The following is a 277,469-nucleotide window of genomic DNA, read 5'->3' as shown; positions in this document are numbered from 1 at the left end:
TGCTGTATTGTAATGAATAGGGAAATGGAGAGCTGTATGTTAACTCATGTTCTAAAACCCTTTTTGTGGACAAAGCTTAGGGTTTTTGAAATGAGATAAGCCTTGTGTGTTTCTTACTTATCGCTGCAACATAATGCAATGGGAAAAGCTGCAAGAAGATTAGAACAGTTTTATTCTTCTTCTGTTTGATTTTACACTACAGAACCAAAGAAAAAGGTTATATGTAGAAAGGTAGAATGAAGAAAATGCATACAAAAGTAGCTTGGACCAAGAAAAATTACTGCATATATTCACAGTCGTAGAAGGTACTCCATGATTTTAAATAGTAGTTCATATTATGAGAGAATCGTCATCTCAAAATAGTTTGATTTTCAAAGAATTGAAGGTTAAAGTTTCCTATTCCTCTATGGAAAACACCTGGAACGTTGTTTCAATTGTTAACCATGAAGTTATAGATAACTTTGTTCTAGATTCCTCTTTATTTTTTTTCTTCTTTTGTATCTTCATTCACATTTTTACTCTTGACACAGAAACATTCAATTTCTGCTTTCTGAATCTCATTAGCTACATATATCTCTTGCCAAGAATGTATTCTTTCTGTAAATCACTATTTAACTTATCACCGAACTTCAAGAAGAGCCATAAATATATATCAAGAACAACATCAAAGGAATGGTCCGGGCTGAAAATATCTATATCTAAATTAATGGAGTAAAATTCACAGAACAAAGTGCTGAATATGTCATCAAAATCGGATAACAAATATCAAAGTTGTTTTTCTTTATTTTAAAGTTTATCAAGAACAACATTAATACCTTTCTGTTAATCAAGGAACGGTACATCTCAGGTTGCTTAATTCTTCACCATTTTGAATCCGACTCGACCATTTTTTCCTTTTATTCCCCATTCTTGTTCTTCTCTAGATTCTATCCTAAGTGGCTTCCACAAATGTCACTTCCTTTCCTCCTCAAATTTCTCCTCGAAAGTAACATTCAATCAGCTCAGATGCAGAAAGAATTTTTATAGTGTAGCTTAAGTCCTTCTGCATTTATGTTCATAGTGAGTAAAGTGTTACTAGGGCGTTTCCATCACTGCATTCTCAAACGCTCCTTACGCAATCAAACTTTGTCAGGCCCGCAAGAGAAACTGGTGGGCGCCACCGGAAAAGATCAAGGCCATCCACGGTGCTAGAATAGTCACGCTTCGAACAAGAAACGTGTGGTATGACGGTTACTTCTCTCCATGCATCACATTTCAGCTGTAATGTTTATAAAAGACAGTCACATTTTTAAAAATGTGTGGGTGGATTTTCTTTTGAGGTAGACATAAAAAATGATATTCATATTTTCCTTTATGCAAAATCAAGAACAACAATTATTGGATTTATATTTTTTCTCAAGTGCACCCTAGAAATTCAAGTATATTTTTGTTACCTGAACGAGCATGAAAATTGGATTTACATTTTTCCATTTTCATCATTCCACTCAATTTCTTCCTATTTTCTTTATTTTTGTTCCCAAGGTAGATGCATATTAGATTGCTGTTCCTCAAATTTCCTTATCTTCTAAATTGAAGCGTAATCTTAGTCCCAAGGCGACCTGTTAAAAAGACGTGGAATTGTAAGTTGGGGTGGAAAAAGCAACAAAAAAAAAGAATTGTTACATCACGCAACCCTCAAATCTAGTGCACTTTTACTAAAAAAAAATCATGCAATCGTCTGCTATAAAGTTATAAGCCTTGTAAAACTTCTGGAGACTTCAAAAAACATGGCTGGCTTGTTGGGGTTGCATTTGCTGAAATTTGAACATGGATATCACTTAAAAGATTATTTGGTCATTCAAATATGAAATATTTGGTGATGATTTTTTTTTACCTGATTGCAAAGAAAGCATGAATGCTTGTAAGCGAGCAACCAGAAGACCAACAAACCCGGGTCACCAGAATCCGAAACCCCTGCTCTACCGACTGAAATATGATATCTCTACCGTTAGTGATTTATGTAACAATTTGCTATCCATACTTAAACCACAACTTTAAACCTGAGTTTAAGTTAACCCCGACTTCAGAATACGGGCCAAAGTAGCAACATAAAAAAGTGACATTTTCGATAATCATGGTTTGATTGGAAGGGGGAGGGGAATATTTACAGAAAAGATTGATGAGTTGAAAGCAGTCTTTAGCCTTTTCTGACAACTCCAAATTACAATTTCAACAAGAGATGAGTTGGCGAGCACGTTGCCATCGCTGTGCAGAGACAGTTTGATTTGCTCTGTAATCACACGGGGGTTCGCTTCCGTTCGCTCCTCGCCGGGAGTAAGTAGCCAATGTTTGTTCTCCTCGACTATGGTCTATCATTCAGGAAGACATGGATGGATGAGGTCCAATTTGCGCAACCTAAAATGGGGCCCTTTCCAAATGCTGAGAGGATGATGTCTTCTGTAATTTTGATAAAAGTGAAAATTGGATGAAGTACTTGAGAATAGAGTTTCAAAACTACATCGCGAGATGGTTTTCCTGAACTGGTTTGGAGGATCGCTTCCAAGAACGGTTCGACTGTTCTCATTACACGTTAAACTAGTTTCCAGTTAACTACATGTAGTTTTAGGACAGTAGTGAGAACGGTGTCAAAGACATGGATATTAGCAGTTATCATACTTGGCACCCTTTCTTTTCCTACCCCCATTCCTGCAGAAAAATAACAGTCCTGATTGCGAAAGCCAACGTGTAAACCCAAATGTGGCAGGGATATAAAGAAAAAATTATCGGTACCTTTTATTTCTCGGCACCCTACATGCATGTATTTCTCTTTAATGTACACAAGCAAAGGCCATTTTAGTTACTGCGTTTTTGATGGAACAAACTTCCTGCTGTTGCCAAACTCACTAATTCTAATGTACTGGGCGGGGAAGCTGTACTCCATATGAATGAAAGAGGATTGAAAAGGGGTCGGCCCTCAAAGTCAAGTGAGGAGTATTCATGATCCTTTTATGGCGAGTAGTTAGCAATATTGGCAATATTTGTGAGTGGTGTCCTATTTTCTTCAATCGGAAATGCTTTTCAATTGCAACCTCCTCTTTAGTTTGAATAATTGCCCCTTTTTTCATTCATGTTGGTGTGAATTATTTGTTACTTGTGCATCTTGATGCTTTTTGGTGATAACTTCAATTATTTTGCTTTGTATTATAGAAAAAAAAATGTGTATTTTATATCTGAAGTATTGATGAAAGGGGAAAGGTATTTTTGTTGATTAAAAAAGCCTATTGATATCAAACTAAAGATATCATTTTAAAAATGTCCTTCAGAAATATTGTAGAATATATGTTTTTTTCACTTGTTTGAGAATCTCAAAATAAGCCCCCATTCACAACAACAAATACTTAAGCATCTAAACTTCCCCCATAGTTTGTCTAGAAATAAAACCACTTTTATCCTTGTTGGAGAATGCTTGCTAGGAAAATCTTTTTTGTCTTTAACTCACATAATTTTGATTTATTTCTGATATCATTTTGTTAGAATTCCTGCGTTCATATCTAAAGAAGATGTATCTGTAGATTTTGTCGACCAATTGCACCTGTTTGTAACCTGTTACCCAGTGGTGCCAGCTGGTCCTTATACAATGCCTATCGGTATATAATTACAGGAACGGTGGTTGATGGGTTAAATGCCCCCCCCCCCCCATTTCTCATCAAAAAATATATTGTTTTGGACTTCTGCTGGAATTATTGTTGAAATTGAACGTTGCAGGTAACTTTTGCCTTAGTCAAATCTTTTGAGACAACAGAAATCTGTTTGACTTCAGAGAAATTCAACTTAGAAGAGGCATATAACGTATGCTTTGCATAATCTGGTCTGAGAAAAATTCCTTCATCGGGGACGAATATTCAAATTAAAGAAGGTCAACTTACGTTTCTAAGTTTTTTTTTTTTTTTTTTTAATTTGTAGTTATGAGGCGAGTTATCAGGAGTTATAAGGGTCCTGTTAACTGAAGACATGAAAGAGCCTATGCACTTTGTTGAATAAGTAATTTTGCTTCTTAGGAGCTTGGAAATGTGATGAAAATGTCTGCAGGTTCTTGCCTCATCCAGGAACCCTTGCTTGTGGTTTCTTTTTTATTTTTCCTATTAAAGATATTAATTCATTCATGGAATCATTCGGCCGTGGAATTGTGGCAGTCAGCTTGATAATGACATTGCGGTGCTTGGATATATTTCTCTTTTGGATTCGCCCAAGACCATTCTTTGAAATATGTATATTTGAATATGATGGTACTCCATCTTTCTGCTATTAACTTTCTTCACAAATTACTTGCTCTTTTTTTTTCTCCCTCATTCTATCTTTACTCCTCTCTCACCCTCTTTCCTCTCTTTGTCTCCCCTCCTTCCCTTCATTCCACTTTTAATTTTTCATCACTTTACTCTATCTCATCCCTACAGGTTTTTTTTTGTTTACTAATCCTGTCTTTCTCTTGGGGCAGATTTAATTTCATATTCATCTTTTTCTCACTTTGCGCCGTTTTGACTATCATTCTGCTATCTCTTTCCTGTTTTTCTTTTCATGTTGCCTTTGTTTTATCATGTCTCTTTCTGCCCCCCTTCCATTTCTCTATCCTTAAAAAAAAATTATGTATCTCTCTCTCTCTTTCCTTATCTTGTCACATGCTGTCTCCGTTTATCGTTCTCTCTCACTCTCAATATTTTACCTTCTATCCTTCATTCCATCAATCTTTACTTCACTCTCAAATTAATCTCCATCTCTTCTTTTTCTTTCTTACCTTCTTTACCCTACCTTCCATTTCTCTTCCACAACATGATTGATGCCCCCAATACAACAGACAACATAGCCATAATTCATTTCTTGCCCTCTCATAAAGTATTACATAGTATAACTATTCCATTCCCTTGTAATGTACCTCATAGCCCCATACCATGTTTGATTTATGGTTGTCGCCATGCTGTTTAACCCATCATAATTTCTAATCAAATTTCAGACAGACATTTTGTGTATGCTAAACCTACACTGACCTTGGCTTAGCCTTAGTCATGTAACAAATCTTTATTTTGCGACCCTCCATTATCCCTCTTTGGAAATATGTCTGCAATTCAGATTTTAACATTAAAACTCCACTTAATTATATTTAATTGTTATGTGAAATATTGAAAAATTTACTGTTATTTTTATCAGGATTGTTGGTGTATTCCATGTTTCAACAAAGAGCAATTTACAAAGCTAACCAGATTCATTGTTAATTGTTTTACATTATCCGCTGAGAACAATGACATTGTTGTATTTAAAATGACAATGTAAGTGGTATATTTTTTGCTGAAACTTGTCTAGTTAAAAGATAGGTATTATGCAGTTACTACCAAAAGTTGGTTACACTATGCTAACTAAATCCTGAGAAACTATGCATGCATTTGTCTATAAGCCTTAGCTTTTTCTTTAATTATACTACACACTACCCAGAACTTGCACTGTTTATTTTGCCTTTCCCCAAAAATATTACTCATATCCGTTTGAACAATCGAGATGGTATCATCCTTTACCCCATCTTATTTGACACCCACCCGACCATACCCAAACGAGATCACGAAATAGGGGAGGCGACTACGGTCGGGCATCTCATCCTATATCGGACTTTAGTTCATCAGTTTCTCCAGTTAGGCGAAAGGAAAGGGAATTAGGTACGCTGCGATGCTGAATAGAACACGACTTGGAGTGAAACGTGATCTATAGGATAAAACCGCCCCCCTTTCATGTTCAGTTGCGCCCCTCAAATTGCGCACTTCATGTCACAAGTGGTCATCATTCATGAGTTGATTTCGAGGAAGGGAGGATATGTGAAGAGCACGGAGCAGTACCCCAATGTTAAGGTTAAACCAATAACGAACCTTCGAGGCTAGTCCTTTACTCCTTTACATTGACTGCATAATTAATCACTAGATTCAGGCAAGTTTAAATGCAACAAGGTGAAATATATTAGTCCTTGGCCTTCAAATAAGAGTGGTTGATTTTTGCTCGCGCTCATGCTGTTTTACTGATTATTCTTCCTATTTGAGCAGATTAATGCAGACCTTAACTAAACTAGGGGTAGTCCACTTATGTTGATGCATATCATGCATTAAGAAATGTTTAGTGTTGGGAGTTTATTTGATTACAATATTTTTTTTTTTATAAATCACTTATTTTCTACATATGCCATAGTTGCAATTTCCATAATTAATTTCTATACGTAAACATCTCAAAAATAGTAAAAGTGAACTGTCCCCACGAATGTGAAAAAATTGCCTTTATGTAAGTTGTAAAAGAGCCCTCATAAGTAAGTATTGATTTTAAATTTGCAGTATAATTTGTAATGAAGATGAATCAGAATAATATAGAGCCCCATGAAAATTTCCCCCTTAATTGAAATTTCTATTCTAAACTCATAAGTACTTTACTACATTGGAGTAATGCTTCAGTTACATCAACAATTCCGACGCAGAACAATCAAAGGTATCGCGTCATATCCAATGACTTATTATCAATTGGTTTAGAATTGGTTTTGATGATGTGACTATAGTGTAAATGCAGGAATCAACCACGATGCCTAAGGGTTAAATAATAGTGCAAGATCTAATTGGAAAGGAGGTCAGAGACGGGAACACTTGCTGTAAGTGAAAATAATCCCTGTTGGTTTCTAATCCTGTACCGATATCACCGGTTGAATCGATAGCTGCCTTTGATTAAAAGATCTACGGTATTGACGTCACCATGGTAACTGAAGAAACGAGGAGAGAGGTTACGAGATGAATGCAACTTAGCGGGGGATTGATCTAACCAGATTAATGCGTTTATGAGGAAACAAAAGATGTCAAGAACAGTATCAATGAGGCATTAAGTGAAATGGAAAAGTTGTAGAAAACTTAAAATTATGGAATCTTAAATGTATGGAGATATCAAACTGGTAATGTCCTCTATGACAATGATATGGTGTTATAATAATAATAGTGATAATTAGTTCTTGTATAGGACATATTACATACCATTGAACATTTCTATATGCTACACCACAGGGACTTGGATAATATAACCCTAGCTTTGCAAATGTCTTTATTTTCATGATAATGTTTCTACAACTCTCCAGTAGCTTTCCATATATCTCAACTCAAGTAGCTTTCCATACATCAATTTTTTTCTTAAGTTAAAGATCTTGAACCTTTCGAGCAACTTTATAAAACATTCTGGCTTGCTTTAAGAAATAAAATTTATTTTTAAAAAAGAACAACTTTTTTTTTCCAAGACACTTGTTCAACCATGTTCCATAGGTATAAAAGGAATTATAATTCGTCTATGGTGACCTTCAAACGGGGGATGGGCTTCTGAGCAGTAGGAAAATGGTATTTTATTCATTCCATGGGGCAAACCTGAGAAATGCAGCTTTGGAAATGGAATGCAATTAGACCCGTCCGAGTTTCCGCTCCGAACCCAAGCATGAAATTCCTACCAAGAGTGTTTTGCGAAAATGCGTCGCTGGGGAACGGCGAAGATTCAGCCGCGTGGAGGTGTGAGGGTTTAATACTTTATACCCATTCCCTAGGAGAAAGGCTCCCTCGTGTGGCTGGTTACTTTCGGGGGTAAAGCTCCGGTGAATTGGAAAAAGGGGAGAGGAAACCGTGTTTCCTATCACCTCTACTTCAAGTATCGATTTTGATTTAAGTGGATCTCACAAAAAAGAAGTGCAAAGTTTGGAGAATTGGTTCGTTATCAATTCGGCCATTGGGGACAGAATGAGAGAGTGTTCCTTGCTTTTGAGATTGTATAATGCAAGCAGTAAAGTGCATTTTGAACGAATAGAATAAATAATGATTGTAAAATGATGACTGATGCATGTAGTACATGTATCTTGTGTTGAAAAGCACTTATGTAATATAGAGCATGAATTGATGGAGCATGTTATAATTAGAAAGAAAAAGCTATATGTAGAACTGCTAAGAAGATCATTTTCCTCCCCTTTTGGTTGTTAGCCTTCTTTCTCTTTTTTTCTTGTCCTCTTCTCCTTTCTCATGTTCATCCCGTGTCTTTTTTCTTTTGTCACATTTGTTATCTTCTCCTTTTCCTCTTCTCTTCATTTTGCTCTTCTTTTTTCTATGTCATTGATGTCTTTTTCTCCTTTTAATTTATCTCCTCATGATCGTCCTTTTCTCCTTTTTCTTTCTCTAATTCCTTTTTTTGTTCATTTTTCCTCTCATTGTCATTGTCCTTCTTCTTCTTCTTCTTCTTCTTCTTCTCCTTCTTCTTCTTCATCTTCTTCTTCTCCATCTTCTCCTCCTTCTCCTTCCTCTTTTTCTTATTCTTCCTCTTCTTCTTTTTCTTCTTCTTCCTCTTCATCTTCTTCATCTTCTTCTTCTCCATCTTCTTCTTCATCTTCTTCTTCTTCTTCATCTTCTTCTTCAACTTCTTCATCTTCTTCTTCTTCTTCTTCTTTCTGCTTCATCTCCCTTTTTCCTAGTAACTTTCTTTGTCTTCTTTTAATTCTTGTTATTATTCGTATCATTATTCCCTTCTTTCCTTTCCATTGTCCTGCTTCTTTGCCTCCCCCCCCCCCTTGCTTTTCAGTCTTGTGTGTTTTAAAGGTAAATTCCAGTTCTGGTAATGATCTCAAAATGACTTTTTACAGAATCTAATATAATGACCACCCAAGTGTCTGTTTGTATGAATAAAAAATATGTGCCAAAGGATTCTGGAAGAAATTGTGTAATTGCTGAGAAATAAGCAAAATAAGCGCGGATTCGGTCACTTCCGTCGGGTCTTTATTCCAGCAATAATAATACACTGTCCCACGTGTGCCTATCTGTGTTGGCGATCTTCAGTGTGATCGTATTTCAGCTTAGATTTTATGATTTCACAAAGTTCAGTTTATGTAACTGTACCAGATCTAGATCCACGATGATATAGTCATACTTAACCTTGGTTTTACAGGCTTTCTCACGAAATTAGTGTTTTACTGCAACTACTGTAATTTAGCTTTAAGGTATCTAAAAATCCTATAACCTTCACTTCTCCTTTCTCCTTGTACTCTTTTTCTATTTCTTTCTTTTCTTTTTTTGTCATTCTGTCCCTTCTTGCTTCCTATTCTTCATTTTCTCTTGTCATCTCTAGGACTATCTCTCAGTAATGACAAGGACCTAGACACCTAGTTCATTATTCCCACCAAGTTCCGTCTTGCCCTACTTCATAATGTCTGAAATTAGGTTACTAGACTCGAATCAAAACAAGTCGCTATGCCTGGCAGACCTCAATTAACCACAGTTCCATCCAATGTCCTCCGTAGTCAAACTCTGATGCCAGAAAATTTCATCTGCTGTGGGGTCTTTTGTCACCTCGCTTCAGTCGAAAGTTCAACAGGTTTTCATGAACTTAGTCTTCAAAAGATGTTAAACGGTTAAAGATTGATTGCTTACGTCACTATTTAGCTCATCAGATGGATTTATTGCCTCGTAACAGAGAGGGAAAGGGGGGGGGGCTGGGGATGATTGGAAGAATTACTGGTTTATATACCATTTGTTTAGAGATTTTCTTATTGTTGTTTTTTTAACTTTTTTTTAAAACACTATTTAGCTCATCAGATGGATTTATTGCCTCGTAACAGAGAGGGGAAGGGGGGGGGGCTGGGGATGATTGGAAGAATTACTGGTTTATATACCATTTGTTTAGAGATTTTCTTATTGTTGTTTTCTTAACTTCGTCATTCTTTTTCCTGAAAAGAATATAAAGATAATTTAAGTGAACCTAACGATTGTCAAAAGGTACATTTTTATTCAAGATGCAGAAGTTAATCCGACGGACTTCGGACAATCTATTCTTGAAGATTCAAACCTATTCTTGTTGTAGGAGTCATACCTATGGGACAAGAATAGGTTTGAATCTTTGATAATAGATTTTACGAAGTATGTCGGAATAACTTTGCATCTGAAATAACAATGTACATTTTGACAATCCGTAGGTTCACTTGAATTTTATTTTCCTTTTCAGGAAAAAGAATGACGAATTTGAAAATCTCTTTAGTATAAATACCAGTAGTTCTATTCTTAGCCTTTCCAATCCTCAAAAGACAGTAGTATTTCAGAAGAGTTTTCATATCTTCTTGAGACTAACCGCCCTTTCACACGGTAAAAAAAATTGTAATTTGAATGATGATTCCAGTGAAAAATAAGATTAATGACTAATATTTAGCACGTGTGAAACCAAACTAGAACTTGATTAGAATCACGAACGCTAATCATGGTCACGATTACAATAGCAGTCATCATTACAATGATGATTCAAGATTCACGTGTAAAAAGGCCCTAAATCTTTTAAGGTTAGAAAATGTCAACTATTCCTGACTGTCTATTTTGCTTTAATACAGGTGACTCCTTCGGAACCCTCACTTGGTATGCATACAATTAGAATGTAATATTCTCGCTAGAGAGAAGCAAGGACATTTGAGATTCAAATATGCCTCAAGTCATGGACAACAATGTTCCCAGGAAATGTCAACTTTAGTCATGATCGTAAACAATGTCACAATCTCATTTTGTTGAGAATCCCTCCTGACCTTTTCTCTGTCGACGCCCGCCTTGGGTCAACTCGGCAATCGCGATCGATCGATCGCTGCCCGAGATCGCGGCAACAATGGCGCAGCTGGTTCGGGGAGCGGCATCGCCCCTGGTTAATACCAAACTAGAACAATTCCCGCCGAATCCCTCGGCGAGTTTACGCCGCAAAAAGTCATGAATACGGTCCATATCGGTTATCTGGGTGACCTTTTGGACGTTACCGGGATTGACGCCTATGGAACGTAGCCTGTCCGGATTTTGATCAATATTGAGGAAAGCGACGAGGAAATGGGAGATCGGATATCAGGATCCATATTTGGACTCTTTTATCCACGGTGATGAAAAGCATGTTTTAAAAGTGTGGCATGGATGAAGTGGAATAATGAAATTGGTTTAAGTTATTCAGCCTGTGTTAGGTTTACGTTCATGAAGCTCATTACTTGACAGCCTTTTACTGCTGTATAAATCTTATTAGTACTCTGCTTTTGGTCCAAATATAGAGGTGGAAAGGATTGGAAAAACAGCATGCACTCCGCTGTTTCTTATTCATTGATCTTATCACACAATTTTGATCAAATGTCACCTGTTTTGGAGCAACAATGGTGTTAATACATGTTAAAATCATTTTTAATCTGAAAGAAATACATTGTAAAAATGCTGGAAAGGCGTTAACTCATTTTCTTGTAAGATATAGTTAACGACTTATTACTAACCAGATGGTTTGTTTTCAAACTGTTACTGGGGGCATTTCATGAAACAAACAATGGCTGATTTTCATTGACAGCTGTTAGAAGCTACTGAAATACTTGCATCCGATTGGCTCAGAACAAATTTTTCAGTAATCACTGACAAGTTGCTTCGTAAAACACTCCTCACCAGGGGACCATTTCATAAATCAAATGTGATTTTCATTGACAACTGTTATAAGCTACTGAAATCCTTGCAACTGATTGGCTCAGAGCAAATTTGCCCATTAAATCAATGACAAGATGATTTTTGAAACAGTCCCCAGATGTTAATCATTAGCCACTATCCAAAGAAGATATGAAAGTACCTTTCATTTCCCCTCGCTTCGGTTTCGAGAGGACCCTTCTTCATCTTTCATCCTTCCGTTCCCCCTCTCTGTCATCTCAATCCATCTCTCATTTTTATCGCCGCATTGCCGAAGTGCTAAAATATCGGATGCCTGGATGTTGATCCAGCCGTGTCGCCATGGCAACTGATTGCACAGTGTCAAACCGATGATAGCATCATGTGACTATTTATTGATTGAGCGATCGTTTACGAGCAATGTCATGAGGACTGGGATGTATCAGTGTTAGATGAAGTACATTGTACACATGGTTGGTATTCATGTTTAAAACATTACAACAATATCTCTAAGCGCTTTACAAGTAAATTCGTACCCTGGTCATTAGGGTTCTGTAACACAAAGGTTAGCAATTGATCGTACGCCTGATTTTCAACTGATTGATTGTACATTGTAGTCAATGCAATCAATCGTAGAATATTGTTCTACGATTATTGCTAAGTTTTATGTTACGGCCCCTGATCTGCCTTGCCCCCTTAAAGTGTATGCACAATTTCCACTCCCTGGGGAACATTCAAGCAATGAGCAGTCAAGTGTCCTTAATTTCACTACTAAACTTTACGATGATGTTTGGTAGCATCCTACCTGGGGGGCGTTTCATGAAAGGACTTGTCGGACGTTTCATCCGACAAGTCCCATTTTATCCGACAGTTACCATAGTAACAGTACCTCTCAGCGAATCAACATCAGAGAAAGATGTCAGATCTGACAACTCGTCGGATGAAAATGTTGATGAAACACTCCCCAGATGTCCATATAACACCTGGGTGGAGAGTGGCAAATGTAGATAAATGTCTTGCTAAAGGATACCAGAGCTAGCATTCATGGGATTTGAATCCCAAACCTTGTGGCTCATAATCTTGAAGAGCATTCAATGGTCACATTAAAAAAAATGATCAGTTAACCTTATTACCACTTTGTCGATGTATTTTTCTTACAATTAGTTTCAAGGGTTAATAGGCTAATTAAGAGTCAATTTATAGACTTAATGGTTATATGATGGGGATCAAACAGTGATTGTAGATTAAATTATTTTTCAAACGGATAAAACTGAGTGAGCATTTAAGATGAGGTGAAATTGACCAGGTGGCAAATCATCGAAAATGTATGTATTCTTTTATGATATAGCTTCTGGTCGATTCTACCTCTGTGTCTCTGCTTGTAGATTAATTTATTCAGTATCGGAATATGTGATGGATTGCCGTCCTCTTTCAGATGACAACAACAACATTTTCAGATGAAGCCTTTCGGATTAAACTTTCAGGTCTAAACTAGTTTAGGCCTTTTGAGGACCCAAAGACCAATAGATCTCTTGGATATTGTGGTTTCACGGCCTGGATTTGGATAGAGCAAGTTCAAAAAAGTGTTACTGTGGAATAATTAGTATATTTCCCCCAAAGGAGCTGGAACATTGCAAATAGCAAAAACTATCTCCTGCATCTGTAACTTCCGATGAGGGTGGATTTCATATTCTTAGAATTGCTGCTTCTTGAATTTTGTGATCTTGATATCACCGTTGGATATAACGTCGGAATTATTTTGTCGTCAAGTGGGAATATTCGCAGCCAACATGACATATTACAAGAAGAACCCGAACTATTATCATTCAAACTCCTGGGATAGAAGGCTAAAGTACCGGCCCTGCTCTGTTCCCTATACGGCTTATGACAATGTAAGTTACTTATATTTTTTTCGGTATTAAGAAATATATCTTTAATTAAGTATATTTTTAAATGTTTCTTCTTTTTTATGTTTTCTTGAATATATCTTCATGTTTTTAATATATTTGAATGATAAAAATTAATCAAATGAGTTATTTGTAGCAACATAAAGTAGATTTCTGATTTTTCATAAATGTGCTATTCATGCTATACTCTCTTGATATTAAAAACACTATCAGTTTTAAAGCTTGGGTAGCTATACCCTGGATAATTGCTGCAATGTAAAATATGCAGTAATACGATGTAAAACTTATCTGGAAGATATGCCATCTGCTAGTGTGCAAAAGTAAAGTGTTCACATCTTTACTGGTGTATATTTCATTATAATGCCCTGGGATTGTGATATAATTCATGTTAAGGACTTACGATGATCTTTGAATGTTTTATTTGTCGAGTCCCTCGTGAGTTGCAATGATGAATGTTACGAGAATCGTCAGGTGATCAGTGTCAGTCGGGGTAGTCTGTAGGGAAATGATGACTTTTTAAAGCAGACAGTGTCCTTTTATAAATTCTCGCTATTTCATTTGTTTTTCCCCCTCCTCTCTTCTTCAGTCCTCTATATATCTTTTTCTTTTGTCTTTCTCTTTCCTCTCTTTCAATTCTTTTTTTCATTTTTTCTTTTCTCCTCTCCCCCTCATCTGTCTGAGTCTCTCATTCTCTCACTCTCACTCTCTCTCTATCTTCCTCCCTCTCTCTCTATCTTCCTCCCTCTCTTTATTGATAGTCCTGCAGTATAATCCAACAATATTTGATAATCTCCAAAATCAAATCTCTCCTTCTTTACCAATCAATACAACATCCCATAATACTGTTTGCATTATCCAAGCCACTGGACTAAATTAGAAGTCATACGTATATCTGGTTGGACCAGTGCGAAGTTCTAAAGCTTGTTCAGGACATTGACCATACTTGTCCAGTGCAAATATTAAACCTCGAGCAATCAATCTAAATTCACATATTCTCAACACCCTAAGCTACTCGAATCCTAGTGCAGGCTGTAGCGTAAGACATTGCTTCTTCATCAGGTAAACATGGGAATATTGATTTAAAAAGAAATGAGGTCATATCGTTTAACCTTTCTGCAATCTTTTCTCTCTAGAAATAGAATATATGATAACGATATTGGTAAAACGAGCTAGGATTTTGAAATTGTGGGAATGAAAAACATTTTCCTGACCATTACCTTTACTTCAATTTACTATTTACACCATACTTTTCATCCATACACAGCAAAAACTGGTGTTTAACGGGTGTACATAGAGGACCACACCAGTTATTTTACACCGGTGTTAAATTGACAGTGTTAGTTTTATAACACCTAAAGGTGTAATTACAACACCTTTGGTTGTTACATTTACACTCTTTGGTGTAATTTTCAATCTCTAGGGTGTAATTTTAACACCTCAGGGTGTGGTCCTCTATTAACACCAACTGGTGTCAGTTTTAACACCACAGTTTTTACAGTGTACATATTTGCTATATATCTTTCATATTCTTTGCAGAATTTCTCATCAAATTCTGCCCTTTATAGTAATTTTGATCTATAAGAAATATAATTTTTTCATTAGATTTACTTTTGAAATTGTGATGTATTCGTCTTCTAAAGAAAATAAAACAACATTTTATTGAACTAAATCGACAGAATTACACATTTACATGATTGGAATGAGTTGACATTGCAGAATGAATACAAACAAATTTGCTATCCTGAAAACGTCCCCTACCAGTTTCTAAGCAACCGTGTCCATGGTAACATAAACCAGACATCACTAACCTCGGACCCTAAGGCGCTAAGCCATGATGATAGCTCGAGGTAAATGAAAGCCAATCTTGTGCCATTGCCCGTTTTATTTCGGGGCACGCATGCCGCTCCGGCAGGCTGATATTTCATATTTCTCATTTCCGATTGCATCTTGTATTCTGACTAGTCTCAGACACCCCCCCCCCCCCAAAAAAAAGAGAGAAAAAACTTTATAGTTTGGAGCTATTATTATTTTGATTGGATCTCCTGTGCAGCTACCCTAGAATAACACATTGTTGTTTTATTTCAAGAATTATAAAATGTTGTCTTTTCCCTCTTTTTTGTTGTGATTGTAAAACGATTTCTTAATCATTTTACAGACCTTTTTTTGTGGGGGGGGAGGTGTAAGAATTTCCTTCAATCGGAAGAATTCATCAGTTCAGTCTTTTAAGACATCTTTGAAAAATACAAACTTATATGCATTAGTTGATATTCCTTTCAAGGAATGAGACACAAAATCATTCTATTTTCATTAGGTGGAAAATAATTTGACCTTTTATTGCATCACATGAAACATGATGTCAGACCGATTGATTCTGCTGTAGTGACTTCCAATTAGGCGCACCTCCACAAACCCATGCCGTGCCACCGAACCCGACTCCGACTTCCGAAAATCATGTTCCCTCTCTCTTCCCGAATCGGCTTATTGTTACAGATGAGGTTCCTGAACCCATGTTGATGCAAGAGCTCCACCCATCGATCCACGGTAATTCACCGGGACGGAGATAGTTCTGGAGTGGATTGCGAAAGAAGAGAACATTTCATGAATATGCATGGGGTGCACGGGCGGGTCGGACGGACGATATCACATTATCTTTCCAAAATGTTTAATAGGGGGGTAGTTTTTCTAGTTTAACCGCCTTGACTTTAGCAGATGGTTGAGTTTCAAATGGAGTGAACATGAATCTTCTCCATCTCTCTCTCTTACAAATGTGCTAGTTGTAGCTACAGACTTCTTTTACATATAGTAGTGGCACCACATTGGGGGGGGGTCATTTTTGTACCCCCCCCCCTCATAATTTTTTTTCACAAACTAGAGGGTAATTAAGGGAAGGAAGAAAAGTGTATTGATAAGAGAGGGCTTACTCATACAAATATTTAATACATCTGTTTTATTGTTGAGGGAGAGATGCCACCTGAGCCCCCCCCCCCCCTCCTAAGAAAAAAAGAGAATAAATTAATAAAAAATTAATGAATAAATAACTAAATAGATAAATAAATAAACAAATGAATGAATGAATAGATAGATAGATAGATAGATAGATAGATAGATAGATAGATAGATAGATAGATAGATAGATAGATAGATAGATAAGATAGATAGATAGATAGATAGATAGATAGATAGATAGATAGATAGATAGATAGATAGATAGATAGATAGATAGATAGATAGATAGATAGATAGATAGATAGATAGATAGATAGATAGATAGATAGATAGATAGATAGATAGATAGATAGATAGATAGATAGATAGATAGATAGATTAGATAGATAGATAGATAGATAGATTAGATAGATAGATAGATAGATAGATAGATAGATAGATAGATAGATAGATAGATAGATAGATAGATAGATAGATAGATAGATAGATAGATAGATAGATAGATAGATAGATAGATAGATAGATAGATAGATAGATAGATAGATAGATAGATAGATAGATAGATAGATAGATAGATAGATAGGTAGGTAGGTAGGTAGATTAATAAATGAATAAAGAATAGTCTGGCATCGATTCTGTATCAGGACAATTTACACTGTTGATTTTTAATGATAGTCGCTTCTTTTCTCCAAGGTAGCTAAAGAACTCCATTGTAAGAAAAGCTCCCCAGTTTTAATATCCAGGTGAAAAAACACATACCTGCACCGTTGCTCTCCACCCCACAGCCCTTCCCTCCCCCTCCCCCACCCCTGAGGCAAGTCTCTTTTGGGTACAGCTCCCTTACTTCCACAAATGAGATGATTGCATTTAGATGCCCCAAAGAATCGAGATAGCTGTAAAAGTCTAACTGTTTCCTTTTTAAAATCAATATACACCCTCAAATTTCAGGTCGTGGATACGGAATATAGGACAAAATCGAACCTTTATCAGAATCGCGCCAGATAAATCTATAAATCAACAAACTCGTGAAAACAAATTAACCTTTAGCGAGCTCCACAACAGGCATAGACGGAAGGTGACGATGTACCGTGATGGAGGGATCGTCCCCAGTGACACAATCCTATCCCGAAATTTGCATTTATATTGATTGTAAGCGAAACCTCCCCAAAAACAACATCCATTTACATTTGCTTTACATAAATATGATCCACTTGCCATTTCTGTTTTCGTATTTGGGTTTAGAATATTTGTCCTCCCCACCGAATCGATTTATCTTGCTTACTTGTGGCGAACCGGAACTTTCGCTCGCGTTCGAAAGTTAATCAGGGTTTCGGAAACTAGGGCTGGTGTCAGGTTGTGCTGGGCTAGTCTACAGGCGCAGACCTTGATTGGAACTTTGATCAACAAGTCGGTCTTCACACAAGACTAGCATTTATGAAACTGTGTTAAGAGGGCCTTCTGTCCATTCATATCACTCAACTCAAGTAAAAGGCTTGCATATAGTAGACTAGTTCAAGGCCGTGCACCTGAAAAAAAGTGACCGGAAGGTGTGGGCGATGCCCGGGAGATTTTGCGGGAATGAAAACATGCCGTTTGAAGACCGCCCTCTAGGGGTGGCTAGTGTCCGTGAAGCATGGCGGAGGAACTTCTTGGGATTTACTTGACCAAGTTTGAGATCGGCAGAGAGGGGGAAGTCATGGAGATTGGGACAGTTCGAAAGTGAATGGGGAGATTATCTGTAGGTGGGAAGAAAAGGATGGTGATTTTAAAAATTCTGAAGCTAGTCATTTTATTGACAAATCATTCCCAGTTCGTTGAGGCATTTTTTTTTTAATCCTTAATGATTTGCGAAGTTTAATCACAGACAGAATAGGAAATGGGGTCTCATAAAAAAGTTTAATCTTCATTTCTATCAAACACATCCAAAATCCATATTTTATTGTTCGAAATAGACATGAAATGAAATACTCCGAAAATTTGCTTTGCCCAATTGATCGTGGGCCCGGCAGCCACTGTGCAGCGCCAGATCGACAAGGCTCTATCCCTTTAATCGTTGAACGCCAAACAGGGTAGCAGCAACTTCCATCTTTTAACGTCTTTTGGTCTGACGCGGCCGGGGTTTGAACCGCCGACCTCCCGGTTGTGAGACGGACGCTCTACCAACTGAGCCAACACACCAGTGTTTTATTTATTTTTCCAATCCCACAAGGCATATTCTTAATAATTTGTAAAGTCTAATTCCAGAAAAAAAAGATGAAGAAATGAGTTTGAACCTTCTTTTTCATCTATCATCTCTTATATCTACTTAATAATACTTCACTTACCTACTCAATTAACAATTGTCTCTTAGTAAAATTTCAGTTAGAATTTGCCATGGCAAATTATGCTCACTCACGGATGAAATGTTCAATACCAAACATATATATTCATTTAAATTAAATAAAAAAATAATAGGCGTTAAAGAAAGATGCCCCCCTTTTTTTGCTCACTTAATGGATATCGGATTGTGGTTGTACAAATTCAGACTCAAGAGTCAGCATTGTGGGTAAAAGCTGTTAGCCCCAAACCACTGTGTGGTTATGAAGCATTACTCTGGGAATAACATACATGGCAAATTCCCATTAAGTCTAAGTCTGCAGATTTCTGCTTGAGCATTAATGATGGTAGTAGTAGTAGTAGTAGTAGTAGTAGTGGTAGTAGTAATGATAAATAATAAGAATAATGATGATCATTATTATTCTTATTTATCATTATTATTACTTGTAGTAGCAGTAATAATAATGATAAATGATAAGAATAACAATGATACTACTGCTATCACTACTACTACTACTACTAGCACTACTACTACTACAACTAATAATAGCAATAATAATGATAATAATGATAATAATAATGATAATAATAATATAATGATGATTGTAATAATAATCATATTATAATGAATACATGGGGAAATGAATATATAGATAGATAATGAAATCATAGATAAATAACTAAATAAATTTTTGAAAATATTAATAACTGAAATTGATGATGATACTGATGATGAATGATTAAATATTCAATTCAATATAAATTTGTAATTAAAATATAAGGGATAGGGAGATTGTCATTGAGATGTATACCTCATGAGCTCACCACTCTGGCAAGTTTGTATAAAATCAGTGATCATGTTTATCTTTAGAAACTAAACCAACTTGTTTCATCTACATGCAGAACAGTCATGAGGAAGTCAAACAGATCGATCACACATTAGATCCCCAAAACCAACATTGTATCCATTAAAGCCTTCATTCAACAAATCTATTGCATAATAAAGAAATCTCCTTGTCAAATATTTATCTTCTTACTGCAGTAAACCAATTGAAGTAATATTACCCATGTTTCACTTCCAATGAATTAATCATACTATTAGTATTATTATTATATTAGTATTAGTCACTGTATGACAACTTTTTATAATGATATTGATATATATAGAATTCTATTTTCAATGGCTCTTAGCCAATCAAATTGAAGGAAGAGTAGCTTATAACTGTAGCTTGTAACACACCCAGATCATAAAAACTAAAAAGACTATGATTTGCAATAAAGTATATACTGCAAAAACATGGGTGTTAACACTAGTCCAGTGTCTATTATGGTGAAACACCAGAGGTGTTAAGACAACAATAGCAACGTGTTGAAAAACACCATAGTTTGGCTTTAAGCTAAACACCAGAAAGGCATTTCAACACCAGCCAGTGTTAAAACTGCACTTTTTTAGTCTAAACTGGCGTCAATTCAACACTGTTTGTGTTTTTCAATATAGAGACCTGGTGGGTGTTTCATAAAGCTGTTAGTAAGTTAAGAGCGACTTTAAGAATGACTGGTGATCCTTTCTTTCGGTAAATGGTAGATTCATTGGTAATGGTTTAGAGCGTGAAAAGTATCCCCAGTCGTTCTTAAAGTTGCTCTTAACTTACGAACAGCTTTATGAAACGGTCCCCAGGCTTATATTGAACGAATACCAGTAATTTTTAGAGTGTACGAGAAGTTGCTCCTATCGACAGAAATCCTGAATTTTTTGGCTATTAATTTACTCATTATTTACTCCCCCTCGACTCATGCATTTAATGAGATCCTCTGCGTTTAATTGATGACCAACTACTCCAAATTGACAAAGTGTACCAACCCCCTATTATCGTTGCTAGGATACGGTCACTCATTGCCATGGTAACTCTGTGTAAACAATTCTGTGGCATTCAGGCATGCAATTAGCAAGCCTGTGAATTATCACTCGAATCACTGCATCTATTAATTGTATATTGATTAGTAGACGGACAGGGATCGAGCGTGGGTATTATGCAAAAGTAGATTAGTCTGGTGGCGTGATATTGATATTGATGAAAAATCAAAATGCCGGAAGGGATATTACATTTTGTAAAGTTCATTCAGAGTTCACCTTCCCATGTGTGCAATAATATTTGTCAAAATTTTTCACTTGCTTTGCAGAAATGCATACCAAAGTTTTGCTTTGTGTTATCTTATCTATGATGAGACATGTAGACGTTAGATTTTTTTTTTTAATGGACACAACTAAATTGTTGTCACTGATATAGATATAACACTTAAAAAGACGGGATAAAACTGAATTTGAATTGATGTTTTACAACAGTTTCATTAATACTAAATAGGTTCATTATTGCGGACTGAAATAATCAATAATCGCTAGAGGGTATTCATTTGTCTCGCAATCTACTTTGGTCAACAAGGAAATTTGTGATCACGAATTTCCTAGAAAGTTAGTGAACACTTTTTGCGAGAGTGATCACGAATTTCCTTGTTGACCATAGTAGATTGCGAGACAAATGAATACCCTCTAGCGATTAACAGTTTCATTGTTTAAATTCTTCTTTGACTTATTTAAATGAAAGTGCAACATAATTTGCCTTTCAAAATGCTTCAGTTCATTCAAATTAATTCAAGTTTGCCAAGGAAAATATGGTGCATTATTTTTTGTCGAGACAGGCCAATCAAACAAGGTCTTCCCACTTTGAGGAATGATTCCCCTTCTCCAGACCTTGCGGTTCGCCTCAGCTGGGTGCTTCAGATAACTCCAGACTAAAATTATTCATTAACCCTCTAAAAGATGGATCCTGCGGTCTCAATCCCAGAAGTCCCTGCTCAGCATTGCCAATTTGAGGATTCTTCAAACAGTACTTGAATGTCGGGAGGGTTCTCGAGTGCATTTTTATTGGGAGATGATCTCTCCGCAAGAGAGCGGACTCTAGTAGAAATGAACAAATGTTTGCCAGATAGTGAGTGGTTGTACATGAATTTAATTCATCCCACAAGTTGCTAGTAATAGAGTGTTTTTAATTGTGAAACATTTATTATATTATCCGGAGATTTAATGTATCTTAGCCTCATGGTACAATAACTCTTGCCTGGCTGCTACAATATTATTCTTATAATGTTTATATAATATTTGCTGGCCTTGAGGGGAACATCAAATATATTGCCCACAAAGAATTATATTTGCCAGAGTCTGTAGACGAGGGCGATATGGTTCTTTTAAGGGCAATATATTTGATGTTCCCCCGAAAGAAAAGCCAGTCGATATTTATATTATCATCCAAATCAGATATCTAGAGTAAAAATCATGAAAATTGAGATTTTTCTTTCTAGAATATGTTATCAGGGGACAGGGTTGCATATCCATAGCAGATATCCAGCGCTGTCTGTATTATGACGTATATTGTTGCTGCGCGAACCACTATGAAGCGTATCTCTTTCTACGCACCCTCAAATGCCCGGATGTGAGAACGGAAAATACAAAGGTATATTTTGCGTCATCTCTGCATGCTAAGTCAATACGCGCGTAGAGACCGAGCAAAATACAAACAATATACCCATCCCTTCCCGGTATTCAGAAAATGTAGGTCATTACGGTTTTATGAATAACCAGCTCAGATGTATGATACGGGTAATAATCATTTAGATTTGCTGCAAAGAGAAACAGAACTTTTGTTGCATTATTAGCTAAGAAATTTTGTCTTCCTTTTTTTAATCATTATTTTTATAAATTATATACTATGAATTGCCTCAGTATGTATTAGCATCATGGGTTTTGCACATGCAAGTGTGAAAGCATTCTGAGAGAATTTTGGTTTGAATGCTGTACCCAGAAATTAATTTTGATGGAATATTTTGTAAAGAATCTCTTGTAGATAGAAATCAGAAAGACCTTCAAATAAAGATCTTAAAGAGGAATTGTAGAAGATGTTGCCAATTTAAAGTTCAGGATCATTATATCTTAAACAAGTTAAATTTTGTAAGAACATTTTGTTGAAGTCTCCAAGGGCAACCGGAGAAGCCGTTGCCGATTTAATGATCATGTCTACCCATCAAGTGATGAATAATGTGTTGGCCTTCAATGTATTGATACCCTCCAGATACTCTAGTGTGAAAAGATACTCATTCTATCCAGTGACAGCCATTAAGTTTTCAAAGGGTCAACTTGGGAGGCATTGCCAATTTGAGGATCACCTCTCTTGCTGTTAATAGTGAATTATGCACCTGCCTCCGGTTGTCCAAATGACAGAGATTCCACCAAGCGCCAGTCGGCTATCATCAACTTAGTCCCGCCACCGATGGTATCTTTACTGTCCAAGGTTCGGTAGAGGCCGTTGCCTAAACGGGATGCACTTAGCAGTAAATCTTGGATACGAGCGGGTATCCCGTTCATGACAGGCATATAAATATCAATGAAATGCGGGCCATGTTTGTGTCGTTACACTCTAATGAACCTCCATCTTGAAATAGATCCCAGCCAAACAAGAGTTTTTTTAGCATTGCTACTTTGGTGCTAGAACATTGTTCAGTTCTGTATCCCTTTACTTGAATTGTAGTTCACCGAGGGGGGGGGGGGGTACTTCATGAAACAAAAAGCCAGCGATTTTTAAGATGACTATGCTCCAAGCCAATCAGATGCAAGGATTATAATAGCTTATAACACTAGTCAGTGAAGATCACTGGCTTTTTATTTTATGAAGTGCTCCCCTTACATTAACTTGGGTATTTTATAGTACACATACAATTAAGACGAAGGATGCAAATTGGCAACCTTTAATTTTCCCTCAAAAATTTTCAGTGCGTAAATTATCTGGGATATTTTTTTTGGGAAAATGAAAATCATTCTGTCAAGAAAATAGTTTGTATTCACAGAGAGTAACATTTTTTTTAATTGCCTTTCCTCCTCTAAGAGTGTGCTTTGTGAGTGGTATTCTCAAGCTGAATGCAATAAGGACGTACATGCCATTAAAGAATGTATATTTGGCTCTCGCAGTAAGGCCCTTCTTCCATGCAGGGATGCAGTTATTACTGGGGGATTTGTAACATGCATTACTGCTGATCCTACCCATTTGCAGTCTCATAACCTCTTGTCATGCCGAGTATTTTACGTCCTTATTGCTCTGGAATAGCACTACCCCATCACGCAAAGGGGACTTAACGATGTCTACATCATGTTCTGCTACGGACAGACTCGCACCGCTTTCTACCCATCGTGATGTAAACATGATGCACAATCCGCCTCATGAAAAATAAAACCATTGATCATCATCGAGGCATCGGAGCCGGTTTTAGACTCCAGAGACTTAGAATGCATGGGATGGAGAGCTCTATATTGATTCAGTTTTGATATTATCGGGGAAACGTCCACGAAAAACTCCCGCCGCCTGATGAATTCTGTCGTAAAATAAAGGGTTTTGATCTGATTATGTTTGTACATCCATTGTTGATGTAATTTGTCGTCTGCCGATAAGGCCACAGGAGCGTTATACATGTAAACCTGGATAGGTTTACATAGAGTTTAACTCTGTGAGAATGTTACAGATTGTATAACATTGTCAAACCAATTCTTAAGCATTCTGATCTGAACCTTGGTATACCTGATGAAGAATTCATTTTGATTGTGTTGTTACTTGATATCATATGCTTTCTTTTTCTTTCTGCATTGTAGTTACGTCCTATTTTGAGATTTTGTTTTGTTTTAATGATAATCATTTGATATTATGATATTGAACATTGCTATATCCCATAACTATTAGGGTCTGATAATTATGTAAATGTTCAATTGTATTCTTTTTCTTTATTTATTTACTTTTTGCTTGTTTAAAAACAAAAATTGGGGGGGGGGCCTGCAGAAAATTCAACATATTCAGAAAATTTGTAGGTATGAAACGTAGGAGGTTGAGAATAACGCAACAAAGAGTGAATGTGAAGTAGATTAAAGGAGAATGAAACCCTTGAAACCAGCTGAATTCATATCAAAGAGAAAAATCAAAGAAACATATTGTTGAAAGTTTGAGGAAGATTGAATGAATAATAAGAAAGTTACGAGCATTTGAATATTGAGATCACTAATGCCATGTAGATCCTCCCATTGGCAATGCGACCAAGATCTGTGATGTCACACACGTACAACTCCCTCATTACTTTAGTACTTATTTCACTTATATTCTCACTTTTATAGAGTCTATCACAAGGTGAGGTGTTCTCTTTATGAGAGGACAAGTACAGAGGTTTCACAACATTATATCATTGATGAATCGTTTGTCATATGATTAGAATGAGCAAAAAGAGATGTTTTGGGGTATATTTTCAGTGTCCAAAAGGGGAGAGTTGTTCATCTGTGACATCATAGATCTTGGTCGCATTGCCAATGGGAGGATCTCCATAGCATTAGTAATCTCGACATTCAAATGCTCATAACTCTTCTATTGCAAGTCCTATTTTACTCAAACTTTTGTTGATCTTATTCTTTGATTTTTCTGCTTTCACAAAAGCTAACTTGCTCCAAGAGTTTCATTCTCCTTTAAATAAAGAAAAATGGAGGAGACTGTCTGCTGTCTCATAAAATCAGAATAAAAAAATAAGTCTGAAGAAATGAAACAATGACACTACACAGATATTAAGGAAAAAATGAAAGTGAAAGAGAGGGGTTATCAAAGGATTACTTGTATTTTACCCCCCAAAAAAATGAGAGACAAGGAGGGGGGAGGGGGAGGGAGGGGGGTGAAAGAGTGATGATAGAAAGAGACAGAGAGATGCATGTTATCTTATGAAGATGTTAAATGAGTGTGAATTTCCAGGCTCATAAAATAAGGTATATGGGTTTGAGAAAATTGTACAGAGAAAAGGAAAGGCAAGGAGAATCAAATAAAGAAGAAAACAAGACAAACAAATCAATGCACATACATTTCTTACAAGGTAGACTGATACGGAAAAAAAATTGATTTGTGTTATCTAATGTAGATTGTAAGTAAGTACATGTTATGCATGCAAAATCTTCTCTTTTTTTGGTACAGTATGTATAGTAAACTCCCTTTTGTAGTTTCAGTGAAAGTATCAGACAATTTATGTTATTTGAAAAAAGCCATACTTATTATTATACATTGAAGAATAAAAGAGGGTGTCACTGTGCAAATGAATAAATTAATATTTTCTGACTCTCATATTATGAAACTGAATTTACTTTACAAAAACAGCCTTGATGGCTAATTCAAAGGATGAAAAACACTCCAATAATGCATTGCAATATCCTTCACACAAAAGGCTAATTTCCGCCGCCAGAAATTTTTCCAACAAACTTGAAATGCCAGAATAAATTTGTCAGCACGAAGATTAAACGTCGCAATAACAAGACATTTTGCGAGAGGGGCTCGCAGCCGAGGGACAGCCACAAAAGATGGACCTTCAAAAGAAATATTTATAGATATGATTATATTGATGAGCAAGGGGAAACGGCTATTTTAGCTCCCAATTGTATTATCTATCTTTCATCGGTTCAATATGTGTGCATCTGATAGGGGATGTTGATAGTCTTAAGAAACCAGAGCGGCTTCCATATCCTTTAGAGAGCTAGTGGGATGATCATTATAAGTAATTTCTAACATATGTATTAATCTTATCGTATTTCAGACTTCAGTCAATATTTTTATTTGACTATTGAAAGTGTTATTTCAATAACTTTATGATGCAAGAATTTGTTATACATGGGAATTACATGATGTGGATATTGTTTTTAGTAACATTTACATGTATGTAGGCTATTTGTCTCAATGGCTGAAACAACCAATAATTGAATGAAGTTATTGCCATGTGATTTATGTAAGGACTACCTGGTTCCAGCGGGCAATAATAATAATATACACAATTTATAGAGCGCTTTATACAAAAGTTTTAAAGCGCTAAGAAAGAAGGGGGGAAAATACAAGATATCTCAGAACTGGCTTAATACAGATTGAATTTGTGTGTAATATTTGAAGGTGTTTCCAAATTAAATATTTATATGAAATTGTCTATTTTCACGATATAAGTAAATAGGCATATATACAAAAAGATCATGAAAGAAAATAAAACAAGTCACACAGCTTCCACAGTGATTAGCATCCAGCACAAAAGGTCTCATGGCGGAGAATAGCCGTTGCAAACATTGGCATTCTCCGGTACCTTGAGAGCGGGGGCGACGGTTACTGTCTGCCTGGTCTTTTTACCCATCTTCCGACCGACCCGGCCGACTGTGCTGTATTGTCTCCAATCAGACGGCCCATCCGTCGATCAGCTGTTGCTGTGCTTTATTCTTAGCCTCTATATACCAGCGAGCGACGACGATCCGGGCAGTGAGAGAGGAGGAAGTTTCTCCAGACGTGCCTTAATTGCGGACAATGTCTATACAATTGCCAGCCTATTTTGTGATGATCGGAATATTGGATGCTACCGTTAGCTCATTACGAAGCAGAGTTTTGATTACCGTTGCTTCAAAAGAGACGGATATCGTTTTAAAATCATACTGAAAGTGATGTTGATTTAGTAACAATCATGACAAGCAACCTGCTTCATCATTAGCTCATTTTTATGCCAAGTTTTGTTTACTGTTGCTTCAAAAGTGACAGAGATTGTTTGAAGATACTACTGAAAGTGATACTGATTTAGGAAGTTATGACAACCAACCTGCCTCGTTAATGTTGGTGTCTCAACGAGCGTCTTTTATGTGCATTTTATGGTGATGGAATTACTTACCAGTATGCAGTAGTGATGGATTCCTCATTAGTTTGGGAAGAGTATATGGATGATTTGGCCAAATGAGATTGTTTAACTATTCCAAGTGCAGCACTTGATTGCAGATTTACAAACAATTATGGACATTAAAACCATCTTTATTAGCGCTTATATCTCTGTGATTCTCAACAAATTGTCGATGACAGAAGTTTTAGTTTCAGATGAGCTCATTGCATTTCTTTGTAACAAAATCTGTCACTGATGGTTGGACAGCGGAAAGAGATCGTTGCAAGACTCCAGCGTAAATAATTGCAGATTAAAATAAACCTTACATAGCCTGCATGATAATGATACGAGATATAGTAATAGATGTGTGGTTGTTGATCTCTCTTGCTATTTCTCTATGTCCAGTGTATATTGATAGGAAGAATATCAACCGGTAACTTTCTGTATTGGTGATGCGATCTTCTACCTGCAACTGAGGAGCATGGTTTATTCCACACATGGTTTTATACGATGAAAGGATCTTAATTATCGCTAAACTAGACAATGGCAATGGAATCTTCTCCCTTGAATGATCTGATTAAATTGGTCTAATGATTGATAAATGACATTCAATATGACTTCTCTTATTAAAGAGAAAGAATGAGCATTTCCCAAACTTCTTTATTGATTGAATTTCATGCTCTGACCAGATGCTATTTGTTTTGCAATGTTGCAAAGTTTTAAGAACTTCAGACAAACTTGGAAATGTTTGAGAGGTTTACCTGAAATGTTTCAACATCCAATTTAAGTAATTTTCATTCTCAAATATCCTGCATTTTCTTGTGGAATATTAAAGAGCTCTGGATTTCCCTACGGTGACATTAACTTTCACTCTCAGAAGTGTTTCCTTAAAACCTGCGGGCAGTAATTTTTTTAAATGCATCTCAAACATCTGCCAATTGTTCAGAAGATACATCGCCAGTGCCCCACGGCCAAAGTGATTAAAACTGTACGGAATCCGGACTATATGTATCTATCCTCTTTTGAGATGTTTGAATAATTTGTTTCAGATCCAGTTCTACTGAGTGGATGGCCTTCTCGAGCTGGTAATCCATTTTTGAAGTGGTACCAGGCATGTTCAGGCATTACAAACTGTGATACAATCGTACAAATATTGGATGGCTTTGCGGTGCAGTACTACAATAGGATTAAACCCAGACTACAAGCTTCACATTGTTAGTCTGGATGTACATGTATGCCTGTTGCTTTGACTAAGCATTATCTGTGGAGTATTTCATTTTCAGCACTGACAAGTTGTCATTTTTAAACATAGTAGTAGTCGGACACTAGTCTTGTGCTACTCAGCCAATCAAACCAGGGAAAGTTGTCAGAGGACAAATGCGTATGAAATGTTTCTGTATTTTAATGTTGACCAAAGAAACACTAGCGACAAGCTTGTGTTGCTTAATCTGGATTTAATGTGCCTGTAGGTGTTACTAAGCATTACCTGTTCTTGGAAGTCAATTGGTACTGTAAGTGCTTGCTGATATCTATGTCAATGTTGACTGAAAATGCATATTCTGCAAGCTTGGCTTGTTTAACCCGGAGGTGTGAATGAACATTACCTGATTAAGTTTATTAAAAGTGGATTGTTCAAGAAGTGCCTGCTGAAAGCTATGTTAATGTTAACCAAAGACACATCGGCTACAAGCTTGAATTTCTTAATCTGGACAAGGAGATATCTCCTTGATCTGGATGTGTGCCCATAGGTTTGACTAAACATTACCTGATCAAGATCTTGTACATCGGATCGTACTAAAAGTGCTTGCTGATATATCCATAGATTTTAGCTAACATTGCTGATAAAGTTCTTGGAAAGCAAATGGTACGAGAAGTGCTTGCCGATATCTCTGTTTAGGTTGGTGAATAAAATGATTAATTCTACTGTCACACATGGGATTCTGCTATCTTTGGCCTGCTTGCCTGACATATTGCCGTTTCTGTAAAACTACTGTTATTACTCTGTACACACAAAAACAATATTCTGCAGTAAATATTCTCTTCAGTGCTGAAAAAGGAAAAAAGACTCACATTTAGGATTGTGTTTGTGACAGGAACCGTTCTCTAATCATCAAATTATTGGAAAATGGCTGCTTTGAAAGACGTTCTCTGCCTTCTGTGAGTATAATGTATATCTTGGGGAGAGTAAAAGAAACTTGCAATCAATTGTAAATCAAATGCAGGTCTTAAAATTAATCTGATTTTTTTCAATCAGAAGCAATAGAGTAATAGTCTGTTTCTTGCAGCAGGAAGTGTAAATTGATTTGCTACATTGAAAAGTGATGTATCAATTCCAACCGATATTCGCACTTTAGTATCTTGCAACATCCTTTTGGTTTGAAGTATATATATTCTCTGTTCGAACCAGTCGTAAACAATATGCTTCTCTTGAAAGCAGTGTCTTTGTAAACGTGTGCATGCAACGAAATAAGCATATAATGTTATACTATGTATCATGTTTGATGGTGCCCCCACAGCTGTCGTTATCCCTCAAGGGGCTATTCTCTCACCATGAGTCTTCTCTACTTTACCATCTTAAAGGGCAAGGTCACCTCCATGCAAACTTATTGCTTACTAGAAAAGGATGGTCCTTGTGTAATGCCTAAGGGAATGTAAAAATTGAGGGGTCTGAGGGTTAAGGCAGAAGCATCGATTGAAAGCAGGGGAAATTGAACCAATTTGGATGAAAATTCGGAAGGTTGCAAACTTTCAAAGTTGTCATCAGTCAACACAGATCAAAGAGTTATGTACATGCTCCGTCCTGCTAGCACAGTCTTTCAGATAACTTCTAAAGGGGTTCATTTAATCTCTTGAATGCCAAGGCAGAGTATATAATGGGCTTGTGGTGTGCTTAAGCGAAGTTAGCCAGTGTCCAATGGGTTAAGCATGGACACTAAGGCTCTACAACATTTTGGTTACAAAGTTAGGTAACTACCCAAAAAGTTGGAGGTGCTGAGACCTTTTCTTTTTTAAGTTGCAACTCACAAAGCCATTGTCCAATCAGATTCTTGTTAAAAAGTTTGTGCAAAATAGACTTCCCAAGTTACGAGAATGAAATTCATGTGTTGTCATGATATCATGTTTTGCAATTTTGTAAACCTATTTTGTGTTGGACTTCAATAATTATAATTAATCATACCTTTCTTTTGTTGTTATTTTCTTTGCTAAAGATGGCACCAGAGGTTTTTTTTCTCCCTTTCTGACTTTGAACCTGCCACTTCAGATCTCCCTGGCTTTATCTTCGATTTCAGTATCGTACTCCACTTTATTCAATAGACTTGGAGCTTGCTCCTGTTTAAATTGGCATCTACATACAGGATATAAAGAACTTGGTTTCAAAAGGCAGTATATCACTTTTAGATGAACATTGAGTCAATGATGTCAAGGTTTTTTCCTATTAACTTGTTGTGGAACTAATGCTATATTTTTGGTTGTATCCTGTAAAAACTAATTGGTTAACAATTTTTTTGTAATCGTTTCTATAAAATAAGAAAGATGGACTCAGTACCTAATATAAGGTTTCCATAATATTGATTATACTTTTGATATAATTCACCGGTCAAGGGATAGGTATTGATTACGCCTTTCCTCTACAATTTCACCTGTTAATTTCATTCTTTGTTGAATATAGAATGCAGCTGCTGGGTATTAGGACAGAAAAGTAACGGAAATCTCCCTAATCGGAGGTGATGGGGGATCGTTGTCGTGGAAGGGCCATAGTTTTTAATATTGCACTGTTTATAGGGTTATAGTAATATATGTAGGAACTGATGGTTTGATTATAGGGCAATAATAAACTATCATTGATTGTTGGGAACCTCTTTTTGCACCACTGCAAAAATACAATAAAAATATTAAACAGTTCTTGTATAGCGCATATTAGATTATGATTATAACTTCTCAACACACTTCCAAAGGGCTATGATATTATTACCCTGGCTAATATATATATTCGATGGGAGCACAAAATGTTAGCTTCATCAGACGTTTTTGACAAGCAAATCACACAGGTTTTTCGTTACAACCAAAAAAAAAAATACAATTTACCTTGGTTGAAAATCCGAAAGTCTCAAAAGAAAGAACTTAAGTAAATTGCTTAATTTAAAAAAAAAGGTAGGGTAAGGTATCCCTCCTAAATGGGGCACTTTTTAATGACTAGCAATACTGGGGATGGGAGCCAAACACCCACTGGATCTGGACATATGCATGAAGTTGTATATTAAATGTCTCTTAAAATCGACTCCATTCATGACACAATTAATTGAATTTTAATAGCCTTGAAGTACTAAGCAATCTACGTGTATATAGTTTGTCAGTGTTATACCAACACTTGGTAAATGGTCCATTGTGCATATTTTCCTAGTTAATCATCATTAACAAGGAATAATGGGACCTGTTTTGATTATTTAATAAAGATAATGAAGAATTTATGAAGTGTCGATGGGGGAAAATGTGCACTTTACAGTAACGATCCGTGCTTACTCTTTCAGGAGTGCTAATACAATGTCTTTCATTGCCTTGATGCAATATTCAAACATGCCATGCTATGCAGCTGTGCCTGTGCAAATGACCCCAAGCGATAACATGTCTCGATGCTTGCATCTTTTCGACTGGAGCGTGTAAATAATGCGCATTGCGGAGGAGGTCGCGTTCAGTTGACAGGGAATGATGGATCCATCTCTCTCTCCTGGATGCATCGGACCTATAGAGGGCTCCCTTGACCCCTCTCCATCCCACATATCGGATGAAGGAGGGTTGGTTAAACTTACTTCAGATGATGCGGTCCAGTACTTCCAGTTGCACAATGTATATAATTGGAAGAACTACACATACTTGAACTTATTGGCCGAAGGAGATGGAAGGCCAGCAAGACCAAAGATCATGCTCCAGGCCTAGTCTGCAGGCACAGACCCTGATTGAAACTTTGATCAACAGGTGTGTCTCCACGCAAAGACTAGCACATACAAAACTTGCTGTTTCAATTCTGAGCGAGAGGGCCTTCAGTACACAAGGCATGAGTAGGCTGCACATTCAGACCCTTAACTCAAGTGAAGGGTTTGCATAGCAGACTACTCCTAGCCAGCCCCACTTGTACGTCAGTTCACTGTTGTTGTTGTTTTTTGTTTTTTTGCTTTGCTTCAACTTTGTTTTTAGGCCACATACATAAAACCTTTATATATATATCTATGAATTTCATCAGAGAAAGCAATCAAATAGATGAACAAAAAATAACAATTAAGCCTTGCCCCCCCCCCACTTCATTCTATTTATAGGGAAATTGTCTCTATGAATGATGATAACATTTTGTTTTTGCTTGACAATGGAGGGGTAGGGGAGATAGTCCCCCTATCAATCCTAAATCCACCCCTGTTCTACCCCGAGTTATCCACTTTCAAGGTTTCAAACATGGGGAAAGGCCCCTTGAAACCTTAAAAAGCAACATTAGAGCTCTCATGCCTATTTGAGTATCAGATGATCACCCTCTTAACTGCTTCTTCTATGACCTGTCTTGTGAAAAGGAAAATACCTACGTTCTTGAAGCACTTATTATCTTGAGTATGCTAATACTGTCTATTATCATTCATGGGGTGTTAGTATCTTAAGGGAAACCTTATCCCCAAGGGCGAATAGATTGCGCTGAAAAGAGGGGTGGGGGGATCGAGGGAAATTATCAGTGGATTCTTTACGAAAGTGAGTAGTGGCTTGATAGGTGTCATTCCATGATTAAGGTTTCTATGACAATCTTCTTAACCGAGTAACATATTAGATATATGTAGAGTTTTTTTTTTTTACAATGTTCAGCTTTTTTAATGTTTTCAGATTCAAGCACCCATCATTTATTTTTCTTTTAGTTTGTTAAGTTTCAGGGTTTATCATAAGTCATCCTATAAAAAGACACTTAAGGCTGTTACTATTTGAGATAAGAAGATCAGGGCTATTCATCTGAACATTTCATTTGATTAGCATTTTCAACAAAATGTTATCTGTCTTCATTTGATAGAATGAAAGGGGGGGTGCACTATAAAAAGACACAAACTACAAATTTCATTTGTAATGATTACTTCAGTAATCTGTGTAATCTCTACTCAGCTGCACAATAGATACATTCGATTCTATTATATTACATATTTCTGTAATTCTATTGCAAGCCACGTACTAGGATTTGTAATCAATTGCAATCAATCATTTTAGGAGTAGCTCTATGGTGTATTTATAAGTTTATTCTGGAAAGAAATTTAACTCGGTATGATAGAAGAGAAAATGGTCTTATTCTATGTGTTTAAAAGAGAGATAGCAGGAAAAATAATATTTATTGAAAAGATGCAAAAAGTAGACAATAGGCTACCAAGAAGACTATTTCACTACATTTGAATTCATCTGATATAACATTGTATATGCCATTATGATCCCTAGAGGATGCTGCCTTGATTTGTATATTTCGTATTGCTGAATTTTAGTTTATTTTTCATTAATAAATCCTCGATCATCAGGGAAATACAAAAAAAAGATCAATTGCAAAAACTAATTATAGTTTGTGCCTTTTTATGGTGCACCCCCCTTTCATTCTATCAAATGAAGACAGATAACATTTTGTTGAAAATGCTAATCAAAGAGATAAGTTTGCCTAGTGCTTTGCTGCCCTCTCTAGTTCACATATTTGTATACATTTCTAGCAGAGAGAGAAAAATTCCTGTCTGGCTGGGCAAAAAAAATGTGAAGCCAGTTTCATACACTCCCTTATCAGAAAACATCAGTTTCAGCCTGAAGTTTTCTCCTTACATATTTAGTCTAATTATGGTCTGAATGTGATACAGATAAGACATATCCAGTCTGTTAGGTGATAACAGGTTAGGTGGAAGCCTTGTGGTGTAGCGGTTCTGACTCTCGCCTTGTAATCAGAGGGTCATGTGTTCGAATCCCACCATGGCCTAGCGTCCTTTGGCAAGCGGTAATCCACACTTTGCCACTCTCCACCCAGGTGTTAAATGGGTACCCGGTAGGATGTGAAAGCCTATATGTAGTATGCCTAGCAATTGAGTAATGGAACTCTTGTTGGAATGCTCCCCAGGGAGTGGAGAAGGTGCATACATTGTATGCCGCGGCGGGCATGCAAGGATCCGATGACCGGATAATATGTCTGTAAAGCGCTTAGAGACGTCGTTCCGATGTATTAAGCGCTATATAAATTCTGAATATTATTATATTATTATTATTATTTGATACTTCAACTCAAATTGTTATTATCTTTTTTCAAATTATAAAAAGTAAAGTATTTTTCTTTTTTATACTTTTTCATGACATTCTTAAAAAAGTATGAGATCAGAGAGAGAATGATGAAAATTATAACAGTAAATGCTGGGTGAATGGTTAGATTCGATTACCAATAGTACAACTAAAGAAATATAACTTTGTTCACTCAGAAATGTTTTAGCCAATTTTTAAGTTGGTTCAAATATGAACTTACCAATTGTTGGTTAAAAATGAAAGTGTATGCAAGCAGTTCAGTTCATAATTTAACCAACTTTTGGGTTGGTTAAATGTATAGCCTTTTTAATGCATTTTACTATGTAGTTTATTGTGCCAATGCAAACTTGTAAATGTGAATTTTACATCTCCGGCTGGGTTTTTTCTAAGTGCGATTGTTATAAACATGTTTGATCATCAATAAAGACTATTTTTTAATTGAATTGACTTGAAATTGGTTAATAACAATTTTGAGAGTGTGTATTGTGTTTTCAGCCATGTTTAAATGGAGATTTTTTATTTTTATGTGAAATGAAGATTTTGCCTTTTTTTCCAGTCAGTCATTTATAATTTTAACTCTTGGTAGTGTCACTCATATTTGTTTTCATATTGTCACCTGGTGTAGCTGTCTGTATACAGACCCCAACCAGACCACAAAATTTTGGAAGGTGTAAATTTTCACACGGTTCTTACTCAAGCTGAACAATCTAGTTCTTTAATCTCATAGTACATTACTACATCATGCCTGGGTAAAAGAGAAAGCTTTCACACGATCATTCAAGTTTTAATGTAAAGCATGAAAGCATTTTAATTCTGGGGCTAGGACAGATTGCAGCATTATAAAGGTTAAAACACTCGTCTGAAAAGGTTCATTATGCTATGAGCATTGGCCTGGGAGAGAGTCATTTTGAACTAACTTTGCGATAAGCATATATTTGGTTTTAATACTTGTCTGAAAAGAGTCATTGTACTGGGAGCTTTGGCCTGGGAGAAAAGTGACTTGGCTTCAATCTTTTATATTTTGGTTTTGGAAAAGAAATAAGAAATACTAGAATAATTCCACTTGATATTTTGATTTCAGCTTATCTAACATCTTTTGAATTGTGTCTATCAGTGTGCGTTTGGGAGGGGGGGTGGAGGCTTGATTCCAATTTTGTTTCTCTGGGTGAAAAGTTCTCTGGAGTTTTAAAGAGAATAGATTTTGGTATGGAGCTATGAGTAACATATTTTGTAGTTTATCATTTTTTTTCTCTCTTTTGATGTATTCAAATCTTTTTAACTTAATTTCTAAAAGTTTAAAAGTTATGAGAATAAAATACATTTATTGATTTCCTTTGAAAACTTATGAGAATCGTGAGTAGTAATGACTTTTGACAAAAAAATCTTATCGAACCGTCGCGTATATATTTATGATTTATTGGACATTATCGTATTTAAAATACCTTACTACTTCATGTAAGTCATTTCCAAACAGAAAGACATTCTGAATATTTCTCCGACAGGTTATATGTTATCTTTGAGTTTGTTATCTCTAAGAATTTTCCCTTGAACTTTAATTTTAAGTGTGTTTGAAAAGGGGAAATTCTCACAATTGTTCAAGATATTCTTTTGAGGTTGTTATTATCCCGGGCGACCTCAGAGTGACCCAGTCTGACCCGCTGAACTTTGAACAATAGCAATCAAAACAGACAAATTTGTTTTTCTTTCACAAGCTCTATCAATTTACTCTTCACCTGGAGCACAGGTATAACAATAGGGGACTTCACACCCCTCCCACTGGTCACAAAAACACTGAGAAATGCCTTAAAAAAGGTAGTAGGCTTCTATGGTGACTTGATCATAAGAAATATTGTGAGTCATGAGACCTGTGCCCTAGATTATCTGTAAGCTGCTTTAAGACCTACTCAATCACCAAAATACTTGTGAATTATTAAATCTGCCCCAATTTATGAGCTTGCACACTGACCCGATCACAAAAATACCTGTGAATTATGAGAACTCCCCAATATATGGTGATTTCAGACCGACTTGGTCACATATAAATACACGTGAATTATTAGAACTTCCGCAATATCCAATGTATGGTGCTTTTAGACCAACTCCATCACAAAAATACCTGTAAGTCATGAGAAATGTCTCAAAATATCTAATATAAGGTGCTTTAAGACCGACTCAATAAAAAATACATCTATATAAATTTTTAGAAATGCCTCAAAGCATTGTTGATGTTGATGTCATATTACTATAGGGTTGGTGGGTTTGAAAATAAATCATCTAGTACTATGATCAAATGATATGCCTAAACAGAATATTTACATTTTTAAACAAAGAATGCAAACAAAATTGATAAGGAAATGTTCCACAGCTATCTCATAACAATCAAGAAAAAAATCCCACAATAATAACCTTCATTTACATTACAAACTATTTGGTTTTAGCCAACAAACCCAACTCTGGGCAGGCAGCCAAAACCAGCTTTATGAATATTCACGTTCCCCATTATGACATCATAAAGACTGTTTGCATAATGACTGGATCCTCCCTCAGTAAATGTTTGTCATTTCATTCATGCACAATGCACCGTCATTCTGCATATAGTCATGAAACAACGTATCCATAGCAACCAGTAACAATAAAATAATCAATCATTTAATAGACTGATAATGTGTTATTATACTATTTGACAATGATTTGATATGTTGTTGTAGATTATTTCTAGGTAATGTTTTCCAATGTGTCCAACAAGCAGGCATTCAGACCCCTTGAAGATGAGGGGGAGGGGATTTTTCCCCCACTTTTTACTTGCTTACTTCTTTCTTTAAAATGAAATTTGTGTTTTGATGTTATCATCTAGCTTGACTGTAGATTGACCTCATCGTGACTTTTGACCTCAAAATAAACTTTGAAGTCATTCAACTATATTCAAATATTAGAAGATCTGGATTCTTTTGTACTCATGTGAAATATTTGCAGCTCATTTTATGGGATTACATTTAGATATTTGCACTTAAATCCTATAAAGACATGATTTCAATTCAATCATATCCCCTCCTTACCGCAACTTGGGGAAATGACAGATTAATAGCCATTCAGACATATTCTCACTTGTAAAAAAATCCAACAAAGGATATATCTCATCATTAAGATAATTTTTGCTGATAAAATCACACTGATCTGCCTTCAAGCGCTCTTTCAAAATTAGGGGGCTTATACGACTTCACTATACAAGAGAGGGGAAAGCAGTCAGTTTAGCATGTAATTTGTTCGAACCCTTTCAGATCATTCCCATATTTTTCCATTACCTTGAGTACAAATCAGAAAAATTGTTGGACGGCAATGAAAACATTTTAGCTTCAAAGGCAGACCGTTTCATCGATTTTTATCGTACCTCCCCTTTGAGCGGGGCACTTTAATTGTGCGTCGCAGCTGCCTGCACACTGACGTCTAAATTGGCCACAAGCTCGTCATAATGGAAAGAGGGTCCATATCTATTTTGGTGGATTTGCCCCCCTGTGTCGTCCCTAGAATACATGTTGTTTTCGTATGTAGTGGGTAATGGCTTTCATAGAATCATGATTTATATCCCATTTTCCATTTTAAGCAGAGAGGCTCTCCAGATTACGAAACATTGTAGGAAAGGTTTTCGTTTCTTTTCAGAAGATTGAGAAAATTTACTCTGGTTTAAGAGGTCCCCATTTTCTATAATTTTTTTTTATAGAATCACGATTTATTTCCAATTTTCATGTAACCTGTAAAGTAGAGTTTCATGTATGTGTAGAACTGCGTTGTTTGTGGTTGTATATTTGTGTACTGTTCCTGCCCTCCCCCCCCCTCCATCCTCAACTATGTTGATCATTTGCTTATAGAAGATATTGCAAACACTTTTTCAAAGATCAATTGATTTCTGTTATAACACTATGTAAATATTTTTTTTCTCTCTCTCTCTAAAAACTCTTTCAAATTTATAAGTTCATACTGAGGTTTGATGTCCTGTCACTTACATTGTATGTATAATATTTCTTTTACATATTTTCTTTCATTTCATGCTTTCTTCTTCTTGTCTGATGTCGTCTTATGATCTCCAGGTAAGTGAATTCAATCTATCTTCCATCTTAGATGATGATGATGGGGATGATGATGATGGGGATGATGATGAGGATGATGATGAGGATGATGATGATGGTGATGATGATGATGATGATGATGATGGTGGTGGTGATGATGATGATGATGATGATGGTGGTGGTGATGATGATGGTGATGATGGTGGTGGTGGTGGTGATGATGATGATGATGATGATGATGGTGGTGGTGGTGGTGGGGATGATGATAATGACAATGGCTGGAGTGGTGGTGATGATGGTGATAAAAATAATTATATCTATTTCAGATGGTGGCATTGATGGACATGCAAAAGTGACAGTAATTCGGATTGCCATGTTGTTTGAAGTGAATTTTAGTCCATATTGGTGAAAATTATACCAATAATTAGGCCTATCGCATGCACATTATAAAACCATCCCTATAAATCTTCAACTCCGTGCATTATTGAGTCAGAATTCAATATGAAAATTGGCACTTCAAACTGCAAACAAAAGAAAATCCACAAGTTTGCTTAGGTCCAAACCATTCGTCCAATAGTACCTCTACCCCAGCTTCCCAGCATCAGAACTTTATTTTCACTTGACTGAGCGGGCAGTCCAGTGTGTCTATTTTTGTGTGTCCTACTCCAAAGTGCACAAATGTGTGTGTATGTGTGACCTCATCACTGAATGGCACTGTGTAAATACATATTGTCTGATTGGGTGTAAATAATACCTTTTTATCAAGGGAGGGGGGGGGGGGTAATAAAACGTTGTGTTGTTAATTTGTAAGGAGAGGAAAGGCGGAAGGTGAAGGCTATTGGGGTTGTGTGGTTGGTATGAGGAGAGATGGGAAGAGAGAGGGAGACAGAGAGAATGAACGAAAGAGAAACAGAAAGAAAGGCAGAGAGAATGAAAAAAAGATAGAAATATTAAAGAAAAGAAAGAAAGAAAGAAACAGAGTGAGATAGAAGGAAGCAAGGAAGGAAGGAAAGAATAAATGAATAAGAAAATAAATAAATGAATAAGAAATAGATAAATAAATAAATGAATAAATAAATTAATAAATTAATAAATAAAGAAATAAATAAATGATGAAAGAAAGAAAGAAAGAAAGAAGGAAGGAAGGAAAGAAAAAGAAAGAAAAGAAAAGAAGAAAAAGAGAGATATAGAGAGTGGATAGGGGGTAGCGATCTCAGAGGATTGTAGGGAAAATATTTGTTAATTTTATTTTCTTCAAGCTCTGAAATTATGTTAATCAACAAAAGAAAAAGAAAAACATTTAATTAACTGGACTGTGCCAAGTAATAAAGCTGATGGAATTAGTATATTTTTTATGCATTATCTATTCATATCTAAAAAATAATCGTTTGTGTGAAATATTACCCCTACAGTATACACTCTATGGTTAGGGGCGGGGGGGGGGGGTTGAAATGGTTTGAATAAATTTAAAAAAATGATTGGGATAGTAAAATGTTGTTTCATTCAGTTAGAAATGAGAAAACTATCAAATGTAACATCTGCACGCAATGACCATCATATGAATGAATGAGAAAAAAATCTGATTCATATGTTAAGTCAATATTTGATGAATTTGATGTGTGTTTTTACCCGAATTATAAGATACACCCACGCAAAGATTCTTAATAACAGGATTAACAATTCACACTTGGACCTCTACACATTCCCAGACTACAACACACATGTAATCATGCTGTGTGTACATCTCTACCTTAGTCTATGATATCAGACCCAAATGGCTCAATGATGTGGCCAATATCGCAAGGTCTCAGTGATTGTGTTAAGAGGCATATAGGCCTACATCTGTAAGTTGTCAAGCTTGACTTTTGTATTAGGAAAGTGTATTTTTTACAAATAAGATTTAGAGGAACTATTTATATTCTACTCAAGGTGACCTTCCAAGTTCAGTTCAGTTCAGTTTTATTTTTTCTCATTTCCAACAAAACAGTATACAAAATCCATCATAAATGCATTTATAACAATTGAAATGTATAATTGAAGTGTAATAATCATTCAATTGATTATTAGTCTTTGTCATTTTCAGGTCAGAATTTATATGCAAATTGCAAAGCAAGTTTTATACCGCTTCTAAGATGAATCATCCTTGATCAAACAGGTCGCTGAACTGAATATCTTTGCCTCGGATATTGTGTTCTGTTATGCAATTTCCATATCGGTTCATGATACTTAATTAGTCCAGGCTGATATGAAGAAAGATTGAACATTACGTGATCTGTTTACATTTTGGGGTCTGAATGCAAAGACTATGGTATAAAACCACATCTGAACAGGTTTTCTTTTTTTTTATTCCGAGACGACAATTCATCAATACATGCATGATTGTTTGGAATCGTCAGTGCATTAGCTCTCTGCATTGCGGATCAGTCACCTCACTTGAAGTCTCGCTGGATCCTCTCTCTCTCTCTCTCTCTCTCTCATCTACATCAATAGCCAATCCGAGATATCAATGCTAGAATTGATCACCGGTCTTTTCGTAGGATTTGTAATTCTGTGAAAAGAGCATTGTGGATGATTTCGGGAGGCACAGAATACACGATCTGGAGTTTTTTGTTTTCATCTCTCACCCTGCATCCCACTGTCAGACAATTCATGTGTTATTGATCAGTGCGTATTGATCGAGGCGGTGATAATTCATTAAGAAGATCGTAAGTACCGAAGGAATTAACACTTACTATACATGGTGTCTTGCAGAAGTCATCTACACCCCTTCATCAACATTAAGACCATTTTAATTTTCATCATATATTGGTGGTGATATTCTCATATGTTTTATAATACCAGCTTGTTTTGATGTGATGTGACTGCAAAGTCACTTGGAATGTGTTAGCCTGTTCGATACCAGCCAATCATCAGCCTTCACATTTTCATTGCACCATCGGTATTCTTGGAGCTCACAGGGGTACATATTTACTCCCCTCGAGGGGAACATACTTGCCCCCCTCCTGTAGGTGGATACCTTTAACTGTAGCAACTATTCTGTGGGATTTTGCCTTGGATTCATATGTTATAGATTCATAGTCGCTGAATATCAAACAGTGATTCAACATTTAGTTGGACACCTGTCATTTCATCCCAGCAGACACCGGCGGTGCGGTGAGGGCGGCTCAGAAATATTTCTTGACCAGAAATCAAATTTACCCCTCACTTGTAGGGAATCATCATCAACTTCCTTGCCAATAGATCCATATTTCGGATTAACATTTCAAAGTGTTTCATTTTATCGTCATGTTTATGGAGGAGTAAGGACTGACGTCAACCAAGGAGCTCTTTTTTTGGGAGGTGAATTCCGTCCACATCTGGCGTTCGGAGATTGTTGTTGAGTTGTGGGAGTATTCTCAAGGGACAGATGCCATCGGAAGAAAAAATGGAGATCTCCTTCGAAGAGCTTCCTCTTAACGAGGATACCATGGTAAGAATGAGAAAATTAAAATAGAAAAAAAAACAAATACATTTGAAATATAGAGTCTAGACGATTTGGGATGAGGGCAAGGGTCAATACCTTTTGTTAGATGTAAAGCACATTTGCCCTTGGATTTTTCTGTAAATGCATTTAATCAGATTGTGCTTATCACCGATTATCTATAAAGGAGCTCAATGATATTGTCAGACATAATTTCTCAAATTTTTTTTTTACAAATTTATGTCCAGTGACTCACACCATACCATTGTTTAGTTTTTTTTATCAGGTGATTTCAGACCAAATCCATCGTGGAAATATCCATGAATTTATGAGAATTGTAAATCAGGCCTCAAAATGCTAGATGATATATGTTTTCTGCATTAACTTAGCTTACACCCCCCCCCCCCCCCTGTCAAGACCAACCCTGATCTTTATTTATCAATATCTTCCCGGACACCAGATTTGATGGTAAATTGCCAATTCGTCCACTGCCAACTCGTCCACTCACCACATGGTCTACCTTCATTTAGTCTAATGCCATTCCGTCCATCAACATTTCGTCTAACAACCATTTGGCCTAATCATCACTTTGTCTAATCACCATTTCATCTATTACCATTTTGTCTAATAACCAGTTGGTATAATAGCCAATTTCTTTTCATTCATTTTGCACAATTCACACTTAAGTTTAATTAGACCAAATGGTATATGAACTAAATGGCTATTGGACCAAGTGGTTATTAGATCGAATGGCATTAGACTAAATGAAAGTATACGATGTGGTGAGTGGACGAACTGATGGTAGACCAAATGGTATTAGACGAGTTGGCAATAGGACGAATTGGCATTAGACGAATTGGAAATAAACCGATTGGATCAATGCCAGATATCTCTAAAACTGAATGTAATCTCCTTGGAAATGGGCAATCTCACCTTGAACTCGAAGGTCAGAGACGATACCATTCTACCCATCAATAGTCACCATAATCTCTCAGTATTAAATATTTAAAGTTGAATGGAAAACCATTTAAAGGAGGCGAACCCCAAAGGGCAAGATAAAAAACGTAAACATCTTTTGAATGAGGGTAACATGAAGGTCACCAAGGGGGGGGGGGGGGCAACTCCCTCCCTTTGTTACATAGGTCTAACAGAACTTTGTTGCAAGATCCTAAACAACTAAATCTGAAAACATAGAATTGTAACATTGCTTTAATTTAGTAGAAAAGGAATTTCAAAAGGGTTTTAGTTCAAATATTCGAAACAAAGGTGTGAACACTAATCTTATTAACTGACAAGGGTTTAAAAGGTCATATGTCTGGGTTGTTTGATTCATAATGTGATATATTATATTGTAAGAACTCTTTTTAAAATCAAAAGTTTACCTGAAAATGTAGCAATGTAACATGTTTTTCAGGAAAACGAATTTGAAAGATTTGACTTGTAAGAGAAAAACAAAACAAAAAACATCCTTCAATTAGGCAAGGATGAACAATATGTATCAACATGTTTGTTTTCCTTCTCATTAATTATAAATCAACCTTGCATCATTAACTTCTCACAAAACCAGAAAATGCAACTTATTGCTTAGACATATAAATCAAATCATTTTACTAGACAACGGTCTCATCTTTGTAACCTCATTTGCCTCAGACAGAAAATTGAATAGATAATTGATTAAAAGATGTTTTGGGACATTAAGGAAAACAACTTTTTGGGGAAGGAAAATGTGTTGGGCCTTTGAGGACTACCTGGGGTAATGTTTTTGGTTTTAAGAATTGTAAGCATGAAAAAATATGTATTGGTTCCATTAGGGATGCCTTTAGTAATCTCTTTGGTTAACAACTTCATGGAAACACTTTCACTTTAAAGTGAAGTCAATGAAAACTATTTAAAGCCAACATATTAGCTGAGAATTATCTTTAATAGGATGACATAAAAGTAATGTTTTTTTCTGAATCAACCGCTTTGTTGGATATCCTTAGTTGTAAAAGAATATCTCTGAAATATACTCCATAATCTTGTATGGATTGTAGGTATTTCGCTGGTCTATAGGAGAATCCGGGACTGGGTTGCTCTGTTTCATGTTAGGATTTCTATGGAGAAAATATGTTTGGTATGGAGTAATAATGATGTAGATCTTGCTACTGAAGCTGAAAAACAGTATAGAAGCCCAAACTATGTGAAAGAAAACTTTTGTAGATTATAGGTTTTCTGAGGAAAACCAGACTTACAACGACATGGGCTTCAGGTTGAATTTGAATTACTGAAAATCAATTAAAAATATAAGGCACATTGATTATGATTTTGTTTGTATATTCCATCTTCTGCAATTCACCTTTCCTCTTTCAAAAAATTCTTTGCTGTAATCGTTTAACGGTCATCCCCCTTTCTACCCCTACATATTGATACCACTCTTCAGGTGAAAGTAATTACATTTTTCTTCATGAGTGATTTGCATGTAATATTTAATTGCGGTATAGTGAATGTTTCAATAATGTATAATAGTCCAGGATAGGCCCCATAGACAAGGGGTCGAACCTTGTTTTTTTAGATATACAATGTTTTTTTATGGTTTCTTGTCAATTCGAGGGTGCTGATTCCGAATCTGAATGATGCCACTCTTGTAACCTTGAGCATTTTCCGCAAATTGGCAAAATCCAATATGGCCGCCAAAATATGCAAATTACCCATGAAAATCATAAAATTGCCAACACATTAGCTATAAAATGCATGTAGTTGTTGTGCAGAAGTGAAATACCAATTGGAAAAGCGATATTTGACAAAATATTTATTTTATTGATATTCAAAATGGCCGCCATAACCCCTGTATACTTTATTATGTAGAATATGAATGGGGAAAATATTTTTTCAAACAAGAGCACTATTATTGCATGTGATTGTGACCTGCGAGTGGACTACTGTCTGAAAACATGACTATTAACAAAACTATGTCATTTGTATACTATCTAATGTGATAAATGCTGTATTATGATATTCAAAATGGCTGTCATAGACCCCTTATACTGTGTACAATATATAAAAGGGGACAAATAATTTTCACAACCTTTGAATTTGTTTGACTTTAAAATGCCAATAACTGCGAAATATTGGTGTAACACTGTCTGACAACAAGGATTTCTAACGAAACATAACATTTCCCTTGCAATTTCGGTAATTATGCTGCATGTTGACATTCAAAATGGCTGCCATTGGCCCTATCTGTATTATGAACAAAGCGAATGAAGAAACTAATTTTCACAAGAGTAAAAACAATAAAATTAATGTAATTGTAATCTATACGAGTGAAATATTGTCTAAACACATGATTTCTGGCGAAACATATCATTTCATTTTTCATGCATGAGATAAATGCTGTATTGTAAAATTCAAAATGGCCCCTATGGGCCCTTACAGTATTATCTACAATGTAAATGGGGACAAATACTTTTGAAAGAATTAGGATTTGCCTGACTATGAAATCCATATAATTATGTTGTATAAGGAAAATATTGTTTGAAAACGTGATTTTTTAAATGAAATATAACATTTCCTCTCCCATAGGTGATAAATACTGTATTTTGACTTTCAAAACGGCCGCACAAGCCCCTACAAAATTATGTAACATGCGTATAGGGAAACTAATCATCACCAGAATGAGAACCAAAAACGCACGTAACTATGTGATGTATAGGTAAAATTTGGTCTTGAACATGATTTCTGACTAAATACACCACATAATGGTTGAGAAGGTAATAAAGGCCTTACTTTGAAATTCAAAATTGCTGCCATAGCCCAAAGTAATATGTACATTGTAACTGGGGACAGATGATTTTGACAAAATTTTTACTATGAAAATGGCTTAATTTTGATGTAAGTCTTAAGTATTGTCTAAACCCAATGATTTCTAACGAAATATATCATAGTTTGTGTCATAAAGGTGATGAATGCAGCCTTTTAAAAATGAAAAATGGCCGCCATAGTCCCTTATCTTAATATGTAAAATTTGAATGGGGAAAGATAATTTCCACAATGAAACATATTGCAGCCATTTTGAAATTTAAATATAGCATTTATCACCTAAATAACATAAGAAATGATCTATTTGGTTACAAAATCATATTTTCAGACGATATTTCACTCATACATGCAACACCATTTAGTCAAGCAAAGCCAAATTCTGTTAAAATTATATGTTCCCATTCACAAAGTACTTAATAGGCCTACCATTAGGGCCTGTAGCGGCCATTTTGACTTTCAAAATACATTATTTATCACCTACCTGGCAGAATGAATGATATATCTTGTTAGGAATTATGTTTTCAGACAATATTTTACTCTTAAATCACAATTATATGCATGTTATGGTGCTGACTCATGTGAAAATTGGTTTCCCAGATCGATTGTACATAATACAGTCAATGTCTTTTGGCGGCCATTTTGAAAGTCAAAATACAATATTTAACACAAATATGAAACCCGAATAATATATTTCGTTGCAAATTATATTTGAAGACAGTTTTCCACTAATTTACCACAAAAAAATACGTTTTAGTGCTCACCTTGTGATTGTTTTTGTCCTCTCTCACATCGTAGATCATAATTTTAGGGCCTTTGGCGGTCATATTAAATATCAAAATGCAGGGTTTATCACATACATGGCATGTTAAATAATAAATTTCGTTAACAATAATGTTTTTAGTCAGTATTCCACTCGTTTATCTCAACAAAATGCATTTTAGTGCTCACTCTTGTGATTTTGTTGTGTCACTATTCACATTGTACATAATAGTGTTAGGGCTTTTGAAGGCCATTTTGAATATCAAAATACAGGATTTATCACATAACTGACATAACAAATGATATATATCGTTAGCAATCATGTTTACATACATTGCTTCACTCATAGATCATAATTACTTGCATTTCAGTGCTCAATTTTGTAAAAATTAATTTTCCCCATTCATATTGTACAGGGGTCTATGATGGCGGCCATTTTGATATCAAGAAAATAAATATTTAGACAAAAATCATTTTTCAGATATTATTTCACTCCGGCAGCACAATTGCATGTACTTTAAAGCCAATGTGTGGACAATTTTATGATTTTCATGGGTAATTTGAATATTTTGGCGGCCATATTGGATTTTGCCAATTTGCAGAAAATGCTCAAGGTTACACGAGTGGCATCATCCAGATTCGGAATCAGCACCCTCAAATTGACAAGAAACCATAAAAAAACATTGTATATATAAAAAAACAAGGTTCGACCCCTTCTATCCTGGACTATAATCCCGTCAATTGGGATGAAATGGATCAAAACATGGATACAAGGACGCTGCTTGATACGCAATCACATTTGAAGGTGATCATTGTTATGCTCGTGTATTTCCAAATTATTGATCGGCATTAAAACAATGGAAAGAACTGATGGGTTGCTAGGGAGTCGCAGCCAAAGCCTCTTTCATACAAGAGGATAATTGCAAAAGGAACATTATATTCTTTTTTAAACGCATTGTGATGTGAATTGACCTTTGATCTTAATTATTGATTTTATATTCAACTGCATTTTTTTATTGGAAAATTACACTAAAAGTTATTAAAGCAGGCCTCATTTCTTTAAACGATTTGAAAAAAAAATTGTGCAGTAGACAATGTATGTTTTAGGCATATATTTCACAGAATAGATAATAGAAAAGGAATGTGTTTTGTATACAGATGTGCTTGAAAATGCAGTAGGAAATATTTACTTTCATACTTCGTTCATGGGTGATTAGTCCGCATAATTTCATTTTATTTACATAAGTGTGTTATTTAAAAAGGTGTTATATCTCAATAATAGGTTAAAGTGTGCAAATATAGGTTATTTTTGGAGAAAAAAAATAGTTTGAAGGAAATATACGCTTATTGCATCAGGAATTAGCATTCCACAAATATTTGAGTTAATGATACTATTAAGGCACATTTAGCTCATGTTTATGGATTGAAATTCATTATTTGTTTTTGTCAAGCTTAGATGATTTTGAGAAGGATATCAATATTGTTTTGATATTGCAATTTACCAAAACCGTAAACAAGCTTTGATGTGGTTAGCTAAATTTCCTAGCTATATCTATTTCTCTCTCACTCTCTATCTCTCACTCCCAGTCTTGCTCTAAAATATTGTGCTTTCTCTTATATTTTTTTAGCTCTCTTTATCTTTGTCACGTTATAAGCAGATTATTTGTTTTTTTACAACTGAGTTTTGCTTCTTTTTTCAGTCTTTATAAAGTTTGTACCCTTTTCATCTCTCTGTCATGTTATTTCTCTTGTGTAATCTATATCCCTTTATCCTTCTTACCCTTCTCTCTCTTCTCTAGCCCACCCCTCTCCCCTCTTACTCCCATCTCTCCTGCCCCCTCCTCTCTCGCCCCTCTCTCATCTGCAGCACAGACCCTGATTGAAACTTTGATCAACAAGTGGGTCTCCACACAAAGACTAGCACATACAAAACTTGCTGTTCCAGTACACAAGGCATTTAGTAGGCTGCACATTCAGACCCTTAACTCGAGCGAAGTGTTTGCACTGCAGACAACCTCTCTCTCCTCTTTACTTTGCACTCTCTCCATCTCATCTATTCAAGCATTTATCAAGAATTTCTCTTTCTCTCTCTCTCTTTCTCTGTCTTTCTCTGTCTCTCTCTCTCACATCTTCTATCCCTTCACCACCACTAACACATGATGCTTGATGATACAATGATCCTAACAAACGTCCTGACTGATTTAATACCAACCAGAGTATCTATACATCTCTTCACACTACCTAATCATTTCGCCCTGCTCTTTCCTCAACCAAACATGCTTTCCCCATTCGCATACCTCCATGTCCACTTCAATACACATTGACATACCATTCATCCTTGCACGGCATTCGGAGGGTTAATTTGTAATCCTTGGAAAGTGAACTGACATCAAATTGGCAATCTTTCAGGCAATGCTGAGTGGTCTTCTTGATTTCTCACTTGGTAAAATATAATCCAATTTGCTTTACAAGATGAACGTATTTGAACCTTCTGCATTATAATTTCAAAGGGACTATCAGCCACAAAGAAATTAATTGGATCTTTATATGCACATTAATATTATAAAACATGTGAATATTCACTTTGCCATTGATATGAAATATCAATATATGGGCCTAGTGTTAGCTTATATCACATAAGATATAGCTTCTTTTTTTAAAGATGAATGAAAATGTGTTCTTTCTGGACAAATTATTTATGAAACTCTCTGCATCACATACAAAAAATAAAGATGAGCAATGGAGAATTCTTTTGTTGTAGTGACATTCTTTACCCTATTGAAGACAGTAATTGATAAGACAGAAATCAAGTTTGAGTAGGTCCCTTTTCAGAACCTGTGGAAACTCTTTGGGAATTTCAAGGGCTCTTTTTTTAGTTTTCCAGGAATCTTGAGGGCATTTCAGGGGGGGGGGATGCAGCCCAGAGCCCCATCATGGCGTATCATAACCCTTCTACATCAAGACCTATTTTATTTGGTCCTATTTTATTTGACAGAGGAGATGATTAATGTACTCTTTTATACTCTATTGGGGTATGGGTTCCTTTTATCTGTACATTGCATTGGAGTAGGCCGTATAATTGAGAAAAAAATAACTGTTTTTAACAGAACAAGTGTGGTTCTTTACACTTGTGCGGGCCATTGTGTGATTAGAAGGCTTTCGATGGGGAGGGAAGGGGATAATCAACACATTTGTATTTAGGATAATTAATTACCGTTAACTGTTTCTCAATTTCTGTTGAGATTGTAGAGTTTTGGCAAATTATGAATGTGGTATTGTCAAGACCACAATGGTGAGTTGTGGGGGTGAAAATATAAATGAATTAAAAAATCTGATCTCAAACTACCAGCTTATCGAAGAGATTAATGATTCCTGCTTGCAAGTTTGACATAGATTGATTTTATGCTCGGCTCGTAAAGCATGGCTGGAGGGGGGTAACATAGTGCATCGGTATTCATGATGCCAATTTAAAGAATCAGATACTGATCATGAAGGATGGTTTCAAAATACTGAACAGATTTCAGGAAAATATGCCGTAGGCTTGAAGAAATGGCAGGAATTTCTTCTTTTATGAATATATATTTCTTTTATGTATGCTTGTATTTATTTCTTTGGAGGATTCTGTAAAGTTATTTTAAAGGGGGCAATATGAAGAAATGCCCTGTGTCATACGTCAATTCATGTTAATCAACACGTCAATTGCAATGAATGAAAAAGTTCTAAACAAGTGTAATTAAGGAGAATACCTGTTTATGTTTAAACATTATGAGATTTTGTTAGGATTCAAAGTTATTTAATAACATTTTATCTTGAAGATTATCCCTCAACAGAAATAAGAGAAAACATCAAATAAATAATAGGACCAGAAGAAATACCATACATAAAAATATTTCATTTACTAGTACGACAATACACATATTTGCCGAAATGCTGAAGATGATGCAAACTCCGCTATTTAAAAGACAAGTGCAAGGCATTCCAGCGTATTGGAGGCGTAATGTTTATTACATGACGGGGTCAGTGCGTCATTAAACTTTCATCCATCCGAAGGTTTATTCTTTCCCCCTTGTCAATGCAATCAATACCCTCTGTCCTTCGCTCGTGCATTGTCTGGGCATCACTTACATAAATTACAATAGATGGGACTATTGGTGTCCGGATCTATGCTCGTACAGCCGACATGGATCTTGATGTATGGGACTATTGACTTTTTTCCGGAGCAATCAATAGATAGCTATTGTGGATTATAACACTTCAGATGATCACCAATATCCTTCGGTCAATATTCTCGGGCCTTTACAAGACTTCCAAAACGCTTTCGCTTCTAAATATTTATATCGCTCTCCGACGTCATCAACTAAGTAAATAATCCTGCTTGATAGTTCCACTCTGCTGCTGTGCTTCATTCCGCTAAAGTTTTTTAATGTTTCCCGTCATCTTCTTCTGCCATGCAAATAATGACTTCTTTTCCTTGGTGATTTGTCTGTTTAATTTCCCCATAGGTATATCAAATCATGCATGCATTTCAGGAAGCGCAAGATACAAGGACAATAGGGCTCTATAATGCATTAATGTCCGCGTCTCAATGCTGTAGTCCTTATCCCTATTGATTTTCCAGGAAGCTGGAATATTTGATAGCAAGAAGAAAATCAATATTCTTTCTATTCGTCTTGTTTAATTGATACATTTTGAAATGTCTTCTTGATTCCTGAAGAATGCTGCAAACTACATGTAAGATCGACATAATGATATGAAATAATGACATTTTTTCAAGTGGAAATTATGTTGTTAAAGAGGAAAAAACAAAATGATGTATCATCATGACATTTGTTTGAGCAGAAAATCATGTCATTGAGACAGCATTATGAAGAGTTAATTGAATGAGGGTAATAGAGCTTGAATGTTCTTAGTTCTCACTTCTCAGTAGTCATGCAATAATTTTTTTGTATATATTTGAGAATATTCAAGAGTAAATAATAATTGGAGTAGAATGAATCATGACGCCTACTGTTACCGAACAATAATTGCAGAGAATAGGAAAAATATACATAAATCTTGTACCTGAAAACCACAGACAGATGACTATTCTTTGGTGATAAAAGAAACTTAGACATTTGCCATATACAATTTTCTTTGAAATGACAGACTGCTTACCATTTTATTGACAAGCTTCAAAGAATAGAGTCTGAAAAATTGATCACATTGGTGTCCTGAGAATAATAATTAAAAAAGAGGTTTATTATTACCTTCTAGCTATTGCTAAAGAAAATATATTTTCTGTAAAAGGAGATTATGAATCACACAGAATCGTGATTTAGCTTCAGTTGTACATGCTGCCCCATGTGCACAGGAAAAAAAAGACTTGGTGTTAAATTGTTGACAGTATAGCCTGGGATCTATAAAGGAAAACATCAGAGAAGTGTTTAAAACAACACCACTTTGGAATAAAAACAGTGTTGTTGTAACACTGATGTCCTGGTGTTGTGTAAATATCATCTGGTGTCTGGTGTTAGCTAAAAGACAAGCTTGTGCTTTCTTAACACTTTCTTAACACTTCAGACATCAAGCTAGTGTAACATTACCACCAGTGCCTATGCAATGTGGATATGGCATAAAACCAGGCTTTTTAAGTGCATAACATAAGAAGTGAAACATGCATGAATATCATTCATCTTTTTAACTCCTGGAATTCAAACCTACACAATCAAAGTGCATTCTGGGTAGCAACTAGGAACTTTTTGAGCAGTTCAGTACTGTGGCTGATGCTTTGGATGTGGGGGTACTATTGCCTTTAAAACCAGCGTTTCACGCGCAAAACATGAGAAGTGAAACATACATGTATGTCATTCATAATTATTAACTCCTTGCAATTCAAGCTGCTTTCTAATTAGGGGTCATTTACACACGAGAATTTCCCATTCTGTTCTCTTTGAAGAGGCTCGTCACAGGGGTTCCCGGAATTCCTTTGAAACTTGACCCGCAACCCAACTCTGCACTTTTATCGAACTCCTGATGTACCGTCTTGAAACTAAAGTGCCTTTTTATTGTCTTTAAAAGTTTAAACCAGTCAATCGGCAGATACTAAGCAAAAAGAAAATGTGATAAATTGACTTTTTTGTATATAGTTGAGACAAACTGTTCTCTTAGTTGAAGAAAGGATTTAAAGAATCAAGTTCTGGTAAATCAATGCATTGCCATCGAATGAGAGATTGTCATATTGATGCAAAATTTTTTTTTTTTTTAACTATAGGTTGTGCTCCGTGTACAGTTCACAAATTGAATATGGCATAAGATTATCTTTTGTTGTAAGGTTTCCAGTGCTCATTGAAGTTAACACAGGTATATAATGTTGTGCAGAATATTCATTAAAGGAGAATGAAACCCTTGAAACCAGCTGAATCCATATCAAAGAGAAAAATCAAACAAACATATTGTTGAAAGTTTGAGGAAGATTGAATGAATAATGAGAAAGTTATGAGCATTTGAATATTGAGATCACTAATGCCATGTAGATCCTCCCATTGGCAATGCGACCAAGATCTGCGATGTCACACACGTACAACTCCCTCATTACTTTAGTACTTATTTCACTTATGTTCTCACTTTTATAGAGTCTATCACAAGGTGAGGTGTTTTCTTTATGAGAGGACAAGTACGGAGGTTTCACAACATTATATCATTGATGAATCGTTTGTCATATGATTAGAATGAGCAAAAAGAGATGTTTTGGGGTATATTTTCAGTGTCCAAAAGGGGAGAGTTGTTCATCTGTGACATCATAGATCTTGGTCGCATTGCCAATGGGAGGATCTCCATAGCATTAGTGATCTCGACATTCAAATGCTCATAACTCTTCTATTGCTAGTCCTATTTTACTCAAACTTTTGTTGATCTTATTCTTTGATTTTTCTGCTTTCACAAAAGCTAACTTGCTCCAAGAGTTTCATTCTCCTTTAAATGTTTGTCTGGATTTTCCATGAAAACATCTGATGCAAATATATTGTAACTTTTCCTTTCATCATACCGTGCAAGTAACAAGTCTCTGCCATGCCTCATTTACAAGTAAATACGCAGGTAAACCCACCTGTGCCTGAATTAATGCACCATTACACCCTAAGCCACAAGAAGCCAATATGTCCGCCTTGCCTCCCGTTAATTGATATGTAATTCTTGTGCTTGAACAGCCATGCAGAAAATTTAGGGGCCCTTATCGAGCGAATTTTCTAAAACGGTACATGGCGTGCGCATTTGCTTGACATTGTATACATGCATGGAGGGACGGAATAGTTGCAGCGGCGTCGTGGTCATACAGCTTCTACGGGGGGGGGGGGGGGTTCACAAAAAGTCTTGTTATTTTTTGTGACCATTTTGGTTACAATATATTGCGGTTGCAAATAGTTTTCACAATCGATTGTGAAAGGCCTCTTTTGATAGCTTAATCGTTATAACTTCCTTATTTTATGCCAATTCATACAGCCATGAAAAACATATTTAAAAAAAACTTTATCATAATGGTTTTTAACTAATGAGTAATTATCAAAGTTTATTGTGAACCTGCTAAAGTTGTGGCAAAGCGGCTTGTAGGTTTTTTTTTCCTATGGCATCTAGGTTGTTTGTTTGTTTGTTATATTCGATAACAACAGAAATTTCAAGTGACTTACAGAGGATGCTGTTTATTACTTACCTTTATATTTCATTAAAAGATGCCATATAAATCAATTATTTGTTAACCCTACCATCCCATCATTTGAGCAGTGTTATTTTCTTATTTTCTTGCTGTCGCTGCTTCAGTATGATCCAAAACACAATTGCATTGACCACCCAGGCAGCGATCAATTGGTCAATACAGACCAACTGACCAATACATCCCCACGTATTGACCACTCAGGTGTTGACCACTGATCATCTTTACAATGCTCGATTGAAACTTCAAGAGGCTGTAAAAGAAAATTAATCTGATGGAATAATGTCTGGGAATTTGGGAATTCGCGAGGGCCATCCTGGAAAGTTTTATCAAAGAGAAATATGTGTGATGTATAAGGAATAGGATGGCAGATTTCTGTTTATGCATCTATCTCCTTTTTAAAGTGTTTTTTTCTGTGTTATTATTTCTTTGTTGCATTAAACATTAAACACCTGTAGAGTGGCACTAGCATTCTTTAGGAGACCTCCCTGTGGTGGTCTTTTCGGGAAGGGATCTTTTTTTCTTCTTTAATTGAATTGTCATAAGTTGATTGATTCAGCATCGATCGATTTTCTTTTGAGGCTATAGACCTTATATGTATGAGACATCAACATCACTTATAAACAGCTACTAAAAGGTACTTTTCGACAAATATTGAAGTTATGGAATACTGGAATGTCATATGAAATAATATAACATTATGTGGATGGTAAAGGATTGTAATGATGCAAGCTAATGTTAAAATGTTTGCCTTTGTAATAGACGCAAGCGAATAAGTAACAAATATACTACATTTCTACCACTCCTGGACCCATTACATAAAAGTTACTATTATGGTAACTTTGCCATCCAATGGTAACTACCATGGTAATGCTGATCAACAGCCAATCAGAATCAAGGATTCCATGCAAGTTACCATCGGATGGCAAAGTTAACTTGTCTTCTATGCAACGGGGCCCTGTTGTTGTTTTTATTACCATTTTCTCTCATTTCAGTTGACATTTCCACCATTTCAGGGGTTTTGATTGTATTATTTTCTGTCTAAATGTCAGTGGATTATTCAAAGTGATGCTGTATATCCCATGGGAGCCTTTTGAAAAACACATTAGAAAGTAAACAACTCTCTCTCATGCAGATACCCCTTTTATATTAAACTGGATAAGGGGGGTAAATCTTGATCCAACCCTCATTAAACCTGTGCAGATCTAAAACCAATGTGAATGGTATAACTGTTCACATTCTAAACTTTATTTGATACATAGATCTGTATCCTGCTTTGGAATTTGGGTTGGGTTTGCAGTTTGATGCAGGCCGAAAGTTAATTCAAATGCCGTCAACTTATTGCCATTCAAAAATGTTTATCTTGATTCCCACCTTGAAAAACCACCCCTGCCTCTTTTTCCTCTTTCTTCCAAGCATCCTATGCCATTAGGCCTTGATTGAGTACTGGAAATCAGGTGTAAATCAATCGATCCGGATTTGATCCGGATTTAATACCCTTTTGGCAGTGAATGTGATGGGGGTATATAATCATCCCACATTACAAGATGATGGTGTTATTTTTATAGCTCAGATGTTTGTATTAGAAAATTCACATTAGAAAATAAACATCTCCTACCCTCGATCTTAAGATTAATCATAGCGAAGTAACTGTCAACTTACCTCCACTCCTGAGGTATCAAAATAAATTTATCTTTCATTAAAGTGGGCATTAAAACCAATGAACAGTCATGAATATTTAATCATTCCCTGCAATTTCAGCTGAGGAGCTATTGTCATCTGTTTGCAAACATGCTGTAAATAATAATACAGCTTTGCCCCTAATTTCCGTAAAGCTCCAGTGATCCATTTATTAATGTGAAAGACTGGAAATATTGGCTTAAGCGCTGTCCCGCTGAACCATCATACCCCCATCGCGCCCAGCCTAATCCCGCCCCATCCTTTGTCGCAGGCGCCAGGTGATTACGACAGGGGGGGCTCCATGGTGGCCAGTGAGTGCCCCTTTTAAAGGGATCAGATATTGATAGTTGAATTAAGGGATTAGACAGGATCAGAAGAGATCAATTAATAAGCTTATAAGTAAGAGGGTCTGTCTCATCTCTAACGGTTTTCAGACGAAATGCAAGTGCAGAAAAAAAAAGAAATACAGGGATCATTATAGCAGTCAGTGATTGGTTGCTATGCACACACCTTTCATGCAAGGAGAGTGGCTGAATATGTAGCCTAAACACCCAGTGTAGGACTCATGTGCAGACTAGTCTTGTCTCATGACCCATTTGTTCAAGTTTAGTCAGGGTCTGTACTTGCCGACTAGCCGCTGATCAGGCAGGCTTGCCGATGTTATCTGTATGTTTTAAACAAAATCAAATGCTTGCAAGCTATTTTCTAATGCAAGTATTTAGAGTATCTGATGAAAAGTAGAAGTTCTTTTATATTGTAAATAACACCCATATGAACTTGGACTTGGGAAAAGTATACAATTGCTGTACTGGACGTCAACAGTCATCATTATATAGTGGCAAGCTGAAAATGGCTAATGGCTAAAAAATTTTTGTACATGGAGCGTTACCAATGTGATTTACTGATGAGCAATCAAAGCAAGAAAGACTTTATCAGACATTTTCCCACCCTCGTCAGCCACCAGGCCGCCACATACAAGGGCGGTGTTGTTCGGACGATCTTTCACGGACGATGGACGTCCTTTTTCCGTTAATGATACACAGCCTTTAAGAACCTTCTTGTTGGCAGGGACCAGGAGTCAGTGACCAGCAAAGCAGGCATTATGTTTTACAAATTTTATTGGGTGAATATCCATCTGGAAGAAAACAGATGGATATCACTTTGACCATGGACTTACTGGCTGACGAAATGAGATGAAGGGCGCAAGAAGGTTATAAAAGTCTGCAAAAGTTTTCTAGCATATTTGTTTGCAAGGGCAAGGTGTCAAAGATATTAAAAGAGAATAATTGAAAGGGACAGTGGTTGGAATTGGGGATAAGGTGTAAGAAGTAAAAAAATAAACTCTTTTGGACACAAGTAGGGCCTTTATGACTGTGCAAGTGTTTGTATGTTTATTTGAGTTTAATATTTCTTGTTTTGTCTTTCCGTTGGCGCACAATCAAAGTGTTGATTCTTATGGCAAAGTTGAAAACCTGACCTTGTCTGCGATGTCCTACTGTACTGAAATGTTGTTTATTCTAGGGTCAATTCTTTAAATGTTAGATTATGAACTATACAGTACTAAATAAGTGAAATGTTCAATTCTCGCTACCCCAAATAGCGATTTCGCCGAGATCCGGGAAAATCCCTGTAACATGCATTGCATTATGGGATAGCTTTTTCGGTATTACAACTTCCTGTTCGGAAGTCCAATGCACTGTTTTGCCATTCAGATCAACAGTGCCGTCATGCACAACAACACAACGTCGCTTTCGCTCGGAAAGTTCGTGATCACAACCCTCTCTTTCACGATACAGTTTTACAGCCTTTTCTGCTAAAGTCACTAATTCTGCCCGACGCTTTCCATTGCACGGTATTCATCTGTCAGTTAAGATTTTTTTAAGTTCCGAAACTGATTTCTATTCATTTTGTGGTCGACAAAAAATTGAACGAAATGAATGCTGTATATATTTAGCGTCTAGGTGAATACGATCGTGATGTCAGGCCGGTCGCTAAATGCAAAATTTTAAGATATTCATTATTTGTTTGATTTTTTATAACCAAATAAAAACATGAATAAAAATTTTTTTCACGTGAAATATATTTTTTTTTTTTATTTATAATTCAAATGGAATCAAAACTGACCAAATGTAATAAAAAGTATTATACTCTGTACATATTACGCTGATTGGCATCGATTTCAGCGTGGTGGAAAATTCAGTATCGCGAACCTCGCGCGAGCATGACTCTAAACCGGAAGTGGTGATGACGACCCGACGGAGTGAAAATTATCTCGTCTCGCGCATTATGAGATTTTTGTTCCTATTTGGGGTAGCGAGAATTGGGTCGGACTTGAATGGAGACATGAAAGCCTGGCATGAAAGAAGCGGCAAGGTTTTAGCTCTGAGAATCTCTAGATGATATGGATAGATACATGGATGGATATGCAGACAGATTGATGCATGTAGATGATCTTAATATGAAGAAAAAGATGGATTAAGAAATAATCAAAGAGATCTAGCTTGTAATATTGTGCGAGAGGAGAGATAGAGAAAGATTGAGAGAGAGAAATATGGAGATACGCAATCGGCAATGCTGCATGGATGGCTGCATATAGTGCATAACATACGCCTATGATTGTTTGATGTCCAAGTAACTAATTGGTTTTCCGAAGGATTCTTGTCTGGGACCGAAATCTTTGACGAGACGGACAAACTTGGAGGATGCAATGATACCTTCCGATGTGCTTGTCAAGTGGTCTGGTAGCCGCTATCCGATATGTTCAACCATTTAATATCTTGACGGCTTGGCCTATATATCAAACCCCTTTTGGGGATGGTTACTTTCAAATTGCATCAGTATGATATTGATTCGTTGTATTAAGGAGTTGTGATTGGGTACAATCGATTGCTGCTCTTAAACTGATTTCTGACCTGTTAAGGAGAAGACATTTTGGCCTGTTTTTAAACGTTTGGGGGATGGTAATTTCAGATTACATCAGTATGATATTGACCCATTGCGATTGATTACAAGTGATAGCTCCTTTACAATCGAACTTTGAACTTCACTGAGTGATGGGGGGTTGGGCCTATATTAAACCTTTTGGGGATGGTCACTTACAAATTGCATCCGTATGATATTGACCCGTTGAATTCAAGATTTGCGATTGATTAGGTGATTTAAAATTGATCGCTGTCCTAGCTTAACTAAAGGGATGCTTTGGCCTCTGTTTAACTGTCTTGGGGATGGTAATTTAAAATTGCATCAAACACATGTATAGATTTATAATGTATACAATTACATCAAATTACACAGATTTTTGTGGTGGATGAGTGTCTTTACCCCATGTTTAATTTCGTTCAATGTCTGTGTCAAGTCAGCCCCTGGATAGACAAGTGGGATAGAAATATGGAACCTGAAACGGAACAGCGGCTTTCTAAAAGGGGTTGTCAGACTGGATTCTCTCTCTTATATCTGTGAATGGATGAATGGGTAGATCCAGAGAGAAGGAAAAGGATTAGGATACATTCATGCATTCCCAGCTGTACAAATGAGAACCCTGTTGTGTGTGCATGGGGCTGTATCGGGTGTATGGGGCTGTTCACATGGAAAGTTAAACTTGATATTGAACGGCTGTGTTAATGTGAAATCATTTATATGAACATGGTTGGAATCTAACATGCAGACTTGGATTATTGATTGTGATTATTGTCATAATTAAGTCCACAAGATTCGTTAAGAAAGAAGGGATTACAATTAATAATGGTGCTCTCCCAGAGAATAAAATCATGATGGATTTCAATACAGATAATTTTGAAGTTCGATGGTGTAAAACATTGTATTGAACTAAAATATGCAATTCCTTTTCACTTCATCTATTCTTTCTCTATCCCTCAGAAAGATTTAATTCAATGTAACTTTAGATTTAAAAAGGATTTTAGGTACATTTGTTTTCATTCAGAACCTTTCAATTATGGGTTCCATTCCAAACAGAATGGTATATTCCATCTGTGTGAATAGGGCCCTTAAACCAGACATATCGTTTGCACTGTCTTAAATTTGCACACCGGTTTACGTTTCATGGCAAGATAGAGAACATGCCACGGGCACTTCTTGCTTGCTCTAGATAGGAGGATATTTCAATGTGTACATTGAAACAGAAAGGTACAAGAAAATGTGTGCAAACATGCCCCTCCCCTTCAGGATGTAGATTTCATTTTGGAGATATGGTTGAAATGAAAGAGAATACTGTTTGACGTTTGTAATAACTTTAGTACATGATTAACCTGTGCTGTACATATTTCCCAATACATTAAGACTGTCATTGCTAGAAGATGTAGGGACACTGACTTACAGCCTTTTGCTGCTAAGCAGATCCCAGCAATCTCTTCTTTAATGCATTCAGCACCAATTTTAACCAATTCATAAGTAGTAGACAATGACCTATGCCCTTATGCCACTAAGTGGATCCTATCATGTCCTCTGTAATGTGTTCAGTACCAATGTAAACCTTTTTTTTAAAGAGAGAGACAATGACTTGCACTCCTCTAGCAGACCCTAGCAATCTCCTCTGTGTGTATGCAGCACTGATTTAAACCAATCATTTTTATAGAGACAATGACTTACACCCTTCTGCCACTAACCATCCCCTCGCAATCACTTCTGAAATGCGTTCAGCACTGATTCACTGCCACTGGTTGTTTTTTAAGAAACAATGACTTACCCCCTTCTGCCACAAAGCAAATCTTGGCAATCACTTCTGTAAAGCGTTCAGCACTGATTGACTGCAACTGATTGCTTTAGAAGAATGAATATTATCTTGAGGTCGTTCCTCGGTTGTGACTTTGACCTTGCTCTTCCAATGAACTTGGCAGAGTTTTGTCGCACTTCAGAGAGCCCAGGGGTGAATTTTGTCAATTTTTCCCACCATTTATTCCCTCCTGGACCATTAGAAAGCTAATAAAATATAGACGCTCCGTTCCGAGGGACCTTATAATATTGTCCATTGATTCTTACATCTTGAATTTAATTTGCATACATTACTTGTTACTAGGTCAGTCGGAAACTTTGATATAATACTATACTTGTCGGTCCAGTTTGATGATAATCAGAAATTTAGAATAGTAAGGATATTGCGCTTTTTATGAAGCACTCTACAGATATGTTTGTGTCTCCACTTTCTTTTCTTTTAATGCTATTTCGTCATCTATGCCTGAAAATTTGAATGTTAGTATTAAACCTGTTTAGTGAACATAAAGATAAGGATAATGATAATGATAATAATAATAATGATGATGAGGAAGATGATGATGATGATGATGATGATGGTGATGGTGGTGGTGGTGGTGGTGGTGAAGATGATGATGGTGGTTGTGGTGGTGGTGGTGGTGGTGATGATGGTGGTGATGGTGATGATGATGATGATGATGGTGATGGTGATGGTGATGATGATGATGATGGTGATGGTGATGGTGATGGTGATGGTGATGGTGATGATGATGGTGATGGTGGTGGTGGTGGTGAAGATGATGATGATGATGAAGAAGACGATGATGGTGATGATGATGATGAAGAAGACGATGATGATGATGATGATGACGATGATGATGATGGTGATGATAATGATGATGATAATGATGGTAATGATGATGATGATGTCAATGATAATCTTTTTTTTTTTAATATATGAGCAATTTCTCTATGCACTTGACAGATCATATGCATCCATAAATACTATAAAAGAATCTGGTCACATACCTATATCATAACAACTTTCAGTATTTTCCTTGGAACACACATCAAATCACATCCCAGGAATGATGACATTTGGTATTTCCAAATATAGATGATGAAAAAATACCTGCATCGATCTTGGGAATTTAAATGTTGCAGGCATAAAACTCATGCGCATCGGTCTGTGTGCATTTCTGACTTTTGTCTTTTAGCGGATAGCAATCCGAAATGAAGTGCAATGAAGTGCTTCGAAGTTAAGATTTGAATACCAAAACTCAACCTGCATGTGAACATTCCAATTATCACTCCATCAAAAAAGAGAAATATCCTGTTACAGTAAACCTATTTTCAGCAATTTATTATTGATCGCAATTGTCTATTGCAAGTTTGTGATTGATAGATCAATGTTTTCAATATCAAATCAGTCTTTCTGTTTTTATGGTTACCCCCGTAGTAATTCGGCAGGACAGCATTTTGCTGGTAAACGCCAAGCTGGTATATAACCAATTACCTAGGAAACATTTTATGTCTATGTTAATCAGTCATAATGGTTGACCTTATTATAGATGACAGATATTACTCTTGGGCCTTTTTTAAAAATCAAAGTGGAGACAATGGCAGAGTGGAGATTCGAGCTCACAACCTTGCGATTATGAGTCCAATGTTCTAACCACTGGACCACACGACCCGGTGTTTAAACAGCAAAGATTATGGTGTTGATTACATAAAGGACTGCACGAGTCATTTTACTCTTGCGTTATGAGTGCTGTAGGTGTTATTAAAACACCTATGGTTGTTACATCTACACTCTTTGGTGTTTTGTTCAATCTCTAGGGTGTACTGTTAACACCTCAGGTATGGTCCTTTAGGGACACCAAATGGTGTCAGATTTAAAACATTAGTTTGGTGTTATTCAGTGTAGTATGCAAGAAGGACAGCAGCAACCAATTGTAAGTTTTGCAATCAATCACAAATTTGATATCAGGACCTAAATTGAACTTTTGATCATTCGCTAGTTTCATGAAATGCCCCTGAAAGTGTGTCAATCAATGTCTTTTCCATTCAAGTCGTGATTGACAATCGCACAGGTTTTCTCTGCATTGTCACTATCGATTGTTATTTCATGTCACCTGCTTAACAAATTACCCCCATGTTTCTTGGGAAATGCTCATGTCTTTCCCTTTCTCTGTTTTGACATCGAGGGCGCATGGATAATATTGGCATTTCGGTTCCCAGGATCTGTTAGTTTTGCGTGTCATTGGCTTGTCACTTGTTCTAATTTTTCGTTCCCTTTTGAGGTTTGTTCTGATGGGTTGGAGTGGATGTTTTGTTTGTTTTGTTTTCTTCTGGGGGTTTCTTTTTTACCATATTGTGAATTGTCCAACTTTACATCTTTTAAATATATTTGGTTATGTTATGTACATTGATCTTGCTTAGAGATTTGCAATGGCACGTTGATTAATTCAAGTTGTCATTGGGGTAGATATGATCAATTCTGTAGTTGATAGAGAAAATAAAAAATATACCTCTTTTTCCTTCTTTTATTGCCACTGCCACTTCTAGTAGTGCTGTTAAAACAATGATAGAAAGCTATGATGATGACGAAACTATTGATAATAGTGGTATTAATGATAATTGAAAATAAATGAAGTATCATTTATGATTTATGATAAAGATGATAATGATGATGTCGATGGTGATGAAAATTTGTACTTTATGTGATAGATGATACTCTTTGCTCATTTCCGAGCTCTCACACTTTATTTGCAAGATAATGATCTTATATTTTTTGTTCAAAAATTGATTCAAAGTTCTGTATACTTAAGGTGCAGAGATAACCAGATTAAATTTTCCAACAGACATGTTGTCATCACGCAGCAAAAATCAGCCCAGAAAATAATTGCTTTTGTCCCAAAAACTGTTTTTCGGCAATAACGGTAAAATACCACATAAACCAAATCCATCATTTATATTGGTTAAGGTTGTAGACATTTATAAGTGCCTTTTGTTTGTGGTCCTGGTGGTTTTTGTGGGGTGGGTTGTTTTTTATGATGTTTTTAAGGGAGAAAAGTAGAAAATAGCAGGTGAAATTCGTAATTGTGGTTTGATTGGGTGATTGGGTCACATTTAAAAACTTTGGGAACCCCTCTCTGCTTGCTCCTCAGTTTTTACTCCTCTTAGGTTTTCTGGCATTTAAAATCTTATTTATCAATCCGTCCATTTCTGGGGGTCCAACTCGTCCTATTTGTTCAGATGCACTCGAGATGTTATTTGCTACAAAATTTATGAATCTTAGTGTAGTGGCCAAAGCTGGGCATACTATGGTATTTGGCAAGCTCAAACAAATGAGGAAATGGGTGCTGCGTCTGCCCTACTTAATATATACTTCTTTTCGAAATCACAGCATTTTCCCACCAAAATACTGGTTTATAATTACTTTTCATCTATTACCCCCTCCTCTTCTCGCTTTCTGTCTTCTTTTTGTCTTTTTCCATCTCTCTTTACCCCTACCTTTCTTTTTTTCTTCTCTCCCTTACTTTCCCATCTTTCACTATCTCTTCCTCCCTTCCCCACTCTCTCCCCTTCTCTCACATACCTTTCTTTTGCCTTCTGTCGTTATCCCTCTCTTTTTCTGCTCCCTCTTACTCTTTTTCTACACTCCCTCTCTCTCCCTCGACCCACCCCTCCCCTTACCCGTCCCCCTCTCTTCTCACTCCCCCCCCCTTCCCTTCTACCATTCTGTCGTTCTGTATTTCGCTCTCTCTTCTCTATCTATCTTACAGTCTCTATCTCCTTTTCACTATCCGCTGTGTCCCTCCTTTCTGCCCTTCTCTCGATCCACCTGACTGGCACGCCCCTTCAATAGGAACCCCGATGACTCATCTCCGCTTTACTACAAAACTCTAAACTTCACAAACTCCGACCCCATTCTTCTCTCCATTCTTCCTTGTTTTTAAAATCCAATATATTGAATTTCCCTTCCCAGTAGACTATTGTGATGAAAAGGAACTTCATAATGCTTTGTTGAATGTCTGAAACCCCCATCTATTGATTTTGTTTTTCTTTCTCCCTTTTCTCCCTTTCTTATTGTGAAAATCTTTTATAAAACACACTATGAGCATTCTTTTTGATATATTATGGGCTTTATGAAGTGCTGCTGGCGTTGCTGAAAAGAAAATATGCAAGAAGTATGAGAAGTTGTAAAGAATCATTCGGAACTCAACATTTTATTTTATTTACTTTATTTCGGGCTTTTATGAAAAGGCAATGTAAACGTTTAAAGGCAGAAATATGCTCTTGCAATGGTTCCATGACAATTGCTCCGATGTAAAATTTGCATGATAAGCCAAACATGAAATCTAACCTCAAATCAAATAAACCCCCTAATCCTTATCTGTACATTATTCCGAACCAAAAAATCTATTACAATCCTAACTCTAGCCCTAGATACCCTCTAAGACCGGAGCAAATGTTTTGTCGCCATCGCAAAATGCCTTTCCACAGTTCATTGAATGTTTATTTTATGACAGATAAGTCATAAATTAGTATTTCAATTTCAATTCAATTTATTTATTCAACCATAGATTAATTTATTTATTTATCTATGTATTCATTCATTTATTCAACCATAAGAACATACAACTCTATTTTTTAGCCTTTAATGCCGTGAGAACAATTTTAGTCATTAACATTCCTCGCATGAATCATGAATAAATGTACCCCTTTTCTTGCAAGAAATATGCAAGGGCAAAGATGAGAAAAAGGAACATTGAATGCTGTTGGTTAATGTCATGTGCAGAGCTGCCAAGTAGTACGATTTTTACGTATTTAGTATGTTTTTGCAACCAAAATACGGCAGTACGTTTTTTCTTTAAAAAATACGTTTTTTGTATTTTTTTTTTTTTTAATCTTTTTTTTTTTTTTTTTTTTTTTTTCAAAATCGAAATTTATTGAGAAAAATCATCTCCATATGTCTCTATTTCATGAAACGTACACAAATATGGTTATTAGATCAATGTAATTTCAGGTAACTTGTTTTTTTTTCAATCATTTTGTAAAAACCAGGGTGAGATATACACAAGTTTCAATGTTTTTTTTTTTTCATCTGCAAGAGCAGTGCACATTTTAGCTTGCATGCAGCTTGAGTGCCGTGATGGGCGAGTGCGCCAAGCATTTTATTATGAAATACACTTTTTTAGGGAAAAATACAAAATATTTATCTCACACGGTATAAATACTGATTTTTTTTGTCAAAATACTGATTTTGGGAGATAAGAATACTGAAAATGCAAAATACAACTTGGCAGCTCTGCATGTGAGTGATCAATACAGATCAAAATGCCTTATTTTTCAGTAATTTGTCATGAACCATAACCATGATAACAATGTTTGAATGATACAATGCACATGTTAAAAGTTTTACTAATGTTGGGGAGACAAAAAGTATATAATCATATTCTTTGATACTAGTGAGCTTTAAAAGTCAGTCACAACTTCACAAGATGAGATGTCTGATACATGCGAATCCAAAATTGTTGATGTCTTATTATTGATATATGTTATATTTTTAAGTATATTTTATATTTTTTTATTTAGCTAAGTTTTCTACTTTGATTCATATTGATAATGAACTTACCAAAGCAGTTAATAAATTTTCCTAGAATAAACAGAAATTTTCCCATGGTATCTTCAAAGAATTAATTTCACCTCTATTGCAAATATTAAAGCTAACGGTGAATGTTTTTGCTTTCAGAACTCACCAGCAGTTAATAAATTTGCCCAAAATAAACAGAAATTTTCCTAACATTAATAATAAATTTCTCATGGTGTCTCTGAAGAATAATTTCCACTCATACCGCAAATGTTAAAGATGTCGGCAGCAGAGAATATAATGCTTGGACCCTTGAACATGGCATCAAACATTCTACCCCTTGCAAATATTGAATATTGGTAGAGAACGTGAGTAGAATCTATTGAAATAGGACATCTCTGTGTAGTGACAACCTCGTTTCCAGAAAGCATGCAAATATACAGCATTGTCTGTTTGCCGCTGCTCAATACGCGGCACCTTATAAAAAGAGGATATTACATGGTGGATCTGAGGTTGGTGGGCTTTTATATATATTGAGATAATGAACATGATGTTTATCATCATAACATTGGGAAAAATCAAAAGAAATAAAAAAAAGTGATAAATACTAAATTGTAGATTGTAATGATAACCTAATTTTTAATCAATAGAGACTTAGAGAGCAAATATGCAATGTTGTTATTACTGTTGGAAGAATTAAAAAGCAGCAGCTTGCTGCAAATATATTAGAGGGGAAAAAATGTGGGATAATCGTGACTGGGTGCTTATGATGATTTCATTAAGTGGCAGAAAGGTGTTTATGGATTGGTGCTAACGCCCTTTTGGACCCGACACCGGCCGAGATGTTTTTCATGAAAACATCCAAAAGGGCAAACTTTGAAGAAATTCATTACCATCCCGGTCGCATAATGGACTCAAATCCCCATATAAAGCGAGCAATGATGTACCGTCCTCCGAAACGATCAAAGGACAAATCTGGTGCATTATACTATTTTTTCACGCCTCCGGTTTAGTATTACCACCTCGCTAATGCCCCTGGTCATACACAATCTGGTCTATGACACAAAGAAATTACCATGACAATGGCCAAGTGCTTTATTGCAAAGTTTATCGTTTTAAAATCCCCTTTTTTAAACGCTCAATTGGCTCTTATGATGCTGCTCGCACTCGGCTAGGTGCTCGTCTGGATATTTTGCTGCCCGCGGCCCTGGGTGTTTCGCGTTAAGAGCCGGCCTCTAAATGGACGCATGTAAACGAAACGTCTCAGATAACAGAAGCGCATCGTTTTCACTCATTTTCCCCATACCATCTTAAATGTGTCGCTCATTATGCTTTCATATTCATTTCCTCCGCAAAGTTTGTAGATATTTAATACCAGAAATAAGAAAATATTACAACATCCACACACCCGTCATTATGGGAAGTAGATTATCTTGGCAACTTTCTCATTCCTTTTCTCTTTCATCAGCTTTGGCATAAGATCCATGAAATAAGGATATTTGTTTTTAATATTCACCCTTAGTGAATTTGAAGAACCAAGGTTTAATACTTCATTTTGCATTATGGATTTGTCAAAAAATATTAGTTACAACTTTTTAGTAGTAAGATAGGTAGGACCTACTTATATGCTCTGATGGTCCAGAAAGCGTCCAAATGAGCCATTTAATGACAATATACGCCTATCAAAACACCTTTTTTTCTGATAATGCTTTTTTGTTTATTTGTTCCCCCTCTCTCTCTCCCTCTTTTTTTCTCCACCCCCTCCCCACCCTTGTTTGCAACATCACAACAAATCGCAGTGCACCTGCATTTATCAAATGAAATATACCATCCTATAAAAACCACCTCTCTTTTTCCGCTACCATTTCCGGTCTTCTGTGGGAGGGGGTTGTATTATCTCCCTCTGGTTTTTTTTTTTAATTTGACATTTATAGTTATTAGGATAACCACATTCATTATTTCCTGCTATTGTAACATTCTGTGTTTGAAGTAATCCAGTGTTAACCTTGAATTGTAATGCTTTATCATTAGTACTAGTGCTTGATATTCAAAAGAAATTGTAGCTCTATATGGATTTTACTTTAGTGTGTAAAGAGTGGAGGAGGGTAGATATTTGTTTTTATCTGGAGGTAAAATGTACTTAAAGATTGAATTTATTAATGCTGAAATGATGGATTCATTACTTTTTTGATTTTGACCATTAATCTCATTGTCTTTGTTTGAGAAAAATATCAAGAAATTAATCCTAATATAAAATTTGTTTTTATTGAGTTAAAATTAAAGTAAAAGGAAAGGTTGTTTTCATTAAATGTTGATTTGTACTAAAAGATTAAATTAATTTCTTGGCCAATTTCTAAATTATTAACAAGTTCTGCTGTATATAATTCAGGAATGTTGATTGATTTATTACATTTTCCTTATTAAAATGCTAATCTTATTGCCCTTGATTGTAAAAGGCAGTAAGAATTTAATTCTGATATATAATTGGCACTTATTGAGAACATATTTTATAACCAGGGGTCAAAATTCCTGCATTATTCAATGAGTCAGCTCACAATTGCAATCTTGAAAAACAGGTGTATTAATGTATTTTTATTTTTCTTTGATAAAAAATATTCCCATTTATGAAGGGGGGGGCTCAGATTTAAAGTTGTATCTGTTGGAAAAGTGACAGATTGATAACAAGTCTTCTTCTGATTATGATTAATGTTAAGAAGTGCTTTAAAATGCAATAACACAGTCATCAATCATCACAATTAAAGTTGTTTGTTTGAATAAGCTGGGTTTTTTTTTCTTCTTTCTTTTCTGATCAGGGGAAAAACAAGTCCCACTATAAAACAGAATTATCAACGATAATATTGGAATAAAATATTGACCTGCATTCCATTGTGGTTATTATATCAGTGAATCATATATGTTAATATCTTGTTATTCCGTATGATTAAGATAAGTCTGGTGATAATGTCTGTATCATTTCTGCTTCGAATTAGTTAAGCCATGTGAAAAACACTTTTATGACTAATTCTTGTGGTTCCTGGAATGGGATAGGTGTTTTCGCGCCGTGCTGTCCGGACACAATACAAATATGGATTGGTTTGCTGTGTGTGTGTTGGTAGTGCCTAGGTTAGTGAAAATTTGTGCTTTTGAATCAGTGGTGGTTTGTGCCTGCTACTGCTAGTGCTCAGAGTTCTTTAATTTATGTCAGATACATTTTCTGTATCTCTCTCCCCCCTCTCTTCCCTCTGTCCCACCCCCTCACTTAGCTCGGCCCCACCCCCCCCCCCCCCCCCCTCTCTCTCTTTCTCTTCCTCTCTTTCACTTTATCGCCCCCTTTCTCTGTTTCTCTATTTATATATCTTTTTCTGTTACTACTGTGACCCTCTTTCTTTCTCTCTCTCTCTCCATCTTCCTATCTCTCTCTCCATTTTTCTATCTGTCTTTCTCTCTTCCCCTCTGCCTATTTCTTTCTCTCTCTCCTTTCTGTTCCTATGCATCTATCTCTAATTGCTTCTTTCCTTTCCCTTTTCTCTATCTCTTTTTGTTTGCAGTTGTAACAAAAAATTAAAAACAGCACAAATAGATAATCAGGCTAAGTCCTTCAGAAAAACAAACATTTAAAAAAATAGAACTTGATCATGGATTTTTTTGTTAAGAGTTGTGTTTTGAGGAGGGGTGGGGCGTATGTCCAGGGCATGAGTACTGTCACTCAAAGAAGAATACTCAGAATAACCGACATTTTGAGCCGTGTTTTTGTTTTTCTTCCATCACCGATCATCCATCTTAGATTTCATCTCGCATCTGCCCATGTCAAAGTACAAGAATAGACTGTATTGTAATATTGTATTTCAAAATACACATCTGTGAACTCAAATTGTTTGTTTACTCCTTGGCCACGCCCCCTAACTGCCAATCAGACGTCAAAAATATGAAATTGATATTAATGTTTTGGAGGAAGAATTTTACAGGGAGTCTGTTTTGTCACGATGTGGTGGTCTGTAGAATGCATGTTTGTATTATAACACTCTGCATTCCATATTTTGTGAAACATAATAATAAACAACTTAAAAATGTGTAAGAACTCACAGACTCCAGATAGTTTATGCCCAATCCAATGAAGGTTCAGAGCTCTTTGTGTTATTTTATTATATTGCCCAAAATTATAACTTTCACCAAGTGCAAATAGATTCGATTAGTTCCCCAGGGATTATTTTATTATATTGCCTGATATTGCGACTTTAATTAAACCAGTTATAACAAGGAACTCAAAAGGTCTATCGGTTATTATGTTATATTGCCCTAGATAATGACTTTATAATGTTACATTTGTCAATTAATCCACCCCTGTGGATAGATATTTCTTCTTCTGATTTTGAATACCAACTAGGTAAATTCAAGTTGAAGGCTAATGCCTTTAATCTGTTCAGCATTAGGACGCTATGTCCAGAATGCATCTCGACCCGTGATCAAAGCAGTCGGACCTACTCCGAAATACTCGGCTCACTGCGACGGGAACCGAAAGCGACACCACGTTGTCGTGAAGTCCCCTGCCTTGTGCATGCTCTGATTCAGTCTATCGAATTCCACCTTTCTCATTCCATCTCCATCAAGCAGTCCTGAGTTTAGTTGATGGGTATGGGGTGTAATGGGGGGGGGGGGTAACGAGTGGGGTAGTTAATAATAGTAACAATAATTTGATTTGATTTATTTATTTCCACATTCCAATAACAAAAATATATACGAGTGTTATCATTTTTTCTCAGCATACATGTAACATAACAATAAGCAAATGACAAAATGAATAACATATGCATACATACATTCTAACAATCCAATTGAAATATATTTATACCTGATAAATTTTTTCTTTATTTAATTATTAAAACAAATAGCAGAAAAATATATATACATTTATTGACATAATACATTTTGAAATGTGGGAGACCTCCATCTTAAGCTTAGAGCTTGAAATTGATAAAGGCCTTGAAAGGAAAGGGGAAGGAAAACCAGACAAACAGTGCAATAATAATAATATACATAAGTTATCGAGTGCAAATTCATCTAGTTGCCTATATATGACCCTAGCTTTAATTAGCTTTAGCTGCTTTATAAGGTGATTGGTGCATTCAAGAAATTAATCCTATACCAGGTACCCACCCATTCACCCCCACAGTGCAGTGTGGATCAATTGCATGCTGATGGATAGTGTGCCAATGGCAGGGATTTGAACCCATGACCCTCTGTCTCGAGGTGAGAGTCAGAACCTTCAGGCCACAGTGCTCCCTTTAATTCCTGCTATAAAGTGGGGTGTGTTTTAAGACTATATATATGTAAGAAAAAGGAACTTGGATGCCTTGCAATATTTGTGCAAGTGTCATTTCCCCAAGGCCTGCATGCTAATAACTGTTGCTATGTCAGGAAACACTCCCCCTTACCAAGACAAACTCGCAATCAAAAAATGAACTTAGTAAATTAATCAATTCAAGCTCTTGTTGAAACCAATAGTACAATATTCTTCCCCCTTATCCCACCTATGCACCATGGCCAAGCATTCAACATAGCACCCTACCCCGGCAGGAGAAAGTCAGTGAACTTTCTCGAAAGGTTTTCGTTAACTGCCCGGCTAATTTGATTTGGCTGGCAGGATCGGGAATCCAAGCACATCGCCTTAATACGATCAGAAGCTTTGAAATGCTTTTAGTGGGGCTCATTTGTTACATCGTGTCAGGACCGAATAGCATCTATCCCATATCTTATTTTCTCTTTTATTTCTTCTAGTGTTTCATGTGCTTGAGGTAGAGATGTCTCTCATATTCTCTCAAGTATAGAATGGAAGAAGTAAAACTCAAAGTAGAGTCATATTGAATTTAGTCTATTTTTTTTAAACGTTGATTTTGAGCACCATCCAGAACTAAGCTTGCAAAATAAACAGGTTTTATATCTACACCGAACCAAAATTGATTTTTATTTCTTTCATTCTATATTATTATTATATCATTATGGTAATAATGGATCTCTCAGGTATAAATATATGGTCCTCCAAGGCAAATATCTTTATTTTCATGTTTTATTTTAATTAATTTGTTTCTTACATCAGAATGGGACTTCATGATATGTGTTTGTAAATTGAAGTTATAAAGGCATCACTTTTAGAGTGTGCATAGGACTACCGGGCACCCCTCTCTGATGTGAATAGGGGTAATATGCACCCCTGCTCTCTGGAGAATCGGTACCAGATGCTATGCCGACCACCCTCTCTTGCCCCCCTCCTCTGCTCACGGAATCCGTATTCAAAACCTTAACAAAAATCCCCTTGGTGATTGCGGGGCTCAGAAACCTTGCCTGACATCTCGAAACCTCCCCTCCGTCCCTCAAAACCTCATCACAAATACCTGAGCAGAATGTGTTTCCCTGCGAATACCAGTAGGATTGGTCAACGGTGCCAACTTGTATCCAGTTCTGGAATAACACACAGATCCTTCATTACCAGTAGAGCCCAAAGGAAGTTGCTGGTCTGATGGTGGTGTTTTTCAGTGAAAACTTTGGTGACAACACCTTTGGTTGTTACTTTTACCATGGACCTAGATGCTTATACACTCTGGTGTTTTGTTCAATCTCTGTATGGTGTAATGTTAACACCTCAGGGTGTGGTCCTCTAGGGACACCAACTGCTGTCAGTTTTAACACCAAAGTTCTTAAAGTGTTGATGTGCTGATTGTTTTGGTGTCGCCTGGATCCACAGCATCTGTCGATGTGAAAGTCTGTGTGACAGGAGATGTGAACCCAGGCCTACAGTTCTCTTTGGATTCTATTTCTCCCGAAAGGAATATCTACAACTGTTCTATTGCCATTTGTCTGATTGGATAATTCCAGGATGTGTGTTATCTGCGAATCCTTACCCAGGTGAAAAAACATGAGGGCTTTCTGCGCAAATTGAGAGCTCAAAGTATTGAAGTCTGTCTTGTACCAATTTCATACTGAGCTGCAGGACGTTCCTTTCCCACAGACTTCCATACAAAATTCCCGGATGGGGGGGGGGAGAATTATTTTGATCATGCACATTTTCATAAATCTTTTTTTTTAATGAGAGCAGTGATGGTTGTTCATTGTGTTAAGAGAGAGGGAGACAGAGAGGGTGCCTGTTGTCATGTTAACAGGATGATGACAGAATGAGATGAATGTGATGTACTGATGGGAAGAGAGGTGTGTTCATTAGGAATAGAATACATCCCATTACATTGGTGAAAGTGGTCAAAGATACCCATTGGATAGAAGTTTTTTATGGTAACTCTGCCATTCAATGGTAAATTCCATGGAATCCTTTGCTTTGATTGGCCACTGAGCCTTGTTACCATGGGAGATACTATCAGAGGGTAAAGTTACTGTAATGGTAACTTTTATGCAACAGGATATGGGCTTATAGATAAATGTAGTAAAAAAAAATGTATTCAAATATATGTGTGAAGATGTGCGTTGAAGACTGTTGCCAGTTATGAGTTGGAATTTTAATAATGTTTGTTTACTTCAATGCAGCAACTGTATCATATTAATCCTTCATTTTATCACTCAAATGTCGCTAATGATAATTTTTCTCTCTCTCTTTCCGTTTCTTTTTATATTTTTCCTGTTGGACAAAAATAGGTAAGTGATAAATTTACCTGATAATGTTTCTTTTATAAACCATTATTTCAATTTGCTTTCACCATTGTTTTATTGTCATGGATATTATAAGATAAGTACAGTAAGCGAGCATTGATTAATTTGTTTTTCTACACATTATATGTTTTAACAATTTAACACTCAAAGGAATTTGTTGTAAATTATGTTGTATGAAAATAAAAATGTATTCAATGCTCAGCATTGCCCCAGAAAAGGAAATAAAATGATTTTTATTTTTGAAGGAGATAATTTTATATCCTATTCAAAATCTATGTAAAGAATAATGAGCTTTCATTTACTGTAATCTAATTGAAAGGCAATAGATATTAAATTATATATAGTTCTCCTTTTTATACACTTTTATCCCCTGAAGCAATGCTATCTTTGCTGCTTGAAATAATAGCATTATTTCACCGACAAGGAACCCGCAATCCCTCTCTTAAATCTCCCAACACCATCCTTGTCTTGCCTCACACACAATAGTGATCAAATACTTGCCTTTTAACCTTTTTACCAATCCTCAATAGAATTGTATCATGGACAACATCTGTGCAAGAAAAGCAGATTTGCTGGATTTTGACGATATCAAGATTGAACTTTCTTTTAATATATTTGAATATATACTCTTAAAAATGTTTTTACTGTATTTGCAGCAGAGGGATTTTGAATAGAGATACTTGGAAGCTTATCCAACTTAAAATGTTAATAGATTCTAATCTCTGGCACAATTATCGCATTTCCCCTTGTATTTCATACAACAACAACAAATATATAGACAAAACAGAATGTTCAGCGTAGATTTAAAAGATAAATATTTTACTAGTTTATAAAGAAATGTATTTGTTAGAATAGACTTTGGTAAATGTTGAACCTTTCCCTTGAAATTGATACCAGATGGATAAACAAAATCAATCAGTTATTTTTGTCACAAATGTTAGTTTCCATTTTATGGGTAATATCAACTTCAATTTCAGTCATACATTAAAGGTAAAAGACACATGCAGCAAGCAATTATTATATCAGAAAGCCTTTTAAATCGAGGCTAATTGTCAAAATTTTATCGTACAGCTCTAGATCTGGTACATTATTTTGTAAACTTATCTTTGTAAAATTATGAAATCTTAGCTCAAAATCGATAATTCTGATAACTAACACAGAAAAGCATATGTGGACGGTGTATTGATATTGCTTCGAAAACATACCATACATTTGATGGAATTCCGTGCTTATTTTGCTCATTTCTCAGCAATTATGCATTTCCTTCCAGAGCTATTTGGCACATATTTTTTTATTCATACATACGAACACTTTGGTGGTAATTTCATTGTATTCTGTTCGAACTTATTTTGAGATCGTTACCGCAACTTGTATTTATCTTTAAACTTCCATTTCAATTTTCAATCAATGAACTTCAGATTTTGAGAAATAATGAATTTCCTAACTCTGCTGGGAAGAATTCATCTCATTCTTTTTCCCCATAACATGTTTATGCCATTATGCCATGCACATTGTTTTTCCCTGGAAATATGATTTAATTGAATTGCGCCAACAAGGAAAGAACGGAGCATTCATGTTGTAATTGCTTTACTTCTCTCTTGGGGATTTTGAAAGAGAGAGGACATTTTTTTGGCTAACCAGGGAAAGAGGCAGTTTTACTCGCGTCTAATTGTTTTTTATTTCTTCCTTTGCCAGTTTTTGCAAAATGATGCGTGAATTGTATAAAATTCATGAGCTTAGGGTCTTATGATTTATTTAATCCTAAAATCTTACTTTAAAAAGAAATTAGGGGGAGGGGTGTGTGGCCTTTTTTTGATAGAAAAAATAGCTATCAATCCAATCTGTGCATGATAGTTTTTCAATATTAGCCTAGTATTTGGTTCTTGTTTCTCGGTATTTCTGGCAGGTATACTGTCAGAAGAAAACTTGTCTACTTTCCGCAAAGTTGATACCTCCCTTTAAACGTCCCCTGGCTGAGACACACATGTTTCTATTCAAAGCATCGGCCCCTCCGGGAGCGAGACACATCTGTCAAAATGTGTCAAAAAATGAATCTATTTATTTGTGATTGAGCGGTGCGCCTGCATATGGAATGATTTACCTATTTTCATGTTTCTGATCCATGTGGTCCAAAACACTTGAGCTTTGTGAAATATTCGGAATGTTGCCTTTTGTGGCAGGTGAATGTTTTCGTGGAATCCTTATTTGGACATGTTGTCAGTCATTTTCATTCCCCAGCTGGGTTTGAAATATTTTTATTGGGACTGGAATTGTTAACCTTTTTTTTTTCATTTTTCATTGAAAATATATTTTTACTTTTTATGGAACCATGGTAAGGCAACTGTTCAAGCGAAATTTGTTAAAGGCCTAAATAATTAGATATGGGGAATTTAGAGTTATTATTCATAACACAAATATAGATTTTCAACGTTTCTGTGGTTCTATATTAATTACATTCTGTGTACACCAAATCACAAACATGATGACATCAGATAAATATGAATATTTTTGTTCATTTCCTGTCCTGATTTTAATCACCTTTAGGACAAGAACGAAATCATAAAAAATATATAAAAAATCAACCACTGCCCCCTGAAATGACCACAATGAAGTAAGTTAATGATCTGAAACCTTTTTGATTCAAATTATTGCCCTATTTCGTCAATAAACCTCATATTTTTCAGCCCCCATAACGACCAAACCATCATTGAAACAAGATCCACACAAAGAGCCAACCACATCTTTGTGCAGGCTTGCCTATCTCCCATTCACTCAAGGACAGAAACTTGTATTTACAATATTAAAGTTAATCTTTTTTAGTTTTGACTCTGGTGTAAATGAGTCACTAACTTTACCTTCGAATTACTACATGACTCTTATGGCAATTTACACCAAACCTGAATGTTTATTTGTCTTATTGTTGGGTTTATATTTTAACCATCCTATAATTTATATATCTATGTACCAACTGTCGGTTAAAACCAGATGTATGCATATTGAATTCAGATTGTAATCAACCACCTTCGGGGTTGGTTAATTATTTTTCGTAAATATTGAACCCCATTTTTTCTGATGCAGAGATGATGTGATGATCCTTCATTATTTTCAATAAGCATTTGTTTGCTCTCTTTCCCATTCTCCTTTAATTCTCCAAAACTCTTTTAATGTAACATGTATTTATATCACATTGCATCTTTCCTACTTCAACATCAGCATAAGAGGATATCAATGTTTAGCACTCATGGTATGAAGGACCCCTCTTCTGTTTACACCCCCAACAACGTTAACGTAAAAGCTGGAAATATTTTGTGACGTGAAAGGGTGTTTTGTTCTATCTCGTCTCGTGTCTGTTATCATATTTTCATTCCCGCCATGCCGCGCTTGATTGGTCAAGCGCACGATGGCGCTGTTGTATTTGCAAATTACAAAATGATCATGAGGATTTTTGTCATCTTCCTGGGAGATCAGTGACAATTATTTAGAGTTGTTTTGGAAATGGATTTATGATGGCCTTTATTGTTTTCATATTTGATTTTATTGTTTGAATTTATTGATGATTATGCTGATAACAAGTGCCTGTTGCCTAACCTACACTTTATAAATCTTGTCTTTTATCATATTTATAATGTAACAATTATTGAAAGCTGTTTTAGAATTATATTTTTTATGGTTTTTATTGTATTATTTGATTATATTGGTGATGATGTTGATTCACAGATTGTCACAGTGTATGTTACCTAAACTGCATTGTATTTTTATCGAGCATTATCAGGGACTCGATTTTAAGGCGCGCGAGAGCGATCGCGCGCTACATGCGCGCCTTAATCCATTTTTGGTAGCGCGATTTATAGCGCGCCTCGCGATAGCTGACCTGCGCGAAAATGCCTAAAGTCGCCCTCGAAATCACCCAAAATCATGCTTTCGGGGGCGACATAAAATCTGAATGTCGCCCCCGAAATTATTGCCGAGTGATAACTACTCAACCGCCCACTAGTGCCATATGCTCGAGCTCCGCTTACCATTTAAAAACCATCCAAAATCCACACTCAAAACCACGAATAAGCCTTAAAAGTAGCGAGTAGCGCAGTTTCAAATTCCGAAGTTGCGTTATTTTTTCTGTACCACGTATTTCCATACACATGGTACCAGGTATGGAAAAAAAAATCAACGCAACGGTCGGGAAAGAGTTGCATGTATAGGGGTCCATTATGACTACCACCGTGTGCCATTTCGAATGCACATGTTTCCCCTACAGATATCACAATTCTGTGATAAAATAATTCGAAATACACAGGAAATAAATCCCAGAGTCTAGTAACCTAGCATTGGTGAGTTGTCATTCGGCTTTGCTTTTCAAAACGGCTTATTAACTTCCAAAATAAGTTATCTAATTTATCAATTATAACTAAAAAAATCATTTGTTTTCTTTTTCTAGGGGATGAGGTATTATATCAGACAATAAATCATCAAACAAAGCTCCATCTTTTTTACAAGGACGGCGGCAGGCTCACGCATTGGCACTTTTACTAGCTAGCCAGTTGGAGCTCTGTCTCTCTGCCAGAGCTCTGGGGGACAATTCGCTCAGTAAAGGCCTCAATGATGGTGATTTTCTGTTTCAGACAGAGTTTACATTTCAGGAATATTATTCAAAACTGCCAATAAAGTTTGATGATTTCTTCATTGTCATGTATATTTAAGTTCTTAATGAATACATTCTCACCAAATTTAGACTCCCCCATAGAGAAATTAAATTTTCATGGAGATCTGCGTTTTCAAAGAACTTCAGGAAAAGTTAGGGTATGTGATGGGCCTTTATTACATGTACATGGCTGACTAGGGTATTGTACTGGAATAAATGGAGTAGAAATTAGATATTGAATTCATTTATATCCAAGTCCAACTCACAGTCACACACACACCCACACACACCCACCCATCCACACACACCCACATCCAAGATTCTAAACATGATAAATAACTTTAAAAATCATACAATATTTAATATTAAACAAAAAGTAATAATTCCTTAATAAGTGAACAGGTATTCCTCAAAATACAAAAAAGTAGCATTTAAAAAGAGCCCCCGAAATTTGACAAAAAAATTAAAATGGAGCCCCCGAAAAAAAAAAAAAAATTGTCAGTGACTTAACTTTTAGCCAAGTCAAAACCTAACTAAAACAGGTTTTACAACACACAATCTAATTACAATACATTGTAAAACAATTATAAATACTTCCTTTGGTTGTTGATTGTAATTTTATAGTACATACATTTCCTCCATCCATTTTGTTAATTGGGCAAAAAGCTCCCCTTGTACGTTGAAGAAGAGCTTCTTGAAATGCTCCTCTACCGCTCTCCTTAAAAGTTCTAGGAGAGCTTTTTATTGCTCCCCTTATAATTATAAAACCGAGTCCCTGCATTATATTATCATTCACCACAAATTGAAAGGCAATCACTTGACTATATTAAATCTTCACAAAATGAAGGGGGAAAACATTCATGCAAATAAAGCATCTTCATTTAAATTCTGTTTGGAGTCATGAATATGGAATAAAATTTTGTGGTGTCCAGTGATGCAAAGATGGTCATTGCAGGAAGTTTATATTTAGTAGGTGAAAACCACAATTATTCAAACCAGTTATAAAAATAGCATGTGAATGACTTAACAAATATTGTTTAAAATTAGTAACATTCATATTGTTAAAATTTCATGAAGTATTGTTTTAACACAATGTACTTGGACCTACACATACATGTTAGGCCTAAATTGTTGTGTTTTGAAATAAATCTATTACATTCCCTATGAAAAGGCATTTGCAAAAAACAACTGTCTATTAAAAAATTAGAATATTGCTACCTAGCTGCACTGAATATAACCTGTTATGTACTACTGGTAAACAACCATGACACAAACAGGTTACAAACAAATTCTTTGTATTTTTTTTTCATAGAAATGAAAGATAGACATGTTTATTGAACTATGCAATAGATTATGCATACATCTTTTGTTGAATAAATCGGTCATGACAGGAATCCAATCAGCTTTTCTATTTGTTGCCATGTTAGGCAACCATTTGGGCTTCCTCTCAGATTGTTAGGAGGATCATTGTTGTAAAAGTATGCTTGGAACTTGAATAGTTATTTTACAAGAGTGAAACTAAATGCCTCAGAAATATGTGAACTCCTGTTTGAAATCAAGCCCTAGTGAAGTACACACCCACTCATATTGTTTAAAAGCACTTCTACACAAGGCCTTATGAAATATACATCACAATGAAATATACCTCACAGTGAAATATACCTCACAATGAAATATACATTACAATAGAAATTTACATCATAATGAAATATTCATCTTGTGGTCAGAGAAACTATTCTCTTCCTGTTGATTAGAAGTGATGTCATAGAAACCAACAATTCCTCTGTTCTCCGTTCTCAAAATTCGGTCCTAGACAACTTGAAAACACTTTTGCGGATTTTTGCATTTAAATTTATTCGGAGAGATGAAGTCAACATTTTTTAGGTGATTGATTAAATTTCTCATTTTGGAAGGAAGTAAACACTGAAACTCCCAACTGAGGGGGCCCTAAGCTTTGACATTTCTCAGCCAACCGTTAAACTTCAGTAAGCAGTAACAAAAGTTAAGCTTGTTTACAACTCCTGGGTATTCTAATAACTTTGCAAAGAAAGCAATGAAGAGAGCCATTATTTGGAGCTTTATTTTGTGAATTGATAGACAGTGAGTTTTGTGATTATTCTGCCTTGGTAAAGTGCCACTGGAAGTTACAAATAAAGTGTTTTCCGAATACTTTGACTTTTTACAATTTTTCTGTGGGCAGAGCACAGGAAGCTCTCATGTTATGTCGCTGCTCTGAAAGGATGTTGAGAGAATTCTGTTTCTTTTGCGGAAGCTGTCCTTCAATTCATCGAATAGACAATCTACAATTCAAGACTGGAGAAAAGTTTACAGAATGTTTAAAGTGAACTAAATACCTTGGTGTCATTAATTTAAGATAAAAGTGGACGTGATTGTGAATATCCAACTTTGATTTGGATGTACCAGAGGAGTACCGTTTAACTTTATGTCGCCAACGCTGTTACTTCTGCAGAAAGAATTCCTGAAATCATATATTTTGCTGATCGGATGATTATAGGTATTGTGAGGCCAATGGCCAATGCTCTGAATACGGAAGACATGGTGCTATGGAGTTAATACAGTATGTTTGACCAGCAATAATTTCAACAATTTCAGTTGGTGGAAAAGCTCTTAATTTGCATGAGAACTGAAGGAGATAGTTTTGGAATATCATCTATCTGGTGTCAGGAATATCTAAGAAACCTTGAGGGAATCTCAAAGGCACTGCACCAAAGCTTTAGATAGTGCTTGGACACCTAGTGGGTCCCAAAATGGCACCTATGGGTTCCTCTGAAATACCCACTAAGGTACCCCTTGACACTTTGGGGGTGCCGCCCCGCCCTCGTCCCACCAGCATGCCCATCCCCCAGCTCAATCTGGTTGGGTGTCGCTACGAACCTTACGTCCCGCCCTCCAGTGTCCGAGGCGGGCAGCACATCCGGGACCGGAGCTGGTCCACCTGGTCAAGGCAGAGTGTCCACTCTACTCATGTTGGTAGTGTAGGTGGAAGGGTGAGTGGTCAGCATTCTGACTTTTATTCTCTAGCCTCGTTGAAAGCTTTTCTTGCATACATAATGATCTCTGACTGTTACTACGATAATGTGCAAAATATATTGTAACCAAAGGGTTGCAAACAGTCACTGCCCAATGGTGAAACCTTGAATGACCAATCTCTTAACTCAATATTTAGCTGATTTCATAACAATCTCTTATATGATGCACTATTGTCCACAAAGTAATAGCTAGCTGTTGCTATTTCAGGCAAGCTTCTTATAAGCCTTATACTTATCCAGAACAAACTTTGCAGAAACTTGTTTGTGCTATTGGTGTTATAAAATCTTGATAAAATTTTAATCTGTAATTTTTTCTGCATTCAATACCCAATTTCTAAGAATAAGAATATGAGAGTAACTGATAAGCTGTTGCTATCACAGGCAAACTTCTGGCGGAACATGTTTGACTTCACGGTGTAATAAAGTCTTCTACAGTCAATATTTAATATTTAATTCTGTCTGCATTCAATGCCCAATTTCTAAGAATATGAATCAAAGAGTAACTGATTAGCTGTCGGTATCTCAGGCAAGCTTCAGACAGAACAAAACTTGTGTTATCGGTGTAATAAAGTCTTCTACATTCAAAGTTTAATACTTAATTCTGTCTGCATTCAATACCTAATTTCAAGGAACCAGAGGGTACCTGATTACTTGTTGCTATTTCAGGCAAGCTTCTTGCAACCTTGGTAGTTATCGAGAGCAAATATAGAACATATCTGCATTATAAGTTGAAGTTTAATCTTTAATTCTGTCTGCACTCAATACTCGATTTCAAGGAATCAGAGATTAGTGGTTGAAAAAAAGCATATCCCTTATTTATTAAAGTAATTGTCATCCGACTACAAGATTTTAACGCTTGGCGGCTGCGGAACCTAGCTCAGGTATCCAAACCGTCTAAAATCACCAGACTAGATGCAATCAGGAAACGTAATTCTTTGCTTGATCTTGAAAACTTCTGAAACGTGATCAACAGCTATGATTGAAAACCTGTATTCTTTTGGCTCTCTGAGGGTCATGTACACAAAAAGTAATTAGTTTGGACCTCAAATCACTTTTAATTTCTTTTTTTTCTTCATACTTTGATTGCAATCTTTATTTTTTTGCCTCGCAAAAACAAACCATGAAGGAATGTGTTTTCATATAGTAGGGAATGTAAGGTCTCCTCCACAAATTGAGAAAAATGTGAGAGTTAGATTTTGAGAACATATGATAACAAAAAGTGATATTGTTTCTCGATTGCATTGAGAAATGAATTAACTTTCTTACAAATACATTTTGCATTCATGTAAAAATATGAGAACTAAAATCAATATTTAAAGTTATTCCACTTTTAGAGAAATGAAAGCAAAATAATGATGATGCAAAATACTTTGATTGTTGCTAGGGAGATGTAAATATAAACCAGCACAATTCTTGTTTTCCATATTTATTTCATTTATTGAATGTATTGATTAGGGAGAGGAATGTTAACTAATCAAGTGATTCAGGTTTTTTTTTTTTTTTTTTTTTTTTTTTTTGGGGGGGGTCTTTACCTAGAACCTATTTCTCTCAAAACTGCAAGTAATAGATGAACTACAATATTTGGAATCCAGTTTAAGTGTGTATAGTTTTTGTTACTATGCACAGTAAAACATTTGACTAGATTTCAGGTTGTCAATAACAGCCTTTGTTTATGAAGTATGAACTATGAATTAAACTTGGAATGTCTGAAGATATTTCCATACCCACCCAATGTATTTGAATCACACATTGCTTGTATAGGGTGGTATAAAGAAAATATATGTCAAGAATGTTAAAGTGTTAATATTTGATACTGCTAAACTTCTTCGGTTCATTTTATTGTCATGCACAATTAAAAACCTGTAATGGCTTTTAAACTCCCCAAAGATCTTTTTACAGGACTTAAATGAAAAGAGCTTTCATGTGATTAACAATTTTAAGGGGAAAATGAGGAATTACCAAGATTTATCGTCCAGATTAGTATTAAAATCTGGGTTTTAAGCTGTACTTAATTTGCAGACTGGCGACTGGAAGTATTTCATATGTTTCGTAAATCCTACTTTGTCTATTAGAATTAGAGGGAATTGGTGAATTGTACTGGAATAGATATTATAGAGTGAATCTTGATTTATTTTAGAGCATTCTGTAAAAGAATAGGAGCGAATTTCCACTCTTTTTCTCTACCTCATGGTAAAAGGAAAAATACATGGTGAAAGCAGGGAAGTGTAATAACACTTCCCTGGTGAAAGTAAAAGAATAACATTCTGTAATTATGTATCACTTAATAGATAGAATATCTATGAGGGGCAAAAAAATGTTATTTGGATTCAGATTAGCAAGAAGACAGTGTCGGCATATCCTCCTCTCCCTGGGGAGTATTCCAGTGGCACTAGCATTAACATTTTGAGAAGTAGATTTGAAATTGTCTTTATACTTTCTAAAGCAGAGAGATTTGATTAACAGTTGCAAAGAGGTCGTACATCTGCACATCTTCCACTCCCTGGGGAGTATTTATGTGGCTTGCTCATTATCACCTTGATGTAGATTTGAAATAATCTTTGTATTTTCATAGCTAAAGCTGAGGGATTAGATTCAAATTTGTGAGGAGATCATGTTTCTGCACATCTTCACTCCCTGGGGAGTATTATGTCAACTTGAGGAGTAGATTTTAGATAATCAACTATCTGTGCTCATTAAGCGGAGAGATGTAGACAAAAAGATCAGCTGAAGTACAAAATAGTGACTAGTCCCTTTATCAAGAAACAGACGAGAGATGATTGCAAAATATCATCTCGGCCTACTTCTCCACTTGTTTGAGAGAAAACAGACATCCCACTGTCCGCTTTGAAGAGTTAATCATCGTCCTTCGGAGTGCGATAAAGCTTTTATAACCCAGGTTGATAGCCCATATATTCTGGCTGCTTGTGATAGGGATGAAAAGCAAATTACTTTTTATGTAGGCATTGTAAAGTTCAGGGGTAAAACTCGGGAGAATGGATTGTGACCCCAAATGCACTTATCTCCTACATCTGGTCAGTTCTTCGTGTCCCCCTCCCCCCCCCCCGTCTATTTTCTCTCTCTCCCTCTCCTTCAAGTCAATACATGTATATTGTATCAAAATAATCAGAGCTAGATCGAAGTTCATATTTCCTGTGGGGAGGGGGGGGGGGTTAGATTTGATTTGTTTTTGTTTTTTGTCCTTTTTTTTTTTTAGAGTTGCAGTTGATATTGATGCAATTAATTATGGATTTGTTTCTTGCAGCATCATGAGTCTGTGCTTATCATACATTTTTTGTGTTTTGTTATCTTAAATATTGTAATTATTTAGGGGCCTACTTATCATCTATAGCTTATTCTCTTTTTTGGGGGGGGGTAAATCTGCTTTATTTACTTGTAAATATTGTGTAACTTGCATTTTAATTTTAAAAAATTACAGATATTTCCCCTTTGATGTCCATAATAAGTTTCGGTTTCTATTTCGAGTATCAATGTTCTTTGTCAGAAATTCTGATCAATCGTTGGTATGTCCAGTGATCTACCTATCTGGAGTCTGGAGAAGGGGTCGTGCCATTGACAAGGGGTTTACAGATGATGACAGTCGGGGTTTTTCTTTCGCCCTGATTGGAAATTCTTGTTAGGATCATCCGTCATTAGAGATAGTCTTCCTTGGCCATCAAGACATGTGGCCCCAGAAAGGGTGGGCATTGCAAAGAAATTGAGAAGAACTTTGAGAAGAAGATCTGCTGTATCTGAGACTACATCGACAGATGGGTCTTCATCGGCCCACGTTTGCTCAGAAAATTTGAAATTCTAGCTCGATTGTGCCATGGTATCATGTTAACTTGAGAATGAATTTTATACAGAGCTTAAGTCCCCGTTGTCCATACACAGTAAAAACGCTGTTTAAGATTTTATACAACGCTGTTTACTATATGAACCTTATTTGTTTAACCGTTTAAACAATCATGTTTAATTTATTGAAAATTAGATATTGAAAATTAAACTTTGTTGCTTAAGATTTAAACACTTGTTTAAACTGTTTAAACAATTACTGTAAGGTTCATATAGTAAACAGCGTTGTATAATTTTGTTTTACTGTGTAAGCTCAAATTGAGCAAATGTCATTGAGGAGTAGAGGTAGTTCCAACACTGTATGATAATCTTGCACTTACAAATGAATTGAAACAAACCAAACCCCAACTCCACAAGTTTGGGAATAAGCATGCAGCTAGTTTATCAAATAATTTGCTACTTTCTACTTTGTAAGAAACAATTGAAGTAAACTTGTAAATTCAAGTCAAATCCCACAAATATAAGTTGTTTCTAGTCAATAATTCTGTCCAGGTACTCTTGTGAATTAGAATCAGGAGCTGTCTTCAAATTTCAGGCCGATGATGGAATGCCTCTAGTGTACGTCTTTCGGAATGAATATCGCGATATATCAACGGTGACGCAAGAGTGAGAGAAAGTCATAATATCTGATTATCTCATGTTACTGCAGCCCAAGATGCCAAGTATTGACAAACCCCGGATCAAACTTTATTAGCTTCCATCGGATGTGAGAGCAAGAGGGACGTTGGATGCATGCATTGAGTGTGTGTTCCATCGCCCTTCTAGCTCCAAGATGATGCTATGTGCCTAGGATGTTCTGATGGAGATGCACTCTCATAGATAAGCACTGTGCCTTCTTCTTTTGTACTATTTCCTTGTTAAAACGAATGTACATCACAAGGTTAAGCAATAATGGAGCGTTGTGGCCCAGTGGATTAGTCTTCTGACTTTGAAACAGAGGGTCGTGGGTTCGAATCCCAGCCTCATCCACATTGTGCTGCACTCAACCCAGGTGAGGTGAATGGGTAGGAAGAAATTCCTTGAATGCTTGAGCGCCTAATCAGCTCAGCTAAAGCCGGGGTAATAATGATAGCAGGGCCCGCTGGTAGAACAGTTTTGAAACTGAAGTGGTTACCCTGGGTAAATGTACCTATATTATTATTATTATTATTATAATAATTCCTCTTTTATATTATTATAATATTAAAGACATATGTTGTCATCAAGAAGATAGTGTATTGTCATTAACCTGTTCACTACTACATTATTTGGTTTCCCTAGGCTTTGTACAAATTCATTTCATTCATTTTTTCAATTTCTAACAATATGATAGGCCTGTGTCTTCATAACTTTAGGCTCACTTTTTAGACCAGAGAAATATGCTCAGCATCATCATCACCTATATCCATGGGCGTAAATATATGATGTGTTTACTATTCAAATGGGAGGGGGATGACACAATAATTCACCCCCCCCCCTCCTGAACAATAGGTCCGCTGCTTGGATTTACACCAGTGCCGACATCATTGTCTCATCAACATCGTCACCGTCCTCATCATCACCATCATCTTCTTCATCATTCATCATCTCTTACTGATGCACATGCAAAAAAAATGTCCTTTGTTCCTTAAAACTTTTTTTCTTGTTCATGAGATGGAAAAGAATCAACAACTTTTAGAATATAAAGAATAGCTACGGACCGGACCGACCGAAGGATTAGACAGAATATCTGTCTAAATTCTTCCTCGAGGCGGACTACCAAGAGAAATTACTTCTCAATTTCCGTTCCCTCAAGGATACAAGTTGACCCTAATAACCTAGATATTACATCAATAAAAGATTGTCTCTGACATTTAGACGAAAGCATAATAGCCGCCAGCAATTGTCTGTATGAAAATAATGTGATTTCGCCAGAAACATATCAGAGCACTATGTCTTTCAGTTTGGAACATCGGACATATGCTGTCTAGTCTAGGCTTTCAAGCAACTGATTTTCATGATGTAAGATTATGACAGATTTGGGAGAGAATGCTAATATTAATAGGCATTGTTTGTGCTAATATTGTTTTATATCACAAAGATAATGATTGTGATGATGATGATGATGAAGATGATGATGATGATGATGATGATGATGATGATGAAGATGATGATGATGATGATGATGATGATGATGATGAAGATGATGATGATGATGATGATGATAAGGAGGATGATGAGGATGATGATGATGGTGGTGGTGGTGGTGGTGGTGTTGGTGGTGGTGGTGGTGGTGGTGGTGGTGGTGGTGGTGGTGGTGGTGGTGGTGGTGATGATGATGATGATGATGACAGTGATAATGATGATAATGATGATGATGATGATGATGATGAAGATGAGGATGATGATGATGATTGATGATGATGGTGATGATGATGATGATGATGATGATGATGATGATGATGATGATGATGATGATGATGATGATGATGGTGGTGGTGGTAATGATAGTGGAAGTGGTGCTGATGATGGCCATGATGAGGAGGAGGCGGGGATAAGTTATAGGATCATTACAGTCAAAATGATGCTTACTTGAAAAAAAATATTTCCATGAAAGAATAGTATCAATATTAATGGAAGAATAATATTGATAAAACAACTATACATTTCTATATAAACTGTGTTTGATAGGCCCTATCTAAGATTTTAGTTTAGTATTACTATTAGGAAAGTTTGTCCCTGAATTCACACTAGGCCTACTCTAACACAACTTTCATTCAGAAATATTTTCCTGTTTCATTTGTTGAAGAATGGTCAATAAAACTATTTGAAAAAAATCCAAGAGGAAATGGAATTTATGACATCACTTAAACTTATGTGACAGTTTTATTCAGATATAATATTCATAGCAATTTTCAATGAATACAACTTAAACAATAACACCATTTCCAGTTGATCAGCAAGTAGTACTAAAGTCAACTGTGTTAAGTTGAAAGCAATTATAGTTCATTTGATTGACAGATAAGCCTATTCTTATCAAATCCGAGGATCAGCGATTACCAACTTGTGGTATTTCTGGTTTTAAACATTGTATTTTCATCAATTTATTATTTTATTAACGTCATTGTAGTTAGGAAGTTGTCTTTTATTGAGTATTTACTTTTGGTCACTGTTGGTGAATATTTTCTTTGCTTGGTCACACATTCAATAAATGAACTTGTTATTTTGAACCTTGTAATGGCCATATGAGCAAAATCTTAACATTAAAAAAAATCACTCCTTTCTTTTTTTTGTCTCTATATCAAAACTACCCCCCAGCAACTTTGTTTTTTATTTCATAGTATTCATCAGATATTATGTACAAAACTCCTAACTATCGTTGTGCAGTTTTACTATTTCATTGATTGAAATCACCAATGGCAAATGTCTGCTCAAGAAGGAAAATCATGGGAAATAGATTGTGCATTTATTACTTCTGTATAAATTATAAGTATTTTCACAACATTGGAAACTTTGAAATTCCAGAGGAGATTAAAGCTAGCGAAATCCCAAGGCAGTTCAACAAGGCTAGCTGCACACAAAAGAATATAACATGTTTATCAAGCTCACTAAATGCTTTCATTTCAATCAATTCCTGAATAAAATGCACTTTTTTCTCTCTTCTTTTTCTCAACAAGCTTTTGCAAATATATGCAGTTGCTTTTTCTATTTGCTGTATATTGATTTATACTTTTGCACAAATTTGATCACAAACATGTTATTTGTCAAATCATTTTTTTTTCATTCAGCATTGTATGTTCACTGTTCAAAGATCCAAAACAATTTGTACTTTTATACACTTTTTTTGATCTTCAATCATACAAATATGTTTGCCAACATCATTCTCTCTCTCTCTTGTATTTATCTAAGTAAAGTCTGATGTAATTGAGAAGTTGACATCTATAGTTAGTGTATGATTTGTAATACAAACCTTATCATTTATCAACATAATTTAAGGAAAAATGTATAATTGAGGGGAGTCTGCCCTAAACACATTTCCTGTTATCAAAACAAAATTTTAGCTTTTCAACTTTCATAATATTTTTCCATCATTGTTTGTTAGTCAAGCATGTGATGGTATTTGAGCTTGTTGTTATCCTACGTGTATTTTTCATTCTTTTCTATTGTCTATCTGTATATTGAGATATTTGAAAAATCGTAGGCCCTTTTTAGTCAGGGGTAGATTGTAAATATGGCCATAGGTCAAGTTGTAAAGCCAGGTTCCGTGCGAACTTGTTAATTTATACATCTTTTTCATGCGCAAGCTTGCATGAAATTCTCATGGCCTTCATGATGATATGAAAATATTCAGGAAAGTCTTTTTTGTGGGTTTTTTTTTTCTAATGAACTTTAGCTTTGTAGGCCTTTTAGTCCTTATACTGGAATTTACTTGACTTTATCCTTATTTTTCCATGCACTCCTCTTTAATCCGGTGAACATTGTTCTTGTTGCTTGCCGAGTTGCTTTCTTCAAGATACTTAATTCAATATATTATGTAATATAGATACTAATTTGAAGGAAGACTCTGAAAATTAGATCATTATCGCTTGAATAAAAAAAAACGCTTATTTTCAACATCTCCCTCATACATGTAAGTGCATTGATTGCTTTCTAGGATTGTCTATAATTGGGAAAATATCACTAAAATTCTGGAAATTATCCTTAAAGTTGTGTTTTGATTGTCTGGCTTGTCTTTTTTGAGGGGGTGACCACCCCCCCCCCCCCCCTCTCCCTTTTTTCTGTATTTATTAATGTCACATCAACATTTTGGAAATAAGTGTATTTTCCATTCTCTCATTTTCCAATTTCTGAAAAGATGTTTATTTTCCTTTTCTTGGGATTCTGTTTACAGGTGGACTTAACTCCATAGTGATTCAGAGCCTTCACTCTTTGAACTCGCTTTCGAAGGGGCAAACAGTGTTTACATTTCTTTTAAGGGTGCGGGGGGGGGGGTAAGGGGGTATAAGATACACCCATTCAGGTGTGACTGAATGCCCCTTCTCCACTTCCCCTTCTACGACACTGTTCTCACTACATTCCTAAAACTAGTTTACTGGAAACTAGTTTAGTGAAAACTAGTTAAACGTGTAGTGAGAATGGTTGAAGCGATCTTGAAAGCGATCTTCCAAACCGGTTCAGAAAACCACCTCGCGATGTAGTTTTCAAGATCGCCAGCAAAAGCGATCTTCCAAACTGGTTTCCTGAATCGGTTTCCAGTAAAGAAGTTTTAGAAAACGTAAAGAGAACGGCCTCTACATTTATGCTAATCACCGGCCAATACATACCTTGGGAGCTTTCATGTCTATGAAACACATAGTGATTCTTATTGACAACTGTTATAAGCTTCTAAAATCCTTTCTACTGATTGGCTAAAAGGAAATTGTCTTATTCACAATATGCATATACCGGTATTTCATTAAAACTGCCAATACAAAGAGACAAACAGGGCAGCTAGTGTTTCATGATGCTTCTTGTCCTAGATTTTCACTGACAACTAATATAAGCTACTGAAATCCTTGCATGTGATTGGCTGAAAGCAAATTTGTCAGTGAAAGTTACTAACAAGATGTTTCATGAAACACCCCCATGTCTGCTCTCTTTGCGTTGACAGTTTGTATAAAATGTGTGTGTCTTGTAGTTGAGTTTGAAGCTCAACGAAACCTAAAAAACACCTCGAGAATTTGGAATGATACCAGAGATTGATCAAGCTTGAAACACATTTGGGCTTCCTTTCGACATTGTTTCCCTTATTCATGTTCTCTGCAATCAGAGGGTATAATTAAATCTAGATTATCCCCTAAATTGTTGGATTGTCTCCATGGCAACTTTGTTTTTGTTTATGTTCCTAATCAGGTTTGGAATGTTGGTGTTGACAATTTGAATGACTTCTTATTGTCATTTTATTTAAAGTAACATAAAACCGTGTAGTATGAACAGATTGTTTATATCTGTATTGATATCCGTAGACACACGTTTAGCAAAAATATCTACATTTTCATTTATCTACTTCTCTTGATTTTCTATTTTTTATCAATACACTTGAATTATATCTGTATTGATATCCGTAGACACACGTTTAGCAACAATGTCTACATTTTCATTTCTCTACTATTCTTGATTTTCTCTTTATCAATACACTTGAATTTTGTTAGTTCCCCTCAAAATTTGAACTGCTTGATACTGAAATTCCCATAGTCCCTTTACAAAAAACACTCATTTCATTAGGTAGCATAATAAATACCTTTAAAATGGAATCAATAATTGTGGTTTCTAACTTCTTCCAGCACTAAACAACGAATCTCCTACAAAACCGACTTTTAACAATGTTGAGATTAACTTATGTGCTTATTGTGTAAACCACAAGCTTTGCCCTTCTTGTTCAAAAATACTTTCTATTTGGGGAGTGTTGAACTCTTTTAATCTGACTTGTCAATGTTTTCTTACCATCATGACTTAAGAAAATTAACAGAAGCCCTTGTAGTCTAATGGGTTCTTATGCCAGCAGTGACGTAAATTGTTTTATAAGGATCTGGAGAGGCAAATATTGTCAGGTCATGACCCGCGATATTTGGGTTTAGTTTGTACTGTCAGACAAAACTTAAATTTGTTGTTGATTTGCACTTTTTTCTCTATTAAACATATACAATGGTAGGAGGATTATGAAAGAGATGCACATATATACAGACTTTTTGTAATTCTCAGTTTTTCATTTTGTCTTAATTTTTGAGCAAAAAAATAGACAAGTGTAAAGAAACAGGTTATGTATTTGTTTTTCAAAGGGAGGTTGATATATGTTTGTTTTTATCTTTACTTGTCCCCATTCCATAAAATTAACTCAGCACTGTCAAACAAATACAATTATTTGTTCTGAATACTTTTTGGAACTCAGACCCATATTAACTGTGTTTCTTTCTTTCATTCATTCTTTCTTTCTTTCTATTCCTCCTTTCTATCTTTGTTTCTTCCTCTCTTCTTTAATGAATTACATCACTTTTTCAATTCAAAGAATGATGTTCAAGAGTTCTTTGATATTGATTGCAAAGAAGTCACGTTAAAATATTCAAAAATGTGTTCACTATTTGAAGTCCAAAACTAACCATCTTCAGCCATCCATGCACTTATATGGCTCCATAGAAATCCAGTTCTTGGCTTTCTCGACCTGCCTAAGACTCTTTACAGTCATTGTGCCTGGAGTTCAAGCTAGAGGTTCCAGCTCATAGAGTTCTATCCATAGTCTGGCCCAGTCCTATTGATTAGACCAGGTCCTATTGTCTGATTTTCTAAGGACATGGTACCTCTTGAATGGATGTTGTGGCTTGTAATTGGTATTGATCGCAGGATTAAGGGATTATCCTTATAGATCCTGGGACAAAAGGATGTTCTTAATGATTGATCTTGAGGCATGTGGATGTGAACTCACAGAAAGCTAGTATTATTGCAGCAGTTGATTGGGAGTAGTGGGTGTATATATGGTACATTGCTGATGTACATGTACATTATGGTAAAGCTAAACTTGGGTAGCACAGGGAGAAAATTGTCAAGAGGAAGTCTCTATATAATCAATGGAAATTGGTATACCCGAGGACTTATTTGTTGTGCATCATCTTTGTTCATGAGTTTATTATAGACAATGTATTCTATAATAGTTTTTCAGTGTGCCAAACATTTTAAAATCCTGGAAACTATAAAAAAAAAAATTAAATGCTGATTTATATGATATATGTTAAACGTTTTGACTTTGTTTTATCAAGTAAAGTATGATAATGTAAATTTTATAGAAAACCCCAGTTACCCTGAAATATGCTTGAAATAACACATTCAAATAATCATTAATTGAAACTTTACCAACGTTACCAAGAATATATATAAATATTATTGTTAGCTATCTTAGCAATCAACACTTATAGCTGCAGAAATAAACCATGACATACCGGCTAATTGTACCTCACATTCCAAGATACCTAAAACATGAAACTGAAGACAACATACAATATTGACTATCTTTCGTCCCCTCTACATTTCACAATAGCGCACTCGTCATCTAAATCCATCAGGAAGGGATTATCTCCGACCCAGCTATACACCCCAATGATGGATCAGAGGATAAAAGGAGACAAGGGCTTACGTCCCTCCTCCATCCCACAGGTGTATACCATGAATAGAAAGCACCCACAAAAACTACTCGCTTGGGATTTTATATGGGTGCCCTACGCAGAAGAGCCAATAGGGATTGAATAGAAGTCAAAGAGGGGTAATAGTAGGAGTGGCAGAGGGGTAATACCACCGGTATATAGAAACTTTGAGGGGTGCGTGATGGGTCATTCAGTCAGGGGGCTCAAGCTGTGTGGGAGATAGATGACTGGAGGGGTAGAAAAGAATCGTTGTGGTTTATATTGGGACTTCTCGTCTTATGCTCCGCCTCCACAAATGCTTTGAACTTGATGGTCAATGGATGTCCTTATAGTTTTTCTGCTGGAGCTATATTCCCTGATTCTGATGTGATGCTCGACCCATTCTGAAATGGAGTTCTCTCTATCTTTTTAAAACCTTGGATATAATTGGATCTGCATGCCTAATATATTTATTTGTATTGACTGACAGCAGTGGATTTATATGCATTTTTAGTGGAATGAATTTGATGGAATGATAATGGTTTCATAATATTTAGAAATCTTCATCTACCAGTTTGAAGTTGCTTGGCAACAGAATCAACTTGAAACTTAAGATTAGAAATTGCTTTAAAACTGCTCAGGATCAACTGGAGTGGATTTTAATTGCTTGGATTAGAAGAGCATCGATTCTAATTTCCTACATTTTATGAATTCATTTCCAGTTTGCAATGGTGCCATATTAAAGCATCAACATCTCAATAGACAGACAAATTTTTTTGTCAAAAATTTTGTGGCAAGTTCAGGAATAGGTCTTCAGTTTATCTCATAGTTCCAGGATCTTATTAAGACTCAGTAACGATGACATCGGGACCGGTCTCAGTCCCATATGGGGGATATAGACCCTATTACCATCCAGAGGTATATCTAGCTTCTGTTAAAATCCATTCAAAACTTTTGATATACCATATTCCCTTCATAGACAGGAAAAGGGTTTTTGCAAAACCTTGATTCACAGTCTTATGTTTGCATTCAAACATTTTATTTATACTTATTAATTTTATACCTTTCAATAATCGCTTCATAAATGTCCCTATATCAAACATTAAAGATTTGGCTAAGGGTAAGTGATATGAGTTATACGCTTGTAACATTCCAATATACAAATGTGTAATGATCATCATTTTTCCAACTTCTATTTTTTACCAAAAGACAAAATGTTTCAACGTTACATTGGAACATCGCAGACAAGGTCAAGTCAACTTTCTCAACTTTGCCATAATTATAAACACTTTGATCGCGGGCATCAACAGGAGGGCAAGACATTGGGGAAATATATTGCATAAAAGATTTTAAAACAGGAAATTGGTTTTTAACAGAATTTGTAAAGAATGTTGTGTTCTCCAGCCTTTTGATTGCCGCTCTTTTATTCTCAATGATAGCATTTCCTTTGATTCTTTTTTCATCCCCAGGCCCACGTGGTGGCAGCCTTTGAGCAGAGTCTGTCCAACATGACCAACCGGCTGCAGCGCCTGACCTCCACAGCCGACCAGAAGGACAGCGAGCTCCAGGACTTGCGGGAGAAGATCGAGCAGCTGAAGGTGGCCCACATCAGCAACACTCAGGGACTACTCTCCAATGGCATATCCAACGGAGGGGTGAACGGCCAGAAGAAATCCAGTAGCATCCAAGCAAGGGAAAACACAGGTCAGTGCCTATTTCGATCATCTAAACAAAGCAGCGGGGAAAAGCCATTGGGAAAGATGTTTAGCATGATTCCTAAGAAATTCTAGAGAGATCGATTGAACAACCTCATCAATACCGATATAGGCAAACATGAAAATCAGTCCAAGTGTTGAACTTTTTTTAAATGGGGCCCTGTTGAAATGGTTTATAAACGCATTGCAAGAAATTCAAAATCGATCCCAAGTCAATACTGCTTGAGTCGCCAAATCAATTGTAAATTCTGGCAATGAATGCAAATTTGCAACACTTTGCGTACTTCGAACCAGACAATATCTGTGCAAACCCAAATGGAAATTACAGGATTCATTTGCCAATTGCTGATCTGCTTCTAGTAACCGAATATAAGGCCTGTATTGCTTTGATGTAGTCAGAATTCATGTATCAGTTGATATCTGCAATCCATAGCTACTGAGTTTCTTGAAACTCCCATTGGTTCTGAAGCCATAAACACTGCTTGGCCAAAGCAGCTTGTGTACATACATATATAGTTCTCTGTATTTGTTTGTGGGCCTCTGTGTTTTGCTTCTTGCCTTTTAGGAAGTCCTTTGTCAATATTTGTCTTCAGAAACAAACAAAAGAGCATCTTCAAGAGGACACCTGGTGTTTGTGTCACCATGTGAAGATTGCTCATGGATCAGAAACAATGAGGTGTGAACCCCCAAGAGATCTCCTAGTCAACCAGTTATGGTAATGACAAAGACTTTAACAAGAAGGGCCATTTCCATTACCACAACCATTCTTTGCTCACCCAACCAAAACTCCCAAAATCAAGACATTGTTAATCCTTTTTGTCTATTGAAGCGGAGCAGATCTACCTTCCTCGGTGACTTACTAGAATTTGAATTTCAAATGTTAAGAGATAAGGATATATCAAATATTGTTAATATCGTTCATGTAGCCATTGAACATGGTGATCAAGGATTTAATCTTGAGGTGGTCCGACATTACCCTAGCGTGACCTCTCACAATACTCACACTCGAGAGATTTCATACTGATGGTTTTCATGTACACTTTGGTGGATGGTGGCAATCTTGCCAAAGTCTTGCTCAAATCTTGTCAAAAGATATTCAAATCCTCGCCCCGCTCCAGGTTCAAAGCCGGGGGACTGGTCCACTGATTCGTGCACAACCTCTCTCCAATGTTTCTCACAAACGTTCTTGACATTAACTTATCAAAAGTAGGGTACATTTTTTTCGGGAAGGGGGCAAAGTAGTAGATGTAGTTTGCTCTGCAAGCCCTTATTTTTGAGAAAAATGGTCTGAATCTGCAGCCTTAGGTCTCAGCTATTGGGACTTGCATGCTGAAGCCTCCTGATACATTCTGAAAATGAAATAGCATATTTTTTAATACTAAATAGGTTCATTATTGCGGATTGAAATAATCGCTAGAGGGTATTCATTTGTCTCGCAATCTACTATGGTCAACAAGGAAATTCGTGATCACTCTCGCAAAAAGTGTTCACTGGCTTTCTAGGAAATTCGTGATCACTCTCGCAAAAAGCTAGTGTTCACTAGCTTACAAGTTCACGAGCTTTCGAGTGCCGCTGCAACTCTTTATCAAGTGACATATTTTTTATTTTGGATTTTGAGGCATGTATATTAAATTATGAATATCTACGCCTTTTGTATTTGTGCAAGCAAGTTGTACTAGTATTTGTGCTAGACTTGTTTCATTTCGTAACCCCCTTGTTGGTTAAAGTTTCAATCAGGGTCTGTACATGGAGACTACAGTAGATACACCCCGCTTCATTTGATTCGCTCAGTCTACATCTACTGCAGAGGTACTGTAGGCATATTGAATGAAGTGAAGTTTAGATGACTGGATAAAGCTTACATTTCTCCGATAGTGTCTGTTCATGAAATAAGTGGATTTAATTACAAATTTGCATGCAAATTGAACAAGTACTCTCCAATTATTCATCATCTCTTGAACAAGATTAGAAGGATTGTCTGAAGTGGTAATGTCAATTATGTGGTGGATTTGAAATAGGCTGATATAAATTGTTATATTCTAGATGGTTGAATTCTGTAACTCCCACAGCCTACATACAAGAGCCATCCGGTTTCAGTTAGCAATAGAATACACACTATTTTGACTGAAGAAGAATTAACCTGTTGCATATTACAATAACAGGTTGGTCCTTGTCTAAAGCCTATGGGAATCACAGAATTCAGGTTAACCCATTGCCTACTAGAACCGGGTAGTCGCTGCACAAAGTGTATGGGAATTATAGAATTAAGTAGTCAACTGGTTCACTCATCGCCGAGTGATCCCTGTACCTAGACTATGGGGAAAAACAGAATTCAGTAGTAATCATGCTAACCCATTGCTACCGGAACCAAATGGTCCCTATACAAAGCCTATGAGATGTATAAATTTCACTAGTCAACAGGTTAACACATGCTAACTGGAACTAGGTGATCGATGTACAAAGCCTACAGGAATTAATCAATTCAGTCATGAACAAGTTAAACTATTGCCTTCTGAAATCAGTTGGTCCCTGACTGCAAAGTCTATGCCAGTTGCATCAATCAGTAGTCAACGGGTTAACCCATTGCTTACTGTAACACTGCCATCTCTGCACAAAGCCTATATGGGGAGAAACAGAATTCAGTAGTCAGCAGATTAACCCATTGCCTACCTTGGCTGGTTTGTCCCTATTAAAAGCCTATGGCCCGTATTCTGAAGTCGGGTTTAACTTAAAACTCAGGTTTAAAGTTGTGGTTTAAGTATGGATAGCCAATTGTTACATAAATCACTAACAGTAGAGATATCATATTTCAGCTCATTTGGCTCTCAAATCATTCATAATTGTCTAGGAAGTATAAATAGATGATTGTCTTCACCGTCGATGAATCAGGAAAGAGCACAGTAAACATAAGAAACATACAACTTAATAAAAATGTTGACACTTTTGGCTTCCCATAATTTTGGCTTCCCATAATTTTACCACAGTAAGACGATGGTCTAAGTTAAACCTGACTTCAGAATACGGGCCTATGGGTATTACAGAATTCAGTAGAAATTAGAATCCGTTTTGAATCCACCCCGAGTCACACCCCACTGCACTTGACAATGCAGCCTTCAATGTCAGCCGAGTAATTAAGAATGTTATTGATTTACAGGACGGGGGATCCACTGGTTTCATGAGACCATGCGATCCGATGCTCAGAGATTCATGACTGCATTATCAATGGCGCCAGTCAATCTGCAACGGCTTAAGATACTCAATTCTTAATTGATCATTATCATGGGCTCTGTGGATTTTAATTAAAGACAAGCCGGTGGTATTAACTGACCAAGTGGTATTTAGTATTAGTTGAGTACATGTATCCCCATCAGCTGCTGATAATTTGTATGTCATTGATATATATCTCAGTATTTGTTAACTCTGGTGCCACTGTATTCCAATAACAATGTTTTCTTGGCATATTTCAGAAAAATCAAACTTTACCCGTATCCATACGCGTGCGGCAAGACAATTCTAGGAACAATTGTATTCTTTTTGTTATTTTCCTATTTATAGTGACATTTCATCTTAGATATGTGATAAGTCTTGTGTATTTCACTTTCATGGGTCGTAAGTAAAGCGCAGCAAATGTTCTTAAAACTTTTTCTTTTCTTCAAATCCTATGAATGTCATCTCTGTGATAAGAGACTTGCGAGTCAATGTTTTCCCTGCCCAATCACTTAAGTGTATATTACATTTCAATAGGGGGTGGTAAATTTCCAATATAAAGCCCAACACCAAACAAAGAAATAGTCCAAGAAGAAACTTCTTGCCAGTTTGATTTAGTTATAACATGTCAACAGTGTTCTGTCATGATGGATTTGGAAGTTAATGTTTCATAGGGAGGGGGGAGGCTCTTAAGGTCACCATGGAGTTTCAATGCACCCTCCTGCTCCCCTCTCAGTCCCCTGTGGGTGTGTCTAACTGCATGGCATCACCTTGTATTTTGGCCATATTTCATTGATTAGGGGTTTGATACAGAGGTTATTAGATGTACCCATGAACTTAAAAAGAATCTACACCCCTACAGGGGTGCTGAAGGGGTGTCTACACGTGACCCTTTTATTCCAGCCCTCCTTCATCATGTGAGTGGGTAATGAATGTACCCATGACCTCCAAGAGAACCTTAACTGTTCCCCTCTATACACCCCTCCAGGGGTGTCCGCCTTTGTACCCCCTTATGACTGGTCTTCTTTAATTTTGGGAGTTTTAACAGGAGGTTCAGGTACCACTGGTCTTCCAAAGAACTTACTATGTACCCCTACAAGGGCATCTGCCCCTACACCTTTGTCCGGATTCTCACCTCTCCACGAACATTCTGGTACCAATGATCTTCAAATGGGGCCTCTCTGCACCCCTACGAGGGTGCCTGCCCTCACCCCTCCACAAGCACTCTGGTACCAATGATCTTCCAATGGACCCCTCAGCACCCCTACAGGGGCGTTTGCCCTCACCCCTTTGTTCTGGTTCTCACCCCTACCTGGATGACTCCTGGGGATTTATGTAGGGCCAATCTAAAGTGTCAGAGTACAATCAAGAGATTAGCCCATTATCGCCCTATAGTCTGAATTCCAAGCCCTGACATGACTGTAGAAAGCATGTTCCTACATGTAGTTCATCTGTAATCTGTACATGACTTTCACCGTGCAGCTAGTGAAATTTTCTGCCTATGCAGACTCTTTACCCATCATAACAGTTAACACCAAGGATATCACCAACATCACAAAACACAACCAAGTTTAGCCTATGTACATGTAGTAATTTCCCTGTCTTCATAAGATATGGACTCCTCTTTTGTAATGTTTAGAAATAGTAGTCCCCAGCCAGGGAAGAGAGTCCCCAACTGAAGACGAGATTGCCAAATACCATCTGATTCTTTTTTCTGAGGACATAGAAGATGAGGATGACAGTGTACTTATTAGTTTTGTAAAATGAATGCGAAACAAGACCTCAATTAATAGTGGACACCAGTTGTGGCAATGACGACAAAACAAATTTTCACAAAATCCAGTCAAATTACCACATGTGCCAAATGATTCTGGAAGGAAATTATCAAAAGCATGGTAATGAGCAAAGTTAAGCAAGGTATCCCGGTCATTAGATGAGTATTTTTCAGAGTAATTTTTTTGTGTACCGCCATTTGCCTCCATGTTGGTTACAATTGTATTTCCAGTGTACGCTGGGTTTTGAGCCTACTCAAATTCCAGCTAGTTTCATTGTTCTGCACTGGAAAGTTTTGGCTTGCATACTCTAAATGCAAGTGTTGTCTTCATTATAGCTATTTCAGTACTGTGTTATTATAGCAATTCGCCTTGGTTTAATAGATTTACTTTAAGAATTATTACTCATTCCTCACTATTAGAGCTTGACTTTGAGACTATTACTACCATTCATGCACAGGGGCGCAACTTTGCACCCCTATGAGTCATCAGTCGTAGCCTTGCAGAGGGCGACTTTTGCTCCCCTCTATTGGTGTTGTTTGGGGATCGCTGGGACGTCCCTGGTAATTTGGGGGAGATGTTGTCAAGAGGTGACATTGTGAAATGTAGAACTTGCTGAGAATGTTAGTTTCTTAGCATCGTAAAGTCAGGATGGCCAAAATGAAGGCTGGAGTTTAGTACATGTAAAGCATTTTGGATATACATGTAGTGTGCTGATGTGGTAAATATCTCCTTTGCTTATTCTGTTTCAATTTTTTTTTTACTATTTACACTTTTTACTATTTACACATGTACTCCTACCCCAGAGTATATCATAACTTTGAATTCTCCCTAAAAATGTTGATTTATTCGAGTGAGGTGAAAACGACATAGATGTTTCTTTTTATAACATGTATGTGACAAAATCACTCTCAATTGTATGTCAAAGTCATACATGGATTGATTTGACTTGCCATTGAGTCATTTTTCAGCTGATAAGACACACCATTCCCAGTCTAATTCATTCCGAATCTGGGTCACTTTATCTGGGAATATTTAAGTTTACTCCCAGCTGACCCCATTCAGAGTCAAATTTGACTCTGCAGAAATAAGAGTGCAAGAAATATAATGGAAGATCCAGGACTTGATCTACATTGTAAAACCGGTCTTCCATTACTATGTACACGGCTCAAACTGAAGGCTTGCTTCGCAGTAGTGACGCTGCAAGTCTCTTCTTCATTCATTCATTTGTTCGCCTTTGTTTATATTTGATGTTTAATTATTGTCTCCTCTGTGCAAGCAGTTAACATTGGATTTTGAGCTTTGCATGAATAACAGTCGTTAGTGCTGCCATTGGGCGGTAGATATTTGTCATGTCTTCACGAGGGGCTTCTACACCAGTCTGAGTGCAAAAGAGGCACGCATTTTGTATTTTAATAGCCAGTGTGAAAGCTTGTGATATCTTATGTTGTAGGAATGGAATACCCGCATTATTAGCAGGTACTGTACATGGTTGCTGAATGTTTGCAGATATTTGTCAAGGTTGCATTGATATTTGGGATGTGAAAGCCAATTGCATTAACTTCTAGACTTTTGGATTTGAATATTTTTTGATAGGGTAAAGTAACTTTACTTATTCTGTCGGGCACATTTCTATATCACAGCACGATTGAGACTATTGAAAGGACGCAATGATAGGGGCATGGAGGTCCATAGATAGGGAATCTATAAGGATTCATTTTTAACCTTGAACTTATTATGTTGGACAATAAGAATGTGCATCATTTGTGATCAGAATGCAAGTCTTGTGGCAAGTTTGTATTATTCCCAGGACATTATCTTGTTTATGCAGTTGTGAACCCAAGAATGAAAACAGAAAATGTGCCCTTTTTAGGGTCTAAAAGAGTTCTTGTAGTTATCAGATATTTTTTGTGACTGGGTGGATGTGAAATCACCTGCTGAAGCCTCAGAGCCAGTGTTTCATCATCGTTCGGTGGTAGATTCGCAAATGAGCGGTTTTTCTTTCTGTAGATTAGGATAGAACAATCCGTCCTTCTACCAATATCAAACGCTCTTGGTCTTTGAGGGTCAACTGCAATTGGTCGGCTGATAGATACTGAAGACATGGAACAGTTCCTTTGTAATTGATCAATGTAGCCATGGATTTGCCCCGCCAGTCTCGCTACTAGGATTGATTTTGCCAGAGTGGCCGACTCTCTGATGGAATATACATGACCTACTGTACATGTACATGTGTGTTTACCTGTAGGCGTACATGCTTTTAGCAGTGAGTTGTAATGCTGATCTATAGTATTAGCCCTTATGTTTTCCTCTGAAGGAATAGTGCAAAAATTTTGTGTGCCAATTTTGCATTGGGGAAATAATCCACCTCCATCATTATACCAAGAATCGGGTAATAAGAATATGAAATATATTTCAATTTCCAGAAAGGGGTGGAAATATTCATTAAGTGGGAGAAATGGCTAAACTCTTGAGTGCCACAGCAATTTATTGAATCAAGGGACGGTGTAATATACTCCATTGACAATTAACTCAGAAAATTTCCCCTTGCTTTTTCATCAATTTTCGGTGGTTTTTGTTGAGAGTTTTTTTTTCCATAATTCATATTAAGAGTTTTCCTTCACATACCTTTTATTGTTATAAACTAGGCCTACTTGTCAATAGAGTTGCTTGAAGTTTTGACTGCTGCTACACACCACATGATATTTTTATGGTTTTTTTTTTTTCATGTCTCTGAATATTTCATGAAGGTATTAATTCATTTTAATCTACATGTATAGCTACTCATTATCTGTGAGTACATGATTCAATCAAATGCCTCTGTCGATCTAAATTCCAAACCTCATCGCGTTTCCTATCGTGTCTTTTGAGAGTTATATTTGGTAACTCTCGAATCCACCATCACCCTGAACTGATATGAAGTCCCGTCAAATGCTGTTTGTCCGTCGTGAAAGTGAATTTTTGATGAGAGCAAACGGCCTACGCAAGTGGGCATGAATTTACAATAAGCAGAAGTAAGGGTAGACTTTCAGTTCAAAAAAGATCTGAGTAAAATGTGTGCCCAGACATTGGGATAAGATATTTTTTTATAGGCATTAAGGCATCACTGAAACCTACCGTTCAACTTTTTTGTATCATACAGTTAAATTCTATTGTCCAGATGTAATATTTTATCACCTGACTTCACAATTAAATATCTAAAAGAGGGCAGAACTTTAAATATGTTCATTTTCTGGTGGGGTTCACTAACTATTTAGCACCACTGTATAAAGATTTTGCCTAGGGGCACAAGTTAAAATTTGCAAGATTTAATCATATCTACATGTATAGGCCTATATTGTTTGATGTCAAAAGATCTTTTTAAAAGGTATTCAAGTACCTTTTCAATCTTTAAAATTGCCAATATTTGAAAATGTTGCATTCACCTCTTTAATGTTCATATTTTTAAATGGCTAGTTTACAATGACCTACATTACGTGTGTAATCCCTGTGATACACAGTCCTATATAGTCTGAAAGTTTTTCCAATTTATTTTCAACTCTAACTTTCTCCTCACAAGAGAGAAAAAATAAGAACTAAATTATGGTATGTGCATTGTATGTTAGATTATTAATTGTAGCGGAGCAGGTAAACCAACACTTCGTGTTGTTGTGGGATGGATTGCAGGAGATGGATGGTATCTTGTATATCCCAGATCCAAGGAAAAATAAAAATTGATTGGCCGAGTACATGAGAAAGCAAAGTAGGGGGGATTACATGTCTTGCAGTGACTTTTAAGATGGTTTCTTTTACTCCGGCATGCATGCACATACTCTTTATGGGAGCCAAGGGAAATGAGAACCGTTTTCGTATTCACCGCCATGCTCCGCAGCCGGCGAGGCCACGGCTCGATGTTTACGGACCGGGGAATTCAATACGAGTCTGAGGATATAGCAAAGATGTCTCGTAATTACCTCCTTTTTCAAGGGAAAAAAAACTTTAGATGCCTTGGAAGTGTACTTTTGTCCATCTTCAATATCTTGATGCTGTTTGTGTAGGCCTATACATTAATTACTGCTACTCGCTCACACTATTATGTATGAATTAGAGGTCAGTGACATTACAGTATTGAGTAAATGGTTGATTCGTCTATTGGGTAACGTCTGGCTGTGGGTTCAACGTTTTTAGGGGGAATATCATGCAAATTATAATAAGAACAATAAGAGATTATTGCTCAACAAATATCCCATTACAATGTTGTGATGTATTTTGTACTGTTTCATTTTTAAGGCATGTCGGATGCCTAATGATGATTAAGTTGAAAATTATGTACTTTGGATTGTTTTTTAATTAGTTTGGTACGAAAGGTCATATGACCTGTCATGTGTACAATAAAAATAAAATTGAAAATTCTACACGTTGTGTTTTGTTTTTGAGTAGGCAGAAGGTTGTATGTTCCGCCAGAAATCCAATAATAATTGAAAACTATATATTTTCTATTGCTTTCTGTAGGTCCAGAAGGTTGTATGACCCATCAAAAGTACAATTGTAATTGAAAAACTATGTGTTTTGTTTTAATTAGGTACAGAAGGTCTTATGACCCATTAAAAGTACAATAATACATGTAATTGAAAATTATCTCATTTGTACTATTGTTTTGTTTTATTCAGGTACAGAAGGTAGTATGATCCATCAGAAGTACAACAATAAGTTAAACTATGTATTTTCTTTTGTTTTGTTTTGTTTAGGTACAGAAGGTCGTATGACCCGTCAGATGTCCACTGATTCTATGTCGTCATTAGCTAGTATGACAAGCATGTCTAGCGTAGGATCAGCCGTAACAGACACCGAGATGCTGGAATCAAAGAAGAAGAAGAAGAAGAATTGGGTAAGTTTCTCCGCAACGGTCTTCCACATTTTTTGCCCAAAGAGAAATAGCCTACAGCCTGATTTTATAAGGACGTGTAGTCATCTTGTCAAAAGTCTGTGGCATGCCTTTTGGCAGGAATCCCACGTTAAATTGCCAACTCGTCTATTGTCAACTTGTCCACTCACCACGTGGACTACCTTCATTTAGTCTAATGCCTTTTCGTCCATCAACATTTCGTCAAACAACCATTTGATCCAATCATCACTTCGTCTAATCACCAGTTTGTCTATGACCATTTCGCCTCATAACCAGTTGGTCTAATATCCATTTTATTTTCATTCATTTCGCCCAATTAACACTTAGTCCAATTAGACAAAATGGTATATGGACTAAATGGCTATTGGACCAACTGGTTATTAGACAAAATGGTATATGGACTAAATGGCCATTGGACCAACTGGTTATTGGACAAAAAGATGAGTGGATGAAATGGTAATTAGGCCATGGATAGTGGACAAACTGATGGTAGACCAAAATGATAGTAGACGAGTCGGTAATTGGACGAATTGGCAATAGACCAATTGAAAATGAACCAATCCCGCTATGAGGGTACTATGCGTCTTCAATATAGCTCTCCTGCATTGCCCTTTATTTTGACTCCAATGAAATGTGAAGATTCATAGAAAAAGCTACCTGCAGAATTCCTTTTAAAGATGATACCTACTGTCAAAATAAGAGATAAATGACAAGATTCAATTAAGTTAATCTTACTAATGGTATAGAGATTTGGTGAAAACTTTTTTTAAATGTCATCTTGAATTCTTAATATAACTGTAGGTCAACTTGGAAAATCTTACGTCTTCAAGATTTGATGAAGGAAATGAAGCGAAATACTCAAATAAAGTTTTAATTTTCCATGAATATTCAAAGCAATGTGATGCAAGTAAGCTCACTGATTATACCATTAATCCTTGAAATTCAGAAATATAAACGAGTACATGTAAAGTATACTTATTAAGAATAATTTCGTTGTAATTACTAAATTTGGGAACTAATCTGAATTTATTTGATTTCCTTTTTAATGACTAAAAATAAGATTATTGTAATTATTAAATTAAAGAACTAATCTGAATTTATTTAATTTCTTGTTTGTCCATTTAAAGACATCCTCATCTGGTGAAAAGGTAATTTAAAGTTAATGAGTGAATTTGTTATGGTATTTTTTTTTTCTTTCTTTTTTTTTGTAATGGTATTCTTAGTTCAGCATTGTTTATTCCAATGTGCACGTTTGTTTTCTTTCTAATTCTTAATCAGTTTTGTAGTTGATTTTATTAATCTTTTCCTAGTTGCATTTTAGGCTTTAGTTTGTATATCTCACATTTTTGCAGTTTTTTTTTAAATATTTTGTTTATTTCTACATGTAGAAAGAAGACAAACATATCGTATAGCAGAGCTCTGCCTTTATGCAAGCACGCTCTTTCACCTTGACATCTTTTTAATAATTTCTTTTTAGTTCATTTGAAATAGATACACGTATATACTAGCTTGCACCACATATATTGTATCCTAAAAACATTTTCAGCCATTTATTGTTAATGACATGGATTTTAATTTGCTACATTGAGCTCTACAAAATGAAACATGGGATTAAATTAGTACTGTTGATCGTAAATCTTTAGATCCCTGTTCCATTTTTGTCTCACCTGCATAGCAGAGTGAGACTATAGGCGCCGCTTTTCCGACGGCGACGGCGGCGGCGGCGGCGACGGCGGCGGCGGCGGCGGCGTCAACACCAAATCTTAACCTGAGGTTAAGTTTTTGAAATGACAGCATAACTTAGAAAGTATATGGACCTAGTTCATGAAACTTGGCCATAAGGTTAATCAAGTATTACTGAACATCCTGTTTGAGTTTCATGTCACATGACCAAGGTCAAAGGTCATTTAGGGTCAATGAACTTAGACCATGTTGGGGGAATCAACATCAAAATCTTAACCTAAGGTTAAGTTTTTGAAATGTCATCATAACTTAGAAAATATATGGACCTAGTTCATGAAACTTATACATAAGGTTAATCAAGTATCACTGAACATCCTGCATGAGTTTCACGTCACATGACCAAGATCAAAGGTCATTTAGGGTCAATGAACTTTGGCCGAATTGGGGGTATCTGTTGAATTACCATCATAACTTTGAAAGTTTATGGATCTGATTCATGAAACTTGGACATAATAGTAATCAAGTATTACTGAACATCCTGTGCAAGTTTCAGGTCACATGATCAAGGTCAAAGGTCATTTAGGGTCAATGAACTTTGGCCAAATTGGGGTATTTGTTGAATTACAGCCATAAATTTGAAAGTGTGTTGGTCTAGTTCATAAAACTTGGACATAAGAGTAATCAAGTATCACTGAACATCCTGTGCGAGTTTCAGGTCACATGATCAAGGTCAAATGTCATGTAAGGTCAAAGAACTTTGGCCACGTTGGGGGTATTTGTTGAATTGCCATCATATCTCTATAAGTGTATTGGTCTAGTTCATAAAACGTGGAAATACGAGTAACCAAGTATCACTGAACATCTTGTGCGAGTTATAGTAGTTTTCAAAATCAGCACTGCTGCTATATTGAATCGCGTGATGCAGGTGAGACTGCCAGAGGCATTCCACTTGTTTCTATAATTGATTGCTTTTAGAATATTATTGTACAGTATATTCATGGATAATGAAATTCTCCTCCATATAAACCGAGGAATTAGCATTTTCAGTTTTTCACAGTTGTTTTCTTACTTTATTCAGAAGATGTGTGTCTTTCATGCAACTTAAAAAAAAAAATATACAGTACCTAAAATCATTCTATATTAGTCTTTATTCATTTTTGTCTCACCTGCATAGCAGAGTGAGACTATAGGCGCCGCTTTTCCGACGGCGGCGGCGGCGTCAACACCAAATCTTAACCTGAGGTTAAGTTTTTGAAATGACAGCATAACTTAGAAAGTATATGGACCTAGTTCATGAAACTTGGCCATAAGGTTAATCAAGTATTACTGAACATCCTGCCTGAGTTTCATGTCACATGACCAAGGTCAAAGGTCATTTAGGGTCAATGAACTTAGACCATGTTGGGGGAATCAACATCAAAATCTTAACCTAAGGTTAAGTTTTTGAAATGTCATCATAACTTAGAAAATATATGGACCTAGTTCATGAAACTTATACATAAGGTTAATCAAGTATCACTGAACATCCTGCATGAGTTTCACATCACATGACCAAGGTCAAAGGTCATTTAGGGTCAATGAACTTTGGCCGAATTGGGGGTATCTGTTGAATTACCATCATAACTTTGAAAGTTTATGGATCTGATTCATGAAACTTGGACATAATAGTAATCAAGTATTACTGAACATCCTGTGCAAGTTTCAGGTCACATGATCAAGGTCAAAGGTCATTTAGGGTCAATGAACTTTGGCCAAATTGGGGTATTTGTTGAATTACAGCCATAAATTTGAAAGTGTGTTGGTCTAGTTCATAAAACTTGACATAATAGTAATCAAGTATCACTGAACATCCTGTGCGAGTTTCAGGTCACATGATCAAGGTCAAAGGTCATGTAAGGTCAAAGAACTTTGGCCACGTTGGGGGTATTTGTTGAATTGCCATCATATCTCTATAAGTGTATTGGTCTAGTTCATAAAACGTGGAAATAAGAGTAACCAAGTATCACTGAACATCTTGTGCGAGTTATAGTAGTTTTCAAAATCAGCACTGCTGCTATATTGAATCGCGTGATGCAGGTGAGACGGCCAGAGGCATTCCACTTGTCTTTTAATAGGTCTACTAGAGTTTAAACTGCCTGTTTATCAATATTTCTTATTTCAAATACATATATATTTTCCATTTAGAGAGTAATATATTGAGTTTATGATTTTGTGACATTTCGAAGATATGAAGCACATGTAGAATTTAAGTAATATCTAATTCTTTTATACACTTTTATAAACATGTGTTACTTTCATGGGGAGGAGGCTTTGATTTGTAGTTGTTGGGAAAGGGGGCATTATATGTCCTTGCTCTGCCGCCTGCATTTGACAATACATATAGTTTGAATGTGTTTTTCTCTTCTGTATAATATACTGATTCATTGTGTGTGCGTGTGTGTGTTTTCGTGTGGCATTCTATTACAGCACTATGCTATTTTTCATGATTTTTTAAAGTATATTTTTCTGAATTCAAAAAATGTTTGACAACATTTTTCAAGCTTGTTGAGCTTTGAGCAGATGGTGTATTTTCAGTAAATGATAGTTTAAAAGGGGACACCAGAACTGTACAGCACTGATTCAATTTTTTACTTGTTTTCCCCCCTTTAAAACAAAATATTACATTAAAAAAACAAAATTTACACAAAATGCACATTATATTTTAATTTATTTTGCCTTATTTATTTCCCATTGCATTATTTCTGACTACTTTGGAAGGTCTTTCTCCGGCTCTGAATAATCTGTTTTACAAGAAAAATTACAACAAACTTTTATTCATAACTGTTTGAAAATACTAAGTTAAAAAAAACTTTATCCTTTTACAATGTACCTGTTTCAATCTAAATTATGGTATCAAGCTTTTTTTGGGGTAAAAACACTAGTTTTTATATGCCTAAGTTCCCTAATCAGGCTTGTTGTGTGAACCTAAGATTCATTGTGTGAACACATCCTTTGTTTTTCAGATCCGAAGTTCATTCCGAGCAGCGTTCACTCGTAAGAAGAAGATGAGCGGTACGATAACGGACACGGAAGATATGGAGAGTAACGTATCATTATCGAACGGGAGTATCCCGAGCAATGGGCAGCTTAAAACGTCCGCATCCACCTCAGCGTAAGTTTGGAGTATAATAATAATGATGTATTTCTGGCATATGACGGCTATGTCTCAATATATGGGAACAATCCCATGATGAAGTCTTATTCATTTTTTTTAGGCTTTTCAATAATTTCTTGTCTTGTATAAGAAATTCAAAATCCAGCATTTATTTATTGAGGTTGGTTATAGATTGTTATGATTTCTCGTCTGTATTTCCTTGTAAGATCTCTGACTCACCTGAGGGTAAAGAAATGATCATCAATCTTAAGGAGTGACTGATTTTTGTTTTAGATTGTTATAGTTTCTTGTCTATATTGCTTTATGCTTAGGATATATTGCTCAAGAGTAAAGAAATGATCACCAATCTTTAAAAGGAACTAGTTTTTGTTTTAGATTGTTACAGTTTCTTGTCTGTGTTCCCTTATAGGATCTATGACTCGCCGGAGAGTAAAGAAATGATCACCGATCTTAAGGAGGAACTGATTTTTGTTTTAGATTGTTACATTTTCTTGTCTGTATTTCCTTATAGGATCTATGACTCGCCGGAGAGTAAAGAAATGATCACCGATCTCAAGAAGCAACTGAGGGATAGGGAGAGTAAGTTAACCGATGTCAAGTTAGAGGCCTTGAGTTCACAGCATCAACTCGATCAGCTGAAAGAAGCTATGAACAAAATGAAGGTATGACGGTGTATACTTTTTTTTTGGTGGCAGTTGTGGTAGTGGTGTAGATAGTGGCAGTGGTAGAGGAGAATAGTTGACGATGTCGAAGATGTGGGTTATGTTGGTGTTGGGGGTGGTGGTTATGGTAGTAGTTATGATGGTGGTGAGGGTAGTGATAATGGTGGTGGTTATTGTAGTAGTTATGATGGTGGTGAGGGTAGTGATAATGGTGGTGATGGTGGCAATGATGATGGTGGTGGTGGTGGTGGTGATGATGATGATGATGATGATGGTGGTGGTGATGGTGATAATGGTGATGAAGATGGTGATGGTGGTGATGATGATGATGATGTTGATGATGATGGTGATGATGTTGGTGATGATGTTGGTGATGATGATCGTGATGATGATCGTGATGATGATCGTGATGATGGTGATGATGATGGTGATGGTGATGATGATGGTGATGGTGATGATGATGATGATGATGATGGTGATGATGATGATGGTGGTGGTGGTGGTTTGTAATGGTAATCATGATAATTGCAATCATCTCTCTTTCTCTCTCCTATCCTCACAGAACGAGATGAGTGTATTAAAACAAGAGAACGAGAGATTACAGAGGCAGGTCTCATCCAGAAGATCATTAGAAGCCAACTCTTCTCAAGCTTCCTTGAATTCACTAGGTTCATCAAAGAGACTCAGTAGAGATTCTCTCGGTAAGAAACTCCTTCATCAGTATCGTAACCTTTCAAATATGATATGAATTCACTACAAGACACACTTACCATTGATCCCTGCCCAAATTAGATTAGTCGTAGGGCTTGGTGGGATAAATCTAAATTTCATTAATCACCGAAAGCAATTTCTTTAAGAGAAAGTCTCTCAAATTATCATCAATATCATGAATTGCTGTTACCATTTCATATTGATTAAGAACTATTTTAAGTTCTTGCATAAGCAATCTTACATTGTACATGAAAACTAGCTAAGAATAGCCCCCATGAATAAGCAGATACGGGCCCATGTACATGTATTCATAATTGAAGGCTTTTCAGCTTTAATTGGAAGGACTTCATTATTCCCGCAGGAATCCCACAAGCATCTTTTCATTACAACTAATCACCATCACTAGACTAAACAATAGTGACTGCAGGAAAGCTGCAATCAAAAGACGCATTGTACATGTAGCTAAAAGATGTGGCATACACTTTTGACAATTTGCCTAATGTAATTTTCTTATGAAATTTAATAATTTTTTTTGTTTTTTTTCATTTCAGATCGTCACAGATTAAGTACCCATTCAGACCATGGCAGTCTTGATATCTTATTAGACGATAACTCCGGCATGACGAGCAACAGCAAACGTATCGTCGTCACGGTAGCACTTGGAGGCCTTCAAGATCCGTTGACCCAGCCTACAGTAAGTTCAAAGTTCATTCAAGTAAAAATTAAACTAAGAATGACTCTAGTCTGGTGACCTTTGAAGCTTTGTAATGGTGGGAGAGATTTACGGTTCATTGTGTGTTTAGTGCTGAAAGGACTGTTGGATGATGAAGTGTTAGAGATGAAATGTGAGAAAAAGTTCAAAGTTCATTCAAGTAAAAATTGAAATTAGAATGACTTTATTCCGATGACCTTTGAAGCTTTGTATTGGTGGTACCGATAAGGTGGTAGAGATTTACGGTTTACTGTGTGGTTAGTGCTGAGAAGGACTGTTGGATGGTGAAATGATAGAGATGAAAATGCAAAGCGAGAGAGATGAGATTGAGAAGTATTTTTCATGATAAAAGGTGTTTAATTTGGTATTTTTATGTACATGTAGACTGTATTACAAGGAGAGGGATGTAACTGGACAAAGTGCTTATGAACCATTGACATATGCATTTTTTTTTTCATTGTTTTGTTGAGTAAACATAAATATAGGATCGGTTGTGTGCAGAATGTATTGTATGTGGCCTTTGTGATTATAATTAAGATCTGTTTAAACGAGATGTTGCTGAAGGGGAAAATCTTCACTGTCTTATCTTGTTTTTGTCATTGCTATACAGACGGTCTCCACACCTCTTCAAGAAGTTCTGATAGGTACGATAGGCATCAGTAGCAAGACGAATTGGGACACGTTAGATAGTGTGGTTAGGAGAATATTCAAGGTAAGTCCGTCGCTCCTGTGGAGCAATCTTGAACCCGATTTTAAAGATCACGGTTGTGGTAAAAATAAAAAAATAAAAATCTTTTGTATTTTGGAAATATATCATGAAGAAAAAATTATCCACTTTATAGGTTAGCTCTTGTAGTGCCATCGTATTAAAAATATAACGGGTGCAGCTAAATATGCTTGGCAAACAATTTTGAGTGTAGTCCTATACGCAGACCTGCCAACTTGTACTGATTAGTATTTAGTATTGAAATGAGAGTAATACTAATGGTTTCATTGTAAAATACTGATTTTGTAAGTTTCAGTTTCATATGTTGCCCTTTGCTATTTATTTGACATAACTGATTTCCTCACCAAAATACTGATTTTCAGCTTTTAAATTACTGAAATGTTCTTGTTAGGTTGGCAACTCTGTATACATGCATATTCCTGTGCAGTCCATATGATCTTTGTGGAGGAATTGATGTTTGAAATTGGAAAAATGGACACTGGACATGTCAAACGATTGATTATATACTCTTTGAAATCTTTCTTTGTGATGTCTTCAGGAGTATGTGCTAAGAATAGATCCCGTGACCAACCTAGGCCTAAGTTCTGAAAGCATCATGTGCTACGTAGTGGGTGAGATCATGAGGACGAAGGAATCGGAATCACCGGAACTTCTACCCTGCGGGTATCTCGTCGGAGAAAACATTTCCATCAGGATATTCGTGAAAGGTAAGGGCCATTTTTCACCAGCAGCCAGCTGGGAAAAGAAGAAACATGGGAGCTTAGGGTAATTTGTTCCTACACATAGTAAAAAAAAATGTTTATCGGTTCAATAAAAAGTGTACAGGGGACTCTCCTTTATTCAATTCTCTTGCGACCACAGAAATCTAAGATATTTTGCATATTCTCGGACCATGACTGCTGTGATAGCTGAAAGGATAAGCGTGAAATCGAATTTAGCATGACTATGAGCAAATAGTAGAATCGAATGATCTTCATTGTTTCTTTTCCCTTTTATCCTCAGATCATTTACAGAACAGCTGCGATTCCTTGGTGTTCGAGACCCTCATCCCGAAGCCCATCATGCAACGCTATGTATCCCTTCTCATGGAACATAGACGGATCATCATGTGCGGACCCAGCGGGACGGGAAAGACGTACCTGGCACAGAAACTTGCAGAGTACATAGTCCACAGGTACGTAAGGGGCATCAGACACAACCCACCTGAACATTGTAGATAAGTTTGAAACATTGACAAGATGAAGTGACGTTGTTGATGATGGTGATGATGATGATGATGATGATGATGATGATGATGATGACTATGATGGTGAGGAGGATGAGGATGATGATGAGGCGGAGGATGATGGTAGTAGTGGTGATGGTGATGAAGGTGGCGTTGATGATGATGGTGATGATGATGATTTAATCTTTAAATGAATTTAACACTTAGCTTTGTGTTAAGGCCCCGTCCCACTGCACTTACGGATGCAGAGAGGATGTAAAACGGAAAAGAATCTTGCCATCCATTGGAAAACGTTATGTATCCGTTGTGTACTCTTTGCATACGTGTTCCATACGCTCTTGAGCATTGCCCATTTTGTTCATTGTCTGGAGTGGATGAAAACGATTGGAACCACCCCGAAATTTTGGTTGTCCGCTGTATCCCTTATGAATACGTTTTGTGTCCGTCGGCCAGTGGGACCAGGCCTTTACACCACCCAGATTTCTGCTTCACATCTCTGTATTTATAATATTATTCTCTTCTTTCCAAATGATATCTCTCTTACAGATTAGGGAAAGATGTGACAGCAGACTCCATCAATACCTTCAACGTTGATCACAAATCCGGAAAGGAACTCAAGCAATATTTATCATCGATAGCAGAGCAGTGTGAAACAGGGTGAGTCAACAGTCTCTCAATGTCATCATTAGTCAACTTCTTGGTTGCATTCTCTACACGGTGTTTCATTTATAATGCCTCCAGTATCTGTAACAGGGAGAAAATATCATTTACATTTATTGTGGCACCCAAGCTCTCCTATGGACCTAGTAAGTCACTCCCTCCAAGTCCTAGTGAGGAATGGGCCACATGGTCATGTCCAAATCACCTTAGGACTTGAACAGGATGATGCAAAAGTCCTGGTGCAGAAACCATGGGGCTACAGTAGGGATGGAGAAACTATTGGCAACAGTGGGGAGGACCTTTTGGACTACCCCATCCAACTAGAGCCGTACACTGCCAAAGATCCAGGGCCTATTTCATAAAGACAATTGTTATAATAACACATGCACAAAGTCTGTATCAAGTGGACAAGTTTATGCAAGTTTATCAGCCAATCAAGTTGAGTGATTTCAGTAGCTTTAAAACTATTATTGCAAACATGTTTTGATAACTCTTATGAAACGGACCCTTGGAGTCTTTCAACACCATAGCAATATCCTGTATCCTTCACTGGACAAGACCGTATAGTTACCCAAGAAAAAAATGTTTTAGGAAAGAGGTAATATTAAATTAAATTTTTTTTTTTTGGTCCATGCAGTGGTAATGACATGCCCCAGGTTGTGATCCTAGACAACCTACATCACGCTGGTGCCCTTGGGGACATCTTCAGCGGCTTCATCAAGTACCAGAAGTGCCCCTACATCATCGGCACCATGAACCAAGCGACCTGCTCCTCAACGAATCTACAACTCCACCACAACTTCAGGTAATTTCTTTGATAATGATGATGATGATTATGATTATGATGGTATTCAAACCCACAATGCTCTGTTTCAAAGTTTGGAGACAATTCAACAATGACTATGTATTCGCTTAGAAATAAACTATGCATAATTTTTACGAACTGTGCCAGCAAAATGTCTTGCCGACTCGTATTTACTTTCCTTATCTTATGTATTCAATGATGTGATATCACTTTTGGATTTCTTTCTAACTCGTCTCTTCCTCTTCCTGATTCCATCCAGATGGGTGCTATGTGCCAACCACATGGAGCCCGTCAAAGGTTTCCTGGGGCGCTACCTCCGCAGGAAGCTGGTGGAGTACGAGATCGGCCACAACACCCGCAACAACGACCTGATCAAGATGGTGGACTGGATGCCCAAGGTCTGGCTACACCTCAACAAGTTCCTGGAGACCCACAGCTCTTCGGACGTGACCATCGGACCGAGGTTGTTCCTGTCTTGTCCTATCGACCTGGCCGGGTCTCAGGTCTGGTTCACCGACCTGTGGAACTACTCCATCGTGCCCTATCTCCTGGAGGCTGTCAGGGAAGGACTACAGGTAAGGTCTTCGAAGGCAGATTGTCTTAAATGGGAAGTGGGATGCTTCATCAGCATTTGTCTGCTGAAAACTGTCACCGCTGACTAACTTTGAGATCATTGATAGTGCCAAGTAGAACAGAAATTTGGTATAATAGCAGTGTTAACTTGAGTATGTGCTTCAGACTATGAATGGATCATTATACGTAAGTCATGAAACTGAATTTCACAGACACAACAAAACACTGACACCCAATTCCATCTGAACACCTAACATTTTCCTTTCATCTCTCGACAGCTCTACGGGCGCAAGGCATCGTGGGAAGACCCGGCGGAGTGGGTGATTGACAGTTACCCCTGGATGGCAAGCTCCTCCCAGGACTGGCCCTCGCTTCTCAGGTTACGACCGGAGGATGTAGGCTTTGATGGCTACAGCATGCACTCTGGGCTCAAGGGGTCAACGCAGGGTCAGCAAGGTCAAGGAGAGGTCGAAGGTGACCCATTGGTGAGTTTAATTATCTGGAAATTCATCAAGAATTGTTTATTTTTTATTGAAATAATGACATACTTTAATGAGTTCATGATGATGAGGGTTTGGGGAAGCTGAATTTCTCTGATCATATCTATTATGAATAAATATGCATAGGAATAATTTGTCATGTATATTTTGCATTTTTTATAAGAAAATATGACAGTTTTGAACGTGATATATTATCATACTTTGATTGTTGTATGATTTACTGAATACTAACTCATCCGTTTTTCACTTATTGTACATATTTTTTATACATATTTCAAGAATATGTATGCTATACAATTATATTTTGTCCCTAATCCAAGGCAATCTTGTACCATGTTTGTCATCAATCTTAAAATTAATTTCAAAAATCACTTGAAGGTTTTTGAATGATTTCAAGGTAAAAAGAAATGATATTGTGACCTTAAATTCAATTTATGGAACACCTTACAGTGATGTTTGGTTTTAAACTAATATTAGCCCTATATCACAGAGTTAAGAGCTTTGCGCTTTAGGGTTGGTTTCAATGCTTGATCATGTAGATCAATATGTGCAATCAAGCATACATACCAATTGTACGATCACTCACTAATCTTTGTGTTAACGTGCACCAGGCATTTAAATTTATATTAATATAAACTTCTCATATTAACATTCAAATGTATTCATGGTATTGCCCCTGCTTATCTTCAAGAACTTGTCCAAATTCATAAACCCAAGTGTAATCTCCGTTCTGGCTCACAAAATCTTCTCTCTGAAATTACTGTCAAGACCAAATCATATGGGGATCGGGCTTTCCAAAAAGCTGCACCAGCACAATGGAATTCTCTACCACCGACATTAAGAAATATTACCCAGCTTGAGAAATTCAAAGTATATTTAAAAACCTACCTCTTTCAGAATGTTTAACTTAGTCACATGTAGGTCCAATCCATGTTTAATATTCTTTGATCTTACATGTATGTATAATTATTTGATGTCTAATTTTTAAATTTAACAATTCTCACCATATTTCTTGCTTTCCTCGCGCATAGAGACCTGTAGGTGTTATGCGTATTTAAGAACTGTACTATTATTATTATTATTATATTTATAATTTAATTCAAGATCGTGAAACACCCCCAAATTTTTTACATCATGTGCATTGAATGGGAAATGAAGTTCACATACTATTTTTTTTTTTACTTCCATCTGAATCCCTCCACCTTTCTTCACCCTGCCCACCCCTATTCTCCAAACAGTTAAGCATGCTCATGCATCTGCAGGAGGCATCGGGCTATTCGAGCCCACGTAGTTGTGAGAGCCCTACCATTTAGCGCACAGGGTAGGTCCCTATGTATGGAGGGACTGGTTGAATGTTTAAAAAACATAGTTAAACACTTAGCAGTTTTGTGTATTCATATAGTGCTTGAAAATGATCCAGTCTGGGTCTCAGAGATTTCCAGTTCTGGGCCGATTTCATAAAGACATCCAGTTACATGTTCGATAATATTTCCAACAGGGGCTTATCAAGGATTTTCCAAAAGGGGGGCCACATTTTTCCAAGGAAAAATTTGACAAGAAAATAAATGTTTTTAACCAAAAATTAATATTTTGAGGGGGACACACTTTTGTTTTAATGCAATTTTTACATTACAAATTACATTTTGCTTCTCAAAAGGGGGAGAGGCACGGGCTGGCTGTGCCACCAACCCCCCCCCCCCCCTGGACCCGCCAGTGATTTCCATAATGGTAACTACCAAGGAAAATTTTATTTTGATTGGCTTTTGAGCCCTTTTACCATTGTAATTACACCATTATGGCAAAGTTATCATGACTAAGGTCTTTATGAAATCGGTAGCTAGACTTTGGCCTTAGTTAGGAATTAGGATCAAAGTTTGTATGCACTCTCTAGTGGCTGTTTGTATTATGGTGGATCCTTTACTATGCATGTTGTCGATTTGTGTGCGATAGATGTTCAAAATGTGTTTTCTTGAAAAAAATGAATTAGTTTCTTAAACTCTGTAGCTGTACATGTATATTCAAGATTTGTATTCCAATAGGTGCTGAAAATGTTCCTGTAAATCAGATCAAAATCAAATGTTATTTCTTTTATTTGCCATGCCCAATGTTTTGGACAATAGAAAATGACAATATAAGTCAGAAAGTTCAATATTACTTTTGTGATTGTTCTTTCAAAAATAAGAATAGTCTAAATGATTGATATTTTCCCAGGATCAGACACAACTGAAGATTTCTTTGACTTGATATTTAAGAAATATATTTAGACTCAATTCAACTCCTTTCAAAAAAAGAAAAGAATAATTTGCTGATTTGTGAATACACTGTGTGCATTATTTTCATTATTAAGCATGTTCTATATGCAAGTCAATTGTCAATGTTCCTAAGATTTTTTTGTCTTGTATTTTAAGCAGATGTTTGCACCCCTTTTTCTATCCAACGCCCCTTTCCTCAAGTTGTGCTCAATTTTTGGCTTCAACCGCTTATGTATATACCTGAGAACTTTCATTGTACTTACAATTTATCTTTCAGAGTGATATTTTATTTGGTTTTGATGTTTTTAGTGTTATGACTGCTATTTTCCTTTCGTTATAAAGTCTGATTTATTTATTTCTCGAGAAAAATGATTTTCTGTAGATATATTTATTTTCTTCCTATGGATTTGTACAGTATCTAGCACTTACTTTGTATGTGAAATGCAATTACCTCACAGAGGAGGGGTATAGAGAATGTATTGATTTGATTTCTTCAGGGTTTTTTTTTTTTTAAGTAATGAAAATGATGTGATTTAAAAGAAAGATTATAAAAGTTTTAAAATCACTTCAAAAGGGGGAGGCATTTTTCAGAAAAACGCAAGCAAATTGCATTTTTTTTGTCCCCCCCCCCCCCACCTACAACGCACCCACAAACTACTGTGCTATATTTAATTTGGAACAATTTTCAATCAGCGTCACAAATTTTTCATAGACTATCAAAGCACTTTTGTGTATTCAATTTCATCTTTTGATTTGATTTTGTTTCAGTATGATATTGCTGGATAGTGTACAGCTCTTTGTTTCAATGTTCTTTGTTGTATTTTATATCATCTTGGTCAACTCTTTGGTGTAAACTTTGATGGATTCTGTATCAACTTTTTGTCGCAGTGTGTTTATGATTGTTTACTTATTTTTGGTGGCTAATTGTCAAACTTTTGTCAGTGATTTTTTTTATATTTTGTGCAATTTACTGATCCTATGTAGTTGTTTTACATTTGTGAATATAGATATTGAATCTGTGAATCAATAAATTAGTAAATGATAGATAAGTAAACAAATAACAATAGAAGAATGAAAAATTAGTTAATCTATTTTCATTAAGGAAATAATTGATTATATATATTTATAGATATCAGTATGAACATTTAGGGCTAATAGGGGCGAATGTTATTAAAGTGAGATTAAATTTTCGTTTTTGTGCGTTTACAGTACAGATTTATCTTGAGAGCTGAACTTGGTAAATTTATGTCTAGATTGAGTTCTCATACTCCAGAGGCTTTGGCATGATTAATCCATAGAGTCAGTCCGGAGCTTCGAGGCACGAGACATCAGGGTTAAACTTTCTCCCGTAGACTTTATAAACCTTACCCGGGCTAAGGGTAAGGCTGGAAAATGCCACCCACCCCTAGACCAGCCTGGACTCCACCCCTGACAGCAGTCTATTGACATTGCTTTTAATAATTTGTTTTTTTGTTGCAGTTCAACATGCTAATGAGACTCCAAGAAGCGGCCAACTGTCCCAACTCGCATTCTTGCGACAGCGACAGCGTGGACTCGATGGGAATGAGCAGCGAGGACATCTCCGTGGAAATCACTGTCTGAGGAAGCTTGCACAGCCCCACACAATCTTGACCCACCCTGTGGATAGGATGTAAAGCCCTAGGTCTACATGAGTGTACTCTTGGATTTCCAGTAACAATGGACTTGGAAAGAGAGTGTTGTCAACAAACGCCTTCAGCGTCCACGCAAAAGGGAATGATTTGTGTTTAGAACTTTTCAAACTGAAGCTAATGCCTTCATTTGGACTTGGCAATTTGGGGAATAAATAATTCGTGTTTTGCGGCGTAGTCGGCGGGACGTTGAGCTTGAGGAGGTATGGTGACTTGGCTTCCGAAATATTTTTCAAGAAATCAGATTCAGTCACTTCATAGCTGTATAGAGAATGTTGGATGCATCTGTAGTAGTGAGGCATATATGGACCTGAATGACCTTGCCTTAGGACAATGTACAACGCGATGCCTAGTATCCATTCATTTTGTGTGTATTATGCAGAGATGGAAAGCCAGACTGATAGACTAAGGTTACTGATGACATATTACTTCCAGCAACAAGGAATACTGAGATATTGAGTGATGATTGTGGTGATGTTATGAATTTTATATCATTCTTTCATTTCGATGTGGAGTGTGTTTGTTCGTGTCGTTTTCGATGAAGTGCTTTACTACCGAATTCAGCAATACTTTACGGAGCAGGGACTCCGCCCACGGACCGACTGATTGTAGGAGGTGATTTTTAAATGGACCAATCAGGTCTGCCGGATAGATCTGAAGACCAATCAGATTGCTTGCAATTTTCAGTGCTTCATAGAGATATTGCTCCATTGTTTGTGCGTGATGCGGACAAGAAAAGCAAGTGCAAGATCATCATTAAATTGTGCAGCAAAAAAAAATATGCATTATGTGACGAGGAATTGTTTATAGAGTATTACACGACAGAATGGCACCGTTTATCGATAGACGTGATGGCAGGCTATTCTGCAAAACATAGACGATGTTAATGAAATTTAGTTTTACAAAAGTGCATTATGACAAATTTGTCATGTAGTATACATGTAATATGTACATGCTTACCACACATTGATGGTGTACAAAAAAAATATATATGTCTATAATTTTGTATTATATGATTTCAAATTTGTGCAAAATGTAGCAAAGCTAAAGTTGATGCCATTTAAATTCTTGTATAGATATTTTATCGTTCACTTGTACGTATGGGTCTGAAATGTACTACCTATTTATATGCATGCTTGTAATTGTATATAATGTTTTGCAACGCACTTTAAAATATTAATTTATTTTAGATGAGATATGGTGAGATGCTACGCTTCTTACAAACTCTATTATGTGCAAATATATTTCATTTGTGATCGAGCATGAGCTTGCTTTGTCTTTGAGATTAATTTAAGCTGAAAAAGGGTAAATATTTTGTCCTTAAAACATCTTTTATACAGCATTCTTAGTCTGTCTTGTAATGGAAAGACACATTTTAGGGTGTCACTATTGATGTTATGATCCAAGTACTATGTTCTACTTATTAAATGTTTCAGTTCTACTTACATGTAAGTACTGGCTATAAGTACTACGTTTGTACTACGCTGGATAGTGTCTCCTAAAGCTTATTGTTCATCTCTTTAATGTTAGTTTCCACTACATAATCCAGCGCTATGTGATGCATTTTCTTATATGTCATTTCTTTTATCCACAAATTTTTCTTTGGCTGAAATGATTCGATTGAAATTAAATTGTCTTGTTGGAGCAAGAAGGTTGAAACAATGGCTCACTTGGTCTACTTTTCACAAACCAATTGGGTGGTGTTCTGATAGCATGGTTTAGTTAAATCTGGGGTTATTTTAGACCACACTTCTATGGAGTGCCAGTTGTCAACTCATTCACCAATCAAGAATTATTCATATACTGCTGCAAAAAGTTGTCAATAGATTAGTTGAATTGTGAGATGGGAAGAACAATTATGAATTTTTATTAATTTAGTTGGTACATTATAACTACCATGAATAAGGAAGAAGTATTATGAAGCCCGGCACTCCATAGAAGTGTGGTTTAGAATTCTAGGTTAAACTAGGGCTAAACCTGGGTTTAATTAGAATATCACCCATTTGGTTTAATATTGTCTAACAACTGAATACTATACAAAAAATAGGTATAGCCTGTGATAATTAGTAAATGGAAATTACACTAAAATGCCGAGTAGACGAACTGGTTGCAGATTAACTACGATTAGACCAAGTGGGATAAGGATGAAACGGAAAGACGGCAAAGCAGGTGTAAAACGGTCTGTAATTTCCAAAATGGACATACCACCTTTTGGCAGTAAAGTGAAAATAGCATTTCACCATTGGCCCCAATGCCATTGATCATTTCTATTGATGTGTTTTTGCAGTATTTGTGTATAGAACCAATTCAGTGCAATTTGTCGTCGAAGTTGATTTTTAATACTATTTTTTTCTATTTCATTTTTTTTTAATGAGGAATAATTAAGGTGCTTTTTGCTTGGAATCCTTGATTTTCTTCATTTTTTTGAAGGTTTTGAACAAAATGTTCTAATTTTTCATCTAAAATTTTTCATTAAAAATGTATGTCTGAATTTATGTATTTTTTTTGTTTAATCCTGCCTAATATTTTATAATTGCGTGTCATTGGAAGTGAATTGAAATTGATTTGAATTGAATTTTTATCAGACAGTTGTTTCTGAGAAAAGTTCCAAATAATTGTCAGATTTTCATTAATATTAATTTACTTTTCTTTTTAAGTTCTACGATTTCAAAGTAAAATTCAAATGCAAAATATCCTGATTTCTTTGGAAGGGAAATCTTTTGTTCTGGAAATTAATAAAAGAATGGCATTACAAATAATTCCTCAAAGTACTTACAGATGTTTGTGAAGAGAAGCTGTATTTGTTCATTTTGTGCCAAAGCAATTTTTTTTTTAATGAATCTTTCATTATGAAATTTTGAGAATTTTATATTATAAACAATTTTTATTCGATATAAAACAAAGTTTTACACAGACAGTCAGGTCTATTAGTAGGTATGATCAGTTCCTAGAGACGCATGATACCATATAAATCTTGTGGTATTTTGTTACTGTTAGACAATAATTGAACTAATGGATAGGTGAAATATGTGAAAGTGATTCATATATGTTGCAAAACGAAAGAACTATTTGCCATGCTACATGTACATGTATGATGCTGCAGTGCTTTTTCCCAGTTCATTGTTGTCAAAATGACCGACCAACCTTCAGGCAAATTCTTTAAAATTTAGTCTGTAGTTGCTTCATTTGTTTTACAATCTATGGCTTAATTCTTTTTAAGAATTGATCATCAATGTATACTAAGTTACACTGTAAGTCTGTTTAGTTTTTACATGCACTGTAGTTACACAAATTACATGTATAAGTGAACGATTGCTTGAAAGCTGGCTACACAATTGACAAGCAAAGCATTTTATTATAGCAAGGAGTTTCCTGTTCTGGTCGACTTGAGATGAATGTTTTAGTTATCTCATGAATAAAGTTGTTTGCGCACTTATCCTTTTTAAGTCTATATCCTCTGCACATGGATTTGTGTACATGTGTACAAAATATGTCTACGCACTTAGCTTGATCAAGGAAATTGTGCTTACATGTTTTCTCTTGCATTCTGCCTTTTTATAAATTTTAAACAACTTTTATTTCACTTTTTTATTTTAATTTTAATTTTGATTTTAAATTAATGTTCAGTGATTTGTGACAAACATACATTAAATGAAATGTAGGACTGCGGATTTTCATGAAGACGTTATATGCATGAGTAAATGAAAGGGTGATTTTTTCCCTTTTCTTCTTTGTATAAAACTAGTGCAAAATTTGACAACTACTATATAGTAATTTTGTATAAAAGAGAAAGATATTATAAAAGGAAGAGAGTTTCCAAGATTTATGATGTGGTTTATATCATTGTGATTTTTCTAAAGATGATTCTTTGTTTTGTGTAAAATCTAGTACTTCTCACTTTTTTGCTGAAAAGTAAATATTTCCTCCCAAATCACAATAAAAACAAACTATTTCAAAGCAGTATGCGTGTATTTTGTAATACTTATTTTAATTGCAGTTACATAATGGATGAAAATCCAATGATATTTGAATTAGGTGGTGATGATTGTGATGATGATTATGATGATGGTGATGATAATGGTGATCATGATGGGATGATGAGGATGATGATGGTGATGATGATGGTGATGATGATGATGATGATAGTAATGGTGGTGATGATGATGATGATGGGTGATGATTATGGTGATGATGATGGTGGTAGTGATGATGATGAATTGATAATGATGCTGATGATGATTATGGTGATGATGTTCGTGAGTATTATGATGTTCATGATGACGGGTGATGCTCATGATGATGACGATGTTCGTGAATATGTTCGTAATGACGCTGTTTGTGATGATGATGTTCATAATGACGCTGATGTTTGTGATGATGATGATGTTCGTGATGATGGTGATGATGACGATAATGTGATGATGTTCATGATGGTGATTGTGGTCAAGGATGGATCGTTGATATCATGGGGGGTTACAAAAGAAAATTATCTATATCCGTGTAAGTTATACATTTTTCTTAAGTATATGACTGTGTAGGTATTTAATCTTTCTATTCATCTTCATCTAGTTTACTTTTCCTAATAATACTTCTCTCTTTGACCCCTCCCCACATCCAAAATGAAAAGTAAAATGATAGAGAGAGGAAGTAAAGAAATGAAAACAGGAAGGAGAAGAGAGACGAACGAAAGGAACAAAAAAGCGCGGGAGAGGGAAGGAAATTAAGAGCACAAGGGGAACAGAGAGAACAAAGAATAGAGGGGAAGAGAAAAAAAGGGAAATGAGAAAAAAGGAAGAAGAGAGAGAAACGGGAGAATAGAAGAAGAAAAAGGCGCAGGAGACAGAGGGAAAGCAAGAAGATAGAAAGGGGTAAACAAATGAAAGAGAAGTGAGACAAGAAGGATAAGGAAGAGAGAGAGGGAAGAAAGAAGAGAGAGAAAGAAAGAAAGAACAGAGAGAGAGAAAGAAAGAAAAGGCGCAAGAGACAGAAGGGAAGTATAGGGGAATGAATTTAAAAAAGTACCCCTGGTACACGGAAAGAGAAGGAAACGGAAAGGAGAAAAGGGAAAGACGAAAAGCAAGTAGATGTAGGAGTGAAGAAGAAAGTGAGAGAGAAAAGAGGGGTGAGAAAGCGATAAAAAGGGGGAGAAAAGAGAATAAAACTGAAAGTAAAAGAGTGGCAAACTATGAGAAAGGAGTCGGCCTTCCCGCAACTAATCGCATGTGGTGTGCCTCCTTTATTTTACCATCATTTGAAATATCACTTCATTTTTGTTTATTCGATTTAAATAAGAGAAGAAAATACAAATGAAATCTAAAAGAGTGTATAAAAGAGATATATAATCATGAAAACCGATAAGAGTCCTCAAAATTGCCCATTTTCAGGTCAATTTTTCGAAAAATTTGAGCTCGCGCATCGCGCTCGCATTATTGATATAGTCCTTATAAGTATAGTCTTGTAGAAAGCTAAACATGTAAAGCTAACGGCTATTGTAAATAAGTGGAGAAAATACAAAAGAAACGAGAATTGAAATGTTAAAGAGTGTATAAAAGGGATATAACAATGAAAACCGATAAGAGTCCCAACAATGACTAATTTTCATGTCATTTTATTTAAATTTGAGCTCGCGCTTCGCGCTCGCATTATTGATACAGTACTTGTAAGTTTTTAGTCTCGTTGAAATAACATTATACATTATACTTAAAACTTCAGTCTTATAAGAACTGCCCCTCCCCCACTGGCATAAAGACGTGGGGTTCAGAGGCCATGGACCCCCAATAATTTTTCACGACCAAGAAAGGAGAAAATAATGAAATGAAAGGGAAAAGGGTGAAATAAGATATATATTTTTAAATATCATGTCAAAATCTATCACAAAATTAGATTTTGTATTAAAATGGTCAACTTTTTTGCTCGCTCCGTCGCAGCTTTTTCAAAATTATACATTTTGCTTTTAATGCCATGTCTGGCCCCCTAAACAGGTTAGACCCGTAATGCCACTGACACCCCCCCCCCCCCCCTTCAAACTAAATGAAAAAAAAATCCCCCATAGAGAACAATATTTCTGTCAGTCATCCCCCCAACCATGCAGGAACTCAAATCGACACCCAGGATCATGATAGTCGACTTGGCAAGATCAAATATCATAATCTAGTCATCTCTTCAAGTCAACGGCGCCTTCAAGATTTCTTATCTATCATTATGAAAATAACGGGGCAACAAATTTTACTCAGAGCGGGTGAAAGAATGAATGCTTAGAAGCAAAGAAAATTAAAATGGATTGTCGTTATCTACTGAAAATTAATTAAAATAAGATTGGCATTTTACCACTGGTTATTTTCAATATCAGTTTGCAAGTTGATCCCAAATGGCAGGACTTCGAAATCAATGAAGCATACTCATAATAATTTTTGTAAGAATCTAATTTTTCTTTGATCAACTCTCGTCCACAAATTATAAGATGGGCATAGTGATCAAATCGAGACACTTGTCGGTGTCCTATTTCGAACAAAAACATTCAAGAGCGCTCTTTAACCAGTCTTTTTACAAATTTGAAACATGTCCTGGGCTTTGGAAAATCATTGGAGCAAAAGAATGGCACGCTGCATGCGCGCCTGGAAGTTCAGTGCCAACTGGAATGCTAAAAATCCCATTGTTACGCTGTAGAAACCCATTGATGCGTTTTGCAAAAATTACAAGAGTTACAGCTCCTTCCGACTCGCTGCTTTTAAGTAGCTGTCGGAAAATAGATGGAATTTCTGTATATTGGAATCACATCAATAACTCTACATCGGATAGATTATTTGAAGAGCTTTTTCATCAGTTGCTTCTCGTTTTGGAATTTTCTATCAATAAATTGTAATAACACAGAGACCTTCATCTGAACGAGAGTCCCATCTTTTCCAGCAACTGTACTGTGTGAATAATGTGTGAGACATTGGGGAGCTGGCGCCTTTGAATATTTTTCACGGATAAATATTGTGCCATAAAAATGTTCATCATCATTATAATCATCATCATCAAGATTGTCGGTGACGTAGACACCATCATTTAGTAAGTGAAGATGAATTCATTGAAAAGGGGGACTTCAAATCGTTTTATCAACCTGTCAAAGTGAGCAAAATGGATTACGGAAAGCATGATGGTCATTTCGCCAGAGCCGTGGCGCCACACGACAGTGCGCAGATCAGTGCACGACACCAATGGAGGTAGGTCCTTGTTCATGATGATATTTCTTACAACTTTGCACACACTCCTTCTCTTTCCACAAAAAAAAAATCATTAAAACTTCCTGATATAACTAACCTAAGATGTGTATTTTAATGTTTTCTCACATTTGAGTCATCAATACCTTCTTCTTCTTGAAGTTCTTCCTCTTTTTCTTCTTCCTCTTCTCCTTCTTCATCTTTTCTTTTTCTTCTTCCTCCTCTTCTTCCAGAGTAAATGCTGCTTAAAGATGATGAAGATACACGTACTACTAGTTGTGTGTGTGTGTATGTTTGGAACTTTTCACGTACTATTATTATGCAGGTGCATATAATTATTTATATGTCCTTGTTCAGGTGCATATATATATATATATATATATATATATATATATATATATATATATATATATATATATATATATATATATATATACATGTCCTGTTATAGGTTATTTTGTAATAGAAAGTGTTGGCACGTATGAATATTGAATAACGCTATTGTAGGGATTGATTTTGTACTTTTATTTCTTTCCACTCTTATTCAGGAATCATCCCCCTTTTCTAATAGAACATCCCTCATTTATATTCACCCTTTTCATCCTAACTTCCTATTCTTCATGTACAGCTCTCTCTTATACATTAACTGCTGTACACTCCTCACACAAGGTTCTTTTGTATTAAATCACTCCACCATTCTTCATACAGCTTTGATCACTCTTCTATCCATCTCCTTCCACGTCTCTCCTTCTGATTGGTAAGCTTAGATATTAATTTGCATTTGTATGAATATTGATGTGCCTTAACTAATTTGCATGGAATGTTACCAAGAATGCAACAAGGATATGAGTAATTAAGAACTGGGAGTTGGCCAGTAAGTTCTCAACCTGATAACATGTCTGCTGGGCTGCCTCTGTGTTGTATCATAACATTGTTCATTGAATGAGTGCCTCTGTGTTAAGAGTACTAGGAATGTATAATTATCAGAACCCCGTACTACACTATTTTGACATACTGTCGTTTAACACAATTTAATTCCACTGAGTTCTCTTACATATTGTGAAAAAAGCATCCATTCAAAATATGCCCTTTAATGTAAATATCAAAATAACTCTCTTTTACTTGCCTTATGATTTTAAAGCTTTTATTTTTTTGCATATGATGTTGCTAGTTTGTTTGTCATTGGCTTATTGTAGATTTGATTGCTGTCTTAATTTCTCAATATATAGGCCTTGTCTGCATACCTTCTTGCAACTGAGAGAAGCACATTTGCAAGCAATATGCTTTTATTGTGTCTCACCTGCAACATTTCATTGTGTTGTTTTGTATTTAGTGAAATTAAAAAATGTATTGGCTTAATCAATTTATGAAATATTGAACGGGCGGGGCTCCTCGAACTTAGAGACGTATTCAAGGCCTTGTGTACAGCTATGTCGGGCAACGGTGTACATGTATATTAAGTAGTGGGACGAATATGTTTTTCTTCGCAGATGTGTTGACAAAGTCAGTTTCAAAATGAAGGTATCAAAATTGTCTTTAAAATGCATCGAATCGAATCCGCTTGTCTAATAATCCAGTTTGCAAGTTTGCACGAGTGCTTGATCATGATCATCTTTACTCGAATGACAAGATGACTATTCCCATTTTTTCATTCGGATGAGCACTAATTAACACATTCAAAAGACTTTTTTTCTTATTTACACCATCACTGTTTATTGAATCATTAAAAAGAAACATGATATGCAATACAATCTAGCATATAAAGATATTAAGATATTGCAGGTATAATAAGTTGGGGGTCGTTTATATTTCCTTGAGAGACAAATTAATCCTTCATTTGGTGCATCACAAGTGTAACCATTTCTTTCTGCAAATGTGCGAGCGAGCGAGCAAAACAATTACAATCATAGCGACTAGATGTTCTATAAAGTTTTGTTTATTATTTTTGTTTAAGTTTGGACAAAGGAGTTGTCCTTGAAAAGTACCTAAAAAGACTCAAGGAAATGAGGTTTAGTGGAAGCGCCACATGAAAGCGCTGGGTCGCTTTCACCTACTACAACCATCGTCGTAGAGGGCGTACATGTAGTTGATGTAATGTTTTTGCGCGGCGACGCAGAACGGATTCAAGAACACAGTAAATGTATTGAAAATACCCATCAAATGACAATGAACAGCTGGGAGGTCTTTGTCGAAAATTGGTGAAACGGAATAGAATAGCTGTTTCGTCCTTAGTTCCGGTGCTGACGAAAAATTACAAAGATGTTGTTTGTCCAGAGACCAGGACGAAACGGTTTTTTTTTATTCGCCAATTTTAGACAAAGACTTCATGGTTGCTCTTTGCCATGAAGAACGCTTGGCTATGCATTTACCATGTTCCTGTATCCATTCTGAGCCGCGGTGCGGAAACCCCTCCCAGCTGTTCATTGTCATTTGGCGGGCATTTTCAGTACATTTACTGTGATTGTGAATATACCTTGTGCTTCTTGGAAGCGGAAACTCACTTTGGCTACTGTCTTTTGATTGATTGTCCAAATCAACCGAAATAGGTTAAGGATCCTTATTTCTTCTTTTTTCTGTCATGCTTGGCACCCTATCAAAATACCACGCTGACTATATTTACAGACCTGCCAACCAGTACGTTTAAGCCGTATTTAGTACGTTTTTTTTTTACAGTTTGCCAGTACATTGTACAACATGCTATAATATGCATTCAAAGTAGAAATGCAACAAATACCTTCATAGAGTGTTCATTGATGTGCTATTCTAATCACCTGATCTATTCAATTTCTGCATCCTGCTATGTAAGGCATGCTTTGAAATCTGCCTATCACAATGAAAGAAATGAAAGCTCATTAGACCAAAATTGTCCATAAAGTAAAACGAACTGGTCTCTTCATTTAAAAAAAATTAATTTATCTTTGTTGGGGGTGGGCTTGGGCATAAACAAACCTAAGTCTATAGGGATTGCATGAGTGAAAACACGTTCATAGATAAAAGCATCACAACAAGCTGCACAGCTACTATGTATTTTCTCTATTGCAAATTGGCTAAACTTTGTTTTAGCTGCTAGCATGTAGGCCTACTTATCTGCAAAAATCTTACGGCGTTCGGCATTTCCCATTGTTTTAACCCCCAACTTGATTGCTTGAAATGAATTGTCCCGTAAATATCGATTGTCATCAGCGTTAGCACGGTAACTATGGTTGGATACGCAGAGCGTAGAGCCTTTCGTATGCAGGTAGTGCGTGCTCTGCACACTCTTCCACAATGGCGGGACTCGAGGTTTCCTTCGTGGGATCGGGGGCCTTGCCAAAACCCTTCCCTTTCATGGCATTCGATAGCACGATGCTGTCCTTCAGAGTCGGGTTGGCGATGTCCCCGACGTCAGTGCAGTGCCAGTTCAGCTGATCGGCGCTGACACTTTCCCAGTCCAGCATCTTGGGAGTGTACGCGATGCCCATTGCTTCGCAGTACTTCGGTAGGATCTTCTCGGGTTGTGTCACCAGGTCGTCTGCGTCGATGATGGGAGGCGCTGACTGGCCGAAATCCGTCTGGACGAATTGATAGAACCTCTCTAGGTCGTGGTAGATGTCCTTGAACGTGCGGAGATTGAATACCGGGCTGAGATTGAGGTCGTTCTCGATGCGCGCAAGAGAGCGGAAGGACTTCTTTGGATGTCGGATGAGAAAGGAGTGCTTGTAACCACGGTCGACGACGTCGAAGTGACCTCTGATTCCTTCGACCATTCCCTTGACGAAGAGGACTTTGGCACCCGGATAATCGGCGTTTAGAAGCTCCTTGATATAACTGTACGTGTACTTGTCATTCAGCATATCTGGGAATAGAAAGTGATGTTTCACTGATTATATCATACTTAATAGCGCTTAACACTTACTTTATCAGAAGTCTCTAAGCGCTCTACAATAATGCAACATATATCGTTAACCAAGCTTTAGCATAGCAGCTGTTTTGCGCGCTGCGTTTCAAGGGATAAATTCCTACCAGGTACCCAGTTACATCACCTGGGTTGAGTGCAGCACAAATGTGGGTAAATTTCTTGCTGAAGGAAGACACGCCATGGATTGGACTCGAACCCATATCCCTTAGATTTAAAGACGAGAATCATAACCACTAGACCACGACGCCTCCACTAGACTACGATGCCCCCACTGAACATTTAGGAAATACATAACTGAGCTAAAGGGTCTGTGACGAATCGAAACAAAGAGTATGCACTATAGGCGGGAGCGGAGAGACGTCACATAACGTCGCTTAACGACAACAGCACTGACAATGAAATAGTGTCAGAAACACCACTTACAATTTTAGAAAGATTCGTAAACTTTCAGAGAACGTACGAAATGGGTAAACTCAATTATCAACGCTTATCACACCCAGGACGAAACCGCAATTTTGATTCACCAATTTTCAACAAAGACAAATACCTCACAGCTCTTCTTTGTCATTTGATGGGCATTTTCAATACATTTACTGTGTTCTTGAACACGTCGTGGTGAGCGAAAACACCGTAATGTCGCTAATGACTGAAGTTATTATAGTGACTGAACGGAGCGGTGTGGCCCAGTGGATTAGTCTTCTGACTTTGAAACAGAGGGTCATGGGTTCGAATCCCAGCCATGGCGTTATTTCCTTCAGCAAGAAATTTATCCACATTGTGCTGCACTCAACCCAGGTGAGGTGAATGGGTACCCGGCAGGATTAATATCTTGAATGCATGAGCGCTGAAAGGCAGCTAGAGCTAAAGCCGGGGTAATGTTAATGATAACACGCCTCGAAATAGAAAATTTTGAGATAGATGGCGCTATATAAATGCCTATTATCATTGTTATTATTACTATTATCATTGTTATTATTATTATTATCATTGTTATTATTATTATCATTATTATCATTATTATCATTATTATCATTATTATTATCATTATAATTATTATCATTATTATTATCATTATTAGTATCATTATAATCATTATTGTCATTATTATTATATAATCAACAAAAACCTACTTGGCATACCATCTCCCCAGTGGATCTCCCGATCGGGTCCAAACGAATAACAGGCCAGGTATGGCTCCCAGAACACCTCCGTGTCTCCTCGAGCCGACATCGATCGCGCGAACGCCGTCGACACCGACCGCGGCGTGCTCCAGACCATGATGCGAGCAGGGTTCTGGGAGCTGGCCATGACCTAATAATTTTGTGACTAACGTCCCCCTTCACACTGCAAGTCAATTCTGGAATCCAAAAATAGAAAGAAAATGAGGTGGAAAAGGGATATATTATGTTAACATAATTTAGCATTGGATGATGGGTATTGATTTTAAGAATTTTATTTCATCTGAACCCCTCCCCTTTTGAAAAAAAGTGAATTTAAACGGACACGACAATAAAAAACAACTTATGATATTCTCTCACGTCTATGAGTGCCCCAAACCATATTGCAAGCGAGGTTCAGGGAGTTTGCAATGCCATTTTCGGATCCAAGGGGGGGGGGGGGCGAGCCGGCCCCCTATTTTTTTGAAGAAAAAAAAAAGGTGTCCCTTTTAACTTGAGAGAAACGCTGAAAACAGAAAGAAATGTAAAAAGGTATTATACCCATGTTTAATTTACGGCCTCGCCACGGCCGGCCCGACCCCCAAAGGCCTACTCGCAGTGGCACCGCATTCTGTTATGTACGCAAACCACGCTAGCTCCTGCGCGCCCATCAACGACATTCTGTCCTGCACACCATCAACGGCCGAGTAGCTTTGCATAGGAGGATTACCATAATTACAATGCGCTAAGCCGTAAGCTAAAGACAGAGTAGCCCGATTTCGACATGGCGGAAAATAGGAAGCAACAGCTCACACTTTTAATGACAGTTTATAAAAAAAAAAACTGGCTTGCGATTTGCGTTCGCATTAATTTCTCAAAATATATTAACCCATGCATCCTATTCATAATTACAAAAGTGTTTAAATGTCACGTTTTTAGGCCTTAATATCGATAAAATTCGTCTCATAAGGCTTATTAGAATAATAAATAGAACATTTTCATGAAGTCCTAATAATTGTCCCCTTTTTTTCAGAATGGAATATCAAAAAGTTTCATCGCGCTCTTCCGAAGAGGAATAGGAATTAAGATAGTCATCATTTTCAAAAGATGACAAAATGTCCTTTGAATGTCCTGGTCCTAGGTACGCGCTCGCATCATTTCTTAAGTGCTATCCACTTCACAATTTTCTAACATACAGCGCGTCCCAAAAAAAATGTCCCTCTTATATGGGGCTAAATTACTTCAAAATATAAACATTATTCTCAATGAAATGTATTTAACTAGGAAGCTCATCTCATGTTCTAACTTCTAAAAAAATTTCATTGGTCTCGCTTCAGTGGTTTTGAATACACAGTCTATTATGTAAAAGTGGTGCTTTTCAGCCCATTCCAAGTTTGCATGCATGCAGCACTACTGTGTGTTCTGCACTTTCTAGCATATCAACCCCCTTTGACCATTCTGACCAAGGAATTCCCTGATCTGACCAGGGAAATCTCCATGATCTAACCAGGCTCATCAAATCACAACCTTGAGCATGTTTCGAAGGGCAAAAACAATATTTTACAGCTCATATCATGTTTGAAAATGGGAGATGCACAATGATTAAGACAACGGGTCATGTCTGTTTCATGCCTAATTCATGCCTAATACTGCATTTTTGTTTTTATTAATGTTTTTTTAGTTAATAAGCTACTGTGGTCAAGTTAATTCAATGTAACTTTTTAAAAGAAAAAAAAGTAATTTTTTTATCTGGTAAAGTTCCTTTTTTGCAAAGGGTGTTTAACTTGCGGATTCCCCTTTATTTTTTAGCTTATTTTACTCATCCATCATTCACATTTTCTTTCAAGTTGGTGCACTGATTCCCCTTATCAATCATTAAAAAACTTGATTTTTTTATATTTCTTGCCCTTCTGAACATGCCCAAATTTATAATTTGATGAGCCTGGATATGATTAGGGAAATGTCCCTGCTCAGATCCTGGATGTAAAAATGGGGGTTAACATGCCATAGACAATGCAGATATGCATCAACGCTGCAAACTTGGAATGGGCTAAAAAGCACCACTGTTACGTAACTAGAGTGTGTATTCAAAACCGCTGAAGCGAGACCAATGACATTTTCATAGAAGTTAGATCATGAAATGAGCTTTCTACTCATGAACATTTATTTGAGAATACTACCACATTTTAGAATTAATTCAGTCCTATATCAGAGGGACATTTTTTGGGGGACGCGCTGTAGTGCTTAATTTGATCTTTTTTTTCAGATCGGAATATAAAATATTTTGAGCTCACGCTTCGCACTTGCATTAGTGATTTTCATGATAAATAAATATAATCAGAATGCCCAGATTCTAAGTCTAAATGTAAAACATGCGCACGCATGTTTATTGAGATACGCAGCTGGTTCATTATTTAAAACGTGCTTAAGTTAGCTTCAGTTATCAGTTTCAGATCAGAATATCAAAAAAATTCTACTCGAGCTTTGCGCTCGCATTATTACTGTAGGAAGATGACCAACTATCCATCCATTTCATAATTTACAAAACATGAATAGAGTGTCCCGTTTTTAGGTCAGAATTTCATTTTTTTTTTCGCTCGCGCTTCGCGCTCGCATCAGTTGTATAGTTATATATCTATCCCGTTCAAAATTACAAAAAGTGCTTAGAATGTCAATTTTTAGGTCGGAATGTCAAAAATTATCAGCTCGCGCTTCGCGTTTGCATTATTTAATTGTCAAATATGTATCGTCTTTATGGATAACTGCAAACAGTCCTTAACAGGCCTCTTTTCGATCAGGCCAGATCACGCTCGCGGTAAATATGTTATTATGCATCTTGTTTACGATCACAAACTAGTACTTGTTAATTTCCTTCCTCCGGTCTTCGGAGATCGGCGGCAAGCCGCAGAGTGTTAAAGAATTCAGGTCTTTTCTAGATGGTGCTGTCGACATGAGAATTTTTAAGATGCATCTTAAGCAGTGACATGTCAAAGAGGAAGCAGAGGAGGAGGGCAGGGAGTGTGAGGGGAAGAGGATGGAGGATGCGAGGATGAGGGGGGTCATTTCCAGTGAAATCATTGAGGATGAATGCAGGCAAGTCAAGGTTCTCAACATGATGTAGTAGGTCCAGACGCTGCGCCAAGAAGACTGGACATGAGGCAAGAAAGTGGGTAGTGGTTTCTTCCTCTAGAGAGCAGAGCTTGCAGGTTGGGTCTGGGCTCTTCCCGGTGGTGACTATGCGTCGTTGTGTGGGATAAGTGGACGTAAGCAGCTGAGCACGTAAAATCACAGCTGATCGAAGATGGGTTGGTAGTGAAGAAGGGTATAGTAACGATATCTTGGGAAGCATTGAGAGGTTACTCCATAGGCTGAGGGATGAGAATTTCTCAATGCACACTCTGGCTTCTTCCATTTGGGTATCATACACTTTACTCCTGCACAGAGTTTTCCAGCGGTTGTATGAGAAATCTTCAGATATGAGAGAGGTGAGTGAGGGAAGGTTGTACTCAGAGCAGCTTATTCCAATAGATGATAGTAGGAGTCTGGTGGAGAGGGCATGGAGGAATGAGTGAAATTCAAATCTACTATGATCAATGTTGAAGGGCTGTCCTATCAGAAGGAAAGTGTTCAGTTCAATCTCGCGGAAGAGGTGAAGTAGGTCGGTTAACAGGAAGATAAAGATATTGGGGGCAGATCTCGGTAGGCCCAAGAGTTTCTTGAAAAGGGAATGTTGGGCAGAATCAAGTTTGTTGATTGAGTGAAACACAGGAGCTGTGAGCAATACGTCATTCGGGGTAGGCAGAAAGTTTTCCAGAGCTTCACAAGGGTGTGGGGGAGGAAGAGGTTATTGCTGCTGTTGCTACCGATGATGGCGAAGAGGGTGTTGTATCCCTTGGTGATTTTGTGTTGAGTGTGGTCATAAGAGATGGTTGATTGGTGATGTCAAGGTGAGATGATGAGAGACCTCTATGATTCTGTCATCGTCAATGAAGAATTGGCAGGATGGGTGGATGCTGCGCTTTGACTTGAAGATGAGGATGGCACTTTTGGAGGGATAGAGTATTCCCAATGAGAGGCATATTCATCTTTGACATTCAGCATTTGCTGAAGTTCAGTGGGAGAACTTGCGAGAAGGGCAACATCATCAGCAAGGATTATTACACATGCGTATCGATTCTGAAAGGTGCAGGCAAGCCCCTTGTCTCGGAGAGTCTTGATGAGGTCATCAACGAATACGTTGTACAAAGTGGGAGAGAGTATTCCTCCTTGTCTGACACCCTTGTTTAATGGAATGAAGGAACTGACAGAACCATTCCAGGTGACATGGCTTGAAGCACCTTGGTAGAGGGCGTTCAAAGTAGATTGTACAGAGGTTGGAATTGGTGTGTCTTGAAGTTTTGAGAAGAGGCCACTATGAGAAACTGAGTCGAAGGCTTTATTTGCATCCAGAGGGCAAGATAGATAGGGTTCATAGCAGACATATTGAGTTCGATTGAGAGTTTGAGGGCGAGAGAAGTAGAGTACACGACTTTCCTGGCTGGAACCCGAATTGTAGCTCATCCCGAACATTGACAGAAGAGAGAGGCATTTCAATATGGGGGTTCAGAACATTCTCCAGCAGTTTGGACATGCACGAGGTAAGGGAGATACCCCGGTAACTAGATGGATCATGTATGGGTTAACCTTTGCCTTTGTGCAAGGGAATAAACGAGGGCATCTTTCAGAGAGGAGGAGAAGTATCAAATTCTGATGCAAGATAGAATGAGAAGTAGAAGCAGTCTGCGGGTAATAGGTCCTGAATGCTTGACATGATTGGAGGTAATGCTATCCGATCCAGGGGCTTTCTTGAGTCTGAGTAAGGATATTGCATTGTCTAAATCTTCCAGGTTTAGAGTAACTTGTTGAGTGGAGGTGGTACCTGAATGGAGGGGGGGGGGGAGTGTGACAAGGAAGCTACATTGGAGTGACAGGGACTAGGGGACTGGGAGGAGGCGGAGGGGGAATGATTGATGTCTGGGTCTTCTACATGAATTTCAGGTGGGTTGAGAGAGCAGGCAGAGAGCATGGAGAAGTATCTATGCCATCCTTGAATGACCTGCTCTCCTGTGAAGCGTGTGTTGTCATACTCTTAGTAGGCTAGATCTTGAGTTGGAGCATTACTTGATTTTCGCTTGTTGACTAGAAAATATGAGCGTTACGAGATTGGGTACCTTCAATCTCCAGTCTTTTGTTGAGTTTAACCTTAGCAGAGGACTGCCTAAGGGATTTGCAGAAGTTCTTCTTGGCAGCAAGTTACTTGGATCTGAGTAAGTTGTTGTTTTCTGTGGGTTTGCCGTCATTCCTCCACGCTTTCCAGGTAGAGAGGGAGATGGCGTACGCTTCTCTCACAGCGTGTGACCATTCTTGTTTGCCAGACATCTTCTTTGAATTAACTTTGTGGGGAAGTTCAAGAGAGAGAGTAAGCATATTCTTCTGGGGGATATTGAAGATGGAGTCAATGTCTATGGGGGAAAGCTCCAGAGAGTCGAACCTGAGAAAGATCTTGGAGGACATGGAATCAAGAGGGATGGTATATTTATCTCGGATGATAGCAGAGTCAGAGGGCCAAGAGATGGAAATTCGTTGAATTCCTTCAGCAATGGGAACAGAGGATGATGAGGAGAAGACTATACCAGATTGGTGAGGAGGGTGAAGTGATACAAGAACTGACCGATGGTCAGATGTGTTAAGTGGATGCTCTTTAAGGGTTGCTTGTTTGCTGAAGAGGCTGGAAGAGTGAGCTGGTACTAAGAAACCATCAATCAAAGAGGTGCGCGAACCATCATCTGTCATGAAGGTATACAGCTCCTTTTAGCCGGCATCGTGTAGGAGACTGGCTAGACCATTTTCACAGATGAATTAAAAGATCTTGTACTTTCTATAGGGATCCTGATATTGGCAAACATGCTTCAAAATGGCTGATTTTGTGGACAACTCTCCATTTGTTTTGTACACAGTTTTTCAGATTTTCCCCATCTTTCAAATTGCATCTTGCCTCCTTCTGGGCCTAACATATATGTCATGGGAAAATATAATTCACACCACATATGTCAAGGTCAGGAGAAAATGATGTGAAATATGTAAAATAAAGGGGAAAATCTGAAAATTTGACCACAAAATCAGCCAATTTGAAGCATGTTTGCCAATTTGAGGATACCCATAGAAAGTACAACAAGATTTTTCAAACATCCATAACTTGCCTATTTCATAATCGATTTTGATGAAACTTGTTTTAAATTGTTCCTCTTGTTTTATTCTTTCCAATAAGATTGCTTCTCTTCTTGGGATTTGGTTTCCTTGAAGCATGTACGCTGATCCAGCTTTGTCAAGAATCAACCTTTTTTGAGCAATTTTGGTGCGAGGGGTGGCAAATTAAGAGAATGAGGGTGTGAAAGGTTATACAGTACTTGGTAATATGTTCTTCAGTATTAAGAATGTCACTAGTACACAGGTACAGCAAGTACATGTACAAGGTGATAAACACGATAAAGAAGTTATGTGAGGTACATGTAGGCAATAAGCCTGTTCACGGTTGTAAACTGCGCACGAGCAGAAAAAGGTCATTTGAGATAAACCATGAAGGTGGCTTTCAAATTCACTGACATAGGCATTTGTGATTTGATGATTATTCATGTATTCCTTTCAAAATATTCATTTTATATCATCCAAGCTGAAGAGTAATAAATAGAGCCTTCATAATCACTGGTATTTGACAGTAGCCTAAACAATAGTCAAATGTGCCAAAGGCAGACAATAAAACAGATTTCCAAACTTTATCCCTGATGTACTATTCTAGTCACCTGGTCTATACAATGCCATTTGCTCTTAGAATTTGAATACTCTACCGGTAAAGCTTAAGCAACATCTACATTTGGAAATGATAGTGCTTATCCTAATGAAAAATCACAAAGGTCATTTGAGAAAAGTTGATCATGAGCTAACCGTGAACTGGCTTATTGTACAGGCAGGGCCAGTACGGTTACATGTGCACGGCTTGAGCATACAGTATGACTCTGAGAGGGAATACACTCAATAAGAGCACGTATGTACACACATTACAGGGATGGTACAGGCTGGATATATTAATATCTCAATAAATAGAGTAAAATTCACAGAGCAAAATGCTGAAAATTTGATCAAAATCGGATAATAACGAATTTATTGAATTTTAAAGATTTGCATTGACCATGAAACAGTTCTTGGCATGTCTTTATGAATATTCATTAGGTGGGCTGATGATGTCATATCCCCAATAGTTGTTTTGTATTTTATTATATGAAATTAGGTTCATAAAAAAAATTATACCAAGAACTAAAACAATTGAATTGACAACTGATTAAAGTGCATTAGTTATTTATTGCCGCAACTTATTTCATCATAATGGAGACACATCATTTACACACGTATGAAAAAATGAAACATTTATGATTTCATGCAATAACATAAGAAAAAGGAAAGTGGGGATATGACATCATCAGCCCACCTAATGAATATTCATGATGATGTGCAATATAACTGTTTTCACATAATGTTGATAAATTTGACATTCAATAACTTCGTTATTTGTTATCCGATTTTGGTGAAATTTTCAGCATTTTGCTCTGTGAATTTATATATAAATAGTTTCAGCCTGGACCATCCCTTTAAGGTTGAGTACGGAGTCAGAAATCCACTGAGCAGGTAGTTCAGCACTGAAATGGCATATGGAGGTGAAAAAAAATAATACAAGGAGGGTGATGGTATAGACATAGATAATAATAATAAATCATAAATTGAGCATGCAGGAAGGGTGGATGAAGGATGGCAGAACTTGGCACAAGAATGAAGCAAGGGATCGAGACAATAAAGAGGCGGACACTCACAACACAGGTACTAGCACTTTTTAGCAGGCAGGCACTGACTTAGGCTGCGTTTATGCGACCTCAAGCCAGAATCATGATTTGAATCATGATTTGAATCATGATTCAAAACACAAACATGAATCACGATGTCACAGAATCAGCGTTTAGACGACCTTCATTACAATGCTGTTTCTCCTCAGATTCGGGCCAATCCAGTGCGCATCACTAGTGCGCAGTTTGACAGAGGAAGTTTTTCGCACGTGTTTCGGCTCTCGAAAAATCTTTTGCTTCCAGAATTCAGTCTATACCTAATTTTGTTTACTTCTATAGGGTCCATATGCTTCTATTCATCTTGTTAGTTTATCCAAAATGGTGTTCGGAAGTGAATTTCAGCGTAGATCCAATTTAATATTAACACTCTATACTCAACAACAACTGAGATCATTGTCTGTCCAGTTAATTCATTCACTAGAACTTGAAGTTGAAGACATGACCAAAAAATGAAAAGTAGTGGACGATGCGATGACCAACACAGAACTTGAACATGACAAGAAATGCATGCAGAGTAACCATGTACATACAATGAGCATATAGAGAGCCTTGAGCTTGGCAAGAGTCAAACCGAAAGTAGCCCGACACAGTGAGGTCATATAATCATGATTCAAATCACGATATCGTTTATTCGAACATTTTCATACGTGATTCTGTAGAAACGTCTTTCCAAACGCCCCTTTTTTCGTAGTTCATAGGGTGCGTTTATCCGCCACTTTTTTACCCTATAATCATGATTCCAATCATGATTCAAATCACGATTCTGCAGAATCACGATTGCGTTTAGTCGAAATTGAATATAATCATGATTAGAATCACAAACATGAACTACGAAAAAAAGGGCGTTTGGAAAGACGTTTCTGCAGAATCACGTACGAAAATGTTCGGATAAACGATATCGTGATTTGAATCATGATTATATGACGTCATTGTGTCGAGCTATTTCCGGTTCTTGCCAAGGCGCGCGCCCCACGTTGTCACATCACATGTACGTCGCCGACCTCCAATTAAGTGTCCAACGTTGACCTATACTTCCTGGGTCAAACTGCGCACTGTGATGCGCACTGGATCGGTCCGAATCCGAGGAGAAACAGCGTTGGAACGAAGGTCGTCTAAACCCTGATTCTGTAGTAATTGTGATTCATGTTTGTGATTTGAATCATGATTCCAATCATGATTCAAATCACGATTCTGGCTTGAGGTCGGATAAACGCAGCCATGTTTGTGATTCTAATCATGATTATATTCAATTTCGACTAAACGCAATCGTGATTCTGCAGAATCGTGATTTGAATCATGATTCAGATCATGATTCTAGGGTGAAAAAGTGGCGGATAAACGCACCCTAGGTCGACATAACTCAAGCCTAGTCTGCTGTGCAAACCCTTCACTCTTCTTCTTCTTCTTCAGGTTAAATCTGCCTCCTTCAGGATTGAAGATTCTTGCAGATGAGTAAAGGGTCTGAATTGCAGCCTACTCCCTATTGCTCAAACAGCAAGTTTTGCATGTGCTAGTCTTTGCGTGGAGACACACTTGTTGTTCAAATTTTCAATCAGGGTCTGTGTCTGCAGACTAGCTCGAGTCAAGCCACATGATGACAGGTTGACATATAAGCCAGTGGATGCAGTTACATGTAGATCTACATCACTAACGTAGACACAGCAAAGCATGCAATATTATGAGGAGAGCTAGAAAAGTATAAATATGCAGGATACATGCAGCACGCAGATACAGTTGTAGTTACCACCACTGGGATGAGTGTAGAACTTGTAGTAGCTTGAAGCCCAGACAGTTGTTATAGTGTTCTGACTGGAGTTGAAGAAATGTTCCCGCCAAACTTGAAGATGAATAGGTGGGACTGCATAGGATGAATTGAGTTGACCCTGCCAAAGCGTGAGTTAGATCAGTCCAAGTGGAGTAGAAAATATGCTCAAGATGCAGGACATTCTCAGACAGGATGCAAAATCCAATATTAAGAGGGAGGGAGACCAGTAAAAAAAAAACCCACAAAATGATGAAATCAGAGGGCAGAAGAGGGAGACAGTCATGTCAAACTGCTTAAGACACTTATACCATCATCAGTGGGCAAGTTTATAATACATCGCAATGTTTTCCCGGCTTTTTGCAAGGAGCCCCGCTTTTAGCTGGGAACCCTCCTTTACCAGAGGGTATTCAAGGCTTACTTAAGTAAAGCTAAATGTTTGATACATAGCAATATTTTCTCGGCTTTTTGCTTTAGGAGCCCCGCAATTAGAATGTTCAATTTTCAGGACAAAATGCATGAAATTACAACAACAAAAAAATCAGCTCGCGCTTCGCGCTCGCACTGACTAAATAGGGCGTATGAGATTATTATATATTTATGTTGTTTTATAAGAATAAAGCTAAGAAGTGACTGTTAGGACTACCCCTTCCAAGAAAGAAACAAAAATCATCTTTGTGCGGCCGATCGGGGGGAAATATGGGTGAAATTTGTTTCGGCGGCCCCCTATCAATTGGCGAAAGCTGGACCGCCCCTGATAATGCCCCCCCCCCCTCATAAAATTACAATCCAATAACGAAATCCAACCTTAAGGGGGAGGATTAGGCCTTCAGATGATAAGCACTAGATTGTTATAACGTTAAGTTTAGAAAATTGTATTTCATTTGTCAAAAACAACACCTATGTCAAAAGTGGAATTGGAGGAAAACAGATTTTCACAATCACATTCCGCTTTAATATGATAGACGTAGCTATCTTTTTCGTGGTAATGTATAAGCAAATGAGCAAAACCTTTTCGAGGTGGATATCTGAATATTAAATATAACATACATGTATGGCAGTGAGTCCAAACTTCGCGCGTGTCCAAACTTCGCGGACGGTCATTATCAAAAAAACTAGCCAATATTCTTAAAATCTGACATCATCAACGTGAAAAGCGACCCTAAAATCATCCTTTGGTGTAAGTTTATTTAGGATGAGTTCAGTATTCATGAAAATATTGGCAAAAGATCGGCAAATTTGTCACCGTTAGCGCCCGTTTTGAAGAAATCTGATATTTTCAACAAGCATTACGATATCACCATTTTGCAAGCTGAAATCATCAAAAATGTGAGTTAAATGTGGTACTAACCGATTCTATAGCATTTTGCCATCAATCTGATACAAATATTTCCCTTTTGGACATTTAGTCCACAAAAACTTTGGTCCGCGAAGTTAGGTCACACTTTTTCTGAACGGTTTTCCAGCACAGCGCGCATTCGCCGATCGGAATAGAATTTTGAGATCGCGATACCGGCGAATCCCCTTGACCTAATTTACATTTTCGTCCATGATTTTATAGTTTACGATCTTGCCGTCAATGTGGTAACTACTTCTACTGGTTTTGTATAAATTATGAATATTTTGTGAAAAAAATTAAGCCTGATGAATATTTTTGAAAAGTTTGGACACCCCATCATAAGCTATATTCCGCGAGCTAGCGGCTCGGAAAATTTTGAAATTTCAAGTTGTAAAGCTTTTTTCAGCTCTATTCTGCCGCTTATAACAACTCTGTTTTAATTATTTTATGAAAAAGGGCATATAATCGTTTTCCCCTTAAAATAGTTTTCTTTGTTGAAGAGGTGATTTTGCGGAAAAATTCAAGACACTTTTATTTTCGCTTAAAGAGACCATAATCATAGGACCATATTATCACAGAAAAAGATGGAGAGGGACCATTTTTGCCTCCTCGAGGGCACTGTAAGATCAGAGGTAGGCATAAAATAATCGTTGAACAAAATTCATCCAATTAAGTCTTGTTCTGTATACATGACCCTAGAGGGGAGGGGGAGGGAATGAAAACAAAGAAGGAAATTTAATTTTCACAATATGAAATTATAAAAAATAGAAAAGAAAATAAGAGAATCAATTTCAGGACCAAAATGCGCTGATTTAAAATGCTTCACCCCACAAGGCATATTTCATTTTGAAAAAAGAACGTTTTTTTCCTATTGATTTTTTTTTGGGGGGGAGGTGCCCCTTCCCTTGTTCCGCTGCCCCGTCAGAAAAGAAATGTCGCTTATTTCCATTACCTTAAATTAACAGACAAAATTTTTGAACAAAGTGAAAAGCACAAGGCGTGTTTATCAGAAGTAAGTAAGGGCATATTCAAATGGGGCACTTGATCAGAGGTGAAAGGGGGCACACTACAGAAGAGGAATAGATGAAAAAAAGGAGCTGAAGGGGGCGAAGCACACGAGTAAGCCCTATTATATTTCATGTTTTGTAAATATGTATAAATATAGTTTTCATATTGTACTGCTATACATGTGTCGTACTCTCATATACCACTGAAGGGGATTGACGTCCAGAGCTAATAAAATATCTAAATATCTACATATTTTGAAAAGATTAATCAATTAAAAGATGCGCTTGCAGAAGGGAACAGAACGCTAAATAAGGAAAATGTGCGCTGATCCGGAATGAAAAGCACGGTTTTATAAGAAGGGCAACTTAACTTATCTGATATGAGAATTGAAAACATAGCACGGGTCCTTGTAAAGACGAAAGAGGCACCGAACACGTTTGTAATGGATTTTTTTTTAGTAAAAGGGACACCTTTTTAGTCACTGTGCTTCAAAACGCGGGGGATGAGCCCACTCTCTTACCCCAGGACAGGGTCGGATCCAGGATTTTCCAAAGGGGGGGGGGGCACATTTTCCCGAGGAAAAATTTGACAAGAACAAAAAAGGTTTTCAACCCAAAATTAAAGACATTCCGTCCATGTCGTCCATTTTTAACGGCAATTTTACATGTTATTACAAATTTTTATTGTGCCTCTCAAAGGGGAGGGGCACATGCCGGCTGTGCCCCCTGGATCCCCCATTGCCCCAAGGATATCCCCGCCCCTTGCCCCTTGCTATTATTTCGTCCCTGAGGCAACATAAAATGTGAGCAGACACTGGACATGTAGTTGGATCCACGTTAATTGGTTGAATGAAGTTATTACGGCCTAAACATACGAATGCAATTATTGAAATAAACAGTAATCAACCACATTGATTTTCATAAAACGGGTCGAATGCCTTCATAATTTTTGATCAAAAATTGAATTACTCACCCAAGACCTAGGTTGTACCTCACAGAGTCTCTCCTTCTATGAGCGATGTATCAAGTTCGAACCGGTGTATATCTCTATAAAATCTTTCTTAGGCGGTGGGAATAATGAGGAAACATATATCTTCTCAATCACAAAGTCTAAGATCATATGATCAAAGATCAAAGGGTGTTCATTGTTTGATATCGTTGACATTGAAATGAAAGTTCAAAGCCATGTTCAAACAAATCACAGGCAGACGCAGAGACCTGGGAATGATTTTAAAGAGGGGTGTTGAATGAAGGTGATTTGGGTCAGAAAAATCTTTAGACAAGGAAATAAAAAGGTTTTACTCCAAAACAAAGGTGATTTCGGAGAAACAATGACAACAACCGAAGAAGAAAATTACTGTTATCGTTAAATTGTGATTTTTTTTTCGCAAGTGGGGAGCTCTCTGTAGCGATAATGATCAGATCCAATCAGGTTTTCTTGTTCATTAATCTTATATGCTAAATTTGTTGATATCAAGGCTTGAAAACTTGACATTTTAAGTATTTTGTAATTATGAACAGGACGCATGGGTTGATACATTTTAACAATTAATGCGAGTGCAAATCGCGAGCCGATTTTTTTTTATAAACTGTTATGAAAAGGGGATTTTAAGTAGCTTATTATATAGCTTGTTACATTTTACAGAGCATTTTGAAAAATCTATTTGCAAATTAAAAAATATTGAAAGCTCGATGTTCGAGCTGAAATATGTTTTGTATATTGATTTCAAAACTTGATATCTTAAGCTCCATATCAGCCTTTTAGCAAGATATGAATCGTCAAACAGGCTATGCGAGCGCAAAGCGCGAGCGAAAACTTTATATAGTGACATGAAAGATTTTTTTTTTGCAAGTCTTCCCCTCATCTTGTGTTATTCACTAGTTTTCCTCTTCTTTTTGTTCCTTTTTATCTTTCCCCTTATTTTTTTCTTTCTCCCCCTTTTGTTTTGCTCCGCCAATTTTTTTTTTCAGGAGCACGTGCCCCCTGCCCCCCCCCCCCCGTAGCTACGCCCCTGCAGAGTCTCTCCTGCTATATCAATGAGCGGTGTATCTAGTTCGAACCGGTGTATATCTCTATAAAATCTTTGTTAGGCGATGGGAACAACGAGGAAAAATATATATATCTTCTTAATCACATATTCTAATATCATGATCAAATATCAAAGGGTGCTCATTGTTTGATATCGTTGACATTGAAATGAAAGTTCGAAGCCATAATCAAACAATCCACAGGCAGACACAGAGACCTGGGAACAATTTTTAAAGAAGGGGCGCTGAATTAAGGTGATTTGGGTCAGAAAACAATTTAGGCAAGCAAGAAAAAGGGGGTTCAACTTCAAACTAAAGGCGATTTCGGAAAAACAATGACAAGCTAGGAAATACCTATATAATAACCTACCAACGGAAATAAGATCTCAAATTAGCCTTGCATCATTTAAATTTCATTTGAAGAAGCATTTAGCATTAGCTAATCATGACCCATAAGCATTCTTCTTTTCAAGCTGTACCTCATTAACTTACGTAATTAACATTCGGCCCTCTATTTTGATTCTTTTGTTCGACTCACATCTTCAGCTTACTTTCTTAATTTTACAGATTTTGGCTAATTGTAATTGTAACAATATACACGTCTTATTACTTTCACGTCATCTGCTTTTTTAAGTAATTGTACTTTTATTGTCAATTGTATGTTTCCTTATTTCCTTCATATGTACTTACTAATTTATTTATTTATGCCTCTCTTATGATGTTGCTATGTAAATGAATTGTTATAATTGTTATGTTATGCTATGTACATTGTCACAGGGCCCCATGGGAGACCAACACATTGTTGAATGGGCTTCCCTGTTTTTAAATAAATAAATAAAGAAATGAATAAAGAAAGACAGAAAAAAGGACAAAGAACCGAAAACAAGAAAACAAAACATAGAGGATTTTTTGCTCCCATACGAAGAAGATTTGGCTCGAATTTCAACATTTTAACAGCGTATGATGTATAACCATACGCTGCACCCACATAAAAAAGAAAAACTTATAGGATGCTTCATCCCCGCTTCCAAGGGTCATAATAATAATATTAATGATGATAGATGGATTGTTTAAGCGCTTTTTGAGCGCTGCTAGTAACCCCGGCGGCGATACAGCCGTGCTGCCTACTAGCATTTCTTCCTATCGGGTACCCATTCACCTCACCTGGGTTGAGTGCAACACATTGTTATATAGGACCAAATGTCTGTTAGGCGAAATGTTGATGGACAGAATGGCATTAGACTAAGAGAAGGTAGACCATGTATTGCGTTGACGAGATGGCAATAGACGAATGAGTAGCACTAGCGTACCCTGACGAGCCACAACCCATGCAAAGGACGTATCCCAGCCCCCCTGACGAGCTTGAAAGACCTTTTTGCCCCCCCCCTGACGAGCTTGAAGACCTTTATTGCTCCCCTGACGAGCTTGAAGCTCAATTTTTTTCTTTTACGAAATCCTTCATTTGTGATTGAAGACCTTTTTTTTTTTTTTTGCTTGTCAAATTTTTTGGCGGACGGTTTTGCCCCCCTGTGGAAAATCCTAGGTACACCACTGATGAGTAGTCTACCTGTGGGCCGTTTCATAAAGCTGTTCGTAAGATAAGAGCAACTTTAAGAACGACTGGTGAACCTTTCTTACGCGCTAAACCATGACCAAAGTATATACCATTTACCACAAGAAAGGATCACCAGTCGTTCTTAAAGTCGCTCTTAACTTACGAACAGCTTTATGAAACATCCACCTGATTTCTTTCCCTATCTCTCATACCCCTTCCTTCATCTCATTCGTTTTATTCAGATGGTCAGTTTAAAAGGGAAGTTCTCCCTGACGATAAGTTGGTTTGAATAAAGGAAGAACAAATCTAGGAAAATTTATGTGAAGGTTTGATGAAAATCCATTGAAGAATAACAAATATAAATTTCACAATCTTCTGATTTTTGACGGCACATGCGAGCAAACTTCCCCATATATCGCGTAATATTTTTTTCTTCAAAAATTACAATTTTCTAATGGAACATGAAAAATAAAAATATCTTAAAGAAGGGGATGTGAAATTTTCTAATGGAACATGATAAATATGAAATATTTTGAATATAGAAAGAATGAAAATATTTATCTACATGTATAATGATATATCCGCCGCAAAAATGAAATTACATTCAGAGTTCTGAGAAAATCGCATTTTTAATTTGTCACACGGCGTGGGGAGGGGCTTCTATGGTCGTCTGTGACGTCACAAAATAAAAAGTTTAGAATTCATAACTCCATTGTTGTTTGACACTTTTTTCACCAACCCTTTCACAAATATTTTTCTCTTAAATTTTGCGCTTTTATTGTGGCATACAGCCAACTTATTGTCACGGTGAACTTTCCCTTTGAGCAGTTGGCAGCTAGGGGAATTCATTGACACTTTTTTCACCAACCCTTTCACAAATATTTTTCTCTTAAATTTTGCGCTTTTATTGTGGCATACAGCCAACTTATTGTCACGGTGAACTTTCCCTTTGAGCAGTTGGCAGCTAGGGGAATTCATTGGAGACCCATTCAACGAACTTTTGAAACCTCTCACATCCTCATTTTTAATTCCATCCGCTTCTGACTGCCCGTTTAATAACTCCCCTCTCTCTCCTTTTATTCTCTCCTATCTCCACATACCCTCCCCCTTTAACCTTCCCATCCCTCTTTCACCCCCGTTCCTATTTAATTCTAATTTTCCATCAATTTATTTTCCCTAACTCTTGCCCTCCTTTTGTTTATCTTGCTCCTTTTATTTTCTCCCATCTCATACCATTCCCTTCTCTTTATCTCTCCCTTTCCGTTAATTTATTTTCCCTAACTCTTGCCTTTCTATTCCCTGTATATCCCTCTCACCCCTTTTCTGTCCCCCTCTCCCCCCCCCCTTTTATCATCCTAATCAATATAAGAAACACAATAATTAAAATTAATTTCTACTTGCATTTATTACAAGAAACATATAAAAAAAACAGCTGATGATGATATCAAAAAGAAAACACACTGTGAACACCTAGCAATCAGAATCATATTCATTTTCTAGCTGATTTTATCATCCAGTATTTTCATCTTACTTTGAAATATAAACTTTTGAAACATATTCCTGTATTAAAATATTACATCATTTCATAAACTTTAGTCGTATCACTCAATCTAATACAGCAAATTAAATTAAACCATGATAAGGCTATCTTTATCATTTAAATATAAAAAATAAATAAGTAGAATTTTATGATGGAAATGGTATTTATAAACAAATATTTGGTAAGATCTATACTATTTAATAAAGATTAAAGAAAAAAAAATATTTAAAGCTATATTTGATCAGTGTTCATTCAAATTGGCAATATTTGGATTTATGTTTTCATTCTTACATTTTTTCTGAATGTTTACACATGTCTTTTAGAAATAAACAAATTATAAAAGGCCAATGCAAAACATCTCATAGTTCTTATGATGCAAAATTAAAATGACTTTCTACAAAAGGGAAAGTCTCTCGAGTTGATTTTATCAACTCTTTCCCCCCCCCTCACTGGCCTATATTTGGTGCAATTTTCTTTTCTTTGATGATAAGGGGCAAATTCTACATTGTTTAGATTGTAAATTATACACTGAAAGCAAGAGAAAGGGTGTGAATTGAATATCATTTTGACAAGTAAAAAAAATACATCTCTTGAGGTACATGTACTTAAAAAAAAACTATGTTCACTTTGTGAAAACTGAATATTTACACTATTTAACACAGCAGCAATCACTAAAAATAGATAGTAAAATATAGACTATATTTCAGTACATTAGACAAATCTACAATATATACACCGGCATAGGAGGAAAGGAAAAGGGATTAATATTGCATCACAATCAATCAAAAAATAAGATTTTTTACTAAAAAGGTCAAATTTTTTCTCCCACATGTCATGTGTGGCACCTCACATATTTTTCTCCACACTACTGAATATATGATATAAAAAAGGGCCATGTAAATGCCATATCTTGATATGTTATTTCTTTTTTTTTTCAAAACTATCAAAGTCTCATGCATATTTTGACACCAACTTTGTGAAAGCAACTGTAAAGCGATTAGGAAATTCAAGATGTAATATTTCAAATGGCAAATCTAATGAAAAAAAGCAGCCAGAGGAAGAATCATAATTTCATCAAAGACAGGGCATATATATATATATATACATAACATCTGAAAATGGTTTAGTTTGCATTTCCTTCTTCATCTAAAATTATGTCACTCAAAATAATTCCTTCAAAAAATTGGGAGGAGCAAATAATTAGGATTTCAGTGTCATGGGGTGATTACAAGGTAAACTATGTACAAATATATTAGGCTTTGAGAAAGTATAGTATAAAAATATTAGGCTTTGAGTAAGTATAGCGGGAATTATTCATCCGAGGTTGGACTGGCATTACTATACAACCGAGGATGAATAATTCCCTCTATACTTTCGAAATAAAGGTCTGGTATATTTGTTTTATATCCTACTTTAATAAGTTAGAGCATTGATAAGCTAGTTCTTGTACTTTTAGTTCATCCTTTTTTTTCAAGCTGAACCAAACCAGTTGCGCCGACTGACCTACTTTTCCTGAAATGCTTAGCTACGCGCTCAGTGTGCGGAACGCGTATTAGTGCTTGTGCCATCATGATCTGTGACGTCAATGATGGAATAGTCCACTATTCCATCATTGACGTCACGGAATAGCACATTTTCTTCGGTGGGCGTTTCATTTTCGACATCATCGCAAAATAGTGAGAATATGTTTGGTCACATGATGCTATTGAAACCAATCAGCATACAGGATTTAATTTATGTAGGATATAAAGGGAATTATTCATCATAGGTTGGTCTGGCAGTTACTATTCCTCCCGAGAGGTGAAAATAGTTATTTTGCCAGTCAAACCGAAAATAATTCCCATTACACACTTTGAAAGGAAATGCTTGATATATTTGTTTTATATATCCCACTTTAAATAAATTAGAACCAAAATCTATGCACAGAGCTTGCAGAGTCCAGTTATTTGCGCTAAATGACCTACTTTTCCCGAAGCCACAACGCTCAGCGGAACACAAATTAGTGCCTGCGCCGATGCATCAAGGGGCTTGCCTGGGAAAGACAGCTCACTGACCGGCGCACCCGAGAGATGAGCTAAATGTCCAGTTTTCTTAAATAATGACGTCATGCAACATCATAGCTGGAATATATTTGGTCACATGATGCAATTTGAACCAATCACTATACAGGATTTAATTTATGTAGGATATAATAGGAACTGTAACCAACATCACAACTTCGCCTTCATTTTCACCATTATCACCATCATCCTCATTCATCTCCATCTTCATCATTATAAAATTATGAACAAAATAACATTTCCATTCTGCTTTATAAATGTATGTAATAATTTAATGAGTTTTATTCCGGGGTTGTCATTTTTTTCAAGCAATTTGCTTAAAATGACAATCCTCCTGCAAACTCTAAATGTTAAATTTTCTTTGTTGGTTGTAGATCATATTTGTTTAGAATGACTTTTCTATTTTGTATTTTTTTCTTTATGACTCATACCTAAATCAATTACCGATATATTATGTTTGTTATGTAATGAAAATTGTATTGTATACCAATGTTATATACATGAATGCAGAAGAAAAAAAAATCTAATCAAATCAAACTAAGTCATATCACATATATAAAATTTTATACAATATAAACTGCCAAATATCTTGTGTTTAATTAAAGAGACACATCAAAAAATAACTTAAGACACAAATATTAATGTTAATTTGTAGTAAATTTGATAAAAAATATTTACTATTAAATAAAAACCATCTTTGAAGACACTACAATTCAGTACACTAAGCAACTTTTTGAAAGACATTTACAATGAAAGACAACTTTACTGCAGACAAGGCGCCCTCTTTGTTGAAAGAAAAGGGTTGCTGGATGGTTAATGCGGTCTATTTCACATGGATAATGGAGGAGGACCAGATTTCTGTGGGTTGTCGTAGGCATGCTGCATAAAAAGAAACAGGAGGGAAAAGGATGAAATTAACAATTTCTCATGCACACTTTCAATCAAAATAACGACATTGGGACATAATTGTAGTTATTAATATTATTATATTTTTTAATAAATAAATGGTTAAATTGGTTCTGCGGTTCAACTACTTCATCAGTTTTAACCAATTCTCAAGAAAATTGGCTCACACACTTGTCTTGGTGTGAATATGGGCAGGACATGATTTTTCCATGTGTTGGAAACTGCATTACCATCGAAACGGAATGAAGGATATTCTTCAACTTCTGTAAAAATGTAATGCTTCTTCATCGTCAAACTTTCTGACAGCGAAATTTCAAATTCTTTGCAACTCTAAACATGCATGAATAAGTTGTGAGGGAAAAGGTGATACAGCAATATTATCATCATCATCAATTTCAATGGGGATTGACCTTGATAGATCAATATGGCCTTTGTCATTCCCCTCCACATTTTGATTTTCCTATGTTTTTTTTTATGTGATATATTGTAACTATTTATACTTGTATTGTAATTATCTATGTATGTATTTGATTGTACTGATATTGTATGCATTTTTACTCAATATGTGGAAAATAAATTAAATTGAATTGAATCATTTGGTGAAGGCAATTTATAAAACAAATAATGCACTTAAGTAATTTCTTTAGTGGTGATGCCGGGCACTGAAGGATAATTACATATTGCACCAGTATAATGCATTACGAATACCCATTGACCTAATGATCTATTGATGGATCTAGATCTTCTTAGATCCCATGGCCCCGTCTTACAAAGCGTTACGATTTATCCAATCAACCACAACTATGGAAAGCCAGCAATATCATATAAAATGCATGTTAGTTCGATACGATGTATATTCATACATTCACTGTTTTCTTGACAATTCAATTTGCTTCTCTTAGTTCGGGACATTGTGCAAATTTCCTAAATGATAGTTGAGGTTGATTGGATCAATCGTAACTCTTAAATGTAAGACGGGGCCCATTATTCATCATCTGCAACATGCATTCATGGGTGATTTACCAAATCTTAACAATAATAATAACAATATGCAACATTTATATAGCGCTTAACACAAATGCAAGCGTTGCATACTGTTACCCCAGCTTTAACATGGCTACCCTGATCGGACACTGAAGCATTCAAGGAATTCCTTCCTACTGGGTACCCATTTACTACACCTGGTTGGAGAGTGGCAAATGTAGATAAATGCGTCAAAGGACGCAAATGCTGCGGAGGGATTCGAACCCCGGACCTTGCGGTTCAAAGTCTGGAGAGTTATCCACTGAGCCACAACGTACACCTCTAGGCTATTAAAAATAAAATGGTAACAGACCTCATTTCCACTGCCATTTGTCCCTCCATGCGTAAGCTGTATACCCATCTCCTTGTCTGTAGAACCAACTTTCTTAGACTTTGATGTGCAGACGACAATGAGGATGACGATTATGACGATGACGACCAACCCACCGACGACACAGCCAATGATGATCCCAAGCTTGTTGCCTATATCAAAAGAGAAATGACATTAAACAACTGTGTTAGACTTTGAACGAGCAGAGGACGTGGATGACGATGATGATGGCCACATCGCCGACCACACAGCAACCAATGCCTGATTCCGATCATGGTTCCGAAGTCAAAAGAAAAGTTTATTTTTGTGCACACTGTGCAATCTCAATGAAAATTCCAAGCAGTCCACAAAAACTTGTGTCAAAGAAAGTCTTGTATCAACTTTACAACATGAAATTTTGAAAGTATGAAGAAGGATTACTCTTTCAAATAAGCTTTTTGAAGACAAAATTACTGTCTTGGCTTTGTACAGAGAACCTTCCCTGGCGACTTAGTGTTGGTTTTGGGCTGGTCATATGCAACTCTTCCATACCCTTTCTTGCAGAATCCTTTGCCACCAGCTCAAAGAAAGCACATGGGCAGGGTATGTTCAATTAACATGCAGCCATGTATTTCTGTGTCAATATGCCACAATCAAATGCGAATTAAAAAAGTCAAATTCACTTTAATTCTCAACTGAAGTATGCATTTGGAACTTGAGCTTTATTTTTCTTGGGGCTGCGATTCAACAGAATAAATTCTGTCTCAGGCCCCACCTCTAAGCTTATAAATATGATTCTTTAAATGTGAAACAAGGCCAAGGATAGACATGTCGGGCTTACCTCTCACAGGAGACGGTCCGCTGGTAGGGACGATTTCTTCACCGGCAAAGACAGCAAAGACGCTGAGATGAGAAGTCCGGCATTCAACCGACGTCGTTGTTGTCATCACAGTCTCCACCCCCGTCCTACTCCATTGGTTAGTTGTGTTGTCCCAGAAGGCGCACTCGTAGGACCTCTCTGGTTCTGGTGCACTGAGATGCATATTGATACTTATGGGCTCGGTCAGTGACGCCACTTCCACCACATCCACTGCAGAGAAAGAAACATCAATAATTTACAACTTACATCATTGAACATAATGATAGGCCTTAAAATGTGGTTTTCGAAAAAGGTCTTACATGTCAAGTGATTCATAAAATTGACCTTTAAGACATATGCGCAATTGATTTGATTTCCACTGCTCCATTCACCGACTAAAGTAAGTCTTCTCATCTACTCAAGCCTCTCTCATCCTTCCCACCCAACCAGCCTCCTACTCAAGCCTTCTACTCAACTCTTCCCTCCATTCCTGGTTTTACTATCCGTTTAAGGACTACATTCATTCCGAAAAGAATACTCTACTTCCAAACCTCCACTTTCTCACCTTTCCATTTCACCTCTATCTCTATTTACTTTTATCTCATACCCCTTTCATAAACCCAATTATGTGGCTAATAGCAGCATAATTTGGTCGTAAAATCAGAGGAGGACCAGAGTTATCCGCATTATTTTGATGCTGCAATTATCCGCATAATAGCAGCATCGGGACAAGATTTTGAGTTTATGAACGCATTTCCAAATAATGCGGATAATTGCCATGGTGCGGTCACAAGGTCACCCTTTTCCAACACAACCGCATCGGAGGGGGCGTGTCCAGTTGTCATGACGATTATCCGCCTTTTTCAGGACGGGCGCTCGTAAAAATAATGCGGATATTTTTCGGTGTTTGTGAATGCAATTTTTATTGAATTATCCGCATTACTCTTAGGCGGCTAAGGACTTCACACATGGTCCGCCGTAAACCACTTTTGCAATTGTTCATAACACCATCCAAACCTTCAAACATCATCTGATTTTATTTATTGGATTAAAAAATTGAGGAAATAAAACTTTACGATATGAATTAGTGAATAAGGTGGATGGTGGAGCAGGGCAGAACCTCCACAAATGTAATGCTTCAAGAAAAGTCATTGAGAATGGCAAGAGTAAATCATACTTCAATTGCCAATTGTAGGTGTTTGCAGTAAAACTGAAAAAAAAGCCAACGCACAATTACTTACAATTTTCGGACCATTGATCGTAGAAAGTGATCTCCAAAATGGAGGATGCTAGATTGTCACGATCATCATTATCTGTAGAATACGGATCGACTCCGGTAGCATACTGATTCATCTGAACAAGAATTCCTTGACAGTCTCCTGTGCCGTCTCCACAAGTCCACAGTGTATATCTGTGCAAAAGGAGTTTTGGAAGAAGAATTATATACCTTCAGACATGCCCTAATATTATTATGATCAGTTTTTGTCTCACCTGCATAGCAGAGTGAGACTATAGGCGCCGCTTTTCCGACGGCGGCGGCGTCAACACCAAATCTTAACTGAAGGTTAAGTTTTTGAAATGACAGAATAACTCATCCTGCCTGAGTTTCAAGTCACATGACCAAGGTCAAAGGTCATTTAGTGTCAATGAACTTTGGCCAAGTTGGGGGTATGTGTTGAATTACCATCATAATTTTGAATGTTTATTGGTCTAGTTCATAAAACTTGGACATAAGAGTAATCAAGTATCACTGAACATCCTCTGCGAATTTCAGGTCACATGACCAAGGTCAAAGGTCAATGAACTTTAGCCATGTGGGGGGGGGGGTATCTGTTGAATTACCATCATAACTTTGAACGTTTATGGATTTGATTCATGAAACTTGGACATAAGAGTAATCAAGTATCTTTGAACATCCCGTCCGAGTTTCAGGTCACATGACCAAGGTCAAAGGTCATTTGAGGTCAATGAACTTTGGCCATGTTGGGGGTATTTTTTGAATTACCATCATATATATGTAAGTGTATTGGTCTAGTTCATAAAACGTGGACATAAGAGTAACCAAGTATCACTGAACATCTTGTGCGAGTTTCAGGTCACATGACCAAGGTCAAAGGTCATTGGTGGCCATGTTGGGGGTATTTGTTGAATTACCATCATAACTCTGTAAGTATATTGGTATATAGTTCATAAAACTTGGAAATAAGAGTCATCTATTATCACTGAACATCTCATGCAAGTTTCAGGTCACATGACCAAAGGTCATTTAAGGTCATACTTTGGCCATTTTAGAGGTAATTATTAGATTGCTGTCATAACTTTCAAATTTATAGATATAGTGTATAAAATGTGGATATAGGGGTAATCAAGTATCACTGAAAAGTTTTAGGTCACATGATCAAGGTCAAATGTCAGTGAACGTAGTATTGTATTATTATATGAAAGGTGTTTTTTGTGAATAATCATTTTATAGTAGTTTTGCATTGCTGCTACATTGAATCGCGTGATGCAAGTGAGACAGCCAGAGGCGTTCCACTTGTTTTTCATTTAAATCAGAACAGAAATAGTGTGTGCAAATGCAGATGCATGTTTGGTTGTGGAATGATTTTATTGTAGTAGGCCTATACTGTAACTATAATTAAGATTGTTTATCCTCATTATTTTGGTTGTTATTGATATTGTTGTCAGCATCATCACAAGTATCATCAATACCATCACCACCATCATCATCATAATCATCAGTATCCCCATCATCACCATCATCACAACCATCATCAGTATCATGAATATCGTCACCATAATTATCATCAATGTCATCATTATGATCATTACAATGATTTTCATCATCATCATCATCATCACCACCACCACCGTTATCATCATCACCATTACAATTATCATTAATTTTATCATCATTACCATAATCACCATCTAAATCGTTACCACCATCAGCAGCAGCATCATGTAAAGAACAAAACTATTACTCTACCAAAAACTTCAGGAACATGACCCCCTCCCTGTTCAGCTTTTATTTGATTGATATATCTAGATTGATTGTATTTCATCTCTTACCGTTCAGCGAGTTCAGTCCCGAAGTCAACAGTAGATGCATTCACTCCACTGCTTGCATGGTATACGCCCTCAGGAATTATGATGTTAGTCTTTGAAGCCACTCCTGCAAGATTGCTCTCCAGGCCTGGTGATCCAAGGACATTGCGGTCAATCGCACTCAAGGTCATTCCTACGACCAGTTCCCTGTCAATTCAAAATAAGAATTCAATAGATTAACCCTGCCTTTGAACCCTAAATTAATTGGGGCAGTTGTGACATACACCCTGAGTGACTAGTTCATGCCAAACACATTCACACAATCCCATAATTTTTTGAGCCCCAGTGTCATCCCCCCCCCCCGGAAAGGCCTATATATATCACTGTACATCACCGTATTGAGTAAGAAAATTATAAACTTTGTTTTTGCCATTTATTTGATAAATTCTTAATAAAACAGCGAGTTCACAATTAGATCGTGGTCATTTTCAAATGATCTTTCCTACTTTTTGTTACGATCAGCACCAACACTTTTGAATGAAGATGTTGCAAAAGCTTTCCTGACATAGCATCATGTGGGTTACAAATTCTGCGAAAGAAAACCCAGGTGACCAGAATAGTACATCAGTGATCAAGTTTGGGAATCGATTGTGGTATTACCTGATTTTGGCATATTGACTCTTGTTTGGGCTACTGTCAAATACCAATCAGTGTGAACACCTCTGTTACTCTTCAGTGATTAATGTGATGAAGAGAACATTTTAGAAGGCATATATGAATAAACATCAAATCATAAATGCTTGTCAATGAATATGAAAATCACCTCAGCAGTTTATCTCAAATGACAACTTAGTGCTCATGGGCATGAGCTAACTGTGAACTGGCTTATTAAGATCGAATCCTACCTAACCAAGTTGAGGATAGAATCATCTTCGGTAGCCTCTCCGATGTCCTGGATGATCCCTGTAAGCGACTGATAGGTAATATCTGATAAGACCGTGTAGGTATCGGGGAATACAGACACCAGATCTTTGAGGAGAACCACAAAGGTAGCTGCAGGAAGGAGAGAAAGACAATTGGTGTGCAGGTGTCATGGTTTAGTTCAAATTTGAACGAGAAAAATCAGCACTCTGAAGTGCAGTCACTATACACGCTCTTTAAAGGGATGGTACGGGCTGAAAGTATTTATAGCTTAATAAATAGAGTAGAATTCACTGAGCAAAATGCCGAAAATTTCATCAAAATCGAATAACAAATAACAAAGTTATTAAACTTTAATGTTTAGCAATATTTGTGAAAACAATCGTCATGAATATTCATTAGGTGCGCTGATGATGTCACATCCCCACTTGTTCTTTTGTATTTTATTATATGAAATTAGGTTTATTCAAATTTTTTCCTCCAAAAACTAGAAAAATTGGATTGACAACTGATTTAGTGCATTAGATATTTATTGCTGCAACTTATTTCATTATAAGGGAGACATATTGTTCACACAAGTATGAAATAATGAAAAAAATTGTGATTTTATGTAATAACATAACAAAACGAAAAGTGGAGATGTGACATCATCAGCCGACTTAATGAATGTTCATGACGACTGTTTTCACAAAATATTGCTTAACTTTAAACTTCAATAACTTTATTATTTGTTATCCGATTTTGATGAAATTTTCGGCATTTTGCTCAGTGAATTCTACTCTATGTATTAAGATATAACTATTTTCAGCCCGGACCATCCCTTTAAAGCAGAGTTTGACTCCCACTATCTATTATTATTATTATTATTATTGGCTGGAGGGTGCAGGGCAGCTGTGACGGCAAGGGCCAGATTTGGATTGGTACGTGGAGTTTAGGGAATGCGGAGAGTCATGTGGCAAAAGGTGTCCTTAGGATGAACGGAATACTTTATAGGAGTTCTGTGAGATTGGCAATATAATTTGTATGGGAGTGAAATGGTGTTATGAGTGAAAGTGAGATATGGATTTTGTGGAGGACTGAGGGAGCAGTAGTGAGAGCTATATATCATCTTAATTAAAGGTTAGGATATGCTTTTTCAAGCTCAATGAAAATCTAACAAATTTAATTTGGGCAACTTGTCAGATTCAGTTCAAAGCTTAGGGTGTGCTTTTTCAAACCCAATAAAATTATCACTAAATCAATTTGGGGCTTTCTATTTTTGGTTTAGGGTTGGAAATTCCCGGGGGGGGGGGGAGGGGCAGTCAAATATATTGCTGTATATACACACGTGTGACCAAGAAATTTCCAAACAAGTTTTTCTCTGTGTGCAAAATACCCCCCTAAATTATTTTATTTTACACATTTTGGCCCCTAAACAAGATGTCGCCAAAATATGACCTCGGGGGAAAAAGCTTGGAAAAAAAAACATACCCTAAACACGTTTGGCTAGTCTTTAAAAAAAAGCTTTGGGGGAAAAACATACCCTAAATACGTTTGGCCCCGTGATTGACCATTGACCAGTCTTCAAAACCACCCTTTTTCTTGAAAATCTGTGTTTTTGATACCCTTAACGAGTCCACGCGCGAACCGCATCAAAAACTGAAAAAAAACCCTTTAAACGTGTTTTTTTGGTCACGCGTGTGTACAGCAATATATTTGACTGCCCCCCCCCCCCGGGGGAAATTCGCATAAGCAATAATAGCAGGGCCCGCTGGGAGAACAGTTTTCGGAACTGAAGCGGCTACCCTGGGTAAATATACCGCTATTATTATTATTATTATTATTATTATTATAATCACTTACTCAGATCCTCTGTTGGCAAGGCAGCAACGTTGATGAAAGTAGCTTCATCAATGAGATTACCCGCGGTATCCTCGTCAATGTCTGGAGCCGAAGCAGCATCCTGGAACAATGCGAATTGATCTGTCGTTGACTGGTCTATCGAGACGGTTTGTCTTCGTTTCCTTGACTGGCCCTCGATAAGGGAACTCACAAGGTGGTTGAGGTTTCGTAGAGCAGAAAGTATGTCACCTAGAGTAAAAATAATAAAAGTTATAAGCAATTATTGTATAGTGCAAAGCACATTATGATTATCTCCACACGCTTCCAAAGGATTTGGACATTATTATCCCGGCTTTTGCTACGTGGCGGTAATTACTTACAGTACACACGCATTTTAAGGAACAGATGCCTGCCAGCTACCCATTTGCCTCACCTACGTCTAGTGCAGCACGACGAGGATAAATTTCTTGCTGAAGGAAACTACGTCATGGCTGAGAGTTGAACCATGAACCTCTGCTTCAGAGTCTGGAGACTAATCCACTGGGCCACACCGCTCCAAGTGCAATGAAATGTTTGAAGTAAATTAACAATAATCCTCAAATTAATGTTTGTAAAAATGGTTGTAATTTACAAACCAAGGAATTTATCTTATTACGGGCAAAACTAAATCATGAGATGGAGTAATTTAGTTATTGATCATGCAGTTTTGCTGGCCTTCAAGGAGATCAAACCCAGGCCATGCATTGAGAACCAGTAGAGCAGCAAATAAGTCGCCTACAATGTATTTCACTCGTTTAGGCCTGTCTTACACAGATTCATGATTGATCCGATCAACCTCAACTATAAACTATATGGAAATCCATGGTTCAACGTCCAGAGACTTATCCACTGATCGAGCCATAACACACCTCCATAATAATAATAATAATAATGGTGGCTACTTATATAGCGCACAGGTCCACCTTTCGGTGCTCATGGCGCTTGATATATATATCCATATATATTTTTCCATCAGTATCAGGGCCGGATCCAGGATATTCTAAAGGGGGGTGGCATTTTCGTACAAAAAAATTTACAAGCAAAAAAAATAACAACAGTTTTTCACTACAAAATTTGGGTTATTTTGTTCCAAGAAAAATGTGACAAGCAAGAAAAAAAAGGGGGGGGGGGTTCATTTAGGTCATTTGGTTCAAGGAAAAATTTTGCAAGCACAAAAACAAAGAAAAAGGTCCTCACTTGCTTATGTAAGAGATATCCCCATAATTTTTTTTTGGTGGGGGGGGGGGGGGATCCGCCCCTGCCTGGATCCGCCACTGATCAATATAATTGTAAAAAATACAATGGATTTATTTACCCTTATTGATCTCGGCATCCACAAGCGATAACTTCAACTGTTGATAGTTAATTGATTGCAATCTACCTACAGTAAGTGTTACTTCCCCTGTGGTATAACAGCTTTGAGCCTGGTTGCAAACCTGTAAAATAAAATAAAATAATAATACTAATGATAATAATAATAATGAAAATAATGATTATAATAATAATGAAAATGAAAATAATAATATAATAATAATAATGAAAATATAAATAATGATAATGAAAATAATGATAAAAATAGTGAAAACAAGTGGAGCGCCTCTGGCAGTCTCACCTGCATCACGCGATTCAATAGACCAGTTCGTAGTTACTTATGGACAATTTTGGTCAAATGACCTTTAATTTCTTTCATTATGATAGGCAGATTTCAAAGCAAGATATTACGTAAGCTCGCCTTACATAGCAGGATGAAGAAATTGAATAGACCAGGTGACTAGAATAGCACACCAATGAACACTTTATGAAGGTATTTGTTGCATTCCTACTTTGAATGCATATCATAGCATGTTGCACAATGTACTTGGCAAACTGTGAAATACCAGTCGTTCGTGGATGCATTGTTGTTTTTGTGGATGTAAATGATAACCACAATTCAAAAGAATATGTTAATAATCAAGACATCAAAGTTGGTGCTTATCTCATTAGATTTTAAACCACCATGTCACTGTAGTACAAATGACCTTCCTCTGATCATGCGTAGAATCTTTTGATCATGCGCAGAAAGGAACTACGAACTGGCTTATATAGCAGTAGCGCTGACTACTACTATAACATAATTATTCACAAAAAACACAATTCATATAATGATACAATACTATGTTCAATGACAATAAATGACTGTTGACCTTGATCATGTGACCTAAGACTTGTCAGTGATACCTGATTACCCCTATATCCACATTTTATAAACTATATCTATAAACCTCCAAAATGGCAAAAGTTCATTGACCTTAAATGACCTTTGACTTTAGTCATGTGACCTGAAACCCGCATAAGATGTCCAGTGATAATTGATTACTCTTATGTCCAAGTTTTATAAGATCCATAAACTTTCGAAGTTATGATGGAAATTCAACAAATACCCCCAACTTGGCCAAAGTTCATTGACATTAAATGACCTTTGACCTCGGTCATGTGACCTGAAACACACACAGGATGTTTATAGTGATACTTGATTACTCTTATGTCCAAGTTATATGAATCAGATCCATAAACTTTCAAAGTTATGATGGTAATTCAACAAATACCCCCAACTTGGTCAAAGTTCATTGACCCTAAATAATCTTTGACCACCTTGGTCATGTGACTTGAAACTCAGGCAGGACGTTCAGGGGAGTGTTTCATCAACATTTTCATCCGACAAGTTGTCAGATCTGACATCTTTCTCTGATGTTGATTGGCTGAGAGGTACTGTTACTATGGTATAACTGTCGGATAAAATGGGACTTGTCGGATAAAACGTCCGACAAGTCCTTTCATGAAACACTCCCCAGTAATACCAGGCAGGATATTCAGTGGCCAGGTTTCGATCATGAACTAGGTCCATACACTTTTGAAGTTATGACGAAATTTCAAAAACTTAACCTTAGGTTAAGATTTTTATGTGGATTTCCCCAACATGGTCTAAGTTCATTGACCCTAAATGACCTTTGACCTTGGTCATGTGACCTGAAACTCAGGCAGGATGTTCAGTAATACTTGATCAACCTTATGTCCAAGTTTCATGAACTAGGTCCATATACTTTCTAAGTTATGCTGTCATTTAAAAAACTTAACCTTCAGTTAAGATTTGATGTTGATATCGCCGCCGCCGTCGGAAAAGCGGCGCCTATAGTCTCACTCTGCTATGCAGGTGAGACAACGATAGTAATGTTATAGCACTGTTACTATATGCATAACTCAAAAATTAAGGAGAAAACCATTTTAGGGGTTCATTCAAGGCATTCGCATTGTGCAATCTCACAGTGCAATCATTGACTCTTCTAAGCAAATCTTCAAAAAATTGTTTATAAAGCATGTGTATCTTTTTTCCATTCAACTCTACAGCATGAAATTTTGACAGTATGAAGAAAAAGAATTACTTTCTAAGACAGGCTATTTTTTTCATATTTGCTTTGTACAGATCAAATTACTATTTTGGCTATTTACAAACCATGGCGACTTATTGTTGGTTTTGTTTGGGGTAGCTCAGTGGTCGCAGATGCCATACCTTTGCAAAGAATACATTGTTTCCATTTCCGTTAGCAGAAGAAGGGGGACCTCTGATACTGCGTACGGACTCTCCAATACCCAGTGACCTCTGCACTCCATTGGAATTTCGGTAAAACAACTGGTACGTCAGCGGATAGTCATTCTCCCCAGTCACGCAGTTATCAACAGTGAATGAGACCTTTTAAAATGAAAACGGATTATGGTTATCATTTTTTTGGTAAAACTACCAGTACTGGTCTTCTTTGTTGATTTCATTTTTAAGTAATACATTTTCATCATTCTTTATCATTTGCCTCCATTTCTGGAGGGAGCTGGTTTTCTAAAATTTAGATTTTACATTCTGTTCTATTTCAAAATGATAACTTAACAGGTAAAACAAAATATGAATGAGTCTTTTAATTGTTATTTTTCTCTTGGATTCATTTCCAACAAAACTTTTATAAATAGCAAATAATGCACAATTCAAAATAATATCTATATCATTTTTCTTTTTTGAACTAATATCAATACCAGAAAATGTTTATATAACATGTCTGGAAACGAAAACTTTGCATGAAATATTTTTAAATACTCTTCAAGTTTTTCCCAATATATTGCAACTATGTTACATGAAAAAAAAAACATATGAAAAAAAATCACCTTTTTGATTAGTGATCATTGATAGAAATGTTATCAATATAATTTAAGATGTTATTCTTTAAAACATTTGAACCAGGATACTGAATAGGGTGAATTTTAGGGTCCGTTTTTCACACAGTTGGACAATAGCTGAACATTTTTTGGCTGTTTCTCTAATTTCCAACGACTTTTTTTTCTTTAGATCACTATCAATTCCACACACTAATCAAATGAGTAATGTTAACCCTGGATTTATCACCTATAACTCACAAGCTCTGCTTTCAACTTAGGCCCCTCCATTTTCACTGATTTAAATTCTTATTGCGTATAATTTCTGTCTCAAGAACCATTTATTTCAACTCAAGATAATTATGTTATACTCATGTCAAGCATGTAAATGTCTGTATATGAATTATGGAAATAAACTAAACTGAAACTATACCCTACCAAGATCCTTAACGACAAACACAAAGTAAAGCCTGGAGTAATTGTTCACAGAAGCAAAATATGTTGTGTCCATAAATTTTACCTCAGGTAATCCAATGCTACCACTTTAAACGCTTCTACTGGTTGTCAAGGAAACCCATCATTCAATTGTTGATCATGATCTTCTCAATTGATCTTATGCTAGAATAGTCAAAAGGTGGTTTCAGACCGCCTCGAAGTTCGTCAGTTCCAGGTATTCTCTGATCGGGAAATTTACCCCGATCAGAAAATACCAGGTATTTTGGTAATGTGAAAGCAAACTACGCGTAATTTCCCCGAAAGAAAATACCCGCTAAATAGTAGGTACTTGGCGAAATAACGAGAACTTTCGCGGGATTTTTCCAAGGTCGCAGGTATTTTGGCGATGTGAAAGCAAATTACGGGAACTTTTAGCCCAGCGTGTCGTTGGGTGCGGCGGCGTGGGTGGCTGCTGGGCTAGTAGTTTTGAATCTCGCGCCTTGCCTGCTTATTAGACCATACTGCGCATGCTCCTAACTTCAGGAATTTATCCCGAAGTGTATGTTTCGGGGCGGTCTGAATGCAGGAATAATTAATGGGTATTTTTTAGCCTAAAAATGTTCTCGTAATTTAACGGGGATTCTTGTGATCGAGGCGGTTTAAAACCACCTAAAGAACTGCCTCAAAGTGTTGGAAGTTATCAAATCCTGTCTAAAGCTTTTGGTAAAGGGTTGGTAAGGTGATTTATCCTAATAATGTAATGCAAGTATCACATTGCAATATAACGGAAGTGTGGTAATGATTGAAGGTTCGCATGGTGGTATGAGCAAGCACGGAAGAGGTTTAAAGTACACCAAGTGTAAATTCCATGAGGGACTGAGATAAGTGGATAGAATTGGAGGTGAATTGGACAGGCGAGAAAAGGTTTGAAATAGGTTTTGAAATAAGTGTAGTCATTAAAAGGACTGTAAACCAGGAGTGGAAAGCTGAGTAGTAGGTTTGAGTTGAAGGCTTGAGTAGGTGAGAGAAGGCTGGCTTGAGTCGGTGAACAGAGTAGTAGCAGGAGACTAGACTTGACGTTTCGGGCAGGTTGACTGTCCATCTTCAGGAGACGGACAGTCATCCTGCCCGAAAAGAATACTCTACTTTCAAACCTCCACTTTCTCTGCCTTTTCAATTCTATCCACTTTCCTTATCTCAGTCCCTCCAGGACTTTACACATGGTGTACTGTAAACCTCTTCCGCAAGAAGTGTGGTAGTCATTGGCTGTTTTATTTTTAGCCGTTAGAATTCATATTTGGCTAGCCACTGGCAAGCAAGCTTGGTGCAAGCTTAAACATTTCTGCGAGGGCCCTTGCTCTTTCCTTATCCCTACCTTTCACTTCCTCCCCCATCCCCTCCCCCTCTCCCTCCCTGCACTCCCCCCACCCCGCCCCCTCTGTCCCTTTCTTTCTAGTACTATACCTCATCAAGTTCCGTGTAATCGTTTCCACTAAGGTCGCAAGACGATACGCCACTGGGTGTTTGGAGTTCTAACTGGGCTATAGCAGGTTGGGCCTGTCCGTAGTCGACCTCAACCTGCACGTTGTACAGCTGCCCAGGGTCAAGGTCACCTGTCAAGCAAGAAAATAGAGCAATTCCGAAACTATTACACAATCAATAGCGCCATGAAAGACCGCGAAGATATGATTCGCAAGTTTATCATGATCTTTCTTCCTCTTGATTCACACTAGAGCAAAACACTGCAATCTTTTGGACATGAGTGTACTTGCGAAATGGATTTATTTACCTGCACCTAGCTTGCTATGCAAAATTTGAACAATAATAATACTTATAGTCAGTTCTTGTATAACGCATGAATAATGTCTCTATGCGCTTCCCAAGGACTTGGATATTATTACCCCGGCTGTAGCTCAAGCAGCCTTTCCAGCACTCGGCATTTCAAGGAATACATTCCTGCCAGGTACCCATTCACCTCACCTGGGTTGGGTGCAGCACAATGTGGATAAATGTGGATAAACAAAACATCGTAGCTAGAGTTTTGGATCATTGGATTCACATTAGAAAACATGCAAGTAATTTACTCACGATGATAGAAAATCCTGCACAAAACCCAGCAATGACTGAATCTTCACGATAATTCACTTGCAATGTGAATGGCCCTAATATAAACTTTTTGGCCATATTCTCAAAAAGCTGTGAATGAGCAATGAAATAAATGTAACTATAAACATTAATCTGCATAGTCACGGTTTTTCTTGTGGAAGCGCCGTGGTGTAGCGGTTCTGACTCTCGCCTTGTAATCAGAGGGTCGTGTGTTCGAATCCCACTATGGCCTATCGTCCTTTGGCAAGGCGTCAATCCACAATTTGCCACTTTCCACCCAGGTGTTAAATGGGTACCCGGTAGGATGCGAAAGCCTATGAAGTATGCCTAGCAATTAAGTCTTAGAACTCTTGTTGGAATGCTCCCCAGGGAGTGGAGAAGGTGGATACATTGTATGCGGGCATTGAAGGATCCGATGACAGGGGTAATAATTTATCTGTAAAGCACTTAGAGACGTCATTTCGATGTATTTAGCGCTATATGAATGAGGAATATTATTTCTTTACCATGGTACAATTGAACCCTCTTTCTAGAGTATAGGCCTTTATATACCTATATTTATTTCTTTAATTGCTTCTTTTATCGACAAGTTTGTGCATCGGAATTTAACAAAGGTTGGTGCTCTGGAATGAACCAGTAATTAGAATACATCATCTAAACGTACATGACATAATGCATTTCCACTGCAAAATAGCACATGGGTGCAATTTTCAGGTGGAAGTGTCATACAAGTACAACCTTGGGGGTCTCAAAGATGGACGTTTCTGAGGCCTCTAAAATTGCAATGCACTGGAACTTGAATTTAAGGTCTGAAATGGGTGGCACATTCATCTAGAATGAGTGTCCCCTTCCTTTGGCCTTACTGATTTTATATGCTAGAAGCAGAATGGCTTTCACATTTCCTGCAACTATCTCTGACCTCTGACTTTACTGATTATACTACAAACAGAATGACTTATATATCATGAATGATATTACCTGCAGCTAGCTCTGATCTCTTAACGATCCCAAACAGCCTTTGACCTTACTGATTTTTTTTATATGGTACAAACAGAATGACTATATTATGCGTGATATTACCTGCAGCTATCTCTGAATGATCCCAAACGACCTTTGACCTTACTGATTATTTCATGTTACAAGCAGAATGACTTTTACATTATATGCTATATACATGCGGATAAATTTTGCATTCTCATTGATATTACCTGCAGCTTTTTCTGACCTCTGAAGGATCCCAAACGACCTTTGACCTTATATGCTACTAGCAGAATGACGTTCACATTGTCAATGATATTACCTTCAGCTATCTCTGACCTCACAAGTATCCCAAACAACCTTTGACCTTAATTATTTTTTATATGCTACAAGCAGAATTCTTTTCACATTGTCAATGATAATTACCTGCAGCTATCTCTGATCTCTCAAGTATCCCAAACAACCTTTGACCTTAATTATTTTTTATATGCTACAAGCAGAATTCTTTTCACATTGTCAATGATAATTACCTGCAGCTATCTCTGATCTCTCAAGTATCCCAAACAACCTTTGATCTTAATCATTCTTTATATGCTACAAGCAGAATTATTTTCACATTGTCAATTATAATTACCTGCAGCTATTTCTGATCTCTCAAGTATCCCAAACAACCTTTGACCTTAATTATTTTTTTATATGCTACAAGCAGAATTCTTTTCACATTGTCAATGATAATTACCTGCAGCTATCTCTGATCTCTCTAGTATCCCAAACAACCTTTGACCTTAATTATTTTTTATATGCTACAAGCAGAATTATTTTCACATTGTCAATGATAATTACCTGCAGCTATTTCTGATCTCTCAAGTATCCCAAACAACCTTTGACCTTAATTATTTTTTATATGCTACAAGCAGAATTCTTTTCACATTGTCAATGATAATTACCTGCAGCTATCTCTGACCTCTCAAGTATCCCAAACAACCTTTGACCTTAATTATTTTTTATATGCTACAAGCAGAATTCTTTTCACATTGTCAATGATAATTACCTGCAGCTATCTCTGATCTCTCAAGTATCCCAAACAACCTTTGATCTTAATCATTCTTTATATGCTACAAGCAGAATTATTTTCACATTGTCAATTATAATTACCTGCAGCTATTTCTGATCTCTCAAGTATCCCAAACAACCTTTGACCTTAATTATATTTTTATATGCTACAAGCAGAATTCTTTTCACATTGTCAATGATAATTACCTGCAGCTATCTCTGATCTCTCTAGTATCCCAAACAACCTTTGACCTTAATTATTTTTTATATGCTACAAGCAGAATTATTTTCACATTGTCAATGATAATTACCTGCAGCTATTTCTGATCTCTCAAGTATCCCAAACAACCTTTGACCTTAATTATTTTTTATATGCTACAAGCAGAATTCTTTTCACATTGTCAATGATAATTACCTGCAGCTATCTCTGATCTCTCTAGTATCCCAAACAACCTTTGACCTTAATTATTTTTTATATGCTACAAGCAGAATTCTTTTCACATTGTCAATGATAATTATCTGCAGCTATCTCTGATCTCTCTAGTATCCCAAACAACCTTTGACCTTAATTATTTTTTATATGCTACAAGCAGAATTATTTTCACATTGTCAATGATAATTACCTGCAGCTATCTCTGATCTCTCAAGTATCCCAAACAACCTTTGATCTTAATCATTATTTCATAAGCTACAAGCAGAATGACTTTCACATTCTCAATGATAATTACCTGACCTCTGAATGATCCCAAATGACCTTTGACCTTAATAATTTTTACATGCTTCAAACAGAATAACTAGAGTGATATTACCTGCAGCTATCTCTGAAGGATCCCAAACGACCTTTGACCTTACTAATTATTTCATATGCTACAAGCAGAATAACTTTTACATTCTGTATGATATTACCTGCAGCTATTTCTGACCTCTGAAGGATCTGAAACGACCTTTGACCTTACTTATTATTTCATATGCTACAAGCAGAATAACTTTTACATTCTTAATATTACCTGCAGCTATCTCCGACCTCTGGATGATCCCAAACGACCTTTCAACCAGAATTCCAGTGTCGAATTCATAGCCAACGTCTTCATCTGAAAAAATAAGACATGAAATGAGAAAAAAAAAACAGAGACTAAGGATGAAATGTAAACCAATAACATCTTACCCGTCTCTTCGTGCATGCATGTTTTTGATTAAATTTTCAATCCAAGTTAGTACATATGGGTTATTCCATCAAGCTGGGTCCATTTTTGTAACATACCCGAACAAAAACACTATTTAGCAAAGAACATTTAATTTGAATTTTACCTTACTGCATTATAAACTTAATCAAAATTTATCAAAAGTGGACGTTTGATTTAAAAGTATTACCATCATCGACCAAAAGTCTCCAGAACGTTGAAATACTACTGATATCTGTCACAGGCCGAGTCCTATCACCGATTACGGTTACTAATGGAACAGCGTCTGTTGACGACAGGCTTAAGAAGCGAAATACCGGAATAGCTAGCGTTACCTGTATTGACAATGACAATAAATGAAAGTAATGTGGAATGATGATGATGCCAAAGAAGATTATAATATAATGCTGAAGACAACATATATGAAAATCTATGATAACCATAATCAGTATTATAGCTACAGACGCATGTAGAGGAGAGTCACCATCTTTGCAGGTCAAGAACCCCCACTGCACTATTCACATAAGAGTAGGGGGAAACCCCAGAGTAGTGGTCAACTTTCATCCAATCAGTTATATCGGGATGAGAGACCTGCGGGTCATAGTGATTTAACTTGGTTTTCATCTCCCAGGCACAGATGATCTGGAGCATTGTGGCCCAGTGGATTAGTCTCTGGACTTTGAAGCAGAAGGTTGTGGGTTCTAATCCCAGCCATGGCGTAATTTCCTTCGGCAAGAAATTTATCCACATTGTGCTGCACTCGACCCAGGTGAGGTAAATGGGTACCCAGTAGGATTTCTTCCTTGAACGCTTTAGCACCTATTAATATGGCGGCTCAGCTACGGCCGGGGTAATAATATGATAATATGATATTGTTAGAGATTCAACCTTCCCCCTCAAGTGTATTCTTAATCCTTTGTATTATGTAATGCACAATAGTGCTCTGGAGTGAATAGTGAGTAGTTAGGCTCAGTGGTTAGGCTCCATCGCACTTAATTGTAATTAACATACTCAGCATTTTTTAACTGGGTGGGTTGCCTGTTTTAGCAGGAGTACCTCACTATCTGCACAGCTTTCACACAGGCAGGACCTATTGGTCCTTGGGTCCAGTTGGGTGATTGGAAATGGAGGGTTAGAGTTTTAAGCCAAACACTTGCGCTGCAATAAAACTATATTCCAGAGTCAAGATTCACTAAACCAACATGGAGGCCTGTTCCTGATTTCCTGCATTTAGTCATCCCAGTCAAACTGTAAGTTTAGTTGTTTTTTTGTCTCATTTATGTCTTGGATTTTTATTATTCATTGAGAATAACAAAAGGTCAAAGAAAACCTCTAAAATGTGAGATGTGAAAGATGCTAACTATATTTTTTCATTAAAAGATTATTATATGTCAACAAGAATTCCATCTGTTGAAATATTGAAAGGTCTTAAAATGATATTCTTAAAATATATAAGAAACTTTGCTTTTCCTAAGCATTAATGGATTATGGAAAGTGTTTCTCATGTCATGGAATTTCTTTGTATGAAATGTTAGATTTAAGAGAAATGATGATGCTTTCTTTTCAATGACCGAATTATGTCATTCTAGATTATACTTGAATACTTGAATTAAGCTAGGGAAATGATGTTTCCTTGAATATAGATAACCTATTATGTTATGGTTTATTGTCCTATATGTATTCCATAGACTTTTTAAGTTTTGGAAATTGTTTAATTGTAGATGGGTTCTTCTTCATCTACCTGGGAGTTCACCCAGTGGTTCTTCAGAAGTAAAGAAGTCTGGCAGCTCATTTTCAGCCATTGACCAGACCAGTCAAGAGTAGGAGTAAAGGTTTATTAGAGGGCACCCACCAAGAACGGACAGCACCCTCGCTGACAAGATCTGATGATGGTCGTTTATCATCGCTCGTTTTACTCATTCGTTACTCCTCATGAATTTTTAGCAGGAAGCAACAGTTGATTAAAGTGGGTTATTTTATTTATACCCTCCAGAGACTTAAAGCATTGTTTTGTAACCATATATATACTATTGTGTAACTTCCTTCGAGTTGAATATATTTTTGTTATTATTGTTTATCTTCTGTTTACTCTGGTCCACCAAAACCAGAAGATTGAATTTAAATGTTGGAAGTTGAAGCCGGAAAACGAGTAATAAAACTAAACATATTTTATTTGTTGAACTAAATAATAATTGTCTTCCATGGTCATTTATTTAGTTTTACAGTAGTGAGTTGAGAGAGTCACCATTCGACACAAGTTATGTCCATTTGAATTTATTCAGGTGTGACAGATATCAAAGCACAGTTGAGTATATGCAAATAGTAACTGCGCTATATAAATGGACATATTATTATTATTATTATTATGATGCCAACCAAATAATAACAATAGTAATAATAATAATGATAATTTCAATCTATCATCAATCAAGAGTCCCGGCTAGCTTGACTGCCAATAATTTGATATAATAAAACATTTGATGTTTCCACTACACCTACCTAACTTCCTGCTACACTTTGAAACATTATTTTGTATCCCCAAATTTGCCAAGATATCAAATATCTACAGTATGCTTCCAAGCACTCCTTATTCTTCAATAAAGATCCATTCAACATCATAATTTTTAAACCAAAATATCACCATACGTCACTTCAGATTATTAAGTGAAAGGGTATTTTCATGCAGAATATTGAAGGTCAGGTCTACCCCACCAACAAGAAACACTGAATACAATGTATGCAGGCATGCCACAGATGAATGGGGTGATAACATATTAAGTATGGTGGTGTAAAGACATACCTGCGATGTATTAAGTGCTACTTAAAGTTGAATATTATTGTTTTAATTGAATGACACGCCACATACCGGAGGTGGGGTTCCAGCCAATGCCTCTATGACTACACTAGTACTTGCACGTCTGCTCCCGGATGAAACCTCCAACGTTAGGGTATAGGTCTCTCCAGCGACCATGTAGTTTGCATTGGCGTTCAAGACTGCTGACGTGCTGTCAGCGGCGGGTGGAAAGTTGGAACCATCCTGCGCATTTATACACAGCTGATCTGCACCCTGAAAAGACGGAAGCAAGTGAACAGTCTGGTTATTGCAAGTGTTATGGTATAGTTCTCACTCGCATCTCGTAGGGGATATAAAGAAAATACTTGTAATCAAGTCCAAATCAATTTCTACTGCAATTTTACATTCAAGTATGCAATCAATAGCTGTAACACAATCAGTTTACATTTGTTATTTCCAGCTAGAAGCAAATTAGCAATCAATTCCAAACTTGTAATTAATTGCTAAACATAAAATGATTGATTTGCAATTGGTGGTTAGTTTCTTGCAATCAGCCAGCAGGTATAACCAGAGTCATGATAATTTCCTCCAGTAAGAAATTTATATGCATAATGTTTTGCACTCATCCCAGGTGAGGTACGCTTTTGATAAATAATATTTTATGTACGGCATAGTTTTTTTTATATCACACCACCGAGGCCGATGGGAAAAATTAATAAGGGCACAACAATTATCCAAGGCATTGTCGCTCTTTGTAATCATTTTGTATCACAATTAAAAAAACCATAATACTGCATTTAACATTTTATCAATATAATTTACCTGTACACAAGTCCATAAGTAGGTCAACCCAGAACTTTGGTCTTCATTCCGCGGTATATCAGGATCGTATGACAAGCTACCATCAAGCGACACAGGCCCCACGTCCACACCGACACTTTTTCGGCTGGCTCCTTTTATCGTTGCAACAAGATCTGATGGAGCAAAGCGTACGGTGATGCTGCTTGTAAGTGGTGTCGCAATACCTTCGAAGGTCGCTTCTACGGTGAAGGTCACATCGTAATTGTCATCTTCAATGAAAAGAAAGGTGTGCACACGAATTAGACGTATATTGAAATGCTTCTGAACAGGCATGCCATAAAGTGATCATCAAACTGGCACTGCATGCTTCTGAACAAGTAAAATTAGTCTGTATTGACACTTATATTAATAGCAAATGCTTCTGAACAAAGTGATCCTCAATCAGTTAAACATCACAAACGGCAAATAAATGCATTCTTTTTGAATGGGCAGTATCGTGAGAAAAAATATAACCTCCCCTCCTGAGACAGGTATGGAAGCTTTGATGTATCAAATTTGAAAAGAAGACTGCTCCAGGTGTGTCTCCATCAAATCTATTCAATAAACTCTTTCAGCTAGGTATACCAGTATTTCAAGAAACCAAAATTCCTGAATGTTCTCTAAATTTTCCCCAACTTTTCCATGATAAAGTATCACTAAATATGGCAATTATTTCATATTTCAGATTTGGGCAGTTCCATAAAGTATGTATGTCCGATCCGCTATATGTGGGACCTTCATAAAGTGATTTCTTGTTCTTTTGACAGTCTGTAATGTTCTCAAAGGACCAAACTTGAGAAAAATTGGGGTTGGACGTATAAGTATAAAAAGGTTGATCATTTTATGGAATTGCTCTTTTTTTTTCTTTTTTTCTTTCTTTCTTTCTTTCTCTTTTTTTTTTTTGGGGGGGGGGGGTAATAATATTCCCTGACTTTCCTAATTTGAGATATTTTGATCAAGTTCCCTGACTGGAAAAAGTTAAATAATTGTCCATGATTGCCCTGATGAGCTGGATTGGAAACACTGTTACGATTAAGGAAGAAGACTGGAAGAAATATGTACTAAAACATGCTATATAGGGAGAGAGGAGATATGGTGCAAGAGAAAACAAATCCCCCATGAATCATCATTCATCTGTCACACAACATATGATTTGCTGCATAATGTAACCTGCCAGGTAGGTAATATATCAAAGATACAAAAAAAATTTGCAGTAAACACTTATTTCAAAAGAAAGTTTGTAACATACAAAATTAATTGTCACTTTATCAGGGGGGATCTAGATCTGGTACAGTTACATAAACTGAACTTTGTGAAATCATGAAATATAAGCTGAAAGACGATCACACTGAAGGTCGCCAACACAGATAAGCACAAGTGGGACTGTGTGATATTATTGCTAGGAAAAGGATCTGACAATTTTACTTGAATGTGCACTTAATTTTCTAATTTCTCAGCAATTACACAATTTCTTCCATAAATTATCCTTTATCACACTTTTTATTTATGCAAACAGACACTAATAATTTCATTGGATTCTGTTCGAACACATTTTGAAATCGTTACAACAATTGGCATTTATTTATCTTGAAACTGGGAATGCTTTTTAGAGGATTCTAAAACCTACTTCTACTGTTCTGCTCTTTCCACAGCTGTGAACATTGCTGATTCAGCATCTACTGGATAAAGACAAACGATACAGGAACCCATTTACTGTTGGCAACCTGTCTACAACACACACATGGTCTACATCATATTTAGCTTTCACAAAATAGTAATGATAGGCGGGAAGACTATCAAGGATTCAACTACCATATCAGCTTTTTTAATGGCCAATTAGGAGTGAAAATACTCACCAGTAAAGGTGTACCCATAGGGGATTATGGTCAGCCTGTTCTTGTCTGTAATTCCGCCAAGAATCTTCCCTTCAAAGTTGTTCTTATTTACGGTCCATTGGTATTCTGTTCTTGCTGGACCACCTCCAACGCAGTCTGCATAGAAGGTTACCTTGGTCTTCAGAACAAACCTATAAGATAGAGACAGGGGCCCGTAACACAAAGCAATTGTCGCAGAACATTTTTATCTTAATTGATAGCTTTGACTACAACAATTAATCATGAAAATCAGGAATACCATTTATCACAAGCCAGGGGGGCAGTCAAATATATTGCTGTACACTTGCGTGACCCAAAAAACGCGTTTAAAGGGATATTTTTTTCAGTTTTGGACGCGTGCTGCGTGTGCACTCGTTAAGAGAATCAAAAACACTGATTTTCAAAGAAAAGGGAAGTTTTGAAAGACTGGTCAATGGTCAATCGCGGGGTCAAACGGTATGTAAATTTTTTCAAAGCTTTTTTTTTTAAGACTAGCCGAACGTGTAAATAGGGTATGCTTTTTTCCCACAAGCTTTTTCCCCATTCTGGCGACAACTTGTTTAGGAGCCAAACTATGTAAATAAAGCCCGCGAAAAACTTGTTTAGGGGGTTATTTTATGCTTGCTCCCCTTTCTTGCTCCTCACCTGCTTGCCTGTCTTTATTTGTCCTTTTTTTTTTAAAATATATAAATTAAATGTGTCTCATTACATGCATCTGCTCATTCAATTTGTTGTTATACTGTTATTGCATATTTAAACATGATATATATATTTTTTTCTCTTTAATGGTCACTGCATGTTATGTATTTATTTATTTTCTCTTTTATGTGTTTTTTATTGTAAACTCACATTGTTAGTCTTCGGACTTTTGATGAGTATTGTTGAATAAAACCGAATTGAATTTGAATTTGAATTTGGAATTTTGCACACAGAGAAAAACTCGTTTAGGGGGTGTTTGGAAATAATTTGGTCACGCAAGTGTACAGCAATACATTTTGACTGGCTCCCCCGAGCATTGGAAAGATCAATTTGTCATAAAATATTTTCTATATGCCTTGAAGCAATTACAAACCAGCATCCTTGAACAGCGAACCACCTCACATGTATCCAGGTTCTTAAACCCATAATGCAACATTCTAAGATGTGTAGTCTTGTAATGCACACTTGTATGATAACACACTACATTTATACCCCTTACATATAACGGACATGATTGTAAACCCCAAATTTTTTTATTGGAGTAAAGGATCACAGAGAAAAAGCGGTAGCTAAATCGTGTAGGATTGAAACTTTTCCTCTAAGCAACAGGCCTATATAATATCTCGGAAAAGGGGGCAGTATATTCATTTGGAATCACCAGACTGTCACCCTTCAATCACCCTTAATATCCTTTCACAGTGCAATATCATACTGCAATAAACCTTGAATAAACCAAAGTGCCCTTTCACAGTGCGATGCCACCTCACAGGCACCCTTGTTTCACCCTAGATGCCCTTCCACAGTCCAATGTCACCTTAAAAGCACCCTTGTTTCACCCTAATTGTCCTTTCACAGTGCAATGCCTCCTTGCAGGCACCCTTGTTTCACCCTAAATGTCCTTCCACAGTGCAATGCCACCTTGCAGGCACCCTTGTTTCACACTCAATGCCCTTCCACAGTGCAATGTCACTTTAAAGGAACCTTGTTACACCCTAAATGCCATTCCACAGTGCAATGCCACCTTAAAAGCACCCTTGTTTTACCCTAAATGTCCTTCCACAGTGCAATGTAACCTTACAAGCACCTTTGTTCCACACTAAATGTCCTACCACAGTGCAATGTCACCTTACAAACACCCTTGTTTCACTCTAAATGCCCTTCCACAGTGCAATGCCACCTTGCAAGCACCCATGTTTCACCCTAGATGCGCTTTCACAGTGCAATGCCACCTTGCAAGCACCATTATTTCACACTAGTTACCCTTCTACAGTGCAATGCCACCTTACAAACACCCTTATTTCACCATAGATGCCCTTCACAGTGGAAATGTAACCTTACAAAAACCCTTGTTTCATTCTAGATGCCCTTCCATATTGCATTGTCACGTTACAGGCACCCTTGTTTCATCCTAAAAGCCATTCCACAGTGGAATGTCACCTCACAGGCGCCCTTGTTTGACCTTAAATGCCCTTCCACAGTGCAATGTCATCTTACAAGCACCCTTGTTCCACCCTAAATACCCTTCCACAGTGCAATATCACCTTACAAGCAGTATTGTTTCGCCCTATTAAAGTGCCCTTCCACAGTGCAATGTCAACTTACACGCACCCTTGTTTCACCCTAGATGCCCATCCACAGTGCAATGTCACCTTACGGCACCCTTGTTTCACCCTAAGTGGCCTTCCACAGTGCAATTCCACCTCACAAACACCCTTGTTTCACTCTAGATGCCCTTCCACAGTGCAATGTCACCTTACAAGCACACTTGTTTCACTTTAGATGCCCTTCCACAGTGCAATGCACCTTACAAACACCCTTGTTTCACCCTAAATGCCCTTCCACAGTGCAATGTCACCTTACAAACACTCTTGTTTCACTCTAAATTCCCTTCCACATTGCAATGCCACCTTGCAGGCACGCTTGTTTCACCCTAGATGCCCTTCCACAGTGCAATGTCACCTTGCAAGCACCCTTGTTTCACCCTAAATGCCCTTCCACAGTGCAATGTCACCTTAAAGGAACCTTGTTTCACCCTAGATGCCCTTCCACAGTGCAATGTCACCTTAAAAGAACATTATTTAGCCCTAGATGCCATCCCACAGTGCAATGTCACCTTAAGGGCACCCTTATTTCCCATTAGATGCCTTTCCACAATGCAATGTCACCCTACCAGCACCCTTGTTTCACTTTAGATGCCCTTCCACAGTGCAATGCACCTTACAAACACCCTTGTTTCACCCTAAATGCCCTTCCACAGTGCAATGTCACCTTACAAACATCCTTGTTTCACTCTAAATGCCCTTCCACAGTGCAATGCCACCTTGCAGGCCTGCTTGTATCACCCTAGATGCCCTTCCACAGTGCAATGTCACCTTAAAAGAACATTATTTCATCCTAGATGCCATCCCACAGTGCAATGTCACCTTACAAAGCACCCTTGTTTCACTTTAGATGCCCTTCCACAGTGCAATGCACCTTACAAACCCCCTTGTTTCACCCTAAATGCCCTTCCACAGTGCAATGTCACCTTACAAACACCATTGTTTCACTCTAAATGCCCTTCCACAGTGCAATGCCACCTTACAAACACCATTGTTTCACTCTAAATGCCCTTCCACAGTGCAATGTCACCTTACAAACACCATTGTTTCATCCTAAATGACCTTCCACAGTGCAAGGCCACCTTACAAGCACCCTTGTTTCATCTTAGATGCCCTTCCACAATGCAATGGCACCTTACAAACACCCTTGTTTCACCCTAAATGCCAATCCAGTGCAATGTAATCTTACAAGCACCCTTGTTTCACACTAGATTCCCTTCCACAGTGCGATGTCACCTTAAAAGCACCCTTGTTTCACCCTAGATGCCCTTCCACAGTGCAATGTCTCTGTACAAGCACCCTTGTCTCACCCTACATGCCTTCCACAGTGCAATGCCACATTACAAGCACCCTTGTTACCCCAGATGCCCTTCCACAGTGAAATGTCACCTTACAGGCACCCTCGTTTCACCCCAGATGCCCTTCCACGGTGCAATATCACTTTACAAGTATGCTTGTTACACCCTAGATGCCCTTACACAGAACAATATGCCTCCACACTCACCTGCGTCACGTACCCTACATACCTTGTTAGCAAAGTCACAGTTAAACCCCACCCCTGATTCACGAAAATGACGTAAGCCTTATAAGATTTTACCTTTTAGACAATGGAACATTCTCCAGATCTATGTCAGGAGGCAGAATTGATATGTCAGGTACTGCCTCTGCTGAGCGTGTCACACTGAAGTGTTCAGATTGATAGGTGCCTAAGTAAGTTCCAACCTCAAGTGTGAATTCATAGGCTTGGTCTTCTGTCAATAAGCTACCGTCGATATCCAGCACACCTGAATCTGAATATTGAAGAGAGTGTATTTTTTTAGGTTTTTAATAAAGTTGGAATGTTTGTTTATATTTGTAGCTTGTTTATATACAAGAGAAATGTTTGCTGAGTTCGAGCCATTGGATGGCATATGAGATCATCAATAACATAAATATCATAAGTGACAACATGTTATTTTGCAGAATTTGTTGGGAGAGGACTTCACACAGTTAAGTGAGAGGCGATGGGAAAATGTGGAACTACTCAATATGGCATGAGTTTGAAATTAAATGTTGGTATCGCAAAAAATAATAACATATTCCGAACAACAGAATATCTTTGATCTTGTCAAATTGAGCGCTTTTAGAATCGCACGTCGTCATAGACGATTGCTATGAGATGACGTAATTTTAAGGCATTGCGCATGCGTCACGTCCTCACTCTCGCTGACTATCAGAATTGAGAACATCGCCACCTCCATTCTGCCTCCATTCTCCTAAATCATAGTCAATGTGCACGTGAGTGACGTCATTTCAACCGCTCAAGCTCAGCACAAAGGTCAATTGCAATGGATCTCCCTTGTAATACACTGTTTTCAGTGAATTTACAAAAAAAACACTTTTGGAAAATGAGCAAAATGTGATTTGTCTCTTACTTTGATCGTGGACCAAACCTAAGATATGCGGTGGCCTATTTATCAGGAATATCTCAGCACTAGATTTACAGCTATGCAAAACAACCCTGCTGGAACGAACACAGTGTGTCACAGTGTGATCACAGTGTGTTCACAGTGTGGACTATGTCAAATTTTTATTCAGACTGGTAAAATGCTCAAATTTAACAGTGTGAAGATATTTTCACACTGTGGACACCTCGACAGTACGACTGCTTGCGGCGCAATTACGTGGTTGGCTATGTGAATATGTGAATCACTGTTGAAAATGCTCAAATTTAACAGTGTGAAGGTGATTGCACACTGTTTTTCTCTAGTAGGTAATTACCCTGGCTTTACACTGTTACACAATTAGCGCCAACTTACTATTTCTTGTCACTGCTGCTGAAAGTGCTTCTGAAACATCATCATCTGACTGGACAGACCATATATAGTTCACAGGTCTGCAATTGAGGCCATTTTTCTTTGTTCTCCCAGCATTTATATTGACACGACCACAACTGCTGATCATATGGCGGCCAGATAACACCACGTCCAAAGTGATGGCGTTTTCGACATTTACCTCTAAGATTGTCTCGGGAAGTGCACGGGAGAAATCAGACAGACCAAGGATGACATCACCACGCACGGTGAGTGTATCAGCTGCAGAAATATGTAGGAGTATCAAAAGTGTGAAAATGATTCAATCACCCCTGATTATATTTTACAACTCAACAGACCCATACAAAAAAAATAATACTGAGGTTCGAAAGGTATGTAAGTTTGTATTCATTTTCCAAATAAACAAATATCTGAGATCTTTTTTAAATGGTACATCTATTCGGAACATACCCTAAATCATATTGCCACATTTATACGATCAATTATACATAATGCAATTTATGACATAAACATAAAAGTGAGTTTTAATGACTTTGTAGTACATGATTTCATATCTCTTCATCAGGTACATTAACAGGTCAAGAATGATATTTTATCAAACCGATATCTTTGCCACACTTGAATCCAATCCTTTATTAGCCTGAATACACTTGGCTACCGATTCCGGTGCTCACAGCTTTTTCAGGAATCACTCCTGCCATGACCTATCCATTTATATCACCTGGGTTGAGTGCAGCACATTGTGATCAATTTCTTGCTGAAAGAAATTACGCCATTGCTGGGATTTGAACCCAGAACCCCCTGTTTCAAAGTCCAGAGACTTATCCACTGGGTTAGAATGCTACACCAGTGTATTCTGTACCTGTGGTGATTAAACCAGTCTGTCCGCAGACATCGAGTGTCCCAAGGGTTATCTTGATGAAGCGAGCTCTTCGGAAAAGCGTGCATGTGCTACCAGTCCCAAGGATGTTCCGATCAGATGGTAACTCGAATATGGTGCTACAGTCCAATGTCCCGTCTATTCGAACCCCTTCCTCGAATTCAAGCAGGAGAATGTTTTCTGTAAAAAAAATATATTGTGAGATGATACGAGCGAAGTTATTGTCTTGCATTACTGAAAGTGCTACAATCCCAGCTATGTCTTTTCTGTAAATAATTTGATGTTTTTTTAATTGTGAATAAACTGAAATGAAATTGAATATTTCCTCTTAAAATACAAAGATAGAAACACCATTAGCAAATTGTTAAAAATCTTGGAGCTTACCGAAATCTTAAAAGTACAATATCAACAAACAACATAGTATACATTAAGACAAACAAAGATAGTACTGGAATAAACTGAGAACAGATAGTGTTATATAATACTTGGAGCAGATTTTCAAGATAGATTGCAGCAAAATGTTGGTAAAATTTCCTGCTTAATGGAAAAATAGCTGGAATTCAAAGACAAGGGTCAAAACCACTAGACCACATTGCTCCCTACTTTAAGGAATATTATGGAAGAAATATACGTTTCTGTTCTTAACAAATCATTAACATTTTTATCTCCATTAACGGAAGAAAAAATCTTGTAGAGTTTATTACTTCAAATTTTCAGCTGCTGACTGCATGCAGCCCTCCTTACCGACCCTCTGTATGTGTGGTCAATGATAAAAAACTGCAACGAAGGCTACATTCAGCAGCCAAGAAATTTTAGGCCCATATTCTGCAGTCAGGTTTAATTCAAACTCTGGTTTAAAGTGGTGGTTTTATGGAAAGCCAATTGTGACATAAATTGCTAACAGTAGAGGTTAAATTTATCAGCTCATTTGACTCCAAAAACATGAGTAACTGGGAAGGATGAATAAGATAGTTGTCTTCACCAATACAGAATTAGGAAAAAGAACAGTAAACATGAGAACTCTGACACATTTGGCTTCCCATAATTTTAGCACAGAGTTAAACCATGGTCTGGATTCAGAACCCGACTTCAGAATACGGGCCTTAGAGATATTTTCAACCAGCACAGATGAAGTTTCATGATGGTGTTTCTGTTCTTACGTAAAGGGTAGAATGCGAACGACGCAATGACAGGCGGAGGCTGGTAGAACGTGACTGTGAACGGTCCTCCAGGTAGGTCATCTCTTTTATTGAACGTGAGTTTGGTGACCAATTCCAAGGGCCTGTCAGGAGCTCTCCCAGTGAAGATCAGCTCCTGCATCGCATCACCACCGACTTCGCCAGGGAGAAATTCAGCCATCCCATCTGCATTACATGAAAGAGGAAAATCAAAAAGATAGCTGCAGGTATTCATTGAGAATGTGAGTCATTCTGCTTGTAGCATATAAAATCAGTAGGTTCAAGGTCGTTTGTGATCCTTCAGAGGTCAGGGATAGCAGCATAGGTCATATCATTGAGAATGCGAAAGCCATTCGCTTGTAGCATCTAAAATTCAGTAGGTTCAAGGTCGTTTGGGATCATTCAGAGGTCAGAGATAGCAGCATAGGTCATATCATTGAGAATGCGAAAGTCATTCTGCTTGTAGCATATAAGACAATCAGTAAGGTCAAAGGTCGTTTGGGATCCTTTAGAGAATAAGAGATGATTGCAGGTAATATCCTTGAGAATGTGAAAGTCATTCTGCCTGTAGCATATAAGACAATCGGTAAGGTCAAAGGTCGTTTGGGATCCTTTAGAGAATAAGAGATAATTGCAGGTAATATCATTGAGAATGTGAAAGTCATTCTGCTTGTAGCATATAAGACAATCGGTAAGGTCAAAGGTCGTTTGGAATCCTTTAGAGAATAAGAGATGATTGCAGGTAATATCATTGAGAATGTGAAAGTCCTTCTGCCTGTAGCATATAAGACAATTGGTAAGGTCAAAGGTCGTTTGGGATCCTTTAGAGAATAAGAGATAATTGCAGGTAATATCATTGAGAATGTGAAAGGCATTCTGCTTGTAGCATATAAGACAATCGGTAAGGTCAAAGGTCGTTTGGGATCCTTCAGAGAATAAGAGATGATTGCAGGTAATATCATTGAGAATGTGAAAGTCATTCTGCCTGTAGCATATAAGACAATTGGTAAGGTCAAAGGTCGTTTGGGATCCTTTAGAGAATAAGAGATAATTGCAGGTAATATCATTGAGAATGTGAAAGTCATTCTGCTTGTAGCATATAAGACAATCGGTAAGGTCAAAGGTCGTTTGGAATCCTTTAGAGAATAAGAGATGATTGCAGGTAATATCATTGAGAATGTGAAAGTCCTTCTGCCTGTAGCATATAAGACAATTGGTAAGGTCAAAGGTCGTTTGGGATCCTTTAGAGAATAAGAGATAATTGCAGGTAATATCATTGAGAATGTGAAAGGCATTCTGCTTGTAGCATATAAGACAATCGGTAAGGTCAAAGGTCGTTTGGGATCCTTCAGAGAATAAGAGATGATTGCAGGTAATATCATTGAGAATGTGAAAGTCATTCTGCTTGTAGCATGTAAGACAATCGGTAAGGTCAAAGGTCGTTTGGGATCCTTTAGAGAATAAGAGATGATTGCAGGTAATATCATTGAGAGTGCCAAAGTCATTCTGCCTGTAGCATACAAAAAAAGTCTGCAATTTTTATGATAATGTGCTCTACTAATCCCAAAACGGGTGAACTGACGCAACAGGTAGCTATATAGTGATTATTCTACTTATAGACTGGTATGTGTTTCATGAACCTGCTTGGGTAGTTATGCACATAACTTTACACATGACTGAAACACTTTTTATGTGCTATATCAGATACACAGGGATATATCATGGAGCACAAGAAAGGGTCACCAGTCGTGCATATAAAGTCGGTCATAACTCACAAATAGCTCGCCACATATAGGTAATTCTCACCACGCTCATACGCAAGGTATGGTGTCAGTCCTTGTTCTTCGATGGCTTGAAATGCGTTTGAAGCAGCAGTGAAGGTAAGCGTGATGTCAGAATTCGGAACGAGGGTAAACTCCTCAGGTGACACAGAGTCTATGTCAATTGCTGTATGTCGGAAAAATAACAGTGAAAACAATTCAACCTATTGACTATTGAATTCTGTCATTCCCATAGGCTTAGTACAAGGGTTAGATACTTCCAGTAAGCATAAGGTTAACCAGTTGACTACTGAGTTCTGTTTTTCCAATTGGCTTTGTACAGGGACTACCCGGTTCCAGTAGACAATGGGTTAACCAGTTGACTGCTGAATTCTGTTTTTCCCCATATGTTTTGTACAGGAATCACCTGGTCCTGAACAAAATTTTGAAGTAACTGATGCATGGTTTTATTCATCCAGGAAGAAAGATAAATTACAAAGAGAAAATAAATCTGTTAATCAAATCTGATCATTTGGACTTACTGCTCTCCATTTTCAAAACAGTTAGTCAAGATGAACAGATTTATATTCTCTGTGTAAAATTGTGAAGTGTTATTCTTCAACACCATCACGGAATGAAGAACAGTTTCATGTCTGATCATGGACACTTCTATCTTCGGCCCTTCTGAACTGGAAATTCCTTAACGTCTCAAAAACAATAACATTTATTGTGCATTGGCGCCAAGTGGCAACGATGATTTCCCGCCAGTTCAGACAATCTGAAGAAGAGTCCCAAGGTCGGACGTGAAACTGTTATCCATTTCCATTACAGTGTTAGTCCAGATAAACAGATTTATTTTCTATTCGGAAAACTTTGAAGTGTTTTTTCTTTAATATCATGAAAAATGAAGGCCTGGAGAACTTATCTAAAATTCATGGCTTTGGACCACTACAATGCCATGATAATTGACTGTATATCAAACAATAAGGGACGCCTTGGAGAAAATTAATGCAATCCCTCAAATCATTTGCATATTGATTTTAGACCGATCAGAAGCAGACATCTGTGGCATCTGTGTCTCGGTTTTTATGTCTGATCGCAATTCTTTCTGCAAATTAAGGCTGCAAAACATCATTAAACTATATAAATGTTGAAACCTAATAATTAATTTCAGGAATAAAAAAGAAACATGAAGCCTTGAGAAATTAATCAAGTGATGATACGTATACTCACGGTCATAAACTTGTAGAGTTATGGAGGTGTTCATTGGATCGGTACCGGAAGCAAGCAGCGAAAAGTCGTATGTGCCTGTTGTAAAGTAATAGGGAACAGTGTAATTTTTTAAGAAACCTGAAAGCTATAAATATAGCTATACGTGTATTCTCTTTTCTAGCAAAGTTTGCAATTTATTTCGTCCTGAGAACATGTATTAATTCCACGGATGGGGCTGAAGATCTAAAGGTGATGTGCATTTTTCCCCTGAAATTAATAATATAAGGCCACAAAAATAGCTTTATGCCATACAGGGAAGCATTGGCAGCAATCAAATAGATATCCTTGAATTAAAGCCCTGCATATATTCTATTTAGTACAAAGTTACAAAGTTCTTTTATCAAGTCCTCTTTCTTATATCTTCCTCTTTTCCCTTTGCTTTCTCTCCTCTTTTGTTAATACTTCAAGTAAAGAAATGCCCTCCCCCTGTGGCCCTAGCCCTGTGCTACTATCTTATCAACAGTATCATAACTACCTGCAGGAAGATTATTCACTGTGCATGTTCCAACATATGACTGAGATGCGGCCAAGGTAAATTCATGGACCGTATCCCCATTTCGGAGACTGAATCGACATACATGAGCTGGGTCTGCACGTAGTCCTCCTCCATGTGCAGTAATCTAAAAGAAAAGATACAGTACATACAAGGGGTGTTTCACTAAGGTTTGCATGTGACCCAAAAAAAATGAATTTAGGGCGAGCGAGTATGTAAAACGCCAGGTCTGAAAACTCACTATCTAGGTCCATTATGAGATGCAGGGGGAAATGAAAGTAAGGCTTTTATCTGTGCTTGTCCATGAAAGGAAGGCATTTGGGTACCAACTAATAAAGTCTCATTTGGTTTAAATAGATACAGAGCAGCGTTGTGGTCAATTAATAGTGAATAACTTTTCATAATTGACAATATTTTGGTAATTTTACCTTGATATATTCAATTCAATTCTTTATTTCATTTCCATTCCAACATAATACAAAGTAATTTAAGATGTTGTTTGAAGGTTTGCATTAAAGTAATTTAAATCGGATACACTTTTACAGATGAACATTCTTACCTTGTTAAAAAATAAAAAAAAACAATATAAAATTGACCATAAATTGAAATTATATCAACATAATCATAAAACCATTTTCAAATATTTTTTTTTTTCAATATTGCATAATTTCGATAATTTCGAAATATCGCCCAGCACTACAGCATTATATTTCCTCATTTAGAATTTACCCTTTCTTGTACTTCTCTTAGTTCTCTTTACTTTTATGTTTTGCTCTCTTCTAAGCACCTTGAGCATTTAATCAAAATGGAAAAGACGCTATATAAATCATATGCATTAATAATATTATCATTATTTATAAAACCCAACCTTACTGTCTCTGTTCCGTTTGTTTCAATCAAGGTCTCAGTTCTGGGTCCCGTTTCATAAAGACTTGATATAACAACAAATGCACTATTTCTATAACAAAAATAATATCAGCCAATCAGATCAAAAGATTTCTGTAGCTTTTAACTGTTATTGTATATTTGTTACTATAACAGGTTTTATGAAACGAACTCCTAAAGCCAACAACAACAACAGAAACCAACATATTCAACTACTAGGGGTGCCTTAATTGTACACTAACTCTATCCACATTGAGTAACTGTCATGTACCTCATATTCTCCTCCTGATGGAATGATTTCAGGAACAATGGATGATACCGCCGTGCAATCGCTGCCGTCTCCTCCACATATGTCGCAAGCATCAAATTCTAGACCACTGCAAACAAAAAACATAAAACTGTTATAAAACTGGGCCCTGTCTTCGAAATAATTGCAATTGATCCAATCAATCACAACTATGGAAAGCCAGCAACATCAACATCTAAAAGGCATGTTTATTCAAAAATATTTTCCTGATATGATGTATATTCACACATTCATCGTTTTCTTGACAATTTAGTGTGCTTATTTTTGGTCACAAAGTACATTTTACAAATTGTCTGAAGACAAAATTATGACATTGATGGATTTCCATATAGTTGAGGTTGATCAGATCAATCATAACTCCCTGTAAGACGGGGCCTAAGAGTAACGTGCTTCTATGAATTCAACTGTCTACCTCTGATTTTAATGTTCTGGGTTCGTATGTAAATTAAATCTGTTTCGTCACTTGGTTGGGGTGTTATTAGCGAACTGGTCTACTTCTTTCTGCTTTCCAGATGAAATTGGGTGTAAAAAGTATACCTATTTCAATATTTTATACTTTTTAGACATTTTCTCTTAGTAAAATTTTGAGAAAGTTGCTAACCTCACCCCATTTTTTTTTTCAAAATGAAATCCTGGATCTCTTGCAATGTCATCATTGCCAAAAATATATCAGAGAATAGAATATCATATATAAAGTGTAGATTGACAAAAAGCGCTGTAAAATGATGATGGGTTCTTGTATAGCTCCGGTATTCACCTGTCCTTGGCGCTCATGAAGCTCCAAAAAAATTCTTATGGCACAAAATATTTCGAAAATACTAGCATATATTATTTTTATATAATTTTTTCACCTGTTCACTTATTCTGTAATTCCCATAGGCTTTGTGCAAGAACCACGCATTCAAGGATTAGAATAACCATTACACTACTGCAAAGTGTCATGCCTATAGACCACCTGGGTCAGGTAGAAAATGGGTTAAAAAGATACATAGCATAGTGAATGTTCGTATTACCAAACGCGAACATTTTTACGCATCAGAAAAGGATTTCATACCCTTAAAACTTTGAAGATCCTTCTGAAAGAAAATTTAATAGAAAGATGATAAAAAAGGGCCAATTTCATGTAGATCTACACCCTTTTTTCAAAATAACCAAAATATGGTAAAAATATAGCTGACCAGCAATTTTGTTATTTTTTCCAACTTTTCCTACAGAAAACACATGGTCAGTATTAAAACAATACCATTTTTGAGTGACCAAATATTTCACATACGAAGAGGGGCTCGATCGGAAGCTGATAGTGATACTGTAAAGGAGACATCAGTACTTTGTAAAAATTATGCATCTTCACTTATTTGTAGGTAGAGGCCTACTTGTGTATTCATGGTGGATGAACTTCAAGAAAATATTTGTGTTGGCTCTGACTGAATTTATGAAAAGTGTTTTGTTATATGATCCACAAGTCCATTATTACCATACCTGTTTATTTGTCCATCGCAGCCAACGCAATCAAAGCCTGCCAAAAACCCACAAGTGCCACACTCATTCATGCCCGCATCGGTTGGACGCCACGTTGACCCTCCTACACATCGCAGACAACTGTTCAATTCAGCAGGGCCGTTAGTGCCGTCTTGCTCTGAAATACCAAACAGTAAAAGAAATAGTTAACAATTAAACAAGGTGATTTCGCATTGCACGAAGAGTCTTGTCTAATTTCGCGATATAGTATGATCTCTTACAAACTTTGACCTTAGCATCGTCATAAACGCACATGTGGTATTACCCAATGTTTAAGTGAAAAACGATTGATGCATAAATAAATGAGAGTAAGCCTAAGCTTCAAAGCTTCAAAAAAGGATGGACATGATCTCATATCATTTAACCTTATGACCTATAGATGACCTTTGACCAACCATCCTCAAGGACACACGTGTGGTATTACCCAAGGACAAATTACCAAGAGTGATCAAAACTGATGCAGAAATAATGAGATCAAGTTGAACCAAAACTTCATTTGACCTTTTGACTCCTAGATGACCTTTGAACCCTTATCCTCATGGGCACACATGTGGAACCAAGAGTGATCAAAACTGATGCAGAAATAATGATAGCAAGTTGAACCAAAACTTCATTTGACCTTTTGACTTCTAGATGACCTTTGAACCCTTATCCTCATGGGCACACTTGTGGTATTGCCTAAGGACAATTTGAACCAAGAGTGATCAAAACTGATGCAGAAATAAATAAATGAGAGCAAGTTGAACCAAAACTTTAAAAAAGTTCGAACAACATTTTTCAAATACAATAACCACCCAAGTTCTATATGAATAAAAAGACAAACCCAGAAAAAATCCCATTCACTGCAATGTCAAAGCTTATCCCATATTGCAGATTGATTTATGCATTAGATTGTGAAAAGTAGCCCTCAAAATAGACAGCTGCAGCCGTCTGTAACGTGGAGTTTTTTTAGCATTTTTAATTTCTTTTTAATTTCTCTTTGTAATTGGCGAGTGGAGCCAACGGAGTTCAGCGGAACAACCAATATAACAGAGACCAAAGCTTTTGGTCTACCCTCGAAAAAAAAAATTGCCTTCAGGATAGAGACGTACTGCACATGGTTCTGAGTGGCTGGACCAGGGGCCAGTTTCATAAAACATATTATGATAACAAATATGCAACATTGACAGAACGAAAGTTACTGAAATCATTCAGTCTGATTGGCTGACAGTAAATTTGTTATAGAAACCATGCTGTGTTGTATTAGTGATTTAATGGTAAAATGAATCATTAATTTTGGCGAATAGGTTCATTCCCTGTAGCGAGTTGAAGAATGACTTCAGTCTATGGAGGAGCTGTAGTGAAGCTACGAGACGTATACCAGTGGACCAGCGGAAGTTTTCGGTCTAACATTTATAGTTTTCCCCGAGGCTAATTAGGTCTGACTTCATGATCAGCCAGGAAGTTTTACTCATTCAGGCCTGATATTCGTGTTGCTTGATGCCATGTGCATTGAATGGCGTAGCTTATTCTAGATAAAGTATCATCAAACAGGTGAAATCCGTCTGTTTGCAAGAGGTTTGAAGCATTTTCCTCCCTATAACCATGGACCTATGAAGAGATGGACATTCATCGCTTAGATAATGAATTCACTAACAGGTGACGGTAATTGTCATCTGAATAACATTCTCTTCATACTAGTCTTCTTTGGTCCTATGATCGTCACCGTGAGAAGGGACTGAATTAGTTCGTGATTGGACATTTATATTTCACAAATTATATGCGCAGTTGATAGAAAATCAATGAAATAATGGATAATCGATGTGCAGTTTTTGTTTACCTTTGTTAATCTTAGTTCCATGTGTTTTATTTGGGGAAATGTCTGCATATTTTAATATAGAGGCAATATTGTGATTGATTGTTTACCATTTAAAATTCAATTTTCCCAAGTTTCTCCATAATATTCCAGATATACGTGGCACATAACATGTGTAGATCGTGTATCTTTCAATGTTATTGAGGTCCTTATGTGTGAGCGGTAGTTAGCGGATCGAATAATATCATATTTTATATCATAAAAATCGTCTGCTTCTCAAGTTTGCTGATCCATATATGAAGCATATTGACTGAAAGGCACATACTGAAACAGGGGATCAGCCAACAAAAATCAAGACCGGGAAACTGTTCCGTCTTTGAGTGATCAGATACCCTTGGTAGTCATGGTAATTGCTATTGTTACAACACCTGTATGTTCTCATTAAGATGCGCATAACCAGGTGACGGTGACTATCATTGGGTCAAAGAAATGCTCGCGTTAATAGTCCATCTTTTCATAGGTCCATGCTATAACTCACCTCGAGGGCATCTGCCAGTGCAGTCCGCATGGTTAGACACAAAATGATAGTCTATGTTCCCAACCGAAGGACGTCTGATACATTCTCCGCAAGCATCAATGTCGGCTTGACGAGGCGATGCACATCCTAGATCGGCGTAATGGAAACAAAACAAGATGAATTGTCGGGAGAGAAGAAAGCTCACGGGGGGGGGGGTGGAGAAAGGGGTACAGCTCTCAAGCTAATAAACAGGAGGATTGAGGAGGATGTGTACATCCAAGGTGGAAAGGTATACAAAAAAGTGAAATATTGGATTGATCTACTCTCATGTAATTCACTCACCCTTTTTTTCAGTGGGCCTAAAAAAACCCACAACAACCATGTGGAGATTCAAGTAGTTTTTTTATGCATGTTATTCTATGCATATTGAACTAAAGCCGGGGTAAAAATAAAATTCAAAAAGTGCTATATAAATCCAGCATTTATTATCATTATTGTAATAGGCCAAAAAATTGTCCTATTGATGGTGAAATGTGATGTACATTGTGATAATCACATTTCCTCTAAAAAAATTTCAGCCTCAGGCACATTGGCATATTTGTGTGGGTGTGTTTTTTTAAATTGCAATAATAGCTAGAAATGATTGAAATAAAAATAATAGGCCCAATCAGTTTATCTTACCATCGAAGGCTGTTTGCATTGCCTGACATATCGGTTCAACACCCCTGAACCCTGTATATGTATGGATAAGATCCAAGGTGATATTGAATCTTTCTCCCTCATTTCCAATGTTGATTAAAGGTTCGACAATGAAAACTAGGATGTCGGTGGATATTTGGGTGCATCTATCCACATTAGTAGTAAGTTCCATGAGAGAGTTGATGATACCCATAGTGAAATCTAGCCTGTTGTTGTCATCGAAATCTGATGAAAATAATAAAACACAAAATGTGAGCAAGAAAACAAGTTATCCCTTCTGGAAAGAACAGTGTCTCAGTGTGTGTCACAGTGTGTTTACAGTGTGGAACACAATGTGTTATCACTTTCACACTGTTAAATTTGAGCATTTCAACAGTGTGAATAACAATGTACATAGTCAACGATGTGAACACGCTGTGAACAGTCACACAGTTGAGGTGTCCACAGTGTGAAAATATCTCCACACTGTTAAATTTGAGCATTTCAACAGTGTGAATCATATATTCACATATAGTCGACCATGTGAACAGTCACACAGTCGAGGTGTCCGTAGTGTGAAAATGTATTCACACTGTTATATTTGAGCATTTCAACAGTGTGAATAATAGTTTCACATAGTCCACTGTGTAAACAGTATAAACACACTGTGATATTAAAAGAGCTCGCTCGCACCCTTTTAAAATTTTTGCTATATCCACCATTTCTGATACCCTCAACATTTGTAACTCACTGCATCACTGATACAAACCCATGGCTAATGATTTTTAAGTATCACTATGCATTGCATAGCAGACGGTAAAGTGCACCCCCATCTTGCAGTTGAATGCAAAGGAAAAAACAAACACTGACAATTTCAATGAATTCAGAAAAAAAAAACACTTTCGACCCTCTTTTCGACCCTCTATCCATCCACAAAATTGCTGTATGGACAACCTCCATTCGTTGTGTAGACAAATAAGAGAGAAAGAGAGAACTGATGATCATTAAATGATTACTATTTCCTTCGTATTTTTTTACACAACATAGATTTCTTCGATTTGTGTAAATTGGATTAGAAAGAGGTTTTGGATAGAATCATATTTGGTGAAAATTTTGATAATTAATATAAAACAAAGTGCAAAGCCTCTACAATATTTAGTTAGGCCTACTTTACCTTGAAAATCCGCGAGTTTTTGCACAATGTCTCCGCAGAGTTCTTCTATTGTTGGATACTCCACAAGTTTCGAGGCGATACGAACGGCATCCTGGATGATGTGATAAAAGGGAGATGACGAATTGACTCCGAAAGAAGCGAGGGTACTGTCCAGGAATAGAGTAAAGTTATGACAGATCGGCTCGGCCAGGGGCAGCAGAAAACTGAATATCTCGGAACCAAAATCCTTGATGACATCGGGCAAACGTGGCCTTAAGAGTCGAGGCGCTAGGGGGCAGATGGTTGTCAGGTTGGCGATATCGATGTTAAAGGTTTCAGAAATGTTGACAAGGAGGGCTAATACAAATGAAACATCCTCCACCGTTTCGATGGAGTACGATTCGTTTTGATAGACGTCGGGGACATCGATGTGCTCATCACCGTGATGGGTCGTGGTCTCTTGCGTTGGGCACGTATACAAGTCCTCCCGACTCTGTGGCGTGAGGAATGAAATGAGTTCCCATGTTTCGCCCACAAGGTCGAGGCAGACATCTGTCGCGTCGAATTGATTTCCAGCAGACTCGATAACATCGCAAAATGGGCGCAAAAGGACCCGCGCCTCCCGGAATTCGGGGACAGTCCTGGTGATGACAGGAAGTACGTGGGTACAGACATAGTCCAAGGATTCCATAGTACTCTCCTGGCTCCACAGGCTACCAGCCAAGTTGATCAGGAGAGATATAGTCAGGTCTGAACCAGATATGATCTCCCCAAAAGCTGGTCGAGGGAGAGGAACTTCACCTACAATAAACACACAAAATAAATCAATCTACAGAAATATCAAGTTCTGGAAGAGGGATATAGAGCCTTTGTTCAACTATGTACAATATAAACACATTTCATAAAGACATATATATATAATAAAAATATTTTGAATCACAATCACGAACTTGATGAAACTAATATCTTTCATATGTACATGAACCTATTGAGGATAATGATCATGAGGATGATGGTGCTGCTGCTGCTGATAATGATGATAGTAATAATAATGATGATAGTAATAATGATAATGATAATATGATAGTAATAATGGTAATAATTAGTGGCGGAAATACGGGCTGGGGCACGTCCCCCCCCCCCCCCCCCACACACACTCTGCTAGCAAAAGAAAAAGAAAAACGGGGAAAAGAAGAGAAAAAATGGAGAAATAAAGAGGGACATTTGGGAAAAGAAAAGGGAGAATTTAATCTTTTTGGGGGAAACCTGATATAGTTAGGGTCTGTTCATCACTCCTGGCGCTCGTTCGTTTTATGAAAAACATAAACTTTTCAAGGAATGGTGCTATCCGTTTTCAAGTCAATAAACACAGTACACCAAATATTTTTCCTCGGGATTTTTAGTCGCGCTTCGAGCCTTCATACAATATACGCATCTTTTTCGTGATTTTTTTAGTGATTGCCATCTTTCAAAGTCTGAATGTACAAGTACAAACAGAAATGTTCAGTCCGTGCATCGCTTTCGATTTAGTGCATTTGTGACAAATTCATGCTCTTCATGAATTCCTAATAACAATCATTCAAAATGCCCCTTTTCTGAACTGAATAAAAAGAAATTAGCTTGCCCGTCAGCTCGTGATTCGCGCTCGCATTATTTAATTCACAGTGTACCGGTAATAATGATTATTTCATGAATTCCTACAAAGTCTTTAAAATGTCTCTTTTCAGGTATATTTTGGTCAATAGTCTACAAAAAAAATCAGCTCGTGCGCTTCGGCTCGCATTGTTTGCTTATAGTGAGACACATACGTAGCATAATTAAAGGAGAATGAAACAATTGGAACAAGATAGCTTGTGTGAAAACAGAAAAATCAAAGAAACAGATCAACAAAAGTTTGAGAAAAATCGGACAAATAATGAGAAAGTTATGAGCATTTGAATTTTACGATCACTAATGCTATGGAGATCCTCACATTGGCAATGCGACAAAGATGTGTGATGTCACTTGTGAACAACTCTCCCCATTATTCTAGTATATATTTCACTTAAAATGCCTCTTTTGTCACATCTAACAGTAGATCATGTGTTATTTCTATAGGATTGCATGTAATATATGTTTAAAGAATACATCATGGATGAAGAGTTTGTATCACCATAAGAAAAAGCAAAAAGAGACATTTTTTTGGTATTTTATAGTCCATCAAAGGGAAAATTATTCACATGTGACATCACACATCCTTGTCGCATCGCCAATGGGAGAATCTCCATGGCATTAATGATTGCAAGATTCAAATGCTCATAACTTTCTCATTATTTGTCCGATTTTTCTCAAACTTACTTTGTTATTCTTTGATTTTTCTGTTTTGACACAAGCCTACTTGATCCAAGGTTTCATTCCCCTTTAAAGAAAATTTGCTTATAATGTCCATTTGTTCCTTTAGCGCTTTTGACAAGATTTCCTTATAAGGTCTTAACTCCCAAGGTTTTTTTTTTGGGGGGGGGGGGGGGTGGTTGAGGCTGCATGCCTCTGACGACTATAAATAAGTGTGAAAAATAAGAAAATTTGCTTACTTTTGAACGCTGTCTCCAGGTGGTTACAGAAATCGTAAACATTCCGATAGCCACTGAATCGGGAAATAAGGTAGTCACTGATGCGTATGAGACGCCCACTACCTGGGATTACTTCCGTAAGGAGAGGCCTTACGACCCGACGAATAGCACCACTAAGCAAAGAATCACACGTGTCGGCATTGAAAGGGATTCTAAACAGTTCCTTGATGATGTCTTTGGAGAATCTCAGACGCTTCTCGTGCCCTGGGGAAGAAATAAAGAGTACACGATGTGTAAGACAATGATAAATTTCATTGCCGATTCGTCCACTTGATTGATTGATTGATTGATTTTATTTGTCAGGTAACTATGAACAAGTACAAGAAAATATGAACAGAAGTGTATACCTTGACAGAATAACCCATGAGAGCCGAGATGGCTTATTTCCAATGGGGTCCTTATCACTAGGAGTACCCTCATTTTAGTCTAATATCATTCCACCCATCAACATTTTTTCTAACAACCACTTGGGCCAATATACAACCATTTGGTCCAATCATCACTTCGTTTACTCACCAGTTCGTCTATGATCATTTCGTCTCATAACCAGTTGGTCAAATAACCCATTTTATTTCAACCCCGCGGCCGATATGAAACCATACTCCACAAGTGGATACTACGACATGGTACCAGGGCGTTAACGATTCAGGGCCCCATTGCATCAAAGGTACTATTACATGTATGGTAACTTCGCCATTCAATCGTAACACTATTCCACGGTAACAACGCTCAACAGGCTATCAGAATCAAAGATTCAAGTATACTATTGCAAAGCAAAGTCACAATGGTAACTTTTATGCAATGGGGACCAGGACGGAAACGTTCCCGACATCGCCCAACGCAACTATTTAATTCAGTGAAGCCCACCTGGGTAATGTACCCACTGCAAAAACTGCGGTGTTTATTTAACACCAGTGTGCATGACTCTATGTATGACCACACCAGAGAAGTGTTAAAACAACACTGGTTTTAAATTAAATCGTTGCTGTTTTGACACTAATTGGTGTTGTATAAATGCCTATCTGGAATTAGTACAAAACCAAACCGGTGTTATTTTAACACTTCTCTGGTGTGGTCATATATAGATTCCGGACTGGTGTTAAATTAACACTGCAGTTTTTGCAGTGCATGATGTATAAAGTGCAGCTACCCTTGGACCCTAGTATTGTAATGAAAGCGCTCATATGGCTTGATCCGCCCCTGCCCTTGATGATGGAATGTGACGGACCCCACCTCCTACGGATTAAAAGCACGTACACTGTAAAAACTTGGTTATCTGACACGTACAACTGGATCCCGTCTTACAAAGACTTACGATTGATCCAATCAATCATAACTCTATGGAAATCCATCAGTGTCATAATTTTTTGTACTGGAAATTTGCACAATGTCCTTCGTAAACAAAGAGAAGCACAGTGAATTTTCAAGAAAACAATGAATGCAAAATATAAGTTAGAAAACATGCATAAGAGATGTTGACGTTGCTGGCCGTCCATAGTTGTGATTGATTTGATCAATCGCAACTCTTTGTAAGAAGGGGTCCTGGTGTTCGTAGAGAACCAATAGCTCGCTGAGGGTTAAACATAACACCAATGCATGACCACCGATTGCCTAAAGACCAAAATAAGGTGTTGTAATAACGTACCCACAGGTTTTGGATACCGAAAATAACACCAGAGTAATTAGCTGGTGTTGTCTACCTTGTACACTAATCTACACCGCAATTTTTTTTCTACGAAGTAAATGAAATATATTCATACTCATAGGTGAATCATATTTTAAGAACATTGTTCTTTCTTCAAGAGGCTAACAATAACATACCAAAATTACATAATTTGGTAGTTTTCTGTCAAACCAAAGATTACCTTATCAAAAATACACTTACCTTTGTGAACGACTCCTACTATTTGGGCGCAAAGTTGCTCTCTTTGTTCATAACCTACAGCTCTCGAAGCCAAGCGAACTGCTTCCTGTATGATGTCATAGAAAGGCGAAGATGAGTTTACGCCGAATTGTTCCAGAAAAGAATCCAACCTGCAGAGCGGCTGGAGTGCCAACGGTAGGAACCTACTCATCATCTCACCCCCAAACTCCAAGAGGATGGCCGGGAAGGGCTTCCGCAGCAGACCTTCGATATTGGGACAGATGGTCGATGGGTCAAAGATGTTGATATTGTAGAGTTCTAAGGTGACGTTCATCAGTGCATTGAGGATGCCCAGAGGATCATCCATCGAGTCAGCACCTCCCCCTTCTCCAGGATCGCCTATCGAATCATTACTTACAGGAGCACTGGGAAGCAGAGCTGTCACCATGTCCGTCAACTCGTTGCAGTAACCAGTCGAGTCGAAATCCTCCAAGTCTCTCGCCGCGCTCCGGAGCTGTCGGCAAATGGGCTCGAATAAAAAGGAAAAAGACCTGATTTCTGGCACCATGGTGGTGATCGCAGGAAGAATATCGGAACAGGCGTAAGCAAGGACGTCGATGAGACGGTCTTGCTGCCACGCCCCTCCCACAGCGTTGACGAAGAACGGGAACGTAAGATTAGTCCCTGGGATGAGGGTGGCTAGCCGAGCCCGAGGGAGTTCCACAGCAGCTGAGTCGATTGAAAAAAAAAAAAAATATGTAATTAGTTTGATGGTGGGGAAGATGCAGGAACAGTAAAACGGAAATTAAAAAACATGTATAAGTATAGTACAACCTGGTTCACTAAATGAACTTGCTAGTTTACACTCTAAACAAAATTAGGTCTACCCAATATTGCGTAAAATGGGAACATGCATGTTGGTTGGGTAAAAAGATATAGATACCGAATATTTTGTAAATTTTACGCAATATTGCATTGAATTAGCACAATATGGAGTAAAAAATACCCAGCAAACATGCATGTTCCATTTCTACCACATATTGGGTAAAAGTTTACTCGGTGTTTGTAAAGTGTAAGTAGGTGTTCAAACATATGTTTTGAATTATTCGAACAGCAATTGATATTCAAATTTTGAGCAATATATATTATAAATTAAACATCGCTTTTTTATTCTTATGGATAGGTTTCAACTTTAAACAATACCTTATCACACTGTAAAAAATACCGCCCTATTTATTTAATTCGATTATGTTTAGAAACTGCCTTAATTTGTTCGAGTATTTATGAGTTTGGCAGTTTTAAGTAAAATTTACTTATTTCCTTTGCATCCATTTTACTAAAGAAAATTAAGTTACAATAACCTAATTCAATTAAGTAAAACAATCACTAAAATATTTGAAAAAATCAAATGGGGGGAGTGGACTTTCGGGATTCCGCTCCCCCATCGTCCCACTTTTGGTGGCATCATTTTCATCTTAGACATGTTATATCCAAATATTAGACTTTGTGCATTGTCACTTACCTGTACATGTACAGGTACTGACATTGATATTTATATGTGATCGTTTCATTCTTACAAATAAAACAGTGAGAATAATAGAAGCATCGAAAACCTAAAAAGAAATCTGAAATTTTCTGCTAAATGACTTTTAATGTTGCTCTTTCTTTGATTCAACAAAAGAATAAAATAGTTAGCACACCCTTATCCAAAACAATTTCAAACACAAATAGATACGACAATAATTAACCAAAAAACAACAACATTTACTTGCTCTAATGAATATTCATGCATTATTTAAATATGGCGTTAATTGAAAAATATAAGTACATTCGACTTGATTTTATAAGTAATACTCATCTTTGCCTAATTGAGTTAGATTTACTCAATCAAAGCAAGCTATCAATACGTGAATTTTCTTAAATGTATATTGAACCCAAATAAATCAAGTAAATTAAAAGACAAGTTAAAACTACTTTAAAAAAACGAAAAATAATTACAAATTGTAAATTCTGCTTAAATACATTAAGTGTTAATTACTGATTCATAATTTTTTTTTTACAGTGTTGTTAATATTGTAAACGAAGGTATTTGCCTGAAGCATTTGTGTTGTGAACTGATGCATTCAGAGGAGGTGGGGGGTCTACATTGGATTGTCATAGTAATTGTATCCCCCGAACAGAGATCGTAAGATACTATGGAGTTAGCCTCGTCGCGCTGCCGCGGAAAGGAAATCCCTGTAGGAAATCTCTCACAAGGAAATCTCTACGGCGGCTTTTCTTTACCATAATGGACCTTCATGATGAATTTGAAGATGATCGGAGAAGAAACGCAGCCAGTAGAGCACTTACAAGGAAATCTCTGCTATGTACAAAAACTCGTTACCATGGTAACGATGTCTCCGCCCACACTAAAATCAATAGGCAGCTTTGCTTTACCATAATGGACCTTCATGACAAATTTGAAGCTCATCGGAGAAGAAACGCAGCCAGTAGAGCACTCTCACAAGGACATCTCTGCTATGTACACAACCTCTTGTTACCATGGCAATGATGTCTACGCCCACACTAAAATCAATAGACGGCTTTGCTTTACCATAATGGACCTTCATGCCAGATTTGAAGATGATCGGAGAAGAAATGAAGCTGGTAGAGCGCTCACAAGGAAATTTCCGCGGCGCGACGAGGCCAAATCCGCAGTATCCTCCGAACTCTGTTTGGGGGATACAATAATATTCCTCGATCCGCCCTGACTGTGTGTGTGCACGCATGTGCGGGATGCGCTTGTGTGTTGGTTGGGGGTATTACTTACTCGTTAGCGCTTCTGCCACGTCATAACACATTTCTTCTATGGAGTGGAATCCGGTAAACATGTAGAATTGATATTCTAAACCATAAGGGCTGCTATAAGGATCACTGTTTCCACAGTTTGTTAGAGTCCAAATTGCGTTCATGATCTTTTTGGCTAGGGTTGAGCATTGATCGCCATTCTCGAGAATGCCGATAAAATTCCTGATGATAAGTTCGGCAATCCTTCTTCGCTCATCGAGATCGTCATCTACCAAGAGATATAATAATAATAATGAAAATATAACTTATAGTAATAATGGTAATGTCATGAATATACAGTGCGTATCAAAAAAAAGTTTACACTTTGAAAAAGCCCTGGGAATTAAAAAATATACAACATGTGGGTAATTTTTTCACATATAATCTTGGGTTTGGGTCTCATCTATCCAACGAAAGTAAAAGTTTTGTCAGAATGTTACACTTGAGTGAGCACTGTCCATTTTTGTAAAGCTCGCAGAAATCTGTTTGCGCAGAAATGCTCGTTTTAACGCTGTGTTAAGGGGAAACGGCGAAATCAAACTTACCCTGCGAAACATTTCTCATACATTTCCCTTGCACTTTTAGTCAGTTGAAATAAGACGGATACATTCAAGCATTTTGTAAAAGTTTTGCCACCCAAATCGAAATTTCAGCGCTTAGTAAGCACATCCTTTACCCTTTTTGTGCCAGCTGGATCTGAACAAAAGTTTAAATCAGACATCTCCAGCATTATTTCACTCAGTTTTTATCATTGAAAGTGGGTTTACATTTCATTTTTCATTTAATACTTGTTTCTTCACACTTTTTCCAAGCTTGGCAATGATTAACAAAATGAAAATCAAGCTTAAGCCATTCCATGTAAATCATAGCTCAGTGTAAAGCAAATATCGTCACGATGGCCTCGGTGTGTGGGGGAGAGGGGTGGGTGAAATGCTCTCTTCGAAGTGTTTTGGGCAAGGAAACAAGTCAAAAAAGGTAAAAGATATCTTCAAATCAATTTCAATAGCTAAATTCTACGTGTTCTTCATGATTAAGGTCTACTTTTATTCGCATAATTATTTTAAAGTTCTGCGCAAATCATTTTTCACTAACTTTTCAAAAGTAAGTGGTGCTCACTCAAGCGGAAATATTTTTCGACAGTTATATCGTCATTTGATTAAATGGACATGTAAGAATGTTAAAATGTGGAAAAGTGTTCAGGATATTATGAAAATACTTACGTTTATTTTCTTATTTACGAGATAACTGGATATACTCATTTGATTTGCTTGTTCATTACGATGAACCAAGCACGCCGAATATACAGTACACAATTTTCCTGCGCGCGCGCTGCATCTCCCTATGAACGCACTATCCCAAGATCATCGCGCAATTTGGCGTCCATTTCCTCCCATGAGCCTGCACGCAAGACATGTTGCCACGCAAGGTGAGGGGTAGGTGGGAGGGTTCAAATGAGTATATCCAGTTATCTCGTAAATAAGAAAATAAACGTAAGTATTTTCATAATTTACTATCAATAACTGGGATATACTCATTTGATTTGCTAGACCAACACGGACTCAACGTGAAGGGAGGCATGTCTAGAATAAAAAGTGCGCAAAGAAGGGAGATTAAGACACAGGGGCCGCTGCCCTAAGAGCAGAGGAGGCAAATAAGGCCTCTCCCGAAGGAATGTCCTTTAGATAAAAGGATGTAAAAGAATTGGAAGAGCGCCAAAAGGCGGCTCTTAGAATGTCGTCCAAGGCGACGCCATTGAAGAGAGCCCAAGAAGTAGCGATACTACGAGTGTCATGGGCTCTCGGCCTAGTGTCTGAAAGGAGAGCATCATCACCAGCCGATTTGATCGCTTCAACGATCCAGCGGGAGATGGTGTCTCGTGACGCTGCCGCAAACGGCTCGCGCGACGTGACAAACAACTGGTCAGAGTTGCGAAGTGTCTTAGTTCTATCCAGGTACCATTTCAAGGCCCTGACCGGGCACCAGACTTTGTCCTCAGTAACCGAGGAAAGATCTGATAGGGGAGCTAGGAAGAACTCGATCGAACCAGAGGTGGCAGTCTGGTTCTTGGCAATAAAGGACGGTGTGGGAATCAAGCGGACTCCACGCCGTTCCCACCGGATGTGACCGGGGGAAGTAGTCAAAGCGTGAATAGAGCTGCGTCTTTGACCAGATGCTACAGCAATTAAGAAGGCAGTTTTGATAGACAAATCATGCAAGGAGCTCTTTGCTAGAGGTTCAAACGGAGGCTTAGCCAGAGAGTTAAGCACAGCCGGAAGACTCCAGGAAGGAGTCAGTCTTTTCTTCGGCGGTCGCTTTAAGAAAAACGCTCTCATCAGTCTAGAGAGTAGACTGGAATTTGAGACGTTAGAGCCATCTGGGAATCCGGAATGAAACGCAGCAATAGCCGACCGGAAACCCCTGATGGTGGAAAGCGAACGACCGATGTCGAAAAGGTGAACAAAGAAATCCGCGATCGCGGCAAGAGAGGCGTTGCGAGGGTCAACAGACCGCGCAGTGCACCAATCTGCAAATCGGCCCAGCCGAGAATTGTAAAGGTCAAGAGTCGAGTTTCTGCGACTCTGTATTACCAATTGAGAGGCACGATCAGAAAGGCCTAGAGCTTTCGCGTCTTGCCCGATAACAGCCATGCGGTTAAGTGGAGGACCGCTGGCCGAGGATGCGTGATCCCCGACAGAGGTTGAGATACTATGTCTGATCTCAGAGGAAGTGTGAGCGGGTCCCCCTCCAACAGTTCGAGGAGTTGCGGGAACCAGTGCCTCCTTGGCCAATTGGGGGCCACTAGAAGAAGCCAAGCTTGATCTTCCTTCACTTTCCTCAATACCTGCGGTATTAGGTGGAACGGAGGAAACGCATAACACCTCCGATCCCCCCAATGAATGGAGAATGCATCCAGGGAAGTTGCTTCTGTTTCGTTGACACGAGAGCAGAACATCGGCAGCTTCCGGTTGAGAGCCGTGGCAAACAAGTCTATTTCCAGGGGTCCCCAGTGGACTTGGATAGACTGAAATATCTCCGGGTGGAGCGACCATTCGGATGGTAGGCACCGGCCCCGGGACAGAAAATCGGCTATCAGGTTGTCGCTGCCTGGTATATACGAGGCAACTGGAACGATCTTCGCACGGTGGCACCACTCCCAGAGCTCCGCAGCTAGGGCGTTGAGAGAGCTTGATCGGGTGCCGCCTTGGCGATTGATGTACGCTGCAACTGACTTGTTGTCTGTGCGAATCAAAACCGTTCGATCGACTAACCTGTGTCGGAAATGCTGAAGGGAATTGATGACAGCCCTCATCTCCAACACATTGATATGAGGTAAGGTGCGTTGAGGTAACCAGACCCCCGAGACCATCTCCCCCGCACAATGGCCGCCCCATCCCGTAAGCGACGCATCTGTGGTCAGAGCGGCTGATGGGAGGGGAGTGCGAAAGGGTTTGCCCCTCGCTACAAAGGACGTATGTGTCCAGGCGGCCAAGCTGAGACGGATCTCCCGTGATAAGGGGATCCGAAGAAGCAGAGAGTCTACGCTCGGTCTGTAATAGTACAGGAGGTATCTCTGAAAGGGTCTCATAAGCAGGCGACAATCTTGTAGAATGTCGACAAGGCTTGCCATGAACCCGAGTAATCTCAGCCACGTGCGAGCCTTCACGAAGCTTCGCTCTCTGAGAGAGCGGGCCAGAGCGACGATTGCCCGAACTCTGTCGGGGCTTGGCCGAGCGATCTGGTTTGGCAAGTCTAGAACCGCGCCCAAGTATGTGGGTACGCGGGAAGGTGACAGGTCCGATTTCTCCCAGTTGACTACGAATCCCAACTCCTGGGTGATCCGCAGGAGGAGGGACAAGTGGGACAGAAGTCTGGCCTTTGAACTTGCAACCAACAGCCAATCGTCTAGATAAACGAAGAGTCTGAGCCCCCGTTCTCTTAGGTGGGCGGCCACTGCTGTGACCACCCGGGTGAAGACCCTGGGTGCCGGGCGTAAGCCGAAGGGCATTGCCCGGTACCTGTAAGTCGCTCCGTTGAAGCGAAAACCCAATAGGTCCCGTGATGCGGGATGAATTGGAATATGGAAGTAGGCGTCCCTGAGATCTAGGGAGGCGGCCCAATCCGATGCCTGCAGAGACGGCAGAATGGATGCTAGTGTTTCCATTCTGAAATGGTCTGGCTGGATGAATTCGTTGATTCTTTTCATGTTCAGAATCATCCGTAATTTTCCCGAGCGCTTGGGAATGACGAAGATAGGAGAGAGACAGAGATGTGGACTGTCCGGCACTCTCTCTATCGCCTCCTTCTCCAGCAGCACGTCGATTTCTGCTTTGATATGCTGCTGATGAAGAAGGGAAACGGTCGGCGGTGCGGATCGAATCACGCCGTGCGGGAGGGCCTCTATATCGATATGAAAGCCATCTCGCACGACGGATAAGATAAAAGCGTCGTCCGTTATTCCCTCCCATGCAGGGAGGAAATAACGGAGACGACCGCCGACCGGAACCAGCGCTCGGGGAAACCCGTCAAAGAGGCTGATTGGGCCTAGCCGGAGCCTTGGAGGCTGGCCGGCCACCCCTACCCCTACCCCTACCCCTACCACCACGTGAGGAACTCACCGGAGGTCTAGTGCGAGCTCTGTGATTAGGCGGAGCGTGTGCACGGGGTTGGGGTGGAGTCACCACGGGGCGAGAAGAAGGTCGAGCCTTGGCGGTCGATTTCTTCGTCGGTGGAGCCGTCGGGCGCGAGGCCTTGAGCTCTTTGAGAAGCTCCGAGGCCTGTTTGCGTCCTTCGATCTCTTCTTTTAGAAGAGAGGCCACCTCGCCCCCGAACAAATGTTTGTTCGATTGGGGAACGCCTGGGAGGAACTCAAGCAAGTCCTTGGACGCGATGCCCAGTCTGTTAAGGACGTGAGTTCTGCGCGAGTTGGATGCAGTAGTGGCTGTAGTAGCTAGCTGCATCCAGAGCTCGCCTACCAAGGACAAAAGTGCCTCATCAAGAAGGACACTGTCGTTGGCTGACACTTCCAGTTCAGAGGACTGTGCTCGCAAGCCGAGCAAGGCCCCGAGGAAGGCTGTGAGTCTGAGGGCTGAACGAGTCAAGGCCTCATATCTAACATCCGCTTTCTCCACAGTAGCAAAGTGATTGGAAGAGAAGCGTGTCCCCAAACGTGCCCCGATGCGGTTAAGCTGGGGAGAAAACGTTTTGGGAGCGAAAAACGCCTCGGTATCCTCCTTGGAGAAGGCAAAACCCTTTCCGAAGGCTACCGGCTTCCTTCCCTGGGCGGCAGGCACGCTAGCCTGTGCGGCCGCCCTTTCGTATGCAGCCTTAAAGTCATTAGTGAGCGGAATACCCTGTGGGGTTTTCCGAGGCTGTGGGAAGAAGAGAGAGTCCAAATCTCCCTCTACCGGCTCGTCTGGAGGGTAGATATGTGGGAGATATTTATGGAGGATCTCTGTGGCGTCCTGAGCCCTACTGCCCGCCGGTTGGGGGGCTGGGCTACCCGGAGGATCGGGATTGAACTCGTCCTCTGATAGGGCTTGTTCCGCCTCTAGAGGGGGGGAACCGACCCAAGTCTCCTCGCCGGGCGGAGCCCCGAGGGTAGCAGGCGCCCGTGAAAAGCTCGGGCGGAGTGTGCCATGGTCGGACTCACGGGGGAGAAACCCCGAGGTCGGCCGAGCCTGAGAACTCACGAGCGTAGCCTGAGTGGGTTCGAGAGCCGGTGACTCGTTAGAATCGCTTGCGGTGTCTCGAGGTGTCGGATGGCCGGTGTCCGCTTGTGGAGCAGACGAGCCCGGGGGTAGCAACCCACAGTGGACAAAGGCGCTCTGGAGCAACATCATAAGTTGCGAGGCCTGGCCATCCGTAGAAGAGTTTGAAGCCGGGCCGCCCGATGGAACGGGGCTTACGGCCGCGGATTTCTTCTTCTTCTTTTTCTTCTTCTTCGGTGGCTCCGGTGGAGGCACAGAAGAAGGGGCAGGAGGCTGTGCGGATTTTGATCTCTTCGTCTTAGCTCTCCCACGGGGAGCGCTCGTTGACCGAGAAGAACGATCCGCAGAATCTGACGGAGTCAGGTTAAATCTAGAGTCCGACGGGGTCGGGCTATGCTGTCTCCTGCGACTAGGGGCTGATAGCCCTTTGCCGATGCTCCCTTGGGGAGTCTGAAACGGCATCGAGCCTAGTCTCTTGTGCCGGGCGGAGAGGCTGCTCTCCCCCCGGTCTTTAGGTGACCCGATAGCCGGTGGGTCCGGTAGCCCTAGAGAAGTCGTCGTTTTCTGAGCTAGTACGACGCTCCCCGAAAATGGTTCAGGCTCCGGCGCGGAGACCTGGGCTATCACTTTGCGGGCACGTGGTCGCGGATCCACGGTTCCACCCTTCTTAATTGGAGGACGTGGACGCGCATCCACGGCTCCACCCCCATGGGCACGTGGACTCGGATCCACGGTTCCACCCTTCTTAGAACCCACGAGGGAACTTTCTCCGTTTCCACTTTCTACATTACCGCTGATGGGGAATAAAACCCCAGTGTTGGACACCTGTTCAGCGGCCATTTCGAGCTCTTCTAGGGAGGAATCCGAGAAGCTCATGCTCATGTAGATGAAAATCTAATAGCAAGTAGAAAGAGAGAAAAAAGGGAAACAGAGAAGATGGGGGTAGGGGGGTTGAAAAAACCCCAACCCCAGAAGTCAAGGGACTTCAAAAAACGAACAGTGAGAATTACAATAATATAATATCTCTAACGGGTAAGTACACGCAGTACTATCCCAGTAAAAGGGAACAGTAATAATTAGAGAATTATTATGAGAAACTCCTCCCTATAAATATATAATTATAATTGTTCGTATAAGAAAACACAACAAGAAGACTGCTTCTGCTAAGTTCCTAAGGAAAAAGGGAAGAAGCACCTAAAGAAGAAAACACAAAGTTTTTTTTTTTTTTTTGTTGTGTGAACACCTGCTAAAAAAAAAATTTTTTTTTTTTGAAGGTGAAGGATGGGATCAGCTGAGAGAAAAAAACAAAGTTTGTTTCTTTTTTTTTTTTTTTTTTGACAAGAGGTCGAAAAAAAAATTATTTAAGTATCCGGAACCGGAAGCTGATCTGAAAAAAGGAAAGAAGAAACTGAAGTTTGCTTTCCTGAAAAAAGGAAGACCAGAACAAAATTAGCGAGGTGGAAAAGCTAACAAGAACGGCTTCCTAAAAGAGTAAAATTCTTGTGAAGGAAAAAAACCTTTCAAGACAAAGTCTAAGGAAAGAATTTTTTTTTTTTTTTTTTTAATTAAATAATTAATTAATTAATAATTAATTAATTAATTAAATAATTAATTAATTAATTCAAGAATTAATAGAATCACAAGAACAAAGGATACAATAGTTGATTGAAACAAAGGAGACAATCAACTAACTCGAGACAAGAACAATAGTAGTTGAAACGAGAATAGAAAACGACGCTCCTGAACGTCCGACAGAACCTATCTGTGGAAGAGAAATAAATTCAAGGAAATTCAAGACGGATGCAAAGAAGCGAGAAGTCAGAGAATTAAAATGAATTTATAAGGAAGAGGAGCATGAAACTCAACGCCCGCGACACGCAGGAAGGCGCGGAGCTGCGGGGTGGGGATGCGAAGCAACCCGCCTGCGAGAAAACGTATCTTATGTTTTAGACTCACAAGAAAGCAGAACAAAATACGTGAAAATAATATCACGGAGAGCTCCGCGCGATGGGATATGCTTAAAACAACCTTAAAAGGAAAAATAAGATTGAAATAAGGGATAAATGCACTCGTATAAAACCAAAATGTAAAACAAGTTTGCGTTTTTTTGAGAGTGTACTTAGCTTTACGTCTGCACTCGACGGCTGGCGAAAGTAAAAGAGGAAATGGACGCCAAATTGCGCGATGATCTTGGGATAGTGCGTTCATAGGGAGATGCAGCGCGCGCGCAGGAAAATTGTGTACTGTATATTCGGCGTGCTTGGTTCATCGTAATGAACAAGCAAATCAAATGAGTATATCCCAGTTATTGATAGTAAATTACAAATGTATAATTTTACAGGATTTTTTCAAAGTGTAAACTTTTTCTTGATACGCACTGAATATTTAAGAAAGGCGCAATGCATTACACAAAAATAATGTTACTCCGGTTTCGACCCGGACATACCGTAGGTTATATTTGCAGTCCTCCACAATTACCCAATACTAGAACGACAAGAACGGAATATGGGGGATGGGGGAACGGTGAGCACCTACCTTGAACAGTTTGGTTGATATCATGACACAGTTCGTCAAAGTTACTGTACCCAACTGCATCACTTCCTGCATCAACAAGTCCCAGGATGACCCGATAGGTTTGAGATGAGGAGTTCAATCCGACGGCTTCGAAAAAGGAATCCCACGTTTGACACACTTCCGGTAGAAGACGCACGATTAGTTCGGCTGCAAAATCAGTAATGACCTGCTTCGGGGAAGGCCTGATGAAATTCTCAGTGACGTCGGTGCAGATTGTGTTGATTGTAGATACGTTCTGGATGATCATTAGGATGTCGATACCATATAGGTCTCGGGTGGTGTTCAACAGGTTTTCTAAAATACCGAAGGGACTTTCCAGTGAAGATTCGTCCGGTGCTTGCCTGCGATATCTTCCTTCATCTTGGCCATCGTTTCCGAACATGCCAGTGACCGTGTCAATTATGTCATTACACCAGCGTTCCCCGTTGAATTCACTCACACTTTTGACGCGTGTGACATTATCACAGAAGACACCCCAGTATAAACTTGACTGATCTACCTCATCTATCATCGAACCGATCACCGGGAGTACACCCTCACAGGCAAAGGTCATCGCTTCGAAGACAGAGTTCTGCTGCCAGAGCCTACCAGCAGCCTCGATTAGGAATTGGACGGTGAAGCCAGAATGTGGAACGAGTTCTCCTGGCTGGTTAGACGTATAATGTTCATCATATTCGCTGCTCGGTGCTGGGGCCACGTATGTGTAATTGTCATGATACTGCCCAGTTACCGTAGTAACTAGGCAAATTACCGAGAGAAGGACTATCAATGCCTTCATGACGATGGGCGGTTTGAAGAGATGAACAACAATTGTAGTGTTCTAGAGATTTCTTTTGCAGGTCTCTGAAGAATTAAAGCTTAGATTTCCTGTGGAAGAAAAAAATGAAATAAATTACGCTTCTGAGTGACATTCAGTAAGGGTGTCTTTTTTATTTCCACATACTTTTTCACTAATATATTGCTGTATTACCTATTCTAATTATACGCCAATTTTCGGATTATGAGAGAATCAAATGAATAATTAGTACAGTTTTTAATAAATGCACTGCACCATAATATACATGCAGAATAGTGGAAAACATTGTAAATCGCTGACTGAAAATTAAAAATTATAGAATATATAACCTACAGAAGCAACTTACGCATTCAGAAGCGTGTTCATAATTCCACTTTTTGATAAATTATACTTTGAATTATGGTTAGTGTTCAATAAAACGTCAATTTTGCGCGCGCTTTGCTCACCAGAAATGTTCACCTCGTTGTCGCTCTAGCGTCTCGAGGGGCGCCATTGGCAAGAGGGCACTGTTCACATCTACAGTAGATGACATGGGGAAGGGAGTCGCAAAGATTCAAGTGTGACTTAAGCCCCTTTTACAAATAGTGGTGCGACTGCTTACAACCGTTGCGATTCTGTGCAACATATATTGTTACCAAATGATTGCAAACGATCGTACGAGCAATTGTGAAAGCACTTTAAGAGGGTGTTGCAAGAAAATATTTGCGATCAATTGCAAATATTATGTTGCCATTTCACAACTGATAGATCAACGTTAGCTGTAGCAAATCAGATTAAACTTTTGTTTCAAGGAGCAGATGAACAGTCAATCACTAATTTGCAATTGACTCCAAGACATATGATTGATTTAGGGACCGAAAATAGACTTGCAACTGATCGCAATATTCTTGCAACACCCCATTAGAGTCGCTCTTAAAATTCAAGTTGCGTGCGGTATGAAAGACATCACGCATTGATCAAATCGGTTCCACGACCTCTGCTCCGCGACAATAGCTCCTCTCTAAATGCCACACACGACCAGCTAAACCCTGGTTTGACACTATACCCCACTCTTAACCTAACATAAAACCATATTGCAACCCTAACCCTGCATCGCAGGAGCAAATGTCGTGTCACCGTCAAATCATGCCAAGAAGATTGCTCGTTACATAATCATGTCAAGTGCGCGCAGACATTTAAGCATGACTCTTGAGTCTCACTCAACTATTTATAAAGCATATATACCATCTATAATTATTGTATACTGGGTTTCGTAGAGTTACATAAACGTTCGCAATAAAGTGACTCCATTTGCTTTATACAGAAGCTTTAAAGGGTCATCTACATTTAATTAGTGAGGTTCCACCTTGCCATGTCGACATTATATAGCCGTATGGCTTCCTGTCGACGCGTTGTCGTAATAGCCCTAATGTCTAAATAGCCAGATACGTTTTCTTGCCACTTGTCGTCTTCTAAAAGAATTGTACGTCGACATGGCCGTATAAATTGCCAGAAATTGGCAAGATAACGTAACTCAGCATGCTTGTAACTATTCAGATTGAAGTCGACATGGTAAGAAAACGAGTCTCGCTGTGTCAAATGATAAACAAGGCCCTCGGAACGATTTTTTGACTGGGAGTGCTGATGTTAATTTTACAAGCAAAAACAAGTTTCACTCCAAAATGAAGGTATTTTTCGTCCCGAGAATTTGACAAGCAAAAAAAAAGGGTTTCACTTATAAATATTGGTAATTTTTGTCCCGAGAAAATATGACAAGCAAAAAAAAATAGATTTTGTCCTTTTTGTCAAACCTTCTAGAATTCCTAGAGGTGCAGGTGCTGCCTATGATTCACGAAGCAACCCCAAGGAAAATCCTGGGGATGCTACAGCACCCCCGCTTCCCAGGGCCATGATGATAAGGCTATTAAATTGACAATTCAATTATAAAATATCTCGTCACGTCGAAATATTAAGGCTATTCATTCGATGAAACAGGTTGAATATCTCGGCAAGTCGACATAACAAGGCTATTGTACACGCACCGAGTGTGATCTAAAAAAGTGTTTAAAGGGGCTTTCACAATCGCTCTTGCGATCCTCTGCGATCATTTGGTCACAATATTTGTTGCACACAATCGCAACGGTTGTAAGCAGTCACACCACCAACTGTGAAAGGGCTTTACGGGACCGTGCGACTATCTTTTCACACATGTAACCAGTATGATCAATGAAATGTAACGCCTTCCCCGGCCGTGCGCACAATCTAGACCTCCCGATTCTCTCTCTTTTTCGTGCACCCTATTGTTCGTTTTGTTTGTTTCACTGTTGCTTTCATTTCATTTTGATTTTGATGATTAATTGTGATGGGAATGTTATCTGTTTGGATGAGAAAATAGTGCGTAGAGGAGATATCGTTTAAAAATATCAATAACGTACTAACATTAATTCAAATATTTGCGCGCGTGGGCGTCGGGTATGTGGTTGTGGATATCAGTCCTGGTGGGTTTGCGGATCATGTGAGGGTGCGTGTTTGCGAAAGAAACATACAGAAACTTATACAGGAATTGTAAAAAAAATGAGAGCATTAAGAGACTTTGCTATTGAATATGCCTTTTCTTTTTCATTGAACTTTAAAATGTAAAGTGGTGAGAGTCATTAGGTCTTATGGGGGAGCGAAAGTGTAATTAATTGTATGAATACTGTTATCTTCGTAATACGGACACATTTTAAGGGCAAATGCCACCTACCTTCCAAAAAGAAAAATGTAGGAAATAGTAAGCCCTATATTATGTTACAGAGGGAGATAATGTCTACCAAAGATAAAGGACATGAATAGGACTAAAGGTGAAAGGAGAGTGTGCTTTTCAAGCTCAATAAAAAAATCTCAAAATTCATTTTGTGCGACTTATTACTGTATTTGGGATGGCGGGTAACATTCTCCATCCTTTTTTTATCACCCAAATGGAATTGAACGATGTGTGATGGAGGATGTGTGTGTGTGTGAGGGTGAGTGTGTGTGCATGTCTTTTTTATCGCCCAAGTGGAATTGAATGATGTGTGAGGGTGTGTGTGTGTGTGAGAGAGAGAGAGAGAGAAAGCGAGTGTGTCTTTTAAATCGCCCAAATGGAATTGAACGATGTGTGAGGGAGGGTTTGTGTGTGAGAGGGGAGAGAATGAGGGTGAGTGTGTGTACGTGTATTTTTTATCGCCCAAATGGAATTGAATGTGTGAGGGTGTGTGTGAGGGTGAGAGAGAGAATGTGAGGTGTGTGCGTTTGAGTGAGGGTGGGGTAGAGAAACGATGGACAGAGGAGAGGCCTAAAAAGTAGGATGTGTGTGTGTTTTAACATTGTGTATCAAGTTATAGTATGATGCAGGGGCGGATCCAGGATTTTGCAAAAGGGGGGCACATTTCCGAGGAATTCAACAAGAGAAAAAAAATCAAGATGATTTTATCCCGCATAACATTTGACAAGCACATTTTTTTTTAAATATAAAAACAGGTCCTCACGTCTGTATGAACAACATATTCCCACTAAGAGTATTTGCTGTGACGCTCAAAGGGGGGGGGGGCACACTAGTGTTTGAACGATATTTTTACATTATTGACTTTGACTCTCAAGGGGAGGACCCGCAAACCGCCACTGGTATGATGTGTGTGTTTTAACAGACTTGCATCAGTCAGATCTGATTATTTATGTCTGGGATAATTTAACGTCGACATCTGAAAGTCGTAGCCAGGGCTCCAACCCCGAACCTCGGCATGAATTTGTAACCCCCCCCCCCTTCCCCACTGTACCATGGATCAGGATCACGGACGCGAACCAAAACGCCAAAATGTGTGTGTCAGAGAGAGAGAGAGAAAGAGAGAGAGAGAGAGTAACGGTTCACGGTGCAAGAGAGATTTCAAAAGAGGGATATAAATCCATTGAACTCCTATAGGATGATAATAATAATGACCTCGAGGAACGCGCTGATCAATTAATTCGGACGGAATGTTTATACCCGTCCCCATGACAACGATCATATTGCAAACCAGGCTTACAAACATAAATGGGTGACATTTTCATCAGATATCAAATAGGGACACGACGCACGACGGGCTTCGGTGGCTATGGCTTTATATACAGCGTGTCTCTAAAAAAAGTAAACCCAACTTCAATGGAAAATTTTCAGAAAACTAAAAAATATTTACACATTATTTTTTCATGGTTAGATAGTCCAATAAGTCCTCTGTCCAATTATATCATTTAGGTTATCTAACTCTTATGCATGACTGAGCATGATTCAACTTAGTGAACTGGTGTCAAATCATCACTGTGGCAAGTTATTTCTTGTTATTGTCATGCATTCAAGGCCTATTTGAAGTTAAATGTTTGTCACATGTTAGGCCTATGATTAAATCATCACTGTGGCAAGTTATTTCTTGCTATTGTCATGCATTCAAGGCCTATTTGAAGTTAAATTTTGGTCACATGTTAGGCCTATAATTTCATAACAACTTCAGCAAAGGTTGTTCCTAACACAGGCACACTTCACATGCTTTCCAAATATGGTACAGTTGACAATTGAGCAGAGAGTATTCCTGGTAACTCAATACCAGGAAACAAGAAGTTTCGTGGAAGTTTAAGAGGCTTTTCGGGTGCAGTTCCCCGAGAGGCAGCCTCCAACAAAAGGGCCATCTGGTACAATGTGAGAAAGTATGCTGATAACGGAACCACTGAGTTTAACTTCAAATAGGCCTTGAATGCATGAAAATAACAAGAAATAACTTGCCACAGTGATGATTTGACACCAGTTCACTAAGTTGAATCATGCTCAGTCATGCATGAGAGTTAGATAACCTAAGTGATGTAATTGGACAGAAGACTTATTGGACTATCTAACCATGAAAAAATAATGTGTAAATATTTTTTAGTTTTCAGAAAATTTGCCGTTGAAGTTGGGTTTACTTTTTTTTAGAGACACACTGTAGAGTAAAATAACTCGGAATGGATGAATACACGTTCCAAAGCCATGAGCTTTTTTCTAAATGTAATTGATTTAATTAATTAGTGTCTCTAGATATATTTACTTTAGATGCCTCTAATTAATATATAACCATTATATTTGTTATACAGATTCTAGATTTTTCCATTTTAATTAAACGGGTACTCCAATTTAGAAATTATATGATTTGACCATTACTTTTTAAAGGAAAACCGGACAAACAAAACAATTGAAATTTCCACAAATTTGGACAGGTATTTGTTAACAATGTTATAAGATATTAAATAATTACATTGTTACAGTGAAACAGTTCAATGCAGGTCTTCATAAATATGCAGTGAGCAGGCTGACGTCATATCGCAACTTATCTTTATGTATGCTATCGTACGAAATCATGTTTATTTCAAATGAACCACCAACAATTACCCACCAAAATGAACATTGGATTGACGAATTGCCGCAACCTATTCTGTTACAAGGAAAACACATCATACACATAAGAAAATATGACATACTTATGATATCATGTTATAAGTGGGGAGATGACGTCATCAGACAATCTATGCATATTCATTATGGTATGCATAACACTGTTTTCACAAAATATTACTAAACTTTAAAATGAAATAAGTTCGTTATCAGATCCTGATTGAATCTTCAGTGTAGGCCTATATTGTGCATTTTCATCAATGTGATTTTTCACTTGAAGTTTTTATAGTATGTATTTTTTCTTGATTGTTTATACACTGTGTATTGAATACAAAAAACTTTCAATCCAACCAACTCCTGGCATGCTAGAAGTTGCAGCAATGTCTCTATTATGTATTCATATTATGCAACTGCCCCTTTAATTCTGCCTCGGTATTAAATACTTATTCACGTCTTTACCCCTTAAGATGCTGTAAGAGGGACACACACGCACCACCCGCACACTGCACCTAGCACACTGTATATAGTGCACCAAGAATACCACCACAGGATCACCACATCACCTGAAGCACTGACAGCACCTGACACAGCACAACCCTCTCCAGGACAGCGTGTACGCTTTTGGGAGAGTACTTCTTCAAGATTCAAGTATATGTAAACAAAAACTTTGGGGTAAAGAAATTTTCATTACATGACAGTAATATTTCTTTCAAAATCAACTTTTCATTTTTTTATCATACTTAATTTCTGATTGAATTGAAATATTCATGATCCATCTTTGGGGGAATGGGAAAAAATATGTTTGCAAGATCATATCTAGGCAGTATATGAAGGGAAATGCATTGAACTACAGTGTATGTCACATAATTTCCTGACGATGGACGATCGAGAAACGTATGGCAAGCAAATCAAAATTATATTTCTGGGTATCATCAATAACTGCCATTTGTACAATAACAAAACGTTTTTTCATACCAAGAAGTAGAATTAAGTGATGATTCGGCTCGCCATAAGTATGTCGGTATACACTTGGGTAAGCCGACATGAGTATGACAAGCCAATTTAAAGCATAAATATTTTTATAAGAAGTAGAAATAAATGGTGATGCATGCAGCCTGCCATATAGGTATTTATCCCGTTTGTATATAACTATGATGCAACTGCCCCTTTAATTCTGCCTCGGTATTAAATACTTATTCACGTCTTTACCCTGCTCGAAAAAAAATATTGCAAAAATATTTTTAAAATACCCCCCATATCACCCTGATAATATATTTCTAGGGTATTTTGGTAAAAAACAAACAATAAAGATACCTTAAAATATTATTTTTCAAAATAAATTTTTTCGTACGTTTTTGAAACGCCGAATACTGTATGTTAAAAAAATATTTTTAGAGTATTTATGTCACGTCCAATAAAATGAATTTTTGCCACCAAAACTACTATAAAAAAAAGTTTTTAGCTACGCTTCCTGACTTTTGATAATTTTGGGCGCGATGCCTGCATGGATATAGCATGTAATTTAAAGACTATAAAATATATTTCTTAATTGTTCTACATCTTACAGAGAAAATACTATAAAAATATATTTTTCTTTTTTTATATAGCTCATATTATGTTGATTTAATTTTTGGGGTATTTTTCCCAAAAGACCCTAAAAATATACTACTTTTAGAGTATTTTTCAGATAAATATTCTAAAAAATATGCAGATTTACAAAATATACCCAGGAAATATCAGAAAAATATGAAAAAAATATTTTTCCGTTGGCAAAAACGACTAGGGTGTACCCTACTGGAAAGAACACACTGTGTCCATAGCGTTAACATGTTATTCACACTGATGAAATTATCAAATTTAAGAGTGAAGATCGTTTTACACTGTGGAAACCTCGCCATAGTAACTATTCACAGTGAACGTGATTCACTCTGGTAAAGTGCTCAAATTTAAACAGTGTGAAGGTGATGGGACAAGGTGATCTTTCCAGGACGGTTACTTTAAAGATGTTCAAGTTTAATGGAGAAACGCCCCTCCAGCCCCTAAAAAGCGTCGGATATGTCTTAAGTTAAAACAGCGTAGTCTTACATCGTCTGGGCGTGGATGAATACATTCAATTAAATTCAATATCGGTTTATTGAATGAGCAATAAACATATGGCATGATGTAGACTAATAATGCAAACTGTGATTTACATTCACAGATTCCACATTTATTCTAAATCATTATACATTCAAAATATTATAGGCCTAAAGTTTACATCATCAAGATAATTGGTTGAGACATTAATACATGTAGATATTTATGTATGTATATACATGTATATACATATATATTTATATAAGTAAGATTTAATTCAATAAAAAAAAAGCTCGAGAGTGGAATTAAGATTAAGATTCTGGATTTTGAAGAAAAAAAATGAACTGAGCATGCATGCATGTATATATATATATATATATATATATATATATATATATATATATACAGTGCGTCCCAGAAAAAACGAAACCGAGATTTAGAGATGATTTATCATAACTTAATCATAAATACAATATACAAATGACCTACCAATGTAAAGCTTAGAATCTCTTCTTTCATCTGATATAACTTAGATTATACCCCATTCACGCATGAGTGGGCAAAAACAATTTGAAGAAAGGATACCAAAAAGTCATTTGGCGGGGGGTATCTGAATTTCAAAAGGAAAATCACATGCCTAAAGAGTTCAATATCTGCTCTTTTGTTTGATACCTTAATCACAGAAAATGGTTAAAGAAGTAAAAAAGTTATGATCTCTCGAAACAATGCTTGTATTTCAATAATTTCATTAAATAAACGTGTTTTCACTGGTTTCCCACAGAAGCTATCGCACGGTAACAAAAGACTTAATGCATGGCTTATCGTCAACAAAACGGAGTGTCGAGTGAGTTTGAACGCTAGCCTGTAAAACCTCTTCATTTTATGAAATTATTGAAATTCAAGCCTTATTTCAAATAACCAGAACTTTGTTATTTCTTGACCATTTTCTGTAATTGAGGTATCAAATTAAAGAGCAGATGTTGAACGTTTTAAAAATGTGGTTTTCTTTGTAAAACCCAGATACGGCCCGCCAAGTGACTTTTTGGTATCCCCTTTTCAAATTGTTTTTGCTCACTCATGCGTGAATGAGAAATAATCTAATTAATTTCAGATGAAAGAGGAGATTGTAAGCTTTAAAATGGTAGGTAATTTGTCTATTGTATTTGTGATTAAGTTATGATAATTCATCGCTAAATCTCGGTTTCGTTTTTTCTGGGACGCACTGTATATATATATATATATGTGTGTGAGGGTGTGTGTGTGTGTGTGTTTGTGTGAGGGTGTGCGTGTGTGTGTGTGACAGAGCCTTCACGATTGGCTTAATGCTAGGCAACCATGCATCGCCGGTATTTACTCAATACAACGAGAAATATATGAGAGCGGATGGGAAAAATGTCAAATAACACCTGCTCCCCACTAGATTGTAGATATTGACTATTCATTGACAACAAACTAAATAATGTACATTTGCGAATAAATGGCGAGGTTCTAATATATACCAGACTTTTTTTCCAGAGTCCGTGCGTCTAATTATAAGACCATTACAGGGAAGTTAGATCTAAATATTCCCTTATCAACAAAAGTGTTGATGCGACTGGGGCATGCTATTGAGGAACTCAGGTACTAAATTCTCATGTACACTTCGAAATTGGAGGAAATGGTATATTCAAAACAAAATGAATGACGAGATAAACGAGATGGTATCATAAAAATTGGTATTCAATATATTCCATTTCGTCGCTATCGTGCACCTTGTCAAATTATCATATGCAATATTGACTTTAACTTGGCAATATTGACTTTAACTTGGCAATATACATGCCAAATTGTTTCATTAGTATGATCACTGCATGCTATATACTTATTTTATGCTTTCGATTATGAGCTCACATTTTTAGTCTTCAGACATTTTGATGAGTATATTTTAATGAAACCGAATTAATTTCGAATTTGAATTCAAATATGTAAAATTATACATTACAACTAGAAAGTAAAAAAAATAACCAATAATCCTTTCCTCTCTTTTAAGCTTGTTGAATGGTAAAACGATATAGACATACCAAGTCATGTTAAATGGAAAGATTGATAATTTGAATACATGATGTCGTAGATGGCATGTAGATTGTATATCATTTGTTGCAAAAAATATATGAAACACTATTTCAGACTTATTGTTAATTACACAGTGAACACAATTTGTTCTTTCAATAAAGATCTTGCGATATTTCAGATAATTATAAATACGAAATGTTTATTACGTTGAAGAGCATGCAGTTGATGATATTGTGCAGATTTGTTATCCATGTAACGTGACAACATTGATTTGGAGTAGTCTGACTGATTAAATATAATATCATCATGATCACATTTTGGAAAATATTTCTTTTTAGGTTTTACTGAAAAAAGAAATCGAAACGATGCTTTTAACCATATAATTATCTGGACCAAACAGCAATCATATTTCTCCCAATACAATGATATTACACATGAATAATTACACAAATCATTTGAAATTAATAACAAAATGGTTAAATCTTGAGAGAACATTTATCGTTAAGTATGGTCACGGAACATTTTTTTTTCCTCAGTTAATATGCAGATTTATGTATAATCTAGGTTCTGTATATACAGCAGGATTATTATCATAACAATGTTACGATTTTGGTAAACGTCTACCCATCGTTGTTCATTAATTACTAATGAACGATTGTAAAATTTAAGAAAAATTACAAAAGGGCAGGCTTAAATTCTCTTCAATTTCTTGCCCCTTGTCTTTGGTATAAACTCCCTGCATATATATATATATATATATATATATAATTTATGGCCGAGAAAAAAGAGAAAATTAAGGAAATGTGTAAAGTACGATACTCTTTTCTAAATAACGTGTCAAAATTTGTTTTTTGTATAAAAAGGTCTTTTATTTGCTCGCTCGGGTTGCTCGCAACTCTTCGGAAATTTCTCAGCTCGCGCCATGTTTGGCCCCTCAAGATTCGGCTCATTGGGCTATCGACATCAATATAGGCCTAATTAGAAATGTAAACTGACGAAATAAAAATGATGTATTTCGAGCACAGCATCTCATAGAACAGTCAAGAATAAATGAAAAATGTATCTCTAAATCAATTCCGAATTATTATGTTTCACTTTCTGAAATGTCACAACTGAAAAAGTATCCTTGTCTTTAAAATAATAAAGATAATTTTAGATACGACTACAATGTGCCACTACAAATCCACTATGAAGGGTGCTTTTGGCGCAAAATCTTATGCTGACAAATATTCGCGCAAGTTTTAATGATATACTTTCAAGTTTGCATAATGTACAATCACCACCTGAACATAAAAGATGCCACAATGAACGTTATGACATAAATCGAACATGTCTTACCTTTTAACATGGGTCGCACATCCTCTCCTCTCGCAGAACGGTGCAACAAATGAACGGCGTAGTGCAGTGCGATATGATTGGCGACATGCAATATTGACATGCATTAATCGTTTCATCGTGCTTTGATTACATTGGCTCTATCACGTGACAAGCACAATTAAGTTAAATGCCATTGGATCGTGTAGTGGTAGAGTAATGGGACAAAAATGCCTTGGTCCATTAATTAATTCAAAGTGCATGTTTTTAAGGATGATGCTATTAAAGGTTTAAAACAATATGTTGGCCATTGCGGTAGGCGTGAAGTACAATGCACACCCCAGCATGGACATGATGGATGAGAATAGGGGAAGATAGTGTATAGTGCTGTCGACCATTAATCATGTTGATTGAAATCAACCGGGGAGACACCGCCTCAGTGGGGAAAATACTTCAAAATATGAGTTAGACTTTTTTTTAAATATAAGTTTGACCTACTTTCAAAATATTTCAAAAATATGGGTATTGCATAGTATTCAGTTTCCCCAAACCATCTTTTCTCCATGTTGTTTGTTTTATGGGGGCGTCGTGGTATAGTGGTTTAGACTCTCATCTGACAATCTGAAGGACGTGGGTTCGATTCCCAGCCATGGCGTGTTTTCCTTCAGCAAGAAATCTATCCACATTGTGCTGCACTCAACCCAGGCGAGGGAAATCGGAACCGGCAGGAAGTAATTCCTCAAAAAGCTGTGCGCACCAGAATCGGTATACAAGCTTAGCCGGGTAATATTTGAGTGACTTGAGCCAGTACCTAACAAGGTGGATACGTGCGCTATACAAACTCTATATTATTCTAATTTTCTAAATATTTTATTTCCCTTCCTCCTCTTTCTTTCGTCATTCAAACAATGAATAGGGGTAACATCCATGGAGGCCGTTTCATAAAGCTGTTCGCAAGTTAAGATTGATTTTAAGAACGACTGGTGATCCTTTCTTGTGGTAAATCATGGTGATTATACTTAGCGCGTAAGGAATGTTCACCAGTCGTTCTTAAAGTCGCTCTTAATCTACGAACAGCTTTATGAAACACCCACCCGACCCCCTGCAAAGCCGCCCATGGGGATCTATAAAACTCGCTATAATAATGCTTGGACAATGGAACCATGAACCCATTATGAAGTACAAAAGACCTCTTCTTTAATTCGGGACGTCATAATTACATGTTTTTTTTAATACTTAAAATGGAATTCCGCATGTACATATTCTGTACCGATGTTGATATACAAAATGTTATTATAACATGCCCAAACAAAATATTTGGGCTAAAATGCCCAACTTTTAACAAACCCTGGGCAACATACTGTCTACATTACTATTGGTTAAAATCTGCCCAAATTGGGTTATAAATTTCCTCAATTTTACCAACATACATTACTTCACACAGTGGACAGTATGTCGCCCAACATTTTAAGTGTGTAAGACATGTAATCCAAGGAAGTAGTAAGGCTGGTTTGAGCATGGGAAGGTGCACATCTTGGGGAGGTGGAACTAAAATTTGGAAAAACAGCCGTTGGAAGCAGAAGAAGGGGTACAAATTTCGTTTTGCTTGCCAGTGTCGGTACTCCTCTGCCTCAGCGGTGGGTGCACGTGCACCCACGCCACCCCCTACGCTCTTGTAATCATTATTGTTTGGGATAATCATTTTTAGATCTTAGTTTTGTAGGTCATCATTATAGTGAAAAAAAAGGTCACTGAAATGCAATTGTTTTCAAGTTCTAATATATTAGAACAATCCTTATTATATCTCCATTATCTAATTGCCCTTCTACATTCCTTACGACTCCTATCTCTCCCCCTTTCATTTATTAGTTTTTGTTAACTGTCACTCTCTTTATATGTGTCTCTTTTCGTTTGTTCACCTCTAGATCTATGTCTGACATTCTCCATCTCCTTATTTTATCTCTCTCATCTTCTCTCTCTTTCTTTTTAATTTTCTCTTAAACACACATCCTCTCTCGCGCACACACACATACACACCCTCACACATACACCTACCGGCACGCACCCACAAACATCATGTCTCTTTCATTCTCTCTATTCTCTATACTCTAACCACGGATGTCCTTGCTCGTATCAGTTTTTGTGTAATAGTTCTTCCCGTCGTACAAAATACATATTAATTAACTGCCATTATACTATCATTCCTGGTATATTTGTTTATAGGCATGATGGAGGTCGGCATGGTAGATGAATGAAGACACAACAGAACATCGACAGTTACGTTACGTCCATATTCGGCTTACCTATTACAAAAAAGAAAAAAAAATCATGCTGGTCTATCATTATTCTACTATTTTCGTTCTCATCAATTTCTGCTTATCAGTTTTAGTATACGTTTTTTTCTTGCATCTAACAAATTTACAGTTGGAAAATCGAATACCGAGATGTGTACATAGATAGATAAATGGTTTATTAGTAAAAATCAAGACATCGTCGCGGCTAAGGCCGAATTGCGATGTATTCACAAGGTAATACATGTAAAGACACAAAAAATATTCAAACAATAACAAAGATAATTACAAAATGAATAATACGGATAAAGTATGGTATTGAAACTACTTGTGTTGCAGAATTCTAGAAAGGAAAGAGATGGGGAGGAGGAGAGGCAGATAGAGAGAGAGGGGGTGGAAAGGGGTAGAGTGAAAGAGAGGGGGAGTGAAGGGAAGGAGTGGAGCAGAAGAAAAGAAGGTACAAACATTATGAAAGAGGTAAAAACATGAAGTTGTAAGGCTGCAAAATTTTACGTTAGAATAAACAAAGTTAGAAGAATTTGAAAGTAAAATATTATCCTTAACACATATTGGTATAATGGGATGGGACCTGCGTCACGTGTGTTTCTCATATCTTTCATCCACACCCACGCGCGCACACTCAAAACAAACATGTCATTATTATTTCTTTTTTTCACTCCTCATTCACCATCTTTCTCTCTGTTGATATACATGTACTACCATTTTTTGGTAATTTTCGTTGAATTCCCTCCCTTTCCTTTGCTCTTCTATATCTCTGTCAACTCTTTCACATCCATCTTCCTCTTTCACTCTATTTCTATCTCTTCAGATTTTTTAATGATATTTTCTTATCACTCTGTCCCTCAGTACTGGTATTATATAAAATGATATTCTTTGATTTTCCTATTGTCTAACTTAACGTAAAAGAAATCTTATTAATGTCATCACATTCTCGCAAAGCTTATTAAACTAATTTTCATTATATTTTCAATTACTGAAATATTGAAATGATGGGCAACTTTGAAATTTTTGGATATTGTTCTGCAGAGTAATCTTCAGCCAAATTATTGTATTTAAGTTGTCTCTTTGATCCCGGTCTTACATTTAACCTCTGAGAGAAACTGTTAGTAGGTGCCATATAAATATTGAATTATCATCAAACAAAATGCATTTCAATACCTGCATTGACACCTGTGCGATTGTAGCTTAGCAACGCCCCCAAAACAACATGTACGAATATTTTTATTAGTAGGCTTCTATTCGACAATAGGTATATAAAGAAATTAGTGCAGCGGGGTCAACGCATAGATGGGTCAATCGACCCCCCCCCCCCTCCTCCTCCGAAAAAATAACCAATACAACGTGAAGTACTATTGAAAGTTACAATAAAGAGTTGACTGGCTATTATTAGAAATGACGATAATATTCGTATCGTCATAAATCATATTGTTTGTTATGTAGGGTTGTGGTACATGGAAGGTGAGAGGAGATTCGCATCTGAGATTGTGATTCAACAAGAGAAATTGATTATTCAAGAAACTCGTCGTTACGTCAATATTAGCAGTGCGGGTGATATGATTTTTCAGGTGATATATAATATATATATATAATAAAGTTATCCGATAGATCAGATAAGATACGAGAACTTAATTATTGCAGAAGCAGAATCGATTTGCTATGTCATATATATCAATATGGGTTATATTATTTTTCAGGTTATAATTAATCATCAGATAAATATCGTTTATTCTGCTACCCAACCCCCCTGAATTTAGTTTGGTCTGCTTTATATTTCATACGTTCTTTAAATAACTGTTGGTGTATATGATGGGAAAAATATCACTTCCATGCCGAACAAGATTATTGAGTAAATAGGTCTATTATTCCGAAGCCTAACCGAAACAAACATACACCATCATCTGGCGTTAAAATTGACATCTGTAGGTCTAACCATTTTTTTTCTAAGAACTAATAATTCAGGCCTGCGAATCAAAATTAAACGATCATTATGATGATCAAATAAAATTTTGGTTCGAATACGTGTATGCCTTGTTGAATTACTCTTCAGGGCAATTGTGCAAGTTGGTCGAAAACATATCAAAAAAAAAAACTAAATAAAAGAGAAACAAGTGGAATGCCTCTGGCCGTCTCACCTGCATCACGCGATTCAATATAGCAGCAGTGCTGATTTTGAAAACTACTATAACTCGCACAAGATGTTCAGTGATACTTGGTTACTCTTATTTCCACGTTTTATGAACTAGACCAATACACTTATAGAGATATGATGGCAATTCAACAAATACCCCCAACGTGGCCAAAGTTCTTTGACCTTACATGACCTTTGACCTTGATCATGTGACCTGAAACTCGCACAGGGTGTTCAGTGATACTTGATTACTATTATGTCCAAGTTTTATGAACTAGACCAACACACTTTCAAATTTATGGCTGTAATTCAACAAATACCCCAATTTGGCCAAAGTTCATTGACCCTAAATGACCTTTGACCTTGATCATGTGACCTGAAACTTGCACAGGATGTTCAGTAATACTTGATTACTATTATGTCCAAGTTTCATGAATCAGATCCATAAACTGTCAAAGTTATGATGGTAATTCAACAGATACCCCCAATTCGGCCAAAGTTCATTGACCCTAAATGACCTTTGACCTTGGTCATATGATGTGAAACTCAAGCAGGATGTTCAGTGATACTTGATTAACCTTATGTATAAGTTTCATGAACTAGGTCCATATATTTTCTAAGTTATGATGACATTTCAAAAACTTAACCTTAGGTTAAGATTTTGATGTTGATTCCCCCAACATGGTCTAAGTTCATTGACCCTAAATGACCTTTGACCTTGGTCATGTGACATGAAACTCAGGCAGGATGTTCAGTAATACTTGATTAACCTTATGGCCAAGTTTCATGAACTAGGTCCATATACTTTCTAAGTTATGCTGTCATTTCAAAAACTTAACCTCAGGTTAAGATTTGGTGTTGACGCCGCCGCCGCCGTCGCCGCCGCCGTCGCCGCCGCCGTCGCCGTCGCCGCCGCCGTCGGAAAAGCGGCGCCTATAGTCTCACTCTGCTATGCAGGTGAGACAAAAAGCATGTGCCTCATGCCTTAATTTGTTGATTTATCACAAATTTTCCCTGCTGGAATGAACACAGTGTGACACAGTGTGATCGCAGTGTGTTCACATAGTGGACTATGTGAAAATTGAGTTAAATACTATGGCCCGTATATTCAGATAGCAGGTTTAATTTAAACTCGGGTTTAAAGCAACGGAACTAACACTTCATTATCTTGATTATCATCCTTACATTTTTATTGTTTTATCCTTTTTTTCATCTTATATTGTCCAGTTATATCACCTTTTGTTATTTCACCAGATCAAGCTGGTTTGTGGTCAGCCCTTCCCCATTCTGACTTTTCCTCCTTAAAAAAAATAATTAATTATTATGTTATTATTTTGTCTTGTACAGTCCCGTCTCTTGTTTTGTCTTGTCATTTATGTCTTGTCATTCCCTCTCTCTTTCTGCTTTTTCTTCTGTCTATTGCGCAACATATCATTCACAGCGAAGACCTCTTTGTGTGAATAGCTTTGCATTTGTTATGTTTACATCAATATGATTTCGACCTTTTTTGTTCCTTCTCCTTTTCTTTCCTGTATATATACGCATATATGAATAAGTCGACTATATTTTCTTCATTTCCAAGGGGGATCCACACTTTACAAGCTTTGCTTTTTAGTGGACCCCCTCATTTCCATTTATGCTCAATATTATACTGTTTTTTGTTATACGAAGTAAAAATGCTCGTCTGTAAAATTGCACTTGATTTGTATCACTTTATATTACTTTGTATTATGTTTTGAATGGAAATGGAATAAAGACTTGAATCGAATTTCAAAAATATATGTATATATATATATTCACACTGTTAAAATGCTCAGATTCAACAGTGTGAGGATAATTTCCCACTGTGGATACCACGGCAGTGTGTCTGTTCACAGCGTGTTCACATGGTCCACTATATGTGAATATGTGATTTACACTTTTGGAATGCTCAAATTTAACAGTGTGAAGGTGATTTCACATTGTTCCACACTGTGGCAAACACTGTCAGCTGTGGGGCAATGTGCTCTTTCCAGTAGGGCTTCTTCAAAGATGTTCAAGTTCAAGTATATCAAAGGTCTTTCCAGACTGAACATTTCTTTGTTTTTAATTTCATCGATTTCCTTGAGATCTTAAAACACCAATCAAAGTGAACATTATGGGATTGGAGGTAACGAAAAAATCATTAAAATGGAAAAATTACATACGAGTTCTTTCATATTTTTTTCTTTAAAATTTCGATGAAGGCGAAAACATCTCCATATTTTTAATATTCCAAAACACATTCTTGTGACGTTAGCCCGTATTCTGAAGTCGGGTTTAAATTAAACTCTACTTTACAGTTCTGGTATATGGATAGCCAATTATGACACAGCTCTTTATTAGTAATGTTCAATTTATCAGCTCATTTGGCATTCAACCATTCATAATTGTCTGGGAATGATAACCTTGATATTTTTTTTAATCATGAAAGCAAGGGGAAACAAAATAATAAACATTTATATGCAATATAAACAATATTTTGCATACTAAATAGGTTCATTATTGCGGACTGAAATAATCGCTAGAGGGTATTCACGAATCTCCTTGTTGACCATAGTAGATTGCGAGACAAATGAATATTTTGCATTATTGGACTTCCCATAATAATAGCACAGAGATAGACCATGGTCTAATGTTTACATTTTCCTCTGAATCATGATTTGAAAGACGTTTACTTTTAAGACAGGGAATGGAGGACAGTGAACACACCTTTGTATGTCATTATATGCGCGTTTTGTAATCACGTTTTCAATCATGATTCATACTGCCGTTGAATATGGAAACCGACATTGTACTTCAGAATACGGGCCGTTATGTCTAGTTTAAAGGGGGTGAAATAACCGTCGAACAAAATGTAACGTGTGTAACGGTAATGTGTGTAACAGTAACATCAGTAACCAAGTGCCCTTTCTCTTCATATGTCAAATAGAGTCTTCTCTCGCTTGTTCAATGTGTCCTTGTTATCATGAGGATTCATACCACCAAATCGAAACACAGAATAAATAACAATTATTTTAATAGTGTTTTTATTTTAATGATCCGTCACCAGATAAATAGAAAAGTTTAATTAATAGAAAAGAGTCAGCTTACACTTGAACAATAAAAGAGTTTCCATAATTCAAGATAATTACTAATTAAAATACTTTGATGCCATTACTATATTTATATGTACAATTTAGAGAAATGCAACCCGTTATGAACTAATCTCACAATAATTTATTGTTTGTCAGTTTCAGACGACCGACTTTACGGTATTTCAATTTACCCGTTGCTAATACAAATGGTTAGAATAAAATGTAAAGAAACGATACGAGTATCACTTGTTAAAACATCATATAACAACAGACGCTGTGTGTATTAAGCCCTTCTCACACAATTCCGTCGTATGAGACCCGATATCTCTTTAACAATCGCAGTTTGCTTTAAAAATGAAGTTCGAATAGGTAAAAAAAATCACGTTATAGATGTGCAGAGTATTGTTAGAAATACAAAAATTCAAATTTCCGCTTTACTGTAAGCTTTGTATTAGTTAAATTATTATTCATACACTGTACGCACTATGGTTTTTAGCGCCTCTAAATTTCCAGTATTATTATTATTATCATTTGTATTCGGGTCGGAGTAAAAATCAATTTGGTTTCAAATCGTAGCGGATGTCAAAACTTCTATGACGTCACTACGATCTATAATTGAGCTATTTTTTTAGGCCTATTCCCACAAGGAGGCTAGTAATATTACATACTGCGATTTCGAATATAGTATCATACTATTTACAAGACATAATATGCCGTTTAAGATTGTATTGGCTGTAATGATCATATTAATTGTTATTACAGATTTTTTTTCCAACTTTTTTTTCCAAATCGTTTGGTGTGCGCTGTGCATTACCTTTTAATTGCTACAAACCACTGTGGCGCTACGCGCTAATTGGACATAATGATGTTACGCGCTTGGCTCGAACAAACGGGTACTATGCGTCGGAACTCTAAAGCTGCCTAATTTCTGGAAAATATTTGGTATATTAAGAATGAGTATGCTCTGTATTAAAGAAATAACTACTTTAAGGCAGACTCGAGTGAAAGGCTGACGACGTTTTGTGTCATTAACATGGGAAATCAAAAGATAATATAATAATTATCATTGTGTAACGGATAATTGATTTATTTCTTATCATGGGAACTACTCAAGCTATATAAATATATAGAAAATCATTGTAGTTTCCTTGGATTTAATAGTTAATTAGTAATTTTTGGGTGTCTTCAATTTGAATCAAGCCCTGATGATATCTCACGGGACTCTTCATTGTCGCCAACATGTATGTAAATGCTTTAAATTATCATGGGTCAAGACGAACTACAAGTACACTTAATCGCTGATGTGGTTTACGGTACACCATGTGAAGTGTTATAGAAACAGTGGATAGAAGAAGAGAAGAAATGGATAGGCGAGAAAGTGGAGATTTGAGAGTAGAGTATTCTTTCTTGAAAGTAGTCCTGAAAAGGACTGTAAACCAGGAAAGATTGATGAGTTGAGAACAGCTTGAGTAGTAGAGCTAATGAGGAGATGCTGGCTTGAGTCGGCGAGTAGAGATGATGAGTAGTAGAGAGACTCTACTACTAGAGCCAGCATCTCCTCATTAGCTCTACTACTCAAGCTGTTCTCAACTCATCAATCTTTCCTGGTTTACAGTCCTTTTCAGGACTACTTTCAAGAAAGAATACTCTACTCTCAAATCTCCACTTTCTCGCCTTTCCATTTCTTCTCTTCTTCTATCCACTGTTTCTATAACACTTCACATGGTGTACCGTAAACCACATCAGCGATTGTACATACCACCATGCAAACCTTCAAACAACATCCAAGTACACTTAAATCATGGACCTATTAGAGATGGACATTCAACACAATTCTTTCGTTGATCGAATGAGATCCACCGCCGAGTGATTACGTGAATCTTAATGAGAACATACAGGTGTTCTGACAATAGCGTCTACCAAGGCGTATATGATCATTTACAAAGGGACAGATTCCCTCTCCTTGGTTTTTGTTGGCTGATGTGCTTAATCAGAATATGTCTTTTAATCAACATGCTTTAGATTTGGTGCAGCAAAATTCAGAAGCAGACGATTTTGTGATATAAAATATGTTATTATTCGATACGCAAATTTCCGCAAACACATAATGACCTCAATAACATTGAGAGATACACGATATCTACACGCCATGTGCCATGTATCTCTGGAATTTTAGGCGGAAACTTGGAAACAAAGGGATAACAAAGAAACAATCACAATATTGTCTCTTAAAATCTTAAATCTTAAAATATGCATTCTTAAGTGATATATCATCTTCTGCGCATACAGTTTGTGCAATATTAATGTCTGATCAAGAACTGCTCCTTTCAACTCATGGTCTAACTGAGGGCGCAACACAGGAGGATCAAAGTAGCCAAATATAAAAAGAATGTTATTCAGAGCGAAATGAAAGTCATTACCTAATTGATGAGTGTCCATCTCTAATAGGTCCATGCTTGAAAAAAAATAGAGAAACATGAACTGTTTGACAAATATGAGGCCCATATACCTTTTCTCATCCCTTTGGGAGTGTCATAGTGACGCTCAAAATTACAATGAACAGACGTTAGTAATACATGTAAGAAAATAATAATCTAATCCCCACTTTAATTAGTTTAATGTAATATAAACCCGGCAACCAATACATGACACTAATTAATACACTTCCATTAAGCTGTTAAGAAAAAAATCGTTTGCCCTTAATAACTTTCCCATGACCATGAACTTTCGTAGTTATTCTATAAGTGCAAAATTTCAATGATTTAATGGTTATCATAATGATCTAATGATTAATTAGTACAATGATCCAATGATTAATGTAATAAAGGCTGCAATAAACGGACCCGGAGGGTGTTTCACAAAGATTTAAGTATGACTTAGAGTTGCACTTAAATGCCGACGCGTACTCTTGGCATGGTCTGACCAATGCGGTCGTACCTTTTATACCGCACGCATCTTGATAATTGAGTGTGACTCTAAGTCATACTTAAATCTTTGTGAAACACCCTCCTCCACCCCCCCCCCCCCCCCTCGGTAAACAAAAAATTCATGTGATGTCGGCCTTGGAAATCGCTTCCAGTGGTCGAGTAATTCTGCACTCAATACGCGGTTCCATTCATTACCATGGTAGCAACTTAAACCAATTTATGCCTATACAAGTCGGTACATTTCATTGATTTAACGCTCGTCTATTTTTTTGGCAAAGGGTCAGTCATGTAAATTAGAGACCTATTCTGGAGTATTGTCTGATATTCTAATGGCCATCGATTATTTTTTTTCAAGCGTTAATCTTTGTTGTCATTTGAATTCAGAAAAAAAAATGGATTAATGATCGAGCTTCCTCTTTTGGTGACGATGACGTTTTTTTTCTAAAAACAGATAGTCATTTGAAAACTCACATTATATCACATAGTAAGCATTATTTGATATCAGAAAGTTACAGACGAAGAATGTATCTTGACATTGTTCTATAGGCATCCCATGCCTGGGAAGTGGTTTAATATCAAATAGGATATAATTATAATAATAATAATAAACAATAATAATAACGTCGCATGTTTGCCGGGGTTGCCACTTCAGTTCTGAAAAAACAGTTCTCCCACCGTTCCCTGAATAACACATGATCATTTATTATGACGCCCAGTCATTTCTTATTTTGGATCGTGCACCCGAAATTTTGTCCTCTTAAATCGCAAGATTTATCCAAGGAAATTCATGTTCATATCATATCCTTCACGTTGTAACAATTCACCTCAGGGGATGTGACCAAACCTACGAATAAGGAATTAAAGGGCTGAATCACCATAATTTTGGAAGACTCTTGATAAGAAAGGCAAAACGGTATGAGCGATTTTTAATGGTTTACAATTGGTTGCGAGACATGAAATGAAAAATTTGCACAAAGTTAGCTTTAAAATGATAGTGAGTCTTGAAAAAGAAAATGTTAAGATATTTTTAAGGCACTGCAAAAGTAGACAGATGTTTGGTAAACGCGTACTAAAGCTAGAATTGCGCGTCGTTATAGATATCTATTTTTATATTTCAGTTATATTTACGCATATTATTTACACAATCCCATCACCGAATTGCATTTAAAAATAAATAAATATTCAACTTCGTTAAAAATATTCATTATAGATGTTTAATGCTATAAACGTAATCTGTCATTAGATTGTGCAATATTGTCTAAGTAATAAAATGTGTTTTCCTATTACGTTTATTCGATATGACAAGTACAATTAAAATAAGTCCAGGTTACTTGTTTTTAGGACAAAGTACAGGACCAATGTTATAAATGATGAATACAAATAAACAATATAACAAAAAATTACACATATAACAATTTCCCCACAATGAAAAAAAGAAGAAAAGACAGGTTAGGGGGCGGCGAGACCTCGGGATAGTCATATAGGACGCAGTGGCAAATAGTGTTGCGACCACCGCCCTACAGACAGAACCCGACGCCCCGTCGCCTACGTTTATATATTGGCGATTGCACATAAAGACTGCACTAAAATATACATATTTTTAAAATATTAAAAAAATGCATACTCTTTTAAAGTCCATTGCTCTACATCATTTTAAGTACATAATGGCAGGACAAGATTCACAATCGAGTGTTCCGGCAAACCTTTCTACATAATTACATTAAATTACTTAATCATGCGCGATTTGGGCCTAATGGGAAAATCGCATTATATTAAAAGCAATTGTAATGATGAGAGGTGTCGGCCTACAGTACGTAATATTTACACATTCCTGTCGCCGACTACATATTTGAAATAAACTAAATTTGAGTTTCCGTTCACACACTACGCATAATGACAGATTACGTTAATGCATGGACCATATTTATATAATTACTTTACATATATTGCACTTTTCCGATGTAAAGAAATGACTAAAACTAAGAAATATTTTGATATAAATAATATATAGCATTTAGAGTACGCATTCTATCTAGTTTTCTTTTCAGATGCGCATTTCATAATTTGAAATATTTAATGATTGTTATAATCACACTATGTACAATATCGTCAATACTCTATTATCCATAACTATTGATGCAGGGAATCATTCCCTCCCTCCCTCAATATTCATTAAGATAATGAAATATAGAATACTGTGATATTAAAGGAGAATGAAACCCTTAAAACCAGCTGAATCCATATCAAAGAGAAAAATCAAACAAACATATTGTTGAAAGTTTGAGGAAGATTGAATGAATAATAAGAAAGTTATGAGCATTTGAATATTGAGATCATTAATGCCATGTAGATCCTCCGATTGGCAATGCGACCAAGATCTGTGATGTCACACACGTACAACTCCCTCATTACTTTAGTACTTATTTCACTTATATTCTCACTTTTATAGAGTCTATCACAAGGTGAGGTGTTCTCTTTATGAGAGGACAAGTACAGAGGTTTCACAACAATATATCATTGATGAATCGTTTGTCATATGATTAGAATGAGCAAAAAGAGATGTTTTGGGGTATATTTTCAGTGTCCAAATGGGGAAAGTTGTTCATCTGTGACATCATAGATCTTGGTCGCATTGCCAATGGGAGGATCTCCATAGCATTAGTGATCTCGACATTCAAATGCTCATAACTCTTCTTTTGCTAGTCCTATTTTACTCAAACTTTTGTTGATCTTATTCTTTGATTTTTCTGCTTTCACAAAAGCTAACTTGCTCCAAGAGTTTCATTCTGCTTTAATGAATAAATAAAAGCAATGTTGATTCACAGATGAAGAAGCGTATCCTCAAAGATGAAATCACTCTTTAGCAATTGACCTTTGACGCGGCCATGTTCTGCATGTTGAAATCATACGCATACTAGAAGGGGCAGGAAATGAAAATGAAAGAAAACCATGCAAAGAAAAAAAATATGATAAACAATAATAATACAACTAGTGATGTGAAAATAATGAGATAAACGCAAATAAAATACCAAATCATATTTGAAGATAATAGACATACATTATTGTTGTGATAAATGAAACACAAGGAGGGGCACAAAAATGCTAACAGTAACAATGGGCGATGAGTGAAAATCATAATAATAATAATAATAATGAAGATGGTAATAATAATAATAATAATGATAACAACAATAATAATAATAATAATGATGATAATAATAATAATAATGCAGTTCTTATATAGCGCATTTCAGATCTGAAAGGACTCTCAATGCACTTTACAGAAATAAAATTATACAGCATAAGGAATTACTTAGAATAACACCTAAACAACATCAACATTAATCAGTTATTGAAAATGATGTAAACAGTTATTGAAAATGATATAAACACAAACGTAAGTCCCATTTGCGAAGGGTATGCACAATTTTTTTTATTATGTATAAGTGATCATGCAATAAAAAACCTTAAAATAAGCAAAGGCAAATCCATATCGGGTACTGAAAACTGCTATTTACTCAAAGCGACGATGTAATTGGAAGTTGTTTAGATTTTGTTACACGAAAAGAATATGAGTTGTCAAAAGAACTTATTGGTCCGATTAAAAAAGATGTTAATATAAACCATCGGTTGAACCCGGGTTGAACCGATGGATTTCAAGACCACCTTTGTGAATTCGGGTCATTGATTTCAAATATTTGCACATTAATTGTATTTTTGTATAGCATGTTTTTATATATTGCAAACGGGAAGTAAAGCCCGAATTCCCATTGTATTTTTGTGATATTCGTTTTATATATCTGAGCGCTTCCTTATATCGTGTATATTGAGAAGAGACACAAGTTGGTTGAATTCACATTAATCTCTAGTACAGTTTGCATGTAAAGTTAGAAAAAAAATAAGGGGGGGGGACACAAAAGAGTAGTGCCGTGTGAGGACAAAAATTTAAAACGTAGTGCTGGCGCAAAGAGTACATCCTTTATAAAGCATTGTCTTTTTATACCCTCGCAAATTGGACCGTAATTGAAAACGTAGCTTAAATTTCTAGGCAAAACATATACCCTTTTTCAGTATTTTAGTGTTTTGGACGCGCATGATATCCACTGGTCAATGGATGTGCCCCCCCCCCCCCTCCGGGTGGTTCGGGCGAGACAAAAATGATATCAGTTGTCGGCAAAAGATACTATCTTCGAATATGTACACATATTTTGTACATATATCTCTTGCAAACGGGAAGTAATATTGCCTTGTGCCTACTATCTTCAGGATTTGTAATTAAAAAAATAAATTCAGTTGTCAAAAGCCGAAATATAAAGACCTATTCCCCTTGTATTTTTGTAATATTCATTTTATCTGAGCGCTTCCTTATATCCGAGTAAACTGAGAAGATACATTATAATCTCATTTACAGTTTCCATTGTTATACAAAAAACATAAAAAATACAAGGAGTAATATAAAGTAGGAAGTCGCTTCATTTACAAGGTCGATATTGAGCTGCATCCATGGCAGCGTCAGTCTACGTCGACAGGGGGGGGGGCAACACAAAGTTCACATAAATTTCTATTATTATTATTAGGTGGTCTGTCAACGACAGATCACCTATTAGTTTTGTCAGAATTTTCTTTCTTCTTTATTATTATTATTATTATCATTATTTATTTTATTTCCGCCAATTTTTGGTTCCAAGGATAACTCCAGATCGGTTTTGTCAATTTCTTTCAATTTTGGCACAGTTAAAGGTCATTGTCATAAGACGTGACAATAACATTTTCATAGTCATCAGGTCATGATGACGTCATCTAGACGCCATTTTGTAAAATCACATTATCAATCATATCTCCATTATCAATTATCAAAAATTAACAATATTTACATCACATTAACTTCAGGTCAATGGTCAACAGTTCATGTCATCAAAGGTCACCTGGTGGTCACGACGCGCGCGTACGCGCTCGTCAAAATTTCAAATTGCTCAAAATCACTTTTTGACCAAAGTAGAGTACGTTTCAGGTCATTTTAAGCATTTCAAAAATTTGCGCACGCACACGTATGCGAGCGCGTTTCCGCGCGTAACGCCTTCAACGCAACGCAGAAACGCCGTTCTTTTTATATCATTGCATTGATAATATAATTCTGAGCAATTTAATACCTTCATCAACCTTCTACGACCATTAATAACGAAATTAACACCCGTTAAAGTTTGCAGCACATTTGCAAAAGTTTGCAAAACATGCCTATTAAAAATTCACTGTAGCTCTTTAAATAGTGCGTTGACCCCCATTTTTTTTTCATATATCGATAGAGTATGAGTTGTAGATTTGATTTCATGTCACCATTGTCCCTCAATTTGATCATGACGTCATCATAATGGCGTCGGAAGTTAAAATATCAATTTTCCTTGTTATGACGTCATAATAATTATGCAAATTAGGCTTTAACTCCGTGAATATTGGTCAATTTTCGCCCAATTTTCGATATGTGGTAGTTTAGAATGTACTCATTCTCCTCAATTAACATGAATTTTCATTTTGAAAAACGCATCATGGCGTAAAATAGCGATCAAAAGAGGCATGTCATTTTTCCTCATTTTGCGTGTAATCTCTATGGGACATGACTTTTTCTCAAAACTAGATTCTACATTCCTCTATTTCGTGAGCTATATCTCCACTTTTTCTTGTCAGTTGTCTCTGAGCTTTTAACATGTTGTAGCTGAGATTCTAAGCTTTCGGGAGTGTGCCCTCCATTTTTTGATCAGATGCCGGGATCATGCCCGTTTTTCGCTTGCAAAATTGGATTTGCAATTCTCAAATTTGCTTACGTGTAATCTCTATGGGGAATGTCGTGGCTCAATGGATAACGCACTTGACTTGCGTTCTCGGGGGCGCAGGTTCGAGTCCTGGGGTAAACAAGATGATTTTTTTTTCTTTTTTACCACCTCGTACATGATCCTTTATGATAATTAAAAGGTATAAAAGTTAAAATTTAGCAAGATAAAACAGACTATAATTACTTTTTTCATATCACATGTATTGTCATAATCAAAGAGACCATTTTCACAGTGCTTTATCATCTCCCGTCTTTCACAAGTATTCCATCCATAATGAACATTCCGTTGTCATCATGAAGATCATATTGATCTGCTGGAACATGGTAATGGTGATCATGATGGCGAGAATAAGGACAAACCGCCTAATTCGTCCGCATGACGAATTAAAATCTAGTTTTCATTATTATTATTATATTTATTTTGATAATCATTACTATTAATTTTCACTCGCCATTCTTCTTTTCTTTTTGCCATCTTTTTATCATGTTCTCATTAATTGAAAATTCAAAGCCTGTTGGCTCTCATGTTTTGACGATAAGCCCTATTGATTAATTAACTTACCTCTGTTGAAGCCTCCTGGGAACCGTCCATTTGTTTACCATCTGACGTCATGGCCGTTGCCACTGCCGAACTTCTGTCGTTGGTGGCGACATTGCCCTCTCCTTTGGCCTTCTTCCTCTTCTTCATGATGAAGATGACGAGGGCGACGATGAGGGTTAGGGCGAGCAAGACCCCGATGATGCTCACGAGGATGATCACGACGGTGCTGGCCCCTGTCATTAGACATGTTTAAGGACAATTTTATTGGTTCATTTTTTTAGAGATAAAATATATTAAATGTTAGAATAGGTGAATGAGATTGAAAAATCTTTGCCATGTTTGCTGGACCACCTTGGGATCTACAAAAACTACATTTAAAATGTATGCATAATAATGTATTCAAAATTTTCATCTCGCAAATAAGAGAATGAATAATAATCTTATATTTGTGGCATTTCAGTGTTCAGACAAAATGACAAGGCTTCGAATTGAGAGGATTAATCACTAAGATTCAAATGTGACTGCATTTAATAACATAACTGTCTGACAGTTCGGGATTTAAAGGCCAATTAAGGCGTACATCGGAGGGGGGGGGGGATTCACCCCTTTTTGTTTTTCTTTTTTTTTAAACAGGGGAAATTATCACCGTGAGCAATATTTTGTTTGTCTTAGGCTTACATCTCAGAAAAATGATCCTAATGAGTGATGGTATTTTTTTCAGTAAAAGTTGGCCGTTTTTGGTAAACTCTGGATGCGACCATTATTCTTCATATATTTCACACCAATGGAAGCAAATGATGATCATTTTGACTCGGACAATCACAGGATATCATCTATTATAGGCATACATCTATTTTCTTCATACTGGTCATACCAAGTTACCTAAACGCTTTCAATCACAATACCCACCTCTACCTGCGGTTGTGCCGTGACCGAGTGGTCTAAGATCTATTCATGAGACGCACAAATGTCCGAAGTTCGAGCCCCGGCCACGGCACGTATGACCGAGGTTTTTCAATCAACAATGCTATTTTACACTTCATTGAAAAAATGGGTAAAATGAAATGTGGAAATGCTGTAAGCATTAAATGTTACCAATATCAGCTTGTGTTAACAGAAAAATAATAACAAAGTACCCACCTCCACGAGGTATAGCGAGGACAACACAGGTGCCGGTACGTGGGACCATACACTCAACCTTCACGTGATCAAGCTTCTCCGTCTCTACGCCCTCATCGGTCCATTCTTCCACATCCTCGTCCCAGATATGGCATTTCAATCGGTGGTTTCTCTTGACTCCTGTCACCGACATGTTGATATGTATCGGCTCACTCAAGGAGTCTACCATAAGTTCTTCACCTACAGGGGTACATATGAGGTGAACATCTTTATCGTAAAATTGCCTTAAAAACGGGCATATTGAAGCTTTTCGACATGCATTTATCGGAGTAAAATCACTTGAATGACCAGAACGCTAGAGCGACACATATAATACATTTAGAACCAAAATAGACAATGTCCCCTGTTCATCTATATCCTTTTATTTTTTTTAATTTACGCAAGGAGTAACGATCTTACGCTTGGGAACAGAATCGGTCAAAAAGTTCACCAAAAGTTCTTTCTTTTTCAAAATATCTGAAACGAACAACTCCAAATTTTCTTTTAATGACGTTAAAGATCTTCATTCCGTTTTACTTCGCATTTTCTTTTGCATATTTGTCTATAGGCGTATCCCAACACACGATTTTGATTATAAGGACCTTCTGCAATAAAAAATATTTCTCCATATTTATATGCTTTATGACAACTAAATTTGTACGAATTGATGTTGAAAATGAATGATATAGAATGGAAGAAAATAAATGTTTAGATAATTGACTTCATAGAGGTGTTTAGTCTTTGTCTTCGAAGAGTTGTGACTTACAACTCGATGGGTCATAGAGGGCAATTTTCAAGATGGCGGAGGCCCTGTTATCACTGTCATCATCTTCTGAGGAATAAGGATCGATGTTTTGAGAATAGTGATCAAATTGAATATTAACCCCAGTGCATAATCCTCTCCAACAGTTCCAGTAGCCTCCGTACCTATAATGATAAAAAGACCAAACAGTGTCAATAAAAACGTAAATATTTCTTACAACAATGGGATGTACCTAAATGGGTCGTGATACATTGAACATTTACCATTTTGTCAATGGTTGCTCTACCTTCTTACTTCTTGTCTTATATACTCTATCGATGGTTACATTAGGGAAGCATTTCATCAATATTTGTTCGCCGACCAATTAATTGCCTAATCCGACAATTTTATTTGATTTTGATTGGCTGAGAACTTTTGAGAAGTACAGTTCCTTTAGTAACTGCCTGATATCAGAAAGAAAGAAATGATAGAATGAAACGCAGCAATTACTTTTTTTCAAATGAGAAAACCCAAACCCTCGTTTATCAACAAGCATGACAATTTACCTGCTGTTTTGTAAATGTTCGGTTGCAAGCTTCGTCAGAACTTCTAAAGATAAGGGAAAATGATTACAATTCTGTTCACTAGATGGAACTTTATTCGTTTACAAAACTGATTTGTGAAACGTTTTGAACTTTATGTTCAATAAAGAAATACCTAAAAAAATCAACCTCTTACATGTCAGCTATGTCGCTTCCAAAATCAACGTAGAAAGCGCCCTCTCCCGTCTTTGTCGAGAATTGTCCCTGTGGGATATCATAGTAGACGGTAGACATAACTGCGGATGAAGATGTTTCTGCAGGGGCACCTCCAAAGGTAAGTCCTCCAAAGTTCGCTTTGGTCAAACTCATCGTTAATTTCCTATAAATTAGAAGCAAATGATATGTAAATTTTGCAGTGCCTTTCCTGTTATTTATTTTGCAGTGCCTTTCCTGTTATTTATTTTGCAGTCCCTTCACTGTTATTTAGGGAAAGCAAATCTTTGCAGGTCGCTATGACTGACAGTTTTATTCTCACTTTTTTTAGCCTTTACTACTTCATTTTCAGGTATTGTTGCGCTTAAGACAATTGTGCTTGTCTTGATAATCTCTTCATGGAATGAAAAAAAGGGACAAATCTTAAAGCAAAGCGAAGTTCAAAGGACCATACAATGTTCATATGGTTGCATATTACAATTTGGAATATGGGCCTCCATGTATATCACAAAAAAACTATTTCGACTGCATTTAGACTATATTGAGACTGTTGGGACACCATACCGTACATACATATCTGTAATAGTAATGGTTGCCATAAAGAGAGGGTCTTATTGCTCGGGAATTATTTGGAAGTGGATATTGGTGATGTTACATATCCACGAAACCTCTCTTCTTCATCTGGACTTGGCTTGAACCATTGGGTATTCAGGTGAAAGATATTTGCATAATATTCACTAAAAATTTCACGCAATATTCCCTTAAACCGTGAATATACGGCTCTAAGCGTTCAGGACGCAACCCTTGGTGCATTTTGTCAAATATTTTATTTTTAAGTGTAGGATGTTTGAGCGACATTTTTATAAAATCAAAGAGATTTTCTTTCGAAATGGTGGACCCCAAGGTTTCACAAATAACGTCAATCTGTGTGAAAGGTCTGGTTACGCGACTGCACGACTCGACGAGATCACCTAGCTGGTGATTGAAACAAGCATGTTATACCTGCACTTCTTGATTGTTTCTTCTTTATCCGTCATAGACATAATCTGCTTGACAATTGACAACACGACTGATGCGCTGTATGGAGGGATCTCATCATCGCAACCAAATACCGAAACCAAAGCTTGTAGCTTCCACAAGAAATTTTCTAGAATAAAACACGAAATAAGACAGCAAAAGTTAATAAAAATTATTAGTAGCATACAGGGCGTACTAAAAATGTCACCCGAGTAATACATTTCACGGGCGTAAAAAGATTGAAAAATTTGACTAATACGAAACACATATTAGGTGAAATTATTATCTTTAAAGGTCAAGTCCACCCCAGAAAAATGTGGATTTGGATAAATAGAGAAAAATCAAACTAGCATAATGCTGAAAAATTAATCAAGATCTGATGTAAATGGGAAATGAATTAGGCCTGTGATACCTTCATAATAATTTCATATAATTATCACATGATTTTCCCGTAAAATACCCACACAAATATTTAACCTACTTTCCGTTAAACACACACGCGCACATTCTAGCCAACAATCACGCATTGTGAACAAGTATTCCGATTCTAACGATATGCACACATGCACACACACCCACTCGCGCGCACACACGAAGACACCCTCACTATATATACGCATTCACTAGGCTAACACGCACACACATATACACCCACCCTCATACACAATGCACGTTCACGCACCTACTAGGCTAAAACACACACACATACGCACATCATTATTATAGCCTACGCTCACGCACACCCCTACATACCTTCACCCAGACCCAGTCAGTTTCGAGAACCTACTTTCCGTTAAACACACACGCACACATTCTAGCCAACAATCACGCATTGTGAACAAGTATTCCGATGCTAACGATACGCACACATGCACACACACCCACTCGCGCGCACACACGAAGACACCCTCACTATATACGCATTCACTAGGCTAACACGCACACACATATACACCCACCCTCATACACAATGCACGTTCACGCACCTACTAGGCTAAAACACACACACATACGCACATCATTATTATAGCCTACGCTCACGCACACCCCTACATACCTTCACCCAGACCCAGTCAGTTTCGAGAAACCACCCCCACATACCTGTATCATCTGGCGATAACTGATGGACGGGGATGGCTTCACAAGCATCAATCAGGGTGCTAGCCATTGACTTATCAAGAACTGTTGTTGTTATAGCATTATGAAGTAGCATCAATTGATCAGTAGCACGAGGACTGGTATCGGTAGCTCGACGACGACGCCGATTTCCTTGCGACATGTCCGAATCTAGTCGGTCTTCGACGTAAATCAATGCGTTGAGATTGGTGAAGGCCTTCAGGTAATTACCTAAAACATTAATAGGGGTTTATATAATTTTAATGCTACACCAATGTGAGGATGTGAAGGTGTAGAAATTAAATTGTTAATTGTTTAATTGCATATGACATGGTGGGAAAATATAAATCGATAACAGGGAAAATATATTGACTTAATATAACATGAGTGGGATTATTTTTTTACAAATCATATTTTTTTTATTAAACGACGGACACTTTTGACATTTATTTATAGTTCTGTGAATCCCCCTGCTTAAAATAAGTAAATTTTCCCTTATGAGGTATAAGTTTTTAAATCTGAAATTTGGAGTTTGGTGAATTGGAAGCTTTTGGAGCTATATTAAATACCTAATCAGCTTCATAAAAGTCATGTCATTACGATGCTGCGAATTTTTGAATACAAATAACAAAAAGAGGGGTTGCGTAAGTTAAGAATTTCAACTCAAGTATTAATTATATAAAAATCATAAAACATTTCTCTTGTGTTTTACTATGTTAAGGTTTTTATAGTTTTCCAATTATTTATACGGATGGAGTCACACACGACCCTTGTAGAGTGCTGTGTTTTTTAATAAGGACTATGCGGGACTTCCTTGATAGCGGGTCTGAGAACAATATCCCCAATATCAAATTGATTAACACCCCCTTGTGCGCATGTGGGACAGCATTCCTGTTCTTGGTTTTCATGACATTATCCTAATGAAACAACGTTGGTTCTCTAATACCACAAGAAGATATCTAACGTGAAGGACATGATCAAATGGTACTTATTGTCATAGACCCGTCGCTAGACCTTGTCCCGCTTCATACTGTTCTTAAAGGCGCGATAGCTCAGTCGGTAGAGCGGGGGTTTCGGATTCTGGTGACCCGGGTTTGATTCCCACTAGATGCGCTAGTGCCTTTGGTAAGGCAATAATCCTCGTTACCAGGTTCCTCAGATAGGACCTTAATCCGTCGGTCCTTTGGTTGCTTGATTGCAAGCTTTCATGCTTTCGTAGCAATCAGGTTAAAAAATCCTCAGCATAAAGATAGGCCAAATAAAGACCGTAATACCTTTAAAGGTTTCTTGGGAAACTATGATATCCTTCACAGACTCTGAATCTAGATCTGTTTTCATCTCGACAGATACATCCAGACTAAAACAGGTACAGCTACCGTGCGAGTTACACACCTGTAAACGGGTAATATGGAAAGATAATAGTCATTAAATGATCAGATTTTGAAGAATTCATTACCTTCTAACAACTTGAAATCCCATTAAGAATTGCAATTTTCAAAGAGTATGGTGTCATTAAATTGTAATATATTGCTTGCTGCTGCTGATGTGAGCAGCGTATTGTGTATAGTGCCCTCTATATATCTCTGAAAATATCAAAGGCTCTAGCCCCCAAAATTATAAGTCTTTAGTCCAGATTTGAAGGTCTCAATGTTGACAGTTTCTTACAATTCCGTAATTGCAATGGGAGAGAAATCCAAAGACGTGACGCAACCGAGAGGAAAGCTCTCCATATAGATCTATATATTTGATTCCCAAATGAAAAGAGTTAATGAAAGACTGTTTTTTACACAAACTTTGAAGTTACCCCCCCCCCCAAAAAAAAAGGGGGATATCAGGTTTGATGTTAGGACATGTGGTTCAGAACTTAGATCAATTACCAATCATTCTTACATTGGCGACGAACGTTGTGCTGGTGTGCTGCCCATGCGCTGGTGGCCCCACTATGTCTATGACGGGCAGAACTCCTGCAGGGGTCAATGACCTTTCATTGCCATCTTCATCAGCAGCTAGCAGTTGATAGGACAGAGGATAGGCACCATCATCAGCCACACAATGGTCAACTGTAAATGAGATCTAGAAAAAAGGAACGTATAGAATTTCCGTTGATATCCAATTCACAGTTTTAATCTTTCATTTTGCCTTTTACGTATTCCATACTTTAATGGATTCTTATATGTTATAACTAAAATGAAATATGTTCTTATAAAAACCAACGGCGAATCCAGCATCAACTATGACAAAGAAATGTATGGACCCATGCATTGACACGCGTAATAGAGTCACTATTGCCTCCAGACAGTTTAGCACATGAAATGCTTAGTAGGATCTGATGCTGGATACGCGCCTAAAACCAGTATATTGCTGAAAATGCCGTCCAGATTAAACAAAGATCATAAATATATAACAATCATTACAGTTAATTAACATCTTCAATTAAGACTTTTTCCAAAATAGTATTACCTCCTCAAGCTCTGTGTAATTATATCCCGTTTCAAGATGGAGTTGGCAAGACGAGACACCACTGGCTACAACCAGTTCCATCTGGCTAGAAGCGCTCTGATCAAGTTCATCAGTTGCCGTGACTACAATGACATACTTTTCTCCTGGTCGCAGAACATCTTAAAATGTTCAGATATCGTAATAACAAAAGTATAATAATACAGTATATTACAATTGAAAGCAAATTCATGTTATTCAGGTTATTGATTTTTGTTTTGTAAAAAAAAATGAATCAGGATAACAAATGTCAGAATAGAAAATAAATTCCATATCTTGGTTTCGTATTTACTTGGATAGTGGCATGTTACGTAGTTTTCAATGAATTTCAGTGCATATTATTCCTTGTGATGAAGGAGGGTTTGATTTATATTATAAGCAATGCGAACTGTTAAAAAAAAGAATTCGTTTCTCAGTTTGTCATTCTTCTTATATTTTAAATTTTCCTGAACCCAATGTTTCAATGAATTTCAGTGCGTATTATTCCTTGTGATCAAGGAGGGTTTAATTTATATTATAAGCAATGCGAACTGTAAAAAAAAAGAGTTCGATTCTAAGTTGGTCATTCTTCCAATATTTTGAATTTTCCTAAGCCCAAATTTCATTGTTGAAGTACTGATTTACGTAATAAATGGCAGGATGATACTAGTATTACATTATGTCAGTAGTAAGTATAAAGCTGACCCTTGACAGGACGACCCGGAAGAAGAATGAAGATGGCTACATCTTGCACTAAATGTGCTTTGCCCGGTGAAAGAGTGAGTGGGTGAAAGATGTGTGTGTGGGGGGGGTGTGCATGTGTTTATGCAAATTGTAACGTGAATTTTGAATAAACTAACTGGACCATAGACAGTGTGTGTGTGTGGGGGGGGGGGGAGTGTAAGGGTGTTTGTACATGTGTGTTATGAAAAGACAAAATACTGTGTGTGGGGTATGTTTGTGTGTGTTATGTGTGTGTTTGTTAGAAATTTTAAATGAATACATAAATAAATGGACCAAAGGCTGTCTAAGTCGTGTTTGTGGGTGTGTATCTGGGTGTTTTGATTAGATTTTAAATGAATGTATGAACGAATAGCCTAAAGAATGTGAGGGTGTGTGGGGGGTGTGCGTGTTTTTCCAGTCTGTTTATATGATAATGTAAATGATTATATAAATACATACAAAAAAGATTGTATGTGCTGTTCTGGGCGTTTAGGTGTCTGTATCCGTGTAGTCTAAAAATGAAGAGTTTTAATTCAGCACATAAGGAGCTGGTATAATGACTGCACCTCGGAGTGCTGATTTAGTAATTAAAATTTTAACTAGGAAATCAGCACTCCAAAGTGCAGTCACTATAAAAGCTCTGTAAGTGGTAAATAAGCTCTTCACTTTTTAGAGTGTGTGTTCGTGTGAAATTTTAAATGAATATACATGTATAAATGAATTAATGAAAGCTCAATACCTGACTCGATGTGGACCACAGACCAGGTTGACCCATCAAGAACTCTGTTGTTTGCATTCTCTGTGAAGTCCGTGTCATCCATTGCTAAGAAGTGACGAAAGATACAAGACAACACTCCAAAGATTGATTTTAACAACGATTCGGGAACCTGGGGCCCATTGCAGAAAGAGGTGCAATCAAACCTAATTCTAAAAATCAAACGCAACTTGAATTTCAACCAATCAAAAGAGGATTGGGGATTTGCGCTTGTTTTTTTTTTTTACTTGCGTTTAAACGCAGCTATTTTTTTCAACGGCCCCCAGTACTCCAAATTCGCCACAATAAGATTATAATTAAAAAAAAAATAAAAAAAAAATATTGGATTTATATAGCACCTTTTCCAGAGGATACAAAGCGCTGTTAATGGCATTAGACAAGTTAAGGTTAATGATTATCTAGGTGTGTTATAAGATGTTTTTGAAGGTGTCAAGAGCAGAGAGGTTTCGGAGAGATGGAGGGAGTTTGTTCCAAAGACAGGAGGCAAGAATAATTTAAAATGTAATTGAATATATGTATTTATCTACCAAAACGTATTCAGGTCCATATTTAGCCAATGAGGCTTTAGAATTTGACTTGAAAACGCTAATATCATCCCAAATTTAATAGTTCCTGGCGTACTCGCTTATAGTATACAGAGCAAAGCACTTTCATACCAAATAGTACACGGTGTAATACACTTATATCTAAGACTATGTGCAGTGCATTAAACTTTCCTATATCATGTTGTTTATAAGCGAAAATCATAAACATAAATCTTCATCAGTAATACATAATACACAGTGAGCATGATATAAGTGTGTGTGATTCATAAATATACAATTTCATATTTTGATATCTAATATTCAAGTAAAGTAATTTGATTTTTTAATACGCCACTTATTGTTTAAACATTGTAACAATTCAGAATTACTGTCATCGTAATCATCTTATGTATCATTTTATAGTTTATATCGTATTCCGTAAATAATGTAAGTTATAACTGCTTGTTTGAGATTTCGATTTATAAATACCATTATTAGTATTATTATTATTCAAACTTGAATATATATTTGATCGATCGTTTGCGTACCGACAATTTCACCGATGATGCTCCATGTGATATCTACAGGTCCAGTGTGGATAACGTGGGCCGTCAAGGCTAGAGGTTTGGTTGCAAGGACAGGACCATCCCCAGGTCTAGATACCAGGACCTAGAACAAAGGGTATGTTATTATGATAATTATTATTTTATCATTATCAATTATTTTCATCATTATTATTATTATATTTATTATATCATTATTATTATTATTGTTATTATTATCATTAGTATTATATAAGTTTTACAGAATATACTCCGATGATAATGACAATGTTATTTAGCAACTAGTGTAATAAGGATTTGATTACTACGATTATAGTATGTAGCTTGTATAATTTTTATGATATTATAAAGATAACGTATGTATGATAATGATCATTGTATATAACGATAATTGTATAAAGTGATAAGGAATATGGTATAATAACGATTATAACGATAATGGTATATAGCAATTATTATTGATATATACTATTTAATGATTACAACGATGACATATAGGTTCCATAAGGATTATCGTATAAAATGATCTAAACGGAATTGGCATATGCAGCGGTTATAAGGCCTATGATACATAGCGATAATGAGAGTTAAAGTGTGCACTGTAAATGGTATATACAATTATGCTTACACTTTTTCAATTTTATTTGACTTCGATTCTATTTTTTTTAATTTTGTGATCAACTAATCAATCAATCAATTAACCAACCAAGCAACCAACCAACCAACCAACCAATCAATCAATCGACTAATCAATCAATCAATTAACCAATCAATCAATCAACCAATCAATCAACCAATCAATCAACCAACCAATCAGTCAATCAACTAATCAACCAATCAATAGATCAATCGACCTAATTAATCAACCAATCAACCAACAAATCAGTCAATCAATCAAGGGTTATATAGTATTCAGCGCTCGTAACGATAAAGGTGTAGTCCCATCCATACAACTCATGATATATTACTAACCTGAGGAGGGTTGCCTGGCATAGCATACACAAAGACACTGGTCCCAGGACTCTCCTTGTACATGGTGGAGACCATGAGCGTGAACTCATATGTCTTCCCAGCGGCCATATGAGATGCATTGAACGAGATAGAAGGTGATTCTACCTGCTCGGGAGCAGGAAAGAACGACCCGTCCTCGTTTGATACACAGAGGATGTTCTCTGGAATCTGGGATGTAAGAAAATATAATGTGTTGAGAGCACGCCATTTATACTACTACTACTACTAATAATAATAATAATAATAGTAATGACAATACTAATTTATTGTAATAATGATAATAGTAATAAAAAGGTGAATAATAGAAATTATGATAATGAAAGTAGTAGTAGTAGTAGTAATAATAATTATAACAATAATAGTAATAACAATAAATGATAATAACATTAGCAGTAGAAGTAGTAGTAGTAGTTATAGTAATATTGATAGTAATGATAATAACAATATATTTTATTTATATAGATCCATTGCCCTTTACATAAGATACAAACGCATTTGAAAAAAAGAAAGAACGTTCGGAAACACATATTGGGGTTTTAAAACTTAAAACCACACAATTATGATCCTCGTATAGAAACTGTACAAAAAAATTGAATAGATTAGTTTTTAGACACTTCTTAAACGAGGTAAGCGTCTGGGAATTCATTTTCAAATTCTTTTCGCGGTCCCTCTTTTGAAATGTTGAGATTTGTTTGTACCTGAACACATCTCCATGTGAACTCTAAATGATCGTTACCACTGCGATCTGGGTCACGTGATGCGGAGCCGTCCAGCACCACCAGCCCACTGCCGATACCGATATTCCTCTCCCGACCACCGACGATCACCGCCACGGGATCGGACGAATGCGTTGTAATTGTGACGTCACTATTCGGACCGGCAGTGCCATTTGCGCCTTGAATTGCCACAGTGAAGGTGATGGAAGTGTCAGCTGTGATGAAATTAAAGGAAACCATTTTATTGTTCAGAGTATTAACACTTGCAGTCACGAACCAAAAGCACTGTATAAAACAAGATTGTATTTAAAATATACAGGCTCAATATGCGAACTAAGAAACTGCAGTTTACTATATTCACAAATTAAATAACTTTTAAAACGATATGCTACTTTTTTAACAACAACTCTTAGAGTGAGGGAAGGATAGGGGGGGGGGATATGGTGAGGGAATCTCAGCAGCCATGCCTATGTCAAATAATATAGGTATATGTATATGATTTTCAATCACAGATTCAAAGTAAAAATATATAATTGAGGATTTTTTCCACAATTTTTCATATCAAATTAACGAAATACTATACTCGGGCAAAAAGTTATATTGAAGTTCTTCTTGGTTCCTACGATCAAAGATTCTAAAGGTACCTATGAGACATGTCATGTTTTATAGATACCTCCTTCTATAACGCCGTGGTAGCCATTTTGTAGTATAAAGTGATATCCAGTAGACTAGATGATAAACTAATATAATTTCCTAATATCTATAATTCAAATAAATATGACAACATATTAAGGGTCTAGAATTTCATCTTGACCGATTGGTAAGAACGGTAAGTCTTGGTAAGTCTGAAAGCACTGGTAAGAATCTCCATGCTTTCTTTATCCCTCCGTTCTCTACCCCCTCCCCCCCCCCCCCTCTCTATACCCCATGTCTCTCTCTCTCTTTCTGTCTTTGTCTGTCTCACTCTGTCTCTCTATCTTTCTCTTACCTGGAAGAGAGAAAGCTGGTACGTAGAGGGACCGGGAGTTTTTTGTTGTCTCATCTAATATGACGTCATTATGATCCGTTGACCACGTATAATCTGTTTCTGTCGGTTCGGCTCCCTCGCAGTCGGAGTAAAATGTGACTTGGGCGTGAAGATAGAAGCTATAGTGATAATGTGATAAGGAAGGGTAAATTGAGAGGCGCATTACTTCGGTGTCGGTATACATAATGACCACGTAAAATTCGGAAATTATTACCATTATCATCATCATCATCAACTTCAATGTCATCACTATCATCATTGGGCCATAATCAGTGTCAGTGACATCATCACCATTATCGCTATCGTTGTCACCATCACCACCACCACCACCAGGATTATCATCAACCATATCATTAAAACGATCGTTACCATTGTCACCATCAACATCATCATTAGGCCCTACCACTGTCCGCGTTATCATCGTCATCATCAACATTATTATGATCACCATCATTATCATTATCATGGTCACCATCACTATCATTATCGATATAACACCCTTATCAGTACCATCATCATCATCACTATCATCCTCATCGCTATTAGCATCATCACCATCATCATTACAATCGCTGCCGCCACTACCATCACCACCATCACCACCATCATCACTTTCACCACGTCCCTCTTCATCATTATTCTGGACCTTTCGCATTTCCTAGGAGGAAACTCTGCAACGCACCAATTCCTTGGAAAATGCAAGTAAAATCACAATGGAAAGCTGAGACTGAGGCTTTTGTCGAAAGTTGATGGACCGGGACAGCATCGGAATCTCTTGACTCTGGACAACGACATATTTGCAATTGTTCTTCCGCAGCAAATCTTCGGATGATCTGCTGTCCCTGCCTCCCAACTTTCGACAAAAGCCTCGTTGTGATTTTAATACCATTTTAAAAGCAATCGATGCGTTGTAGAGAGTTTCCGCGTAGAAAAAGCGAAAAGACCCTAATTATCAATAATCACTGTCGTCATCAGCACCCTCATCATTATAACCATTATCATTCCCCCACCCCAATCATCACCATCATCATTGTCGTTATCATCATCTTGATAGAGCTAAAATGTGAAATATTATTAATAACCTTTCTGACAGCATGACCCTCCTTGGTGTAATGGCACTTGGTACGATCGTTATGTCCGGGACCATTTCGGGAGTACGGACCACATCAAGAGTCCCGACACCAGTTCCACCCAAGAAATTGGTGGCGAAGGCAGTGAAAGTATAGACCACATCCTCGGCCAGTAGATGGCTGTCAATGTCCAGCTCAGAAGTAGTTATGCCTGGATGTAAATGAGGGAAATTTAAAGCACGTACGAACCAGCAGCAGTCTTGTACAGTACCAACTTAGGTCCTCGGCTACTCAAATCTGGCCAGGTTCCCAACCCACAATCCAACATAATAATAATAATAATAATGCAGTTCTTATATAGCGCATTTTAGACCTGAAAGGACTCTCAATGCACTTTACAGAAATAAAAATTATACAACATAAGGAATTACTTAGAATAACACTTAACAACATCAACATTGATCAGTTACATACATGTATGACATAAGTATTGGGAAAGGTCTATTTGAATGCTTCATTTAAAGAGAAATATTTTAAGTTGTGATTTGAAAAGTCCAGGATTATTTTGTGATCGGAGAGTACTGGGGAGGGAATTCCAAAGGGTTGGGGCACTGTAGGAGAAGGACCTTTCGCCATGCGTCTTACTTCTTAGTCTGGGTACTTGAAGGAGTAGTCGAGTTGATGATCTAAGTTTCCTAGAGGGGGTGTATGGAGAAACAAGTTCAGAAATATATTGAGGGGCAAGACCATGGACAGCATTAAATGTTATTAGAAGGACTTTGAAGCGAATTCGTGATTTGATAAAGAGCCAGTGAAGTTCTTTGAGGATTGGGGTGATGTGGTTGTGTTTCTTGGATCTGGAGACAAGTCTTGCGGCTGAATTCTGGATTATTTGGAGCTTTGCTATATCTTTGTCCGGCGTTCCGTACAAGAGACTGTTACAGTTATCAAGAAGGGAAGACACAAAAGCATGAATGAGGATCTCAGTCACATTCTTACTAAGGTATGACCGAATCATTCCAATACGTCTCAGAGCAAATGAGGCCTTGCGACAAACAATATTTACGTGTCGGTGCATGTTCACATTCTTATAAAAAATTACACCCAGATCACATACTAAAGGGGATGGCAGAACCTGGCCAATCATTGATCAAAGGGAGAGCCTCCTGAACTCGTCTGAAAGGTGATGAAACATGAAGCAACTCCATTTTGCTGTCATTAAGTTTCAGATGATTGCTCACCATCCAGTTCCGTACTTCCTGGAGACAGATTTCCAGTCTACCTGCAACATTCTCCCTTTCCGAAGACTTTAAGGAGACGATAAGTTGTGTGTCGTCAGCGTAAATCATTGTAGAGAAACCATGTGCCTGAATGATGTCCTGAACTGGCGTAGTGTAGCAGATAAAGAGAATCGGACCGATTACCGATCCTTGAGGCACGCCCCACCGCAGTGGTGTTGAATCTGAGGTGTTGTCTTGAATGCGCACTGAACAGTTCTGAACAGTTAAACGGTATAGGCTTGTAATATAGACCCACTTGAAGGATAACACACTCATACGCTACTCAGGATATTCATACCGCAATAAGCATGTTACCAAGGAGCAAAGCAAGTACGTTTCCTCTGAAAACAGTTTAGTGTCTCCATTCAAACAACATTAAAGGCAAAATTATTCTCTATATTATTCATAGTTTCCCCAACAGATACATTTCAAGACTTGCTATTTATAATTATTTTTAAGTAAACGGTCTCACTCGATTTAAATGACGACGGCTGAACTATTCAAGTTCTCCCTATTTCGCTCTTTTGCTCTTCATTTACATTGTTCTTCTCCCATTTCCCCCTTGGTCATGGAACATATGGGTGGGACGGTGCTCCTTAAGCCCCCCACCCCCATCTGTACGCCTGTTATAAGCCAGTTCGTAGTTCCACTCTGCGCATGATCAGAGGAAGGTCATTGGTACTATAGTGACATGGTGATTTAAAATCTAATGAGATAAGCACCAACTTTGATGTCTTGATTATTCATATATTCTTTTGAATTGTGTTCTTCATTTACATCCACAATAAACCACACTGCGTCCACGAACGACTGGTATTTCACAGTTTGACAAGTACATTGTACAGCACGCATTCAAAGTAGAAATGCAACAAATACCTTAGAGTGTTCATTTGAGTGCTATTTTAGTCACCTGGACTATTCAATTTCGTCATCCAGCTATGTGGGGCATGCTTATGTAATATCTTGCTTTGAAATTTGTCTATCATAATGAAAGAAATTAAAGGTCATTTGACAAAAATTGTCCATGAAGTAACTACGAACTGGTCTATTATTAACCCCTCTTTTAAATGAAAACTCATTCCAGGTATCACTGTGTTATCAGACCAACCGGAATAATCAGAGTGGCAATAGTATGAAATCATTGTTATCACATTTCTCAATGATGTTCAGTTGTCACACCTTGATATTTTAGCCAGCATAAGTATGCCGACGTACTGTAGTATGGCAAACCGTTTTCTCCTTTAATTCCATTTTGTTTCAATATTAACTAGTCTAATCTTGATATCATAAAAAATCATTGAAAATAGCAACACACACTATCAAGAATCCAAGTTCTTTATAGAATAATTGCTTGTGTGGCTAGCTAAATGAATTTAAGAAATCATTTTAATGAACACTGCTACAGCCTACGTATGTTGGCATGCGCTGGCTAACATGTTCGGGTGTGGGAGCCCCCTTTTGTCTAAAACAAGGACTAATTACCATTTACGGCCTCGGTTAGATTATCACTATCTGCTGGACTAACCGTCCACATGTACGTGAAGCTCCGGCTAGCACCGCCAATGGTTTCCCGGGCAGATATACAGACATTCCCGCAGCTACTGACCGTACTGGCACCACGAAGAACCACGCCCACTAGAGTAGAAATCCCCTCTGATACGGTGATGTCGGTCTCCTCCGCTGCGCTCGGGTACTCGCCGATGCCGTATATGACGCCCTCACGTACGGTGAGAGTCTCACCTGGATCAGCGAAAGATATTGTCAAAAGTAGTAACACTGCATGTCACTATTACATTTTCCTGACACCTATCCCTTTCCTAATGAAATCGAGCATGAAATAAAAGCGTAAAATTTATTACCAGAAAATGTTTAATCTTTGGTTTCATGATTTGGGACCCTAATTATTTACTTTATTTACGAGTCTAATAGCTGAGCTCCGTCAAATTTATTTCATTAAACACCACCACCACCACACTGTTAGAAGAAACAGAAAATTTTACAGAAGAAAAATTTTAAAACAGATTTTAAATAAAAAAAATAACCAAATCATTATGTAAAACTGTTATAACAGGATAGATTTCTTACATTTTTTTACAATGTTACAGAACAGGTCTGTTCTAAAAAAAAGGGGGAAAAGTTTATTACAATAAATTTGTAAGGTTACATACACCAAATACCAATTTTCTGTAATTTTACACAAATGCATGTAACATTACACGGTGCAGTAAGAATACAGGTATTCTCTGCTGCAGGAATTGTGTGTGTTTTTTTAAAGTAGAAATACCATAACCACAATTACTTCCTATATCATCACCATCATTATCACATTTCTTATCAGTTTATTTTCCCTCCTCATTATCAGCAGTATCACCATCATCACCATCACCACCACTATCATCATCATCATCATCGTCATTATCATAATCCTCATCATCAACACCACCACCGCCACCAGCACCACTATCATATAGAAGAGTATTTAAAATAATGGTGCACCTGGTTCGATGAGATTGTCTCCTTGACCAAGCATGATCTCCAGCATCTCATGGTTCCTGGTCAGGTAGCATCGGCTTCCCTCTCCTAGAAGGTTTCTGCTCTCAGCCATGTCAGTGGGCATCGCGCCATTTTCGCCGCCTTCTTCAGCTTCGATCGTCGCTACGAAGATGGCATCGCAGTCGGGTAGGATGTTGTCTTTGATTGAGACTTCCGTGGGAAACTCGAGAATGAGGACGTTTCCTTCGAAAAGACAAAAGAGACATGGTCAATTATGTGGATATAGAGACATGGTTTGGGCCTTCAACGACTTGCGCCATTTTCGTTCGCAGAAGGGCTGGGAGTGTCGGGGAGGGTGCTCCTTTTCCCCAAGAAATAGAATGGTTAAGACAAGGTTTAGGTTCAAGTTATTATGATCATCTACATAATCTTCATTTCCAAATTAAATTTCTACTTCCACCACCACAACCGATACATCTACTTAAAACCACCATGAACGTCTTTATTGTAATCATCGTAATCATATTAATCATCATAATCATCAGAATCATTGTGATTATATCCATAAATATCATCACCATTAACATTACCGTTATCGTTATCATCGTCATCATCATCGTCGTCATAATCATTATCATCATCTTCCTCCTCCTCGTTATCATCTTCTTTATCATCATCAACAAAATTATTTCCAGAGCATCATCAGCATAAACTATCATCCCCAAAATCTTCCTCATTTCCATCATCATCGTTTTCACTGTCATCATAAATCATCATCATCATTACCATCATCATCTTCACTACCACTACCGTCACCATCATCACCATGATCAGCCATGATCATTATTATCAGGATCATCATCACCACCACCCCACCATCACCATCATCATCACCATTATCACCACAATCAGCACCATCATCGTCATCACCACCATCGTCACCATCATCATCACCATCGCCACCACCACCATCATCGTCATCACCACCATCGTTACCATCATCATCCTCAGTTTACCTGTTGGTTTGAAAGAAAGTGTAGCCATGTCAAGCTGAGGAGGGGGATCGTAAAAAGTTATGGCGTAGTATCCGGACCCGGTGGTAGGCAGTAGGTCAATCCCATTGAACGATGGAGCAACCATGACCTGGACAGATTCAGATGGGGCTTCAAGGTCAAAGGTCAAAGTCGTGTCACCTTCAAAGAATCCCATTGCAGGTGCCATATCTTCATCACCTGAAAAAAAATTCAAGATTAAGTTAAGGTAGTGTCCATTGCTTGTTTTTAATTTAATAATATGTTTTATATATCTTATATTGTAATAAAGGTTTATTTCCAAACTTGACATGAATTACATGCTTTATTTGTATTTGTAAATACTTTATTTCATGTATGCCCCAACCAATGTGGATAACCTCTCCATTTATGATACAGCGACCAAGATGATGATGGTTATGATGATGTCTAAGATATTATTATCCTAATTTTTTTTAACCATATTTATTATTATTATCATCATCATCATCATCGTCTTCATCATCATCCTCATCATCATCCTCATCATCAGTAGTAGTAGTAGTAGTAGTAGTAGTAAGTAGAAGTAGTAGTAATGGTAGTAGTAGTAGAAGTGGTTGTAGTAAGTATAGTAGTATAGTAGCAGTAGTAGTAGTAGTAGTAGTAGTAGTAGTAGTAGTAGTAGTAGAAGTAGTAGTAAAACGGACTGTAATGAAGCTGACTTACCGTACAGAAAGACAAGATAAGGATCGAGATCAAATTCTTTGGCCTGGGTGAAATCCAATTCATCCGCAGCAGTGAATCTTAGTACATAGTTTGGCGTCGAGCCGAGAAGAAAAACATCCTCAGAAACGTTATCAACTGTGATTGCTGTAAGTACATCATCCAAAAACATATATGATTATAGAAATAGTAGGTCTATTTCTTAAAGCTTTAAGAGTATAAGGCTTTACCAAGCATCACACAGTGTATAATGATATGCAATATTTATCTAGTATAGCGCTAGCGCTAAATTAATGTTTCTACATACTATTATCCCGGTCTCAGCACGGCTACTCTTATCGGGCGCTCGATCATTCAAGGAATTCCTTCCTACCTGGTATCCATTTACTACACCTGGATATAGAGTGTCAAATGTAGATAAACGCCTTGTCAAAGGATACTAGTGCTGCGGTGGGATTCGAACCCCGGACCTTGTGGTTCAAAGTCGGAAGACTTACTCACCGAGCCAAAACGCCTCTATTACCTGCATTACCAGCACCATAAGTGGGCATGATGTCATAAAATACCTCGCAAATCTCAATGATGACGTTTTTCAGAAGTCGACTTTGCCAGATGACCTATGTCGCCATGTTGACTTTAAAAGTTAGTAAGTCAACATGGTAAATCTATAGGAAGGGAAAACCTCCTGACATTTCATTAAGAAATCACCTTAAAGCCTATGGAAATAACTGAAACTCGACGAAAATGGTGAGGGATATTTTTCCTTGGAAAATTGGTTTAATTTCGTCTTAATAACTTTACAAGTCGGCATGTCGACATGAGGTATGATATTTCGTACAAAGAGGTACAGAAGTTGATTAAGATAATTTATGTCGACATACATGTCGACAAAGAATATCCCTATGGCAAGAGGGATATGGTCACAGTACTTTGAAGGATCGTATTATGTTTCCTGATTTGCAATACATGTAAGTTCAGATTGATCAATAGATGTAGGCCCCTGATTGAGGACGGAGGGAGTCCGATACCCCCTCCCCTCTTTTTTTTATTTCTTCTGAGATTCCTTCCTTTTTCTGGATTTAAAAAAAAATTGGATCTACTACTGACTGAGTGGGAGGTAAACTTACGTGTGAATACTTTCAGGTTATCCCCATGCATTACAGGCGTAGTATCGAACAACACAGTGAAGGAGTATGAACCTACAATAAGGAAAGAAAGGCATGTCCATCAATCAATCGTAATGAATAAGTAATCATTAGAAATCTATTATAATGTTTCGCCGATGATATTTAAACTATCGAAAAAAATGTTTTAAACATGTTTGTTAACAAGCTATTTGGTTTGTTCGTTTCAAAGATTGTATTTGTCATGAAATATTTAGTTTAAATATAAGAATCCTACTGATGACCTTTGCACAAAGAACTCTATTTGATCGTAACTCAAAATCAAACTTATTTCCCCACCAATCAATAGCGCGTACAATGGGGATTGCGTTTGCTACGTTTCAAAGCAACCCCTTGTGCCGGGCCCTTTTTTAAGAAATGGTCACCACTCACCTTCAGCATTACCATCAATCGATGAATCATCGTCATCATCATTATCATCACCGTCGTCATCTTTATCATTATAATCATCATCATTACCATCATTATCATCATCATCATCATTGCTAGCATCATTTTTATCAGCATCATCGTCATCATTATCATCGCCATTATCATTATCATCATCCCCAGGGCCCGATCCCCACCACCACCACCACCATCATCATCATTACCAGCATCATCATCATTCTTATCAGCATCATCATCATCGTCATAATAGTCATTATCATCATCATCATCATTACCACCATCATCATTACTAGCATCATCATAATCATCACCAATATCATCAACACCACAGCCACCTTAAAAATGCATTGTCGTCATCGACATCATTGTCATCATTACCATTATCATCAGCATCATCCTTATCAGCATCATCATCACTACTACTATCATCATCATCATAATCATCATCGTCATCACCACCACCACCATTAATACCACCATCACCACAATCATCATCTTCATCATCAGTATCAGCATCATCATTACCACCACAACCACTTTCAACGCCACCATTAACTTTCTCCTCCTCCGCCTCACCATAATCATAACCACGACCGCCATTTATTTATTTATTTATCTATCTATCTAAAAATCTTTACACAGGATAATATATAATAATAGATAGATAATATATACACTGTCACAACATCACAACTAAAACCATCATTATGACCACCACTACTACCACCACCACCGCCGCCACCACCACCACCACCATCACCATCATCATCATTATTTCTGATCATCAATTCCTACCAGGCTCTAAGTTAGCCCGACAGTATCCCATCGATGGGTCCATAACCTTCATGGTTGCATTGAATTCCTCGGAGTCGGATACCCGGGTGTATAGACAGACGGGTGTCGGATCCTGGTGAAACCCGGCTCCATGCACCGTTATCTAGGAGGAAATACAGTAAAATAAGATTGCAAAATTTTAAAATGAAGGATGTTAAATGTTCTCTTTTCTCTTGACTTTTATTTCTACAACATAAATATGATGTGAGTGTTTTGATCGAGATATTCGTCGCCGTATCCTGGGGGCCGTTTCATATAGCTGATCGTAAGTTAAGGCGACTGGTGATCATTTCTTGTGGTAAATTATATAAACCATTAAATGTTCATTGGTGATTATTTAGAGCGTTAGAAAGGTTCACTAGTCGTTCTTAAAGTCGCTCTTAACTTACTAACATATTTATAAAACACCCACCGGGGCAATAATTGTCATTGGCAAAATGGGGCTCAGGAGTTTTTAAACAAAGCAATGACGTACAGACAGTGGGGGCCTAAGGGGCCCATGGATACCTAAAACAATTCACAACCAAGAAAAAAGAAACGGAAAGTTAAGGAATATGAGTGAAATATGAAACAATGTTCTGACTATTAATGAAAAATCCATAAAATGTATTTTTGTGCTCGCTTGCTTGCAACTCTCTTTAAGTTTTGCCCCATACGCCATGTCTGGCCCCACAATTTGTTCTGCTTTATACGCTTCTGCCACAATCAACCGTGTAAAAAAAATGTCGGGTATATCCAATGGTTACATCGTTTTTATACCGTATAACGAACTGCGCAGTGATATAAGCCTAACGAGAGCGAATCTGACCAATCAGAAGCTTTGTTACTAATTGCTCATCTTACATAGTTACAAAGATATATATCTTACGTTGTAATCCATGTTTTCAGGTACAGCTGACGGCTTTATGGTCACAACGATCATGCAGTCAGTATGATTCCCCGCACATATATCACAGTTGTCAAAAACAGCACCACTGAAGAAAATAAAGTAATTATCAAATTAAGACATACAATTACAACAAATGATTGATACACAATTATAACAAGTGGAATACCTCTGGCGGTCTCACCTGCAGCAGTGCTGACTTTGAAAACTACTATAACTCGCACAAGATGTTCAGTGATATTTGGTTACTCTTATGTACACGTTTTATGAACTAGACCAATACACTTACAGAGATATAATGGTAATTCGACAAATACCCCCAACATGGCCAAAGTTCATTGACCTTACATGACCTTTGACCTTGAACATGTGACCTTAAACTCGCACAGGATGTTCAGTGATACTTGATTACTCTTATGTCCAGGTTTCATAAGTCAGATCCATAAACTTTCAAAGTTATGATGGTAATTCAACAGATACCCCCATTATGGCCAAAGTTCATTGACCTTTGACCTTGGTCATGTGACCTAAAATGCGCACAGGATGTTCAGTGATACTTGATTACTCTTATGTCCAAGTTTTATCAACTAGACCAATATACTTTGAAAGTTATGATGGTAATTCAACAAATACCCCCAATTTGGCCAAAGTTCATTGACCCTAAATGACCCTTGACCTTAATCATGTGACCTGAAACTTGCACAAGATGTTCAGTGATACTTGATTAATCTTATGTCCAAGTTTCATGAATCAGATCCATAAACTTTCAAAGTTATGATGGTAATTCAACAGATACCCCCCAATTCGGCCAAAGTTCATTGACCCTAAATGACCTTTGACCTTGGTCATGTGACGTGAAACTCGTGCAGGAACCTTATGTCCAAGTTTCATGAACTAGGTCTATATATTTTCTAAGTTATGATGACATTTCAAAAACTTAACCTTAGGTTAAGATTTTGATGTTGATTCCCCCAACATGGTCTAAGTTCATTGACCCTAAATGACCCTTGACCTTGATCATGTGACATGAAACTCAGGCAGGATATTTAGTAATACTTGATTAAACTTATGGTCAAGTTTCATGAACTAGGTCTATATACTTTCTAAGTTATGTTGTCATTTCAAAAACTTAACCTTCGGTTAAGATTTGGTGTTGACGCCGCCGCCGCCGTCGGAAAAGCTGCGCCTATAGTTTCACTCTGCTATGCAGGTGAGACAAAAATGATAATTGTGATAGTAAGGATGATAATGAAAATAATGTTGGTATAGTCAGTTTTTATATAGCGCTTAACACATGATAAATATATTTCTATGCGCTTCAGAAATAAATGGAAAAAACAGATGTGTCGGTGAGTTCACACTGTTGAGTTACAATTTTGATAAGTAGGTTTTAAGGGCCGTTTTGAATTTGTCAACTGAATCAATTGTATTTTTAAAGGAATTTGAACAGGGGCTGCATGAGCAAAGGAATGTTTACCATATGTTGTTTGTTAATATTGGAGGAACGATTGATAAATTCTTCCTATTGATAATGAAAATGAAATAAAATAAGACAAAATACTGGTAAAGATTGTAGTAGTAATAATGACAATAGCAATGATAGCAATAGTGGAAGTAAAAGTATGAATATGAATACAACCCGGAATACAGTAAGGCTAACAACGCCCGCTCGTCGCAAGCACATTGGGCATTTATTATGATCGACTGAAAATTGCCAGAGCCATGATCCAATTCAGATATTGATAATAATAAAAACCACCGGATAATGTTACAAATAATTATCCGAATACTTTGATACAATGATTGCAACAAACTAATTAAATGGCCTAACTTTCTTAGTCTTTAAAACTGCTTTTTTTTTCAATACAAGGGCATCATCCTGTTAGCCCAAGTAACTTACAAAAATCAGTGCTCCTTGTTTGTAAAATCAATTTTATTCGAAATTGCGAAAAAAGTAAATACTCTACATTGTTCTGAAATACGTATATAATAAAGGACTTTTTCAAATAAAACTTTGTTTCTTCCTCATTATAATAACATGTGAAAATAATGAATAACATGAAATCGTTAACATTATTGAATCTGAATTCATACATAAACATTTTAAATTAATTATTCCAAAAGTAAACTTCAAATTAATCTGTACATTCTTCTTCAATAATTTATTATCACAAAGGGAATAGTAATACAGAAAAGAAACTTCTGAAAATCTCTATGAGGGCGATTCCATGCTAGAAAAATCAGCCATTTTCACAGCATTTTCCAACCTGCTGTCCAAACGAACGAAGAACTTCAATTTCTTTTGTGGTAGTATTAAAGTACTACTGGGTAGACATGCAAAAAACTGACAACCAACAAAAATACGTTGTCCATAGGTGAATTAGAGCTCAAAATGTTGCGTGTCGTACGGGACATTTCTGCGTCCCGTACGACACACAACATTTTCACCTATAATTTACCCATAATCAATTTTTGTGTGTTGGTTATTAGTTTTTCACATGACTACCTACTATAGCTTTATCACTGAAAATACAGAATATTTTATTGCTCAAGCATTCGGCTAGGAAACTAGACATTGTTGTCAAAATGTCCCGTACGACATGTATGGAATCGCCCATGAATATGAATATAAAGCACATACAGAGTTATAATCTATAGATAAATATCAAGTTGCACATGATATTTTTCCTTTACACTACCATTAAATCAAAATAAGATGAGAAATTTATGATAAAATACACACACACAAAATAATCACACACTCAGCTACGCTCCACCCACCCCCATAAATAATGCATGAGAAGAAGGGAAAGGAAAAGGGAGAAAAAAACAAAAGCAAAATGAAATAAAATGGAGAAGGTTAGGATTCGTTTCATTCTTCTTCGCCATGACGTAATAATAAGCGAAATTTTGAGGGGCGCTCCCTTCCCTTGGCATATACGATTACAAACTCATTTTGCATGGTATTTGGTATTTGTTTAATAATGTTGTGTGAGACTTGGAAAAGCACTGTTCTGAAATCTTGTGTTTTTATACACTGCAAAAAACGCCGGTGTTAGTTTAACATTAGCCCGGTATCTATATCGGTCCTCACCAGAGAAGCGCGGAAACACCAGTTAAGAATCAAATCGATATTGGTTTAATGGGTGTTAGTCTAACGCCAAACTGGTGTTGTTTCAACACCTCTCTGATGTGGTCTAGGCCGAATTAACAGCGGCGTTTTTGCAGTGCATGTTTGTGTGTACACGTGGCGGATACGTCTTGGAAACCAGTTTGCATAAAAAATATATAATATAAGTTAAGACCTAGTTTCGGCGTCTGATGCTACAGAAACTGGATATGGTATAGGATTGCATTCTAATTGTTGACGTACCTGTTTGGCTCTCCGTCACATCCTATGCATGACGTGTCTTCTCCGCATTCGTTGCATTCATTCAAACCTTCATTCATATCTAGCCCTGTACCACCAAGGACGCAGTAGCCACATTCGTTGTTCATGGCTCCGGAGTCCATATCTAGAAAGGATGAAAATCGATCTATATAAGCCCCGCTTTTTTCGCAAATTACAGTTCTTTTTCATGCTTTTTAAATTGGATAGGAACTAATTTTACATTCATTATTCTGAAAAGATGATGATAATAATGATAATAACGGTATATTTACCCAGGGTAGCCACTTCAGTTCCGAAAATTGTTTTCCTAGCGGGCCCTGCTATTATTATTACCCGGCTAAGCTTGGCTACCTATTCAGGTGCACGCAGCTTTTTGAGGAATTACTTCCTGTCGGTACCCATTTACCTCACCTGGGTCGAGTGCAGCACACTGTGGATGAATTCCTTGCTGAAGGAAATTATGCCATGGCTGGGATTTGAACCCATGACCCTCTGTTTCAAAGTCCGGAGACTAATCCAATGGGCCACAACGCTCCACAAAAGATGTTGTGTCAGTGATTGCCCTTCCGAAAACTAGTCCCATATCATTAATATGCATACATATTTGTTAATGAGCTGTATCAACTTACAAATGTTTGGAATGGGATGTTTTGTTGTCGTCATGTTTTAAAACCTTCTGTGAAACCTGTTGTATAGCGCATAAGAGAATTCTTAAAATGTAAGTACTAAATCTCCCAGAATGATCATTATGTGGAACACGGCCCTCATGTCCATTTATGCTCTATTTCTCTATTTCTTTAAAATGTCAATCCGTTAATTTGTATCTGATTTATATGTCTTTTATTATGTATTGGAAATGAAGTAAAATAAATGAATTGAATTAAACGCCTGCAACCCCAATGAGTATAGGTATTACAAATACCTAAGGGACACTTCATGTCGCAGTCTCTGTGACCGGATGAGAGGAATGATGGGGCGCCATCTTCCGTTGACATGGAGCAAACGTTACACGCATCTCGGTCGAAACCTTTTGAGGGGCATCCTGAGAGAAGAGAGAGAGAGAAAAAAAGTGTTATTCAATTTAATTATCATCTTTCCTTCATCTATATAGTACATTCTCATTTTACATAACCTTGTCGATCACGTTTTAACTATCTGATATGAAATATCGCCCCCGAATACGCAAAGGTCAAGTCCACCCCAGAAAATGTTGATTGAATAAATAGAGAAAAATCTAACTAGCATAATGCTGAACATTTCATCAAAATCGGATGTTAAATAAGACAGTAATGAAATTTTAAAGTTTCGCTTATTTTTCACAGAACAGTTATATGCACAACTCAGTGACATGTAATTGAGACAGTCGATGATGTCCCTCACTCACTGTTTTTTATTGTTTATATAATAAATATTTCATTTTTACAGATATATTTTGACATTAAGGACCAACCTGACAAAACCATACAGTATTAATGCTAATTTCACATGTTCAGGGAGGGATTTATCGTTGTTTCACTTGACAATGAGGAAAAAATTAGAATATTAGAAAATTATAATGAATTACAAATTAATAGTGAGTGGATGACGACACCAGTCTCCTCATTTGCATACCGACCAGGAGTTCATATAACTGTTTTTGTGAAATTAAGCAAAACTTTAAAATGTCATAACTTTCCTATTTTACATCCGATTTTGATGACATTTTCAGTGTTATGCTTGTCAGATTTTTCGCTTTTTATTCAAATCAACTTTTTCTTGGGGGTAAACTTGTCCTTTAAATGGTCCTTGTATTGGTATACAAAATTAGGAAAATTAATGAATCAATTTATTTTTGCCAATAATAATTTATTCACCTAACCTCCGGGGTCTCCTCTTCATTACTGGAAAGAATACAATCATATGTCACACACTATGCTCACAGTGTGTTCACATACTGGACGGTGTGAAAATATTATCCACACTGTCAAAATGCTGGAATTCAACAGTGTGAAAAAAAAATTGACACTGGACACCTCGAAAGTGACTGCACAGCGTGTTCACATGGTCTACTATGTAAATATATGTTTCACACTTCTGAAATATTCAAATTGTACAGTGTGAATGTGATTTCACATTGTGTTCCACACTGTGAACACACTGTGGCACACACTGTGGTACACATTGTGGGACACTGTGTTCTTCCCAGTAGGGGATAATTGCGTTAAGAACTGAAGAAAGGAATGAGATTCAAAGCCTATGGTTAAATTTAGGAGCGAAATTCAAAACCACATGACAATTTTACTTCTTGTTGTTGTTTTGAGGTGTCATTAAACGTAGGATCTAACCATTATTTTGTAGGGATGTTTACACGTACCAGAGAAGGTCTTATCGACAGTTTCACACATCTCATCGATGCTCATGAATCCGGTATACTGGTAGATGACGTCATCGGTTATCATCCACGGAGTGTCCGTCGAGTTATCAATTGGGGTCATCATCATTATGACGTCATTGATGATGTCTACGACGCCATGGGCTATAGTCCCACACGCATCCTCGTCGGTTAGGATGAAAAAGAGGTGGTTAACGATTTCTGTTGCCAGGTCTTCAGCTTCTGAAAAGGATACGACGTTAAGATATGAGTTTACAAACAGAACATAGTCATTCTAGATGGCGAGGGTCTACTTAACCGCCTAATCGCCCCAAACAAAGATGAGAACATGAATTGAAACGTTATGCATTCTATGATATATATATGGCTGAAACCTGAATCCGGTTATTAAACAGGATAGGGGACACAGAGCGGTAAAATATTGTGCACTTCATAGATATGGGACGTTTAATCTACTTGTCATGTAACTTTACTGGTTATGCATCTGTCACTGCAATGACCTCAATCAAGCCACCACCATCACCTTCACCACAACCACCAACATCCTCACCACCGTCATCACTATCACCAGCAGCAGCACAACAAGCAGCACATCATTACCATAATCACCGCCCTCAATCTATCACCAATCCATTATCAATATTTCCATGACAACCATATATTATTTCTATTACCCCCTCAAAATCCACCACCATGAGCAACACCACCTACCCCCATATCCATATCTAAGATGTGACCACAAAATACTGTAAACATCACAAATATTTCCACCACCCTCCATAATCATAACCATTTTTACCTCCCCTCCATAATGAAAATTGCCACAACACCCATAGCTGTTGACGAACCAATCATACTCCAACCACCACCACCACCATAATTGCCCCTACACCATTATTACTTGTATTACTACCACCATGACTATCACTGTCGCTACCAACAGTAGAAACACCATCACAGTCGGCATCACCATGATTACAATCATCCATCAAGGCTACATCCTCTTACCTGAATTCGTCAATGCTTCGGTGATTTCATCACAAAGCTCCTGCTTGCTATCGAATCCCATGGCTTCATAAACAAGCGCTTCAATCTCCTGGGCAATCGGATATAGAGGTGAGGTGGAATTAATCCCTACATCTCCTAGGATCTCATCCACAATATCACACCCAAATTCTCCCGAAGTCAACATAGTGCTCAACATCTTCGTCTCGAAATCGTAGATCAATTTCGGCAAAGATGGCTCTAGGAAGTGGTGAGCTAGAGGGCATATTGTCATAGGATCGTTTATATCGATTCCATAGAGCTCCTGGGCAACGCTGGCAGCTGATTCAAGCAGGGGTGAGAACAGCATTGATAGATCCTCGGGGTTCCCACCAAGGCCAGGCATCATGGTGTCTCCTAATGTCATGTTCATCATGCCCATTCCGGGCATGCCTGGCATGCCCGACATATCTCCAGAGCCATTCCAAGCGGTCATGTTGGATTCTCCTGTTAGCACGTCCATTCCCAAAGCAACAAGAGCATTGCAGAACTCTGTGGCATTGAATCCATCCTCGTTGTCCCTAGAAGAGATGACCTCCTCACAAACCGGTTCCCACATGCCACTCATATTGCCTATTTCCGGGATTCTCTGGGCCAACTCTGGAAGCACTTCAGAACAGAGGTATACGTAGGAGTCTATCAGACGATACTGTGTCCAGAACCCACCTACAACGTCCAGGATGTAAGGTATCGTCAGTGCCCCATCTGGAAGGATCTCTCCTGGGTTCTTGAAGGGGTACCATTCATCCATTGGCGGTTCTGACATCGTGGAAGTGGGTGTTGTTTGGGCTGTTGCCAGAGCAACGACCCAAAGCACTGTGAACGTTAACGCGGAAATAAACATCTTGGTATAAAGTCACCAAATGAATTTACAACTCTTCGCCGAAGGCTTGTACTCAAATCCTTTCGGAATGTTGACCTGCACAGATAAAAAGCGAAATATTACCTAGTCACAACCCTTGTTGATTAATACCTCGGTCACATTTGCTCTACGGCGGCCGAACGGCGAGTCGAAAACAGCCGTTTTAACATTTTCTTGTACCAACTACATACAGGTGGTTTAAATTAAAATTAATAAAACGGCTGTTTTCGACTCGCCGTACGGCCGCCGTAGAGCAAATGTGACCAAGGTATAAAGACCACTTTAGAAATGACAATACAATGGCACTCGGGAGGGAGAGACGGGCTAGATTGATCTGTCCCATCATGTCGAATGGTGCCGTTGGTCATGGTGATATACTAATACCTGTATACGAACTTCGCTCTCTTGACAATAAGTTATTGTTGTTCCTTCATTTCTCAGCAAACATTAGGCTAAGGTTATGAATTCGCTGCACTGGCTCCCTATCAAAAATCGGATTATCTTTAAGATTTTGTTGCTTGCTTTTCATAGTATTCTTGGATCAGCACCACGATGCAGTCTTTCATTTATCAATTACTACAGATCAAGTAGGTCTTTGCGCCCATCCACTTCTGGCTACCTTGTTATTCCAAAAGTTTCAAAAACTTGGGGGAAAAGATCATGTGCTTTTGCACGCCCCACTTTGTGGAATAGCCTTCTTGAAGACATAAAAAATGTATCTCTGTCGAGACTTTCAAAAATCTTCTAAAAACTTTTTTTTATTTAACAGTTAGCTCTTTATGCGCCTTGAGTACTCTACAGAGTGGATTTGGTGCTTTATAAGTCACATAAGTCACATTATTATTATAATTATTATCATAACTCTTGGATCCATGATTCTTGTCAAGGAGTAGAAAACTATCCACTATTCTGTATTGGGGTGTGAAGCCCATACCTCTGACCTTTAGTCCTAAATATAAAAACTGTGGTGTTAAAACTGACACCAGTTGGTGTTAATAGAGGACCACACCCCGAGGTGTTAAAATTACACCCTAGAGATTGAACATAACATCAAAGAGTGTAAATGTAACAACCAAAGGTGCTGTAATAACACCTATAGGTGTTAAAGTAACACCATCAATTTAACACCGGAGTAAAATAACTGGTGTGGTCCTCCATGTACACCGGTTAACACCACAGTTTTTGCTGTGTATAGGTCTCAGGAACCAGGGGCCGATTGCACGAAAGGGTCTTTCCAAGGACCGTCTTTCGTGTCGCCCATCTTTTATGATGCGCTATAAGCGGGGTGTTTCTGAAATTTATGATAAGCAAATAAAATTCGTAAGCTTGCTTTTAAATCAAATTTTATACAATTTCATGAGATATCACATCATTTTATAAACAAATATTTTGTTTATTTTAACGGACAAATAAAATATATTTGCAGATAATTTATTTGAAATGCGTTTCACATGGCGTATCATAAAAGATGGGCGACACGAAAGACTGTCCTTGGAAAGACCCTTTCGTGCAATCGGCCCCAGGAGAGGCTAACAAGAACAATCGGAAATGAACACATAATAGTTGGCATAGCTGTTGCACCAGTTCTTGTAGAAAATACAAATGCGATGTTAACATATAACGTAAACTCTTATTTTATGCGACAGACAATATTGATTGATTATCCTACCGTTTGCAGTTAAAATAACAGCAATCGAACCGAACAGTGGCGTGGGAACTGTCTGAATCACCCAGCGTTTTTTGTTGAGCCCATATGAAGTTGGTATTTGGTACCGTAAACTTCCAACTCCATTTAATAGACCAGTTCGTAGTGACTTTATGGACAATTTTGGTAAAATGACCTCAAATGACCTTTCATTTCTTTCATTATGAAAGGCAGATTTCAAAGCCAGGTATTACGTAAGCATGCCTTACATAGCAGGATGAAGAAATTGAATAGACCAGGTGACTAGATAATAGCACACCAACGAACGCTCTATTTGTGGCATTTCTATTTTGAATGCATATGATAGCATGTTGTACAATGTACTTGGCAAACTGTGAAATACCAGTCATTCGTGGACGCATTGTTGTTTTTGTGGATGTAAATGAAAAACACAATTCAAAAGAATATATGAATAATCAAAACATCACCGTTGGTGCTTATCTCATTAAATTCTAAACCACCATGTCACTTTAGTACCAATGACCTTCCTCTGATCATGCGCAGAGTGGAACTACGAACTGGATTATTGGAAAAACTATCAAACACTAAACAATTTGTCAGATTTCATATATAACAGTTCACTTGATTGCTGTAACGTGTTCTTGAATATGATGTTACAATAAATGTAATTAATTTAGATAGGCCTGCTTAAGATTGATTGATTGATTGATTGAATTTATTCTTCTTCATTTCAAACAAATTGACAAAGTAAGTAGGAACAAATCAGAACATGATTAACAGAACTGAAAACGACAACATTTCTATAAATTAAACGTACATCAATAACATCATGTTGATATTCTGTATAAGAGTATTCGTTTAGTTATTCGTAGATCAAAAGTTAGATGACTGTTATTCAAAGTGCTTACGTAAGAGAGATTTGGATCTGATATAGATGACCGAGTTTGGTTCTGAAAAAGAAACGCAGCAGCACAATGCATCATCCCATGGACCTATGAAGAGATGGACATTCATCGCTTAGATAATGAATTCACCAACAGGTGACTGTAATTGTCATCTGAATAACATTCTCTTCATACTAGTCTTCTTTGGTCCTATGATCGTCACCGTGAGAAGGGACTGAAGCAGTTAGTGATTGGAAATTTATATTTCACAAATTATATGCGCAATAGATAACAAATCACTTAAATCATGGGAAATCGATGTGCAGTTCTTGTTTACCTTTGGTAATCTTAGTTCCATGTGTTTTATTTGGGGGAAATGTCTGCATATTTGAATAAACATTGTAGAGGCAATATTGTGATTGATTGTTTACCATTTAACAGTTTAAGATTTAATTTTCCCAAGTTTCTTCATAATATTCCAGATATACGTGGCACATAACACGTATAGATCGTGTATCTCTCAATGTTAATGAGGTCCTTATGTGTGAGCGGTAGTTAGCGGATCGAATAATATCATATTTTATATCATAAAAATCGTCTGCTTCTCAGGTTTGCTGCTCCATATATGAAGCATGTTGACTGAAGGGCACATGCTGAAACAGGGTATCAGCCAACAAAAATCAAGACCGGGAAACTGTTCCGTCTTTGAGTGATCAGATACCCTTGGTAGTCATGGCAATTGCTATTGTTACAACACCTGTGTGTTCTCATCAGGTGACGGTGACTATCATTGGATCAAAGAAATGCTCGCGTTAATCGTCCATCTTTTCATAGGTCCATGGTTTGTCCAATGATCCCGTACTTAACGCAAACGCTTGGATGTATCATCAGAGTTAGAGAAAATCGGACGTCCAATTTTGGACTTTCATTGAATATTATTTGAGGGCATTAGTATGAACAATCTAGTTTAAACATGAAGAATAAAAATGACAATTTACACGAGCCATGGCTAGTTTTGAAAATGAGTTATCCTGAAATGAATTATGAAAAATCTTGCAATTGCAGAAAATATCTTGAAGTTATTCGAATGGGATACGATAATACTTTCTGTTCATTTTGTTTAATCGATTATTAGGGATGTTAATGTCATGAATTATTGAATTATGCATCTACTCACTGCATCAAATTACAAATTGTACCGTCTAACATAATTTTTGTGAACAACCGGAGCGAGAGAACATCAACTTTAAATGCAATGATCTTACTGTTAAGAGAATATTCAAGTTATTGTGCACGTTTTGGCCATCCTGATATTTACGGAATTTTTCTAGATAACCTTGAAAATCCTGGATATTTGTGTATTGCAGGAATTATCCTTCAAAACCTCAAAATCTCCTCAAAATCAAAAGTTGAACCACGGGGCTTGCCTGTAATGCCTGCAGGGAGTGAATGAAGCTATATGCACTGCAAAAACTCCGGTGTTGATTTAACACCAGCCTGGTATCTATATCGGGCCACACCAGAGAGGCGTTGAAACGACACCGGTTTGGTGTTAGGCTAACACCAATTTGGCATTTAAGCGAAACCAATTAGTGGTAAACCAATATCGGTTTGATTATTAACTGGTGTTGTTTCAATACTTCTCTGGTGTGGCCATATATAGATTCCGGGCTGGTGTTAAATCAACACCGTTTTTGCAGTGTAAGCAATACAAAATGGTCGTGAACGGCCATAAAAATTCCATAAATTAAACTCATATCATGAAGCTATACTATGCGAAACAAAAACACCGGTGTTGATTTAACACCAAACCAGTGTCGTTTCAACACCTCTCTGGTGTGGCCCGATATAGATACCAAGCTGGTATTAAATCAACACCGGCGTTTTTGCCGTGTATAAGAGTATTCGTTTAGTTATTCGTAGATCAAACCTAGCCGACTGTTATTCAAAGTGCTTATTTTATGCAGTAAGAAAATGCAAACAATTGTTAATGTGTTTATTACATTTTCTATTCATATTTTATGTTATTGTTATCATTATCTTTTTTTGCTATATATTCTTATTATTTTATTAATTTGTTTATTACACATCATTTTTAATTCGTATTTCATTTCATTATTCAATTATTTATTTCATTTCTATTTTCATTCATTCATTAATTATTTCTTCTTCTTCTTCTTTGTAGTCTGCTTCCTTCAATCCTGAAGATTCTTGCAGAACTTGGTGAAGTGTGTGTCACAAGGGTAAAGTGCATGTGCCAAATATATACATATTTATCTCTATGCTTATGTAATTTATGTATTTATTTATTCATTAATTCATTTTTTTATTTGTTTTATTTCTTCCCCCCTTTTTTTTTTTGGGGGGGGGTATTTACTATGAATAATGGTAATTCATGAAGATGAAATCTAACATTCCGTAGACTCTCATCTTCGAATACCTTCCCCAATTCTTGTATAATATTTCCATTAGATAACAATTTACTAAGTTCACTTTCAAGTTCAAGACCACGAGTTCTGTTTATCGTTCAACTCCCAATTTCAAGGCCCTGATGGTGAGAATATTATATTATCACCCCCACCTTCAAAAAGTATTTCTTGTACCAATCGGTGCTTGTTACTTTGCGTATTTATTAAGATACACATGTTGTAGAAAATCAGAGAATAGGGGCCGGTTGCACGGAGCTCCGATTTTGTTACTCAAAAAATCAAACGCAAGTCCCTCATACGCCCATTTCATTGGTTGAAAATCAACTTTCGATAGATTTTTTAGGAGATGTATTTGATCACATCTTTTTGTGCAACGGGTCCCTGGACAGACACGGACTACGTTTGTTGAAATGCAACAAATAGAATTGATTTTATTTCACCGATTAAACTAGGATTTTCTTTCCGAAGGTTAATATTCCTACCCCAGCTGTTCGCTAAAACACATCGATTTCACACCATCATTCGGTCTGCTTTAAGCAAAATAGACGCTATCGAATGGCAAATATCACTGACATGCATCCATAGCGATAATACCAAGATTGAAATCGAGGTTAATCCAAAATGAATAATCACCGTTTATTCATTTCCATCGATGATTCGAATGAATAATTATCGAGAAACATGCAATTCAACATAACATTACATACAATTATTTACAGAAAAATTATCATGATAGCCGTTATATACAGGATCCTTAAAGGAGAATGAAACCCTTGAAACCAGCTGAATCCATATCAAAGAGAAAAATCAAACAAACATATTGTTGAAAGTTTGAGGAAGATTGAATGAATAATAAGAAAGTTATGAGCATTTTAATATTGAGATCACTAATGCCATGTAGATCCTCCCATTGGCAATGCGACCAAGATCTGTGATGTCACACACGTACAACTCCCTCATTACTTTAGTACTTATTTCATTTATATTCTCACTTTTATAGAGTCTATCACAAGGTGAGGTGTTCTCTTTATGAGAGGACAAGTACAGAGGTTTCACAACATTATATCATTGATGAATCGTTTGTCATATGATTAGAATGAGCAAAAAGAGATGTTTTGGGGTATATTTTCAGTGTCCAAAAGGGGAGAGTTGTTCATCTGTGACATCATAGATCTTGGTCGCATTGCCAATGGGAGGATCTCCATAGCATTAGTGATCTCGACATTCAAATGCTCATAACTCTTCTATTGCTAGTCCTATTTTACTCAAACTTTTGTTGATCTTATTCTTTGATTTTTCTGCTTTCACAAAAGCTAACTTGCTCCAAGAGTTTCATTCTCCTTTAATGATGAGGTTAATTATTATTTTTGTTAAAAAAATAGTGTAGATGTTGTTATACAGAGGTTTTACAGTAACTGTTGTCCTAAAGAATGTATGTGACATCATTACAAAACCCTTTTAATAGGCCTTAGTGTTGTTGTACAAAGTGTAATTGTTGTTTTACAATGACAATAGTTAACTGTTGTTCCATAGAATGTAATTGTTTATAAATCATAGCGATCATTAGTGGAAGAGCCGTGGTGTAGTGGTTCTGACTCTCGCCTTGTAAACAGAGGGTCGTGTGTTCGAATCCCACCGCGGTCTAGCGTCCTTTGGCAAGGCGTTAATCCACACTTTGCCACTCTCGACCCAGGTGCTAAATGGGTACCCGGTAGGATGCGAAAGATATTGTATGTTTGATTTTGCCAGCGCCATAATGAGGCTGCGATGAATGCAAGGAATGCTCCCCAGGGAGTGGAAATTGTGCACTTTTCGTGCGGGATTAAAATGAATCCAATGACCGGGGTAATAATATGCTGTAACGCGCTTTGAGCCATTTTGGGAAAAGCGCTTTATAAAAATTGGCTATTATTATTATTATTATCATTTACAATATCATATCTAAAGGTAAACTCCAACTGTTATAGAGAGGTTGAATCTTGTTGTACACTCTATAAAAAAATATTGGGTAAAAATTGCTCCATGATGGTAATTATTTGTCCAACCAACATTGGGCATTTCTTTTGGGCGTTTTTGTTTATCCAGTGTGATGAAAATTTTGCCCATTCTAAAGTAAATGCTGCTTATTCTTTAACCTTACTGGACAATATGCTTCCTGAATTGGGTAAAATACTGGCCCGAATTGGTTGGACACACACTTTCCCTCATGCTGGTTAAAAATTTTCCCAATGTTGTTTACAGTGTATAAAGAGTGCAGTCATTGTTGGTAATTGTTGTATTGGGGTGTTCCCGTAGAGGCCATTTACAAAATCATTAATGGAAAGTGTAGTTGTTATTATTATTGGCTATTAAATTATTACTTTATCTAAATTAGAGTTTTTCATCCTATATTGTGGTCTGTTTCATGATGTTTGAGGACATACAGGCACTCATACACATGTTTCATCTCAGTTTGATAATTTTTTTAAATCAGCTGCTCACAAAGTGAAACTATCCCTTTAATATACACAAGCATTTTTGCATAGAGATCACCATCTACAAAATCTCTTATACTAATTGTTGTTTTACAGAGGAAAAATGCTGTAGATCAATATACACATTTTCAGTTTTAAGCGTAAGACTCGCCTTGTTCAGATTGCAATACTTATTTCTGTGATATTATGATATAAAACATGACAGATATATACATAAAATATGCATACTATGTAAATTCCATGGGACTGTCTTCTGTTATACTTTTGTTTGGTTATGACGCGACCTTGTTGTGATGAAAAATGATGTTGTCTCTGAAGGAATATAGCATATATAGCTAGTAATATCATAAGCCGAATTCCTGGTTTACTATTACAATACAATACATTACATTTTTTTTTTTTTTTTTTTTTGGGGGGGGGTGGGTAATAAATTCTTTTCATGCCCTAGTATCCATGCCCCCTGCATATGAAGTTACGATTAACCTTTACAGACAATAATATGTTGTTTTTACAGAGCTTGAAATCGAAATCTATTGAAATCCCACTTAAGCATCGATCGTAAATTCAAGATGGTAATTTTGGTTGTTGTTTTTTTGTTAGCATAAAAACCTTTAAATACCGTTGTGCTCAAAAGTTAGTGAACCCAGCCACAAAATGCACTCCTCCATGCTGAGTGTTGAACGTAGACAACAACGCTACAATGTTTGACGAGCCCAGAGGAACAATATTTTATTAATGTATTTTTTTTTTTCATCACCTGACTTCACAATTAAATATCTAAAAACCGGGCAGAACTTGAACACATTAATTGTGTTATTTTTCTGGTGTCGTTCACTTTTCAGCGCCACTGTATGTAGGCCGTCAATCCTGCACATTCCATCTGAAAATAAGGTGAACGATCCACTCCTCGAAGGGAGTTGAAAATATATCACTTGATTAAGAGTGACTTTCACTTGTATTTGAGTGAGGTTCACCCTTTAAATAATAGATTTGTGTGAAACATCCGTACGATTACTCTAAATTTACTCAAAACTGAATGTTCCTTGATTTCAGTACCAACGGAGTACAAAGCGAGTAAAAATTCACTTTTTCAAAGAGTATAAACTGTATTTTTGTTCGGTTAATGATACTGAATTGTAAAGTAAATTACACTGCAAAAACTCTGGTGTTGATTTAACACCAACCCGGAATTTATATATGTCCACACAACAGAAGTGTTAAACAACACCAGTTTCGTTTTGGTCTAATACCAGATAGGTGTTTAAACAACACCAATTAGTATTAAAACAACATCGGTTTGATTCCAAACTGGTGTTCTTTCAATACTTCTCTGGTGTGGACATATATAGATTCCGGGCTGGTGTTAAATCAACACCTGAGTTTTTGCAGTGTAGAAAATAGCTACTCACCAATTCAGATGACACAGAAGAAAATGAAAGGCGGTGAATTACCCTCCATTAATTAACAGGTACATGTGTACTAGGCTAATGTATATATATATCAAGAGAAAAACAAATGCATATGATTGAAGGGTAAAAAGGGTGCGGATGATAACTCGTAAACGCGTTACTGCGCATGACCGTCAGTAGCGTGATCTGATTGGTGGGTTGTATTGATTTCTGGAGAAAAAAGGGAATAAAAAAGAAAGAGTTAGAGAGAGAGAGGGAGAGAGAGAGAGAGGGGGGGGGGGCGGGGCGAGAGAGAATATGGGTCGGGAGTGTTATACTAAAAGTACTAGTATATAGGCTAGGTACAAAATACTCGGACTCGGATTTTTTACAGGAAAATATGATTTCATAAATTATCCATCATTTCTGGTCGTATGCATTTTTTTA

The 277,469-nt window shown here is 37.2% G+C and overlaps 4 protein-coding genes across 15 annotated transcripts; 1 reads left to right on the top strand and 3 right to left on the bottom strand.

The window, feature by feature from the left end:
- The first annotated feature begins 93,898 nt into the window (after nucleotides 1-93,898).
- LOC129282810 (neuron navigator 2-like) lies at nucleotides 93,899-124,562 on the top strand. 3 transcript variants are annotated; one of them, XM_064113679.1, is made up of 17 exons: nucleotides 93,899-94,607; nucleotides 95,159-95,393; nucleotides 105,111-105,250; nucleotides 106,396-106,416; nucleotides 109,954-110,102; nucleotides 110,617-110,767; nucleotides 111,330-111,468; nucleotides 112,030-112,172; nucleotides 112,801-112,902; nucleotides 113,456-113,624; nucleotides 113,920-114,091; nucleotides 114,689-114,799; nucleotides 115,440-115,607; nucleotides 115,867-116,182; nucleotides 116,459-116,665; nucleotides 117,919-118,001; nucleotides 120,412-124,562. In XM_064113679.1, exons 1-16 carry the CDS (start codon nucleotides 94,548-94,550, stop codon nucleotides 117,991-117,993), a joined length of 2,358 nt encoding a protein of 785 aa, XP_063969749.1. In that variant the 5' UTR covers nucleotides 93,899-94,547; the 3' UTR covers nucleotides 117,994-118,001; nucleotides 120,412-124,562. The 3 variants fall into 3 exon arrangements, with proteins under 3 accessions (XP_063969749.1, XP_063969747.1, XP_063969748.1); XM_064113677.1 differs by lacking the exon at nucleotides 117,919-118,001; XM_064113678.1 differs by lacking the exons at nucleotides 106,396-106,416; nucleotides 117,919-118,001.
- A 4,304-nt stretch (nucleotides 124,563-128,866) lies between these two features.
- Nucleotides 128,867-146,019, bottom strand: LOC129283047 (uncharacterized). Of its 7 annotated transcripts, none has more exons than XM_064113936.1 (4): nucleotides 145,875-146,019; nucleotides 142,538-142,676; nucleotides 132,836-133,062; nucleotides 128,867-131,642 (listed from the first exon to the last, which is right to left on the bottom strand). In XM_064113936.1, the coding sequence occupies exons 3-4, from the start codon at nucleotides 133,011-133,013 to the stop codon at nucleotides 131,005-131,007; spliced, it is 816 nt and encodes a 271-aa protein (XP_063970006.1). In that variant the 5' UTR covers nucleotides 133,014-133,062; nucleotides 142,538-142,676; nucleotides 145,875-146,019; the 3' UTR covers nucleotides 128,867-131,004. The 7 variants fall into 7 exon arrangements, with proteins under 7 accessions (XP_063970006.1, XP_063970008.1, XP_063970009.1 ...); XM_064113938.1 differs by having other exon boundaries at nucleotides 142,538-142,651; nucleotides 145,875-145,918; XM_064113939.1 differs by having other exon boundaries at nucleotides 145,893-145,918.
- A 3,851-nt stretch (nucleotides 146,020-149,870) lies between these two features.
- Nucleotides 149,871-210,444, bottom strand: LOC129282805 (uncharacterized). Of its 3 annotated transcripts, none has more exons than XM_064113840.1 (32): nucleotides 209,540-210,444; nucleotides 201,280-201,525; nucleotides 198,492-199,199; nucleotides 196,568-196,810; nucleotides 194,019-194,798; nucleotides 192,848-193,090; nucleotides 192,188-192,313; nucleotides 189,816-189,972; nucleotides 188,301-188,406; nucleotides 187,127-187,271; nucleotides 186,613-186,687; nucleotides 185,426-185,566; nucleotides 183,602-183,805; nucleotides 182,424-182,621; nucleotides 181,547-181,822; nucleotides 180,346-180,538; nucleotides 176,431-176,600; nucleotides 174,557-174,804; nucleotides 173,807-174,007; nucleotides 171,131-171,275; nucleotides 170,784-170,850; nucleotides 169,654-169,670; nucleotides 167,087-167,235; nucleotides 164,559-164,738; nucleotides 162,327-162,447; nucleotides 160,994-161,221; nucleotides 159,136-159,283; nucleotides 158,255-158,437; nucleotides 156,424-156,593; nucleotides 155,165-155,413; nucleotides 154,327-154,496; nucleotides 149,871-152,963 (listed from the first exon to the last, which is right to left on the bottom strand). In XM_064113840.1, the coding sequence occupies exons 1-32, from the start codon at nucleotides 210,354-210,356 to the stop codon at nucleotides 152,913-152,915; spliced, it is 7,155 nt and encodes a 2,384-aa protein (XP_063969910.1). In that variant the 5' UTR covers nucleotides 210,357-210,444; the 3' UTR covers nucleotides 149,871-152,912. The 3 variants fall into 3 exon arrangements, with proteins under 3 accessions (XP_063969910.1, XP_063969911.1, XP_063969909.1); XM_064113841.1 differs by lacking the exon at nucleotides 169,654-169,670 and adding an exon at nucleotides 169,133-169,149; XM_064113839.1 differs by lacking the exon at nucleotides 169,654-169,670 and having other exon boundaries at nucleotides 170,767-170,850.
- A 21,338-nt stretch (nucleotides 210,445-231,782) lies between these two features.
- On the bottom strand, nucleotides 231,783-277,130 carry LOC129282804 (uncharacterized). 2 transcript variants are annotated; one of them, XM_064113913.1, is made up of 28 exons: nucleotides 277,044-277,130; nucleotides 267,284-268,238; nucleotides 266,258-266,497; nucleotides 264,827-264,946; nucleotides 263,887-264,028; nucleotides 260,496-260,601; nucleotides 259,589-259,730; nucleotides 258,347-258,418; nucleotides 257,223-257,366; nucleotides 256,503-256,718; nucleotides 255,490-255,729; nucleotides 254,476-254,733; nucleotides 251,726-251,924; nucleotides 250,605-250,762; nucleotides 249,599-249,831; nucleotides 248,862-249,068; nucleotides 247,875-247,995; nucleotides 246,767-246,850; nucleotides 245,290-245,447; nucleotides 244,720-244,902; nucleotides 244,104-244,221; nucleotides 242,815-243,060; nucleotides 241,699-241,843; nucleotides 240,680-240,862; nucleotides 239,966-240,126; nucleotides 239,182-239,400; nucleotides 238,063-238,274; nucleotides 231,783-234,587 (listed from the first exon to the last, which is right to left on the bottom strand). In XM_064113913.1, the coding sequence occupies exons 2-28, from the start codon at nucleotides 268,161-268,163 to the stop codon at nucleotides 234,534-234,536; spliced, it is 5,241 nt and encodes a 1,746-aa protein (XP_063969983.1). In that variant the 5' UTR covers nucleotides 268,164-268,238; nucleotides 277,044-277,130; the 3' UTR covers nucleotides 231,783-234,533. The 2 variants fall into 2 exon arrangements, with proteins under 2 accessions (XP_063969983.1, XP_063969984.1); XM_064113914.1 differs by lacking the exon at nucleotides 277,044-277,130 and adding an exon at nucleotides 269,851-269,979.
- Nucleotides 277,131-277,469: the final 339 nt, after the last annotated feature.

This window comes from Lytechinus pictus, chromosome 19 (assembly GCF_037042905.1).
Source record: "Lytechinus pictus isolate F3 Inbred chromosome 19, Lp3.0, whole genome shotgun sequence".
Taxonomy (NCBI): Eukaryota; Metazoa; Echinodermata; class Echinoidea; order Temnopleuroida; family Toxopneustidae; genus Lytechinus; species Lytechinus pictus.
The sequence above is the reverse complement of the archived record's forward strand: the minus strand, read 5'-3'. Positions and strand labels throughout refer to the sequence as shown.

Coding starts and splice junctions, on each gene's coding strand:
- LOC129282810 (XM_064113677.1), top strand. CDS start 94,548: ATGACATCGGGACCGGTCTCAGTCCCATATGGGGGATATAGACCCTAT. Junction 112,903..113,455: donor TGGTTAGGAGAATATTCAAG/GTAAGTCCGTCG, acceptor TGATGTCTTCAG/GAGTATGTGCTAAGAATAGA. Junction 114,092..114,688: donor GCAGAGTACATAGTCCACAG/GTACGTAAGGGG, acceptor TCTCTCTTACAG/ATTAGGGAAAGATGTGACAG.
- LOC129283047 (XM_064113936.1), bottom strand. CDS start 133,013: ATGGCCAGCTCCCAGAACCCTGCTCGCATCATGGTCTGGAGCACGCCG. Junction 131,643..132,835: donor CTGGGGAGATGGTATGCCAA/GTAGGTTTTTGT, acceptor TTCTATTCCCAG/ATATGCTGAATGACAAGTAC.
- LOC129282805 (XM_064113839.1), bottom strand. CDS start 210,356: ATGAAGGCATTGATAGTCCTTCTCTCGGTAATTTGCCTAGTTACTACG. Junction 193,091..194,018: donor AAAACTCGCGGATTTTCAAG/GTAAAGTAGGCC, acceptor TATTTTCATCAG/ATTTCGATGACAACAACAGG. Junction 154,497..155,164: donor CGGACCGTCTCCTGTGAGAG/GTAAGCCCGACA, acceptor CTTTTGATATAG/GCAACAAGCTTGGGATCATC.
- LOC129282804 (XM_064113913.1), bottom strand. CDS start 268,163: ATGTTTATTTCCGCGTTAACGTTCACAGTGCTTTGGGTCGTTGCTCTG. Junction 266,498..267,283: donor CGAAGCATTGACGAATTCAG/GTAAGAGGATGT, acceptor TATCCTTTTCAG/AAGCTGAAGACCTGGCAACA. Junction 244,903..245,289: donor ATTACACAGAGCTTGAGGAG/GTAATACTATTT, acceptor CCTTTTTTCTAG/ATCTCATTTACAGTTGACCA.